The sequence below is a fragment of the Pan troglodytes genome, chromosome 2, assembly GCF_028858775.2.
Source record: "Pan troglodytes isolate AG18354 chromosome 2, NHGRI_mPanTro3-v2.0_pri, whole genome shotgun sequence".
NCBI lineage: Eukaryota > Metazoa > Chordata > Mammalia > Primates > Hominidae > Pan > Pan troglodytes.
The window spans coordinates 142,477,127-142,756,444 of NC_086015.1; the positions used below are offsets into that span (position 1 = coordinate 142,477,127).

Consider the following 279,318-nt stretch of genomic DNA (forward strand, 5'->3'; position numbering starts at 1 on the left):
GATTTCTGAGCCTCAGTTTCCCTATCAGTACAGTGGGCCTACAGATCCAGAGAAAAGGTAGAAAAGCCTGGCTCTATGGGTCCTACTAAAACCTGAGGCAGCCTCTCTCTGGAAAGGGAAGGAAGAACAGAAGGAGGGCCTGCAGAGTGCAGAGCACTGATTCCTCCCCCTAGTCCATTATGTGGAATGAGGAGTCCTTAGAACCGGAGGTGAGCATATTTAGGGTAAATGAGAGGTGGTGTGAGCACTGAGGAGGGCCTCACTGCTCTGAGAATGCCGAAGGATGGAGATGTCAGCTGATCCAGCAGACACAGGGCCAACAGGTCACGAGATGGTCAGGGCACAGCTTTATCTTTAGGGTCATTAACCTAAAAGACTCCAAAGCCAACCATTCCCCATAGAAGTAGCTTGGACGGCCGCCCTCCCCTGTGATCCTGTCTCCTGGCTCCACTAGGCCTGAAAAAAAGGCCCCATGCTCACATTCAGTCCTGGTCTGAAATGTTCTCGTCTCACCTGCTCAGAGATGCTGGGAGCACTGCTTTGGCTTCTTTTGGGGGGTGAGGTGCAGAGAAGGTAAGAGAGTGAAGGGGCATAGTGAGGAGAGTGGGCAGGGCACACTGGAAGGCTCTGAGATCACTGTACTAGAGACATCTCCCCTGGTTTGACATTGACTCTAAGGACTTTGACCTCTGAATAGTCCAGCTGTGATGGCCAATGACAGGGACTCTGTGCCAAGGACCAGAATTGGCACTACATTGTAGCCATAAATAGAAGTGGATTCAGTGGCATGCTGGCAAATGTTTAACAGCCAGCTTTCTGGAATGGAGGAAGCCCAAATTTGTAGCATTTACCAATTTCTGTAGTGTAACTAAATGGCTCAGCTCACTCCATGGCTGATCTGTGTCACTGAATGTGCCATTGGGAAGAAGTGTTCATGCTTGCTTCTTATGAACCTGTGCATACTGGCTTCAGCACACCACAGGGCAGATTCACCATGAGGCTAGGAGGCCTGGGCTTCATGGCTCCTCCTGTGCAGGGATTCTCTCAAAGCTCATGCATCATCCCACATGGTCATATATTTTTGTACAGTTGGCAAAAGTCAGATATAATAACTATAATTGGTTAAGATTCCTACCTCTTTCCATTCTAACATCCCCTCCTTCTCACTTCTTGAATTGAATGGTTTGGAGTAGCCATGGGCATGTTGTAATTTCTTTCCTCCTTGTAAATAAGTGTTCACTTTTGTACCTTTTTTTGATTTTTAATTTTAATTTTTTATCTTAAAGAGGGCCTCAAAACTGATACGTGCTTTCAGCTGCAAAACCTGGATCCACGCTGGGAGTAAATTAGATTGCAGTTTATCTTCCAGAAAATTGTGTTGATTGTTACTCTGTATCTTGGAGTCATATTGGTGTATATAAATGGATCACTGGATAATTTGGTCCAGTTTAGCTTCCTAAAGCGTCATTTAAATTATGTCAAAGCTTTGCTCAACACTCTCATGGCTCCCTCTTGATCCCTTAGACTGGTATATTCAAGGCTCTCTATAGATTGACGCCCATCTGGTTTCTGAAAATACTTCTTTATTCCCTGTACATCCTCTAAATAAAACTCTTTTCCCCTTGTGCCTTTGTTTAGGTTGTTTCCCCTGTCTGGAGTGCCTTTCCCTCTCCTCCCTTTTGGACTTTGCCAAATGCCTTTTCTGTGTCTATAGAGATGATCGTGTGGTTTGTGTTCTTTACTGTATTAATAGAGCGTATTACATGAATTGATTTTTCAGATGTTAAACCAATCTGGCCTTCCTGGGATAAATCCCACTTGATTATGGTATATAATCCTTTTTATATGTTGCTGGATTTAGTTTGCTAGTATTTTGTTGAGAGTTTTTGCATTTATATTCATAAGAGATATTGATCTGTAGTTTTCTTTTCTGTGATGTTTTTGTCTGGTTTTGGTATCAGGGTGATTTTGGCCTCAGAGAATGAGTTGGGAATTCCTCCCCGTTCTACTTTTAGAAGAGTTTGTGAAGTATTGGTATCATTATTTAAATGTTTGGTAGAATTCATGAGCAAAGCCATGTGGACCTGGGCATTTCCTTGTGGGAAGTTTTAAAATTATGAATTCTCTTTTCTTCTTATAGGTCTATTTAAATTTTCTATTTCTTCTTGAGTTGGTTTTGGTAGTTTATGTTTTTCTAGGAATTTGTCCATTTCACCTAATTATCTAATTTGCAGCATATGGTTGTTCATAGTATTCCCTTATAATCCTTTTTGTTTCTGGTTTTAGTTTTTGAGTCTTCTATCTCCTTTATATATTTGTCAGTTGGGCTAAAAGTTTGTCAGTTTTATTGATCTTTTCAAATAATGGCATTTGGTTTTGTTGATTGTCTCTATCGTTTTTCTATTCTTTATTTCATTTATTGTTACTTAAGTCTTTATTTCCTTTCTTCTGCTTGCTTTGTGTTTAGTTTTATCTTCTTTTTCTGGGAGAAAGTACTGAGAAAAATCCTAAAAGTTATGCAACACAGTATTAATGTTTCTGGAGGTTGATTGAAGCCTCAAAGCTAAAAATACATTGTAAGTAAGATGCCAGCCACATCCCTGCAGATTGCTAAAAGGTAGCAGAAGTGGTCCAGTGACTACCAATCCCCATCCCCTGCCTCCAGCCTACATAAAAGAAAGTAGATATTTGGAAGGAATTCAAGAGTCTTTGTGCCCTTCCATCTCTTCCACACCATGTGGGGTGGTGTTCCACCCAAACATGTTAAGAGGACTTAAAAAGTACTTGCAGAATTTGGGAGTGGACTGTTCTAGGGAAGGATATTTGCTGAGCTTTAGAAACCCAAGGGCCATCTTGCTGCTCTAAGGGAAGTGTGGTGAGAGTGATCATGGCGCACACTACCTGGAGTTTGGGTGTAGCTGTGAACATGGAGACTGCTGCCTGCTTCTTTCTAGGAACTCATGGGGCTTGCAGGAGTGGCCTGTGGCAGCAGGGGGAGGGACAAGCGCAGTGGCAGTAGAGCAGCCTCACATGAGAGTTTCCTGTGGGTCATGTGGACACCATGGGAAGTGCTGGGGCTCAAGCTGTCATGACAGGACCTGCCTGCTAGGGAGAGGGAACCCGAGCAGCAAGAAACCATGAGGAGGGCCACTTGTGGTGGTAGTGCTGAGGAAGGTTGCGAGAGTCAGCCAGAGAACTGTACAGTGTGGTGAGCAGGTCCCTGTAAGAGTCTACAGATACATACCCAGTGGGTGGGTGTGATGGTCAGCGTTTGGATGCCTGAAGTTGTAGAGGGAAAACAGCTAGCTACGGATGTCCTAGAGAGTACTACAAATAGGGCTTTGCTTCTCCTTTCTCTAGTCTCCTTCCTAAGCCCCAAATCTACCCCCCAGGCTCCTACCCAGCTATGGAATGCCTGGAACTGGGGAGAGGAAAAATGAAAGTGACCATGCTTCCTACCCCACTTCCAGGTTCTTGAGTGAGGTGTCACAGGTGAACGCTGGGAAAGGGAAAGGAGTATTGAATTGGGAGAGAGATTGAAGTTTTAAATGGAATGTGATATGGTTTGGCTCTGTGTCGCCACCCAAATCTCATCTTGAATTGTAATCCCCACGTGTTGAGGGAGGTACCTAGTGGGAGGTGATTGGATTATGGGGGTGGTTTCCCCCATGCTGTTCTCATGATAGTGAGTGAGTCCTCAGGAAATCTGATGGTTTAAAAGTGTGGCACTTCCCCTTTGCTCACTCTGTCTCTCTCCTGCTGCCTTGTGAAGAAGCTACCTACTTCCTCTTCCCCTTCCATCAGGATTGTAAGTCTCCTGAGGCCTCCCTAGCCATGTGGAACTGTGAATCAATTAAACCTCTTTCCTTTGTAAACCCAGTCCCAGGTAGTATCTTTATAGCAGTGTGAAAATGGACTAATACAGGATGAGACTGGCCTTCTTAATACCTGAAAATGTGGTTTAATTCCTGGCTTTGGGGTCCACTGAAACCTTGTGAAGGTGAAGACAGGTTTGAGAGGATTTTTGAGGATGTCAGAGAGGGAAAAGCTATGCCCTGTGGGTGCCCCTTTGAGCATACAGATAGGTTATATAACATAATCAGCAAGGATGCCTGTGAGCTTTGTGTGACAAAGAACAGCACACACGTGGAGGAGACTGGTTCCTGTCACACCCCATTTGCTGTGCTCTACTCTGCTGATTTGGAGATCCTTAGGACCAACCTCCCCATTTTGCAGATGGGGAAGCCAAAGCCCAGAAAGGGCAAAGGGTTTGGCCAAGATTATATGATCAGCCTGTATGAAAGGCTCCTGACCCCCTAAATGTCTGGAAATTAGGAATCAGTGACACTTTCTTGCTCATTCAACACAAAAAGCTGCAATCATAAAAGGACTCAACTTGGGGGGGAAATCAGGGAGGGGATGAAATGTAGACACTCATTTTCATCATCAGATGTTTCTCAGGGAAAATGACAGTTCCAGCCCAGACGGGGAAGTGGAAATGGCCTATGCTAATGTCGGGAAGTTGCAGAAAATGCTTTAATTCTGTTCTCCCAGAAGTCAGACCCATCCATTTGAAACTGCCAGTCAACTTTCCAGCAAAGGAAAACACACACACACACACACACACACACATCTCTGCACAAATGGCTTTGATTAGGCTTAGCTGTAGGTTTAAGAAAATTTAATCATCTTAACCTGTTTAGTCTTTTTTCCTGATGAAAATCATCAGTGAGATTCCAGCATGAGCCAGTGAGAGCTGAGCTGCTGTCAGCACTGTTGTTTATGTTAATATGTTATAGGCATGAAATGGAGGAAAGTAGAATTATGAGTAAAAATCCTGGGTGAATTAGAAGAGTAGGGGTCTGTGGCAGGCCCCTGAGGCTGCCAGCGGGGGCCCTAAAAGGACTATTTATTTATGAGTCTCGAGATAGAGGCTCCTTCTACCTGTTAGAAAGCATGTTGAGAAACCCTATATTTCTTTCTGTGATCAGAACTTGCCTTCTGCAGAACTGAAGGTCTAGAGCCCTATAGACACCATTTGCTAGCTGCGTGATCTCAGTCAAGTTAGTTAACCTCTCCAAATGTCAGTTTCCTCATCTGAGAAATGGGACTAACAGCTGTGTGAATCAGCTGGCAAGTTGGGTGAAGGGACCAGCCCAGTACCTGGTGCATAGTGAGTGTTCAGTCAAATGCCCATGGCATCAGTGTTACCCTTCCTACCTGATGCCATTCAGCTTCTTCATGGTGCTCTCTCCTGGTGCCCTAGACCCTGGGTGCTGGCCCATGGATGACTGCCACTGAATGTGAGGTGGTCTACTGCTGACAGATTGAAAAGGCTCTAAATCCGGAGCCTTGACCCACCTCTATTATGAGGACCTGGATGACTTTGGTGACATCAGTGCTTCTCTGGACCTTAGTGTCTGCCAAATTGAGACCACTAGTTGTCCCCAGTATCCACTCTCGCCTTCCTCCTAGGAAAAAATCCCAACTGCTATTCAACTAGAGCTGCATTTCCCAGATTCCTTGTAGCTAGGTGTGGCCATGTGACTATTTTTGGCCATTAAAATTCGAAAAGAAATGTTATATGGAACTTCTGAAAAGTCACCTAGAAAGGAAAAAGAGGAAACAAGTGAATGTCTGTCAACAAGTGAATGGATAAACACGGTCCATTCATGCTATGGAGTATTACTCAGCAACGAAAAGGAAGAAACCACTGACCCCATGCAACAATGCAGATATAACTCAGAAGGATTATGCTGAGCAGAAGAATCCAGACACAGAAAAATGCATTCTAAATGACTGCATTTACATCAAGTTCTAGAACAGGAAAACTAATCTATAGTAATGGCAAAGGGGACATTGACTGCAAAGGAGCATGGGAGAAACTTTCCAGGGAGCCAGAAATGTTCTATATCTCCACTGAGGTGGTGATTACATGGATGTTTAAATTTGCCAAAACTCATCCAACTATACATAACATGTCTGCATTTTATTTTAGGTAAATTATACCTCAATACAATTTTTTTAATTAAAAAAATTAAATTGCTTTGTTCTTTCTGGTGTGTAGCCGAGGAGCAAACAGCAGGCAAGGTGGGGCTGTGGGGCTGGGACAGCTTTCTCTCAGGGCCGGGATTATCTAACAGGCTGAGTCCAGGAAAGGCCTGACTTTGTTCCTCGCCTCCCGACTCCCTGTGCCTACTCCTCCCAGCTGTGGCATCCTCAAAACCCACTAATAGGGAGAAATTGATGCCAAACTAGAGAGCGGGTCTCAGAGAGCTTTTATGCATGTTTTTGAGATGGGATTGCCTGACTCACATGAGGAGGGAATCTCTTCCTCACACCATAGGTCCCTTTCTCACAACAGAGAACTCTGAGGCCCGTTGGTGGTCAGGGACTGGTCAAGTGGCAGGATCCCTTCTAGCGCCATTGCTCCTATATCACCCTGGGCTTGGGTCATCGGCAGACCTGACAGGCTGAGGAGGAGGTAGGCAGGTTGCCTTAAGGCTGGAACTGGAGCTGCCGCCTTTTCTGAGTGCTCAGTGCTGTATGCCAATCACAGGCCACATCAACATATTCCTGTGTGCAAGCTAAGGTGTGGAATGGGATGGGTCACGGGTGCACATGGGATGTGTGGCAGCAGTGACGGGATGTACTATTTCCCAGACCTCTAGATTGCAGAGTAGGGACACTCCATAAGCTAAAGCCAGGTGCAGAGAGGAAGCTCTTGGTATTGCTCTAACCACACACAAAAACACACATGCACAACTACATATATGCACTCACATGCACATACACATACAGACCCACACATACTTCCAGCATGCATACACATGGATATCCACACCTAAGTACATACTACACTAATTGTCTGTGAAGCCCTCAAATGCTTCTCACTCTTCCTTGCCTCTGAATCTTCACATGGGCCGCTGCCTCTACTGGGAGTGTACTTGCTTCCTTCCCTTCATTTGCACAAACATCATCTGCAAGTTTATACTTAAACACCTCTTTTCCAGAGAGACTATCACACCTGCCTGCTAGAGACCTCCCAGCCCCATGCAGCTCCTCCCTCAGCCCTCATCACACTCTTTTGTAATAACAGGTTTGGTGTTTGTCTTCTCTGACAAACTGTGAGCTCCCCGAAGACAGGGCCTGTCCAGCATGGCCACCCTGCACCCCAGCACCCAGCATAGCATTCAGTAGGTGCTCAAACAATACATATTAAATAGATGAATGAATATACACACTTACCCATCTGTGTCCACTTCCCCCCGCATGATTGGGAGCTTCTTGAGAGTGGGACATTGTCTCAGATGTCCCTGAGGAGATTCTCTAAAGTGCTTGTTGAATGAATGGATAAATAACTGCCCACCCCCAAAACACACACACACACACACACACACACTGAATGAAACAGGAACATTCCTATTCATCCAGACTTATGTGTAGTAAACTAAAGATGGCCACATCTTTCTAAGTGTTCCAACTGAGAGATGTCTAGTCCTCTGTCCCTTGAATATGAGCTGGCATTAGTGACTTAGAATGCAGCAGAAATGGTATCTTGGGCTTCCAAGCCTAAGTCATGAGAAGTCTTGCTGCCTCTGCCTTGACATCTTGGAACATTCACTCTTGGAACCCAACCATCATGCTGTGAAGAAGCCCCCAGCCAACAGCCTGAGATGAATTCCCAGCCGGCAGCTGACACCAACTTTCCAGCCATGTAAATTATCCTGGAAGTGGATCTTCCAACCCCAACTGAGTTGCCTTAGCTGATGAGCAAAGATGAGTTACCCCCAGCAAGCTCTATTTATTTTGCATATTCATAAATGAAATTAATGACAATTGTTGTTTTAAGCCACTACGTTTTGGGTAGTTTGTTATGCAGCACTATATAACTAGAACACCATCCACTCGTGTATGAGTGGGCCAGGGTTATCTGACAGGCCAAGCCCAGGAAAGGCCTGTGTTTGTTCCTCACCTTCCCATTACCTCTGTGTACTCCTTCTAGCCCCTGGCATCCCCTAACCCCACTAACAGGGAGAAATGGACCCTAAACTAGAGAGTGGGTCTCAGAGAGCTTTTATGCACATGTTACCTGAGGTCTCTCAAGCTGCCACTGAGAGTCTGCCCAGATTACATCCCTGAACCACCCCCCAAAGGGGAAGGAGCAGATGAGGCAGCTGTCCAGGCCCCTGAGTATGCCTAATATAGGTAGGTGACCAGGATGAAAGAGAGGGCAATGCTCTACAAGGGTGGGCAGGGGGTATCTGGGGGCACTGATTCTGTCTGGGTCAGAGCCTATGTGAGGGGCTTGTGTGCTCTCCCAAGATCTCACACAGAAATGTGCCTAAAGTATTTATCAGAGACTGGGGTTAAGCTCTCTGTCTTGAAAACACTGGAATCCATTTTTCTTTCTGCATCCATCAGTGACCCTATTTCCCCTGAAGCAGGAGGGAGGATGAGAAGTACTAGTAAGAGCCAGCAGAGAAGAATAAGCTGTGTAGGCTTCTAAACCCTGCTGGCAGGTTTGGCCAGATCTAGTGTGCTAATGTGCACAGCTCCTGGTGGGTCCACCAGGTGAGGGGCTGAGATGCTTTTGGAACTCTGAGGGTGTGGCTGGGCAGCTAACAACGAGGCTAATGAACTCCTTGACCATCCTTACACATTGTGGGCTCTAGGGACCAAAGGAATGGCCTTTAAGCAGTCTGGTCTGGGGACAATTTGGAGAAAGCTCTTCCCTGGCTGAAAGGGCATCCTAGAATTTAAAATCAGAGAGTCACTCCATTCAATCAAACTATCAACTCCAGGATCCTTTCAAAATGTAAATCTTGAAAGAAAAGAAAAATTTTAAAGTTTCCTGATACACAGCATACTAAGGAATAGAGGTAAGTTGGTTTTGGTCATTAACACTTTAGCATGAGTTTATTTTTTTTTTTCTAGTGAGGGAAAGGGAAGAGCAACAGTGAGAAACAAATATATTTAAGGATGGAGAAAATTACTGGAAGGAGGATAGAAAAGGGAAAGTGGTATCTTAGAAAAAGTATCTTAGAAAAATATTTACCATCAGTCTAAATTTGCTTGCATCTAGCTTTGAGGCAGGAAATACTTTATATTTTTGTCCAAAATCTCTGTGCGGGGACTTCCATTTCTGGAGCAAGGGGCCTTAAATACCCTGAACAACTTTCCAAATGAAAACAATGATATGTCAGACAAAATATTTTAAAAATTATAATACACGACTGAATTGACAAGAAAGTATAGGGTCACAGAGACTGAAACTGCGTGGAGAGTGTAAACACAGGATGATGGAGCACAGTGCCGGTTTTGTTCCAGGATCTACCATCCCCTGGTGACTTTAAGCCTGCATGTTGATGCTGAGCTGGAATGGGAGAAAATAGGTAAATAATGGGGCCCTGGGGCCTGCCCAAGTGGATTGTCTAATAAAAGACCCCTGCATAATGCCGGGGCCTCAATAGCTACACTTTCAATGTAAAAGTAACTAAGAAATAAATCTGCTGCATAGAAGAGAGCAAGGACAATTTGGTCCCATGTAGAAAAAAGTTAATTCTCCTGAGAATACTTAACCAAAAGTCGATTCTCACATGGATACATGATCCAAATTCATATGTGGTCAGAAATTCTTAAGCAGAAAATTTAATTCAACAGAGTCCCAAGTTGGTGCTTCCCAACAAGTGACTGGCAGAAACAAAAACAAATTATCTTTGCAAAATGGCACGTTCAGCTGAGGCCTCAAAGATTTCCCACAGATGTAAAGTTCCAATGAGGATTTCAGTTCCAGTCAAGAATCATAAAATCACACCAGAAGATAAGGGACCATGAGTGAGAACCAACAGAAACAATAGACTGTAGAATCAGATCTACAAAAACTTCAGATATTAAAATAAACAGACATGAAAAATAACTGTGTGTTCTAAGAAATGAATGTTTAGAAGTATGAACACAGTACAGGACACTTTAAAAATGCAGATTTGTAAAAAACCTAGAACTACTAGGAAAATGTATATAACAATTAAAAAATTCAGCAAATGAATTTACAACAGATTAGACACAGCTGAAGAGAAAATTAATAAACTGATAATTCTTAAGAAATTATCCAGTATGCAGGTCAGAGAGATAAAGATAAGAACAAGAAGAAAGTAAGGTTATGACATGAAGCATAGTGTGTGGAGGTCCTTGGAATTCCAGAAGGAGATGTTTATAGAGGGAATGGGGAAGAGGCAGTATTCAAATAAATAATGGGTAACATTTTCCCAGAATTGTTAAAAGACACCAAAACTTGGATGTTAGAAGCATAACAAATCATAAAAAAGAAAAGGAGGAATTCAGAACCACATACATTTTGGTGAAACTGCATCAAAGACACATTATTTTTAAGTACATATAAATTTCATTACTCCTTGTATTATATACTTATATTAAAGTATTCTTTTGTAAGTATGGCATATTTCGCAATATATTTTTGTTAATGGCTATGAGTTCCTGAAGAAATGTGGCTAAAGTGAGGTGGCTGGAAGTTATCTCTGAATTCAGCTTTGGAGCTCTGGGAGCAGTGGGGTGTTTGGGAAGAACTTAAATTTGAAATTAGGAAGACCTAATTTTAAAGCCTGTTCTATTGCTTCTCAGCTATGTGACATTTAGCAAGTTATTTTACCTCTCTTAATATGTTTCCTAATTGATAAAATGAGAATCATATTCACTTTTTGGAGTGGCTGGGATATGGCATAAATTTTAAAGACTTCTTGGGCAGGGGAAACCCTAGCGATGCCTAGCCAAAGTCTCTTTTCTCAAAGGGGAGTGTGAGCCCTGCCATCCCTGCCCCATAGGAGGGCCCACATTCCCCGTTTTTCTTCTCTACCAGGCTAAATTGGACCTTCCCTGGAACTGATAAAGATTATGGCCATGTACATAGCACCTTCTGCGGGCTGGGCACAGTGCTGACCATTGTATGTGTATTTCCTCTCTTTGCCTTGCAAGAGCCTTGCAAGGAAAGAGCTTTAACGGGAGATGCTGAAGGCCAGAGAGGTTAAGCCACTTCCCCCAAATCATACATCTACACATTGTCCAAATCACTGATGTCTCTGAGCTTCAAACTTACCATCTGATTACAGGGCTCAGAAGACCTTACACACCCCCAGAGTGAATGTAAGATCATGTGAGCTGGTGTGAAAATTCCAGCTCCTGAGTAAATGAACCTTCGCTCTGTGTTGTCTACTTTTGAGTTTCTCATTCCCATGTTTCACAGCTCCAGCTGGCTTAGGTAAGAATCCAGCCCCTTCTTTCCTCCTATTCTAGGCCAGGCCATGACTTGGGAGATGCTGGGCTCCCAGAGATGGCTCAGCTGTGTGCCCACCATAGGTAGCAGCCTGGGTGGGGTACACTTCCCACTGCCCCCTTCCTGCCTGGCTCTGCCTTTTGCCACCCTGTAGGCCAATGACCACTGGTCCTAAGGCTCCAGGAAGCTGCCTCTGACCAATGTGAAAATCTGCCCCCAGAAAGCTCCTGCTGTGGCAGCCTGGGAGAAGGCACTCCTGGACTTACACCTGCACCAGGGCTGGCCCTGATGTCAGAAGCCCCAGGCTTCTGTTTCTGCGTGGCACCTTGGTCTCTTGAGCCCTGTCCTTACATGGACACCCAAAATGCCCTTTGAGGGCTTCTCTTGTGGCCTTCTCCCTTGTTTGCAGCTGTTTTCTAGGCTGGATTGGAAAGATGTATTTCTGGATGGACATGAAATGGGCTACTTTAAGACAGTGGGTTTGTCTTTGCAAGAGATAGAAGGGATATGGCTGGGCGCAGTGGCTCATGCCTGTAATCCCAGCACTTTGGGAGGCTGAGACGGGTAGATCATGAGGTCAGGAGATTGAGACCATCCTGGCTAACACTGTGAAACCCCATCTCTACTAAAAATACAAAAAAATTAGCTGGGTGTGGTGGTGGGCACCTGTAGTCCCAGCTACTCGGGAGGCTGAGGCAGAAGAATGGCATGAACCTAGAAGGCGGAGCTTGCAGTGAGCCGAGATCGCGCCACTGCCCTCCAGCCTGGGCGACAGAGTGAGACTCCGTTTTGGAAAAAAAAAAAAAAAAAGAGATAGAAGGGATTTGGGGAGGTGAAAGGGAGTTGGGAGCTGATGAGGATTGGGCAGTTGGAAGAAGGCATGGGAGATGAAGGGAATGTGGGGTGGCAAGGAGCCACCTCTCCATAGTGGCTCCAGTGGTGAACCATGGTGGCAGTGTGGGGGTATCTGACTTCTCCCAGGAGCCTGAGATCTTCCATTTCCTGAAACTGGGGGCTACCTCTCATCACAATGGTGCCTCCCCTGCCATGGGGTGGCCCTGCTGATGAAGAGTGCCCAGGGGCTTGACTGGGGTGAGCGTGAGAAGCCATATGCTCCTGGGAATGAGTCCACCCAACTTGGCTCTGTCAGTGGGACAAAGATGACAGTAATAGTGACAGCCCTCCTCTGAGCAGTTACTCCAAGCAGAGTGCTATGCTGAGGGCCCCACAGTCCTGGGAGGGATGTGTGGTTGTTATTGTCACCTAGAGTTGAGGACACTGAAGTTAAAGAGGGAAATAAAAATGATCCAAGGTCAACATAAGGAGCTGAGTCAGAATTTGAGCTAAAGCCCACACTTTTCATCATACCTCAATCCTACCTTCTAGGTAAGGGGGCTCAAGGACAGCTCTTCATCCAAGACTGCTTTAACTTTAAGAAAAATCAGAAAGACATTCTTTAACATTCAGGAGCAAAGAGTGATCTATGTTGACTGTATAAAGCTTAGAGAATACCAGAGAGTAGGAAAGTCAAAGAAACAACCCTGCCCCGCCACAGGGGAGCACAGCATGGCATAGTGCAGGCTGGGCTGGGGGCTGAGCCCTGGCCAGGCTGCAGGAGAGGACTGTAGCTGCTCTCAGGACTTCCCAGCGGGGACCCAGATCTACCAGTGTGAGCTGGTAGTGTAAGAAAACACATCAGACGGTCCAGGCACTCCGACATAGTGTTGGAGCTTGGGTCCGTTGCTTGTGCTGCAGAGGAAGGCCATTGGTTTGAGTAAACTGGTGGTCAGGTAACACTTCCTGGAGAGAGGTGTGGTGGGGGGGTGGTTGTCAGGCTAGTAAGGAAGAAAGGGAAGAAATGTCTGGCAGCGACATCAAGAACCTCCTGAAACAGTGTAGGGGAGTGTCTGTGAATTTACTGGGCCCCACTGGGTGAGGATATAACTGAGAGAAGGGCAGGCAGATCTGGAGACATCTTCCAACAGAACAAGAGGGACACCAAGTGACTGCATGGACTTGGTGAGCAGAGAAGTGGAAATGTGCAGATGTGGTAGCAGGGAGTCACAGTGTGGCCAGGGGCCAATGGTCAAAGGCCAGGCAAGGGACATCTGGGCTGACTGGAGGGAGAGGCAGTTGCCTCTGCCTCTAATGCCTGGAACTTCCATCTCATAGGGGACAAAAAAAGGAAGAGAAAGGGAAGGAGTGTTAGATTGACCTAGGTTGACCAAGAATTGATTGAGAAAGAAAGAAAGAGGCTGGATCTCCTGCAAAGTGGCCCAAGGGCTTCCAGCCATGAATGGACCCAGATTCAAGTGCAAAGCTATGCTGGGAAATAAAGAAAGGCACAGCTTTGTCTACTGAGGTCTTGTGTGAAAATCCACACCATCCTCTGCAGCGTGTTTAGTTCTGCTTCTCCAAGGTAGGTCTCCTCCCGTTTTAAGCTGGAGAGCTAAAGCACAGCAGAGTGAAGTGGCTCACCCAAGCCCACAACAAATGGCTGGCATTTGAGCTCACATCTGTCTGACTCCAAAATCCATATCCCCTTGGTCTCATTGTCTGAAGCTTACTGCCTGGGGATCCTGGGACAACATTTCAGCTGCATTCCCAGCAAACAGATCCATGAGCCCAGAGAAGCACCCCAGCCATGCCTGAGACTTGGTTCCCAGCCACTCAGCACCACCTCCTATGGACAGAGCTGGAAAACTGGGCCACAGGAAGCAAGACTGCATGGCTCTCTCCTCTCCTTCCAGTATGGCATTGAGCACTGATTAAAAAGATAATCTGGAGGCTGCTCTAGGGCCAGGCGCCATGCACAAAACACCAGAATGATTTGTCATCTGAAAAGCTAAAAACATCTTGATGGGTGGAGAAATCTTGATGAGTCGATCATGGAAGATTATGCAAATCCCTCTGCCTTTGGTGCAGACATTTCCAGCCAAAAGATACCACCTCCAGATGTGGTACCCTCTAAAAATAGCAGGTGGAGTCATCTCCCCTGGCTAATTGTTCTAAGTGGTCCCTCAGTGCCATCTGGAAGTGGATCTCCTCAGTGTACCAGGACATCGCCCCAATTATCTATGCAACGGCTCCTCAATGCTGGCCTTACAACAGAGGCGGCAGCTGTCTCCGCTTATTACACCTCCCCGCCCCCTGCCATGGCCGGCACTGACTCTGCCTCTGACGCTGAGGATACGCACTGCACACGCCCTGCCAGATGCCAAAGGAAGCCATTCTTCTGGAAGAAGCCTTTCTCCTGAAAGCCTCCTGGAGGCAAAGTTCTGGCAGAACGAGGCAATTTCCCTCCCTGCAGGCGGAAGGAAGGCAATTAGAGCGGGTAAGGATGGGGGATGCTTTCTCTTTTCTTCACTGCTGGCGAAATATGGGCCAGGTCACGCCACTGGCAGATGCTGCTGGCTGTGAGTGTGCAGCATCGACTCCAGATGGGTTTCTTGCCAGCATCTCTGGCAACCAGGGCAGGAGAGGTGCATGTGCCTGTTCTTCCCAGGGGCTGTGGGTGCCACAGGGCAATGCCTACAGCAGGCAGGTCTGGGACAGCTCTCAGATGTGTGCCTGGACCCAGGTAGTCTGAGATCTTTGCCAGGGCCTCTGACCACCTTGGCCTCTGAAGCAATTAACTGGTTTCCCTGCTCTGTTCACTGGTCAGTTCTGAGTAGCATGAGATGGCAGAATTCTCAGAGGTCACCTGGCTCATGAGAAAGTGCCAGGAGGGCATGTGAGTGCTTGGAAAGGTCCTCCCCAGAGGGAGAAGAACCAGGTCAAAGACTTTGTGCAGCATGGAGGAGAAGAAGGAAGGGAAGAGAGGAAGTACTGCCTGATGTGTGGCCGGTTAGCCTTGTGCCTGCCCAGCCCTGCCTTGAGGAGATGATGGAGGGAGGGGCAGAATGTCTTCCAGGGAAGCAGGGGATGCAGACTGCTAAGAAGATGCACAAGTCTCTCAGTGTACCAAGTTGTTGTTCCAATCGTGTCTGTAGGGATCTTTAATCAGAAATAACTTCATTGCAATTTCAGGAGCTAGGGCTGAAAGAGGGGAAATGATGCAGACACTGCCACCCAGCAAGTGAGAGGAAGGACTGAACATGGACAGAAGGGCTTGAGACATTGAGCCTTGGCTGCTTTCACCCATCCCTTCAATTGCTGCCCTCTTTTCTAATGGCCTGAGTCTCCAAATGGAGCCAAGCTGGGGGCACCCTGGCCAGGAGATGTGGCCTGCTGTGCCCCTGAGAAGAGCTGTCCCAGGCACACAGAGACAACATTTGGAAGTGGAAAATGCCTCTGGAGCAGTCAGAGTGTTGGGAAGTCTCATCCCGTTCTCCGTTTCAGGAACCTTCCCTCAGCAACAGCAGAGCAGAAGGGAACTCAGTTCAGCATAACTCGGCAAGTATTCCCGAGCAGCATGCTTGGGCTGGGCAGGGGAGACTGTCACAGCCAGAGTGGGCAGTGCTGTGACAGGAGGCTCCCTGTGCAGTTCCACCTTGTCTCTGTGACTTCGCACAGGTTGTTCCCTTGCCTAGAATGTCCTCCCCCAACCTTTTCTTCCTGGAAAACTTCTATTCAGCAAAACTCAGGTTAAATTTCACCTCCTCCAAGAAGGCTTTTTCAACTCTCTATGCTGTGCTCTCAGAGCCCCCTCCTCAACACACACACACACACACACACACACACACACACACACACACACACACAGAGCTTTCCTCTACCAGGACACTATCTGCTTCTTGACTAGACTGCAAACTCTTTGAAGTGAGTGATCATTTAACCAGCATGATGTTTGTCACATAGTAGATACTTCGTCAATGTTTAGGAGCCAAGGAGAGAATCCACAGTGAACAGCCACACTGTACTTTCCCCACTGTGATCAGCACAGTCTTGAACTGTGGCATAAGGGCTTCCCTGTGATCCAAGGAGGTGCTTCCTGCTGGTGAAGGAGGAGTTGGGCCCGGGGCTGCAGCCACCTGGGCGAGAAACCACTGGGAACCTGCTCTGTGCCAGGCCCTGCCTGGGCTTTGGGGGTGGGAGTAAGACACAGTCCCTGTCCTGAGGACCTGCAGTCTGGTGGAGTGGACAGTAGCTGGGTTGACATAGGATCTGCCAGGCAGAGGGTGCTGATTGTCATAGACAGCTTGGATGTCAGGGGAGCCTGAGGGGGAGAGTGGTGGTGGCTATTGAGACCATTCTCCAGAGAGGACGGGGTGCAGGTAGAGTTTCAACAGGTTGATGGAAGGGGATTCCAAGTGGAGGGGGGACCAAGGACAATGACAGAGAGACGGGAGCCTGCAGAGCAGTTGAGTATCAGAGAAGTATGGGAGCTCAGCTATGGCATCTTGGAGCTAGACGGAGAGAAAGATGAGGGGTGAGCCTGGAGCCTACAGCTGCCAGTGCTGGAGGGCCCCTTGCATCAAAGCCCCTTCCTGTGGAGGATAACGGGGGCCTCGAGACCAGGATGCCTGCCAGGAGACTGGGCCAGATTGGAGGGCTTTGAGTGTACTGATACAGATTGCTTAAGCCTGACCCAGTGGGCAGCAGACATCTTCACACAGGGTGGGGTACAGGCTGGACCAGCATGAAGGCAGGATCTGTGGGGCGTCTGCACTACTACGTGAAGTTTAGCAGGCCTCTGCACCCTCCCTGTCTCTGCACCTCTCCTGCCATTATGCCTTGATTCAGGCCTTGCTCCTTTGAGTAAAGACACTGCCTCCTCTTAGGATGCCCACACTCCCAGAAAGGGTAGCACGTTAGGCCTCAGATACCCCAGCATGGGCCAGTGGAAATGGACTGGAGAGACTCAAGCCAGCACGAGGGTACTTGGAGCCTGGGGAATGGGGGGTGGGGCCAGGCAGGAGGACACCAATGCCAGCATCACCCTAAGGGAAGCCTGGGGTGATCTCACAGCCTTGCCTGAGATGTGGGACAGTCTGACAGGCAGCTGGGCCAGCGGCTCCTCCCTCAGCCCACAGATGGATAGGACCTGGCCATAGCTCAGCACTAGCTTCTGTGAGTAATCAGACTGCATGACTTTTATTCCTGGATAGCCTCTGCTGCCGAAAAGGAATATGGTATGAACTTTATATACTGATGTGGAATATTCCCATGAAATATTAAATAAAAAAAGTGAGTTGGCCAGGCGCGGTGGCTCACGCCTGTAATCCCAGCACTTTGGGAGGCCGAGGCGGGCAGGTCACGAGGTCAGGAGTTCGAGACCAGCCTGGCCAACATGGTGAAACCCCATCTCTAGTAAAAATACAAAAAATTAGCTGGGTGTAGTGGCAGGCGCCTGTAATCCCAGCTACTTGGGAGGCTGAGGCAGGAGAATCGCTTAACCTGGGAGGTGGAGGTTGCAGTGAGCTGAGATTGCGCCACTGTACTCCAGCCCCGGCAACAGAGTGAGACTCCGTCTCAAAAAAAAAAAAAAAAAAAAAAAGCGAGTCACAGCACAATATATGTAATATTGAACATTTCTTTAAAAATGAAAATCTGTCCAGTTGCTTTGACTCATGTCTGTAATCCCAGCACTTTGGGAGGCCGAGGTGGAAGGATTGCTTGAAGCCAGGAGTTCAAGACCAGTCTGGGCAACAAAGTGAGACCCCCGTCTCTACAAAAATTAATAATAAAAGAAAGTTAGATGGGTGCAGTGGCATGTGCCTATAGTCTCAGCTACTCACGAGGCTGAGGTAGGAGGATTGCTTGAGCCCAGGAGTCCAGAAGGTCAAGGCTGCAGTGAGCTATGATCATGCCACTACACTCCAGCCCTGGCAACAGAGTGAGACCCTGCCTCTAAAACAAAACAAAACAAAAATCTAGTCTAGAAGTGCTTGTAGGTGTTTGTGAGTACATAGAAAAGCTCTGGATGGAGACTTGGCCATTTTACTATAGTGGTTACCTCTGGGGAGGTGACTGGCATTGTCGAGGGGACATGCATGTCTTATTATGTATGCTTCTGCACTATGAAGTTTACATTAATTTAAAATAATGTTGGTTAACACCCTGAGGACTAAAACATGCTCATCACACCCTCCTCGGGACCTCTGCTCTCACTGATATCTCAGCACATCTAGCTGACAGTGCCTGTCCACATGAGCTGGGCCCGAAGTCCAGCTTCCTCACTTACCCGTTGGGGCACACCTGGGCAGGGCCCCTCCCTGAACTCTGCTTTCCCCGCCTGAAAATGGGAGCAATGGTGATAACAACCTCTCCTCACCAGCTCATCTTGGACGTAGAGGTCATGTACAGGCTTTGTGGATGACCAAAGATCCAAGTGCTTCTGTGTGGCTGCCAAGGACAGTGCAGGCACAAGAGTCCTTCCCACAATGAGGACTCAGGCAGAGCAGGTGGCCCCTCAGGAGGAATCACAGCTGCTGCCCACAGGGGCTGCTGTGTTGCTTCTCCACCATGGCAGAGGCTAATGGGGGCCCTGAGGCTTTGGGCTCAACCCGACTAATCCCTGTGTGGCTGCTTTCTAACTGTGACATGCTGGGCCCCACCCATCCTCTCTCCTCTTTGTAAAAAGGAGAAATGAATACCTACCTTGAAAGAGGACTCTAAGGGTTATACAAGATACTACGTGTGCACATGCGGAGCACACAGTGGCATGGATACATGGTGTGCACACCTCCCTCCCCGCTGATACCTGGGGGAGACCCCATTCCTCATAGTGTCTCCAGCAGCCCAGAGTCCAAGGCGGCCTCCCCAGCATGCCCACCAGCCATCCACCATGGGTTTTGGGGGTTCACCCTAGCATATTGTTCTCTCACACTACCCTCTGTCCCACTGCTCTGGTGTAGAATGGAACTCACAGACCTTCACCCCACTCCTGTGCTCCCGAGGGGCACACCTGTGGCATAAATGGGAGGAGTGCCCGGGGTACAGGTGTGGCCATGGCAGTGCCGGGAACTGTGGATCTCACTCAGGAAGACATATGCAGACATCACCTGAAGTTCCCAGCAGGACAGGGAGTGGCACAGGCAGCTCCATGCAGTGTAGACGGCAGCACCTGTACTAGACACCTGGGTCACACCTGACTCTTGCTCTACTCCACCCAACTGTGTTGCCTCCAGAAGGTGCTTGTCAGTAAAGTCAAGTGTCTGTCCCAGCTCTGACCACACGTTGCTATTGAGAGGAAATGCAAGGGATCAGGACAGAACAGATGCAATCCAAACTCGTGCAGGGGGTGGAGATGGGGTAGGGTGGGGCCAGACCCCTTTCTCAGGTTGCCTAACCAAAGGGTGCCTAGGTGGGGCCTGGTTGCAGGAGGGCTCCTCATCTTCCTGTCTGTAGAGACAAGCTTCAGTTGCCTTTCCTTCTTGGCGGTCTGGCCAGCTGAACCCCACTCCCCCTGCTGCCCTCCCCTTCCCCCTTCCCTCCGCCCATTCCCCCTCACAGCCCATTTTCTGGCCGAATTGTTCCTTGGTTTATCTTTGACCTCCACTGCAAACCAGGCTCACTCTGACAGGGCTTTGAAGTCAATGCCTGTGTCTCCCACTCCAGAGTTGGGTCCAGCCCAGCTGGACTCAGGCTGGATGCAGGGCTGAGGTGGGGCCCCCCAGCATGCCGGCTGTGGGGGTAGGGAAGGGCTGGTGCAGGCAGAATAGAGGCAATCGTGGTGACCAAGAGGGAGTCAAATAGGGACAGGGTGTGGACGCCAGGGTCTGGGACTCAGGGCCTCACCCCAGAGCTTGGTGGTGGAGATTTCTAGGGAACAACCATAAAAGGCTAACACAGGTGGGTGCTGGGATCTACTGCCTAAGTGCCATGTCCTGACCTTTCCCAGTGATTCTCAAGCTTGAGCATGCATCAGAATCTTCTGCAGGGCCTGTTAAAACACACAATACTCAGCCTTGCCCAAGAGTTTCTGATACAGTAAGTAGGTCTGGGGTGGGGTCTAGAATCTGCCTTTGTAACCAGTTTCCAGGTGCTGCTGCTGCTGCTGAGCTGGGACCACACTCTGGAACCACTGCCTTAAGTACTTTGCCTTCCACTCCCTGCAGAACGGAAAGAGCAGGCTGAATATGCTAAAGGGAGTGAGGGTGTCTCAACATTCCCTTTAGCAGGATTAACCATAGGAATTGTAACACTGCTTGAGCTTTTATTGGGTCTCAATAAGATAATAACACATTATCTTATTGAATCCTTACAAGGGCCTTGTAAAATAGGAATATCACACCCATTTTAGTGAAGGATAAACTGAGACTCACAGAGTCCAAGCACCCCAAGTCACCCACTGGGCAGTAGCAGAATTAGGATTTGAACCCGAGCAGCCTGGTCCCAGAGCCCATGTGCTGGAGCTACAATACCGATCGCTCTGGACAGACAGGTAAACGATGGTTGACCATGGGATCAGTTCAGAGCCTGGAGCAATCCCTGTGCGTGAAAGGCTCAGTGAGGGCCTGGGCATGCTGTGGGCAGGGCTGCCTCTGTCCTGATGCTCCTAGCGCAGGCCAGGGTTCCTCTCTCTTCCCCACTGCTGGGCCCTGCCAGGCAGAGGGCTGGATGTGCCCCAAGAGGAGAACAAAACCCTGAGGAACAAGACTGAGCCCCCATGTTAGTTCAGTCCAATCTGATAGCATCAGAAGCACTAAGATGTTGGCTTGGCTCCTTCTACTTTTTTTCTTTTAAAGCTGTTTCAGAATTTCCTTTGCCCATATTTTATTTTTCATTTGAAAGAACTCCTCCCTGCTCCTGCAATCCACCTGGCTATATAATTCCTGGACTGAACATATTCTTACTGATGTGAGTATATGTGTGTGAACCTGAGGGTGCACTGGGGCCTGTGGACACATGGGGGTGCCTGTGTGTCTTTGCAGGCATCTGTGGTGTGCAGAGTGCCCACACGTGCCTGGGTGCATGCAGGCTCGGGTATACACACTTGGGGGTCTGAGTAGATGCTGCCTTGCTCCTGGATGGGCACTGACCCCTGACTGTGAACAGATGTGCTTCACAAGACCAGGCAGGGATTGCAGCTGTGTGGCTGCCAGAAGGCGGCCAGTTGTGGGGCTCAGAAAGGAGCCTGGAGCACCTTGACCCAGCAGAGGAGCACCTTACCCTCGGTGCTGCTGCCGGCCGGCTGGCCAGGACGGCTGCCTCTCCCAGTCTGTAATGCTGTGCTGTGGGGTGTGGGGGAGATAAGGTTGCCAAGCTGTTTATCAAGCCCTTTGAAATGATCTGGGGCTGCTGGCCAGGCCAGCAGAGGAAGCAGCACTTTATGGGCCTGACTCTGTGGTGACCTCACCACTCGGTCCTCTCTGCTCTTCTCCTGTGCCTCTCTGTCTTCCACTGTCCCATCCCCACGATGGAGTTGACTAAAAAAGGAGGTGCCCTACTCCTCATTCACTCACCTTATGGGGGAAGGAATAGCCCCTGGAGGGAGAGGGGGAGGAAGAGAGTAGTGGGAGCGCCTCTGCGTCCCTAGGCAGGTGTGGGCTGGAGTAGGAGGGAGGGAAGCAACGATGGTCTGTCAAGGTCCTGGCTTTGCTCCGCTCTGTGGTGACAGGGCAGGCCTGGTTTCCCTCCCAGCCCAAGAAGGACCCCAAAGTGAAGACAGAAATGACAGAAAGCAAGAGGACATGGTTAGGACATTCCCTATATAGGCCCATCCATTTATGCCCAGGGCCTAGCACAGCCTTTGGCACATGGCAGGCACTAAGGACTATTTGATAAATATTGCTGAATGAAGAAGGAAAGAGCTAGAAGCTTATTGGAGAATAAGGAGATGAAGAAGATGAAGTTAGAGAAATGGCCAGAGGGAGAAGCCAGGAGCCCAGCATTTGCAGGCCCTGAGATGCTACCCAGGGAAGCCAGTGATGGGGAGGCAGAGAGGGAGAGAAGGGAGAAAAGATAAAACAACAGTGGGCAATGAGCAAGAAAATGGAAGAGGGAAATTTGCCCTCAGGTCTGGAGGCCTGGATTCTTTGGTGGGGGTGGGCTGTGTCCTCAAAGGAGAAAACCAGGTTCCTCCCATGTAGCTTCAGAGAAGTGTATCAAATCCGGTGGGGTTAGGGTGTGGGATTGGGACAGTGGCAGGCATCTGGATATGAAGGCCAGGCCTGCTCTGAGAAGAGAAGGTCTGTGCAGAGCAGGGTGCCTCATCATTATGTCACCCCATCACTGTCACCACATGTCTGCCATGGGGGTCCTGCCTGTCTATTCCTGCAGCGAGAGAAATAAGTTGAGGCTTTCAAAGGGGTTAGGGGGATAAGGGGAGGACACAGAGATGGGAAGGGACCCAGATGTGCCTGATATCAGAGCCCAGGGGTTAGAAAGGGCAGGAAGGCTTCTTGGAAGAGGTGGAATTTGATCAGCTGAGATTTTAGTGACAGTAAATTGCATTATCTGGAAGCACCAGTTGGACAGAATGAAGCCCCCTGTCTTTTCTTAGTCATGAGAGACATCCTGTCTTGGGCTGCTACGGCTGCCAGCCTGCATTAAGCTGCCTTTGGGCCCCCTGTGTGGAGCAGGAAAAATTAGAGCCAATCAATGCGATTTCAAGGCAGCAGCTCCTTCCCAGCAGCCCATGGCCATGCCTGTTAACCAGCCCGCAGCCCCAATGGCCTGATACCACAAGCAAATGGCCCCTAATGGGGACCAGACCTCCTTTTGCCCTCCCACCTCCCTGCCTGTGTGTCTTTGTGCCTGCGTGCTGAGCTGAGATCGTTGCTCTTGGGGCCCCTGTCCTGCCTAAGGGCCCAGGACCTACTGGGCTAGGCTAGGGGGTGGGGTGGGGGCAAAGTGGGGAAAAGAGCCCTGCAAATGGCCCCTATCCAGCAGGCAGCTGGACAGCTCCAGCCTGTAGGGTGGGCATGGCAGGGCTCAGCTTGGCCCCAGGCAGCTGCGACCAGGTCATCTGACCGCTTTAACCCTACACCTCACTCGGCCCATTGGAAGATCTGGGTATTCTCTACCCACCCTTTGCCAAAGACAGCCTAGGGAGGCTGGATGCTGGGCCTGCTAGAGAGAATCTTCAGTGTGTGTTGCTCCTGACCAGGCCTTCCTCCTAAACTCCATTTTCCTGGCCTTGACTTGGGCCCTCATTGGCTTTCACCTGGGATTCTGCTTTTAAGCCCTCTGCCTCCTGCCCCCCTCCACCCTGCCGCCGCCAGGAGGCTTTCTAAAATACATCTGATGGGGTTACTTCCCTGCTTCACCATCCCCGGTGGCTCCCGGCTGCCTTCAGGGTGAAGGGTAAAGTCCTGAGCTGAAAGGGTCACTCCTGGGCCCTGTCCTGCCCACTTCTAGGCCTCTTCTCTTGAATGAGCCAGGATGAGGATGAGGTGAATGAGGAGCCCACCCACCTTGGGTGCAGAATTTAAGGGGGCACCAAAAAACTCAGCAATCAAAATAAATAATGTTTTAGTGCAATCTTTTAAAAACCAAAATTAATGAAAAAAAAATCCATGATGAACAGAATATGAGTATTGATGAAGATGTGGACTGACAAGACAGGATCAGAGAGAGGGAAGTAAGGTGAATTGTGTAGGTGTGAGGCAGATCCTGTCTTTATTTAGCCCTGCCAGCCTCACCCTTGTGCTGGCTCTGCATCCAGATATGCCCAGTCATTCTCTACCTTTCAGAGGGACCCCAGGAAGTGCTTAGAATCCCCCCAGCACCCAGGCCTTTGTATGTGTCATCCCCTCTGCCTGGAATTCTCTCCTGTCTTCCTTCTTCTGTTCTTCATTCCTCTAAAACTTGGGTCTGGAAGCCCCTCCCTCACTCCCTAAGCCAGGTTAGGAGCCCTTCTCTGTCTCTTCCCTGACTTCCCCCCTCCAACCCTAGCACAGCCCCACAGCACTGAGTTCCAGGGCTGTGACCACTAGCCTCTGAAGCCATGTGGTAAAATCCTGCAGAGCAGAATGGTGAGGCATTCATTTCTGCATCTGTAAAGCCCATCATGGAGCCTGACACAGATTTTCTTCAATTACCTTTGATTGACCGAATGGATAAATTAATGGACAAATAAAAGAATAACATGGCTGTGAGTCACAGGCCATTTCAATGAATACTTCAAGGATCAAAAATAAAACCCTCACGGTTCCTCAGATCCAGATGGATCCACAGGCTACCAGCATCATAGAATAAATGCTGCAACATTTTGGTCCAACAAAAAAGATTCTAGCAGTCTCTAAAAATCTTGGCCATAGGATTTGGTCTATACTTTTAAAAACCACTCTTTTTTCATGATAAAGCCCTTCAACTTGCTCTAAAAGGCAACATAGGAAGAGAGAGACGATGCAGGCCAGTCCTCTCCAAATAAGGCAAAACCCAGCTTTATTTTTAGTGATGACTTTCCCAACTGCAAGAGGGCACAAGTCCATGATCCAGCATTACAGAAACCCACCAACTTCCAGAAAAGTTTCAACAACTCATAAAGACTCACATGTGCATGCAGACACAAAGACCCATTATAGGGAAGAGGCCCCAAGACATAGTCTGAAGCCCCAGCTGGGGCCCCTTCTCCATGACAACTCTTCAGCCAGCCTGGACAGTGCAACCCTTGAGCACCCCCAGCTTTGCTTAACTGGGACAACCCACCTCTCCTCATCCTCCTGGAGAAATGCAGTTTCGTATTTTCCTGATGTTTGATGGGCCCGACATCAGAGGATCCTCGAAAGTCATATTCCCTGGGAAATCTGACCAAACCGTAAGAACGAAAAGACTATTGGCTAACTTTGTGGAGATCACTGAGAGCTCAGTCCTCAGCAGAGGAGCTGGAGGGAAAGAGACATTGGAATACTTCACTATGATTGTCCACGCCGTCATTATCTTCATCTGTATAAACTGTGGCTGGTTCACTTTAACCCTGAGCAGGAGCTGCCTATGAAAGAGGACGGCTGGAGTCAGATGCCTGGGCACTCTTCTGGTCAAGTCGGGAGCTCTCAGTGCCTGCTGACTCATCTGTAAAATGGGGATAACGTCAGGATGAGCTAATAACGCGGAAGCCAGAAAGGCTGATGCCATCTCTGTTTCCAATATGATTTTTATGGCCTCCAAGATGGTGTCCTTATAATCTTTCTCTGCAACAGGCTCGTTTTTCTCCTCAAATTCCTCTGTGTTTGGCTAAGAACAATCTGTTTTTCCTACACTTGTCAAGTTGCTCGAAATTCCTAATGCCCATTCATGTTCTTTCCAAGGATTAGCAGAGCACTCCTCGCTTGTCTTTCATCACACTCCCTCCGCACATGGGGTAAAAATTACATTTGAGTGGAACCCTGGCTATCGATGCCTGTAAAATGGAGACTTTGGCGAGACTCACTTGCCTGGGTCAGAGTGGGAAACAGGCTGAAAAGCAGGCCTGAGCATCTTTAGTGATGTGCAGAAAGAGAGGGGCCTCTGCCCCCACGGGCAGATGTACACAGCTGCTAACAGAGAAGCCCCTCATCCTGTACGACCAGTGCAGAGAAATGATCCCCTCGAATGCTTCCTAGTGGAGTTAAGAAATTTTTTGTTGATCGTGCCTTTGAACTAAGGTCATTTAAGTATACAACAGATGTTCCTCTAAGGGAAACAGACTTATAAAGTCAGGAACACAGAAGGGACCTAATGGTTTACTAGGGGTGGCGCATTAAGTTCATAGCAATTTAACTCCTTTCAATGTTAAACAAAACAATGACGCAATTTTATGCGCAATAAAAACTTGTCAAAACAATCATCCTGGGCAGTGGAGGTCCTTTCAGTCATTCCTCTTCTAAAGATAAACCAAGGGCACAAGTGACAGACGTTTCTGGCTTCTCTGTGTAGTTGGAGCAGTCAGTGTGGCAGCCTCAGCCGCTCCAGGCTGGATCATCCAGGATGGTTGAAGCCTGAAGCCTGGGGGTAGAGGGAGGGGGCAGCCGTGAAATAAAAGGGCAGAAAATTCATGATCAGAGTGGCTTCCTGGCTGTGCTAGTTTTCTGTGGGTGGAATTAGTGGTCACCTGGGAAGTAGGGTTGAGGGGTGGCTGGGCAAGTCCCACTGCTTAATAAGTCCCTCCACAGCCTGCTTCACATATCAGACTCCATAATGAGGGCTTTGTGCGTGAAACCACAGGTATGTATTCAGTGTCTCCTATGTGTCGGGCACATCCATGGGGTTCAGCATTGCCTTCTCCAGGGTCCTCTGTGCAACTATGGCTTTCCATGAGAGGACTCCAGCAGCAAGGCAAAAGAAGACTGGATTTAAATTCAGGGAGATCAGCGTCTAAATTTCAGCCCAGACATTTATTAGCTGTGTGACCCTGGACAAGTCACTTAACCTCTCTGAGCTTTGATTTTCTCCACGTATAAAATGGAGGTGGTTGTACTCACAACATGGGGTTGTTATCAGGCTTGAGTAAAAGAATGGATGAAAATCCCTAGCACAGTTCTTGGCACAGGGTGGATGTTTCCCTTCTTTTCCAAGGGAACGAACAAGGCAGCATCCCTGCCTTCAGGGAGCTTATAGTCTAGATGGGCAGACAAGCTCTGTGTGCATAAAAGGCAAGGGATTCTTCCAGGCCATGGAAAAGCACAAACACTTAGGTGCTGTAGAAGCTAAGTGGAAGGTGGCTGCTGGGACTGGGTGACCAGGGATGGGTTCCTGGAGAAGAAGGCCTTGAGTTAGGTCTAATAGTCTTTGGGAAGGGAAAAGAGGGCATTCCAGTCAGGTGGAGCCCAGTGAGTAAAGGTACATTGGAATATTGAAGGCATGTTTGAGGCTGGCCGTGAGGCAGCCAGGCTTCTGAAACAGGTGGGAGTTAAGACTGGCTGGGCAAGTGGGATGCAGATTGTGAGGAGCCTCAGGTTCCAAGCTTAACTTTTTCTGGAGGCAGCAGGGAACCACTGCAGCTCTTTGAACTAAGGAACACTAATAACGTTTGCATTCCAAGAAGATTTGTCCAGTCTGTGAATGGGAAAAACTTGGCACACTCCCTGCTCCTGTGCTCATGGCAGACACAGTTAATCAATCTCAGCCTGGAGGCCAGGAGACAGTTTGGAAGCTGTTATAATATTCTGTTTGTAGGGTGAGGAGGGTGTACCCTGGATGAGTTTGTTCATTGTTAGAGTATGTATCTCTCCACTTTTTTTTTTTATTTTGAGATGGAGTCTTGCTCTGTCGCCAGGCTGGAGTGCAGTGGCGCGATCTCGGCTCACTGCAAGCTCCGCCTCCCGGGTTCACGCCATTCTCCTGCCTCAGCCTCCCAAGTAGCTGGGACTACAGGTGCCTGCCACCACACCCAGCTAATTTTTTTGATATTTTTAGTAGAGACGGGGTTTCACCGTGTTAGCCAGGATGGTCTCGATTTCCTGACCTCGTAATCTGCCCGCCTCAGCCTCCCAAAGTGCTGGGATTACAGGCGTGAGCCACCGCACCCAGCCCATGTCTCTCCACTTTTGATTTTAAGATGGATGAGGAGACAGGGCTTGCTGTGAATGTACAATGGTCTTCCATCTTTGGTGCCCCAAGGACCAGTGTTTTTGGGACTCGAGCCTCCTCAGCAGCTCCCCGGCTTCCCTGTGTTTACTGTCCCAAGCAGTCTCTGATGTTCCCTATAGGATCCTGGATCAGAGTCTGACAGCTGCAGCTATCCCTGGAGTCCAGCGCTGAGCCCTGGCCCAGAGGGAGAGGGGCTAGGGCCTGGCAGGCCTGGCCACGTGGCCCCTAGGTCTGAGGTTCAGCAGCAAGCAGTGCATTGTGGCTTCCCATCTGTGTCTGCTTTGGCAATGATGCACATCTGAAATGTCTGACTGTTTGGGCAGGAGCTTGGCAAGCTGGGCCTCACTCTGGAAGAGGAGTGGAATTTTCCTGAAATGATAAACCATTTAAATTGGTCAGAACTTTCTAAAGTTACTGAGGTGCCAGAAATAGAAGGCAAGGATGCTTGCATTGTTGTAATTTCTTTCTTGATTTGCATTTAGAGCCAATTTTAATCCATGGAGATGGCAGCTTGATATGACTACTAAATTTGGGCCAAATCCTACCTCTGCAGGACAGGGAAAAGTGTGGAGACCACTGCAGAGCAGAGGCTGCCCTTTCCATGACCACAGCTCCTGGCCTCTGCGAGATCCCGTCTCCATCCTCATCTGGCCCTGCCAGAAGGGTAGGACAGCTCCATTCCACCTGCCTGGAGAAGCCTCTGGAGCAGTCTGGGGAGAAGGAATGTTACTTCTCACTCCTCCCTGATTGGTGCTTGCACCGTGCTCCAGCAAGACTAACCACCTTATCCCACCTCATCCATGCCCCGAAGCTTGCCAAATCCTGCAGCCTTGTCTCCAAACAAGCCTTGAGTTCAGTCACTCCCTCCACCTCAATGGTCACCATCATCTGTCACCTGGAGCTTCCTTCCTGGTCTCCTTCTCCCTTCCACCTTTCCATACAGCAGCCAATGTGATCTGTTTAAAGAACAATCCTGGCTGAGCACGATAGCTCAAGCCTGTGATCCCAGCACTTTAGGAGGCCGAGATGGGTGGACCACTTGAGGTCAGAAGTTCGAGACCAGGCAGGTCAACGTGGTGAAACCCAGTCTCTACTAAAAATACAAAAATTAGCCAGGCATGGTGGTGTGCACCTATAACCCCAGCTACTCGGTGGCTGAGGCAGGAGAATCGCTTAAACCTGGGAGGCGGAGGTTGCAGTGAGCTGAGATCGCACCACTGCACTCCAGCCTGGGCAACAAGAGCGAGACTCCGTCTCAAAAAAAAAAAAACAAAACAAACAAACAAAAAACAAAAAAGAGCAATCCTATTAAAGCAGAAAGCAGACTGACTGATGTGGGGGTTGTTCTAGGTGCTTTGCGCACAACAGCCTTGTGGGGAGCATTATCACTTCCATCATGCCCTTCAGATAAATAAGGAAACTGAGTTGCAGAATGCTTCATAGCTCACCTGAGACTACACAGCTGTCAGCAGCAGAGCCTGGACCAGAACCCAGCTTGTCGAGGTCCAGAGTCCATGCAGCTTAAACTTAACCACTGTGCCATACTGGCTGCATCAAAGTCATGTCCTTCTGTGCCAACTCTGTTCTCACTAATCTCTGGCTTCTCATTGCACTGATAACATCCAGTCCTTGCCAGGCCCTGCAGGATCTGCACTGGTCCCACCTCTGATCTCTCTCAGGCCATTTCCCTCTGCCCACTCTGCTCTGGTCAGAAGGGACTGGGGTTGCAGAATGAAACACAGGATGCGTGGTTAAATTTGAACCTCAGATAAGCAATGGGACTTTTTTGGTACAAATATATCCTGTGCAATATTTGGGACATACTTACACTAAGGAAATATTCATTGTTTATCTGAAATCCACATTTAACTTTTGTTTGTGTGTATATGTGTGTGTGCATGCGTGCATGTGTGCCACTGAATCTGGCAGCTCTGGCCTGGACTCATTCTGTTCCCCCAACTGCTGAGTGCATGCCTGCATCATGGCCCTCACTGCACTTTTTCCTCTGCTGCAGTGCTCTTCTCCCGCTATGCCTGGCTGGCTCCTTCTCCTTTGTGTTTTAGCTTAGGTATCACCTCCTCAGGGAGGCCTTCCCTGACCACTGATCTAAACTAGGCTCTCTGCTATTCTGCCCGACTATCCTCTCCTTTCCCCATGATTTGTGCTTACATATTTCACCTCCATCGAGCTTGCTTCCCCCAGAAGGCTCAATGAGCTGTGCGTTCCATCAGGGAAGGAGCCACATGTGCTTTGTTCATCACTGATGTGCAGTGCCAGCAAGGCCCAGGCCCATAGTACTTGTTATGTCAATACACATTTCTGCATTCACCTGTGCTGATCCCTCTTTCTGGAAGCCCTCCATCTCCCCTCACCTCATTTTCCACCTACTGTTTTAGTCTTTTCATTTTGTTTGATTCATTGTGGTTGATGAGCCAAAGTATGTCTGGGGTTAAGCTAGGAGAGTTCTCAGGAGCCCTCAAGAAGCTTGTGGTGAGGAAGACATTTGGAGCAGTGAGCTCTGGTGCAGTGTGCCTAGAAAGTCTAGGAAGATGGCACAAGTGCCATGTTATGGGGACAGTGCCCTCCTAAAAGACTACTGAATGGACTGCCCTCAACTTCACCCCAGGAAAATTCAACTCTCCTGCCCCTGTCCTAGGAGAGCTTTGCGCAGACCTTAGCCATAAGGAGTTCCTGCGGCTCCTCTGCCTCATGACTCCCGAAGACAGAGGCTCTGCTGCTCCTTTGCACATCCCCAGCTCCTCCTAACACAGCTTCAATCACAGCAGATTTGTTTATCCCTTAGAATGCTGTGGGCTGCAAGTAACAGAATCCATGACTCAAACTACCATGTCAATAAGGAAATGTCTTATCTCATACTACAGGAAGCCTAGAGGCAGGGTGGGCAGATCCAGCAGCTCAGCAATGGCATCAGGGACCTGGGTCTCCTCTGTTGTCTTCAGCATGGATGCCACGCTAAGGGCATCTCCCCTTTGATCACCAGTGATCACACACAGTGAACACACACACACTTGGGTCTCTGTTCCTGTCTGTTTTTGCCCAGCATAAATGAGACAATAAATTTCCCCAATCCTGGCACAGGTATCCTTATCCTCAGTCTGATAGGGACAATGACCCACTCTGGACCCTGGACATGTGCCAGGGAAACACCATGTTCTGATTAGCTTAGGGCAGAGGTTTCTAAACTTTCTTGGTTATGCCACCCTTAGTGCCTTAGTATTTTTTCACAGCATCCTAGGCCAAAAGAAATACCCAATAGTTCCGTTTGTTAAGCCGTTAGGTACAAACAATTTAATAAGTATGTCTTAACAATTTCGCAGCCATTTGAAAAATTAATGCACATAAAATGGAAAGAAAAGTAATATTTTTATATCACTCTTAATTGCCCACAATTATTTGTTAATGGGATGTGTGTGCCTGTCGGGCCTGTACAACTTCTCAAACCTGGTGGGAATTAGACTGGACCCACTATTCTTTTTTCTTATTTACATAGATATTTGTGCAGTACTTATTTTTTATGACAGCAACCATTGAAAACCTGGTTTCACAAAGCTATGACATCATGAATGTTAATATTGTGAAGTACCTTGAACTAATCTCATGATTCCAATGGATGTCACTGTGTTTCTTGAAAATTGAAAATATCACTTGGTGCTACTGTGAGTTCACTGCAGCACCTTGGGGTGCCTTGGTGCACCATCTGGGAAGCATGGGTTTAGGATAATTATTGTGCCTCTGAGGAGCTAGGCGTGAGGGAGGCCAATAGCTGCATGAAATCAAGGTTCTGTTTGGAAAGAGAAAAAAAGCAGTGGAGGCCAGGTAGGTAACAGGATCCACCGAAGTGGATATTAATGATTGTTGACTGGATGCTGAATTTCAAGGCCATCAAGAAAGGAAAAATACCTTTTAGCACTTGCTTTTTCGTGCTTCCCATTAAGAAACCGTGAGAGAGTTCACTGCAGAAATTTAATTCCTATTACATACAATCATTTCACTTCATTTCTGTAGGATGGCTTTGTTCAACACATCAATAACTAGTTCAGATGTTCTTAACCTCTTTTGTCCCAGACCTGTGAGCCCGTCACAGAAATGAGCTGTAGGAGACGTATGTTCACATGCTGACTTGACCCCTAATTCACTTTATTATTTTAGACACATTTTCTGATCGCTCTCAACCTCAGTTTCTGGTTGAGATCCGTAAAATGCCAGTCATCACTCCTACCCAATCTCCCCCAATGAGGATATCCTGTCCTGGAATTAGGGGTTTGCTGGTGAGCAAAACTGACTACAGCACTAGGGGCAGAGCCACCAGCAGGCCTTGTTGACTAGAGCCATGACCCTTTCCTCCTGAGGGCCTCTGCGGCCCCTGACTAACCCTGTACTCATCCTGGGAGATCCTGGCTTGGCTCAGTCGCTGGCTGCCAGGCATGGAGCTGGCTCCTGACAAGGAGGCACATTTGTGATCATGGCTCTTTCTTTCCATCCTCATCCCAGAGAGAGGATTCTGTCCTGATCTTCCCCAACCCTCTACCACCTAGAGTGTGCGTCTGGCTTCTGGCTCACCATCGCCCCCAGGAAATGTCTACAGGATGAGTCATCAAGGTCCTCCCGAGCTCCCAGGTCCAATTCCTCCTTGGCTACTGCTCGGGCTTATCAGAGTCAGCGTCCTTGTTCCCCAGCAAGCCGAGTTCAGACAATCTCTTTCCGGAGATTATGTTCCCAAGCCTCTGTGGCGGCCAGGCCTTTGATAACCACCTGGTGAAGCGGCCTTCAACTCTCCTCCCACGGAAGCATTGAGTTTCAGAGCCGCCCTGCCTGAGGGGTGCTGCACAGCCAGACCTCAGGTTAGATGAAAAGCAAGTGCCAGGAACTGCCTGGGCCAGACAGAGATGGGGCAAGGCCACTGCCAGATAGCTTGGGCCACTGTGGGCTGCGAGCATTTTCTCTCTTCCCTGACTCTGTTTACACCAACCTTAGAGACCCCCTTCAGCTGGGTTGATGTTTATAATTGAAAGCAAGCACATGCTTTGGCATCAAGCCCTTTATAGAGTATTTACTCTGTGCCAGGCACTGTTTTAAAATTTTAAAATTTTTAATTACATTCAATCCTCACCATCGCTTGATAAATAATTTAATTTCCTTCATTCCCATTTTACATATTATAAGATTGACTGGCTTAGGCCAGTCAAGTAACTTGCTCACGATTATGCTGCTGGCAAGTGGCAAAGCTGGGGCTTGAACCAATGCAGCTTGACACCAAAGCCTGGACCCTAACTCCTATACTGCCAGACTGGGTCACAAGCTGGGGGACATTAGGGACCCTCCAGTTCAAGCCTCCTGCTTGACCAATGAAGACTGTCATCAGCTCACTGGTGACAAATGTTCTGGAACCTGGTCTGCCTAGCTCCTGGGCCCAGAAATCTTTCCAAGGATGTTCAAAGTCTTTTATTATGTGGGGAAGGTGGCCTTTGAGGGTGGGGAGAAAGGAGACTGTTTGGTACTTGCAAATCCCTGAATTGATAGCGGTGGCAAGATAATTGGATTCAGAGCAGTGAGGTTTGTGGTTGAGGGATCCTCTGTCACAGGCACTAAGTACCATGTATTGAATTCGCTGTTTATCAAGTGTAAAATGGTCAGTCCTCCCAAAGGCGATTGGGCAACAGAGACCAAGAGCCCTAAAAATGTTCCTATACTTTACCCAATAATGCCACTTCTAGGACTGTATCCCAAAGAAATATTTTGAAATGCCAGCAAAGTTTTTCATATCATTGCTTTTGCAATGCCACAAAACAAACAAATATACAAAGCCTACACTAGAGGAATGCTTAGATTAACCCTGGCTCAGCCCAGTGAAGGAAGACTATACAGCCTTCAAAAATGGGGTTTACAAACAGAATTTAATGAAATGAGAAAAAGCTTACTGAAAACGTCAAGCCATAGGTGTGATGGGAGGAGCTGAACATCGAACCACAGAACGATAAATACTTTAGGATCTCAATTATGTAAAGAAAGTGAACCAGGTTCGGGAGGGGCAGGGGGAGACTGAAAGAAAAAATATTTTAATTGTCTCTCTCTGCAATTTTTGGTGTTTGTAAAATTGTCTACAGATTTAGCTCTACTTGTGTAGTTGGAGAAGACAACCAACCAACCAGCCATAACAATAAATAGAAGGGAAATGTTCCTGGCTGGTGTCTCTCCAGACTGTGAGGGCAGGGGCAGCTCTCACAGGGCACCAGGTCAGGGAGGGCTCAGGGAATGTCAGGGGCACCCATGAGCTGAACTGACCTAGAAAACTCCCTGCCTCAGAGCGATGGCATGGGGGCAGCATTCCAGCTTGCCCTTACTCTGGGGAGCTGTTTGCGCACGGAGTTGCTGTGGGCAACTTTTCTGGCTGGGGTGCTCCCCACAGCCAGCTGAGCCACTTCGCCTGTTGGTCTGGGAGAGCCTAGCCTCTCAAAGCCTCATTGTTGACCCTCGGAGGAAGAAGCAACTTCACTGATAGAGTGACTCAGCTGGCCAAGAGTTGATATTTACCTCAGCTTCCCTTCATTCCCTCTGTAAAGCAGAACAAAGACTTGTTGCCTTGGGAAGGTGCTGATGCTTTGAGTACATAGGAAAAAGCAGAGCCTCCAGGCCAGAAGAGATCTGAGTTCAGGTCCAAGTTTGAGGTCCAGAGGGGTGGCTGGAGGGTCAGGAGAAACCTTGACATCCAGGATGCTCTGCAGGGTCCAGAGTGCTGGGCTTTAGTGGGCCCACCAAGTCCAGGCCACACCTCTCTTGGACACCCACCCATGTGGAGCTGAGCATCCAAATGGCTTGCATCCCAGGCAGGCCTCGCCTCGCTCCTGGCATGAGTGGACAGAGCCTGCACTCAGGATGTTGTGGCCCCAGCTGCATCAGCACTAACAGTACCTCCTACTTATTAGTGCCAGTCCTGCATGGTGGGCCCTGCCCAGAGCTACTCAGATCCACACAGAAGTCAGTAGCATGAACAGTTAGAACAGCCTGGGACCTGCCCCAACCCTAGGCCTGCTGCCTTGGGGAATCGACAGTGAATGCACTGTGGGTCAGTGTCGAGGAAAGAGGAGTCAGCCTCCATGAATAGCCATAGAATGTTGAGGAAGATTCCTGCTTAAGCAAGCAAAGCAACTACTTCCACGTGGCGTGGTTGACAATGAGGCTCCATCATGTGGAAGCCTGAGCTCATCATAGCCTCCCTCTGTTCCTTTGATTGCCTGTGCTCTGGTTCACTCCTGAAGCTCCTCAGACTCAGAGGCCGAGTTGTGTCTCCAGCCCCAGAGCTGTGCACATTGCATGCATACGGCCACCACCCTGGATGCCAATTCTTGACCGTAGCTGGCGACACACAGCACTTCAGCTCCTTCTGGCAGTCCTTGTCTCTACTCTGGAGTCTGACTCACCCCACGGGAGCGTTCTCGGGCTCACTTTGCTGGATATCATCAGAGCATCGCGTGCTCTCTCTCTGGTGGCTGGACTGGCTCAGCTAAAGTATGCTTGGCATCTGTGTGTGGTCACAGGGAACAGTTATGAGGTTACTGTTCCTGGTTGTTTTGGTTTTGTGTTTTGTTTGTTACTGTTTCCTAATAATGCTTAGATCAGATAGAGATGTGGTTATGTAAAAAAAAGAAGAAGAAATTTTGGCTGTGAATGGCAAGAAACATCACAGTGGTCTTTCAGTCTTTCCACCTATTTTGAGCTACTATTTGCTGAGTGCTTGCTGTGTATTCTGCTCCTTTCTCATTACATTTCCATGAATCCTCAAAATAACCCTATGAATTAGGTATCGTTTGATCACTCATGCATTTCAAAGCTCTTTACTGAGTTGTTCCTAAATGTCAGGCATTATTATGACCCCCGTTCTAAGTTGCAGTGACTGAGGCTCAGGGAGCTTAGGTAATTTGCCAGGGATTCAAGGCAGGAAGTGGTGAGAGGTGAGGTTGGCCTGGTGGAGGTAGGTCCAGATCTGGGGAGGGGATCAGTGTATCAGGCCAAGGAGTTTGGGGATTTCAGCTGAGAATGAGACCTTCCAGAACATGACGTAGAACAGGTGGGGTGTGTGCATGTGTGTGTTGCGATTTTTTGGGAAAGGACCTGAGGCAGACAGAGGGCTCAGGTCTTCTGGAGATGAGCCTGGTTTGTTTTAAGGCTCCCCATACTTTCACTCAACAGAACAAACACAAAAGGAAGAGCTGAGAGCACAGGAGCCATTGAGGCTCTGAATTAGGAATCGTCAGATTTGTTTTATTGGATTTGACTTTCTGAAAAAACTACTTACAAAACTCAGTGTCTTAGCCATTTGGGCTGCTATAGCAAAGTTCGAAGGACTGGGTGGCTTACAAAAAATAGGAGTTTGTTTCTCACAGCCCTGGAGGCTGAAAGCTTAAGATCAGGGTGCCAGCATGGTCAGGTTCTGGCGAGGGCCCTCTTCCACATTGCAGAACGCTGGGCTCTCATTGTGTCCACACATGGGGGAAAGAGTGAGCCAGCTCTCTGGCCTCTTATTATAAAGGCACTAATCCCATTCATGAGGGCTCTACCCTCATGGCTTAATTATCTCCCAAGGTCCTACCTCCAAATACTATCACAGTAGGATTAGACTTCAGTATAGGAATTTGGGGGAGACAAATATTCAGTCTATAATGCTCAGATTACTTTTTCTTCCCCCCAGAGCAGCCCAAAATGTTCTAAGTGGACACCTACCATGTGCTTGGGCCTGGGCTAGCTGCTCCAGGGAGGAGAGAAGGGGGTGGAGAGGGGACAGAGAGAGAAGGAACAGGAACAGGTGTGTTCTCTGCATACAGGTAGTTATAGTTCAGGTGAGGTGATGAGAGCCACACCCATTTCCATGCTCTGTGACTGGGGTGCTCACAGGTAACTCCATGGAGGAGATGGCATCTTAAAAAAAAGGATAAGAGCTGGATTGGTGGTGAGATGGAGGAAAGGACATCACAGATAGAAGGCCCAATGTGGCTAATGGAGGGGATAGTAGTAAGTATGATTGTCAGGGGCAAGGCCTAGCTCCAATGAAGCGGAGGAGGGAATGTGTTCTTGAAAGCTTTAGCAAATCTGAGATGTTCCTGCTCAGGGGGAGAAGCAGAGCACCAGGCCTCATCTGGAGAGTGAAAACCACCTGTCTTGGATTTCTTGCCCGCCCCACTCCCACCTGGGGAATAATTCCTGAAATCCTTTTCTAGTAAAATGCCCATGCTTCTCTCTCCCAGTTATCTACAGAGTTTAAGACAAGAGGTGACATAGTGGGTAGGAGATTCGTCTCCAGATCAGAGACATCTGGGCTTTAGTCCTGGACTAGCCACTTGTCACACTGTGGTCTTGTGCATATTCTTAGACTCTCTAAATCTTATTTTTCTCAGCTGCTTAAAGGAAATAATGGGAGTTTCTCTTTCATCACACTGTTGTAAGAATCAAGTGAGATGTAACCCTTATAGCTTCCAGTGTCTCAGTGGCTCAGACTTTGTATAGAGTCTCATTCAAAGAAGCTCAGTCCAAGCACCAAAAATAACTTAAAAAGTACTTCTTCAATCTTTGTTGCTTCTCTTGAATAACATTACAGGAGATCTCTTGTGTAACCACCACAATGATTCTGAAAGATGCTCTCCTCCTCACCTCACTTCTCCCATATCCTGTACCTACTCCAAAAAACCCTCACTCACTGAAGGGTTTTTCTGTTCTCTCCCCATTGATGAGCTGATTTGCATTCGAATATGGCAAGTGGAGGAAGCCTCTGAATGCTGATAAATCAGTAGTTTTTGACCCATTACAGAAATAGCGTCTCTAAAGCACTTAGCACAGAGTCTGGCTCTTTGTAAAGTCTCAATGCATTCTCTTATTAATTAGAAAAACTGTGAAAGCAAATAATAGTTACTAAAAAATTAGAACTCAGGGCCCGGCACGGTGGCTCATGCCTGTAATCCCAGCACTTTGGGAGGCCGAGGCAGGCGGATCACGAGGTCAGGAGATCGAGACCATCCTGGCTAACACGGTGAAACCCCATCTCTACTAAAAATACAAAAAAATTAGCTGGGTGTGGTGGCGGGCACCTGTAGTCCCAGCTACTCAGGAGGCTGAGGCAGGAGAATGGCGTGAACCCGGGAGGCGGAGCTTGCAGTGAGACGAGATCGCGCCACTGCGCTCCAGCCTGGGCGACAGAGCGAGACTCCGTCTCAAAAAAAAAAAAAAAAAAAAATTAGAGCTCGAAAAATATTATCAGATAGTACAAGTAGTTCTTTTTCTCCTAAAAAAAATAGCTGAAGACAGTTATTTAAATCTTGAAAACCTTTAAAAGAAGCTTTCCCCTAATGTTTAATTCCTTAGATCTTCCTCCTAAAACTGTGTCTGTGGATCAGCAAGGAAACTGCCTCCCGGTTGTGCTCTGGTGGCCTCTCTAATTCTCGACATTATTGCCCTGTTTCTGAAAACCACAGTGAACACCCTGAAACTCTGGGGACAATTCTGACAACTTTGGAGCTGGGAGGGAGTTCATGGCCCCTTGGCTTCCGAAACAGAAAGAGGGGCTATGACCTGGCACTTGGGATTGTCAGAGTTAGTTGGATTCTGAACTGAGAAGAACTGTCTGAGGACAGAGGGGAGATGGATAGTGCAGAGAAAGGATCATTCATTCATTCATTCACTCAACAGCCCTTCGTTGAGCATCTATTGGTAACAGATTGTGACAAATTATTTTTTCCAAAGATAGCTATGCCCCATGTTTATCTCACCCCATATGCCTTTCTTGCAGGGTGACGGACACTTCTTCCACCTAGGGAGACCTGCATTTACTCCCCTTGAATCTGGATGGGCGTGTATGACTGCTTTGGCCAATAGAATATGGTAGAAGTGCTATTATATGACTTCTGATTTTAGCTCATAAAAAGGATACAGATTCCAGTTGTTTCCCTCTCTCTCTCTTTCTCCCCACAACCCCACACTCTCTTTTGGGATGCTTGCTCTTGGAACCCAGATGCCATGTTGGGAGGAAGCTCAGGTCACATGGAGAGGCCCAGGTAGTCCTGCAGTCAATAGGCAGCATCAACCACCACACATTGTGAATGATCCTTCAGATGGTTCCAGACCCTAGCTCAGGCCCAGACATTGTGGACAAAGTGTCCCATCTGTGCTAAATTCCTGACCTCTGGAAACCTTGGAGGTAAAATATAACCATTGTAGATTTGAGTCAGTAGGTTCTGGGATAATTTGTTAGGCAGCAATAAATAGCTGGTGCATAGGCTCTGTGGGGAGGCCGGGCCACAGGAAGAGCTGTCGGGATCTCTGGGGAGATCACTAAGTAAACAGACAGTGACTGTGTTGCTTGATAAGGGCCATAGAGGGGAGCACAGAGAAAGTGTGTCTGACTCCCCTGGGGTACTGGGGATGGGGGCTCAGAAAGTCTTCTTGGGAGAGGTGACATGTCAGCTTGGTCTGGAAGGGCTAGAGTTAGCCAGCTGAAAGGAAGGATGAAAAATGGGGAAGAATGAAGGGAGGGGGCACTCCAGGGGGAAAACCTGGGCCAGGGCCATGTCCCTGGGAACTGGCTGCTCAGGGTGTTATCTGGCTTTTCTAGGCGACAAATCTCTCGAAGAACTGATCATTGTGTAGGGTCTCACAACTGGCCAAGCCCCTGCATCTACACAGGACAAATGAAATCAAGACTGTGGCCTCAGAAATCCTGTTCCAGGCCAGGGCCTAGGTACTGGCAGAGTATGAGGCGGTGGCCCACAGACAGCAGTGAGGAGTTATCCCAGAGCAGATCTTTCTCTTGGGCTGTAGCAGCCTCTGAAAGTACTGGAAACCAGCAGGGGAGGGGGCCAGGGGCGAGATGGGGGTCAGTAGCATGGCCAATGCATTTGGGCAGCATGGGAAAATCCTGAAACAGCTTCCTACTCCAGGGGAAAGGTGTTTTTAATGCAAATTACAGCAGCATTGTTACCTGTAAGTTGGTGCCGACTTGCTAGGGCAGCAAGGCTGGCATTTGCCTCCTTTAGATGTTCCCCATGGCCGAGTCCCACTCTATGAACTGCCCTTCTCTGAACATAGCTTCTCCCTGGTGGCCTTGGGTTTTTGCCTGAGCCCCTTCTCATACCCGGAGTGCCCATCCTGCTATTTTTATCTAGTCCCTCACCTCCTCCAGGAAGCCCTCCAAGAACCCTCAGGCTCCTCAGGACTCTACAGCCCCCTGTAACAGCCCTGGAATATGGTGGTGCCATGGGCTGTTTACCGGTGTGCCTCCCCAGCTGAATGTGGGCTTCCGGAAGGTGCAGGCAGTATCTTCCAGGGCCCAGGCCAGAGGAGGCCTTCTTTAAAACCTTGCTTTTGGGTGATGACCAGGATGGATGTTCCTTTATCTCTGTCATGAGATCTGTGAACACAGGAGGGACTCATGTGCCCTCCACTGCCCTCTGCAGGGCCTTCCACACTGGAGCATTTGCTAAGCACTGGCTGAATGAATTATGTGTCTCTGTGATCTTCAGTCCTAGGCCATGAATATTTCTGGGTCTGCTCATTGAGAACTTGCATGCAGATAGCACTCCATAAGTGGTTGTTGGATCGAGTTGAATCAGATTCCAGGCTAAGGACAGTGGGATACTGGGGTGGGTGAGCTTGGTGTGTCTGGGGGTATGTGTGTGTCTTTCAGTACCTCTGTGTGGGGGTCGTACCTAGATGTGTGTGTTTGTGTGCGTCTGTGACTGAGTGTCCATGTGCATCTCATCTTGGATGAGTCCATATGTGTCTTTTGTGATTGTGCATGACTGTGTGTGTTGCGTGTCTGTGTGGGGATGCTCCCTCTGAGCTAAGAGCAGGGGATAGAGACAGCCACCACCCAGTCAGGAGCCAGCCAGCTGTGTCTCCATGGAGTCTCTTGCCTGCCGGGTCCCAGGACAGCCAGCCTAGCCTAGCAAGACTCAGGCCTTTTTTGCAAGTTCTAAGCAGTGGCACAGACACAGCCCACAGTGCTGCCTGCCCGCCAGCCCCCCTGCCTGGGTGGTGTGCATGTAGATGGGGCCAGCATCTCCCTGGCCTCCTTGCTGCTCAGTAAGGAATGGATTATAATTCCCAGGCAGGCTGCATCTGCAACCAACTTGAGGGAAATAATTGTTGAGCGAGTTGAAAGAAAAAAATTGTAGCAAGGAACTTCAAGCCAGGCAGTCATCCGTGTCATTAAATTAGGTTAATCTAAATCCTCAGAGTCTAGTGTAGCAGCCTCTACAGCAAACCCTACATGGCTCTTTGGAGTTCCCATTGTAAAGTTCCCAATAGGGATGTTCTTCAAGGGACACAGTAGGCAGTAGCCTTGCAGCCTGAGGACACACAGAGCTTGTGACAGATACCAGTTGCTCCTCAGGGACCTGGCTCTGCAGGAAAAGGCATGAGATGAGAGGCAGGCCCCATCCTTGTGCTGCCCCTTCCTCTGTGTGAGTCCCCCAACCACTCCAGGCCTCATTTGCTCTTGCCCAGCTCACAGGGCCTATTACAAATGCCAAGTGGGCCAAAAGGAAAGGAAGAGGGTCCCTTGGATGGGAGAAGCTGGGGTGGAGGTGAAGCCTGAATTCCTTCAAACTTGCCTTAGTGTTGCTCCTCCAAGCTGGGTCTTTTTAACACCAACCAATGGCTGAATTGAAGAAAAAAATGAGAGATGAGTCTGTGCAAAAAGTCCCACTTTTGTAAGGACTGCTGTAAATCATTAATTTATGACTGCATCCAGACATTTACTGACTCATTAATTCAATCATTTTCCCCCTCCTTTATTCATTCTTTTATAGATCCCTCAGTCCCTCATTCTCTCTTTGGTTTAGTCATCCAAAGGTCTCCCTCCCTCCCTCCCTCCCTCCCTCCCTTCCTTCCTTTCCATGCTTCGGGGGAATTGCCTGGTACGTGTTCGTCCCCGTGGCTGTGTAGAATGAAAAGCACTTCAAGTACCTTGCCCCGAGGACCAGTGCCCATGCCGTGGCCCCCCAGCTTGCTCCTCTCCCTCTCTCCTTGTGTCTTGCTCCCCACCGTCCCCTTACTGGAACACCATTTCCTCTCTGCTCCTCTCCCATAGGGAGCACATGAGCTGATGGTGGGCTGGTGAGGAGGCCTTTGTCAGGGCACTTGGGAGGAAAGGTGCTGAAACCGACCTGATAAATGAACCAGCAGGGATGTGTGGCCTGGCTCCCCCTCCCCCTTTGATCAAAAGCCTCTGAACCCCTGATGACATCCCACAGCATATTCCTCTATTAATCAGAAAAGCCTTGACAGATGTAAGCAATTTGTCTTTGGAGAGGACTGGAGCAGGGGTGGGGGAGGTGAAGCGAGGAAGCCCAGCTCAGCCCATCAGGGTGGGGAAGATACTGAGGGTAAGTCTTGAAATGGGGCTGAATACATGCATACTAAGAAGGCAGGGAGCACGGTGGAGCCAGTCAGATCAGAAAGGGAAGTGCTTTCATTTCAAAGCATATTTCCTCCTTGATTGAGTAGCCCCTCCCAATACCACCACCAAACCACGAAGCAGGAATGAGGCTGAGATCCAGGGGTTAATCCCACTCAGACTCCTTCAGGGCTCAGATGCTTAAAGCAACAGGGGCCTGGTGGGTATGGTTCAGGTGTGGCTCTCATAACGCCACATGGCTGCTTCAGCTCTTGCCTGCTGATGACAGTGATGCTCAGCTTAAAAACAACATCAAACACCTAATGAACCTGCCATTCAGCAGATTGGGAGCTGGGCACGGGAGATGCAGGAGAGAAGAAACAATGTCAGTTCTCCAAAACCCCTAGTCTAGACTATCTGGCAGATAAATTAACCAGGAAATGGGTTTTGATGTGAGGATGGTCATGGGAGGGAGCATACAATATACAGTGTGGAGTGGCCAGCCCAAAAAGAGGGGCCTTTCCCAGAGGAGAAGACACAAGCTGCATCTTGAAGAATGAGTAGATGTGCTCACATGAGAAAGGCCCCTCTTTTTTTGTCCATTTGGAGAACTGCTACTCATCTGTCAAGATTCAGCTTGGGTCTCCTGTTAGCCTCTCTTCCTCACTAATTCTAGAGGTCAAGGACTGTGACTCATCCCTTTGTCTCCAGTGCCCAACCCAGGGCCTAACACAGAGTAGCCACAAATGTTTCCTAAAGCGAGTGAAATGGACTTGCAGGCAGTGGGAGTAGCATGGGCAAAGGCATGGAGGCATGATCAGCATGGGGCTTTGCAGAGAACTACAGTCTGTGTGTGTCTGTGGGGCGGTCTAACTGATGTTTTGTATCAATAGGAAAACTGAAAACTGAATTAAATTTCTTCATTTTCATGGAGATATCTGGCCCCATACAAAGGCAGCCCACAGATCTGACTGCCACTGAGGAGTATTATACAATCTTATTTTCATTATGCTTTTTTTTTAAAAGAGTGCTCTATGAATCTGATTAGATGCTTCAAACATAAATTTTAAAACTTACTCTTGCAAGTTTCAGAGACTAAAGCCACGGCCAATGTTTTGATCATATGCCTCCTTCCCTTTCCAATAAACACCTAACACACTTTGCCAAGCTTTCTGTGGTCAGGATTTACAGATCTGTGACTCACCCCAGTGAGCCAGGGAACATGAAAAGATGTCGCTGGGGAGAAATATGCAAGGAAGGATGGGAGAGGTCAGCGCCTCCACCAAGCAGGACAGACTCCCACAGCTTTTCCTAATAAACAAGTTTCCAGGGCCCTTTGAATTCTTCCAGAGAGAAGAGGAACGTCAGCATTCACATTGAGGGGAGGAACATCACGGACAGTGACCACGTGGGCCCAGATCCTCAGAAAGGGGAGTTAAAAGCTCAGGCAGGAAACAGAACTGGGAGGCGGGCTGGCACCGGAATTAGGGTTGCTGACAACTATCATCATTGAGTACCTGCTGTTTGCCAGACACTGTGCTAGGCCCAACCCATAAGGCAAGCTCAGAGAGGTGAATTGCCTTGTCTGAGGTCACATGGCCAGTAGTGGGAAGCAGGGTTCAAAGCTGGGTTCGTTGGTTCCAAGCTTTTGTTCTTCTAGATTCCACTGTGATTTGGGGCCATACAATGTGGAGGGGCCAACCCAACAAGAGGAGTCCTTTCCCAGAGGAGAAGACACAAGCTGCATCTTGAAGAATGAGTAGATGTGCTCCTGGGGGTGCAAAATCAATCAATCTGAAGTCCAGGGGATGAATTTCTGAGAGCCACAAAGGGGTCCTCCTTACTCAAGACCAAAGACCTGAAGAGTCCTTCATCAGGGCTCTGACCTGGGGTCTGGGCCTGAGCTTCCTTCCGGATTGATGCTTATTGTAACATACCCAAGATGCTCACAGATGCTGAGGACCTCCAGCCAGTTCCAAATGAGTTTGGGGTAGGAGGATTTTTAATAGGATTGACTCTAGACTTAGCATTTCCTCCGAATGCCTTCCTGGCTGCAGGATAAAACTTCTGCCAGCCCGAACCATGCAGGTGCCAATTCTGTTTCCCAGGCCCACATCGCTTCCCACTAACTCCCTGACCCCTCTATGAGGCCAGTTCAATGTCGACCCCCTCCACACAGCTCTCCTTGCCTCCTCTGGCCTTCATTTACTTCCCAGTCCCTGAGTGCCTGATAATGATAATAAAAAGCTGTTCTGCTTATTGAGTGCCTGTCACGTGCTCAGCATTTTGTATATATTATCTAGATTAATTCTTATAACCCTACTCCAAGGTGGGTCCTATTGTCTTCAGTTTTCAGAGGAGACATGGAGATTCAGGGAGGTTAAGTAACTTGCCAGAGGTCACACAGCTGGGAAATGGCAGAGCAGTGAGTTGAGCCCCTTGGCTGTCTGAGCAGAGAGCTGCTGTTCCCAATCACTGTGCTTCTCTATCTGCAAGCTGCATCACAGAGGTGAACTTCTCATTCTCCTGTCTTTACATGATCTCTGTTCCATTTAATTCATCCTGACTTTCCAGGTGTGAGGAGACTGGCGTCTTCATCCCCTAGTACCATTTAAGCCTACTTTTTCACTGTGCATTTAAGGCATTTTGGTATGGTCAGAACTTAGTACATGATTTCTGGAGGGCACACGAGTGAGCCTGTGGTTATATCTGTGTACATGTCTGAGAACGTGCATGAGTGTGATTGTGTGCCTGTGTGTGTGTGTGCATGTGTGTGTGAGTGTGTTGGGGAAAAGAGGTCAGGAACGAGAGCAGGGAGATGGGTTGGAAGGATTTAGGGTGGTGACAGAACAGGGAGATGAGGGAGTCTGAGTGTTCCCGGGACTCTGCTGTACCCAAGGGACAAGAAAGGAGCGAGCACGGGAGTCCTTGGGGGACTACAGAGAGACCAGAGGCCCTGGGAGGGATGAGGCCTCTGGGGGTAGACACACTCCTCTTGGTGATGTACTTGGTAATGGCTGCCAGGAAGCCTGGCACAAACTTACGTGGATGAATAGGGAAGAAGACAAGCTTCTTGGTAAAGTAGGCCCCACTTTACCAGATGAGGTTTGAAGAGATATAGTAACTGACACTGAGTACATATTGTGTGCTAAGGGTATTACATGCATGAAAGTATGGGATCCTCAGACCGGTAAGGGACACAGTGTGATCCTTATATTATGAATGAAGAAACTGGTCCAGAGAGGTTAAGAGGCTTGCCAAGGCCACACAGCAGATTGATGAATTTGGAAACATGGATGAGGACAAGAATGTGTCTGTCTTCCAGTGACTAAAGCTGAGAGTTCTCCTGGGGGTGCAAAATCAATCAATCTGAAGTCCAGGGGATGAATTTCCGAGAGCCACAAAGGGGTCCTCCTTACTCAAGACCAAAGGATAGGGCTGGACTCTCAGACCTTAGGGAAACTGCAGAATGGAGCTGGGGGGCTGCCAGGGGTCCAGGACAGTGGGAGTACCCAGTGCCTCTGATCATGGAGGGCCTATGTCTTTTTCACCATTGGCATAGAGTATGGTTCGGCAAGGTTAACAGAACTTTGGAGCCCTTTGGAGCTGGGTCTGGAAGGTCAAGTAGGGGTTCACCAGGGAAGTTTCAGGCAAGTGCATATTCTTAGCAGTTCATTCCTGCCTCTGAGTCATTGAGCAAGACATCTCTTCCTCTCCCCAATCTGATTCTTATCTACCCTTCAGGGCTGAGTCCTTAGGCACACCTCCTCCAGGAATCCTTTCTTGTCTAGCGTAGCCATGTTGATCACAAGCTCGGAGTGGTCCTGCTCTGGCCTATGTGCAGGACAGTTGTGACCCAAGCTTGGCTGCTCTGCACTGGTGAAAGCACCAGAGCCTGGAGGCCCAGCCAGAAAGCAGGGGCTGGCTGAAATGGAGAGGAAAGGGGAGGAAGAGAGGGGGAGAGCCATTGTTATCTTCTGGAAAAGCCCAGCAAGAGGGAGCTATGCACGGGTTCTCATTCAGAAATAAATTCTAGACAATGAGCTGGAAGCCTGCTGGGAAACAGCAGGCTTTGCCTTGGCAGCTACTAGTAGGTCCCAGAAGAATGTGCAGATGTGAATATACTAGGGATACTATGTTTAAGTGCCTCTCAACATATATTGCAATATGAGTAATGTGGCTTTTTTTCCTCTGAAATCCCACCTAACCACTGAGGCAAAGCCATGGGGTTAGTGCTTCAGGGGAGAAAAGAGCAGGCATAGCGTAGAAAGTGGATATTGCTAGGGCGGGGGAGGGAGACGTGCCTAGAGGAGTCCCTTCAAGCTGCAAGCGGAAGGAAACCTGTTTCAGTCTTGGGAGAAAGAAAGAAGAGGAAGGCAGGCGAAGTGGTTGGACTGTGCCATCCCGCTTTCCTACAGTTTCTCCCAAAGAGAAACCCAAGATAGATGTGTTGTAAGAAGACACAGATAAGTCTGAGGCTATGTCTGATTTCAGGGCTTACATATGATTTCCAGGGAGCTAGACTGAGGAAATTTTGCTCCCTCTTAGAGAGCGCTGCATCCAACGTGATGTCATTGCCCAAAAGACAGAGTCAGCCACGGCTGGGCAGGGAGACTACCACATAGCAGACAGTCTCCTTTGGCTCCTCTGGAGGAATCTGGAGTTGTCCTCCAGCTGTCACCAAAAGCTATGAGAAGTAGGAGGTGGAGCTGCCATGGGGCTGCCATTGTGAGGGTCAAGGTGACCCCAGAGGAGAGACCAGGCTGCGGGAGACTGGGCCAAGGCCAGGTGGTGTGTGGCTGAGAAACAGGGTGTGCAACATTGCTAAGAATGGAGCCGGGGCCAAGTCAGCCCGGTGGGGGAGTCCAGTGGGCAGTGAGCATGCTGAAAGAAAGACCAAAGTTCTCAGCCCTGAGCTCTGTCAGGGGAAGCCAGCAGGGGTCCAGAGAACAACCCCAAGGCTTCTCTCTTCCTTTCCTAAGACCCCTCCCTCCATCAAAGGAGGATACATAATCTCCCGCCTACTCCTAGAAGCTGTCCTGGGAAGAAAAATGGGGGAAGGGGAGAAAGGCTCAGCAAGGCTTGCTTTACCTGCAAGACACTAGGATTCCTTCAGTTGTTAAACCCAGTGGCTCACTGCTTCCCTCCACCATTCTGATAGGGGATATATATAGAGAGAGAAAATAAAGCCTCATTTGGGGGCATAGTCCAGTGTGTAATATGTTAAATTGTTGACCATGAAACAAGATTAATCTGAGGTTCAGCCACAAATCTGTACTGAGGGCACAGTATCTCACATGTGAACTTGTTCTACCTCTTCTCTCTCAGATCATCTTTTTAGATACTCAGAAGCAGGATGTCTTCGAAGACAGTTGTGCCCCACTCCTTCCTCCCTTCAAACAGGAGGGTTCTTGCTGTGCTCCCATATTCTTCCATCTCAATTCCTATCCACCTTCTGGGGCACTTCAGTGTGTGTCCTTTCTTTCTTCTGCGGGAGAGAGTGAAAGGGGGCACGGGTGGGTTCTTCAGCAGGCACTGTTTAGCTGGTATCTCATAGGGTGGGCACATGGCTGGCTGGAGTAGATTGCTTTAGGAAGTGCCAGGTCAGAACTTTGAAGATGGTTTGAAACCATGTTTGCTGTCTTAGCTTTTGGCTGCAAGTAACAAGAGTAACAGAAAGTGTAGATTCTTAACATTAAGGCTAAAAAAAGGTGGATCCCAAGTCAGTTCAGTGACTCAAGGATGTCATCAAGGACCAAGGCTCTTTCTAGCTGTTTATCTCTTATCCTCAGCATGTCAGCATTTCTGTCCCTGTGCATATTGCCTCATGGTTACAACATGGCTGCCACAACTACAGACATCACATTTTTTTTTTTTGTTTGAGACAGGGTCTTGCTCTGTCACCCAGGCTGGAGTGCAGTGGCACAATCATGGCTCACTGCAGCCTTGACCTCCCAGGTTCAAGCAATTCTCCCACCTCAGCCTCCCGAGTAGCTGGGACTACAGATGTGTGCTGCCATGCCTGGCTAATTTGTGTATTTTTTATAGAGACAGGGTTTTGCCCCGTTGCCCAGGCTGGTCTTGAACTCCTGAGCTCAAGCCATCCACCCACCTCGGCCTCCCAAAATGCTGAGATTACAAGCATGAGCCACTGTGCCTGACCAAACATCACATTCTTATACATCTGCAGTCAAATCAGGCTTGTGTATCTCTCTTTTTTGGAAGAAAAATTTCTCCCAGAAGCTTAATGGTGGCTGGTTCTTGTGCCCACTTTGCAGACCACCCTCTGGGCCCACCTTCCCTGAAATGAAGACATCTATAATCATATAAGCAGGTTTCTATTAGCAGGGAGAAAGGTTGGGATGACATTGGTCTGGAAACCAACAGTGTCAATGGTTCAAGTGAGACCAAGCAAGGAAAGGGAGCCAGGGCAGGAAGCTTCATGTGACAAAAGCCGAGGAGACAACAAGGAATGTTCAGAGTGGGTCATTGCTGAGCTGCAGTGGAGGATGGTGGTGGTGGTAGTGGTGCTGATGATGGTGATGATGCTCGTGTGGTGATGGTAGTGGGGATGAAGCCACACATTCTGAAGCACTTACTGTGTCTCACCCTGTATTATCACCAGGGATCCCACACTTAATCCTCCCAGCAATTCTATTATTTTACTTACAAGGGAACTAAGGCTTAGTTCCCTGCACTGGCAGGTGCTGGGGCTTCAGTCATTATTGCAACCCTGGCTGTTGGTGTGGTCTGCTAGGAACACTTCAAAGCAGCTGCCATGCATAGATTCTTCCTTTTATTTTTTATCACATATTTAACAAATATTTCAAGAGTCTCCTCTGCTAAGCTATCCTACAACTTAGAATTCTAGGATACCATGGAGGACAAGATAGACAAGGTCCCTGCTCCCATGGAGCTACATTCTAATGGGCAGCATGAGGGATAATCAAGGAAGCAATTAATCAGTGAATCAATACACAGGAAAAATACCAGCTCATGGTAAGGGCGAAGAAGGACACTGTGATGAGTTGGTGCCATCAGGAGTACTTGGGGAAAGAGCTTCATTTATACTGAATGGTCCAGGAAGGGCTCTCTGAAAAGGTGGCATTTGAGCTGCAACTTCTATGGAGAGATGGAGCAGCCATGTGAAGACCTGGGGAAAGGGGACTCCAGGCCCACGAACAGCAAAGAAACAACCTCTGGGGTGGTGGACAGCATTTGAAGAACAACAACGACAAAAAACCCCACCCTGACTGGAGCCCAGTTGGGCAGGGACTGAAGTACATTGGAGAGGAGTCTGGAATTTTTTCTCAAGTGGTATAAGACACAGTGGAGCATCTTCAGCGGGAATGCATAATCTGAATTGTGCTTTTTAGAAGTGTATCCTGGTGCAGGGAACTGCCCCTTTCTGTGGGGCTCACTGGCACACCTCGTTCCATGGGCATCGGTCCTGCCTCCCCAGGAGAACTGCAAGTTCTTGGAGGTGAGAACTGAACTGAGCTTGCCTCCTCTTGCATGTGAAGGATGAAGGCCTGAAGCCATTGGCAGTGAGCCTGCAATGGAGATGAGTGTCATAAGTAAATATTGAAAGTTTCTGCTTTACGTGAGGGTCCTGAGAACAACCATCCCAGGTAGAAGGTGGAGCATGAAGGTATCTGCTTCTCAGAAGTTCCTGGAGTCCACCATTTCACATACCAAAGCAGACTCAGAAGAAGACATCTTTTTTCCCTTGGAGATGTTTCTCCAGGTTTGTAGGGGGTTCCTCTCCATCCAGCCTCTCACACAAGCTTGGGAGCAGCCCTGGGTCTCATTAGGAGGAGGCTGTCAGATGAGCTCAGCGTCTGGCGGGTCATTCCTCCAATGAGATCTGATAGGTAGCAGACGTGTGTGCTGGGGGTGACCTGGTGAGCAGTCACCCTTCTGCCCCCGTCTGCCAGCCAGGGGGCTTCCCCACCCCTGCAAGGTGCTCCGCAAAACTTGGCGCTGAATATATGAAACACGAGGCCATCCCTCATAATCAGAGCTGACTTATGGGAAAATTAAACACAGAAGGACATTCTGGCTCCAGGGAAGCTTCCTTCTATGACTTCCTGGAGGCATAGTCTGGCTGTATGCACCTTCAGGGAGAACGGCTGACCCTGCTGTCAGCCAGAGAGCTGTGACCCCAGGGTGGCAGTTACATCTCGATGATATGTTTGTATCAGTTGGAACAGGGGGGCTAATAACAAAAGAATAAAAAATAAGGGTGGAATCTTTTTGTTTGGAATGTTCCATCTACTCTGTAAGTCCTTGTGTCTGGATATCATTTATTTTTCAGAAGTACTGAGTTGAAATCTCATTAAGTTTTTCCAGGTGAGTCAGTTATAAATTATCTAACTCCTTCTGAAGCCATTAGAAAGAATGCAAGGTCTGCTTAAGGCAGTTTACAATAAAGAGCCAAGGTGGACCAGTTCAGAGGAGCTATCAGAGTCAGAGCACAAGGAAACCTGGGAAAAGGTCTCAGGAGGTTGAACCTGGTGGAGGTGTGGCTGAGTCAGGCCGTGACTCAACTCTGCTGTCACCCATTTGGACTGAAGGACAAGCTAGAGGTCCTCTCTTGCACTGCATTTGCACACTAGGCTGCAGGATGATACAGAGCCAGGGTTCTTCATACTCCCTAGTTTGTCCAGAGAGTGCTTTGAAGGCTGCTGTGGGCTCCCTTTACTTAAAAAGACCCTTTCTCATTAGGATTTAAAGCATATGCTTGGCCAAGGCTGTCAAAATGCATCACAGAGATGGTCCCAAACTAACTGTTGAGCAGCCCCCTGCCCTGATCAAAGCGGAGAAGGCAGGCATCTCGCTGCCCACGGATGCTGGAGCACAACGTGAAGAGAGCCAGCTGGGACTACGGGCCAACAGGCCCACAAGCCACAGGCCAGAGGGCCTGTCCACGAGCTGCTGAGCAGTGAGGCACCTGGATGAACCCAGTGCCCAAGATGTCCATGATGGGATCAACGGCTCCTCTTGTCCAAAGCCAGATCATAACAGCTTGAGCCCTGCCAGGGAATGAGAGGCTGATGTTGTAGCTGGAAGGGCTGGATGGCGGGGGGGACATAGATAAGGGGATGCAATTCCCTGCTGGGCTAGTGTGGGAAATTAAAAAGCACAGATGATGTTTATGCCCTAGAGGTGAGTGGAGGACCAAAGGAGACCCTAGAAGCCCCAGATCTGAAGCCGACTCTAATTGCAACAGCTCCGTTGCTTGAGTAGTGGCCAGACACCTGGCACCGTGCCAGGGCTGTCATGCCTGGACTCATCCAAGCCTCCTAACAAATCACTGAGGGTGGGCATAGTAATGTTAGCCTATAGGTTTGACAAACAATAAAATAAAACACAGAAAGACTGAGTACTTTGCCCAGTGTCCCACAACTAGCCCACAGCAAAGTTAGGGTTTTAACCTACAGCTGTTTGGATACAAAGCCAGTGCCCCTAATCCCTGGGTGTCCCACAGCTTAGAGATCAGACCAGGTGCAGCCCCATCATAGAGAGGAGAGATAGTCATTAGGGGACCTGAAAGCTTGGGGTACAGGTCTCCCCAGTGGAAGGCTGGCTCAGAGGAATTCCACATGTGGATGTGGGCCCGGGATCGCCGTTCAGCAGCTGCATATCCAGAGGAAGACTGAAAGGGGAGGAACAAGGCACACAGGTGGGAGTCTCCTGCTGCTGACCACCCAGGATGGACCTGCCTGGGGAAGGCTGGAGGATTTGGCAGGGGCGAGGGAAAAGCAACTCACACTTCAATGCAAGAGCTCCTCCCAACACCTTTTGAGACTGGGGTGTGGTCTCATTCTCTAGGAATCAGCGACTCAGAGAGGGACTCACAGAGGTGGAATGGTGGCTGGCTCATGGTCACCACAGTAGAGAAGCTAGTTTCAGAAGAAAACTGCAAATAAATATTGGAATGTTCCATCTGGGACCTCAATGACTTTGTCCTGGGAAGGCTTTGGCCAAAAAAGAGGGTGCTGTGTCTGAGATGAGGAGAGAGGTGTGAATGTCCAGCTCCTTGGGCTCTGCTCTTCTTGTCCCTGGCTGGAGCTCCTGACTCAGGCAGGCAGGGGCATCGCAGGACCCATGGGTGCAGAGCCCAGAGCCAGGACCTCAGTTCACTCTGGTTGTCTTCCTGCCTATCTGGGCTGAGATGGGGATCCAGCTCAGCAGCATGTACGGTGTCCCCCACATACCCCAGTGTCATATCTGCTCCAGCTCGGCTTCCTCAGCAGCCCTGGCTCCATGCTTAGGACCCGTGGTGGGTCCCTGGTATTCACTATGATGCTGCCTGCCCAGCCCTCTGCCCCTGCTCCAGTGCCCAACACACCAAACTTGTCAGCCCGGCCTCTGGGGCTGGCACCTGTCCAGTGTTTCCTTCTAACCCCCAGCTGGGCACTGGCCTCAGAGTCATATGCTCCTGGGTTAAAAACTCTGCCACTTACTAGCTATACTCGCTGGGCAAATGACTTTATTTGTGGTGCTCGTTATTAAGCCATTGTCTCTCAGCTTCAAACCAGCGTCCCTCTGTGATGTTCTGGGATCCCACAAATCACCAGTATGCCTTGCCAGAACTCCTTGTGAGGCTCTGCCAAGAGGGGGCACTAGAGGGAGCCTGCAACACTGGTGGATGGAGAAGGGGTCAGCTCCTTTGTGTCTGTTTCCTGTTCTGTTGGCAACACCCCAGCAATGCAATGGCCCTGCACCCCAGCAGCAGCCGCTGGTTCCAGCTGTCAGTTTCCTCCCCATTCCCAGACCTGTCCCATGGGGTCCTCTGAGAGACACCCCTTCAGGAATCTGGGCCTCAGCCTTGCAGCCCCCTCCCAAGTGTCCACATCTTTATAAGCCCACACTCTCACCCTTGTTCCCTCAGCCGTAGGGGCTATTACTGACCCTGAGGATCTTTTCATGTGCTTATTTGCCATCCCTATATTTTCTTTGAAGTGTCTGCTCAAATCATTTGCCTATTTTAAACAATTAGATTACTTCCTTATTATCGACTTGTAAGAGGGCTTCATATATTCCTGCTGTTACTACCTCTGATGTCTCAGCATTCCCCTTTGCCTTTCTGTTCTGCAAGCCCTGGTTAACAGTGCCTTATATGAAATTCGCTTTGTCAAAAAGACATTTTCTGTCTCCCAACAGACATACTAGTCTGTGCCTCCGATTCCTCATCCATCAAATGGGAACAGTGACTCCACCTCACAGGTGGCAGTGAGGAGTCAGCCAGAAGATGCCTGTGAAGGGCATCATGGCCCAAGGCCTGGCACCGAGGTAGGACTTGGTTCGAGTGGCTGAAGACTCAGCAGCTTCAACAGGGTCCCTATGGTGAGCCCCCAGAGCTGCGCCTTCGTGTTTGCTTTAGGCCAAGGGAAGAAGCAGAGTGCCTCTGTGGGCTCCTCTCAGCTGACACAGAGGCGGTTTTTCCAGCCAGCTTCTCTCCTTTGAGAACTCGTGCGATAAAGGAGAACCTGGGCAACCCTGGAGTGAGGCAGGGTGAGGAGAACTGGCCCTTCTTACATGGCCTAATAGTCACATTTAAGAAGTGCCCTAATGAGAGATTTTTAAAAAGTCTGGTTTTCAAATTTCACTGTTAAGAAACAAAAGGGCAGGCCATAAACTGGAGGGAATTAACTCAATGTTAAGTATACAGACAACTTTAAAAAAGCAGAAGATTTGAACAAACACTTCACAAAAGAAGATATCTGAATGGGCAGCGGGCACATGAAAAGATGCCGAATGTCATTAGTCATAGAGAAATTCAAAGTAAACTACAATGAGATATCACCACCTCCTCTCCCACTAGAATGGCTAACATTAAAAAGACAGAAGATTCTGTGCTGATGAGGATGTGGAGCAATTAGAACCCTCATACTTTGCTGGTGGGTTTCAAAAAATACCACCATTTTAGAAAACAGATTGGCAGTTTCTTATCTAGTTAAACAGAGGCTTATCATATGACCCAGAAATCTCCTTCCTGGATATTTACCTGAGAGAAATGAAAACATTTGTCTATATAAAGTCTCCTTTGCAAATATTCATAGAAGCTTTATTCATAATAGCAAAAGCCTAAAAATAGCCCACACGTCCATCAACAGGTGAAGGAATAAATAAATCGTGTCATATTGGCACAATGGAATACTAACTCAGTGGTGAAATCAGTAAACAACCTGTATATACAATAAATCTCAAAATCATGCAGAGTGAAAGAAATCAGACATCAGAGAGTACATGCTGGGTTATTCCATGTATATGAATCTCCAGAAAAGACAAATCCATTCTATAATGACAGGAAGTAGCTCCGTGGCTGCTCAGAGGCAAGGCTGGGGTGGAGCACTGATGGGGAAGGGGAGCAGGGTATCTAGAGTGATGGGAGTGTTCTGTACAACAGCTGTATACATTCCCCAAGGCTTACCAAAGGGTACATGTAACATGGATGCGTTTTATTGTGTGTCAGTTACACCTCAATAAAGTTGATTTTTAAAATGTCACTTAGACATGAAACAGTCTTCATAAGACTGACATACAAGGAAGGGACCCATCACAACAGAGAGCCTCCAAATGGAGCCCCCTTTGAAGGAAACCCCCTTCAAACACCCCTGTGCTGAGCATTTTCTGTGTACACGCACTCTCCTGCCATCCTATTCTGTGTCCAGAAGTTTGACCAGAATGGACTGCATAAAGACCCTCTTGTCCACTGTGTTCTTGTTATATTAGACCAATGCAAGGTACCAGCAGGAGATCTAAGGGCAGGGGATAAATGGGTGGGAGTATTTATTCCTCTAGCAGATCCTGAAGGGTTGTGGCAGGCTGCTCATGTCCCTGGACTGAAGGTCACAGCTCCCTCCAGGCACCCCTGCCTGGACCATGCTCCCCTTCCAGGTTCTGGTAAACCTTTCATCCTCCCACCCTTTCAGAATCCATACTGTCCCTGAGGTGTCCCTAGATCTCACTCATGAGGTCCGAGCTCATGCTATTTGAATAGTTGATTAAATTCCCTCCAAGTGATCCTAAATCGAATGTGCCATCTCTTGCCTGCTCGGCACCTGACTGATATGGTACATGGTCTTTTTTTGTGAAACAAAACAGAGCTGAGACCCTGGCAAGAGTATCAGGGTGCCTGTGGAGGTGGTGGAAGCAGAGCCGAGGGGCCCTTCGTTTCCTGTTGATATGCAGGCTCTCACACCAGTGCCTGTGCCCCAGGAAGTATGCTCCTCTTTCAAAGCCTTGGCCCAGGCCTGGACCCAAATTCCTTCCCTTGTTTCCCCAAAGGAGCTAATAATTTTTAAATCGGTCAGTGCCAAGGGCTATTAGCAGGGATACAGGTAGAAGACACAAGAGGTCTGAACCATCACGAGTGACACTGAGTGAGGTGGAGAGCCCATGGTAGCTGCTGCCAACCACACTCCTCAGCATCTCACAGCGGCTGTGCTGCCTCTGACAGTGACCAGTCATGGCTGCCACTTAGTAGCCACTACTATGCCCTGGATGCTGGTCTGGCCATTTTACCAACATCATTTTATCTCTTCCTCATGCCAACGCTATGCCATAGACATCAGTTTTTACACACCACGAAGCTGAGGTTCAGCAAAATCAAGTAACTTGTCCAAGGTCACGCTGCTTCTAAGTGGCAAGTCAAGATTCAAACACAAGTTTGAGTTTGAATTCTAGTATATGTTGCTGCTGTCTTCCTTATTAATCTTGGAGTGAAAAAGCTCAGAGTTTGTTTGGGTGGTTCCCCCATAAGTGGATGTGAAAGGATGTAGTTCTTGGTACCACCAAAAATGCTTCATTGAAACCCTGGACCCCCAGGCCCTCCTGAGAGTGGTGGCGGGGCGGCCAACCAGGCCTTCTCTCTACCTGGCCCCCTGTGGCCTCTGCAGCACCCCACAGTAGAGCAGAACCCAGAGGACTCACCTCACTGGGCAGGGCACTCATCCTTAGCATTGGGAGCCCCTCTGCATGCCAGTTTCTTGGGTGATTGTTGCGGGCCAGTGTCAGACTGCCCAGGTATCTGAAGCGCTTTGTGAGGGTGTCCCAGCAACAACCCTGGTCCTGGGCTCCCCTTGCGGCCAGATGCTAAGACCCAGAAATCCCACTCCTAGGTATGTGCCCTAGAGAAACGTCCACATGTGCACCGGGAGATCTGTACTTCACCTCATGGGCCTCCCTGCTGATCTTCCCACACACCTAACTGCATTCTCTGTAATTATGCTAGAGTGTATGAAATCTTTATGTAGAACTTAAAGGATGCATTTTAAATGAACCCCCATGTACATTGCCAGGATCTTAGAAGCCCCATGTGAGCATTTTCCTTTTTCTCCTAGACCAGGATGTCTCAAGGTCAGCACTATGACATGGTGGGAAGAATAATTCCTTGGTGTTAGGGGTGTGGGGTGGGGAGGGATGTCCTGTGCATTGTAGGATATTTAGCAGCATCCCTGGCCAATAGCATCCAGTACATGCCAGTAGCATGTTTACCCTGCTTCCCACCCCTCCTCAGGGTCATCATAATCAAATACACCCCTCCAGACATTGACAGATATCCTACAGACATTGACAAATCATCCCCAGTTGAGAACCTCTGTCCTAGAGAAACCACTAGATGGAAATAAAGCACCTTTCTGACTTGCTGCTAATCCTAGTTTTCATTTTGAGATTTGTTACCTCCATGTACACATCCCGAAGCAATATAGTTTTGAATGTTCTAAAACTTCATGAAAATGGAACCATGCAATATGCACTTTTTTTTGCATCTGGCCTTTTTTGCCAAAATTGTGCTTGTGAGATTCATCCTTATTATTGCATGCAGCCACCTTGTGTTCATTTTCATTGCTGTATAGCATTCTATTGTGTGAATGTGCCACTGTTTAATCATTCACATTCTGTCACTGCTGGCCCTCGGGGAGCTGTTTCCAGTTGGGGCTTCTATGAGCATTGCTGCTGGGAGTGTTCCAGTACAGATCTCCTGGTGCACATGTGGATGTTTCTGTAGGGCACATACCTAGGAGTGGGATTTCTGGGTCTTAAGGAATGGATGTCTCCAGTGTTTTTTGGAGAAGTTGAACTAAATGGGCTTCCCACTGGCAGAATGTTATGTTCCTACTGTACCACATTGTTGCCAACATTTGAGATGGCTGACTTAAATTTTTGTCAATGATGCACATTGCATCATTGTTCCCTTTTGTCTGCTCACGTTGGGACTGGACCCCATCCTATCCTGTGTGTCCCGAGCCTGCTTCTGTCCAGGCTCTTTCCACTGCATTGTGGCTGCATCATCTCCATCCCTCCCTCCGGTCGGGAGCCCCCACGATGGCAAGGATGTGTCCTCCTGTGTGTGTCCCCTGTGTCATCCTCCAACCCTGGGAGAAGGCTGTGTGTTGGAAGAACGAATGAATGATTTTGAGAGGTGGCCCATGCATGGGTTGGTCTCTCTTTCTGACAAAAGGAAAACTGCAGGCCAGCAGGGCTAAGGGATGGGCCCAGGGCTTTGGGGGAGGCAGGGCAGAGGCTCCTGCTTCTTAACCCCTGTACTTCCCAGTGGGCCACTCGGCCCTGACTGCTCCTTGGGCTTAGAGAACAAAAGCAAAAGACCCCAGAGTCCTCATCCGTCTCATGATTCTCCACCAACCTCCATCCCCAGATATACTTTGTCTTGAAAGCCACTTGGGGCCCCAAAATTGGGGCAGCAGAGAGCCAGCCCCATCTTGGACACTAGCTATGCTTCCCTGAGGGGGCTGGATTTCTGGAAGGCCTCAGTTGGGTTGGGGAGGGAATGGGCTGATGGTGTGAGCTTGTCTATTTCTCTGCTACATTTTGGGACCAATTACATTGATGAATTCTGGTCATCAGAGAGCATATCCAGCAAGGTTTCTGGAAAGGAAGGCAGACGGGCACTGTATTAGTCCATTTTCATGCTGCTGATAAAGACATACCCAAGACTGGGTAATCTATAAGGAAAAAGAGGTTTAATGGAGACTCACAGTTCCACGTGGCTGGGGAGGCCTCATAATTATGGCAGAAGGCAAAAGGCACGTCTTACATGGTGGCAGACAAGACAGAAAATGAGAGCCAAGCTAAAGGGGAAGCCCCTTATAAAACCATCAGATTTCGGGAGACTTATTCTCCACCACAAGAACAGTATGGGGGAAACTGCCCCCATGATTCAATTATCTCCCACAACATGTGGAAATTATGGGAGCTACAATTCAAAATGAGATTTGGGTGGGGACAGAGCCAAACCATGTCAGGCACTGAGGAGGCAGCAGCTGGCCAGACTGGCAGCCTGGAATGGTGACAGCAGTGGAAACAGGTGCAAGGAGGCCACAGTGAGGGAGAGGCTTTCCCTCCCAGGGAACATGGGTGCCTGCCAGCAGGCCGCCTGGCATGATGGGGGCGGGTGTGCAGGTGGCATGGTAGGTAGCAGGTGCACTTGGGGCCACTGTGTGCATGGCCATATTAGGTGCTTTACCAGCAACATCTCATTTTCCTCTCAAGAAACCCTTTTGAGACAGGGCCAACATCATTCCATTGCACAGAGGAGGCCTCAGCTCAGGGATGAGAAGCAGAGCATCCAGTCTGCCATGGAAGCTGGGGACCTTGGGAAGACTGTTAAATGGGCCCCTGGGCCTCCCACTGCACCTCACTGTCCCTTGACAGCCACAGTCACAAGTCTAAGCCACATTGACAACAGTGGAGGGGGCTGCTCTGGAATGAATTGTGTCCCCCCGAAACTTGTATGTTGAAGCCCTAACATCCAATGTGGCTGTATCTGGAGATAGAGTCTTTAAGAGGTAATTAAGGTTAAGTGAGGTCATAAGGGAGGGCTGTAATCTTGTAGGATTGTGGCCTTGTACGAAGAGGAAGAGAGGGAGATCTCTGTCCCCTCCATGGGCACACACGGAGGAAAGGCCATATGAGGACATAGCGAGAAGGCAGTCTCTACAGGGAGGAAGAGGGCCCGCGCCGGAACCTGACCGACCATGCTGGCACCCTGATCTTAGACTTCCGAGCCTCTGGAACTAGAAGAAAATTAATTACTTTTGTTTAAGCCACCCAGTCTATGGTATTTTGTTAGGGCAGCCTGAGCTGACTAAGACCAGAGAGGAGGCAGAGAGGTCCCCTTCAACCAGTGGACTCCTTGTAGAGTCTCATGAAGGAGTAGGGTTGCCAGATAAAATACAGGATGCCCAGTTCAATTTGAATTTCAGATAAATATTAAATAATATTTTTAATATAAATATGTTCCAAATATTGCATGGGATATACTGGTACTAAATGATTATTTGTTGATTATATGAAGTTCAAATATATCTGGGTGTCCTGTATTTTTATTTGGTAAATCTAGCAACCCGAAGGAGCAGGCCTGTGCTCCTCTGCTTTATCCCTATTTGATTAAGCTGAGCAGCTCCCCCAAGGGTTCTGAGCTGGTGTAGGGCCTGGCTGGCAGTGGGACACAGGTACCCTGGTTCCAAGCCCTGGCCCTTTCCACACAGCTGCCACCTCTGAGAGCTAATTGCTGAACAAAGTTGCAACCTAACATCTGGGGCATGTGTCAAGCCACAACAGAGCCTGTCTTCCCTTTCATCAGGCAGGGCCGGGGGAGCTGCTGGAGCCATCGGAGGGAGGGAAAGCCCTCAACTCAAAGGCCACCTCACCAAGAATTCCAGCTCCCGCCCTCTAGATTCGCTTTTGGCTTTGTTTCTCAGACTCACTTGGCTTTGGGGACTGAGGTTGTACTTGTATGTAGTAAGAATATACTGTTTGTTTTTTCCACTGGGGGGAAAATACCACCTTCATGAAACTGTGCATTACGCTTTTCTAAATCTTTTACATCTATCCATTAATCCTCATGGCAACCCTGTGAAATGCCTGTGTGTACTGTTATCCCCATATTGCAGACGGAAAAACTGAAGCACAAAGCACTCCTGACACAGATGGGAGTTGGCTTCTCAGCCTCTTTTCTGGCTCAAGGGTCTTGCCAGGCTACCACGGGGAGGGGAAAAAAATCACATAACATGAAATTGCTCTCAGATCTCAGAGCATACATCTTGCCAAGCCGGAATCAAAAAAAACCGAGCCTCCCGTTGCCCCAGATTCTGTTCTTCCCCTGCCTTCTCCCTGTAGGAAGAAGGATCGTAATGCACGAAAATAAACTTTCCTCCAGAGAGGTAGTCCCCATGAGTATCTTTAGGCCAACTCAACTTCTCCAATTCTTGCCCTTCTACTCCTTCTGCAGGCTTTCTGTTGCTGGGGTTCAGAGTTTATGTTCAAGGGATGTTTCATCCAAAGTTATCAAAAATGATGGGCACTGTGAACATTGGCATTTGGGAAAGATTCTCAGCCACAGGCAGAGAATGGAAAGCAATTTCAGGTGCCTCCTTTACTTCCCAACAGAAGAGCCCATTGGCCAAGACGTCTGGCCCACAACTAAGGCCTCCTGGCCAACAGTTCCAAGGATTGGTGATGAGGTTGCTGTGGAGGGAAAGCCAACCTTGCCACTCTGTGTAGGAGGAGGCCAGGCTGGCTGCAGCATATCTTCCTTCTTGTGTGTGTCTGGCGTGTGAGCACAGCACATGGTCCTGTGGTTTTGCGTGGCTTTCCCTGTCCACCACGCATTTCATTTCGTGTGTGTGTGTGTGTGTGTGTGTGTGTGTGTGTGCTGGGAGTGGGAGGCCGCTGTGGTTCCATAACCCAGCTTCTCTCTGAGACAGCTCAGACAGGCCTGGGGCTGGGCTTCCTGCCTCGTGGGGAGGTGGGAGGCGAAGCCTGGAGACACTCTTCCTGTGTCAGGGCAGGTGAAGCATGTGTGTGAACAGCACTGAATCAGCTGTCAAGGCAGTCTACTGCGGCCAGCTGGGCCTGTCCTCCAGAGACAGAAAGAACCAGCGGACCTTGACCCTCAAGCCCATTTCAACAATCAGGAGAACTTGGAGGAGGAGCAGTGTTTTGAATCAAGTGTTTCACAATTAAGAGCAGGGTGAAGTGCACAGTGATTACAAGAGCTTCCCGGCTGTGCCCCTCTCCCATTCCCACCGCTGCTGGAGGGACCTGTCCAGGGGCTGCCCCTTCTTAGATGGAGATTGAGAATCCATAAATATTCCCTGATGGCTGCAGAACTGGGTTCAGATTCAGTGTCCAGGCACTGAAGGCCCCCTCAGTCTGGCCCTGTCTTCACCTTCTGGCCACATGGGCCAGATCCCACTCACTGACACTTCCCAATCACTATGCTTGTGTGAGTCCCACTCGCTCTCACACCCTTAACCCTGACTACCTGGCTCAAGGCCCATGTCTCCTTCCCACCCTGCTGTCATCTTCCTGGCACTTTCTGCCCACACCAGCCACTTTGTACATGTCCCAAGGCTGTCCAAAGGTGTTATCTTTTTGTGATAACCACATCTCACAGGTGGCTAGAGATTTCCAACAGACAAAGCACATCCACAAGACACATCATTTATTTCTCACTGCAACCCTACAAAGTAGGGATTACTGTCCCCACTCTGCAGATGAGCCTCAGAGGAGTTACCGCAGTGACTCTGACTTTAAATTACTTGTTTGTGGAGGCTGAGCTTGCGTTACAGATTTGATGGGCTCCTGATGCAGGCTCTCTCCTCTACCACACCCTGAGATTCATGGCAAAGGCCTGTGGGCACAGGTGGGGTTACCAAGTGCCAGACTAGATGGGAGGGAAATGTGGCCCCCACCTCATGGAAAAGTAAGTCTCCCCAAAGAAATGGTTGTGGAGATTTATCACGAAATTTACAGCATTAGAAAGAGGGGTTTGCATGCCCAGATGTAGCCTTTGGTATTTAGGAACTAGACAGGGTCTTGCAGCAAAGTCACCCTCTCTCCTAGAACGGTTGCTGTTGGCTCCCACAGCCCCCTCTGTCCTGAGAGACCCTATGCCTCTGTGGCAGGAAGGAGAGAGGGTGGAGGGTCTGTCTGCAGTGCCAGTGGAGAAGGTAGCATGAGGATGCATGAAAAGGAGAATGCATTCTGTCTCTGCGTGAGTCCAAGAGATGCGGAACAAGGAGCCGGGCTGCCCCAGCTCCACTGAGGGCGTGGCCCGGAAGGGCAGCCTAAGGTTTAACGCCAGAGAAGACGCCTTGCTCCAGCGTTTGGCTCCCCACGGCGGTCCCACAGCGCCACCTAGCGGCCCTCCGCCAGGAGAACACGCGTCCCTCACTACGCGGAGGAGGGCGCTGTCCAGGAATCTGGAGCACCTCTGAACTGGCTAGGTGCTTGCATGCCGCCTCCAGTGCCTGCCGCTTGGCCCACACATGCCTTGTCCACGCTGTCCCTGCTCCTTACCTGCACCCAAGATGACCATCCCCGCCCTTCCTCTCTCAAGTGATTTTGGGGAACAAATGAAAAGGCCGTAATGTAAAATGGTTAAGTGCTCTGCAAAGGTAGTACTGGGTACCACTCACTGAGAATCTTCTCTGCACCCCACGCTGCTAGACATGTCATGAGGATTATCACTAAGCCCCGTGGCAACACTGAAAGGTGGGGATTATCAAGCCCATTTTACAAAAGAGAAATTGAGTTTCAGAGAAGTGGAGTAACACATACAAATTCACCCTGCTAGTACAAGACAGAGCCGGGATTCACATTAATTTCAAGGCCTGTGGGTCTCTGGCTCCCCTGGGAAGAACCATTGCTATTATCATCATTGTATTCTTAGAGCTGCTGCTGCTGCTGCTGCAGTGGAAGAACACAGCCCCTTCCAACACACAGATATGGGTTCAAACCACTTGCCACTCGGCAGCTGTTAGGGCTTGGACAGGCCACATACCACCCCACAGCCTCACCTCACACCTCCTTCCCAGAAGTGTCCTGCCCTCTTGCCACACCTCAATTATGTCTTCCTCTAGGGAGGCCTCCCCCACTGAGCACCCAGCTCTCAGGGTGAGGGGGCTTGTCCCCAGATCTGCAGCCCTGCTAGGAGCCCCAAACTATCTGATGCCAGGCTGTCATGTTGTCCCCATCATTACCCACTCCTGTGTCAATATCACCTCCCCTCAGCTGGGCTGGGGCCTCCTCACAGTACACAGGCCCAACATGCGGCAGCACTCTACAGGAACTCTGCAGGGCGGTCTAGAAACATGCCCACACGCTCTTTCACACTTGTCCCTTCAAAAAGTGGAGTCTAATTCATCTCTCCTTGAATATTGGCCAGCTTTAGCAACTAGCTTCTACTGAATAAAGTGAGATGGGAGTGAGGCTGTGTGATTTCCAAGACAAGGTTAGAACAGGTGATATGGCTTTGGACTGGCTCTCTATCTCCTGAGATGCTGACTTTTGGAATCCAGCCACCAGGATATGAAGAAGTGCAGGCCACACAGAGAAGCCACACAGAGAAGCCACGTGTAGGTATTCTGCCTGACAGCCCCCATTGAAATCTCAGCTGACAGCCAACATCAACTGGCACACATGTGACAAATAAGCCTTTGGATGATCACAGGCACAGCCTTTGAGCTACTCCAGCTGGTACAAGAGAGGGCAGAGATAAGCTGTCCCCATCAAGCCCTACCCAAATTTCAGATTCATGAGCAAAATAAATGCTGCCAAGTTTTGGAGAGTTGGTTACAGTGCAGTGGACAACCAGAACATTCTGCTAACTTGCACAATTGTGAGCAGCCACTAAGTACTGAGCACACACAAGGATGAACTGTGGGCTCTGTCCGCCCCCCAGATCATCATCGTTGCTGTTCTCCAATCCTTAGAAGGGCTGGTTCTTCTCATCTTTGCCTGGAGGCCTGGGCCCTGCTCTCCTAATTCTACTCATTATTATTTATTTATTCATTTATTCGATGGGGTATTTTTTTTTTTTTGAGACGGAGTCTTGCTGTGTCACCCAGGCTGGAGTGCAGTGGCACGATCTTGGCTCACTGCAACCTCCGCCTCCCAGGTTCAAGTGATCCTCCTGCTTCAGCCTCCCAAGTAGGTGGGATTACAGGTGCGTGCCACCATGCCCAGCTAATTTTTGTATTTTTAGTAGAAATGGGGTTTCACCATGTTGGCCAGGCTGGTCTCACGCTCCTGACCGCAGGTGATCTGTCTGCCTTGGCCTCCCAAAGTGCTGGAATGACAGGCATGAGCCACTGCACCTGACCCATTTATTCAATGGCTGTTTCTTGAGCTTCTACTATGTGTCAAATACACTGATGTCTACTGAAGATATAGTGCTAAAGGCTCTGCCCTTATGGAGCCTTTAGCCAGGGAGGTAAAATAGATAATAACCAAGTAAACTAACAATTATTTAACTAAACTCTTCATAAGCACTATAAATGCAGGGCTAGGATACTATGACAGCATGTAACAGGGGAACCTGCCTTAGTCTTGCTACTCACGTCTCTGCAGCCCGCCTCATCCTTTAGCTCACTCCAACCACTCATTAGGAAATCCTCTGCCATGGAGACCCTCCATCCTAGACATTCAGTGGCAGTTCCAATTTCCTGGAATGTCATGCTTTTTATAATTGCTTCATGATTTGTATTAGTTTGTGAGTCCTCATCAACTATAGTTTTTAAACCAGAAGAAAAATATCCTTTGAAAATTCTAGGTCTAGAAAATGCATGGCCTGCAATCTTAAATTACTCCTTAATGGTATCATTGAGGTGTTTTTGTCCTGCCAACTTCATTGAGGAGGACTTCCACTTCCAACCAAGATAGAGGAACATGGACCAGACTTACCTGAAATAAGGAAACAAAACAGGCAAAATATATAAAACTGGTTTTTAAGATATTGGACAGTGGCTTGAAATGAAGGTCAGTGATTCCTGAAAGAGAGGATACAAACAAGAGGATCCCTGCCATTTTCACAACTTACTGCCTTGAGGGACTTTCCAGGCGACGGCACAGAGAGGGGAATCCAGGCAGAGCCTAGAAAACTCCCTGCATTCAGGAGATAACACTGAGTGCTCAGGGAGACCAAGGTGGCTAGGGTTTGCTAATCAGAGTACCAAAGAGACAGAGAGCTACACAGAGAGGGAACTCAGGATCTGCAAAGGGTCCTCATCAATTACTCAGCAGAGTACTGATCAGAGCATGTGTATGAAGAAACTGCCTGAAAGCTGTGGGTCAGGGAAGGCATCCAGGAGGATTAGGAACAGTGGACAGAACACACACACAGAGTGCTGAAAATAGTGCCTGGTTCCACCAACAAGAATGGAACAACTCCTAAATTATGGGGCATTGGGTAGAATCTTTGTAAAGTCTTGCCTTAGTAATGGGAAATAAATAGCCCTAGATGGAGCTATTTATTTAAATAGCTCAACAAATTGTGAAGTAATATCCAAAAAGAGCAAATGTTTCCAATTTGCTAACTACACTCTGGACAAGAATATCTATAAGAATACTAAAAAATGCAGCACCCAACAAAGTAAAATTCATAATGTGTGACATCCAAACAAAGATTAACAGGCATATAAAGGCAGAAAAAACATAATGCCTCATGAGAACTAGTTAATGTAAACTAACCCAGAACTGACACACACATAGAATTAGCAGAGAAGGACATGAAAAGTGATTATAACTGTATTCCATCTCTTTTGAAAGTTAAGCATAAACATAGAACTTACAAAAAAGGCCTAAATCAGGGGTTGCAATCCTAGTCTCTGATAAAACAGACTTTAAACCAACAAAGAACAAAAGAGACAAAGAAGGCCATTACATAATGCTAAAGGGATCAATTCAACAAGAAGAGCTAACTATCCTAAGTATATATGCACCCAATACAGGAGAACCTAGATTCATAAAGCAAGTCCTGAGTGACCTACAAAGAGACTTAGACTCCCACACAATAATAATGGGAGACTTTAATACCCCACTGTCAACATTAGACAGATCAACGAGTTGGAAAGTTAACAAGGATACCCAGGAATTGAACTCAGCTCTGCACCAAGCAGACCTAATAGACATCTACAGAACTCTCCACCTGAAATCAACAGAATATACATTTTTTTTCAGCACCACACCTATTCCAAAATTGACCACATAGTTGGAAGTAAAGCTCTCCTCAGCAAATGTAAAAGATCAGAAATTAAAACAAACTGTCCCTCAGACCACAGTGCAATCAAACTAGAACTCAGGATTAAGAAACTCACTCAAAACTGCTCAACTACATGGAAACTGAGCAACCCTGCTCCTGAATGACTACTGGGTACATAACGAAATGAAGGCAGAAATAAAGATGTTCTTTGAAACCAATGAGAACAAAGACACAACATACCAGAATCTCTGGGACACATTCAAAGCAGTATGTAGAGGGAAATTTATAGCACTAAATGCTCACAAGAGAAAGCAGGAAAGATCCAAAACTGACACCCTAACATCACAATTAAAAGAACTAGAAAAGCAAGAGCAAACACATTCAAAAGATAGCAGAAGGCAAGAAATAACTAAAATCAGAGCAGAACTGAAGGAAATAGAGACAAAAAAAAAACCCTTCAAAAAATTAATGAATGCAGGAGCTGGTTTTTTGAAAGGATCAACAAAATTGATAGACCGCTAGCAAGACTAATAAAGAAGAAAAGAGAGAAGAATCAAATAGACGCAATAAGAAATGATAAAGGGGATGTCACCACCGATCCCACAGAAATACAAATTACCATCAGAGAATACTACAAACACCTCTATGCAAATAAACTAGAAAATCTAGAAGAAATGGATAAATTCCTCAACACATACACCCTCCCAAGACTAAACCAGGAAGAAGTTGAATCACTGAATAGACCAGTAACAGGCTCTGAAATTGTGGCAATAATCAATAGCTTACCAACCAAAAAGAGTCCAGGACCAGATGGATTCACAGCGAAATTCTACCAGAGGTAAAAGGAGGAGCTGGTACCATTCCTTCTGAAACTATTCCAATCAATAGAAAAAGAGGGAATCCTCCCTAGCTCATTTTATGAGGCCAGCATCATCCTGATACCAAAGCCCGGCAGAGACACAACCAAAAAAGAGAATTTTAGACCAATATCCTTGATGAACATTGATGCAAAAATCCTCAATAAAATACTGGCAAACCGAATCCAGCAGCACATCAAAAAGCTTATCCACCATGTTCAAGTGGGCTTCATCCCTGGGACGCAAGGCTGGTTCAACATATACAAATCAATAAATGTAATCCAGCATATAAACTGAACCAAAGACAAAAACCATATGATTATCTCAATAGATGCAGAAAAGGCCTTTGACAAAATTCAACAACACTTCATGCTAAAAACTCTCAATCAATTAGGTATTGATGAGACGTATCTCAAAATAATAAGAGCTATCTATGACAAACCCACAGGCAATATCATACTGAATGGGCAAAAACTGGAAGCATTCCCTTTGAAAACGGGCACAAGACAGGGATGCCCTCTCTCACCACTCCTATTCAACATAGTGTTGGAAGTTCTGGCCAGGGCAATTAGGCAGGAGAAGGAAATAAAGGGTATTCAATTCGGAAAAGAGGAAGTAAAATTGTCCCTGTTTGCAGACGGCATGATTGTATATCTAGAAAACCCCATTGTCTCTCAGCCCAAAATCTCCTTAAGCTGATAAGCAACTTCAGCAAAGTCTCAGGATGCAAAATCAATGTACAAAAGTCACAAGCATTCTTATACACCAATAACAGACAAACAGAGAGCCAAATCATGAGTGAACTCCCATTCACAATTGCTTCAAAGTGAATAAAATACCTAGGAATCCAACTTACAAGGGATGTGAAGGACCTCTTCAAGGAGAACTACAAACCACTGCTCAATGAAATAAAAGAGGATACAAACAAATGGAAGAACATTCCATGCTCATGAGTGGGAAGAATCAATATCGTGAAAATGGCCATACTGCCCAAGGTAATTTATAGATTCAATGCCATCCCCATCAAGCTACCAATGACTTTCTTCACAGAATTGGAAAAAACTACTTTAAAGTTCATATGGAACCAAAAAAGAGCCTGTATCGCCAAGTGAATCCTAAGCCAAAAGAACAAAGCTGGAGGCATCACGCTACCTGACTTCAAACTATACTACAAGGCTACAGTAACCAAAACAGCATGGTACTGGTACCAAAACAGAGATATAGATCAATGGAACAGAACAGAGCCCTCAGAAATAACGCCGCATATCTACAACTATCTGATCTTTGACAAACCTGAGAGAAAAAAGCAATGGGGAAAGGATTCCCTATTTAATAAATGGTGCTGGGAAAACTGGCTAGCCATATGGAGAAAGCTGAAACTGGATCCCTTCCTTACACCTTATACAAAAATTAATTCAAGATGGATTAAAGACTTAAATGTTAGACCTAAAACCATAAAAACCCTAGAAGAAAACCGAGGCATTACCATTCAGGACATAGGCATGGGCAAGGACTTCATGTCTAAAACACCAAAAGCAATGGCAACAAAAGCCAAAATTGACAAGTGGGATCTAATTAAACTAAGGAGCTTCTGCACAGCAAAAGAAACTACCATCAGAGTGAACAGGCAACCTACAAAGTGGGAGAAAATTTTCGCAACCTACTCACCTGACAAAGGGCTAATATCCAGAATCTACAATGAACTCAAACAAATTTACAAGAAAAAAACAACCCCATCAAAAAGTGGGCGAAGGACATGAACAGACACTTCTCAAAAGAAGACATTTATGCAGCCAAAAAACACATGAAAAAATTATCACCATCACTAGCCATCAGAGAAATGCAAATCAAAACCACAATGAGATACCATCTCACACCAGTTAGAATGGCAATCATTAAAAAGTCAGGAAACAACAGGTGCTGGAGAGGATGTGGAGAAATAGGAACACTTTTACACTGTTGGTGGGACTGTAAACTAGTTTAACCATTATGGAAGTCAGTGTGGCGATTCCTCAGGGATCTAGAACTAGAAATACCATTTGACCCAGCCATCCCATTACTGGGTATATACCCAAAGGACTATAAATCATGCTGCTATAAAGACACATGCATACGTATGTTTATTGCGGCACTATTCACAACAGCAAAGACTTGGAACCAACCCAAATGTCCAACAATGATAGACTGGATTAAGAAAATGTGGCACATATACACCATGGAATACTATGCAGCCATAAAAAATGATGAGTTCATGTCCTTTGCAGGGACATGGATGAAATTGGAAATCATCATTCTCAGTAAACTATCGCAAGAACAAAAAACCAATCACCACATATTCTCACTCATAGGTGAGAATTGAACAATGAGAACACATGGACACAGGAAGGGGAACATCACACTCTGGGGACTGTTGTGGGATGGGGGTAGGGGGGAGGGATAGCATTAGGAGATATACCTAATGCTAAATGACGAGTTAATGGGTGCAGCACACCAGCATGGCACATGTATACATATGTAACTAACCTTCACATTGTGCACATGTACCCTAAAACTTAAAAGTATAATAATAATAAAATAAAATAAAACAAAGCAAAACAAAACAAAACAAAACAAAACAAAAACCAAAAAAGGCCTAAATCAAAACTTCTAGAGATGGACACTACGATCTCTGCGATAAAAACACACTGGGTGGGATTAATATCAGAGAAGACATTGAAGAAGAAAAGATTAATGAATTTGAAACCACACAAATAGAAATGGTTCAGAATGAAACATGCATAGAGAAAATAATTTTTTTGACAAAATGGAAAGAGCATCAGTAAGCTGTGGGACAACTTCAGGTAGCCTAATATATATGTAATTGAGTCCCCAAAGGACATCAGGAGATGGGAAAGTGAACACAAAATATTTGAAGAAATAGTGGACAAAAATTTTCCAAATTTGATGGAAACTATACATCTACTGATTCAAGAAGTTCAATAAATCTCAAGCACAAGAAACATGAAGAAAACTGCAGCAAAGCACATCATAATCAAATTATTCAAAGCCAATTATAATAAGAAAAATCTTAAAATCTGACAGAGGGAAAATAATAGACACATCATGTATAGAGAAACAAAAGGATGACAACAGATTTCTCTTCAGAAATAATGCAAGAAAGAAGACATTGGAGCCACATAGTCTTACAATTCAGCAATTGCACTCCTAAATATTTACGTGAATAAGTTGAAAATGTATGTCTGCACAGAAACCTCCACATGAATGTTTATAGCAGATTTATTCATAATTGCCAAAAATCAAAAGCAACCAAGTTTTTTTTAGTAGGTGAATGAACAAACTATGATACATCTAGATAATGGAGTATGATTCAGCAATTTAAAAAATGAGCTATCTAGTCACAAAAAATATGGAGAAATCTTAAATCCATATTTACTAAGTGAAAAAGGGCAGTCTGAAAAGGCTACCTACTATCTTATTGCAAATATAGGACATTCTGGAAAAAGCAAAACTTTAGAGACAGTGATACGATCAGTGGTTGTGAGAGGTTGAAGGGGAGGAAAAACAGGATGAAGAGGTGAAGCAGGGGGGTTTTTGGGCAGTGGAACTATTCTGAATGATACTTCAGTGGTGGATATTTAACATCATGCATTTATCAAAGCTCTAGAACTGTACAACACAAAGAGTGAATACTAATGCAAACTATGGACATTGGCTTAAAATACTGTACTAATATTGGTTTATGAATGCTAACAAATGCACCACACTAATGCAAGATGTTAATAATAGGGGAAACTGTGTGTGTCTGTTGGGGGAAGAGGTTGCATATGGGAACTCTCTGTACTTTTTGCTCAATTTTTTTGTAAATCTGTCTTCTCTAAAAGAATATATTAAAATAAAAATATTGGCTTTTTAAACAAGATATAATAAAAAGATAATTGTTTAAACAAGAATAGTAACTGCATTATATAGGCTTTATAATATATATAAAAGTAAAATATATGATAAATAGAATAAAGGCTAGGATGGAAAAAAACAGAAGTATACTGTTGTAACTTCTTACCTGTGAAGTGTTACACTATCACATGAAAGCAGACTGTGTTAGAGATACTTACTAGAAATCCTAAAACAACCTCTAGAATGAAAATTTGGTAACACAATGAAGGATATAAAATAGAATTATAAAAAATTCAACTAATTTGGAAGAAAGCAGAAAAAGAGGAAAAATAAAGCAATAAGAGTTTGGGCAAATAAAAAACAAATAATAAGATGATAGTGAAAAGCCTTCCCACAAAGAAAACTTTAGACCTAAATGGCTTCAGTGGTGAATTCTACCAAATATTTAAGAAATAAATGATACTAATTCTACACAACTCTTCCCTAAAATTAAAGAGGATGAAAGACTTTCTGATTTATCCTGTAGCTAATATTACTCCAATACCAAAACCAGACAAAAACAGTACAAGGAAAGATAACTGCAGACTAATATCTTTTATGAATATAGAGTAAAAATTCTAAAAATATTTTATCAAATTAATCCAATAATATATAAAAAAGCATTATATGTCTTTATTAAGTGGGGTTATCCCAGGAATATAGTTGGATTAACATACAGAAACCCCACAAAGGATAAAAGTAACACCCCATGCTTACCTCAAAAGATACTGAAAAGGCATTTGATAAAATCCAGCATCATTCCTGATTAAAAAAACAAAACTCTCAACAAACTAGAAATAAAAAGGAATTTCTGCAATCTGACAAAGGACAAAAACCTACGGATGAAAAACCCACAGAAAACATACTTAATGTAAAAACCAAATGCGCTTCCTCTAAGATCAGGAACAAATCAAGGATGTCTGCTCTCATCACTGCTATTTAACATTCTCCTGGAGGTTCTAGTCAGTGTAACCAGGTCCTGCACCAGCCCTCCAAAAAAAAGAAAAAGAAAAAGAAGAAAACCTTTCCAGATTGAAAAAGAAGAATTAAAGTTGTCTTTGTTCGCAGACAACATGTAAAACATCTGATATAATCTACCCACAATGGACCATGGATCTAAATGTAAAATATGAAACTATGAACTATGAAGGTTCTAGAAGCCTCTAGAAAAAAAACATAGGAACCACTCTTTGTGACTTTAGGTTAAACAAAGGATGATCCATAAAAGAACATGTTGATAAATTGGACTTCATCAAAATAAAAAACTTACCTTTAAAAGATATTGTTAAGAAAATACAAAGGTAAGCCACCAAATAGGAGAAAAATGTTTGAAAACATATTTTAATATTGGACTTGTATCCAGAATATACATACATATATTCTGATATTTAAGAATTCATGAAATTAAAAAATAAAAAACCAAACAACTAGATTTCTAAAGTAGGCAAAAGATTTGAATAGATGAATCAACAAATGAATGGAAAATTAGCACATGAAAAGATGCTCAACATCAATAGTCATTAGACCAATGAAATTGAAAACCACAGTGAGATACCATAACACATTTGTTAGAAGGCTAACATTAAGAAGAATGACTATTTTAAGTGTTGATGAAGATGCTGAGGAAACAATACTCTCATATAATATGTTGATGGAGATGTAAAATGGTACAATTACTTTAGAAAAATGTGGGAGTTTCTTAAAAAGTTAAACACAGTCAACCATTCATTCCCAGATATTTACACAGGAGAAATGAAAACATATGTGCAAAGACGTGTACACAAGTGTTCATAGGAGCTTTATTTGTCATAACCAAAGACTGGGAAAAACCCAAAAGTCCCTCAACAGATGAAAGGATAACAAGTTGTGGTCCATAAACCACGATAGATACTACTCAGCAGTAGAAAGGAAAGGAACAAACTATTGATACACATGACACCATGAGTGAATCTTAAAATAATTATATTAGGTGCAAAAAGCCAGACAAAAGAGAATATAAACTTGTGGTGCCTTTTATATGAAATTCTGGAAAATGCAAACTATCCAAAGTGAAAGAAAGCAGTGGCTTCCAGGGGAGAGAGTTATTTGGGAACAGCAGGAGGAAGGGATTACCTACCAAGGAGTATGAGGAAGCTTTCGGGGTGATGGATATTTTCATTATCTTGACTGTGGTTATGGTTATATGGCAGACACATATGTCAAAACTTATCAAATTATATGCTTTCAGTGTGTGAAGTTTGTTGTATGCCAATTATACCTGAATAAACCTATTTATTTATTTATATAAAAATATAAACCTATTTATTTTAAAAAACAAAACTCCACTGGGAAATTGTTGAGGTTCGGGATATCTGTATTCTCTTTCCGTATTTTCCACAGGGTTTGTCTCAGGTCTGAGTGTGCAGAAGGTGGTCAACAAATGTTCGATTACTTTCATCTCTACAAGAATTACCAGCATAGAAGGAAACTCACTGAGCAAGGATGTTTACTGGTACAATTCAGCTGATGGGGAAATTGTGATTAGCTAAAGTAGCAAAAGTCACAAGGGGTGAGGGGACTTCGTTTGATCACTCATTTCTATGGACTGCTAGGTCAAGTCAGTTCATTTCAACCTGGAACGTTTGCATCCCTGGACAGTTTCTAAGGGAGGAGAATGAATGCCACCGAGCATTCATAAGGAATAAGATGAGATGGAACAAGAATGATAATGATGAGGATGAGGATGAGAATGATGAAGATGATGATGATAGTAATAGTGATAATACTATTTACCACTTGATGGCCACTGACTGTGTGCCAGAGCACCATCTGCTTCCTGTCTGTTCACCCTCACCCCAGTCCTATGTGGAAGTTGTTATCATTCCATCTTAAAGAGGAGGAACTAGCAGGTGGTGAGTAAAATGGGCTCATATAGCTAATAAGTTGCGGAGCTAGTATTTGAACCCATGTCTGTCTGATTCCAAAGCCTGTGCTCCTACCATTAAATGTATCCCATTCCCAAGCCAATATACACATGTGAACACATGTATTTCCACCTGAACACCCATGTAAGGCCACACATACACACACACACACACACACACACACATATACTCAACCACATGTATACAAATGTACCTGCACACACATGGATACGCATACGCCCATGCACATATTTGAATACACACATTTGCAGGCATACAAAAATGGCCACACACATACACAAATGCATCCACATGTATCCCCTGAACACACACACCTATGCACATACACGCTTGCATGACACATACAGCTGAGCACACACATATGTGGTTGCACATACACAGAGGCACACACTTAGTCCTAAGAACATACATTTTACCTTTCTGGCTCTGGCTTCCTGTAAACAGCCACCACTACATCCTTTTGCCAGCCTCTCCCAGCCCAGGCCCCAGGAATCTTCAAAACACTGAAGTCCTAAGTCTCAAGTGAAATTATGCCCAGGCCCCTGACCTGGGGGAGCTGCATGCAAGTCAGGGCAATCAGATACATCACATTTTCCCATGAAAGAAATTTCTGACAGGCTTATTAACCTTTGAAAATACCAGTTCTCAGTCCGAGGGACTTCCTGAGTCCAGATCAAATTGAAAAATAACCTAGTGACAGACCACCCAGTTCTGAGCTGATGGGAATTACTTTCAACCCAGGCCAGCATGTCCTTTAGACAAAATGTTCCACACCAAACCTGACAGCAGCCAGATCTTGGGAGCAGGGGAGCCAAGTGCCATTTATTACAAAACATATGCATGATCACTGTGTCATGGGGCCACTGCTCTGGGCCCAAGTCCCTGTGGGGGCAGCTGGGGTGGCAAGTAGCAGCCAGCCTTAGTGCCTTTGACATTTATGTCCCTGTGCTATAGGACAGAGGGTCTGTCTGTCATCACAGACTGATGTAGCCTTGGCCCCTGGCAATCATTTTCTGTTTGAAGTGTTCAGTTTGGTGTAGAACTGTAGTTCAGTGGATGCTATCAGAAGAAAAAGGACAGAGTGTCACGTGGAAAATTGGAGATAAACTGATAACTCCAGGGTTAGAGGAACTGACTCATCTGCCCCCACTGTCTTGTGGTGGAGGACAGTCTCCCTCCTTCTCTCTTTTGGGCCATATTCTGGCTCAGAAGTCAGTCTATGTAATTTCTGGAGTGTCGACGTTTTTCTTCACCCCATAGAACACATGTGGAACAGAGCTTTTCCACCATAAGAGCTGCCAGGTACCTCAGAGTTCAGCCTTGTCACTGCATGGAATAAATTGGGTGGTCATGCGCAAGACCCATAACTTCAGAGCCTCAGTTTATGCATATAAAAGATGGGAATATCAGTGCCTGCCCTGTCTGCCTCACTAATTTGCCATGAAGACTAACAGGGCTGATGAGAAGACAGTGCACTCTGAGTGAGAGGGAAGGGGCTTGGGCCATCACATCTTCAACCATTCCTACCATTGTTCAAGGTTTTTTTGCTCAGGCACACCCTCACACAGGCTTCCAGGAATGTCTTCTAATGTTTCCCCTCTTTCTCTGGAATTATCTCCTCTTCTGCACTGCTACTGACTGTCCCACTGCTCAGCGGGCTGCATCCCAGCCATGTGCCCAGCCCCAGCAGATACTTCAAACTGCTCATTCCTGTAGCTCCCAACACAACTGTACCTCTTCTTGACCAATGATTTTGCTTTCCAGTGCTCAGAAAAAGAGGGACAGAGAGGCAGGAAGGCTCTCTGATTCTCTCCCCAAAACGTATCCACTCTAACCATCCTTAACTCCTGGCCTACTGGTGCAAAGGCTCCTTTGCATCTACTACCAATGCCTCCACTTAGAATCTTCATCCCCTGAAGCTTCCTCAGGGATCCACAACATCACTTGTCCCTTCTCATTACTGGATCTTTGCTTTTTTCCTTGCTACCAGTCCCTTCTAGCACACAAAGGGGAATTTCGGCCATGGAATTTGTGTCTCTGTAGGAACATGTAAGAGGTTTGGACTTTGAATAGGGGGCAGAAGAATAAAAACTCTGGGTGAAGTCAAAAGTGGGGTGGATGTGGACCTTTTGGGAGGCCTCAAGGATAGGGAATTGAAGACTTACAGAAGTCACATGCGTGTGGTTGCTGGAGACCGCAGGGGTTCTTGCATTGTCCAGACTGTCGCCTTTCTTCCTTAGGCTCTGTTCTTCCTCTCTCCATTCCTCTCCCTGACTTTTATCCCCTAACCCCATCTTGACTTCTAAAAACTTAGGATAAAATATATCTTTTTAAAAAACAGAAGTCCAGACCCTGTTAAATCACTGAGAGTGGGATAAGGCACTCCCCACTGAGGCATCACTATACTTTTGTTTTACAAATAATAGAAAACCATGCTTGCTCCACAGAGCTGGTGAAGATATGACCTAATGAATCCTAACAGTAGCTGCAGCCAGATAGCCTTGGGACTGTCAGTCAGAGGGCCAACCCTCCCCAACCCCCAGTGGTGAACAGAACCCCACCCAGGCCAATCAGCCTCTCTCACCAGGAACTTAGATTAGACGGAAGGCAGGGAGTTGGAACCAAGCCATTAGGACCGCAACCTCCTGGAGAGATCTCTTGAGTTCCTGCCTCTGGGGTTCTTGGAGCTGCCATCTTTCAAGTCCTTCCTGAGGCTTGGCTGTTGAGCTTTTTCTTGAATTCTGTGAGATATTCAGTATCCTTCCAATTACTCCCATTTCAGTTTTACTCAGGAAAGATTTGTTTCTTGCAACCAGAGTACTTCTGAATACTATCCTCAGAAAGTAACTGACTTGGGTGCCATGGCTCATGCCTGCAATTCCAGCACTTTGGTAGGCTGAGGCGGGCAGATCACTTGAGCCCAGGAGTTCAAGACCAGCCTGGACAACACAAAAATTAGCTGGGCATGGTGGTGTGCACCTGTAGTCCTAGCTACTTGGGAGGCTAAGGTGGGAGGATTGCTTGAGCCCAGGAGGCAGAGTTTGCAGTGAGCTGAGATCAGGCTACTGCACTTCAGCCATGGTGACAAAGTAAGAAAGACCCTGTCTCAAAAGAAAAAAAAAAGGAAAAGAATAAAAGAAAGTAATTGACTTGCCACCACACAACCTTCTCACAACATCTTTATGAAACACCAGACATCAGATCCTGAAAGTACTTTATTCTCAAAGTCTGCAAGATAAGTATTGTCATTATGCCCATTTTGCAGGTGAGGTACTGGGGCTCTGAAAGATGTGGGCATCTGCCTGAGGTTATAGCTTAAACCAGGAATCTTCGTTACTCCATATCAGTAAAACTCACTGTACCCCAAGTAAAAGAGGTCACTGAAAGGAAAGTGGGAAGCTCTCTGGCCAAGACACCACCTTTCTCCATCTCTCTCCATACATATTCTCCCATCTCTGCTTCTGAGGATCTGCTCCATTTTCCTGCCTCTCTCTGCAGAGTGGCTTTTCCCTGCTCACTCATCAGTGAGCACATTGCTGAAAAAGGCTGCTTCAGCCCAAACCCTAAATACTTAGTTATTCACTTCAAGCTTCCACCGTCGACTATTCTATGTCTCATAGTTTGAATTATTGAGAAAAAATCTGCTTGGTGCCTGGTCATCTGGGGTAGGCTGAAGAATGCCCCCATACTTCCTCCCAAGTATAACTGCACTCTAATCCATGGAACTTGTGGATGTTACCTTATATGGAAACATGGTCTTTGCAGATGTGATTAAGTTAAAGATTTTAAAATGGGGATTATGTTGGATTATCAGGGTGGGTCAGTGATTATGCAATCACATACATCCTTATAAGAAGAAAACAGAGGAAGATTTGGCACAAATAGAAGAAGAGAAGCTGATGTGAAGATGGAGGCAGAGATTGAAATGATGCAGCCACAAGCAAAGGAATGTTTACAGTCATCAGAAACTGGAAGAGACAAGGGGCAGATTCTTCTCCAGAGATAGACTCTAAGGGGAGCAGAGCTCCCTTGATTTCAGCTCAGTAATATTGATTTCAGATTTCTCATGCGGAATTGTGAAAGAATACATTTTTGTTATTTTAAACCATAATATTTGTGGTAGTTTGTTATAGCAGCCACAGGAAACTAATGCTAATACAGCAGCCAATGGATTCATTCATCCTGCACTAAGTGTCCAATCAGCTGTGTCCAGGAGGATGTTTACAGGAAAAACATAGCCACTGAGGCCTGCTCTCTCAGCTATGGGAAGAAAGTAGAGGGTTCATTTTCAGAGAAAAGGCATGGGCTGGGAGACACCTGCATTCGTCCTGCCACTAGTCTCTGACACCTGCTATCATGTAGGTGTAAGCATTGGGAAGTGCAGGGCAGCAGACTTGCCTAAATAGGCACCAAGCCTAGTGCTCTCCCTTCCCCTCCCAAATAGGGAATGAGTTCATAAACAGCACTGTTAATATTAATGCTAAGTTGGGGGAAAATAGGTGAGGCTGGAAGGTGAGTCTATTCATCCAGCTAAGTCAAACAAGAGTTTACTAACAGCCTGTTTTGCCAGGCCTTGGGATAAGTGCTTAGCACAGGCACCAATCTATAGTCTAGAGAAGGATAAGACCTGCACATCCTGGATAGTTGGAAAAAATGTAAAGAATCATTTAATCATTCATTCATTTATTCAACAAAAGTTTGCTGTGCACGTAGATGTACTAGGCTAGGTGATATTGCAATAAAATATGTAGAGTCACTGTCTTCATGGGGTGAGAAACAGAAATAAGCAGATAAAGAGCAAAATAACAGATTATAAAATGGGCTATAAAGGAAAGGAATAAGTGTTGAGACAGAGAATCAGGTGTATGAATTGGCAGTGGCAGTGGTGGTGGTGGTAATCAGGGCTTGGAGTCAGGAGTTAGATTTAGGGTGCATGTGAGCAGTATGGATGGAGAAATTTAAGAAGTAGTTGGATTTAAACCTGAGGATGGGGGAGAAGGTTTGGGCAGGAAGTGGAATACATAAATTATGTATTTATTTGAGACAGAGTCTCACTCTGTCACCCAGGCTAGAGTGTTTGTTTGTTTGTTTATTTGAGATGGAGTCTTGCTTTGTTGCTCAGGCTGGAGTGCAATGGCACGATCTTGGCTCAATGCAACCTTTGCCTCCTGGGTTCAAGCGATTCTCCTGGTACAGGCGCCCGCCACCATGCTTGGCTAATTTTTATATTTTTAGTAGAGACGGGGGTTTCACCATGTTGGCCAGGCTGATCTCGAACTCCTGACCCCAGGTGATCCGCCCGCCTTGGCCTCCCAAACTGCTGGGATTACAGGCGCCTGGCCGGAAATTTGTTATTTAGAACGATGGAAACGGGTAGGAAAAAGAGCATATAGGGAAAAAGGTGTAAGTTTTAACTTTATGCATAGGGAAGGACATAAACACCGTCTACTTGTGAATAAGTAGTTTAGAAGAAACAATCTATGAGGGCCCGGAAGACTTCCGGCCCTTTCCGTCTTTAACTAGACTACATTTCCCAGAGTGCTGCAAGAACTGGGCGTGACTCGGAAATCCCTCCCAACCACTTCCGGCGCAAGTGGCCTCTGAATCATGGCGCCCCTCAGAACAACTGTATTGCTGTGGAGCCTCTTGAGGAGTTCTCCGGGCGTGGAACGGGTCCGTTTCCGGGCTCGAATCCAGCCCTGGCACAGTGGCCTGCTCCAACCGCTACCTTGCTCTTTCGAGATGGGGCTGCCACGCCGCCGGTTCAGCTCCGAGGCCGGTAAGTGACCTTCCGGACTTTCGCTGGGGCGTTCTTCTGGGAGACGTAGATCCTGTTTCTGGCAGGCGAAAACCACGCGATAGCCCCCGCGACACGTATCCTAGCGCTTCCTCAGATTCAGCTGTCTTCCTTCTGTACCTGTAGAGTTTGTCATCACCTGCATATCTGTTCATTCGTTCACTCACTCAGCTACAGTGCCTGAGTTCCGCTCCTTGCAGAGCACTGTGCTAAGCTCTGTAGGATATAGCAAACTAAGACTGACACAGAAATTTCCCTGTGGGAACTCATGTCCATGGGGAATTGGCAGTGCAGTGTGACCTGGGTTGTTATAGGGGACGCACACGGGAGAGGCACTCAAACTGGATTGGAAGGTCAGGGAAGGGTTCCTGGCAAATATGACTAAAGCTGAGATCTGGTTAGCCATGCTAAGGAGAAAGCAAGAAGCTTCTCAAGCATAGGGACAGTAGCAGATGTCCAGAAATGAGACTGAGCACAGATATTTGGGAACCCATTTTGGAGATAGGATTGATAAGGCTTGATTAAGGCTTTGGGTATGAGTTTAAAGGGACAAATTAAGATTGTTTCTTAAGTTTCTGACTGGAATAGAGGGTTGACCCATTTACACCAAGATGAAGAAGATTAATTAATTGTTGGAACCGTTATTTTGGGGGCGGGGGTAGTGCAGGAGTAGATGAGATCAGGAGATGGGAAAGGAGGCGGAATTAAACCTATTTGGGACACATTAAATTTGAGGTGACTGCAAGAGTCAACTGTTCAGTATGCAGTTAAATATAAAGTGAGGAACATCGGAGTAAAAATGGTAACTAAAGGTGAGTGAATGGGTGAGACTGAGGAGAGAGTAGTGCTGAGCACTTGCTGTGTGCTGGATACCCTGAGGAACCCTGGGTGCCAGAGATGAATATAAGACAAGGTCTGGTCTTCATAGAGCACATCACTTAGTGACAGACATAGTGTAAGTAAGCAGACCACCTTAACTTTTTTTCTAAATGAGGTTGGAAGCCATTCGTGAATTTTAAGCTTGGGAGTAATCTTGATTACATTTTAAAGAGATTACTCTGGTTGCTCGGTGGAGAATGATCTGTAGTGGGGCCAGAATGGAGAAAGGGAGGCTGATGCAAGAGATGAGGATAGCCTTGACTAGAGTAGTGGCAGTGGGAAATGGAGGATTAAAATGAGATTTATGAAGGCAAACAATCAGTATGTTCTCTGCCAGTGGTGTTTTTTTTTTTTTTTCTTTTTTTTTTTTGGTAAAATTGGGATAATCTTCGTGTTTACCTCATGGGTTGTTGTGAGTATTAAATAGGCTGAATGTGTAAAGTACTTAGCTCAGTCAGTATTGGCATGTAGTAAATAGCTAATAAATGGTAGCTCTTATAATTACTGTTATTATTACTACAGCTATTTGATTACTGTTGTTGTTATTACTACTGCTATTGGCTAGATCTGGAGGATCAGGGAGAATTTAGGAATGGCTGTAAGATTTCTGGCCTGTATGGCCTACTGGATGATGCTGAGATAGGGAACAGAAAATGCAGGTTTGAGACAAGGGAAGGTGGATGGGTTCTGACTTGGCAGTATTCAAGTACATGAGAGAGGTTGAGTAATTGGATGAAAGGTGATCTTGGCAGGAGATTCAGATTTTAGAGTTTCTGGCATATAAAGGTAATTGAAGTCATGGCAGGATAGGAGAAATCATCGAGTAAGAATCTGAGAAGGGAGAAAAGGACATCGTTCAGAATCTGTAGGGATACCAACATTTATAGGAGAAGAAGAGGTGACTAGGAACAAATGGCTTTTTCTTTCTTTTTTGCTAATGGAAATGGAAGTAGAAGTTAGGCAAAGCAATAAGCAAACTGCATCAGGCTGAGCTAAGATTTGATTCTCTGCTTATGTCAAAGGCTCTTCCATGATAACACACGGCCTCTTCAGTATCATGTCCAGTGAACCAAGCCTCTTTCCTAGCTGCAATCTCTTAGCCTAGACTTTCCCTCCCTTTTTTCTCTGCTGTGATGAGGCTCTTGGGACGCTTTCTTTGACCCTGTCATGCCCATCCCTAGTCCAGGCTATGCTTAGTTTCTTCCTCTGCAATCACCCAAGCCCCGTACCTCTCCTGTATACCATACCTCTCACATTATGTCTCCCCACACCTCCCACTTATACCGAGGAGCGCTATGATAAATTGGAAACCATCTAGGATCCAGAACCAGACAAACCTTGGTTTAAATTTTGACTCTATCACTTAATAGCTAGTTGTCTTTGGATAGGCTTCAGCATCCTCATTTATAAAATTGGGTTTATCAGTACCTATTTTGTGAGTGGTTATAAGCATTCCTGAAAATGTGTGTTATACCTGCCATGTAGGAGACAACTCTGTAAGTGGCAGCAACCATTACAGTTATTACATTAATTACTTTATTACTGTTACTTCCTCTAGTAGTCTGTCCTTTTGGCAGAGACCGAGCCTATCTCCTCATCATAATGAATGCTCAGTAAATCTTAAATGAAGAAATGAATGAATGCATCTCATAGGTATTAGCATTTTGCAGTGCCAAGGTAGACATTGTGCTAATGCTTTTTATTGTTAACTGACTTTTCTATATAGAGGTCTTGTTAGCTTGTCATTTTTGTCAGCTTCTTATTTACTAAAGTCCATTTTAGCAGAATCTGGTAGCCCAGAGACCAAGAAACCTACATTTATGGATGAGGAAGTTCAAAGCATACTCACGAAAATGACAGGCTTGAACTTGCAGAAGACTTTTAAGCCAGCTATACAAGAACTGAAGCCACCAACCTATAAGCTAATGACTCAGGCACAGTTGGAAGAGGTACGTGAATGCAGGAATATTGTTAGAATACCTTTCTTTAAGGGTTTAAACACATTTCTAGAGGCCCCTCCAGATGCTTATAGCTATTCTTCCATAGGCACTAGTGAAAGGTAATACCAGGCATAGAACTGAGAAAAGAAATGTGAGTAGGCTGCCAGAGAGGGGCAGGGAGCATGGCTGGAATTGAGCAGACTAGGGCATATGGATCAGGTCTGGGTGTTCAGAGAGTATCCTCTCTCCTCTCAAGGCAGCCTGAGCACCCCTCCTTTTTTCTGCCTGCTCCAGCTTCCTTCCTGGAGAAACATCTACTGTGATCTGCCTTGGGGCTGAAGCTTTGGGGAGATTGTGAGATCCTGCATGGAAACAGCATGTTTTCCAGGCACCAGTGTCCTCCTCAGTACCATGGGTACTGAGTGCTGCGTGGAAAACACTTTGATGTATGAATACGTAAAGCATTAATACTCGTCTTTCTGATTCAAAAGTAATTTATAGTCAGCAAAATATATATATCTCTCTCCAGTGGTAGATTACATGAACAGTAAAAGTCCCTCTTTTCACCTCCTAGAGGTAACTGCTTTTAACAGTATGGCATGAAGCAATGTAGTCAATGGTTAAGAGAATGGGCTTTGAAGTTGGGTTGTCTAGGTTCAAATACCAGTGTTGCAATTTTCTAGCAATTTACTTAACATCTGTATGCCTCTGTTTTTTCTTCTGTAAAATGGAGATGATAACAATTGCACCTAACTCATAGGGTAATTGAGGCCATTAAATCAGCCAAATACATTTAGACTATTTGAACACTATCTGGCACATAGTAAGCACCCCAAAACTGCATTCTTTTATTCTGTTTCAAGCAGCATTTTTAGCCTGGCTTTGTCTCAGAGCATGCCTTTGTGGTTTTGATAATGGTTGAGTCTATAGCTGGTGGTCTCAGCCACATCGCAGAGGCAAAGGCCAGGGCTCACAAGTCCAGGTTTGGCTTTTTACTCACTGATTTGTGGCTACACCTTCTTTTCTTTGCAGGTTTTTGCATTTTTTATTAGTATCTGCTTTTGTCAGATGATCCTTATATTATGTAACCTTGTGGCTTTCCTTAATAAATATTTTCTTTCATTAGGCTACAAGACAGGCAGTTGAGGCAGCTAAAGTACGATTAAAAATGCCACCAGTTCTGGAAGAGCGAGTACCAATAAATGATGTGTTAGCTGAAGATAAGATTTTGGAAGGAACAGAAACAACCAAATATGTGTTTACTGATATATCATATAGCATACCACACCGGGTGAGTATATGTCTAATTGCAAAATGATCTTTCTTTGAAATACCATGTGGAGAAGGGCTTGAGAGATGATGTGACCTGGCTGTCTCTGATGCATCCAAACCAGATTTCCTCTGACTGGGTGAGACCCTTCTGGAAGATATACTATATGAGGGATGAGAAATGCAGACCAGCCCCACATCATGATGTTACCATTTCTCAGCAGATAATAGGCACAGTATTTTCCAGATTCCAGATGTGCTGAGGCAGAACAAGGGGTACACAGATACAGGCAGAAACCCATCCCAAACCACAAATGGACAAAAATCTACAAGGCAATGGAAGCAGGAGACTCTTTTTGCCTAAGTTAGATGGATTTCTTTAGCTGAAGCTTTTTGAGAAGATAGAATGTTTCTGTCTTATAAATTCCTTGATGATGCCAAGAAACTCAGACATCATAAAGGATTTTCGCTTTCCAGAATTTTCAGTAAGAATGACAGATGTTTCTCAGATAATTTTCAGGCATCACCACTTCTTCTGTTGTGATTGTTATTCTCTGGCTCCTCTTTACTTGATTGCAAATTTAAAAGAACACTGTGGCATTTTAGAAATACGTAAGCTTTGTATTTGAGCCTTTGCAAGTAAAGAATAAAAAGAGAATAGTTTACAATTCAGCCCACAGAATACATTAGAACACTATAGAATGCTGAGTTTGGGAGAAGGTTCACTCCATATTAATCTTTTATTATACATGATTATGGTTAGAAAACGATTTGAGCTATGTTCAACACCAGCCATCTGTATATTTGACATAATGAACATGAGTCACAGAGTTTCAATTTTAATTACAGTTTTTGTTTTGTGATGCTTTAATATATGTTTGCAGTGCTATGCAGGTTGGTTGGGAAGCATTTTATAACTTGAAAAGGAGAAAGGAACTTGGAATTCAGGTTTCTCAAATTACCAAAATCCTTCTGAGGAAAAATTGTATTATGTTGGCATGTGCTTTTTTTTTTTTCGATTGGCAGTGTTGATGGAAGTTTTAACTATGTTATCTTCAGAACACATTTAGAGACTCCTACACCTCTGAAAAGTTGAGAGTCAGTACTGTTTGGTTAATTTATACATTAATCAGGTGTGTATCAATTATCAGCAATGTGCAAAGCTCCATGTATGCCACTCCTGGTATTGCAAAAAATTATAATCCACATTTCCTGCCCTTTTCCAGTTATATAACAATATCTGAGGGATGCCAAAAATCTTGTCCGGGGTAAATTTCCAGTTGAATGGTATAAAAAGTAGGTAGAATTTAGAGGAGGAAGTGATCCCATGGCCTGGGAGTTGGCAGTTGGAAGATCGAAGTGACCAGAGACAGTTGGACCAGACAGCCTCTCAGACATGTTTATGTCTAATGCCAATATGAGAAATCATAAAAGTGTAGAAGTAAGACTCCTCATTCTTGGGTTTGTTCCTTTTATCCCAAGGACTTTAAACATAGATCATAAAGTAGTAAAATCTGTTTAGATGAGACTTTGGGATAGAGAAATGAAAGTTTGGAAAGGTCATAGCACTTCTTTCCTCTAAAATGGATATAGATGAATCTCAGCTTTTTTCGTATCGAACTCACGTTAGCACCATAGTTGGTACTTACTGAATACTTTCATTTTAGATTTCTGATTGTCAGATGCACAGCAGTGATTAGTGAAGGAAATATCAAACCTTGCCAAGTCTTTGAGGTTTAAAATTATCATTGATCTCATATGCATGATTGCATTTTATATTGTTGATTGCAAATTATTCTTATAATGGCCTTAGTGGGACACAGGAACTAAAAATACGTACTCACAAACGCATCCTTGATTATGTTTTTCTATTTTAGGAGCGTTTTATTGTCGTCAGAGAACCAAGTGGCACACTACGCAAAGCCTCTTGGGAAGAACGGGACCGAATGATACAAGTTTATTTCCCAAAAGAAGGTCGTAAAATTTTGACACCAATAATTTTCAAGGAAGAAAATCTTAGGGTAAGGTGACTTAGGTTTTATGTTTTAGAGCCAGTGGTGATGATTTATTTTTAGAACCAGTTGGCTTTGTGCCTTGATCCAGATAAACATTTCTAATGATAACTTGACTTTTTTTTTTTTTGAAATGGAGTTTCGCTCCTTTTGCCCAGGCTGAAGTGCAGTGGCGGGATCTCAGCTCACTGCAACCTCCACCTTCTGGTTTCAAGTGATTCTTCTGCCTCAGCCTCATGAGTAGCTGGGATTACAGGCGCCCGCCACCACGCTTGGCTAATTTTTGTATTTTTAGTAGAGACGGGGTTTCACCATGTTGGCCAGGCTGGTCTTGAACTCCTGACCTCGGGATTCGCACCCCCCCACCCCCACAATCCGACTCCCAAAGTGCTGGGATTACAGGCGTGAGCCACCACGCCTGGCCGACTTCTTTTTTAATAGAATCCTCCTTACCACCCAAGATGGGTTGTACTAGGGTTCTCTCATAATTGGCTTAGCTGGAATTTGAATCTAGGTGTGACAATTACAAAGCCTGTGTTATTTCTTTATGCTTCTTGAGGAGCACAGAGTGGCCAGTTTGTGGGTGGGCAGGCCTGTCATGACATCAGGACTGGTGCTGAACTTGAGTGTTCTCATGTGATGCTAACTCTGCTGTGTGGTTTTAGACTATGTATAGCCAGGACAGGCATGTTGATGTCCTCAATCTCTGCTTTGCCCAGTTTGAGCCAGATTCCACAGAGTATATCAAGGTGAGTATATTTTAGTTTCTAAAATATAGGCTTAAGTATGGTTATGAGTAAGATTTTTAATCTAGCTCAATGAATTTCGTTGTAAGTTTTGATACAGGGGAAAGGGAAGAGAAATACCTGAAAATCTATTGAGTACAGATGTGTGTGAGATATATATTTTATAATCACAACAACCCTTGATTAAAGATGAGGGAATTTAAGCTTGTAGAGTTAAGTAGCTTGCTGAAAGTTGCAGAGCTACTAAGTGGTAGGGTTAGGACCCAAGTTTGATGACAAAGCCTATTCTCTTTTCAGTTTACCATATAGGAATCAAATTATTTACTAAAATTTTGCCGAAGTAGAGTGTGTTTGTCTTACAGCTCAGTAAGTATTCATTAGTACCTTCTATGTGTAAGGTATTATCTTGGGTAGTATAGGTGATGCCACCAACTAGGATAGAGTATGCTGTGCCAAAGCCAGCAGTCCGGATATGGCTGTGGGGAAAGGTGCTAGTAAGTATACAAATAATTATCTCCTCAGGCCTAAAATGCTAGACACTAAGAGAAGATTACAAATTCTTTGAAGAAAGCCTTCATAGGGGTGTTAAGGAGGGTTCTAGAAGTGCAGGAAATGTTGTGGCAGGTGGAGCTGGGTGAGGTGTTTCAGGTAGAGAGAACACTAAGCAACAGGCAGGAAAAAAGGAGGCTTGAGAAACGGCCAGTGATCTGGTTTGCTTATATATGCCATGTATATGTAGGGGAGTGATTAAAGATTAAGTTAGGAAGGTGGATGTAGCCACATCATAGGTGACCTCAGATGCTAGGCTGAGGAATCTGGAATTCAGTCAGCAGACCTTTGAAAGCCTTTTGAACAGAGGAATGCCCCCATCAGAACCTTCATTCAGGAAGATCAATCTGGAAGGAGGACTGAAGGGCTTTTAGTTAATAAGATGGAATGGGCTAGCTGGTAGAATAGGGTAGTTGATGGGGGGAGGGATAGGAGAAAGGGAGAGTAGTGAAAAAATACTTGATTTCTTTTCTCCCATAGTGACCAAGAAGTGGGTGCTACATTATTTCCAGTGGTCTCTATATGCATAGTCGGTGCTTAATAAATTGTAGTTGGCCTGCCAAAAAGTACTTAATATGGCTATAAATGTTTGGTATTTTGCTTCAGGCTGCCACATACTTCTACAGTGGAGAAGGCACAGACTTGCTGTCATTTAGGCAAATTCTTCTCTTTTTATTTTTTTAAAGACAGGGTCTTATTCTGTGGCCTACCATGCCCAGCTAATTTTTAAAAAAATTTTCCTAGAGATGAGGACTGCTCAAGCAGTCCTCCCACCTCAGCTTCCCAAAGTGTTGGGATTATAGGCATGAGCCACTGTGCCTGGCCAAAATTCTTTCTTAATAGAATCCTCCTTCCCACCTAAGGTGGGTTGTACTAGGAATGGTTTAAATCATACCAATTGGTTAATGATATGGAGGCAACTGTAAGTAGACCTGGTTTTACTTGCTTGGGCAGCACTCATGCTAATCAGTGTACGTTGAATAATGCTGCATACTTCTTATTTTCATGTTTCTGAAGAGTTGCATTATATGTGGATAGGTTCATCACAAGACCTATGAAGATATAGATAAACGTGGAAAATATGACCTTTTACGTTCAACAAGATACTTTGGTGGAATGGTGTGGTATTTTGTAAATAATAAAAAGATTGATGGTTTGCTGATTGACCAGATTCAGAGAGATTTGTAAGTATGATCTTAGTAAGTGAAAGAATCATTCTTATTGCTCTAACAGTTCATCTGTATTTAAGCTATGGTATTTTTCCAGTGATAACAGTGTACTGTCTAGTGCTTGCTTACCTCAGTTTATGGATTTGTTCTTTTAGTATAACCTAGCTCTCCTAGTTTTTGCTTTTATATAAAGTGTAAGTAAGCCACTTACTTTCTCTTGAAAGAGTAAGTGGCTTTGGATCTGTACTGTAAACCCTCAATATTAACTTATCCTGAGCTCACCAATGCTCCTGGGTTGCTGAACTTTCCAGATACCGAAAGGGGGATTAAATAGGAAATGTAAAGAAGTAGAAATAAGCTCTGTGGTTGTTTTCTGGTAGAACTATTTCTAGGGCTTTTCAGTAAACACCATCCTTTAACTTATGAAAATACTTTTGATATCCCTTGCTTTTGCAAGATTTTTAAGGCATGAAAAAGTTAGCTTCTTTTCAGAGTAGCATGAAACAAAAAATACCTGTTGTATTTTAGCATCAAGCTGGTGTGCTCCCAGGCTTCTAGCTGGAAATAATACAACTTGTGATAAAACTGAAGAGAAAATAGTTTTTGAGCATCTTTCTATCAGTTGATTTAGGAAGGCCAAAATGACAAGGAAGCAGCATGGCTGTAGTAAGAAAGTCAACTTTCCACAAAAAGCCCTTGCTGGACTCAAGTCTGAACTACAAGACAGTTTTGAGATTACTGCCACCTTTAGACTGTTAGTTTTTGACTCGCAGAGTATCCTAACATGTAATACAAACCATATACACAAAGGTAAGGCATGTGGAACTGAAAGTTCCACAGAACTTATTTTCAGAATAAAATACAGCCCATACTTGGGAAAAGGGCATCATTTCTCATAGAAACAACATTCCTAATGATGATGATTTCCAGGCCAGCCCATTTCGCCAGCATATGTAGTGTAATAAAAATCAGAGGACAGAAATATACCTTCATACCCCATAATTGGGGGCTGGTGCTGATGGGGATGCTCAAGTGACTTGTCTTTATGTATATTATCTCCTATGAATGAATTTTCCACTTATAAAGTTTCTTGAGTTTAATCATTCTGAAATTGTTTTATTATTAAAACAGTATGTTCTTACAAAAAATTAGAGCAACGCAGAAATGTTTGAAAATTAAAGTTCTTTATTAGGATATATTAATGTATGATATTATAGTATTACTCATCACATGTAAGCTTTACATCTGAAGCAATTCATGCTTACTGGGAGGGAAGTTTGAGTACTTACTTAGCTTTTCCTGCTATTCCTAGGTAAAGGCCCTCCTGTGGTCATTCTGAACAGAAGAGTGAGCTTACTGCAAATCACAGGCTGGACAGTAGAGGGTGCATATCCTTACTGAATGGAGCTCAGAAAAGAATTAGGATTCTGCACACATTTATTCCAGACTCAGTTCCCACTGTTGGTTTTTATATTGAGATTATTTTAAAATCTTTTTGAAATATAATTTATTTGCTCTTTAAGTATGGGTGGGGTGTTAAGCTAAATTTAAATTGTTCTGTGAGGCACAGGCATTATACTTAAGCATGAACCTAATGAAGCCCTGAACATACCAACAGGTAGCAATCCAGTTAAGCTCTTTATAAGGCCACATGCCTAAGCTCCAAAGGGAATCTTAATTTTTTATTGGGGAGACATTTCGTTACTACATTTAGTGGACTTTGTTAGATTATAACAAGCACAGTAGATTTGTGATGAACATTTTTTATTTTTTTCCCCCTGAAAAGCTTTACGATACAACAGCTCTGTTTTCCTGAGAGATGGCCTTTAGGGTAGATGAGCCTCAGTATAAGCCCAGAGCATTTCTCTAAGGCTACCAAGGCTTGAGGAATTCTGTACTTACTCCCACTGTCACCCTGCTCTTCATCCCCCAGCTCAGGTAAGGGGAACGCAGGGAAGGCTGAAGAGTGCTAGCTGCGGAAGCACTGAATTAGGGTGTCCTCAGCCCTCCATTCCCAACTGGAAGCCAGTAGTTCACTTAGTGTATATAGCAGAGCCTCAAAAGCACAAGCATTTTGAGTGTCATTTTTCTGTGCCCTCCAGCGATGAGATGGCAAATGGTGGGAAAGTGTCAGCTGTGTGAAAAGATAGTGATTGTTTGGTTTTGCTAGGACAGTTTTAATGTTGATAAAAATTGTTTATACATTTCTGAGAAGTACAGACCAGAAGAACTGAATTCTTGTTCTGTCTTCTTCATAGGTAGTTGTGTGATGCTGAAGTTAGACAGATTGCTGATGTAGAACCCGATTTTCCTTTTTGTCTGATGTGTGTGTATAATTTCAAATTTGCTTCACTAGGATGCTATTTTACTAATGCGTTCCTGTGAATAGTCTGGTGGCCTGAAAGTCTTTCCTTGGAATCTTAGGGGGCCTTTTGTAGAGGCATTTGTCTGTTAGCAAATGTCACTTAGAGGCAAGTGACTTTGAGATCCCTGTGACCACCACCCTCCTGCTTATGTGGGATGAAGCTGTGTTTCTGTCCTCTTGAGTTGGATTAGACTATTACATGCTGGTGAAGTAAGCTGGCCTGGAAATTATCTACCATTAGGAATGCTGTTTCTGTGAGAAATGGTGCTCTTTTTCCAAAAAGAATATAGCCACATTTGGAATATATTTACTTTCATAAATTAGACACTTCCTGCAGTGACTCCTGCCCTAGCTGCCTCATGGAGTTGGTGTGAGGCCTAAATTAGTCAATTTTCCTGAAAATGCTTTTGAAACTGTAAAACTGAAGGTCCTTCCCCAATCCCCCCAGCCTGAGGAAAGTCTGAAATATAATTTAGTTTGAAGTTGGCACACACTTTTATAGGACTGTGAATCAAATGAAGAAAACCCCTAGATAACATTAAACCCTTTCATTCTCAGAATCGATGATGCAACCAACTTGGTCCAGCTGTATCACCTGCTCCATCCAGAAGGCCAGTCGGCTCAAGGGGCCAAGGATCAGGCTGCTGAGGGAATAAATTTAATCAAGGTAAAGTTTTTTTTTCATATTGGTTGTTTTGTGGTGGTAATTGAGCTGGGAAAAATTCAGAATTGGGTCATAATTAATGGTAACTAAACAGATTTGTGAATATGGGACATCTGTGGTCTTGAAAACATCAGTATGATTTGTCCCCATATTTCTTCAGCCTGGACAATAGAAACAGACAGGGGAGGGGGGTAAAGTGCAGTAAAGTAGGTTGAGTGATGCGGTGCTAGCAGCTGGAGTCCAGAGAAGTTCGACAGTGCAGGGAGCAGCCCCTTTGTTCTTTGGAGCACTGGAAGGGCTGAGCTGCATCTGAGGTGTTCAAGCCACCAACAGGACAGGGTAGAGGACCAAGTAGCACATGTCCCCCAGAGCAGCTTCCTGTCTTTGTGTGGCCACATCACATCGGGGGAAATGGGCATGTGTCAAGAAGTGGAGAGTGTGATGCTTGTATATCATCAAGCCTTAGCTGTATTGTCATTTTGGAGCTGCATACCTCTCAAAACCATGGGCTTATATACATTCATCTGTAAGTGCTGAGAATTGAGATGATATTTTCAGGAAGGGAAGGGGGGGGAGGAGATTGTATAATTAATTTCATCTCTTCTAATGCTCAGAATATACGTGGTTTTGTGGAACTGGCTTCTATCCTAGTAATACTGTTTGCATGCTGCAAAGCTAAGGAAACAATGACCTGTGATGACATCCTAGGAAGAGTAGAGAGAAACTACAGTACTGATTTTCTTTATGAACCTGATAAAGCACAATGTTTTTGGAGAAAATATTCTTTAAAGTGAAAAGTTAGTTTGGTAACTCTTAGCCTCCAGATTTCTCTCTAACCTAATGGTTTTTGTTTTGATCTCGAAGGAAGTATTAATATTAATACAATGTCAGGGTCTTAATTGGATACTTCTGGTGTTTAGAATTAGTATTGCTTGAAATGTGTTGGGTATTGTTTTTCTGTCCATGTGTGTTTATTATTGTATAATCGGGGGAAAAACTGAAATTTGAAAGACCTTTTTAAGTAGGACTCTTTGCTACTACAGAAATGCTAATGATGTCTTAAAACTGAAAAACTTTATAAATAGCATATGTCCTGTTGTTTTAAAATTTTCTTTTTAATTTAAACAGGTCTATGCAAAAACAGAAGCACAGAAGGGAGCCTATATAGAACTAACACTGCAAACTTATCAAGAAGCACTCAGTCGCCATTCTGCAGCTTCCTAAAAATATTTTTAAAATACATTTATTTTACTAAATACTGACTACATTTCTCTGTTAATATTGAGCTAAACGTTAAAAAATGGCCAGATTAAAAGGTATCAATTTGTAGTTCTCCCTACAAAGCAAAAATTATTACCCTACTCACTTTTCGTAGGCTACAAGGATATTTGAGTGCCTGGTTATGAATTTCTCAAATCATGTTAGATGAGCGTACGGTTAAAAAGTCTGGTGTGTTTTTGTGTTACCAAATAGGGCAAATGTTAATTTAGACAGACCCCCCCAGCTTAATGAGGTCAGAGGAACAGAGGTTTCACATCCTGACTCCAGAAATGGGTAGCTGCTAGATAAAATCGGGGCAAGACCTGTGGAATGATGCAATGAGGTCAAGAAAAAGGGTTTAGAGAATTACAGCATGGATATTCAGCTCTAAGAAAAATGTGATTGACAACATTTGAAAATGCAGATTTAGTTATACAAAGAAAAGACAGTGGGGCTGATCCCTAGGCAAGGTGTAGTTTTGGCTCAGCCTTCTAAAACTAGAAGCCTATTTTCATTATTGAGAAAGGAAACAAGTACCTTCATTAATTAAAAAGGTTTTATGAGATATGGTCTAATAGTATGAAAAAAATCAAAGCCCATGTCTGTTTTAGTTAACAAGGAAAACACAGTGATTTAAATGCTGCACATAAACTCTTCTTAAGATGATGTGGGCATTGTGCTCCCAGTGGTCCACAGCATTTACATATAAAAATCTAAGAAGTTTCTCATAGTCCAAAGCACTGTGGTCAGGGTAGCAATCAATACCTATATATAATAATGATCTGTTTAGTTAGGTAAATGGAAAGCATTACAGTCAATCATCCAAAATATCTTCATCCAGATTGATATCTGTTGTGTCAATATCTTCTAATTCCAAATTATCCAAATCTACTTCTAGTTCGAGTAAACTCTGCAGACAAAAGGAAGAGGGTAATTAAGTTTTACAGTACTGTTAAAGGAAAGTTATCCGTGGGTTCATGATTCAAAGTGAGAACTAAGATTTTCTTAATAGTCAAAAAGAGCATCTTCCCATTTCAAAGCCCCTGCTCTGAAACTGATTATGTCACTTAAACCACAGAGGCCTATGTATCATCCAGATATTGATGGGGAGGAAGATGCGGTAGAGGGAGGTTTGAGTATGATGTCTGACCTACCTTTTCTTCTTTGTTGGCTGTGTGGGAGGCCACAATAACTGGAATAGGAGAAGCAGGTTTCCCATCAAGTTCCTGAAACCACAAGTGAAGATATGTATGAAGACAAGGGAATTTACTCGGGAATTTCAAGTTTTCCCCCAAGAAAAGGATGATCAGAATTAGGAAGTGGGAGATGATGTTTAAAGTGAACCATCTCAGCTGGGCGCAGTGGCTCACGCCTGTAATCCCAGCACTTTGGGAGGCTGAAGCGGGTGGATCATGAGGTCAGGAGATCGAGACCATCCTGGCTAATGCAGTGAAACCCTGTCTCTATTAAAAATACAAAAAAAATTAGCCGGGCCGGTGATGGGCACCTGTAATTACCCCAGCTACTCGGGAGGCTGAGGCAGGAGAATGGCGTGAACCCGGGAGGCAGAGCTTGCAGTGAGCCTAGATCGCGCCACTGTACTCCAGCCAGGGCAATGGAGCGAAACTCTGTCTCAAAAAAAAAAAAAAAAAAAAGTGAACCATCTCAGCCAAATTTATCACATGAAGTGCTCTACTGACCTGTTGAGCTGTAGATCTTGAGGGCTGAAAGTCTTTTGCCTCTTCCATGACATTTCTCTCTTCATTTGGCTATCAGAGAATAAAGCAATGATGAAATGAGATATTCTGAAATCATAATTTACCTATGAACTTGGCCTAAATCCCAGATATCAGCTCTTAATTTTAAAAGAAGATAGCAGTTCATAATCTGAAGTCCTGAATGTACTTCCACCCTGTAGTTACAACAAATGAAGCTTGACATCCTGGCCACTCACCGTGACAAGTGGGTATTGTTTGGCTGGCCACAGATCAGCATGTGTTTCCTTCACCCATTCTTCAACAACAAAGGCTTCTTTTAATCCAGGGAACAGGTTTTCATACTCTGTTGGGTCAGCAAGGGATTCTGCTGCTTTCTGATTGACTTTTGAGAGATTCTCTCTCCAGAGTTTCACTACCCTATTATAGACATCATGGAACCAAAGAGAGACTAAGTAAATGTGCTCTCTTTTTATTGGAAACATTTCTTCCTAAAATTAAAAGTCTGTACCTTGAAACCTGACTGGGTAAGTAAGTTCGGGCCAAGAAGGCAGCTTCTGGCAGCCGTCCAGTTCTAATTAAGAGCTCTAGGCAGGCATCAACCCTAAACATTAAAAAGGAGAGGTACTGTTACCAAGAATAAACACTATAATAATGGTACTTAACACAAAGTAAATTTAGTGTTACAAAGCCAAAAATCTCCCCAATCTTCACACATACATCTCATTTCTGTCACTTGTCTTTTAATGGTTGTTACATAATCAACACACTGCAAGGGTATCAGGGGTAAGACAGCTTTCCTGACTACTTTGAATCTACTTAACTTAATTATAATAATTCCTAAGAACCTAAAGGGGCTTTTCAAGAGGAGTTAAGGCAGGTTAGATTAGCAAATTTTAAAGGCATAAGGATATATGCCAGCAGAAATTCAGTTCCACAAGACAAATATCTAGGGCAGTGTCTCCAACATGGGAAGGGCCAGACAAGCCAGTAGTGCCCAGCAGAATACCAAAGTGTCTTATTTTTTCTTCTATTTTAATTTCATTTTTTTTCTGTGCAAGTTTTATGATGTGGACAATATGTTTCAGAATTCAGAATTTTTTGGATTTTCGAAAGGTGATACAGTATGTATACTATGTATTACCTCACATCCTCAGCATGAAAAAGCCACAAACATTAATACTGCAATAACTTACATAGGAATGTTAAATGCAATAAAAATGTACCAAGTTGGTATAAAAGCAACTAAAAATACTAAAGCAGTTCAGCTCAGGTCTTGCCATCAAAACAGTTATAACTGTTTTCAGAATATTTTTGGATTTTTGAATTATGGATAAGGAATAGGGTCTATTCTTACAGGTATATAAATTCATAAATACATTCACATACATACAATGGGGTGCACGTTCAAAGTTATATGGCGAAGTATGGGATTGTAAAAAAAAAAAAATCAGTACGTAGGGGAAGGTTAAAGAATACTTTCGGGCTGGGCGTGGTGGCTCACACCTATAATCCCAGCACTTTGGGAGGACGAGGCAGGCGGATCATTTGAGGTCAGGAGTTTGAGACCAGCCTGGCCAACATGGTGAGACCCCATCTCTATTAAAAACACAAGCCGGGTGTGGTGGCGCATGCCTGTAATCCCAGCTACTTGGGAGGCTAAGGCAGGAGAAGGGCTTGAACAAGGGAGACAGAGGCTGCAATTAGCCGAGATCATGCCACTGCACTCCAGCCTGGGCAACAGAGTGAGATTCCATCTCAAAAAAAAAAAAAAAAAGGAAAGAATACTTTTGTGTTTTATTTCATAATACTGCCAACTAATGTCCAAATGATTTGGTTTATGCTAACTCGGTTAGACTTACAAATATGAGACATCTTTATGCTTTATAGTGGGCTCAAATCTACAAGTAAGTGGCATACTTATCCCCTTTTGTTCTTGCCATAAATGGATCAAAATTATCCAATTTGGGTAAAATCACCTGCCCTTCAGGTACCTACTAGAGCAGCTCAATAGCCTCCTGCAATCATAAAATAAAATGCTTCCACCATTAACTGGCAGGGCTGTTGAAGGTGTTTAACACTTCTCCCACTTGAGCCTCCCTGAACAGCTCATTTAGCTCAAACATTTAGATCAGATGTGCTAAGGGCATCCCTTGCTGAAGGTGAGTGCCACCAAGGCAGCACTGTCCTGCTCTGACTGCCCAGTCTATTCAACACCATTTGGCCATTCATCAGTTCTCTCCAGGGTTCATTCTTCACTTCCCTCTCCAAAAACCATCCTCAGTGTAGAATTAATTAATCTTTTAAATTAATACTCACTTGCCCTGTAAAAAGTAGCTCATGAATGCCACATTATTTTTGCCATCTCTCTCCGCACCCTCTGCTAGCTTGTTCACCATATTAGCATTTCCAGAGGCAGTGGCCAAAAGCAGCAGGCCCCCATAATCCTGTGCATGATGCAGGCACTCCTGGGCTAGGCCAAACTGACATTTACTAATGGCAAGTTCAGCAAGTTGTTTCCACTTCTGTTCTGACTGTAAGAAAAGAGTTTCCAAGTTAAAATATCTTTAGAAATAAGCATTTACATTTCCAACATTATTCTGTTAACTGTGCAGACAATGTTTATAGAAAGAGCTGTGTTTGTTAAGTTGGCTCTATCCAAATAAGAATGGCATTGCAAAATGTACAATGAGGAAATGGAAATTATTCATGTATACAAAATGAATTTAAACACAATTTTAATGACGTGCAAATAATTATCATCAACCCATTATACTTTTATCTTATAATTACACAGGGAAAGTAAAACCATCTCACTGGAGTTTTAAGGCAATTAGACTGCAATTATTTTAACAAGTGATTTAATATCACTTTTTTGAAAGTGTACAAAACGTCTTTAAATATTTCACAATAATATTATGTCTCACTTGTAGCTTTTCAGAACTCAAAATGCTGCATGTTTAGATGATCTTAACGTAGCTAAAATTTATTTTGCACATCTGAAATTAATTTATCAGTAAATGCCAGTCTGAAACAACAATTGGGAGCCTCAATATACAAAGATCTATAAAAATATCATTACAAAAATGGTATTAACATTTCTCCCACTTGAGCCTCCCTGAACAGCCCATTTAGCTCAAACATTTAGACCAGATGTGCTAAGAGCATCTGCTGCTGAAGGTGAGTGCCACCAAGGCAGCACTGTCCTTCTCTGACTGCCTGCTCTATTCAACACCAAAAGATGAGGGGATTGGGCTGTCTTTCAAAACCCCTTTCAAAACCAACATATTTTTAGCTAGTTTCAGACACTGGCAAATAACTGCTATGTCTGTACACTTAGGCTTTCCAGACTAGTTTACATACTATTTTACATCTTTCCTTATCTTGCAAAACAGAGCTCACATAAGATATGAAAACAATTTTTCTTAAAACAAATTAGAGTGCTAAGAATATCTCCAATGTAATCAATTTAACTTATGCAAAGTTTAACATAATACATCTTTTAAAAAGATAAGAGAGAGACAATAACTTCAACAAAATGAGCCACTAATTTGCATTTGGGAAAACTTTAATAACAAAACATTACACCAAACACATAGAAGTACCTACTGACTTTTCCATCAGTTATGAAAAATCATGAATTAGTACATACCTCTGCTTCCACTGCTAACTGGTATGCAATTTTTAACTCTCCAAGCTGAAGAGCAAGCTCAAAACGATGCTCAGGATCTGTGGATACTGTAAGAGCTTGCTGCTTGAAGCCCTAAACAGATTTTTAAAAATTATATATATATGTTACTTATGCATACAAAAATGTATGTATGTTTTATATATATATATATATACACACACACATATACAGTGTACACACATTCACAGAGCAAATAATTTCCCTCTCAAACTAGAAACCCCACTATTTAATAAGAAGATGGAATAATTAAGGAGTCATTAAAGGAAGTGGTAAGAACAAACCTGGCAGATAAAATATTCAGTGACAGAATTCTTACTGTTTATTAGGATAATGGAAGCTGGCTAATGTTAAACTCAAGTAACCAGTAAAACTGGAAATGTAAATATAAACAGATATGTCAAAAAGAAAGGAATTTTGCAAAGTTGACTAAACAAGAATCATTTCAAAAGAAGAAAACTAGGCACAGCAGTGTAAACTTAGCTGTTGGTAATCTACTCAACTAGGCTGGGAAGTAGAGATCATCTAGTCCAACCCCTCATTTTGCAGATGAGACTATTAGCAGTAAATGGCCAAAGAAACGGGAGTCAAATATAAAACCTTCCAACTTTCTGTCATCTGTAGGTCATAGCAAACATTGTGTATTCAGGTCCAGTCACCAATTAGGTGTCATTACCTATTCCTTTATTGTTGGTCTCAAGTCCAGTTCCTCAGCAAGTATCCAAAAGACAGGAAATCTAAAATTTCCTTCCCATGCTCCATTAAAGCATTAAGAACAAGCTTTTAAACCAGGGGTCTCCCAAACAACCAGTCTGTGGCCTGTTAGGAATCAGGCCGCACAGCAGAGGGTGAGCAGTGGGTGGGTGAGTGAGTGAGCATTACCACCTAAACTCCGCCTGTAATGGCATTAGATTCTCATAGGAGCATGAACCCTATTGTGAACTGTGCATGTGATGGATCTAGGTTCCGTGCTCTTTATGAGACTCTTAATGCCTGACGATCTGAGGTGGAACAGTTTCATCCTGAAATGTACCCCCTTCCCATCAGTGGAAAAATTGTCTATCTGCCACGAAACTGGTCCCTGGTGCCAAAAAGGTTGGGGACCACTGTTTTAAATCAACTATTGTAATTATTAAATTAGCTTCTCCTTCAAGACAAACACTACTGATGGGGTCATTTTTAGCTCTAGGGATATAATGTGTTACACAAAAAGCTCAGGGATAGTTTACCTCTTCACCAGACTGAGGGAGAATGCTCATTTATGGGATAGTCAAGATTGAGAAGCTGGACAGCTTTAGGGTTCTGTCTGGCTATATCTTCAGGATGGCTTTATCATCAAGTTTGAAATGTTTTAACTTCTCAGCTTATACAGGCTGCCAACCCGCCCCGATCCATCCATGAATACGATGTAAATAAGGCATTCTAAATAACCGGAGTTACTTTTTTTCCACTAGCATTGATATAGATAACATAAAACCCAAGAGTGGAGGATGGAAGATCTCTGGAACTAGTCAGATACAGCCAAGGGCAAAACACATGAAATGAGGCGGACTAAATATATATACTTTTGTTTTCTGCTAATTCCCTACTACTAATAAAATCACACTAAAAGGATTTTTTTTTAAAAGGCATAAGCTCCCAACGACACACAGAAAGGGAGAGGAAACAGTAACAAAAGTTTGGAAGCTGGAAAGCTGGTGGAGGAATATAAACATTTTGTTAAAACAGTAGAGAAAACAGATCCTAAATCAGGAGTGAGAACAGCATAGAAACAATGTGATTTACACCCAGTGTGTCTCATGAATGGTAGGGCTAAAAACAAACAAACTGCCCTAAAAGCATTTAGAAACTCTAGATCCGCTCCCCTCTCCCACCTCCCCTCTCTCACCTCCCCTCTCCCACCTCGTGACAAAGAAGACAGGTTTATTCTTTGGAGAGGGCAAACTAAAGAGTCTCCAGACCAGGAGATTCCAAGCACACTTGGAGGAAAAAGTATAGAGTATCAAAGGAAGACAGGAGATTATGAAAATGGATACACAGACTCAATGAAATATTAAATACTGAGACTCCAAGGTATCTTCTACTGAGACCCCAGAATGATGGTGACTGGGGAGCTTTTCAGTAAAATCTACTGAGCCCAAGGGAAAAGACTTAAAAATACTAAAATGTCAACTCCATGAAGGCTACATGTCAGCAGGAACAGTGCCTAGCACATTGTTAAGTGCTTGTTAAATTCATTACATAAATGGAAAGTCATCAAAAATTCATTGGCTAAAGATACTGACATTGAGACTCCCTAATCAAATGGGCCAACCACACCAGATATTGTGAAATCCAAACCCAATATGCCCCACCCACAAATTCAGACCTTCTGATCTGTTTCTTGTACCTTCACTCTTAAATGAGGGCCCAAGGACCTCAGATACTTGAGGAAAATCACTAACAGCAAAGATGCCGATCAAAATGAAGCAATAAAAGGAACGTGAAGGAAGCATACCATATAGGGGGAAGAGAAAACTTCAAAATCTAAAAACAGAAATATATCATTCATATCTGTAAGAAAGATACGAGAAACTTTTATCTATAAACAATAAGATTTTAAAAGAGAATAGGAAAATCAGTGCAGGACATACAACATGAACAATTCCAGAAAGACAGAATACAGAAAACAAAGGAAGGATATCACCATAGAACGATTCATGAAAATCCTTCAGAAATGTAGGACATAAGTTTCCCATTAAAAAAGCTCATCTAATAACTGGCAGAATTAATGAAAACTGATTCCTACCAAGGCCTACCATGATTATAACATTTCAGTACAACAGAGACGACATTCAGAAAGTTTCCACAGAGAAAAACCAGGTCATGTACTAAGAATGAGGAATAAAAATGGCTTTAGACTTCAACAATAACTACAAGGCAATGGAACAATGCCTTCAAAATTCTGAGAGAAAATTACCTCCAACAATTATATACCAGTTAAATGGTTGAATATGTTTTAGGGTAGAACAATGGCACTTTCAGATATTCAAAGTCACAAAACAATTTATCTCCCATTAACAACCCTTTTCTCAGGAAATTGCTGAAGGGCATGTTCCCCTAAAATGAGGGAGCAAAGCAGGAAAGGAGATAGGGGTATAAGAAACAATGGATCCGACAGGACAGAAGCAAAGGAAGCCCCAACATGATGGTGAGGGGAAATCCATGATGAGAGCAGGAAAACCAGTGCAGTCTGAAGGAGACTAAGCAAACTGAAAGGAGATCTTCAGGAACTCTGGAGAACCAGCAAAGTCCAGGGAGAATTAACCACAGGTACATAGAAAATTAAGCAAAGGGGGGAAAAAGACAATTATAAACTCTAGGGAAAACAAACAATTGCAGGAAAGGAAAGCTAGATAATATGCTACATGGTTCACCTGTGAGCAGTGATTACATAGCCATAATAATGTAAACATTTGAGTAGTGATCAATCAAAATTAGAACTATTCTGAGAGATAAAGGATAGGAAAGTGGCATGTATGTGGTAGACGCAGGGGAATGAAAGAAGGCGAAATTCTCATCTTCTACAGAGGGGGAAGTCACAAGAAATGCCTAAAGCTAAGAAATGAAGAAACTGCTATACCTCAAGTTATTTAGAGATATGGAAATAAATACCAAAAGAATTAGATAAAATAATTACCTCTAGGGAGTAGGAAGCAAAAAGGAGGGAGGGCTGACTTTTTTCTTAAGCTTTGCAAAACTTACTTTATGCTTTGCACATATGTAACTTTGCTTAAAAAACACTACATAAGAAAAAGTCATGTCATGGTACATTTTATATGTATTTTAATCATATTTTTTTAAAAAGCAGATGGGATAAAGCTAAAAATGCAGTGTAGAAATGAAAATATCAGGAGACTGGAAAAGAGGTGCACAGAAAAGTAAGACTGAAAATCACCTCCAACATTTAAAGGGGGCACTGAGAAAGGAGAAGGAAGAGTGTAAGAAGGGTGTATCATGTGCTGTAATAAGTGCCTTAAACTCACAGGAGAAATTCTATTGCCACAGGAAATCAGTTGGCAATTAAGAAATAAAGTTTTTCAACTCCATACTAATTTGCTTTCAAATTGCAAGTTTTAAAAAACAAAAAGAAAAAAACAAAACCTCTTACCTGCTTTTCCAAAAAGTGTGCAACTCTGGTCCTCTGTTCTTTTGGAATGGTAGGAAGGACCTTATCAGCCATGCTGAAGTCCCTCCGCATGACAGCTGTCTGGTATTCCAGGACTGAAACCAGCAGGGAATAGCTAACGATGTTCAATTCTTTATCCCCCAGATAAAGCCTGTTGTCTTTAGGAATGTAGCCTAGGAGATACATCGTCCTATAAAAGAAACAGAAACCAAGTTAGAAATTCAAATCTGCAATTACACAAACACACACCCCGCCAATCTCCCTCTTGCTCAAAACCTTCCCATTTGATTGACACAATTTTGGTTAACAACAGGCAACCTACTAAAACTATAACACTGAAAAATCAGCCTATCATTGCTACAAGCCAGCAACAGATTTTTCTAAACACACTTTAAAATTTAGGACAAATGCAAAATGATACTCAGGTACCTGTCCAAGTGGGCAATGGTGACTATTTCTCCTCCAACATAATAATTTAATCTGTTCACAGAACTTGTGTAAATGAAGCAATCGCCTACCCAAAGCCCTGTTTTCACAATTTCCTGAATCTCACCAAGAACCTACAGAAAGAAAAATAAAGATAATTACTTTATCCAACATCAGAAATCTCTCAATAAAAAGCTGAATATATCTGAGGGTGATATGGTAGAATAAGGAATGCAAAGTAAAATCCTTCCTATTTCTAGAAAAAAAAAATTTTCCTTGGAATTTTTTTTTTTTTTTTTTTTGAGATGAAGTCTCTGTTGCCCAGGCTGTAGTACAGTGGTGTAACCTCTGCTCACTGCCAACTTCTACCTCCCGGATTCAAGTGATTCTCCTGCCTCAGCCTCCCAAGTATCTGGGATTACAGGCGCCCGCCACCATGCCTGGCTAATTCTTATGTTTTTTGTAGAGACAGGGTTTCACCATGCTGGCCAGGCTGGTCTTAGACTCCTGACCTCAAGTGATCTGCCCACCTCGGCCTCCCAAAGTGCTGGGATTATAGGTGTGAGCCACTGCGCCCCGCTGGAATTTCTTTCTTCATTTAAGAACAGATTCCTACTCAATATAACCCTTAGGCTCAAAACAGAAAAAAAACAAAAAAAACACAGAACAGATTCCTAGATTAGTATTTGTAATGTGAAATCTCATTGTTGGGTCAAAATCATGATATAAAAGAATACTGATCTAAACTTAGACCCTTCATAACATGACAATGAAATATTAAGTATTTCACAAAATCTAGGACATCTGCATAATAAATGATTTACCATTTGGGAGCTCATTTAAATCACTGACTAAATAGTCTTAGGACCAAAACAACTATAATTTCTTTACTGAAAGATATCAAAGTAAGTCTAAAGAATTCTTAAAATCAAAGTACACATTTCTTTTAAACATATTTATTTTAAATTTTGATCTATGAGTTACGATTTTAATTTTTCACATTTCACCAGAAATCCTTAAATGCTGTCTCCCTACACCTAATTTATAACGAAATGTTAAAATCAGTAAAGTCTGTTGTAAGAATATAAATCATTTGAAAACAAAGCTAAAAGCGAAAGTTGTGCTGATGCAATTACCTCAAAGGCATCTTCAATGCCATCTTCCGTAACTCCCTCATGTGTTTCCTGTGCAGCCAAGACTTTTTCTGACAGATACTTAAGGATAAAAAATGATTCCTCAGTAGCAATACAGACTAGCTCTCCAGAGTCAGACCAGAAAATCTGCAACACAACAAAATCATAGACAACAGATTTGGATTTCTGAGTGGATATGACAAACTGCACATACTTGGTTTCTTACAACATTTACCTTCTTATATCAAGATGATAAGTATTCACTTAACAATTTTATGTGGCATTATTTGGGAGGGTGGCCAGCTATTATGTGGCTATGCTATTTAGCCTAGCAATGGAAAGACCAAACGGAGACAGGAAAGGAGAGCTGTCAGTAAACACTGAATGTGCTACACAGAGGACCAGTAGCCTATTCCCTCTTGCTCTAGAACAGTGTTTATCACCTTTTTTATTTTTTTCATTTTCACCCACCCTCCCTAGAAGTCTTTCTGGACATTTTTCTAATCACCTCCCCCAATGAAATTTTAATACCACAGATATACATATATAATGCATATACATATGTATAGCTATGCTTTATTCATAAAGAGTAAGCCCCCAAGTCAATGTTTACACCCACTGAGGATGCGTGCTCTAGAACCAGACCCCAGAAAAGCTGGTTTGTTTCCAAAGATAATCTCCTGACAGTGAAAACTGTCAAAGCAGCGGGCAGTTCTAAAGGTAAACACTTTGTCACTGGAGATGGTCACCTCAAGTTCAAGCAGCTATCATCAAAATGTATGAAAAGGTTTTCTGAACTATGTGGAAGAAGGCATTTCCAAGTCAAGAATTCTCTGACTTCTTGTTCTCAAAGCATGCTTTTTTCCTGTCAAAATGGCACTGCCACTTACCTCCAATTGCTCAGAAAATCAGGATTGTTGTATCCTAATGAGGCCATAGACAATGTGTATTTCAAAAGTATAAGAAGTTATTTAAATTCTAAGTGCTGTTTTATATTTTAAATGGCTTTTGATAATCGAAGAGGGAGAGCAGGGTACAAAAGACACTTCTTGGCCTTAGGGACCCAGAACTCATCACAAAAATAAATATTCCAAAAACAACAATGGAGGGGAAACTCACATGTTTGGGCTGAATTTCAATTCTTCGTATGAGTTCTGTATTGTCCCAGTCATAGAAGGCTAAGCCATTTACAGATCTGACTCCCAATAAGAAGCCGCCGTAGATACCTAAAGGGAACATAAAAAGAGTTTTGCTTAGGCATTTTTGAGCCATTACAAAGAATTAAAAAATGTATCATACGTAGATCACACTCACTTTCTGCTCCAAAATCTGGTTTAAATGATTTTTTTTCCTTAAAGTTCTTAAATATCTTTACAATGCTGTTGCTCTCTCTTATTGCATACCTGGGAGAAAAAAGGGAAGGCAAACATAACATGTTATATACTAAATCATAATTCTACCAAATGTTGGAAATATCTTCAAATATTTTTCAGTAATTATGCAAAAATATAAAATAAATATTTGAAGATTATCTGATGTACTGTTTTCCTAAGAGATCAGAGAACTCCTTACAGTTGGACAAATGATGAAAGGGTTTTATACTGTGTATGACATGAATTACTAGGGCTTACAAACCACTTTAGAAACTGAAAATGACCCAAATGTCTCCAATAGGTGAATGATTAAACAAATTATCGTATATTCATATAATGGAATGCTACTCTGCAAATAAAGAAACCAATTACTGATCCAGGCAAGAATATGGATGAATCTCAAAAACATTATACTGAACAAAAGATGCTAGACTCAAGAGTACATACTGTATGATTCCATTTATATGAAACTCCAAAGACAACTCTAATCTATATAGTGACAAAGTGCACTCATCAGTGTTTGCCTGGGACTGGGGAATGGGTGGATGGGGGGTATGGACAGACTGTTAATGGAAACAAGGGGATTTTGTGGGGATGATAGAAATGTTCTATAATTTGATTTTGTTAGTGGTTACGGATTACATACATTTGCCCAAATCTACTGACATGAACAGTAGTCCTCCCTTATCCATGGGGGATACGTTCTAAGCCCCAATGGATGCCTGAAACCTCAGATAGTACTGAACCCTATATACACTATGTTTTTTCCTATAATGTAAGAGGTGGGCAGCATATACAATGTGGATATGCTAGACAAAGGGATGATTCACGTCCCAGGTAGGATGGCTCAAGATTTCACCATGCAACTCAGAACACTGGGCAATTTAAAACTTATGAGTTGTTTATTTCTGGACTTTTCCACTTAATATTTTTGGAACACAGTTGACTGTGGGCAACTAAAACTGCAGGAAGGGAAACCACAGATGGGGGGACCGCTGTACAATTAAGTGGTACATTCTGTCTTCTGTAAATTATACCTCAATAAGGGCGATTTAAATTATAAAAACTGTGACAAATGGCTCATTAATCAGCCATCATCAGCAACAACTGCTTATATTCAGGCGTCTGCCTTGAAAAAAGGAGCTGTGGCTATCACTGGATATTTAAGATTGTCTGAGGAAGTGATGTGATGAGGGCTTTGCTCAGGACAGGAAAGATGCTGAGCAAGGTCTTGGCTGGATAGAGCTGAAAAAAAGGAACTATCAAAATAGAGGAAGAGGTGTGCTGAGAGAAGGCAATTCATCAACTATAATTTTGCTTAAGATAACACATTACCTTTGAATACACAGAACTGTATATATATGTGTATTTAGGAAATTTATGAAAAGATCAGAACAATTCCATACCTCTCAATAAATCTTACTGTTGTAACATTTTTAAAAATGTATCTTATTACACAACGCTGGCTTAAGTTACCCCACTGTTGGGGGCAAGATGCAACATAAAATGTGGGGCAAACAAAACTAAAAAAACTGTGAAAATGTAATTCAGTTGTGTGGTCTGAAAACACTAAACCCCTAATGTTTATTACATGCATTAAACAGGAATCAAAAAGGAACCAGAGCCAACGACTAGTAAAAAAGTCAGAGTTAAATGATCTTTCCTGCTTTTAATGAGAACATTTTATGAACATTCTGAATTCAGACAGAAATTTGTTAAGAATGGGCAGTGGGTACTATCATAGAAAATAAGTTTTAAAAAAGATTTAATAAATTTCTCATCAAAATGACCAAACCACAACATCACTCCCAAGTAGCTCATAAAGGGGCAGTAGAACCTCAGGACACTACAACACAGGGAGGGCATGCCAAAGCCTGCCAAGGCAGACATGAGGGTCTACTGTGACTTAAGCCCATAAAGCACCAGGTCCTGCCATGGGCTCCATCAAAGAAATGGGTGCTGGGTCCCCAGTTAAATGGAATTATTATATCAGCTTGAGTGAGCCAGCTCAACACAGAACAAAGAAAGCACAAAGACGGCTCATGCTATACAGTCACCTCTGACTCTCATCTTCCAATGGACAGCTCTGGTGAGAACTGTTTTTTAACACGGAGAATCACAGCCCGCATCAAGCCTTGAGAGTCTTCAAGCAGCACACAACACATCTGCAATCAGGGCATGCTGGCTATCATACAATCAAAACTTACTCTGAAGAATCGTGGGCCCATGCAAACTCCTGAGCAGATCCAAAGCTCTTGTTTCTCAATGCCATTGCTGTGTAGATGATATACTCCCCATCACCACACACCACCACAAACCTAGAAATCACAGAAGCCAGGGAGGGAAGTACAGAGGACCAAAGACATGTAGAAGTTAAGAAACAATAATTCATGTTATGGTAAAAGAATTCTAATAACAAATGTTATTTAGTTCATTATTACAATTTAACATCTTTTAAAAGTTATACATTTCTTTGAATACAAAGTTACAAAAAAAATTCTAGCCAACAAATTGAAAAGGAAATTATGAATATGGCATTACTGCTGAAATGTTATTGGAATGGTCTTCTCATAAATAAAGGCAACTGGAGGCAGGAAGGTGAGAATGGCTGGAAATGCAAAGGAGGAGGATTCCAATTATTCAACCAGTATTTGTTGAGCACCAAGATGCCTAGAACTTTGCTCATGACATTTATACCACAGGAAGGCACTATATTATTACAAAGACTATCTTCATTTTAAAGCTGATCATTCAAATGAATAAAAATATCTCACTCCAGGTTTTAAAGACTGTTAAATTCAGCAAAATACAGAGGATATTTTAACATTTAAATAATGAGAAAACAGAATGCTGCAGAGTCAACTAAAATTTTCCCAATGGACATAAGACAACTATCTTTAAAGTTGTTTATAACACTGTAAAGGCTGGTATCAAAAGACTGCCAAAGGCAAAACTTACAGCCAAGAATGTTTTACGATATTAAGGGAAATATGCATAATGCATTCTTAACCTTTATAAGACAATTATATTACAAATAATTATGGATACCATTTACTGAACTAGGCGGCATACTTGGTTTATATCTTTTGTCTTTTTCAATACTCAGCACAGCATTATAAGATGCCCAGACCTGCTGTAAAATAATTTTAAAGCTCCACAGGTTTAGACTTCACTGTGCTAGAAACTCCTCTCTCACAAGATGTTTGGTGACTTACAAATCTTAAGGGAGAAATTCAACTGACAGTTCAAATTACAAATAAGAAACAGAATTATTATCAATCCCAAAACTTTTTCAAAAGACACATATCTCAGAGTCAGGTTTTCTTCATGAAAGAGCAATGAGTCAGCAAGCATTTAGAGAGGGCACCTACTAAGTCTCAGCATAAGACATACTCCTTGCCCTCAAAGGAGCACACAAAAACACAAACTCAATGCATGCGAAATAACAGGAAACAGTACTATTTAACTATTCAAAATTGTGTGGTATAGAACAAGTCCAGATGGGAAACATGCTCCATCTTTTGTGCCAACTTGATCAAGTGGCATGGCTGCCTGCAGCTGTGTTGAGGATTGTGAGGCCAGGGCAAAAGCACATTGAGGAATGATTAGAGATGCCAACCACAGGGCAAGAGTGGACTGTGGATCTGCAAACCTGTTCTAACATACACAGAAGCTGAGGGACAAATTTTGGTGATGGCTTACCGCCCATTAGGATTGTGCTGAATAGTCTGAGGGTATATTTCACAACTGCCCATATCCTTTACTGCCAGTGGCAATCTTTCACCATCTTTAATTTCAGCATCTCCCATTGCTTTTAGGTTGGCCTGCTGGACTTCTGAATGCTTGGCCCAAATTATCTTTCCATTGGCATCCATGGACATGGCAGGTTCCTCCCGACCAAGCTGAAAGAAAGAAAAATAGCTCTCAGCAATGAAAAGGAAAATGAATAAAACCAAAACAAAACAGATTATTTTTTTCACCTAAAAGAGAGCTCCATTTCCTTTCTTCCACTTTAAATCTTCATTGCTTAATGTCTAGTACTTAATGAAAGAAGTGCCAGTTTTATAAAACTGGTTACTTGGAAGATGACAGTACTAAAATACAAAGAAAATGGTTTTGCCTATGTCCACCTACTGAGAGGGATAGTATAATTACCTTAACAATGATGCTCCCTTCATCATAGCCCAAAGCGACATTGTTTGACCCTCTTAGACTGGCCACGCACCATACCCTCTCCATTCCATAATTCAGTGTGCTCTCAAGCCGGTAGGTGCTTGAATGCCAAATACGTACTGTTCCTAAAAAGAACAATGTAAATACTCCCTTTTGATACAAACATCCGACAATAAACTGTGTCAGGTGAAAGAGACCCATAGAAGTCTTTCTATTCAAACAGATAACACTTCCTGGCAGCTTAATGACCAATTTTTTTTATCTACTGTCTTTAAATGATTTTTAAAAGCAACATAAACATAACACACAACATATAAGAAACAAAAACTAAGAATTACGATTTTAAACATGAAATAATAACAGGATTTCCTGGGTAAAGTGTTTCCTATGTGCCAGATGCTTTCTACCCACGATTTCTTCTCACTATAATTCTATGAAGCAGATATATATGTTTCCATTTCATAATTTGCCCAAACACACATTCATGACGTAACAGAGCCTGATTTTGAACCCAGGTTTGTTTGACTCCAAAGCACATGCTTTTTCAGTTTTTCTTTAGGACAGCTGACGGTCCTCTTATTTAAGTGACAGAATCAAAATACATGAGAATGATGATGATGATGATGATGATGATGAAAATAATGCCCCTTTACTCTTTCATAGCTTAAGTCTGGTACTTTAATAAAAATATCAAAATCCTTGCAAACCTACAATTATAATGCAGAGACATTACTTGCTTTAAATGCCCACTGAGTAGTTACCAGCATAGGAATAAACATACCCTTCTAACTTACCATCTTCTGAACCTGTGATAATGATTGGCAACTCAGGATGAAAGCTGGCACAAGACACATTTTGGGCATGTCCTTCCAGTGTCTGCACACATGTTTTATTCTGTAATTAAGACATAGAAAACATGTTTTATTAATGAAAAACATGTAACCAGCCCGCCCTTAATTTTCTCAGTGTACAGATACATTATAAATGATAGCAGTCATGAAAATCTAAATAATATCCAATACAAAAATTTTTGAAATAGGATGATCTTGTTGTATATACGAATATTTTATCTAATTACTTTGTAAAATAAATGTAAATGTAACTATCATATTTAAGAAGGGGAAAAAACCCAAGAAGGCTTTTGTCTGAATATTATTCCCCCAAATTCTCAGGATAATAGATTTCCCCCTTAAAACTCACACCTACCATCACTGGCTAAGTAGACAGTGCTGCTTTAGCCTTTAATATTTTTATTCTGGATTTAAGTACAAATCTGAAAATGTTTCAAGGAAAAACTGACTTTCTAGGCCTCATTTTATTAATTGCTTATGGGAACTTTTGATGTGGAAAACAAAAATATCAAAATATAGGAAAATCTTAGAGATAGGAAGCATGTTAACAAGAATTCATAACTAGGTTTACAAGAGTACGATTTGGCAAAATGGTTGGTAATTGTTGATCTGCTAGCTTACAAAAATGAATAGAAGTCTAGAAGATTATGGAGGATAATTCAACATTAAAATGTTAAAATTTCTAAATGCAAATATGAAATGAAATATGAACATGTTGGTATTTTATTTTTAAAATCTTGATATGCATTGTTTTCATTTTTATGGAGAATTCTGGGAACACAGTTTAGGTGCAAATACTGATACCTTAAGTTATTATGCTGTGAACAGTTTTCAACAACCCATGTCTTACCTGTCCTATAAGAAATAGTAAGAAACATATCTAACATATGGAAGTAAGGTTATGAAAAACTGTACCTGATAATCCCATATTTTAACAAGACGGTCATCTGCACCTGAAATGAGGTATGGCTTGTCCCCACCACTGTAGTAATCAATGCAATTCACGCCTTTCTCATGTCCTTCCAAAGTGAAGTTTGGTGACGAAGAGCCCAACTGCCACACCTGCAGAGAGAAAGAGCATCGGCCAGTCAATATGGGGCCTTGCTTTTCAAAAGGCAAATCCACCATATTTCTGACACATTATGTAAAATGCCAAAGCCCAGGAGAGAAGAGCTATCAAATTTTATTTTTTATCCTGTTTGGTTTTTGTTCTTTCTCATTTTACTTGAATTTTCAGGGAACAAAATCACTATGGCATTCTTTAAAAGAAGTGCCAATTTCCAGGCTTTATCTCTAGAGATTATAATTCAGTCAATCCACAGTGACGCCCAGGAATCTAGATGTTATGAAATTATTTTATTATAGATTTAATATACAGCTCATGAAAGTAGATTTAGTAAGATAATATTAAAAGTTGCTGGGTGTGGTGGCTCACACCTGTAATCCCAGCACTTTAGGAGGCCGAGATGGAAGTTATCACTTGAGCCCAAGAGCTCAAGACCAACCTGGACAACACAGCAAGACCTTGTCTCTACAAAAAAGTAAAAAGTAAAAAATTAGCTGGGCATGAAGGCACACGCATGTAGTCCTAACAACTCAGGAGGCTGAGGCAGGAGGATCGCTTTAGCCCAGAAGTTTGAGGTTACAGTGAGCTGTGATCATGCCACTGCACTCCAGCCTAGGCAACACAGACCGTAACTCAAAAATACATAAATAAATAAATAAAAATAAAGGCCTATTAAAAGGAGAAAATTACTGCCTAATTACAAATTTAAAGTGTAGAAAATTGTTAAAAATTACCACAGCACAGAATTAAGCTTTATCTTTACAAATATTTATTGAGTGCCTATTATATGGGAGGCCCTGTGGGGAGTATAAACATGTAACAAATGTTTATCAATTACTGTATAAAATAAACTTTATTGGAACTGAAGATAAGACAATTATTGTTCTCAAGATAAACCTAAATTAGTAAAAAAAAAGTTTACAACTAATTTCAAAGTTAATCTATGTCAAAAGCAAGGATAATCCAATCAAAGGCAAAATAGCTAAGGTCAAAACCCTAAGATATTCAGACACATAACATTTTACATAAAGGAAAACTACTAACAGTGTTTTATATAGGTGAAAGCAAACATGTAAGCAAAAGTTAATTTATTTTAAGTCAATGCATATGGAAATATTTTAATTAATTAATTAATTTATTTATTTATTTGAGATGGAGTCTCGCTCTGTCCCCCAGGTTGGAGTGCAGTGACGCAATCTCGGCTCACTGCAAGCTCTGCCTCCCAGGTTCATGCCATTCTCCTGCCTCAGCCTCCCGAGTAGCTGGGGCTACAAGCGCCCGCCACCACACCCAGCTAATTTTTTGTATTTTTAGTAGAGACGGGGTTTCACCGTGTTAGCCAGGATGGTCTCGATCTCCTGACCTTGTGATCCACCTGCCTTGGTCTCCCAAAGTGCTGGGATTACAGGCGTGAGCCACCGTGCCTGGCATGGAAATATTTTAAATATTATGATAAAAAAAAAGGAGCATGATTGCCCTCACTGCAACATGTATTAAGCATCTAGGTCAGGTAAGGCACTTTGCTGTTTGCTATCGAATGGCTGGGGAAAGGGAGTGACACAGTTTCTATCCCCCAAATCCAGTATTTCAGGGGATAAAGATTTCCAAAAACGTGTAATAATAATTCAATCTGAGAAAGGCTGAAACAGAGGCAAAAAGCAATGGGAGAGATGGGATAAGCATAACTGGCTCTGTCTAGAGGTGAAGTGGATGTCTGACAAGAGGTTCTCAAGAGTAAATATTTGTGCTAAACCTTAAAAGCTGAGTAATTCTCCGGAGGAAAATATATCAAAACAGGAAAATAAAGAGAAGTGCAGGCAGATGGAACAGTTCAATGAAGTAAGGTTTTGTGAACATTCATAGCCTCTCTAGAGGACGGTGAGTAGACCAGGGTTTTAGGAGATGTCGACAATATTAGCCCAGGCTAGTCCTGGAAATCCTTGTATTCCACACTAAGGCATTTGGACTTTATCCTTAGATCAGGAACTGTTTCAGAAAGATAACAGACAGCAGTGTGGTAAAATGGAGTAAGAAAGAGAGAATAGAGGCATATGGAATTTAAATGTAAAATAGATGAACGAAGAGCAGAAGTCAACAATGAATACTAAAAGGAGAGGACAGTAGTATCCTAAAAAGATACTGGCATTTTTCTTATTCTGGGTTTCCAAAGGCTAAAAAATTTTTATAACATGCTGCCTCCACACAGAAAAACGCTCCTCATTAAGAGCACTGAGTTGCCACAATATTTTTCTAAACAGAACATGTCATTTGGATTAAAATGAGAAATCCTATTTTGACTTCAAAACAGGCTTTTGAGAAAAATTTTTAAGATGGGTACATTTCTGACCAGTCAACAGTAAAACACCTAAGGCAAGTATAGTTCACTAATAATGATAACCGACACAAAATGTGGATGCCCTACCTTGATAGTCCTGTCCAAAGAGGCACTGGCAAACTGATTGTTATCTTTGGGGTTGATCACAATCTGCATAACATAATGGGTGTGTCCTTCAAACACTTGTGAGCAAGACCATTTTTTATCCCAGTCCCAGAGCTTAATAAGCATGTCATCTAGGCCAAAAGAAAGTCTCAAGTTAGTTGTAATTCTATTTTTTCACTTCGTAACTAAGACACAGTCTTTAGAAGAAGCAAACCTAACACAAACCATATAATCCATGACTTACAGAAATAGAATCAAAACCAAATAGAGTTTTCAAAATGCTTATTTATCTTAAAAATAAATTTAACTCTCTACAGAAAAGTGGAGATAAAATAAATAAAATAGATTAGAAATAGAAATTATAAAAATTCTCTGAAAAAACTTAAAAATTCAGTGGGCATTAAAGAATGGCCAAAGAGTAATATAAGTTTGATTAGAATCTAAGCATGACTGAATAGTGATAGCAATGACTATGTAGAGAACAAGCATTTGCCCTCACAAGATTGGTTTTTAAAAAGTTTTTAATTACTTCTCAATTTTTAATTTAAAAACATTTCAAAGAGCTATTACTAATTCAGTGCTACTTCTTTTTCCAGTCCTCCAAGAGGTTTACTATTTATACACAATACCAAGGAGCAAACTAGTTTGAATATAAAGATTGAACTGAATAGGGTCTATGGCAATCTGCCAAAAACTCACTCATCAACATGTAAATGACCTTTCTGTTCAGCAGATGTTTAAACATCTAGACTTGTAGGTCTTCTCTGACAGGAACTGGAGCAATCATTACACAAATCCTAAGTACAGTTGATATTTCATTATAGTACAAACACAAGCAGCATCAATAGCACAGTAATGGATCTAAATAGTTTAAAGGCTGCTTGGAATTAGAATTATATTTGTAACAGCAGTTAAAGCATAGCATGTCTCAGTGAATGAAAATGAATTACCCAAAGAGACGCACATGACCAAAAAAGGTCATCTCTTACCACTGCTAGTTAGAATGAAAGGCTGGGTTGGATGAACAGCAATACAGCGAATGTAGTCTGAGTGTGCTTCAAACATATGAACTCTCTCCAGAGTATTATAATTGAACACTCTAATCTGCATGTCATCCTAGAAACAGAAATTTTAAAACCATCATCCCTGTTATCAAGTAAATTATACAAAAAAACTATATCACAGGCTCAAGGAATAAAGTCTATGCCTCAAAACACTGCTGTAAATAACAAAACAAATCGTGAATCAAAATCCTGCAACAAATTTACATAATCATTGACCAATTCAGAAAATGGGAATAGAGATTCATATTAATTACTTACCGCTCCTGTCACAACCCAATTCTTCCTTGCAACAAACTTTGCAGCTCGAACAGGAAGATCACATACTTCAAATGTCTTCACCAGTGTCTTTAAAATGTAACAAGAATACACAAATTGAGCTATAAGAAAATAACCACAAAATCTACTCTTATATTTCAAACATCCAATTTTTAAGATCACTTCTCATTTTAGTATATTCTCAGGCTAAAATATAAAAGCTCAACATTCAAATTTTTAAAAAAGACCAACTATCTTTTAATAGATTCAAAATTAAAACACTTTTTAAAAGATAAGAGAAAGCAAATATCCACAAGATGGTATTCCAGATCCTCTGTGCTCCAGCCCTTCCCTCCCTTTTCCAGCCTCACCTTTGGCTACTCCCAGCCTCACCTCTGCTCTTGTTCTCTCTGACTTGAAAATCCACCCATGGAAACTTGTACTTCCCTTTCATAATGTAGCACCTCATAATTATGTTTAGTGCCAATCTTTCCTGCTAAGCTCTCCAAAGGCAGGAATATTTTTCACACTGTATAGGCAGAGGCTAGAACAGTGGCTGGCACACAATTAGTGTGTAATAAATATTTGTTGAATGAATTAGCTCTTAGTTTCTTTTTTTCTTTTCTTTCTTTTTTTTTTTTTTTTTTTTTGAGACAGTCTTACTCTGTCACCCAGGCTGAAGTGCAGTACAGTGGCACAATCTTGGCTCACTGCGACCTCCGCCTCCCAGGTTCAAGTGATTCTCATGCTTCAGTTACCCAAGTAGCTGGGATTACAGGTGTGCACCACCATGCCAAGCAAATTCTTGTATTTTTTGTACAGACGGGGTTTCACCATGTTGGCCAAGGTGGTCTCGAACTCCTGGCCTCAAGTGATCCACCCGTCTCAGCCTCCCAAGTGCTGGGATTACAGGCGTGAGCCACTGCACCTAGTCAGTCTTTTTGAAATTGAAACCCATAAAAGTGACTCATGAATAAGGTACAATTCTTTTGCATGCTTTAGCAATATGATTCCATACAAATGTTATTATTTCTTTTTAATAAAATATGAAAACACCGTGACTTATATGTTCCTCCGAGCTGCTCAGAATGGAATTATACACATAGGATAAAGGTAGAGACCCTCCTAGAAAGAGCAGAGATCATGGTACCTCTTTGTTCTCCTTCTTTGATGCCTGTTCTTAAAAGTCTGAAAGTCAAACTATCATTTTCCAATCCTTTTTTGTATCAGAGACAAAAATGAAATAACTAAGAAACATAATATAATCTTACTGATTGATTAACCGTGTGCACTAAAAAAGTAATAGGGACCGGTTCATAAGAACTGTCCTACTCTGACTTTTCAAGCCAGAGTTCAAAGATTCTTTAGACAAAGGCTGAATGAGTAGGCACTTCAACTCCAACCTGTAGAATCACTACCAGCTGACTATGATACAGACACTGAGAGTAGACAGAACATGCGATCTATAACACGGCAGAAAAATCCACAAAAGCTCATGAGGAGCCAACAAATCCAGGGATCTGCTGAGCAGTAAAAATAAAGCAGCTGCAGAAGAAATAGCCAAGGTTCAACGCCATGTTAGGGGCTATGACTGATGCAAATAAAGAGTAAGAAAAGCTACACACACAATACATACAAATACTCAATGTAGACTAGGAAAGTATAACTAATGACTAATACTTATATGGTACTTTATAGGTTTCATACACAATTTTATCTAATTTTATTTTATCTTTTTGACAATCCTGTGATGTAGGCAAGGCAATAATATCATCTTCACTTCAGATAAATAAAGAGGCTCAGCATGGTTAAAAGGCTTGCCTATATAATTTAATCAGCAAGTTGGCTTCAAATCCTAAAATACTATGTTTTTTAAACCACTGCATGTACCACCTCAAAGAATATATAGTATCTCCTTATTTGAAATTCAAGTACATCTAAAAACCTTTTTACTTCCAAAAACCTTTTTGGCTCTCTCAAGAATTTGCTCTCAATACAGGAGTGGTAAATACTGTTGGTGATATAAACACAGGGAAAAAACAGGGAGAATCAAAGACAGATTAATCATTCAACAAAGACTAACTATCTACCAGGAGCCTGACAGTGTATCAGGTAGTGCCTCATGCACTGGACCAACAGTGGGAAATAAGATGAGGGTAATCCTTGTCCTCACAGAACCTCTATTCTTAGAGGAAAGAAGGAAATTAAACATGAAATTACCACTGAGATGAATTATGAAAGGGGAAGCAGATGGTCCTGTCATAGGGCAGAAAAAGGTATAGAAGAGAAAAAGGAGGCAAAGTGGAAATGCAGATAAAGCAGAGATATATTATAATAAAGCCTAGAGAAAGATAAGAAAAGTACGCCTGGGCTTTAGAACATACGATGATCAAGTGATAGAGCTGAGATAGGTAAATGTAGCTGATAAGAGGGAATCCCTAGGAATAATCAGAGAGAGAGGACACCAACATATCTGTTAAACATAAAATCAGAAATATTTTAAACATCTCAAGAACTAAACAAAAAGGAAAAAAAAAACAGTTATTTGCATCAAAGCAAAAACAATTCACAAGATAAAGATCTGAAATTGTAGAGAACACAAATACTGAACTAGTGATAAGTGAAATGCATATTATTCATTCGTTGAACAAATAATTATTGAGCATTTACTATGTGCCAGGTAATGTTATAGGTACTGAGATACAGCAGAAAACAAAATGTTAATTTATATAAAATGTCACTGATGGACTATGATATGGTTTGGATTTGTATCCCCACCCAAATCTCATGTCAAATTGGAGGAGGGCCCTGGTGGGAGGTGATTGGATCATGGGGGTGGATTTCCCCCTTGCCGTTCTCGTGATAGTGACTTCTCATGAGATCTGATGGTTTAAAAGTGTGTGGCACTTCCCACTTTGCTCTTTCTCTCCTGCCATCATGTTAAGAAGGTGCTTGCTTCCCCTTCACCTGCTGCCAAAATTTTAAGTTTTCTGAGGCCTCCCAGTCATGCTTCCTGTTAAGCCTGTGGAACTGTGAGTCAATTAAACCTCTTTCCTTCATAAATTACCCAGTCTCAGGTAGTTCTTTACAGCAGTGTGAGAACAGACTAATACAGGGTATGAGTTTAGTGTACAGTCATTTCTGTTTCATTACAGTGAGTATAAAAGTATAAAGGTGTTTTTAGGTTTACTTCTGGCTTTGGTTCCTTGATGCCATTTTGCCATTTTAAATTCCTCAAATGCGAATTTTACCTGGATTTCAAGAACTTTGGACGTTAAGGATAATTACTATATAAGTAGACACAACTGTATAGTATAGTGCTAACTATATGCTTTGTACTCTTAAATACAGTCTAGGAAGACTGGAAAATATGAGACAAACTAATTTGAAGGATATGTTATTTACTCAGGTGAAAGAGAATGAGTCAAGCATTCAGGCAGACAATCTGTAAGATGTGTGTATAATCAAAAGCTGACTATAAATATTTCCCTGATATAATCTATATGGCTGAGTGAAAGATTTATCTGTGTATCATTATATTGGGCATCTGGGAGAAAAATAAATTTAACGATATCATTCTTAAGATAGAGTATTCACTGAATGGAAAACTAACGATTAAATACTTTAGCAAGTGATTCTATAATACCATCAGTTTTCTCAATTTCAAAAAAGAGCTAATACTACCTAAGTCAGAGTTGTTATATTTAAATATTGTATTTAACATACCCAGGACAGTTTCTCCTACAAACTATCCCCTCATAAACGTTAGTTCCTTCATATTTAAAATACTTTGCACCAACTTGAGAAAGCAGTTTGCATATAGATTCTGGATTCTGTTATAGTATTTCTTCTCTTTCATTATAAACACAGTCTCACATAGTATTTTATTTCTAATAAAGTCCTGAAAAATTCCTACCTGTGTTTCATGATTCCAAACACACACACTGCCATTGTAAAGACTTGCCAACATCCATGGCTCTGTAGGATGCAGATCCACACTCTTAACTCGATCAGATCTAGCAGTTAGCTTTCTTTTGATATCAAGTCGCAGTGGCTAAAAAGAAACATTAAAAAAATTAAATTGCTAAGCCAAATAAAATACGTTTGAGATTTTAACTAAATAAGTGCATGAAGACGCCTACAAAACAATTCAGCTACTACTTTGCTAAGCTTTTGAAACAGTTTCAAGTCTAAGCACTTATTTCTTCATTTACACATCAAAAAAATCAGAATATTCAACATTTTAAGATTTACAGCAGTGGTCTTCAAGCTTTTTGCTCTAAGGATTCCTTTATAGTCCTTAAACATTTTGAGGACCCCAAAGAGCTTTTGTTTATGTGAGTTTTAGCTATTGGCATGTTACCATGTTAAAAATTAAACCTGAGACAACTTTAAAATATTTATATATTAATTCATTTTCAAATAACAAAAATAAATCCAGTACGTTAACTAAAATAACATGTTTTTATGAAAAATAACTATGTTTTCAAAAAATTTAGTGAAAAGAGTGGCAATATTTTACATTTTTGCAGAACTCTTTATAATCTGACTTAACAGAAGACAGATGGTTTCTCATTATCTGCTTCTGCCTTCAATATGTTGTGATATGTTGTTTTGGTTAATGTCTACAAAATAATGCCTGGTCTCACAGATACCTAGTTGGAAAGTGAGGAGTATCTTAATAGTTTTTTCATTACTTGAAATTCTTCGAAATTCGAGAAGTGGTAGTTTCTTAAAGGCTACTTGCAAGGTAAAATCTGCAACCGTATACAAGCTGTTTATACTTTGTTATATTAAAATCCATTGGTTAAGTCCATACTTTGAATGGATCTTTCTCTCATGCATGTTTTTCTACCATTAAGCATTGATCGTTTGGAAAATGCTGGTTCACTGAATTATGCACATCTTCTAGATGCTAACAACATCATTATACTTTATTAAAAAAATTACACATTCACTAATTTCACCACCTACTTCAACTGATAAGCCTTTAAGCATTGGAAATCCATCAAGTTCAGTGAGTTTTTCAAAATTCGAACTTTCACTTGAAAGCTTTAATTTTATCATTGGCAACAAATACTGTCAGGGACCAGCCAACCTCTTTCAGGTTTTTAAAAAACGTCGACCAAATATTCAAGTCTGAATAAGCAGAGTTTCTCAGTCATTGTTTCAAGTAAAGCTCACAATTTAAAAACGGTACAAGTGTTTCCCCTTGAGACAACTACGATACTTCGGTATGCAGTAGAACTGCTTTATGCATACTCCCCATTTCACCACACAGAATTTAAAAGATGCATACTCAAGTGTGGAGAGGTAATAACATTTTTACTGTTTCATCAATGACATTCTTTAGTGAAACTGACTTTTTAAAAAACTGTGTCACAATGAAGAATATACTAACAGTACAATTTGGTGTCACTTCACTAGCAGTTTTACCTTCCACTACTTTTACACCATCAGTGCAAATATCAACACTGTGAAAGGTGCCAATAGCGTCTCACTGTTAAGAAAATAATTTTAATTTGTGGACCTCCTGAAAGAGTATTAGGGACTCTTAAGGAATCGCAGACCACATTTTGAGAACCTCTAGTTCATAGAATTATCTAGTAAATAAATTTACTTTTTTTTTTTTGAGACGAAGTCTCGCTCTGTCGTCCAGGCTGGAGTGCAGTGGCGCTGATCTCTGCTCACTGAAACCTCTGCTTCCCGGGTTCAAGTGATTCTCCTGCCTCAGCCTCCCAAGTAGCTGGGACTACAGGTGCATGCTACCATGCCCAGCTAATTTTTTGTATTTTCAGTAGAGGCGGGGTTTCACCGTGTTAGCCAGGATGGTTTCAATCTCCTGACCTTGTGATCCGCCCGCCTCGGCCTCCCAAAGTGCTAGGATTACAGGCGTGAGCCCCCGCACCCGGCCAATGAATTTTAAATATTCACAAATCACAATTTTGTGCCCAGGTCAATAGTGTCATATCAGGAAATATTCTGAAGAAGTGTTATTCATGAAGTCCTAGTAACCATAAAGCATAATATTGAGTTCTTTGGAGAAAAATGGTAGATTTATCTTGTCAAAAATACTAGTAAATGCTAGGTAACATAATGTGTGATCAATAAGGGTTATATCCCTATGCATGATGGCCTTTGGTAACAAATGGGAACGTCTGAAATATTTTAATGGATTTAAATTACAGAAACAATGAGAATTGGAAAAATTTAAAACAAAAATAAAAACATTCTCTCAAGTCAGAAAATATGAATAGTTTATACTAGCATTTTCAAGCCAAATTCTTCCTTTGAATTACAGAACAGATAATTATTTGAATAACTATTTTCTCCATTCTCCAAAAAATGCCATTCTAGGAGAAAAGTTAATTCAATATATACAATGATTCTTACGGCAGTGGGCTTAATTCTCTCTAGGAGGCATGCTGAGAAAAGACTGATTTAAAATATATTTCCCCTTCAACATGTCTTAAACACAACCTAAAAGCTCATTTGGCAAGTTGAGTTACTGTCGAATCTTTATTGCTGTGATCTTCTATGATGATCATGAATGGGACAGAAATTTAAGGTTACTTTTGAATATAAAAAGAAGATCTAGCAGAGACAACTTCCTGAGACAAAACACCTCACAATGCTTTTACTCATCTTTTTTGGGGATTTTTATCAAATTATGTTTTCACTGTCATCAGTCCCTTCCTCTCTCCAATTTTCTACTTTCTTTTTTTTTTTTTTTTTTGAGACAGAGTCTTGCTCTGTCGCCCAGGCTGGAGGGCAGTGGTGTGATCTCGGCTCACTGCAACCTCCACCTCCCAGGTTCAAGCGATTCTGCCTCAGCCTCCCGAGTAGCTGGGGACTACAGGTGCCTGCCACCATGTCCAGCTAATTTTTGTATTTTTAGAGACAGGGTTTCACCATATTGGCCAGGCTGGTCTCGAACTCCTCTCCTGACCTTGTGATCCACCCACCTCTGTCTCCCAGCTCCAATTTTCTACTTTCAAATCATCATCTTCACATTCCTTGCTAGTTCCCAAAATCAAGGCTTTTTACTTCATTTCTGAATTCTGCCCCATAAATTACTATTACAAATTTTAACTTCTTTTTAAATCTCTATGGAGTCAACAGGTATGAAGAGTCTATTATGTACCAGGCAGGAACCATGGTGAGGGTTTTCATATAAGCCAGCATATCTCACAATTTTCCTCCAGTAATGAGGAAATTGGACACTTACAAATTGTGAACATTTTACTTTAAAATATTTTAAATTATTGATTATTGAGTAAAAGTGATGCTCCATAGTTGGGCCAAGGAACTCTGAGCAACCCCAGTAAACCTCTACATACTCCCAAAGCACAAATCTCAGTTTAAAAAAGAACAGGCAGCCAGGCGTGGTGACTCATGCCTGTAATCTCAGTACTTTGGGAAGCTGAGGCGGGAGGATCACCTGAAGTCAGGAGTTTGAGACCAGCCTGGCCAACATGGTGAAACCCCGTCTCTACTAAAAATACAAACAAAAACAAAAACAAAAACAAAAAATTAGTTGGACGTGGTGGCGCGCGCCTGCAGTCCCAGCTACTCGGCAGGCTGAGGCTGCAGAATCACTTGAATCTGGGAGGTGGAGGTTGCAGTGAGCCACGATTGCACCACTGCACTCCAGCCTGGGCGACAGAGTGAGATTCTGTCAAGAAGAAAGAAAGAAAGAAGGAAAGAAGGAAGGAAGGAAGGAAGGAAGGAAAGAAAAGAAAAAGAAAAGAAAGAAAGAAAGAACGAACAGGCAAGGGTTCTTGTGATAATATTTCTCCCAACAGTTAAGTGACTATTTTGAATAAGACAATGTACTAGGTACTTTGGGACAAAGATGATTAGGATGCTCACACTGTATCCTCAGCTTTAAATATATCCCTCCACCTTCCAAAAGCTGGATGCATTTAGGACTCAGCTTAAATGCCACTGCCACCAGTAAGACCTTTCTAGTTACCCTAGCCTGAAGCATTCTTTCCTAGGGAATCCTATAGGATTTCATTTTAACTGTTCATGGTACACTTGTGTACACATCTTTTCTTGCTTTCTAGAGTAGATCCTCCTTAAAGCCAGGGTCATTGCTTATATATGTCTTTATCTCCAGATCACCTTATATATTTGAGTATGGGGGTTTAAGAACAGATACCATAACACAAGACTAGAAAGCCATGATGGATTTAAATTTCAGTTCCACCACTCATTTCAGATGTGCAATAGTGGGCAAATTTACTTAACCTCTTTCAAGTTTGACTTATGTAAAACAGGAATATTATTATTATCTACCTCTTAGTGCTGTAAGAATTAAATTCAGAGTTAGTCAGTTAGAGCAGTGCCTGACCTACAGTAACCACTTCACAAACATATAACTCTATCTCCCAGCTGCTGTGAGAATTAGGCAGCCATGTTTAGCAAAGTGCATGGCACACACTAAATATTCTATGGTAAATGTACAAATGAATGAATTCACGTTTTGTATTTTCCACAAAGGATTTAAAATATATAAAGAATGAAGGCAATATTTCATTATAGAAATACACTGGTAAATGTAAAGACGGCAAAAGAAAATGAAATTAGGCAGATCCAAGAGCCTTTTCCAAAAACGTCCATTACTGCAACCACAGCAGACCCAAACTAGATCAGGTAGTTAGTAATATGAAGTGCTCTAATTAAGAGGCTTGAGGTCTTGTTCAGGGACTGTAACCTGAGTGCCCAAGAAAGTCCACGGATGGTGCTAGCTTCAGCAGCACATACAGAGAGGAGATTAGCGTGGCCCCTGCGCAAGTATGGCACGCAAATCCGTGAAGCGTTCCATATTTTTTATAAAACAAATAAAAAAAAAAAAAGAAGGTCCATGGATTGGAGAGGGGGGGGGGTGTCTGTGAATGAATGCACTGAATTTTATGCAAAAATGTTTGTTTCTCTGTGCATTTTCTCTGGGAGTATTCCTAACTTTTTCCTCTGTTTCTAGTTCCAACTTTGCCACAATTAACCTTGTAGAAACATAATTTTAAAAAAAATTTTTTAACTTAAGATGAGGGACTTAATCCCTAGCGTCTTCAAGCTCCAAAATGTTTGATTCTGTGCCTCATAACAAGTTTTTTTTTTTTTTTTTTTGAGACGGAGTCTTGCTCTGTCCCAGGTTGGAGTGCAGTGGTGCGACCTCGGCTCACTGCAGCCTCTGCCTCCCGGGTTCAAGCGATTCTCCTGCCTCAGCCTCCTGAGTAGCTGGGACTACAGGGGCCCGCCACCACGCCCGGCTAATTTTTTTTTTTTTTTTTTTTGCATTTTCAATAGAGACGGAAGATATTCTTACACTATCGTTTTCTTTCCTTATTATTATAACACTCCTGTGCAAACTAGTCTAGGGCGTTTTTTAGGGTTACGGTGATAATAACAAAGTGCTCTAACAATTACTATTCTTACCAGCCACTGGATTTGCAAATGCATAAAAGCACACCAGCCAGTGTTATAAACAGCACCCCCTTCCTCCCAACCCTTCTTCTCCCCTTAGAAACCTAACAGCTGAGATATCAAAGCATTTGAAATTCCATTTTTGACTCCATATACATTTGTTTTTGGCTTCTTTGCTTGCTTATAGTTTGTAGCCAGCACACACTATCCCCGGAATAAGCCCAACAGGAGTGTAGATTAACTACCACCGTTTTAAAGGCAAACTTTAGTTTTACCAAAGCTTCCTACGGAGTTCAACACATTCGGCTTCTGTGTTTCCCTACACCACCGATCCCGCTGCAGACTGCAGGAGCTCTGGCAAGCGCCACAAGCGCCAGGGGAGACAGAACCCCTCACTAGCAGGCATTGCCTCCCCAAATCACCCCGGTCCCCTAGGCCCCACCGCCTTCTCCCTTCCTGGAATCAAACTGGACCAAGACCCCGCAAGGCCTGAGGCGGCGGCCGCAGCGGGAGCCCAGACCACTGCTTACCGCGGCCCTCAGTCCAGAAGCTCCAGGAATCGGCCGTAACCTATGGGACCCCGCTCCCTTCTACGGGGTCTGGACCTACCATGGCTGCGTCGGTCCAATCCCGGGAACCCTCGTTTGTTACCGGCTACTCAGGCCTTGAGATAAACCCACCGATTCACTGACCGTCAGACTGACTGACGTGGAACTTCCGGGAGCCGATTCTCGCGATAGTCAGAGGCCAGGGCCGGAGCGCCTGCGCAAACTGCGGGCAGGGCCGCCGTTTCCCAAGCCCCGCCCCAGTTTCCTAGGCAACGTGGCCTTCCAGACCGCTGGTAGTGGGCTTGAGGCTGTCGGGAAGGAGGGGTGTGGCCTAGACCACTGAGGGCCGTGACGGGGTGCCCCTGAGCTTGGACCCCAACCAGAAGGTAGAGATTGAAACGATGAGGAAAACGAAGTGCCTAATCCCCGTTGGACGCTAACTACAGGGCAAGCTCCCCAGTGTTTTAGTTGTGTTTCGGAGGCCGAGAACCGCTATCGGGCTTCCTCGGACTCTGGCCCTGGAGGGGGGAACGGCGAGGGAGAAGGCGAAACGAGTCTCCAGTGTGTTCTTGGGGCCTGGTGCGAGGCCCAGAGAATTCTCTGCAGGCCTTTGCCCGGGTACTGATTAAGGCTGCGAAGAGACGCACCGGGCTGCGGGCTTAGCTTCAGGCTTCTGAAGTCAGAGGGAGGGCTGAGAGCTTACACTTTTGGAGCTCCCCGGGAGACGGCAACTACCCAACCGTGTGTGTGTGTTTGTGTATGTGTCTTTTGTTGAGCTTCGGCTGGCTGTGTTATTCATTCAACAAATATTTATCGATCTTCGGCAGTGTGCCAGACATACCTTCTTCTCAAATCTTCACATCAAACCTGAATTATCTCCATTTAATGATGAGGAAACTCGGGCTCAAAGAAGTTAAGTGTTCTAGCCAAGACTGCATAGTAAGTGGTAGATAAAACCTCAAAGTTGGGCCGGGCGCGGTGGCTCACGCCTGTAATCCCAGCACTTTGGGAGGCCGAAACGGGTGGATCACCTGAGGTTAGGAGTTCGAGACCAGCCTGGCCAACATGGTGAAACCCCGTCTCTATTAAAAATACAAAATTAGCCGGGCGTGGTGGCGGGCGCCTGTAATCCAAGCTGTTCAGAGGCTGACGGGAGAATCGCTTAGAACCCAGGAGGTGGAGGTTGCAGTGAGCTGAGATCGCGCCACTGCACTCCAGCCTGGGCAACAGAGCAAGACTCTGTCTCAAAACAAAAAACCTCAAAATTTGTGCTCTTTCTACTACATAAAAATATCTCTTCATTAATGTGGCTGAATTCTAAGGGCCTGTGCCATAGGGGTTACACTACACAATAAAGTTCGAGAACATTTGCCTATCACACGCACTGCACATCTCCTGTATTTCCTTTTTTTTTTTTTTTTTAAGAAAACATGTGGACCATAGAAAACTTGCCCTCTGGTTACACGTACAAACGTGTATTTTTAACTTGAGAGAAATCTTAAAGTCTTTTCAGACCTCCAGATTTTCAAAAAGGCAAAAAGGAAAATTATGTATTTGTGTGTGTAGATAATGATAATCAGAGGGAGATGATTTTGCACGAAATTATTTGGCTTTAGTAGGAGCCTTGAGCTAATTTGACTCTCTTCATGGGCCTCAGTTTTCATCATCTTGAAAAAAATCCAGCTACATGGTTTCTAAAGATCCTTCCATTTTTTTTTTTTTTTTTTATGTTTCTGTAGCATTCAATAGTGGAAAAAAGAGTCTGGAACTGGAGTTTAGTGCCAGCAGTGTGATCTTATGTAAATTGAGACTAATAATTCTAGTAATTGCATACTTTGCTTACTCTATGGAGTGACTGAGGATCCTGAGTTGAAAAAATTATATGAACTATACCTAATTTGCTTGAATAGTGGAACTTTCAATATTTCTAATTCCTGAATACTCTTGCACTTGAGAGAGTATTTTTGGATTTGGCACAGTACTAAGTAATACAAAATAAAATGATGTATCTCTATTGTCAAGGGGCTCAGCTGGGAATACTTAACTCTTTGTATACCACTGGGCCACCTAAGGGTCTACCTAGCTGGTGTTGCGGGCCTGAACCCCCAAGTGTCATTCTTACTTGGACTATATCTTTTCTCATGTTTTCCACTGCAATTAGCCAAAATTAAGTCCTGCAGTTGTAGACTGTAAATTCACTCTTTTAACCATTACATACTGAATGTGTACTATATACAAAGCACTATACTAGGTGCTGCCTTAAGATATTACCCATAGAATTTGGTGTTGGATTTTGGTTGAAATAAATTTTAAAGAAATAAAATTCTTAAATAGGAACTAATACATAACATTAAATATACACGTCTATTTCACTATGCGTTCGACTGTGGGTTTAAATTAAAATCTTTTGTTTACTTGGTTTAGAGGAGACTGGAAGGTTAGGAAAAATAACCGTTGGGAAGAAAAGAAATATAGACAAGCTTAGCAGATTGGTAAAGGGTTTCCCAAGAGATTGACTGCAATCGATTAACAGGTCTTAAAGTCTTACCTAGTCAATTTCTATAATAGCTATTTCAGCCCTGCCTTCTTGCAGCAGCTGGGAGAATTCCAAGTGGGAATTCAGGTTGCAGTGCCTCTGTAAGTACCCTATATACACCGTTCCCTTCCCACCCTATTCCTACCTCTTCATAAGAAGTTGAGGAAAATAATTTCTTGAGAAAGAGTCAGGGTTTTTTGTTTATTATTTTATTTTATTTGTATTTATTTATTTATCTTGAGATAGTGTCTCACATTGTCACCCAGGCTGGAGTGCAGTGGCGCCATCTCGGCTCACTGCAACCTCCACCTCCCAGGTTCAAGCGATTCCCCTGCCTCAGTCTCCCCAGTAGCTGGGACTACAGGTGCACGCCACCACGCCTGGCTGATTTTTGTCGTTTTAGAAGAGATGGGATTTCACCATGTTGGCCAGGCTGATCTTGAACTCCTGACCCCAGGTGATCTGCCTGCCTTGCCTCCCAAAGTGCTGGGATTACAGGCTTGAGCCACCACACCCAGCCTTGTTTATTATTTTTAAATACACATGTGTTATCACTTAGCTAAGTGGTAAGTACTAGCACGAATAGGAACCTAGTTTCTCCCTTCAAAGGGGTTACAATTTATAAGCAGGAAAGGTTATTTATGCACAAATAATTGAATACCAGGCAGAATATGACTACCTTCTGAGAGAAGTACCAATAAAATACTCTGAAGATAAAATATCCAGCTGGGGAGATAAGTTTCATAAAGGAGGTAGAATCTGAGGTGGACTTTGAGGTGAAGAGTATACGGCATGTTTGAGAACCAAAAAACGTCCAGTTTGTTTGGAGAATGGTATTCATTTAGAAGAGCAGTGAGGGAGAAGGTTGAAGAGGAAGGTTGGGGCTAGAACCTGAAGATTTTTAAATCGGGAGAAATTGAGCTTTGAGTCAAGCAGTTGGGACTTACTGGGCCAGAAAGGAAACCTGTTTATATCTGTACTCTAGATGATTTGTCTTTTGTTGATGTGTATGACACATTAAAAGAAGTTGAAACAGACTATATAAGTTTGGTGGAAGTGAGTGTGGAAATAACAGTAATAAGGAAAAATTTTTATTAAATGCCCACTATGTACCTACCTGCCATTGGAATATGTACTTTGCGTACTGCAATTCATAAAGTAATACTAAAAGATAGGCATTATTTTCTCCAATTTATAGATGAAAAACAGAGGCCTAAATTGATTAAGTAGTATACCTCATGCCACATTGCTCATGACTGACAGACCTGAGATATGAACCTAAGTTATATTTAATGATACTAACATCTTTTTTTACTATAATTTCTCCTTTTTTCCCTGAGAAGCTAGAATCAACTGGATACACAAATGCGTTTGTTGAATTGAGGGAGTGGGAGGCATCTTATTGCTGATGTTTTTAATCTAATGAACCCAGAAGAATATCTTTAATCAGAGGAAGATGTGGAGCCAGTGAATGATAGTGGAGCCAATGAAGGAACAATCAGAGAAAGAGAATCAGGAAAGAAGAAAAAGTGAAAGAAAAAGAAGTGGAGTCAGTGTAGGAACAATCAGAATAAGAGACCCAGAATAACTTTATGTCACAGAAGGAAAAGAAAGGGAAAATGTGACTGGGTGACTAGCATCTTGATAGCTTTAGAGAATTTAAGGAGGCTTAGTATTTGCAAAAACTATTGCCAATGAAATAAATGATTATGAAGACACTATCAGCCTTCAAAAAAGTTGAGTAATGGTAGGGAAGGGAAGTTTACAAAGGGTTTAGAAATTATTGGATGATAAAAGAAAAAAAGTAGAGGTCATCAGTATAAACTATTTTACCAAGCGATTAGTGAAAGGCAAATGTTGATGTGAGAGGTGTCTCACTGTAAGTGGGTTGACTGTTCCTGCATTTAGGGCGTGCTTGATTTAATTATGATAGGCTCCAAATGGATGCAGGCCACTAAATGGACCTTTGTAGTGTTAGTAGGAACTAGCCAGGTAAATGTCAAGAGAGTATATCTAGAGCATTTGACTTTTCCAGAGAGCTAAGAATAGTTCAGCATGCCTGGGCCAGAGAGTAAGAAGGGGGAGGATTGAGAAATGGTACTAGAAAGATAAATGAGATTCAGATTCTGAAGATCCATGATAGCCAGTTAAAGGAGTCTGGACTTTATCCTGTAGGCTCTGGGGAACCATTTAAGAATGTTAAGTAGGGTAATCTTCATGCTCCATTACTAATACATCATCACATGTCAGTTACTTTTCCTGTTAGAGGAAATGTTAAGATTATCAGCCCGATTTCTGTATGAGGTGAATGAAAGCAAAAGTTTTGACCACATAGTCAAATAGCCAGCAGCAGACTAAATTGAGTTGGAGAACCACTGAACTGTCTTCCAAGAAAAATGGAGTTTGTGGTTGCCCAACACTTAGAGGCAAATGTTGGACTGATTGCAAAAGCATTGACCAACCACAATGTGCTGTACACTTCATGTGACTACCTTCTAAACATTTTAAATTTGTTAAATTTACTCCATGGGAGTTTGATATAGAATTCAAGATGCAGAGGATGCTAACTTTTGTTTACCTGAAAGTGTAAAAATCCAGATTATTAGTAATGTGTTTGACTTGTGTTAATTTTACCTTAAAAATTACATTAACCTTATGTTTTTCTAATGAGTATTTTTAGAGGAGTCAAAGTTTAAAGTGAGCTTTGAATGAAACAAAGGAGGTGATTTCATAGATGGGAATTGCTAGACATTGTAAATATGGCAGTAGACTGGGGAGTTTGTTAGTGACCTCCACAGTTCTCCATCTGCGGATTCGTTCTCTACCCCACTCTTCACTCATGGGGTACAGACCCCATGGTAAGTCATGACCAGTGGGCTCTGGGTACTTCTTTGACCCAGGGTTGTCAAGTGAAGTGAATCTCTGGGTCTTAGTTTTATTACCTACAAAATAATAATGGACAGCATTAGCTCCAAAGTCTCTTCCTGTTGTAAGCTTTTTTATACTTTTGAGTCTGTGATTCTATGTTTTTGTCAAACGAAGTGGATGAGGGGAGTGGCTGCAGGATGTTTTAATGGGCATTTGTCTTTACTTAATTCAAGTGCCAGTGTAGTAGCGTTTCCCACATCTTTCATAGCATGCATTGTTCTTTTTCTCTGGAAGCCACCTTCCATCAGCAAATTTTTGTTGAGATTTTGTTGTGCTTGGAACAATGCTCTACAAACCTGAGGCTCCTGGGGCTCAGGACAAGGAGGCTGGTAGGCATGAGGGGATAAGGAATACAGGCCAAGTGTGCCTGGTATGTAGAGGTCCCAGGTGAACATTCTCTCAACCAATGTTTAACTTTCTTTCTAGGAAAAAGATTTCACAAAGTTTTATATAAGCAAGTAGATAGGTTTAGAGCAATTATGTTTCATTAAGAATTATGTCCTTGGAAATGACAGTGCTGCATATAAATAAATGAATAATAATGATGAATAGCCTGAATATCTGGCATATAGCAGTTACCTTTAAATTAATTGAAAAAAAATTTAATGTAAAAGTGAAATATCTGGAGTGACAAGGCACCGCACAGTGTGATTTTCATCAAATTGCTTTATTCCTCTTTCTTCTGAAGCATTTGTCAGTTCAAGTTGATCTAAGGGCATTACTGAATTTGAATTCAAATGTACTCCAAGTCCCAAGGTTTAAAAATGAATTCATGGGGTTCTGAACTCATGATATGCTTTTGTATCTGAAGATGATCATCCAAAACATATTGAGTAGCACTACGACAGGATTTTTCATTTGATGTCAAAGCAACTTCACATTGATAGTGTTTGATATAGTCACTAAAATCCAAATAAAGCTATTGTCTCTAGGAAGAAGAAATTGTTTCTTTAGCTAAATATGGCCATACTTTGGTGCATCTGACACTGACAATGAATATAGATATAACTTTATCCTAAAAGGGTTTATATATAAAGTGTAACATTCACTTTATATACATACATATAGATAGATGAATAGACATAAATAAAGTCAATATCTGAAAGAAGTAGAAGATTATAAGTGATTTTATTTGTATTTTCTATTTTTCTATTATATAGTGTGTAATAAAAAAACAAAGTTATTTATTTTTTGAGATGAAGTCTCGCTCTATCACTCAGGCTGGAGTGCAGTGGCGCGATCTTGGCTCACTACAACCTCTGCCTCCCAGGTTCAAGCAATTCTCCTCCCTCAGCCTCCCGAGTAGCTGGTTCTGCAGGCGTGTGCCTCCATGCCTGGCTTGTTTTTTTTTTGTTGTATTTTTAGTAGAGACGGGGTTTCACCATATTGGCCAGGCTGCTCTCGAACTCCTGACCTTGTGATCCGCCCACCTCAGCCTCCCAAAGTGCTGAGATTAAAGGCGTGAGCCACCATGTCCAGCCAGAAACAAAGTTATTTTAAGCAAACAAAATGTACCAAAGGAGCTTGCCATTTTGAAGAAAGCTTATTTTAAATCTCCCCACAGCAAAGAAATACCTCTTATTTTCTGCGTAAATCTAGATTCTCATTTTATAAAGCCCACTAGGGTGAAACGAAATGATACAGTCATATTCGGGAAAGAACAGTCCACCAAAAGAGAATATGCAATTTCTGTCTCAGTGTTTCAAGGGAACTCAGAACTAGGTTCTGAGAAGAAGATGGATTTTATGGTAAGGGGTATTCCTGGTAGAACTAGACAAGAAAGCAGCATTATTGAAAGGTTTAAAGTTGAAAGGGGAATCATAAGGCAAATGATCCGGGAGCAGAAGGTTGAGAGCTGTTAAGGATCCTGATGGAAGGGCTGTAAGCAGGGCTCTTATTCAGTTAGTATGTACTAGTGTTGCCAATGCATGTATTAAAATATGGAAATACTTGTTGCTAAATAGCCTCTGCCTTGAATATCTGCATTATCCTAGCTGATCAGGTTCCTCCTCTGGGGCTTTTCCACAATCCAGCTACTAAAGTGTTTAACAATTTATACCACAGGGGGCCCCCAAGATCTTGATCCTATGCAGCAGCCAGGATCTGGACTTACATTAGGTGTCTTTTCTGATTGATATGTACTGGTACTTAGCATTATTAAATATTTTGAATGTCAACCCTGCCGGTAAGGGATAAGGAACTGGTCCTTGATGTACCAAGTGATGAAGAGTCAAGGAAAGGAGAAAGCAGGTATTTTCCACCAACAAGCTATATTCGCAGCAGGGAAGATTTTAAGGTAGTGCTGGATGGTCTCTGTCAGCCACCTCCCACCTCTCAGGTACCCTCTCATCCCTTTTCACCAACTCTGTGTGCCATAGCAGGGCCTTGTTCTACAACTTTCTCAAACATGGGTCTGATTAACTTATGACCTTATCCATTACTCTTAAAATGCAAGCAACGTGGATTTTTCAAGCCTCTCCCAGAGTGTCCAGAACTTTATAGGGGATCACAGACTAAGAACAGGGACCAAATTTGTTCTTGAGTGGCACTCTTTGTTGTTGTAAATTCTAGGTTAGCACTAATTTTCTTTGGCCATATTAAACCTGTATCGGTCTACCCTTTACTGATACGCTGTTAAGCAGCCTATTGTTAGTTGCTCCTTTGAAGAGAATTTTCTCTGACTGTTTTAAGATTTTCTCTTTATCTTAGGTTTCTGCACTTTCATAACCAGTTGTCTAAGCATGAGTTTCATTCTTTTCTGCATGGAATTGACTGAGTCTTAAATCTGTGAATTGGTGTCTTATCAGTTACAAAAATTCTCAAGCTCTACCCTACGCTCTTATCCACTGCTTGCTGGCATGCCAATGTTAGAACTTTGTACTATATTCTCCTATGTTCTCCACATCTTCTATATGTGGTTATTTTTTTCCTCTCAGTACTGCATTCTATGCATGGTCTTCTGACCCCACCCCCTCAATCGGCCCTCCAGTTCATTATTTCTCTCTTATACAGGTATTGGCATTATGTTGCAAATATAATTGTTGAGTTTTTATTTCAGTTACTATGTTTTTGTTTTTACTTTCATTTCTTTTCAGACATGATATGTGACTTTTTATAGTCTACTATAGTTAATTTCAAGGTTGCCATTCATTTCTATAAACATCGTAAGCATAATTGTTTTTTAACCTAGGTCTAATAGCTGAAGCCTGTGTGGGTCTATTCCTTCTCTCGGTTGTTTTGCTCGTTCTTATTCCCTTGGTTATTTGTTATCTTTGACTAGATAACTGGGAATTGTCCTCAAATTATTTAGGAGGATACTCTGAAACCTAGTCTGGGTGTGTCCTCCTCTAGAGAGGCTTTATTTTGTTTTTTCAGGCACCTGGGGACAACAGTTGAGATCTCCTCACAGCACATGCTTGGCTTAAAGTCTGGCTCATGTAGGCTAAGTGTACCCATGGTACAAAGCCATAAGAATTTGGTCTATGGCCACAGCTTCTCAAGGACATTTTGTTCCTTTTTTTTCTTCTTCTTTGCTTAGTACCAAGGCAGTTTTCCTGCAGTCCTTTCAGGTTGAGGGGTAAGAGAGGCAAATTTAGGTCTGGTTTATCCTTAATTTGCATGTGTATTAATTTGGGAAGAATACCCAGTAAGACTCTCCAGTTTCTGTGGGCCGCACTTGACTAGTATCCATTTGGCCCATAGTGACTACAGCAGTATTGACAGATACTTCTAAGGATTTTGATCATTCAGTAGTCTTCTTACTATTTTGGTAGCAGGATTTTATCCAAATGTTGACCTGGAAGTTCTTAATTGTGTTTTCAAATATTTGATTATTTTAAGGTAGTGGTGTTTGTTTAAATATATGTTATCAGTATTTTTGTTGTTTGCAGCAAGAGTGTTGACCTGAATAACCTAGCCTGCTATTGCCAGAAACCAGAAGCCTCTGAGGGAGTTTATAATTGAGTCTTAATAAAAGCATTTTAAAGATGAAAGACAATAATAGCGGTAAGTTATTCTGATTTAGAGTAGATGAAAGAGGTCAAGGCTTAATTGGCAAGGAACTGCATAATGGAATAGTAGCTACATTTTAAAAGGAAGTGAGACAGAGGCCTTCCCAGTGCCCTGAAAATGGAACTCATCTTTGGGTGATGTGGCTGTATAAAATTCTGACATATTTGGCAAGAACTTTTCTCATGTTTCTTCATATTATTATTTTCTTGCAGCATCTCGTGGCCTTGGCTCTCTAACAGCTTCTGTTCAATCACCTGTCTCAAGTTCTGCCTCCATTCTCTCTGTCACTGCTCCTTCTCTCACCTGGATAAGAATATGAGTGAATGGTTCATAGCAGTCACTGGTATTCCCTGGTTAGAGCAGAATCTTCTCCCAAGGGGAGAAGTGTACATATGCACTTTTTTTTTTTCATACAATTTCTGGGGATACTTGCTGCCTTAGGAGATTGAGGAAAATTTCATGGAGAAGGAGACACTTAAGAATAGGCCAGAATCAAATGAGATATCTCATTTGAGAGAAATTAGACATCCCTCGAGTGAAGACATATACATGGCTAACAGGTATATGAAAAAATGCAAAGATACAGAGAATATTTGAAAATGCAAAAAAAAAAAAAAAAAAAGACAACAAATGCAAAAATACAGAGAACGAGAAACTCTTACATATTGTTGGTGGGAATGTACATTATGAAAAACAGTATGGAGGTTGCCAAAAAAAAAAAAAAAACAACTAAAAATAGAGCTACCACATGATCCAGCAATCCCACTACTGGGTATATATTCAAAGGAAAGGAGATCAGTGTGTTAAGGAGACATCTTCACTCCATGTTTATTGCAGCATTATTTATAATGGCCAAGATGTGGAATCAACCAAACTGTCCATCAACAGATGAATAGATAAAGAAAAAGTGGTATATATACACAATGAAATACTAATCAGCCATAAAAAAGAAGAAAATTCTATAATTCGTGGCAACATGGGTGAATTTGGAGGACATTATGTAAAGTGAAATAAGCCAGGCAGAGAAAGACAAATACTACATGTTCTCACCCGTATGTAGAAGCTAAAAATGTTTATCTTAAAAATGTAGAGAGGAGAATGGTAGTTACTAGAGACAAGGAAAGATGAGGTAGTGGGAGATAGCCAGAGGTTGGTTAATGGATACAAAATTACAGCTAGATCGGAGGAATAAATTATAGTGTTCCATAGCACTGTAAAGTGATCATAATTAACAACATTTACTGTATATTTTCAAATAGCTAGAAAAGCAGATTTTGAATGCTCCCAACACAAAGAAATGATAAATGTTTGAGATGATGGATATGCTAATTACTGTGATTTGATAATTACACATTGTATACATGTATTGAAATATCACACTGTACCTCATAAATATGTACACTTATTAAATATTAATTAAAAAAATAAAAGTAGAAAAATGGGCCAGATTTCAGAAGGCAGAGATAATAATAGCAGTTGGCCGTATTTCACAGAGTTTGATGCTTTTCATTCAGCAACCCTGAAAGTATTCCCACTTTATTATTTTTTCTTTTTAATTTTTGTGGGTACATGGTAGGTGTATATATTTATGAGATACATGAGATGTTTTGATATAGGCATACAATATATAATAATCACATCATGGGCCAGGTGTGGTGGTTCAAGCCTGTAATCCCAGCACTTTGGGAGGCTGACGTGGGCGGATCACCAGGTCAGGAGATTGAGACCAGTCTGGCCAATAGGGTGAAACCGTGTCTCTACTAAAAATAGAAAACAAAAACAAACAAACAAAAAAAGACAGCCAGGCATAGTGGCACATGCCTGTAGTCCCAGCTACTTGGGAGGCTGAGGCAGGAGAATTGCTTGAACCCGGGAGGCAGAGGTTGCAGTGAGCCGAGATCACGCTACTGCACTCCAGCCTGGGTGACAGAGCAAGGCTCCATCTCAAAAAAAAAAAAAAAAAAATCACATAATGAAGAATGGAGTGTTCATCCCCTCAAGCATTTATCCTTGTGTTACAAACAGTCCGATTATACTCTTTAGTTATTTTCAAATGTACAATTAAAATTTTTAAGCTTTTAGGTTCAGAGGCATATGTGAAGGGTTGTTATATAGGTAAACTTATGTCATGGGGTTTTGTTGTATAGATTATTTCATCATGCAGATATTAATCTTAGTTCCCAGTGGTTATCTTTTCTGCTCCTCTCCCTCCTCCCACCCTCCATCCTCACATAGACCTCAGTGTCTTTTGTTCCCTTTTTTGCATTCATGTGTTCTCATCATTTAGCTCTCACTTATAAGTGAGAACATGTGGCATTTGGTTTTCTGTTCCTACATGAGTTTGCTAAGGATAATAGCCTCCAGCTACATCCATGTTCCCACAAAAGACACAATTTCATTCTTTTTTATGGCTGCATAGTATTCCATGGTGTATATATACCACATTTTCTTTATCCAATCTGTCATTGATGGGCATTTAGGTTGTTTCCATGTCTTTGCTATTGTTAATAGTGCTGCAATAAACATTCACGTGTATGTGTCTTTATGGTAGAATGATTTATGTTCCTCTGGGTATATACCCAGTAATGGGATTGCTGAGTTGAATGGTTGTTCTGTTTTTAGCTCTTTGAGGAACCACCATATGGCTTTCCACAGTGATTGAACTAACTTACACTCCCACGAACAGTTTATGAGTATTCCCTTTATTCCACAACTTCTCCATCATCTGTTATTTTTTTACTTTTTAATAATGGCCATTCTGACTGGTGTGAGATGGTACCTCATTGTGGTTTTGATTTGCATTTCTCTAATGATCAGTGATGTTGAGCTTTTATTCATATGATTTTTGGCCGCATGAATGTGTTCTTTTGAGAAGTGTCTGTTTGTGTCCTTTGCCCACTTTTTCATGGTTTTTTTTCTTGTAAATTTGTGTAAGTTCCTTGTAGATTCTGGATATTCAACCTTTGTCAGATGGATAGATAGCAAAAATTTTCTCCCACTCTGTAGGTTGCCTGTTTTCTCTGTACCAGTACCATGCTGTTTTGGTTACTGTAGCCCTGTAGTGTACTTTGAAGTCAAGTAACGTGATGCCTCCAGGTTTGTTCTTTTTGCTTAGGATTGCCTTGGCTATTGGGCTCTTATTTTGTTCCATATAAATTTTAAAATAGTTTTTTCTAGTCCTGTGAGGAATGTTGTTGGTAGTTTGATAGGATTAACATTGAATCTCTAAATAGCTTTGGGTACTATGGCCGTTTTAATGATATTCATTCTTTCTATCCATGAGCATGGGATGATTTTCCCCATTTGTTTGTGTATTCTCTGATTTCTTTGAGCAGTGTTTTGTAATTTTTATTGTAGAGATCTTTTACCTCCCTGGTTAGCTATATTCCTAGGTATTTTTTCTTTTTGTAGCAATTGTGAATGGGATTGCCTTCCTGATTTGGCTCTTGGCTTGGCTGTTGTTGGTGTATAGGCATACTAGTTATTTTTGGTTTTTTTATTTTTAATTTTTTTCTATTTCAAAAGTTTTTGGGGGAACAGGTGCTTTTTTATTACATGGATAAGTTCTTTAATGGTAATTTCAGAGATTTTTGGTGCACCTGTCACATGAACAGTGTACACTGTACCCAATGTGTAGTCTTTTATCCCGTACTCCCCTCCCCACCTTCCCCCCAAGTCCCCAAAGTCCATCATATTATTATTATTATTTTGCATCCTCATAGCTTAGCTCCCACTTATAAGTGAGAACATGTGATGTTTGATTTTCCATTCCTGAGTTACTTCACTTAGAATAATGGTATCCAGCTGCATCCAGGTTGCTGCAAATGCCATTATTTTATTCCTTTTATGGCTGAGTAGTATTCCATTGTGCATATACACCACATTTTCTTTATCTACTTGTTGGTCGATGGACATTTAGGCTGGTTCCATATTTTTGCCATTGTGAATTGTGCTACTATAAACACATGTGTGCAAGTGTCTTTTTCATATAATGACTTCTTTTCCTCTGAGTAGATACCCAGGAGTAGTGGGATTGCTGGATCAAATGGTAGTTCTACTATTAATTCTTTAAGGAATCTACATACTGATTTTCATAGTGGTTGTACTAGTCTACATTCCCACCAGCAATGTAAAAGTGTTCCCTTTTCAACACATCCACACCAACATCTATTATTTTTTGATTTTTAATTATGACCATTCTTGCAGGAGTAACGTGGTATCTCATTGTGGTTTTAATGTGCATTTCCGTGATAATTAGTGATATTGAGCATTTTTTCATATGTTTGTTGGCCATTTGTATATCTTCTTTTGAGAATTGTCTATTCACGTCCTTTGCCACTTTTTGATGGAATTATTTGCTTTTTGTCTTGCTGATTTATTTGCATTCCTTGTAGATTCTGGATATTACTTCTTTGTCGGATACATATTTTGCAAATATTTTCTCCCATCTGTTGGTTGTCTGTTTACTCTGATGATTATTATTTTGCTGCACAGAAGCTTTTTAGTTTAATTATGTCCCATCTATTTATTTTTGTTTTTGTTGCACTTGCTTTTGGATTCTGGGTCATGAGCTCTTTGCCTAAGCCAACATCTATAAGAATTTTACCAATGTTATCTTCTGGAATTTTTATGGTTTCTGGTCTTAGATTTAAGTCTTTGATCCATCTTGAGTTGATTTTAATATAAGGTGAGAGATGCAGATCCCATTTCATTCTTCTACATGTGGCTTGCCAATTATCCCAGCACCACTTGTTGAATAGGGTGTCCTTTTCTCACTTTATGTTTTTGTTTGCTTTGTCAAAGATCAGTTGGCTATAAGTATTTGGCTTTATTTCTGGGTTCTCTTTTCTCTTTCATTAGTCTACATGCCTATTTTTATAGCAGTTCCATGCTGTTTTGGTAATGATAGCCTAGTAGTATAGTTTGAAGTTGGGTAATGTGATGCCTTCAGATTTGTTCCTTTTGCTTATTCTTGCTTTGGCTATGTGGGCTCTTTTTTGGTTCCATATGAATTTTAGGATATGCTTCACACAACTAATATTGCTTTTATTAGTTGTGTGAAGAATGATGTTGGTACTTTGATGGGAATTGCATTGAACCTGTAGATTGCTTTTGGCAGCATGGTCATTTTCACAATATTGATTCTACCCATCCATGAGCATGGGATGTGTTTACATTTGTTTGTGTCATTGATAATTTATTTCAGCAGTGTTTTGGAATCTTCCTTGTAGAGATCTTTTACCTCCTTGGTTAGATATATTCATAAGTATTTTATTTTATTTTTTGCAGCTTTTGCAAAAAGTGTAGAGATCCTGATTTGTTTCTCAGCTTGGTCATTGTTGGTGTATAGCAGTGCTACTGATTTGTGTACATTGATTTTGTATCCTGAAACTACTGAATTCATTTATCAGACCTAGGAGCTTTTTGGATGAGTCTTGAGGGTTTTCCAGCTATACAATCATATCATCAGCAAAAAGCAACAGTTTGACTTCGTCTTTACCAATTCGGATACCCTGTATTTCTTCCTCTTGTCTGATTGCTCTAGCTAGGACTTCCAGTACTATACTGAATAGAAGTGGTGAAAGTCGGGGGTGTTCCAAGATGGCCGAATAGGAACAGCTCTGATCATGCAGCTCCCAGCATGATCAACAGAGAAGATGGGTGATTTCTGCATTTCCAACTGAGGTACCTCATTTATCTCATTGGGACTGGTTGGACAGTGGGTGTAGCCCATGGAGGGTGAGCTGAAGCAGGGCAGGGTATCGCCTCACCCGGGAAGTGCAAGGGGTCGGGGGATTCCCCTTTCCTAGCCAAGGGAAGGGTGACAGACTACCTGGAAAAACGGGACACTCCCGTCCAAATACTGTGCTTTTCCCAAGGTCTTAGCAACCAGCAGACAAGGTGATTCTCTTCCATGCCTGGCTCAGTGGCTCCCACACCCATGGAGCCTTGCTCACTGCTAGCATAGCAGTCTGAAATTGATCTGCAAGATGGCAGCCTGGCTGGGGGAGGGGCATCTGCTATTGCTGAGGCTTGAGCAGGTAAACAAAGCAGCCAGGGAGCTCAAACTGGATGGAGCCCACCACAGCTCAGCAAGGCCTACTGCCTTTAGACTCCTCCTCTGTGGGCAGGGCATAGCTGAACAAAAGGCAGCAGACAACTTCTGCAGACTTAAACGTCCCAGTCTGACAGCTCTGAAGAGAGCAGTTGTTCTCCCAGCACGGTGTTTGAGCTCTGAGAACAGACAGACTGTCTCCTCAAGTGGGTCCCTGACCCCCGTGCAGCCTAACTGGGAAAGATCTCCCAGTACGGGCCGACAGACACCTCATATAGGTGGCTACCCCTCTGGGACGAAGCTTCCAGAGGAAGGATCAGGCAGCAATATTTTCCATTCTGCAATATTTGCTGTTCTGCAGCCTCTGCTGGTGATACCCAGGCAAACATGGTCTGGAGTGGAACTCCAGCAAACTGCAACAGACCTGCAGCTGAGGGACCTGACTGTTAGAAGGAAAACTAACAAACAGAAAGGAATAGCATCAACATCAACAAAAAGGTCATCTACACCAAAATCCCATTTGTAGGTCACCAACATCAAAGACCAAAGGTAGGTAAAACCACAAAGATGGGGAGAAACCAAAGCAGAAAAGCTGAAAATTCTAAAAATCGAGAACCTCTTCTCCTCCAAAGGATCGCAGCTCCTTGCCAGCAATGGAACAAAGCTGGACGGAGAATGACTTTGACGAGTTGACAGAAGTAGGCTTCAGAAGGTCGGTAATAACAAACTTCTCCGAGCTAAAGAAGGATGTTTGAACCCATTGCAAGGAAGCTAAAAACCTTGAAAAAAGATTAGATGAATGGCTAACTAGAATAAACAGTATAGAGAAGATCTTAAATGACCTGATGGAGCTGAAAACCATGGCACGAGAACTTTGTGACCCATGCACAAGCTTCAATAGCCAATTTGATCAAGTGGAAGAAAGACTGTCAGTGATTGAAGATCAAATTAATGAAATAAAGCAAGAAGAGAAGTTTAGAGAAAAAAGAGTAAAAAGAAATGAACAAAACCTCCAAGAAATATGGAACTATGTGAAAAGACCAAATCTACATTTGATTGGTGTACCTGAAAGTGATGGGGAGAATGGAACCAAGTTGGAAAACACTCTTCAGGATATTATCCAGGAGAACTTCCCCAACAGAGCAAGGTAGGCCAACATAGCAAGGTAGGCCAACATTCCAATTCAGGAAATACAGAGAACACCACAAAGATACTCCTTGAGAAGAGAAACCCCAAGACACATACATAATTGTCAGATTCACCAAGGTTGAAATGAAGGAAAAAGTGTTTAGGACAGCCAGAGACAAAGGTTGGGTTATCCACAAAGGGGAGCCCATCAGACTAACAGTGGATCGCTCAGCAGAAACCTTACAGGACAGAAGAGAGTGGGGGTCAATATTCAACATTCTTAAAGAAAAGAATTTTCAACCCAGAATTTCATATCCAGCCAAACTAAGCTTCATAAGTGAAGGAGAAATAAAATCCTTTACAGACAAGCAAATGCTGAGAGATTTTGTCACCACCGGGCCTGCCTTACAAGAGCTCCTGAAGGAAGCACCAAACATGGAAAGAAACAATTGGTACCAGCCACTGCAAAAACAGGCCGAATTGTAAAGACCATCGATGCTATGAAGAAACTGCATCAATTAATGGGCAAAATAACCAGTGAACATCGTAATGACAGGATCAAATTCACACATAACAATATTAACTTTAAATGTAAATGGGCTAAATGCACCAATTAAAAGACACAGACTGGCAAATTGGATAAAGAGTCAAGACCTATCGGTGTGCTGTATTCAGGAGACCCATCTCACGTGCAAAGACGCACATAGGCTCAAAATAAAGGGATGGAGGAAGATCTACCAAGCAAATGGAAAGCAAAAAAAAGCAGGGGTTGCAATCCTAGTCTCCAGTAAAACAGACTTTAAACCAACAAAGATGAAAAGAGACAAAGAAGGCCATTACATAATGGTAAAGGGATCAATTCAACAAGAAGAGCTAACTATCCTAAATATATATGCACCCAATACAGGAGCACCCATATTCATAAAGCAAGTCCTAGAGACCTACAAAGAGACTTCGACTCCCACACAATAATAATGGGAGACTTTAACACCCCACTGTCAATATTAGACAGATCAACGAGACAGAAGGTTAACAAGGATATCCAGGACCTGAACTCAGCTCTGCAACAAGCAGACCTAATAGACATCTACAGAATTCTCCACCCTAAGTCAATAGAATATACATTCTTCTCAGTACCACATCACACTTATTCTAAAATTGACCACATAATTGGAAGTAAAGCACTCCTCAGCAAATGTAAAAGAAGAGAAATCACAACAAACTACCTCTCAGATCACAGTGCAATGAAATTAGAACTCAGGACTAAGAAACTCACTCAAAACTGCACAACTACATGGAAACTGAACAACTTGCTCCTGAATGATTACTGGGTAAATAACAAAATGAAGGCAGAAATAAAAATGTTCTTTGAAACCAATGAGAACAAAGACACAATGTACCACAATCTCTGGGACACATTTAAAGCAGTGTATAGAGGGAAATTTATAGCACTAAATGCCCACAAGAGAAAGCAGGAAAGATCTAAAATTGACACCCTAACATCACAATGAAAAGAACTAGAGAAGAAAGAGCAAACAAATTCAAAAGCTAGCAGAAGGCAAGAAATAACTAAGATCAGAACAGAACTGAAAGATATAGAGACACAAAAAAAATCCTTCAAAAAAATCAATGAATCTGGGATCTGGTTTTTTGAAAAGATCAACAAAATTGATAGACCTCTAGCAAGACTAATAAAGAAGAAAAGAGAGAAGAATCAAATAGACGCAATAAAAAATGACAAAGGGGATATCACCACTGATCCCACAGAAATACAAACTACCATCATAGAATACTATAAACACCTCTAGTCAAATAAACTAGAAAATCCAGAAGAAATGGATAAATTCTGGGACACATACACCCTCCCAAGACTAAACCAGGAAGAAGTTGAATCTCCGAATAGACCAATAACAGGGTCTGAAATTGAGGCAATAATTAATAGCTTGCCAACCAAAAAAGTCCAGGACCAGATGGATTCACAGCCAAATTCTACCAGAGGTACAAAGAGGAGATGGTACCATCCCTTCTGAAACTATTCCAATCAATAGAAAAAGAGGGACTCCTCCCTAACTCATTTTATGAGGCCAACATCATCCTGATACCAAAGCCTGACAGAGACACAACAAAAAAAGAGAATTTTAGACCAATATCCCTGATGAACATCAATATGAAAATCCTCAATAAAATACTGGCAAACTGAATCCAGCAGCACATCAAAAAGCTTATCCACCACAATCAAGTTGGCTTCATCCCTGGGATGCAAGGCTGGTTGAACATGTGCAAATCAATAAACGTAATCCATCACATAAACAGAACCAATGACAAGAAACCACATGATTATCTCAATAGATGCAGAAAAGGCCTTTGACAAAATTCAACAGCCATTCATGCTAAAAACTCTTAATAAACTAGGTATTGATGAAACGTATCTCAAAACAATAAGAGCTATTTATGACAAACCCACAGCCAATATCATACTGAATGGGCAAAAACTGGAAGCATTCCCCTTGAAAACTGGCACAAGACATGGATGCCCTCTCTCACCACTCCTATTCAACATAGTATTGGAAGTTCTGGCTATGGCAATCAGGCAAGAGAAAGAAATAAAGGGTATTCAGTTAGGAAAAGAGGAAGTCAAATTGTCCCTGTTTGCAGATGACATGATTGCATATTTAGAAAACCCCATCGTCTCAGCCCAAAATCTCCTTAATTTGATAAGCAACTTCAGCAAAGTCTCAGGATACAAAATCAATGTACAAAAATCACAAGCATTCCTATACACCATTAACAGACAAACAGAGAGCCAAATCATGAGTGAACTCCCATTCACAATTGCTACGAAGAGAATAAAATACCTAGGAATCCAACTTACAAGGGATGTGAAGGACCTCTTCAAGGAGAACTACAAACTACTGCTCAAGGAAATAAAAGAGGACACAAACAAATGGAAGAATATTCCATGCTCATGGAAAGGAAGAATCAATATTGTGAAAATGGCCATATCGCCCAAAGTAATTTATAGATTCAATGCCATCCCCATCAAGCTACCAATGTCTTTCTTCACAGAATTGGAAAAAACTACTTTAAAGTTCATATGGAACCAAAAAAGAGCCCACATTGCAAACACAATCCTAAGCAAAAAGAACAAAGCTGGAGGCATCACGCTATCTGACTTCAAAGTATACTACAAGGCTACAGTAACCAAAACAGCATAGTACTGGTACAAAAACAGAGATATAGACCAATGGAACAGAACAGAGGCCTCAGAAATAACACCACACATCTACAACCATCTGATCTTTGACAAACCTGACAAAAACAAGAAATGGAGAAAGGATTCCCTATTTAATAAATGGTACTGGGAAAATTGGCTAGCTATATGCAGAAAGCTGAAACTGGATCCCTTCCTTACACCTTATACAAAAATTAATTCAAGATGGATGAAAGACTTAAATGATAGACCTAAAACCATAAAAACCCTAGAAGAAAACCTAGGCAATACCATTCTGGACATAGGCTTGGGCAAGTACTTCATGACTAAAACACCAAAAGCAATGGCAACAAAAGCCAAAATAGGCAAATGGAATCTGATTAAACTAAACAGCTTCTGCACGGCAAAAGAAAGTACCATCAGAGTGAACAGGCAACCTACAAAATGGGAGAAAATTTTTACAATCTACCCATCTGACAAAGGGCTAATATCCAGAATCTGCAAAGAACTCAGACAAATTTACAAGAAGAAAACAACCCTATTAAAAAGTGGGCAAAGGATATGAACAGACACTTCTCAAAAGAAGACATCTGTGCATCTAACAGACACATGAAAAAATGCTCATCATCACTGGTCGTCAGAGAAATGCAAACCAAAACCACAATGAGATACCATCTCACACCAGTTAGAATGGCAATCATTAAAAAGTCAGGAAACAACAGATGCTGGAGAGGATGTGGAGAAATAGGAACGCTTTTACAGTGTTGGTGGGACTTTAAACTAGTTCAACCATTGTGAAAGACAGTGTGGTGTTTCCTCAAGGATCTAGAACTAGAATTACTGTTTGACTCAGCAATCCCATTACTGGGTATATACCCAAAGGATTATAAATCATGCTACTATAAAGACACATGCCCACGTATGTTTATTGTGGCACTATTCACAATAGCAAAGACTTGGAACCAACCCAAATGTCCATCAATGATAGACTGGATTAAGAAAATGTGGCACATATACACCATGGAATACTATGCAGCCATAAAAAAGGATGAGTTCATGTCCTTTGCAGGGACATAGATGAAGCTGGAAACCATCATTCTCCGCAAACTGTCACAAGGAGAGAAAATCAAACACTGCATGTTCTCAGTCATAGGTGGGAATTGAATAATGAGATCACTTGGACACAGGAAGGGGAACATCACACACCGGGGCCTGTCATGGGGTGGGGGGCTGGGGGAGGGATAGCATTAGGAGAAATACCTAAGGTAAATGATGAGTTGATGGCTGCAGCAAACCAGCATGGCACATGTATACCCATGTGTCAAGCCTGCGCGTTGTGCACATGTACCCTAGAACTTAAAGTTAATTTTTAAACAAAAAGGAGAAGAAGAAGTAGTGGTGAAAGTGGGCATCCTTATCTTGTTCCAGTTCTCAGTGGGAAGATTTCAACTTTTCCCTATTCAGTATAATGTTGGCTGTGGGTTTTTCATAGATGGCTTTTATTATCTTCAGGTGTAACCCTTCTATGTCAATTTTGCTGAGGGTTTTAATCACAAGGGATGCTGGATTTTGTCAAATGCTTTTTCTGCATCTGTTGAGATGATAATAAGATTTTTGTTTTTAATTCTGTTTATGTGATGTATCACATTTATTGACTTGTGTATGTTAAGCCATCCCTGATTCTTTGGTATGAAATCCACTTGATCATGGTATATATTATTTTTTTGATATGCTGTTGGATTTCGTTGGCTAGTATCTTGTTGAGGATTTTTGCATCTGTGTTCATCTGGGATATTGGGCTGTAGTTTTCCTATTATGTCCTTTCCTGGTTTTGGAATTAGCATGATACTGGCTTCACAGAATGACTTAGGGAGAATTTCCTCTTTCTTTATCTTTTGGAATAGTTTCAGTAAGATTGGTATCAATTCTTCTTTGAATGTCTGACAAAATTCAGCTGTGAATCCATCTGGTCCTGGACTTTTTTCGTTGGCAACTTTTTTTTTTTTTTTATTACTGTTCCAATTTGTTTACTTGTTATTGGTCTGTTCAGAGTTTCTATTTCTTCCTGATTTAATCTAGGATAGCTGTATATTTCCAGGAATTTATTCATCTCTAGATTTTCTAGTTTCTGTGAGTAAAGGTGTTCATAGTAGACTTGAATAATCTTTTGTATTTCTGTGGTATCAGTTGTAATATATCCCATTTCATTTCTAATTGAGTTTGTTTGGATCTTCTCTCTTCTTTTCTTCGTTAGTCTCACTAATGGTCTATCAATTTTGTTTATCTTTTCAAAGAACCAGCTTTTTGTTCCGTTTATCTTTTGTATTTTTTTTTTTTTTTTTGTCAATTTCATTTAGTCCTGCTCTGGTCTTGGTTATTTCTTTTCTTCTGCTGGGTTTGGGTTTGGGTTGTTCTTGTTTCTCTAGTTCCTTGAGGTGTGACCTTGGAGTGTCTATTTGCGCTCTTTCAGACTTTTTGATGTAGGCATTTAATGCTGTGAACTTTCTTGTTAACACTGCTTTTACTGTATTCCAGAGGTTTTGATAACTTATGTGACTACTTATCATTCAGCTCAAATAACTTATTAATTTCCATCTTGATTTCATTGTTGAACCAAAGATTATTCAAGAGCAGATTTTATTTAATTTATTTCCATGTATTTGTATAGTTTTGAGGGTTGCTTTTGAAGTTAATTTCCAATTTTATTCCACTGTAGTCTGAGAGAATACTTGATATAATTTTGATTTTCTTAAATTTATTGAGACTTGTTTTGTGATCTATCTATCTTGGAGAATGTTCTGTGTGCTGAGGAAAAGAATGCATATTCTGCAGTTATTAGGTAGAATGTTCTGTAAATATCTTTTAAGTCCATTTGTTCTAGGGTATAGATTAAGTCCATTGTTTCTATGTTGGCTTTCTGTCTTGATGACCTGTCTAGTGCTGTCAGTGGATTATTGAAGTCCTCCAATGTTATTGTGTTGCCATCTATCTCATTTCTTAGGTCTAGTAGTAATTGTTTCATAAATTTGGGAGCTCCAGTGTTGGGTGCTTATGTATTTGGGATTGTGATATTTTCCTATTGGACTAGTCCTTTTATCATTATATAATGTTCTTCTTTGTCTCTTTTATAACCGTTGTTGCTTTAAAGTCTCTTGTCTCTGATATAGGAATAGTTACTCCTGCTTGCTTTTGGTTTCCATTTGTGTGGAATATCTTTTCCCACCCCTTTACCTTAAGTTTATATGAGTCCTTATGAGTTAGGTGAGTCTCTTGAAGGCGGCGGATACTTAGTGAATTTTTATCCATTCTACCATTCTGCCATTCTGCATCTATTAAGTGAAGCATTTAGGCCACTTACATTCAATATTAGTATTGAGATGTGAGGTACTGTTCTATTCATCATGTTAGTTGTTGCCTTAAAAAACCCTGGTTTTTTACCTATTATTGTTTTATAGGTCCTGTGAGACTTATACTTTAAGGAGGTTCTATTTTGGTGTATTTCAACGTTTTGTTTTAAGATTTTGAACTCCTTTTAGCATTTCTTATAGTGCTGGCTTAGTAGTGGTGAATTCTCTCAGCCTTTGTCTGAAAAAGACTTTATCTCTCCTTCATTTATGAAGCTTAGTTTTGCTGGATTCAAAACTCTTGGCTGACAATTATTTTGTTTCAGGAGGCTAAAACTGGGACTTCAATCCCTTCTGGCTTGTAAGGTTTCTGCTGAGAAGTCTGCTGTTAATCTTACTGGTTTTCCTCTATAGGTTGTCTGATACTTTTGTCTCACATCTCTTAAGATTCTTTCCTTCATCTTGACTTTAGATAACCTGATGACTATGTGCCTAGGTGATGATCTTTTTCTGATGAATTTCCCAGGTGTTCTTTCAGCTTATTGTATTTGAATTTCTATATCTCTAGCAAGGCCAGGGAATTTTTCCTCAATTATTCCCTCCAATAAGTTTTCCAAACTTTTAGATTTCTCTTTTTCCTCAGGAATGCTGATCACTTTTAGGTTTGGCTGTTTAATGTAATCCCAAATTTCTTGGAAACTTCGTTCATTTTTTAAAGTTCTTCTTTCTGTGTCTTTGTCTGATTGGGTTAATTCAAAATCCTGGTCTTCGAGCTCTAAAGTTCTCTCTTCTACTTGTTCTACTCTACTGTTGACACTTTCCAGTGCATTTTGTATTTCTCTAAGTGTGTCTTTCATTTCCAGAAGTTGTGAATGTTTTTTCTTTATGATATCTATTTATCTGGAGAAGTTTTCATCCATAACCTGCATTTGTTAAAAATCTCTTTAAGTTGGCTTTCACTTTTCTGTGCTATCTCCTTGAGTAGCTTAATAATCAACCTTCTGAATTCTTTATCTGATAATTCAGAGATTTCTTCTTGGTTTGGATCCATTGCTGGGGAACTAGTGTGACCTTTTGGGGAAGTCATAGAACTCTATTTTGTCATATTACCAGAATTACTTTTCTGGTTCCTTCTCATTTGGGTAGACTATTTCAGTGGAGAGGTTTGAAACTCAAGGCCTGCTGTTCAGATTCTCTTGTCCCACAGAGTGATCCCTTGATGTGGTGATTTTCCTATTCCCCTAGGGATGGGGCTTCCTGAGATCTGGACTGCAGTTATTGTTACCGCTCTTCTGGGTCTAGCCACCCAGTAGGGTTACCAGGCTCTAGGCTGGTGCTGGGGGATGTCTGCAAAGAGTCCTGTTATGTGATTGATCTGTCTTCAGGTCTTCCAGCTGTGGATACAAGTACCTGCTCTGGTAGAGGTGGCAGAAAACTGAAGGGGACTCTGTGGTTGTAGATATGTTTAGTGTGCTGGATTTTTTGAATGCTGGTTATGCTAGCAGTGAAGTTGTCATGTGGACACACTCAGGACCTCTGGTTAGCCAGGATGTTGCAGGCAGTGGAATTAGGTGTTGTATTCTCCTTCCTGGACTCATAGTTATTCTGTCATGAGTTGCTGTAATGGCCTGAATTGGTTGGCCTCCAGCCAGGAGGTGGTACTTTCAAGAGAGTGCCAGCTGTGGTAGCAGTAGGGTTCCCTAAGCTTGCTCTAAGATGGCCAGGGTAAGTATTTGGTTTTTCAGGTGGTGGGCGGGGCCCTAAAGTTCCCAAGAGTTTCTATATTTTGTGTTTGGCTACCAGGGTAGATGGGGAAATAGCCTTAGGTGGGGGCAGAATTAGGTGAGTCTGGGCTCAGACTCTTCTTGGGTGGGGCTTGTTGTGTCCCCTGTAGGGGATGTGGGGGTGTTTCTCAGGCTAATGGGGTTATGTTCCAGAGGGGCTCTTGGTCACCTCTGCTGTGTCATATAGTTTGCCAGGGAAGTGGGGGATGGCTGGTAACAAAAGGCCTCCCTCATCTCCCATGCAGTTGGCAGAGCTAGTGTTGCTCCCATGGTGCCTTGCTCAGACCTTGCCCCAGGCTGTGAACTACCCCACAGAGAAAGAAGGCATAGCCTTTGGACCTTGCCCCTCCCCATCTGCTCACCCTGTTGCCAACTCCTGTGTTCCTACACTCATACCTGCAGCAGCTCCCACTCATCCCCCAGACTCCACTTGAGAAAATTTGTGCCCATTTGAAACCACTACCAGTTTCAGTTGGGAGTCTCCTTTGCACTGTGACCTCTCGTTAATACCACTGGCTGCCTTCCCTAAGGGCCCATGTGAGTTATACTCGGGGAAGGCTTCCCTGGGCTCAAGCTAGTGGGAGTGCCTTCAAGGCACTTCCTACTGCTACTTCTATTTTTATGTTTCATGTGACTCCCTAAATCAATTTCATTTCTAGGTAAGGTTAAATCATTCTCCTGGGATCTGTATTTTCAGATTCCCCAGTGGGGATGTGTGTTTGGAGGCAGGTTTGCCCTCCTCACACTTTGAAAACTCACAGTTTTTCGCCTGTTTCATGGAATTTGCAGTGGTATCACAGTTCTTTCAAAGGATGTATGAATTCTTTTGGTTTTCCTGGTATGTTTCTGCAGTGATTCTTGGAGCAAAAGATTACAGTGTGAGTCTCCACATAATGTTCTGTCTGTCTATGTGGGAATTGCACATTAGCCCTGTTTCCTATCTACCATCTCCCCCACATCTCCCAAAGGCTAGTAATTTTTGCACATTGATTTTGTAACCTGAAACTGCTGAAATTATTATTATTTCTTTTCTTCTACTAATTTTGGGTCTGGTTTGTTCTTGCTTTTCTAGTTTTTTAAGATGCATCATTAGATTGTTTATTTGATGTTTTTCCTCTTTTTTGGTATAGACACTTATAAACTTCCATCTTAGGACTCCTTTTTCTGTATTCCATAGGTTTTGATATGTTGTGTTTCCATTATAATTTATTTCAACACATTTTTCAATTTCCTTAATTCCTTCATTGACCCACTGGTTATTCAGGAGCATACTATTTAATTACTATATATTTGTATAGTTTCATAAATTCCTCTAGCCATTGATTTCTAGGTTTATTCTATTGTGGTCAGAGAAGATGCTTGATATTGTTTCATTTGTTTCTTGAATGTTTTAAGACTTGTTTTGTGACCAAACATATGGTATATCCTTGAGAATGATCCATGTGCTGAGAAAAAGAGTGTGCATTCTGCAGCTCTTGGATCTAATTTTCTGTAAATATCTATTAGATCCATGTGGTGTATAGTGCATATTAAGACTGATGTTTCTTTATTGCTTTTCTGCCTGGAAGTTTGTCCAGTGCTGAAAGTGGGATGTTCATGTCTCCACATTATTATTGTATTGGGTCCTATATCTCTCTTTAGCTCTAATAATATTTGCTTTATATATCTAGATGCTACAGTGTTGGGTACATGTATATTGTTATATTCTTTTGCTGAATTGGCCTCTTTATCATTATACAGTGATCTTCTTTGTCTCTTCTTACACTTTTTGTCTTGAAATCTATTTTGTGTGATATAAATATAGCTACTGCTCCATTTACTTCTGCTCCTCTGTTCTTTGGTTTTCATGGCATATCTTTTTCCATCCTTTCATTTTCAGTATATGTATATATTTATAGGTGAATTGTGTTTCTTGTTTTTTCATCCACTCAGCCACTTTATGTCTTTTGATTGGAGAGTATAGTCCATTTACATTTATTATTGATGAGTAAGGACTTACTCTTGCCATTTTGTAATTTGTTTTCCAGTTGTTTTGTGGTATTCCTTTTTTTCCTTCTTGTCTTCCTTTAGTGATTTTGTCTGGTAATATAATTTACTTCCTTGCTTTTTAATTTTTGTGTATTTGGTGTATGTTTCTTGGTTTGAGGTTACAATGAGACTTGCAACTGCTATCTTATAACCCATTATTTTGAGCTGATACCAACTTAACACTATTTGTCATAAATAAACAAGCACAAAAAACTAATAAAAATTATATGCCTTAACTTTATCCCTCCACTTTTTAACATTTTGTTGTTCCTATTTATATCTTATTGTACTGTCATTGTCTTGAAAAGTTGTTGTAGTTGTTATTTTTGATTGGTTCATCATTTAGTCTTTCTACTTAGGATAAGAGTAGTTTATACAACCCAGTTACAGTCTTATAATATTCTGTGTTTTTCTATGTACTTACTATTACCAGTGAGTTTTGTACCTTCAGGTAATTAGTTATTGCTCATTAACATCCTCTTCTTTCTGAAGTACTCCCTTTAGCATTTCTTATAGGACAGATCTGGTGTTGATGAAATCCTTCAGCTTTTTTTTATCTGAGAAAGTCTTCATTTCTCCTTCATGTCTGAAAAGTTTTTCATAAGATATATTATTCTAGGGCAAAAGTTATTTTCCTTCAGCCCTTTAAATATGTCATGCCACTGTCTCCTGGCCTGTAAGGTTTCCACTGAGAAGTCTGCAGCCAGATGTATGGGAGCTCCATTGTATGATATTTGTTTATTTTCTCTTGCTGCTTTTAAGATCCTTTCTTTATCCTTGATCCTTGGGAGTTTGATTATTAAACAACTTGAGGTAGTCTTCTTTGGGTTAAATCTGCTTGATGTTCTACAGCCTTCTTGTACTTGGATATTTAATATCTTTCTCTAGGTTTGGGAAGTTTTCTGTTGTTATCCCTTTGAATAAACTTTCTACCCCTATCTCTTTCTCTACCTTCTCTTTAAGACAAATAACTCTTAGATTTGCCCTTTCGAGGCTATTTATTAGGTTCTGTAGGCATGTTTCATTGTTTTTTATTCTTTTTTTGGTCTCCTCTGATGGTGTATTTTCAAATAATTTGTCTTTAAGTTCACTAATTTTTTTCTTCTGCTTGATTCATTCTGCTATTAAAGGACTCTGATGCATTGTTCAGTGTGCCAATTGCATTTTTCTGCTCCAGAATTTCTGCTTGATTCTTTTTATTTCAATCTCTGTGAAATCTAGCTGGTAGAATTCTGAATTCCATCTCTGTGTTATCTTGAATTTGAGTTTCCTCAACACAGCTATTTTGAATTTTCTGTCTTAAAGGTAACATATTTATGTTTCTCCAGGATTGCTCCCTGGTGCCTTATTTAGTTCATTTGGTGAGGTCATATTTTCCTGGATTATCTTTATACGTGTAGATGTCTAGGCATTGAGGAGTTAGGTATTTATTATAGTTTTAACTGTCTGGGCTTCTTTGTACCTGTACTTGTTGAGAAGATTTTTCAGATATTTGAAAGGATTTGGGTGTTGAGATCTAAGCTGTATCTGCTTTAGGGGGCACCCCATGCTTAGTAACTCTATAGTTCTTGAAGACTCATAGAGGTACCACCTTGATGGTCTTGGACAAGATCTGGGAGAATTCTCTGTATTACCAGGCAGAGATTCTTGTTCTCTTGCCTTACTTTTTCCCAAGCAAACTGTGTCTCTCTCTTTCAGTTCTGAGCCACCTAAATCTGGGTGTGGAGTGACACATGCACCCCTGCAGCCACCACCACTATGACTCGCTGGGTCAGACCTGAAGCCAGCACAGTAGTGGGTCTCGCCCAAGGCCTGCTGAACCACTCCCTGGCTATTGCCTATGTTTGCTCAAGGCCTTGTGGCTTTACAATCACAGGTAGCAAAGCCAGCTAGGCTTGTGTCCAGGTTGGTGAATCTCCCCAGGCCCCAGATGGGTCTAGAGGTGCCATCTGGGGTCAGAGACTAGAGTCAAAATCCTTAGAAGTCTACCTGGTATTCTATTGTATTGTGGCTGAGCTGGCCATCAAGCCACAGGATGGCAGTCCTTCCCACTCTTCCCTCCTCTTTACAAAGGCAGAAAAGCTTCATCCTCTAGCTACCACCATTACAGGCCATGGAGAGTTCTACCAGACTGCCACTGATGTTCCCTTAAGACCCAAGGGCTCTTCAGTCAGCTTGTGGTGAATGCTGTCTTTTCTGGGACCCACCCTTCAGAGCAATGGGCTCCCTTCTGGCCCAGGGTGGGTCCAGAATGCCATCCAAGAGTCAAGTCATTGAATCGGGGACCCCAAGAGCCCCCCTGGTGCTCTACTCCCCTGTGGTCAAGCTGGTACCTGAAGCCCGCAAGTTTCAGAGGCTCACCCAAGGCCCTCAACATAGTACCTGGGCATCACTGCTGGTTATTCAGGACCCAAAGGCTCTTCAGTTAGCATGTGATCAATGCTGCCAGGACTGGGTTCTTCCCTTCAAGGCAGCAGATTCCTTTCTGCCCCAGGGTGTTTCTGGAAATGTCATTTAGGAACTAGGGCTTGGAACAGGGGCCTCATGACTCTGACCAGTGCCCTATTCTGCTGTGGGATCAAAGATACAAGACACAGTCCCCTCCAGTCTTCTCTCTCCTCTCCTCAAGTGAAAGGAAGGGCTCTCTTTTGGAGCCATGAGTTGTGCAGCCTGGGGTTAGGGGAGGGGTGATGCCAGCACTTTCTTAGCTACCCCTGCTGGTGTCTCAGTAGTCACATGCCCCCAAGTCCACCCAGTTCAGCACTACCACTTGCCTAAGAGTTCAGTCCTTATGGCCTAGATAGCCTTTCAAATTTACTTAGAGACCCAGAGCCCTTTATCCCATCATGGCAATTGACCTCTGGGGATTAGTGATTCCCCTCTGGCTAGGGCTGGTCCAAATGCTTCCTCTGTGGGTGGATATAAGCTGAGTTTGGTCTGGTTTTTCTTTCTGGTCCAACAGACAGCCTTGAGTTCATCAGTGCCTCACACTTGCTATGCTCTCCCTCTCCCCAGCACCCAGAAATACTCTCCACACCATGCTGCACTGCTGCGGATGAGGGAAGGGTGGTGTCGGGGCTTCAAGACTGTTTTTCCTACCTCTTCAGTGCCTCTTTCAGTGATATGAAGTTAAAACCAGGTACTATGAGTGCTCACCTGATTTGTGGTTCTTATGGAGGTGCTTTGCTTGTGTATATAATCCAAGTTGTTAACTTGGATTCCTTGCAAGTGGGACAATAGGTGGAGCCTTGTATTCTGCCATCTTGCTTCCCATTTTATGATGAGAAATATGGTGGTTACAAAGGTTAAATAACTTGCCCAAGGTCACAATATCTGGTAGAGCCGGGCCTTAAACCCAGATGGGTGTTGTAAAGTTACAGCTCTACCTCCTATAAGGATAATGTTAAGCTAAGTAGGCTCCTAAAATACTCATTAAATAAACATTCTGCAAAAGTTAGTTCTCTTCTCTTCTTTCTATGTTGTGTCTCCTATAACACTTTGGTCAGAAGTAAATGTCTAAAAAAAAGAGTAAAAAAAAAGTGGACTAGAAGATGGGGTGAAGGTGTAGAGGGCAGGGAACTGGTACAAATCACTGGAGCGCAGAAGTCTGGAAAAGGACCCAGTGCAACTCCCATGTAAAGATTTTTAGCCTGTCTTCTACTGCTGAGGACTTGAAAATAAGGTCTTCACAGGACCCAAACCTACTCACGGTAACCCTGTCTATAAATATTGATTGATTTCCAGAAAACACTAATTTTTTTTAGAATGTATCTATGTATGTGTGTGTGTGTATATATATGTATATGGAATATAATAAATAATATCATATATAGTATTATATATTTATAAATTTGGATATCATATAGGAGTGGCCCTTTATTTTTTTAAACTCATTTACAGTGGATTTGTTGTTCTGGCTGCCCAGTATACCCTTCCTGTATTGAGAATTCCCCATACCCTGGCACCTTGTGCTTAAGTGTGGTCATGTGGTCTCAGTACAACCTTATAGGTTGTTGTAGTAGCACCTTATAGGTGTTCCTGCCAGAACTGAATCTTGAGAGGCTGGTCAGCTGGTGGTAATTTGCAGCAGAGTGGTAGCATAGAGAGCATGTCCAGGGCAGTGAAATGCAACAGCACCAGTGGAGAAGATTTAGAGGCAGCGATACCCATAGTGCTTGTAGCGCCCATGATGCTGTGCTGAGCAAACAGATCCTGTGGTAGGATCATGGCTCTGCCTTGTTCTCCAGCTAATATACTTTTGATACATACCTTTTAGGCTTAAGTTTCCCAGAGTCGGTGTCTGTTTTTTTTAATGCCCCAAATATCACATTGATTTTAGCAATTGTCAAAGCAAGGTTGGGATATCAAATAGCTATTCCAAATTGGACCTGGGTTTGGATATCATTTATGGAAATAATGCTCTTTGCTCTCTAGATATATGGGCAGGAAGAAAACAGTCAGAATCAATAATCAAACCAGTTCTGACTGCTGGCTCTGTATGGCTGTTGGTTTCTTGGTTTATTTCTTATTTTATCTAAAGCCAGGTCACACTATCCAGGTGGAATGTTCATAAAAACCAAAGTGTGAACATTTTCTTTAAGGTCAATGTAATTTACAGTCTGTCCAGAGAAGCTTTTAGAGATGTAGAATGTGACTGTAATCCACAATGCACTCTCATTACCCTTCCCTCCTATTAGAAATTGATTTTGGCACAGTTCCTTCAGGTGGAAAGTGACTCTGTCAGCAATTGCTGTTTCTCTTTTCACACGTTGGGGTTCCCCCCACAAAAGTATTAAAGTCTCTTTAGTGTTCCTTTAGGAGAGATTAAATACAGTTATCACCAACATTTGGAGTTTCATATCTGCCTGCTATTTCTACTGTGCTTTGCTTTGTAGGCAATTAGCAATCATGTGGAGTGGAAGATCTTTTCCTAAAATTACCTGAGCTTGGCTACTCTGTGTGCTGGTTAACCCTGAAGGAAAATGCTGCCAGCAAGGCATTTAGCCCTGGCTGTGGCTGACAGCATGTGTCTTCCTCTCTCCCTACCCCTGTGGATCTCCTTGTCACTTTAAGAACAGCTAACACTAACAGGGCCACCAAACTATTTATGACACCTTGCAGCTTGACACTCAACAGGTCCAGAGAACATGGCCTTCTTCAATAGATAAGTTGTAGCTGACAAAGACGGTAGTCAGCTTATCTTTCTATGTGGCCAGTGGAGTTCCTGTAACCTTAGGGTATTGGGTAGTGCCTCTTAATAGTGCCCATGGTGCTCACTTTTTTTTTTTTTTTTAAACAGAGTTTCTTTCTTCTTGCCCAGGCTGGAGTGCACTGGCACAATCTCGGCTCACTGCAACCTCCGCCTCCCAGGTTCAAGCGATTCTCTCACCTCAGCTTCCCGAGTAGCTGGGATTACAGGCGCCTGCCACCACACCCAGCTAATTTTTGCATTTTTAGTAGAGATGAGGTTTCACCATGTTGGTCAGGTTGGTCTCGAACTCCTGACCTCAGGTGATCTGCCCGCCTCGGCCTCCCAAAGTGGTGGGATTATAGGTGTTAGCCACTGCGCCCGGCCAGTGCTCACTTCTTAATACAATGCTTTTTAACCTGTTTAAATTCATGCCCCTTTGGTTAAATGTGAAAATTCTGCCCCATATATTAAACACTACATCTTTCACAGGTTTCCAGACATCAAGTAGATATTAAGTTTAATTTTCTTTATACATATTATTCATTTTTAAAGTTTCCAAATATGAAAGCATATTGACTATGCTTTTGAAAAATGCAGTAGGCTTTCCAGAGATTTGGGTCAACCTGACTAGGAAGGAGGCTCCTTATTAATAGTTACAGATTATGGCAAAACTGAAGAGGGGTGGATCCAACAGCCATTCTGAACCTTCTCCTCATTGCCATCCGCTTGAAACATTCACTAGCTCTTCCATATTTGCTTGCAGTGAGGGATGGCCATGTGACATCGTTGTTGTAGTAGTGAGATGCAAGTAGAAGTCTGCTGGTGAGGGGTTCTGGAAAACCTTTGCTTACATAATAAAAAGGATAGACTTAGCTGGTTTCATCTCTTCATGCCTTCTTGACATACAGAAGTTTGCCACCTTCAGCAACCTCAGTCTTTCAGTGTAAAATGATAATAACACCTAACTCATATATTGCTGCAAAGGATATAAAGATAATATATTTGAGATGAGGGTATCTTTTAAAACTATTAACCTAATTTTTTGGCACCTGATATTTCCACATACCGTTTGTGCTCTTACTCCCCTCCCCCCTCCTTTTATTTATGGTGCTATTCTATAATTATTACCGCAGGGACAAGATATATTGGTGAAAACAGATACACAAGGTGTCCCTTCTAGTCTAGTGGGGGTAGGGAAAGAAAGGACTCAGGACATAGACTCGAGAACTCCTAATGATTCAAGATGTTTTCAAATTTGTAAAATCAGTTTTTTACTTTCACTTCCAGGAACATGGAGGAGACATATTTCCGCCTATTTCTCTCCATAAGTATAAAAGACCATAAAAGACCATCTAGGGACTTCAGAACCCAAATAATGACACAATGGTGAGTTCCCTGGGTTTTCTTTTTTGCACTGTATTTCCCAGACTTGGAGCTGAAGAAGTCAGCAACATAGAAACACCAATGGACACAAACAAACGTAGCCCAAATAAAAGCCTGTTCTCATTAACCAGCGGGCCAGGAAAAGGCAGCCTAGCAAGGCAGAAAACTTTTAGACGACAACTGTAATAATTTCTGTACTCCAGCCAAGCACCAAAGGAAAAAAATGCTGCTCCACCCTACTTATGCCAACAAAGACCAAGTTATGAGCTTAAATGTCCACCCTCACCTAGCTGTGATGAACTGTCCCAACTCTCCTACTGGGGTGGTGCCAGAGAAGGCCAAGTAGAGAGTTGGGACTTTAATCTCCACTGGGTGATAACGAGACCCACCCTTCCACAGTGTCAGTGGAGACCATGTGGGAAGCCTGGACTTCTTCCCTAAACTATCAGTAATGAGGTGCTCCTCCATCATCCCAGTGGAGTAGTATAGAGAAGGCCTAGCAGTAAGAAAGCCACCCTCTCAGCCACCTGCATGGCATCAGCAGGGGCCATGTGGGGAATAGTAATGAGGTACTCCTACTCCTCCCAGCTAGGGAAGTCTCAGTAGAGAGGCCTTGTGGGAAGCTGGAACTTCTAATCCCACCTAGCAGTAGCAAAGAATCCCTTATCCTGTCAAGTGCCCATGGAGGATGAGCGGGGAACCTACTCCTGGCAAAAATGAGATGCCCTTCCACCCCTTACCACCTTGCTGGAGCAGTGTGTCAGAAGAAGTCAGCTAAAACAGAAGGTTCAGATAAGATAAAGATCATTTCAATAGAAATGATCAGGTTTCTGTTGAAAATCACTTGTCACATCAAGAACCAGGAAGATTTAAAATTGAATGAAAAAGACAGTCAATAGATGTCAATACCATGATGCCAGAAATTTTAGAATTATATGAGAAAGATTTTATAACAGCCATCATAAGTGTTTCAATGAGCCATTAATGAACATGCTTGAAACAAAAGTTAAAAGTCTTAGAAAAGTAAAAAGAAAGTATCAGCAAAGAAATAAAAGATATAAAGAAGAACCAAATGGAAATTTTAGAACTGAAAAATACAATAATGACACAATATGTGCTTTCCCGCTATGATCAGGAACGAGACAAGGATCTCCACTCTCATCACTCTTATTCAACACAGTGATAGGCGTTTTAACCCAAGCAAAAAAGCAATAAAAGGAAATAGAAAGCATACGTATTAGAGAGGAGAAATAAAGCTGTCCCTGTTTGCAAATGACATGGTAGTCTATACAGCAAATCCCAAGTAATCTACATAAAAACTGTAATAAGTGAGTTTAGCAAACTTGTAGGATACAAGATGAACATACAAAAATCAATTTATTGCTATGTACTAGCAATGAACATGTGGCTACTGAAAAATTGCAAAATAGTACAGAGTTTTTATATATTTTTCACCTATACTATCCCAATTGTTAACATCTTGTGTAAACATAGAACAATGATCAGAATTGGGAAATTAACATTGGCACAATACCATTAACCAAGGCTGGAGTGCAGTCGCGTGATCTTGGCTCACTGCAACCTCCGCCTCCAGGTTCAAGTGATTCTCCTGTCTCAGCTTCCCGAGTAGTCGGGGCTACAGGCGTGTGCTATCATGCCTGGCTAAATTTTGTGTATTTAGTAGAGATGGGGTTTTGCCATGTTGGCCAGGCTGGTCTCAAACTCCTGACCTCAGGTGATCCGCCCGCCTCGGTCTCCCAAAGTGTTGGGATTACAGGCATGAGTTACCGTGCCTGGCCTCCACTAATGTATTTTTTTTTTTTTTGGTTTTTGTTGTTCCAGGATCCTACTCAACATACCACGTTGTATTTGATTGTCATTTCTCCCTGTTCTCTGACAGTCTCCAATTGTTCCTGGGTCTTTCTTTGTCTTTTGTATGATCTTGACACCTCCAGAGATCAGTTATTTTATTGTATGTTCCTTATTATGAACCTGCCTAGGGCATTCTCCTGATTGTACTGAACTCTTGCACGAAGAAGCCTTCTGAAAGCTTCCAACTTCTGAAATTCAGAAAGAATTCCTAGAGAAAGGAGGGGTGGGGAAGGAAAGTCAAGCTACTGCTGGTCCTGAAGAGGAGTCTTCTCCTTTTGAGTTTTTAGATATATCCCTGGGGAAAAGACCACAGAAGCACCAAATAGATTTGTGGAGCCCAAGAGCTAAAGGCCCATGTGCCCTTTTCCTGCATAAAGGCCCAGGAGGGCTAGAATTACCCAGAGAGGGATGGAAGTGGCTGTGAGGGGTGTATGAGGGAGTAGAGAAGGCACCATATGTGGCACAGCAGGGCATGGCAGAGTAATTTTTTGTGTGCCAGGGACTGGGCACAGAAGCCACTAAGAAAGCTCGTGAGCTGGGAACAAGGAACATCTCCACAGTGAACTCCTTAACAGATAGCTCAGGGGATCTCTCAGCTAGTGTGGACAGGAAACATCAAGGACATTACATAAGCTCCCCCTCATTCCGCCCCAGAATCTAGATGTAATCAAGAGGACAGAGAGATGCTCCAAATTTGCTTCCCACCTACCAGAATAGGGACTCTGCTCTGTATTAACCTATAAATAAAGTATGTTGCTTGTGCTCTTGAGCTATCATCTGGGATTCATACCTCCTAATAAATGCCACTGAATATTATGAATAAAGGTATATGTGCACAGGAGTGTGTGCATGAGTATGAGTGTGTATGTTTGTTCCAAGCAGAGATAGCAGCATTTTCCAAGGTCTGGAGATAAAATGAGAATGTGCATGTGGAGAACTACAAACCATTCATGGGAAAGTACACAAATGGGCTGTTTTTTCAGATCGGGTTCCCATTGATACTGTCTTTTTTCTATTACACAGTGACATGTGTGTAAGGCACCAAATCATGATGCTAGGAAAAACATCTTGATATGTAATGCCATACCCACCATCTAGATAATGGTACTGCATATCTTTGGTCCTTCCGCATGTGCCAGAGGGTGTGCTGCCATTAACCATGAAAGGAACCCTTCAGCATGTTTATGAGCGTGGATGAGAGGTATTGCCCCTTTTTCCTCCAGATGGTGAGCAGGCTGAAATGACAGCTCAGCCACTCCACCACTAATAAAACTTCCTGACACTCTGTAGTCCTTTATGGACTATGACTCAGTTCAAATTGCTAGACTTACGGAATATAGAATTTTAGGCCAAAGAGGTTCTGAGTGGGGCCAATTGCCTAAAGGTACAGATGGTGAGACTGAGGTGTAAAGAGGCAAGGATGCCTTGCCTAAGTGTCCTCAGCAGGCCTGTGACTGAGTCTCTGGGGCTCCAGGTCCCCAGCCCAGTGTTTTCTGGCTACTTCACCATGTTTCATGGCTCTCTGGAGTAGCCTCCTTTCAGGAAAGCACTACCTGCCCCTTTCGCTCACTCAACTTTCAAAACCCAGCTCAAATACCCGCGGAATTGACCTTCCCCATGGTAATTCTTATTTATTTGGCAATTAAATAAGTGTTGTCTAATGCCCTATCTTCTAAGGTTATTCTGTCACCTTAAATATTTTTTTTTTGCTGTCAAGTCTTTTTTTTCAAAAAAGACTTAAATTTTAAAATCTTTATTATCTTATTCAATAAAACTATTAAATTTTTGAGGATAGGCATCATAATTTGTGTGTGTGTGTGTGTGTGTTCCCTCAACAGTACCAAGCACAGTGTCTTTTACTAGTAGGTTGCCTCTAGCAGGTAAATAATAAATATTAGTTGATTTGATACTGCTAGCACAAGTTCATTGCCGTGTGAAATGTGATGCAAAGGCACTATAAAGTTAATAACATGGACTCAGGAATCAGCAGGCCTGGTTTTGACAAGTTGTGTGACTTTGGAAAAGTTGCTCAAGTTCAGAGCCTCAGTTTTCTCATCAGTGATGTGGGTTAATCACACTAATCTCTTACAGGATTGACAAGAGGATCACATGGGATTATATATACACATTTATATGTATATATAGCTATCTGTATATTACTAGATAGTTATAATAGTAATATAGTAATAATTACTGTATTATATATTATAGTAATAACTATAACTATGTATAGTAATATATAGATATAGCATATGAAACCCAGACATATATATGGCCACAGCTATAATCCTTCAGTTGATGGCAGCTATTACTACTACTAACGTCATGAGTTGGAAATCAGGCCAATTAACTCCATCCATTGAGTTCTATAGGCTCAAACCAAATCTTCAACAAATATAGTCATCTCAACACCTACAGAAGGGTTAGAGAGTCCAGGCAAAATCATGTGGGTAGGCACCCATGCAAATTCTCACCCACTGTTATTCCACCATACTCCCACACTCATAAAACAGTAGCATATAACACGGGTGCCATGTACCATGGTGATGTGTATTTGATACACAAAAATTATGTGAATTATGCATGTGTGTACATATGTGTATGTGCACACATTTGCAGGATAGTACTCTCCAAAAACAAAAACAAAAACAAACAAAACAAAACTCTTCCACCCCAGCCAACTCAAACAAGTAGTCCTCTTGCCCAATAGTTGTTAGCCATATTCTCTCCTTGCATAAATATAACCACTAGGAGGCGCCTTAATCCTTCTCTTTAGCAGCCTTTCTGCTCGTTAACACCAGGGAGTCAGATCTAAAAGTCTTTAAGTGAATCTTTCTCAACCCACTGCAGAGTGTGCAAATCATTTCCTCAGCTGATTCAGATGTATTTTGATGTGCTGGGAAACCTGAACATTCTCTCACGCTGTGGAGATTAATTACCTTGAAATATTCATTGGATTAAATGTATTTAAACATGTACTGTTTAAAGCTCAGTGCTGCAAAATGCCATCCTCAAGATATATATTATGGGCATTAAATAATTAACTTTAGTGTGTGAGAGGAGAGGGGGGAGGGAGAGGAAGAGGGAAGGTGGAGGGAGAGGAGATAGAGAGAGAGATAGAGAGAGAGAGAGAAACACATGCTTATTTAGTGCTAGGCCAGTGGTGAGACTGAGAGCAACCAAATCTAAAGCTTTCCATAAATCAGCTAAATCCTGGCTTCACCTGTTACTAGAACTATGTGACCTTGGGCAAAATACTTCATCTCTCTAAGCCTCCTCTGTAAAATGAGAATGACAGTATCTCAGAAGCATGAATTTTAGATACTAATACAGGGAAAGCACTGGGTATCCTGCTTAAGACATAGTAGCACTCACACAAAGCAAGACTCAGCTTCCTCTTCCTCTTCCTCTTCTTCTCTCCTTTAGACCTAGATATGAGGACTTGATCTTGGCTCTGCCATTCTCCTTTCTTCTCTGTGCCAAAGGGTTGTCGCTCAGCTCTGGGAACAGCAGCAGTCCATGCGTGTGAGGTGCACTGCCTCTAGAGACAAACTACCCAGGCCCATGGCCCAACTCCATCCAGCACGTACCAGCTGTGCGACCCTCAGCGCCTCAGCTCCTTTATCTGCAAAAGGGGATAATAACAGTACCTTGCCCCACAGGGCTGCCGTGAGGGTCTAAGGAGTTACCATACATATAAATTCATGAGAACAGTACCTGCCACATAACCAGTGCTTTCCAGGGGTTGGCTATTGTTATTATTTTAGGTTCAATTCAGTTTTCATGTGTATTCAACTCCTCAAGCTGTATTTCTCCTCGTGCCCCATCCTACTTGTCTCAGTGTCACGCTTAGTTCTTAAATCTTTCAGCAGCTGTATGCTCTAAGCTTTAGCCTCCCCTCTTTCACTTACCCAAATTTACCTCTTCTTAGGATCCTGGTTTATGGCCTCTGTAGGAATTGAAGCAAACCAACTCATCTTAACATTGTACTAAGAGGCTACAGCTGAATATAAGCTCTAGTGGGGCAGAGGTGCTGTCTGCCTTCTCCACTACCTATCCCTAGTACCTAGCAGGTCCCTGAACATAGAAAGTGCTCAATAAATACATTACGTGACTCTCTGGACTTTCAGAAACACAAAATATTCATTGAAAGTAATGGATTACCTGAGGTCAGGACTTCGAGACCAGCCTAGCCAACATAATGAAACCCTGTCTCTACTAAAAATACAAAAATTAGCCAGGCGTAGTGGCAGACGCCTGTAATACTAGCTACTCAGGGGGCTGAGGCAGGAGAATTGCTTGAACCTGGGAGGTGGAGGTTGCAGTGAGTGGAGATCACGCCATTGCACTGCAGTCTGGGAGGCAGAGTGAGACTCTGTCTCCAAAAAAAAAAAAAAAAAAAGAAAAAGAAAGTAATGTGTCTTGAATGGTGGGATTTCAGGCGTCTTGACAGGCTGCTGGAGGGGAAAACATTGAAGGTAGGGGACTTCCATCTGTGTCCTTCAGACCACAGTGGCTAGGAGACCTTCAGCTTTACTTACACATGTGGCTATTTTTTTTTTAACTTTTTCTTTTGAAACAAATTTTGACTTACAGAAAAGTTGCAAAAAATGTACAGTGAGTACTCATATATGCATTGCTTGGCTTCCCTAAATGTTAAAGGAACATCTTAAATAACCATAATACAGTGATCAAAACCATGAAATTAACATGGGTACTATTAGTGATGTTATGAGTGTTATTAATTACTATTAATCAAGCAACAGGCCTAATGTGAATTTCACCAGTTCTTTCATTGATTAGATCTCACATCACATTCAATTGCCATGTCTCCTTGGTCTCCTCCAATCTGTGACATTTCCTCAGTTTTTCCAGTCTTTCCTTGTCTTTTGTGACCTTGCCACTTTTAAATAAGCAAGTCAGTTATACTGCAGAATAACTGTCAATCAGGGTTTGCTTGATGTTTTCTCACTATTGAGTTGAGGTTATGCATTTTTGGCAGGCATACAAGGGTGATATGACCTCAGTCTATGGATCAGGGAGTACATGATGTCAATAAGTCTTATTACTGGTGATAATTAACCTTGATCATTTGGTGAAGGCAGTATCTGCTGGCTTTCTTCACTGTAAAATTACCATTTTTCTCTTCATAATTAGTGAATATCTTGAAGGACATATTTGACACTATGCAACTATTTTGTTTCTCCTCAAAGTTTCTTATACTAATTTGAGCATCCATTGGTAGATTTTTGCCTGTAATAATTATTACTGTGGTGTTTGCCTAATGGTGACTTTTAAAAATATATTCCCATTTCATCTACATTTATTAATTGGAATTCTTCTGTAAGTAAGAACTATCCCTTCTTCCCAATTTATTTTTGGAATTTTTATTTTTATATCAGTAAGGAATCGTGGATATTTATTTTATGAATTATAATGCAATACTTTTCTTGTTTACTTATTTCTCAATTCATTCCGGTTTTGGCCAATGGGGTTGCCTTCAATTTGACTGTTGTGTTCTCTCATGGGCTCCTATCCTTTTTTGAGCCCTTCCCTAAGGCTGTATTTGCTAACCATGTACATCACCTGGGCCTGTCCCCCATTATGCATGGTGGGTTGGTGGGGAAGTCCAAGGAAGCAGACAATTGGTAGGCAGTGGTTGGGCTTTGAAGCCAGGTCTCCTGAATGCTCGTCCTGCTCTCTGCCAAGGCACCATTCTGCCTCTCCACACATCACAACTTTTATTTACCATGAAATTCACATAATTCCTCCTTGCTCTGCTTCCCTGGGCTCAGCCAGTCACTGACAGGCTAGGAGGCTAGAAAACAATGAGACACATCCAGAATGTGGATTATTTACAAGAAAATAGCCCTGTACTGTTTAAAAAGTCAATGTCATAAAAACATAAAACAAAAGTGGTGAGGATGTTGTCAATTAAAAGAGGCTAAAGAGACATAACAATATCAATCTCTTGCAGTTGCTATGGGCTCAATTATGTCCCTCCTCAAAATTCATGTTTAAGTCCTAACCCGCAGTAGCTCAGAGTGTGAGCTTCTTCAGAAATAGAGTCATTGCAAATGTTATTAGTTAAGATGAGGTTGTAATGAGGTAGGGTGGACCCCAATCTACTATGACTGTTGTCCTTATACAGATTGACAAAGTGTCAATCTCTGATGGGATCCTGCTTCTTTTCAAAAAGTCATTTTAGAGACAATCAAGGATATTTGAATTTAAACTGGATATTATAAACTAGGAATTATTAATTTTCTTTATTACTTTATTATTAGTAGTATTATTATTGTAGTAGTATTTAATAATAAGTAGTATTATGAAAGTAGTATTACTAAAGTATGTAAGTATTGCCCTTTCTTAGGTATTACCATTCTGTAGGAGAATATCCTTGCTTTTAGGAGATACATGTTTAAGTGTTTAGGGCTGAGGTGTACTGATGTCTGCAACTTATTCTCAAATAATTCTGAAAAATATGTAGTCTACTGAGTACAGTAAATGTGGCAAAATGTTAACAGTTATTAAACCTAGATGTATGATATAAGTGTTCCTCTTTCAGCATTCTGTATCTTTGAAATTTTTTAAAATGAAAAGCCTGAGGAAAAATTATTCCTATAATCTTATTTTATATCCTCCATTTATTGAGGAAAACCCCCCTTCTTTTATTTCCGTAAAAATGACAAAGGCCAGTTCCATCCAACTGAAATGGTCACACAACCTGGAGTTCAGGAACTCACAGGAGCAGTATAATGGGTATTAAGCCTGGATCTGTAGAAGATGGTCAGGTATGGACAGTAGGGCTCCAGCCCCTGCATAGCTGGGCTCAAGTCCCAGCTCCTTTACTTTTTCCTCATTTAGTGGTCTTGGGCAAGGCACTTAAAACTTCTGGGCCTAGTTTCCTCAACTGTAAAATAAGGATAGTAATATGTTATTTGTTGTGAGAATCATGTTACATTTGTACATGTTATGTAATATTTTTGTGTGTAACACCTACATGTAAAGCAGTAGGCCCACCACAAGCAGTAGCTGTTGTGTTAAGTACCAAGGGCCATCTTGTGAGCCCCTGCAGGCAATTCAGCCCTATTGGAGAATGCAGAGAAAGTTACCTCAAGGAAGCAGAGTTGGGGATCTTGCAGGGCAGGTGGGGGTGGGCTCTGTCTCCAAAAATGGTAAGATAATTTTAGCAAATGAGATTGAATATACAATCAGTGTTCCTTCATAATTTTGGGTTAAGAGAATTAATGTATTAACTGTGAACATTTAAAGTATGTCACAATATTTAAAAATTCTGTTTTGGCATAACTTACTTTGTTTTTAAAGTGTATGGGGAGCCTCAAAAAATAGAAGGGTTGGTAATTGGAGATCTTTATGCAAAAGTATAGAACCTGACCTTTTTGTCACACAACATATAAAAATTAAACAGATCATAGACCTAAATGTAAAAGCCAACTGTAAAGCTTATAGAAGAAAAGATGGGAAAAAGTCTTAGTGATCTTGGGTTAGACAAAGATTTCTAAAATAGGATACAAAAAGGATGAATTATAAAATAAAAAATTTATTAAATTGGAGTTCATCAAAAGACAGTGTCTTCAAAAGTCATCATTAAGAAAATGAGAAGGCAAGCTCTAGACTGGTAGAAAATGTTTGCAAAATATATGTCCAACAAAGAACTTATATCTAGAATATATGAAAGAATTCTTACAACTCAGTAATAAGAAGGCAACCCAAATTAAAAAATGGGTAAAAGATTTGAACAGACACTTCACTAAAGAACATATTCAGATGGCAAATACATACATAAAAAATTGCTCAACATCATTAGTTAGAACCACAGTGAAGGCTGGGTGCAGTGGCTCACGCCTGTAATCCCAGCACTTTAGGAGGCCAAGGTGGGCAGATCACCTGAGGTCAGGAATTTGAGAACAGCCTGGCAAACATGGTGAAACTCTGTCTGTACTAAAAACACAAAAATTAGCCAGGTGTGGTGGCACACACCTGTAGTCCCAGCTACTTGGGAGGCTGAGGCAGGAGAATTGCTTCAACCTGGGAGGTGGAGGTTGCAGTGAGCTGAGATCACGCCACTGCACTCCAGCCTGGGAGACAGAGAGAGACTCCATCTCAAAAAAAAAACTAAGTAAAACAACAACAAAAAAAAAAACAACAAAAAATCCACGATGAAACATCACCACATATTCATTAGATGACTAAAATTTAAAAGACAAGACTAAGTGTTGGCAAAGATATGGAGCAGCTGGAACTTTCATACACTGTTGGCAGGAATGCAAAATAGTAAGGCCACTTTGGCAAACAGTTTGGCAGTTTCTTATAAAGTTAAGCATATACTTAATGTAATTTTTAGCAGTTCCACTTCTAAGTATTTACTCAAGAGAAGTGAAAATATATGTCCACAGAGACTTGGATGGGAATGTTTACAGCTTTATTCATAATAACCAAAAACTTTGAGGCAACCCAAATGCCCATCAGCTGGTGAATGGATAAACAAACTATACTGTGTCTATACAATGCAATGCTACTCAGTTATAAAAAAAAAGGAGTGAACAAAATCATGGAGGACTATCAAAAACATTATGGTAAGTGAAAGAAGGCAGACACAAAAGTCTACATATTACCTACTTCTACCTATACAACATTCTCACTACTTTAAATAAGGGGGTTCTGAGAAAAACAATCTAGTGGTGATGTAGAGGTGGCCTGACTTGCAGAGATTTCCAAGGTGGGGTACCTGGTAGGAGGTTGGTTTGGTTATCCTGGCTTGACCTTATGGGGCGTGGGGTTGAGAGTTGATTAGAGAAGGAGGTGTGAACCTAAGAGAATTGTACAGAGACCTGGCTTTTCATTCTGGCTCTGTTGGGTATAAACTATGTAGTATTGGGCAAATTACTTAACCTCTGTGGGCTTCAATTTTCTCATTAGTAAAATAGGGTTAAAAATCTGGTCCTAAGGAGAGTGAGAGGTAAGCTGAGCTTGTAGTACCTCAGCTCCCAGAACTGAAGTAGAACTCTATGAAGATTAATTTCCTTCCCAGTTGGTTTCTTCCCCTTAACCCTCATTGACATGTGTGTCGCTCCTCCCCTCTGCCTCACTTCTTTAGGAAATGTAGGCACAAACCTAAGCTGGGTCAGATGTGTCCCCTAGCCAGCTTCTTCCCAGCACCAGCCCTCAGTGGGGTCTTTCTTTGGCATAGCTTAGCCGTAACCATTTCATGTGATCTTGGGCAAGTTAACTTCCTTTCCTGGGAGTCTTCTTTAAAGTGAAGAGCTTGGGTCAGATAATTGCTATGGGTATCAATTTCAGCTCATTCATTCAAGGACTCCCACCCAGAAATGACAAATCAGCAGAGTTTAACAAGCAGTTGCATATGAAAGTTTGTGAGAGGAGTAAGATCCTCTAAGACCTTGGGCCTGAGTCTGTGGTCCATTCCTCAGTGGAAAGAGGGCCTTAGGGAAGAGTGTATTGGGAGGAGAAAGATGATGAAGTCAAGGTGGTTCCTGTTCCCCCTACCTCCCTGCACAACCCTCTACCCAGCAAAGTTTTGTGTGGTGGGTGGGGGCACTGTCCTTTCTTGAAGGAAAATCATTTCTCAGGGTCCAGTCCCCGAATGTTTTTAGCCAGAGGTGCCAATCTCTGCTCTCCCTTGGCACATCAGGTTTATCAATAGCTTCCAACAAATAGTGACCTGTTGCTATATCCCAGCTTCTTCAAGGAATAATGTCTTATGATTTCTGTCAGGCTTAAATGCCAGAGCAATGAAAACAACAACAACAAGAAGTAACTTCTCAGCTGCCTTCTTGGAGGAGTTGCACAATTGGGGTTGTTTTGCTGAGTGAGGAATCCAGCATGCTTGCCTTCCTTGTCTGTATTCCTTGTGATGATTAAGACATTTCACATGAGAATAAACTGCCCATTCAGGGAGTGGTTCAGATCCTGGGACTCACCAGACACTGAAAGGGTCTGCTTCCCTGGATTTCCTCCTGTCCTCCCTCTGGCCTCCAGGAGGCAATGCCTTGTCTCTGCAGCGGAAAATGAGGTGCCAGCCCTGACTTGTATGGCAGCGAGAGGCAAAGCACAATCAGGAGGCATGGGGCGTGGCTGGCAGCACAGGCCTCCACAGGCCAGCAGCACCCACTGCGTGGGGGTGGAAATGGCAGAGCACCGCTGTCAGCCCTATGGCTTTCTCCTCCAAGGCAGATTCTTCCAGCAGAAGGCTGAGCTGCCCCAGGGGAAAGAGCCAGCGAAGAGCCACTCACCTCCCAGGCTGAGGGTGATTGATTTCAGCCAGAGATGCCCTTTTTCTTCAAGCTGCAGTACACAGTAATTTCCCAATTGTCCTGCTGCATCAACCTGAGTTCTAGCTAGACCAGTATTTTGTCTCTGATGGGCAAATATTTTGTAAAAGACCATGTAGTCACACAGGCCTGGGACTGGATCATGGTTCTTTCCCTTAGATGAGTAACTTAGCTCTTGTGCCTCGGTTTCCCCATCTATAGGAGATTGGTAAACCCACCTCAAGAAGTCAGTGTGACAAGTCACTGAAGGAATGCAAAACATTCAGTGCAGTGGTCTGTATGTGGCGTATACTCCATAATGATGATCATTTTTACAGTTGTTTTTAAGACCCTGCACGCAGACAAGGATCACATATCCCAGGCTGTTTTGGCTACACAAAGGTTTATTTTAGTATCGCAGAAGTTCTCAAAGTGTAGTATGCTGACCAGCAGTATCTGGAAACTGGTTAGAAATGGAAATTCTCAAGCTTCACCTTGGATCTCCTAAATCAGAAACTCTGTCGGTGAGGCTCAGCAATCTGTTTCAGTAAGCCTCCTAGGTGAGGCTGATGCACACTCGAGTTAGAAAACAAACTGTGCTTTTTCTGTTGTTGCAAATTCGAGCTAAGAAAATTTAAAATGGTATCGCATGATATGTTAATCAGTCTCACTTCATGTACTAAATTCGAAATAATGCCAATCATTATGATTTGTATCATTTTAAAGCTGAAGGGCTGAATGAATTTTGAACAGTATTTATACTTTACCTACTTAGTAGTGTCTTTTTAGTTGATATCACTTAGAATGCTTTTGGTCACAGATAACAGAAGATTCTGACTCAAATTGGCTTAAGAAATAGGGAAACATATTAGTTAACATGATAAGAATTCCACAGGTGGGGGCATCTGGAAAACATTATCAGGGGACTTGGCTGCTCTGTGATTCTCTCTGTTCTATGTGCATCTCCGTATTGGTTTATCCTGAGGATGGGGACCTTATGGCTGTAGCAGTTCTAGATATCACACCCAGACTTGACAATGCTTTGAGAAAGAAGCCTATTTGTGTAACTCTTTAGGACCCAGGAAGCCTTTCCTATGAGATTCTGGAAGACTTCCACTCAAGTCTCATTGGTTATTCCTAAATTACATGCCCACTTCTAAACCAGTGACTAGCAAGAAGGGAAGAACATAATTGGTTTATGTCAATCTCTTGTGGCTGCTATGGGTTGAATTGTTTTCCTCCACAAAATTCATATTTCAAGTCCTAACCCCCAGTACCTCAGAATGTGAGCTTCGTCAGAAATAGACTCATTGCAGTTGTTATTAGTTAAGATGAGGTCATAATGAGGTAGCGTGGACCCCTAATCTACTGTGACTGGTGTCATTATACAGAGGGCAAATTTGGAGACTCATTCAGGGAGAACAGGGAATATGAAGGCAGAGTTTGGGGTGATACAGCAGAAGCCAAGGAATGACAAATCCTGGAAAGCAGCATGGAACAGGTTTTCCCTCACAGCGCTTAGAAGGAACCAATCCTGCCAACAACTTGATCTTGGACTTCTATCTTCTAGAACTGTGAGACCATACAGTTCTATTGTTTAAGCCACACACTTTGTGGTACTTTGTTATGACAACCCTAGCAAATTAATACTAGAGGGAGGACTAGAAGTTGGGGAATCCATCACCATGACCACTGTGCCTACCATTAGGTAGTGAATGTTGAATTAATATCTCTACTACAGTGTATGTCTAAAATGTGAGAAAAGCAGCAGCATGAAATAAAAGGTGCCCAGGCTTTGGAATCCAGAGATCTGGGTTTAAGCTATGCCCCTGACTAGCTATGTGACTTTGAACCCTTTAACTGTGAAGTCCACCACTGAGATATGAGATGGGATATCCATGATCAATTATTAGCATAAAAGATTTCAAAGACATTTCCCTCCCTCAGTCCACCAATGAGAATACCCACCAATTTTCCACCTGCTTCAATTCTATCCCTACCTCAATTCCTCTCTACCCCACCCCACACCAGGCAAATTTGAAGTTGTTTCTGCAGAACTAATTGAGTAGAGAAGGACAAGAAGGTAGAAAAGAAAGAAGAAAGAGAGGAAGAACTTAGCCTCTAGAGAAGGAAGTCAGTCTGTAGAATAAAGATTTAAGAGAAGGAAGGGAGGAGATGAGGGGAGAAAATGTTGAGATGGCTGGGAGTAGAGAGAATTTTGAGAGCCTTTAGCCAGTGAAGGGCATCAGTGAGAGTGGAGTATACGAGATTTAGGTAGAAGAGAAAATAGATTTTCAAGGAGATTTATTAGGGGTTATGGATTAGATCTCCCTATTACATTTTCAAAAAACTCCAATACATAATGGAGTTTCTGAGCTTTGGATAGAGAATGAAGTTAGATTGCACATTTGCCCTGCAGGAGTACTTAATTAAAGAATTTAAACAATAATAAAAAAAATTAAGCCAGCTCCTGTCCTCCAGCCCCACCCTCACCCCCCACCCCAGCAGCAGCCAGTCAAGGAAAGGGGTACAACTTCATGCTAGGAAGTTCAAAAAGTGGCGATCGAATAATAAAATGAAGTCTAGCTTGACTTACCATGACCCGTAAAAGTTTCCAGTAAGCTATTCTGATGGAAGAAGGTAAGTGAAAAAACTTCTGAGAATTCACATGACTATGTCCTAATCTGGAGAGAAAGGAACTGAGGTAAGACTGCCAGCTTAGACACAGGATATGTAGTCAAATTTGAATTTCAGATAAACAGTGAGTTTAGGGGATGCCTTATGCAGTATTTGGGACATAAATATACTAAAATATTTTTTTTGGTCTTTCTGAAATTCAAATGTAACTGGGAGTCCTGGGATGAAGATGATGATAATATTGATGATGATGGCTAAATCTGGCAACAGTAGGCAATGAACAGGCATTCTGTAGAAAATTAAAAAACAAAACAAAACAAAAAGGCTTAAATAAAAGCCCCTAACTATTCTAGAAAGGCCACAGTGGATATAGGGCTCACTGGTCCTTGGGTTCTTTTCCTGAATGGAGGGACCATTATAAAGCCTCAGGGGAGCTGCCTGTGGACTTTATTAAGATCCCAGTAGAGAGAGAGGCAAAGTCCTTCAGCCTTCATGTCACTTACAAATGAGTTCTTCTCCTCCCTACTGCACCCTGAGGCTACAAAAAATTGGATAGACTTGAATTACCCCAGCCTCTAGAAGTTGGAGAAGACAAACAGGCTTTAGGAACAGTAGGATGGAGTCCATAAAGGAAGTTTTTTCAGAGCCACCTACACTATAATGAGCAAAATAAAAAGGTATGTATCACAAATATGAAAGCAAGCAATAAGTAGAAGGTAAGGAATAGATGAAGAACTCCCCCAAGGAATAGGAGAAAATCTCTGGTCATTTTGAGGCAGCTGGTTTTTGTTCCGATTTTTATAGCAATGAAAGAAAAAGAAGAGAAAGCAAAGGTCTTAGATTTTTGGTTAACTCACTGCTTTTGGGAATTAATGGTTAGGGAGATAATCACAGATACAAAAGAAACAAACAGACAAAAACTATATATTTTAAAGGATGTTTGTTCTACTGTTGTTTGTAATAGCAAAAATAATGTATACAGTCAGGGATTGGTTGGAAATTTAAAAAGTGGAATACCACACAGTGTTGAAAAAAGAAGGAATTATACCTGCACTTTCTAATTCTGAGTGAGAATAATTAGATTATGGAACAGCATGAAAGAGAAGACCCTCCTGAGGCTCTTCTGCACACCTATGATCACGTGCTTATGTTCAGAAAAGTGCCCAACTGGGTGTTTGCCAAGATGTTATCAACGTTCTAATTTTTTGCCATTCTTTGCACTTCTCTATATTGCATTGAAGTTTATTTTTTACATCAAATATGTATCACTTTTATTTAAAACAACAACAAAAATGCTTTGCCCTCTTTAAAAGAAAAAAAAAAAAGCTTGTCTATCTGCCTTCCTTGAGCCGAGAGGCTTTTGAGGTACCTGAAGCACTGTGGGATAAGGAAGACACAGAAGAAAGGAGACTGGGTTATGTTTGCTTCTTAGTGAGTGGCCACTTTGCTTGTCCTTAGGACAGTTCTTCAGCCATGAGCCTTCAGGTTGTCTCAGGAACAGCTGCTTGGCCTGAAGTGATCTATGACCAGCTGGGCAGGCAGCCGATGGGACACTGGAGTTGTGGCAGTTGAAATGTTTTGAAAATCAGAATGGGGCCTTTAGAGTCAGCACCCAGCAGCTTATTGACCAGGCAGCCTTGGGGCATTGTCTCTCATCCCTAACCTCGGTTCCCTTGTCCATAAAATGGAGTTAATGGAACATACATTATAGGGCCATTGTAGGGATCAGATAAAATAATGTACGTTAAAGATAATAAATGTCAGTTCCCTACTCAAAGTTTTTCCATTGTGCTGTTAAAATTGGACTTTCATTTTATTGATGATTGGACCTTGGTTTGAGGGCAAATGTATTTGGAAATGTTTGTGGCAGGATGAATGTCTTCTATGCCTCGCAGTCTGTACCTACACACCTCGCCTTCAGCACACTTCAGGATTTCACTACTGCTGGGAGGTTTAGGATTTTATTATTCATTTCCAGAACTTGATTTCCATGTGCATTATCTTGTTTGATACATGAGAAACAACAGAATTTTACTGTAATTTCTATGAATAGAACATGATTAAACAGTTGTCAGAAAATCAGAACAAAAGAGAATACTTTATACTCAAAAGGCTTGCAATCAGCAATAAAAGGTCAGAATGGTGTCTGTCATCTGAGATGGAGTGGGGTTTCCATTACCCCCTCTGGGTGACAGGCTCTTGGTTACCAGCTTTTCATCTCTGGATTTCAGCACAATTAAACAGCAGACTCAGTCTGCTGCCCCAGGCTGAAACACAAGTTGAGCACATGTGACTACTTCTAGTTTATTCAGAGCAGCAATTTGAATTTAGAAAAATAATTAAGATGAGTTAACCAGTCCTCCATGCTCTTTTTGGAGGGACAGTCTGTCCTGAGGTATGGTGGATACCTTCTCTCTAAAGTCAGTTTAACATAGGAACCCAGCAAAACGGAATTGCTCACCAGATTAGAGTTTCGGAAACAATGTTTACAACAAAAAATATTTTGTGGCAACTAGTATACCAAAGCAGTGAATTCAAAGAGCTGGGTTCCAGTTCAGGCACCAGGCATGTATGCCATGGAATCCAGGATTAAATCAGAACAAATAAACAGGCAGTTTTGTCTCAGATGACAACACGTATGCTTTTCATGGAATTAATGTTAAAAGATGGATATACAATAAACCCTGGACACATGCTTAGGCTGGGGCTTCGGAATTCAAAAACATAGGCAGAGCCATGCCATAACTTTCTTAAGTCAGAGTTCCCTGACCAGGCAGATTTCCCCTCTGTTGGAGTGGGTGTGTGAGAGTACAGGTTTGACGTCTTGAAAGTCACAAACATCCTCTGTATGAGATGAGGGGAATGAAGAAGGGCCTGTATCGGGTTGAACACAATTAGGTAGTGATGACGCTGATGAATCAATAGCCACCAAATTGTCCAGCATTGAGGTCAAATGCTTCATGAATTTGGTCATTGGTAACCATGGCATTAGTAGCATGGCCCATTGTGAGTGTGACTGTGTGTGTGTGTGTGACTGTGTGTGTGCTTGCATGTATACACATTCAGTGGAATGAGAACAGAAATAAGACATTTTGAACAATTACCCAATTAGCTGTCCTACAATTACGGGAATGTGACATTCAGTTAAAAATGCAAGGATCATTTTATGTTAAATTGCTCATTTTGAAAGCATCCTCTTGGCTCAGTCGCCATGCCAACTGGTTCGTAAAGTGGTGCCCATTGCTTTTGAGAGGCAGGACATGATAGTATCCCTCATACCATGCCTGAGCCAGCTTTCTTATTTAGCAGAGTTGAAAGCAGGGAGGGAAAGGGTTGTGGTTGGGAGCTGGGGGCTCAGCCAGATTCCCCTTTCAGTGATTTCTCAGGCATGAGGATGACCTGCCTTGGCCACTGCATCTGAGGAAATATTGCAGGGGAGAGGAAGGGCAGGGCTGGGAGACTCCCTGAGCAGGGATGTCATTGTACAGTCAGTTAGAGATCTCTTTTTAAAGCAGGGTGATGTATGGCAAAAAATGAAAGACAAGTGAATAGGAGCAAAATGGCAGGTTCCAGAGAGTCAGCAGCATCACTGATTGAGGTCCAGCTGGACACTCACCAATAATTCCTCCTGGCATCCAGAAAGCCACGATGGGGGCAGAACCTAAAAATCCTTCTTCCTCTTCTTTGTTTTCAAGTGCCTCTTCTCATGGTCTGACCTGCTCAGCCACCCAGAGCCCATCTCCAGGGCATACAAGAACCTCAGTTTTCTTTGGCATCGTTCCCTGCTGGCCTCATGCCCACCCACTGCCCACCCATGAAGAGAACACAAGCCTGAATACAGTGGAGCCCACTATTCCCACATGTATCATTTTCACATCCTGGAGCTCAGAAAGAAGGAGCTGAGTAGAATCAGGATTTCAAAGGACACCAGGCCTCTGCTTCTGACTTGGGTGGCAGCTCAGATCCTAGAGCCTGGAGAGGGCTCTGCATCCAGTGAATGCTTAACAAACAAAAGCTTATCTGACATGGAATTCCTGAGAAAGCCCCATTAGCCAATGCTCTTCTCTCCTGCACTATGAAATGTAGTGCTCATAACAGTCCTATTGTAGGACATTAACCAGCACTTGCTTAAAGCAAGGGGGGCTTTCCAATCTGTGTTTATTGCAGGCTCTGCTGCTCCACAGCTGGGAAATGTGGACAGGTTCCTTGGGTGTTCTGAGCATCAGAGAGCCTTGTCTGTAAAATGGGGATAAAAATGCTACCTACCCCACTGAGTTATTGTGAGGACTAAATGAGCAAATGCATGGGAGGGGTCTAGCGCTGTGCCTGACACACAATAAGTACTCAAAAATGATTACCTTTATTATCATATACGTACTTTCAAAAGATGACTCAGTGTCAAAGCTGAGACTCCTAGAGAGGATCCGTAGCCCCCCAGCCCTGCGCACAGATCCTGGGCCCTGGGTACTGAGACACAGGCCAAATGGGATACGATTCAACCTTCACATGACCACCAGTGGGGTCTTTCTGAAAAGGGAGCTTGGAATTCAGGCAATAGATATGAAACGCAAAGGAGCGGGGAAAGGTCTGGGGGACAAGGGTTGGGCAAACAGTGTTGAAGTGCCAGCTCCGTTGTTAGCTACCTAGACCAGGGAAAATCAAATTAACCTTTTTGTGCCTTGGTTTCCTCATCAGCCATTGAGATTTTGATACTACCTTTCCATCCTAGTTCTTATAAAGATTACATAAGATAACAAATATGAACGGCCATAACAACTGACAGACACCTCATAAATGTAAGATGGTCCTTTTAGTTACCCTGAACCCAGTGCAGTGCTTTATAATGTCTCCCGATTTGAAAGCATGAGAGCCCGAGAGAGGGCAGCATGGCTTTCAGTGTGGTGGCTATTTTCCTTAGACCTCATTGTCATTGGAAAGAGGTCTGGAATGCAAGACAGGAAAATCTGAATTTGAGTCCTAGCTTCCCCCATCACTAAGTGATCTTAGCAAGTCTCTTCTATGGCTTCTCACAGAGAGGAGTAGTGTCAGATGACCACTGAGGCTTTCATGGCTCTAGTTCTGTGAGTTTTATTGAACTCCTTATCCCTCTAGCCAGAGATAACCAGGTTCCCCTCATAGTCCTTACTTAAAACATTTTTTAAAAAAGGTTTATTGAGGTATAATTGGCAGACGATAAACTGAGGACTCCCACTTCTGGCCAAGGTGGAGAATCAGGGGTGAGAGTCTTGACCCTGTAGGTCTTCCATGGCTTCATGTTTTAGAGAAAATGGAGCCGCTTCCTGGCTGATGCCTTTGCAGCCCCCAGAACCTCATCTGATTAGGGAAAGCGGCACTATTTTTTCTAATTATCCTGACATTTCTGACAAGGCCATTGTTCTTTAATCCTAAAAAGATTTGAAATCATTCTAATCCGGCTGGGCTCATGTCACACGACACTGGCTTCCGGGGTTTCCATGAGCTAGAAGTGCATTAACATTCCCCAAAGGTCACAATGGGGCTAAGAAAGGGCCTCCAGGCCTGTGATATGGGAGAGAAAGAACTTTGAGAGAGTGATCTTTAAAAAATCGTAACGAAATCTTTGGAACCCCGACTCTTTCTGCAAAGAAGCAGGTTTTGTCCAGCTCTTCTAGGCTCCCTGAAAGTCAATAAGACCCAGGGAGAGTGGAATGAGCCAAACAGTGCCAACACCCAAAGCCCTACTAGGAGGAAATCTTGTAGACAACTGCAACTGTCTGGAAGTCTATTAAGTTGGGGTAAGATTAATCCTAAACTTGGATTATAAGGCCAGAAAAAAAAACGACTTTTTAACAAATGTATTCCAGGAAGTCATCAGCCATGTGGTCAATCATGGAAAATAATGTTATCAAAGAATAATCAACAACCCAGGAAAAGTCTCCACAATACCAGCTTCTCATTCTCTGCAATAGTGACATTTGGGGCTGTCCTGCGTGTTGTAGGATGATTAGCAGCATTCCTGGCCTTTACCTACTAGATGCCAGTAGCACCCCACCCCCAGTTTTGACAACTGAAAATGTCACCAGACATTGCTGAATGTCCTCTGGGGGGCAAAATTGTCCCTGGTTGAGAACCACTGCACTAGAGCAATATGGTCCCATTTTGGTTTAAAACAGGAGAGTGATGATAGACTATTGTTTTAGCCACAATTTATTCAGTGACTGTTTCATGCCAGGCACTGTGTAGAGCATGTTACAAATAGAATATCATTCCTCTGTGGCTAGTGGATTACAGGGAACTCTTTTATTTTAATGAGAAACACATAAACCATTGACTTTGGGTCTTCCAATTTCTCCAGTTAATTTGCAGATTCTCCCTCTGCCTGCCACCCCACCCAGCAAGGAGGAGAGGAAGTGTTGAGAAGGGAAGAGATGAGTCCTGGCTCTGTCACTTCTTAGGGGTGTGCTTTTGAACAACCTGCTCACCATGTATGAACTTCACTCTTCTTGTTTATAAAATGAGGACAATGACACCTGCAAGACTGTGAGGTTTAAAAACAAAATCTGTGTTGAGAGGTAACTTGCCTCTTTTACTTACCAATGATTTCCTCAATGCCTGGCGACTGGGACTGGTTCATACTAGACGATCAATAAATGCTCCTTGAATGAATAGGTGGATGAAAGAAATGTCTGGCATCTATCACAGGTGCTGGCACTGATATGTGCTTGATAAATAGGCTGGTTGACTGTGAGTGATGCTGACGGGCAAAGGACAGAGACACCAGGAAAGAGAACAGGACACGAAAGATAACTGTCTCAGCCCTTGGGGAGTTTCTGACCCGGGAGGATGGGAACAGCAATTAACAATAGTTACAGATCATTAAATAATTGCAAGTGTGAGGCGCACTATAAAGAGGAGGCTCAGAGTCCCTGCATGCTCACACTCACACCTGGCCACAGACAGGTGACACCCCTGGCTTGCCCAGGCCAGCGGGTCTGCAATGAGGCCAAGGACCTGGGCTCTTGAGAAGTTTTAAGTTTGAAAACATTGCTTTTTAAGCTTAAAACAATGAACCTTAATAAAAGTAAACACTTCCATTGAGCTTTGAAACACTTAATAGGAGTTAAAAGTAATTAGGCTAATAAAATAGTCTTTTGTTCCAATTTAATAAGTGCTTTCTTTTATTAACTTCATTGTCCTTTAAGATTGGGATTAAGGTTTGTCTGCATTTGGAAAAGGTCACATTTGCCCAAAGACTGATGGGTGATAACAGTAAGGCAGCCCCCTGCACAGGGAGAGGCCAGTAAGAGCCTGGGCTCCATGAAACTGCATTTCAACTCCAACCCTGATGTCCTGCCTGTCTCCTGGGCATGTTTATCTTACACTGCTAAGCATCAGTCTCATTTGTACAGTGAGAATAATATCACTGTGTAAGGTTGTATTGAGAATTAAGAGAGCTCATGTATGCCTGTAAAGTACCTGGGATACCGCAGGGTACAAGGAGGGCGTTGTTAGCTGTGATGGCCCCTTTCCTTCTTCCCTTTACTTCAGAGGTGACCTTTCCAAATCACATTTAGTCCTTAAACCTCAGGTCAGGTGATAGTGCTGATGGGAAACCCTCCCACCCAGGTTTGGCTGCAAGTCACTCCTCTGGGCTCCTCTGGGCTCCTACAGCCTCCCGCATGCTCCCTCTCATGCATCCTTGTGATGGTCTGACCAGGAGCTTCTTGAGGACAGGGGTTGGGGCCACTTGTCTGCGTGCTTCTCCATGCCCGTTTGCTATCAGATGCCTTCCCCTTTCTGCTCTGCACTGCGGGGAACTACATTTTCCAGGCTCCCTGGGCAGTGGCAGGCTTCCGGCTAGTTTCTACCAAGGGGAGTGCTGATGGGAGATGAAAAAGTGGGAAAAAAGGAGAAGCCAGGATGCTTCTCTCTCTCTTCTTCCCTATTCTCTTTCAGGGGTTTTTGATAGTGGCTGTGTCTCCCTGATAGCTCCTCTCTATGATCCAGCCCTGCTTGGCAGCCCTGGCTTCTGGGTTCTGAAAACACCACGTTCCTCCTTGTGTCCCTCTATCTAGTAATTGGCAGCTTTCTGATGTTGCTAAGTTCTGACTTGCTTCACTATCTCCTATTTGGCTCCTCAGCTTTTCCATCTTCTGTGTAACCTGTTCCCTGTACTAAATTTCCTCTATGTGAAATGCCTAGCATGGTTTCTGTTTCTGTGGTGGGACTCAGACGGATACATTCTGTGTCCCTAAGCCTCTGACACAGCACCTGACCCATGATAGGATCTCAGGAAGCTCTTTTTTGGCTGAGTACATTTCCCATTGTAATATTCCCTAAAGGTGGGATTTTGTTCATCTTTTACAGGCTTTCCTCTGGCCCTCCCTTGCTTTCTGTAGCTTTAGCAGGCCAGAAGCATGAGGAGCAATTAAAGTGAGCACCAGCCCCAGAAAAGTAGTGATCAAATGTTTAAAGTTCTTGAAAATTCTGTCTAGTTCATTTCTATTTCATTTTCTTAAGCCCCGGATTCTAATTGTATCTGTCTACACAACAAGTGTAATCAGGGAGCCAAAATTAAATTTCCCCAATCCCTGCCCTTCTAATCAATCACAAATCATGAATGAAAAGAGCAGATTCAAGTGGAAGAATCAGCTTTAGGAGGCCAGTCCTTCCATTAGCTCTGTTAGGCTCTCCACAGAGGTGGGACCTATCTCTCCCCACCCACTCCGCCCCAGCAGTGGAAAATGCAAACAAGTCACTTTTGATGACCACCTGTCTGCAGTGGTATTGGTCTCGAAGGAGACCTAAAGTGAATGCTAATTTCAGAAAAATAAAGTTTGGGGATATGGTTTGGATGTTTGTCCCCACCACCCCCACCCCACCAATGTCATGTTGAAGTGTGATTCCCAATGTTGGATGTAGGTTCTGGTGGGAGGTGATTGGATCATGGTGATGGATTCATTATGAATGGTTTAGTGCCATCCCCTTGGTGATAATGAGTTCTCACTTGGTTAGTTTTTGTGAGATCTGGTTGTTTAAAAGAGCCCAGAACCTCCACCTGACTGTTTCTTGCTCTCTTTCTTGCCATGTGACATCACTGGCTCCCCCTTTGCCTTGTGCAATGATTATAAGCTTCCTGAGGCCCTTATTGGAGGTAGATGCCAGAGCCATACTCGTACAGCCTGCACAACTGTGAGTCAATTAAACCTCTTTTCTTTATAAATTACCCAGTCTCAGGTACTTATAGCAATGCAAAAACTATCTAACACACCTGGTTTCAAATGATTGGGAAGAAATGGGATTAGAGGTCTCTGAAGATGCCAGGGCTCTGGAGATTGCTGGGGGAAGGATAGCCCTGTCCCTGTCAGGGGCCGCCTCCTGTGTGGAGGGCCTTAGGGCTCTGGAGAGAGAACCCCTGTGTTCAAATTCTGCCTCTGCTACTTACCAAATATGGGACTTTGAGTATTTCACCTGGTCTGAATGGGCACCTACATCCTAATCCTGGAAACAGCTCAAATAGGGACAGAGGAGGTGCTTAACAAAGGATTAAGCCTACAACCTGGATCTATTCCTTGCCTTGAAGACCAGTTGAGGGCCCAGGATGAGCCTCCTGTGGGTGCACTAGCTCTGCTTTAATTGCCTAGTTGTTCTAAAATGAATCTTCCTTTGCATTGGAGAAAAAAACAACAGAGGCTACAGAAAGCCCCTGGGGTCTGTCTCAGTTGCTATTGCTCTGACTGTGTTCTGTGAACCCTGGGTAGGCAAGACATAGCTCCCACCTGTTCCTCTTTTCATCTCTTGCTGGTGAGGAGCAGGTGTTCTTTCCAAGCTTCTCCTATCTCTCTCCCCTCTTCTTACTTGTTCCAGTCTTTCTCCCTCCTCTTCCCTCTCCTCTTCTTTCTTCTTCCTTTGCCTTATCCTCTTCCCTGCTTTCCTCTCTCCCATTCTTTCCCCCTCCTCTGCTCTTTTCTCCTCTCTCTTTCTCTCCTCTCCCTTCCTCTTCCCTCTGCCTTCCTCTTCACTTCCCTTTCCTCCTACCCTTTCCCCTCCTTTCCCATCTTCTCTCCTCCTCTACCCCCTCATCCCTTCCTCTTCACCTCTCCCCTGTTTCCCTTCCTCTCCCTGCAACATTCTCTCCTCTCCTCCTTCCTCCTTTCTCCTCTCCCTCATTCTCCCCTCCTGTCCCTTCTGTAGCTCCCCTTATCCCTTGTGACATCAGCATCTCCCAGCCTCAAAACTGGCAGTCACTGTTTCATCAGCTCTGGCCCCAGCCAAGACCTCCCTCCCTTCTCAGCCAGCAGCAGCTGCTGGACTCTTGAAGGGGGTAACAATTAGTCATTGGAGGGTGGCAGTGGTTGAGGGAGACAGAGCGTGCCGGCCTTTGCAGTCATTGCTCTGTCACCTCATGTACAACAGGCTTAACCCAACATGTGATCTTCCCTTTGGCACCCCCCTCTCCCTCTGCCACTGCTGAGCTGTGTTGTGTGTATTTGTCCTCCCTCGTCCCCACACCCACAACCATCTTTATGCCCTCACCTCCTCTGTGAGCTTTATGCAGCCCTGCCTAGTGTGGCAGCTCCTTAAAGCACCTCTCTTGTTCTTCCCTTCCTTCCTGTGACCACTCCCTATCCCTAATATGGGTCCCTCACTGCTTCTCCCCTGAAATACTTGATCCTGGGTTCCTCTCCCCACCTTCACCTGTCCTGTCAACAATGACTGGAGTGCATTCCTGGTTCCTGTCCTCCTAGGGACGAAAAAGAGTGACATCTTTCCTCCCCACCACACTCCTAGAACAAAAGATAGGTTAACAAGAGAAAAGCATAACACATTTATTTAATCAAGCTTTTATGTGATATGGGAGACTTCAAAAATGAAGACCCCAAGACCCAGGGGAAACTGTTTTTATGCTTAGGTTTGATGAAGAGTGGACAGCCATGTACTCTTTTTGTATTGGACAAAAGGGGTATAATCCAGTAGTAAAAGACTGAATGGGAAAACCCAGCAAGGCCTGTCTGTTCAGATTCTTCTTGGCCTCTCTGTTGTAGCATTTCTTCCTTCTGGGTATGATGCAGGACCCCTCTGCAATGAGGGCCTTAGGATCTAATATCAGATAAGGGTAGGTCAGAGAATTTCTTTATGGCCACCTCCTAGACAGAAGGGGATGGGGAGGTCAGAGTAGTATTTCCAGGGTTCATGGCTTACTTTGGGGGAGAGGGGTTCCAGTTTTTATGACCCACCTAGGGGACAAGGAATTATGTTTCTATGACTTGCTTTGAGGGAGAAATGAGGGGTGAGAGATAGGAAGCAGGAAGTCAAAGAGACCATGGTTCTGAGGTTGCTTCTGAGGTCTTCCAATGTCCTTTAGTTCAAAGTACTCAGCACACCAAAGTGCCATACTTTGGGGTATCATTTTCTGAGCTGCAGAATCCCAGATACATCACTCTCCTCAGAAGCTCTGGCTCTCCTGGTGCACTGACTGAGGCCAAACAAGTGTTCATGACCTACCCGAGCCTGAGAGAACAGCCCTCCAGATCCTGGTCCTCCTGCCTTCCACCATGGGCAAGAACCCCCACCCCACCTCTCCCCAACCCTCCTTGCCTTTTTCTGCTTCATGCCTTTGCTTGTGCTGGTTCCTTCTCCACCTGTTCCCATCACCCATACCCTGTTCCCATCACCCACTGCCATTATCCAGGGCCTAAACATCTCCCCCATTATGAAGCTGCTCTAGAGAGGGTGACGTCGCTTCTCTTATAGGACTCGTTGGACACAGTCAGGGGCCCTAATACTGCATCAGCAGAAAGATGTGTGAGTGGTTCACATGACCTTTGACCACTGACTTTACTCACCTATGGAGGTGGACTTGGGCTTTTGCTTGAGAATGTGGGTGTGCATATGTGGGAAAATATGTTTAAAATGATCATGCTTAGGATGAACGAGGCTGGGTTTACCAGTGTATTTGCTAAGCACCTGCAGAGGACTCGCCTGGGGAGCTTGAAATAGTACATATTCCAGGGCCCTGTCCCTGACCTCAGAACCAGATTAGAGGAGCAGGGGAGGCGGCAGGAATCTGTGTTTTTAATAAGTCCTTCTGTTTGATCTTCACATTTGGAAATGACTACAGTAAGTGATCTCAGTATTAAAACTCTTAGAAAGCAAAGAGTTTTCATGAAGGAAATAATCACCTCATTATATATGTATTACTATGGATAAATATATGGGATTGGGGAGGAGAATCTGTATATAGGGAGAGAATTGACTGTTGTTTCAGACACTGTACCACAGGGTCTTATTCATTCCTTACTACTTCCCATGCAGCAGGTTCTATAATCCTCACTTTACAGATGAGAAAGGGGAGGCTCAGAGAGGGGAAGTAACTGCTGCATAGTCACACAGCTGGAGAGTGACAAGGTCCATGTTCAAACCAAGGGCTGATGCCAAAGTCCAAGCTTGAGCCACCCTGCAATGCTGCCCATTTGTGAGCCTGGATTTTTTTTTAACTTTCAAGGACAGGTTTTCTTTAACTTTCAAGAACAGGCCCCACTGGTTAACGGCTAACCCCAATGTCTCTCATGATACTCCCTGGAGGTGGGGTTCTGAGGTTCCAAGGGTGCTTCCCACTGGCCTGCCCTGTCCTCAGTATAAGCCCTAGATAGGTCTTAAAATTTAATCTTTTCTACTCTATTCCCGACTAGGCTTGTTGGTGCTGGAGTGAAGCATTCCTGCCATGGTTTGGTTCTGAAACAGGCTGAGGGAACAGAAATATGAGAGAGGCAACTTGACTTATCCTATCCACAGTGAGTGCTGGAATGAAAAGAAGGCCCTGGCCCAAAATAGATGCCCAGGCTTTTCAATGGGACCTAAAATTTTACTACTTTGAGTTCAGATGCATCTTCTTTGAAAAAGAATGATCAGTAGAATGAATACAGCCACTACGAGTCTTTCATACTATAGGTAAACTAATTCATTCAGTTACTTTTCATTTGTGGAAAAAATATACTGAGACTATTCCACTTGGAAAATGAGAGTTTTAAAGTATATTGTTGCCATGTATAATTGAAAAAGTGGCATGCACATGTTGGGAATGAGTTCATTGCTTCCAAAGCACTCTGTGGATGTGGAACTCTTCTGGGTGAAGGGGATTCCATGGTTTCAGGCTGGGTGTCTTTGCTGGAGGACTTGTCAGAGCTTTAAAAATGCTAATTCTCATTGTGAATTTCTAGGAAGGGGATATAGTTCTCCAAATTTATTTGACGATAAACCTTTTCATGGAATCTTAACCCAGGATCAAAAATAAATACTAACCCCTTACCTGCACAGAATACTTCACAGTGAGTCCCCAGTGGGCTTCAGACACAACCTCATTCAATAGGGTTTTCTTGAGGGACAGATGAGAGGTCATTTGAGCCTGTGGCGAGCAAGGGCAAGCCTGGCGAGAGTGATAGGAGTGGGGATGGGCTCTTGGGGAAGCTCTAGGAAGGTGGGGACAAAGGGCCCACTTCACTGGTCCCTCTACTTGGTTCCCTGTCTGCCCCAGGAGAGGAGGCCTGCACTTCCTCAGGAGGCTCCCCTTCCTCCCCAGCGCCTCTCACTGACTTGACCAAAAAGGCCATGCATGTGAGAGAACTCCGCCTCCTCCGTTCTCCCGGCTAACATGAGGCTCCAGCCAGGCACTTTTCTGGCTTTCTTGCTGCAGGAACATGGCAGTTTGTTTGGGAGCACAGCTTGCCAGGAGGCCCATGGCATGATGGCTTGATCAAAGGGCTTGAGCCAAGGCTGGCTCTGGGCCACATGGCTGGATTGCAGCCTTTCTATCCATCCCCCTAATCCCATTTAGGATGTTCAGGATCAATGAAAAGATCTGATCATTCAAATCATACCAAAGTGTGCTAACACCATGTGCTACCCCTCTGGGGATAAACCTGCTTTACAAAGAGAATGCTTGCCTAATGGTGGGACAGAAGGATGAAGGACATGCCTTTTACCTGTGGGACCCCATGAATTTAGGACCCCGTGAATGATCCATCACAAATCTGTCTGCATTAACCACTCTGTCCTTCCAGGTGCACTATTCTATCTGCGTATCCAGCAGCAAAATACAATTCTGCTCAGAATAATGAACCTAATGTTCTGAAGGCACCAGAAGGTTGTGGAAGTATTGACCTATCTCTAGTTAACATCTGCTCACCAGGACCCCTGAGACTGTGGAGGGGGTAACTCAGCAGAAGGACCAGGGCTAACAGGGACTGAATCCTTACCACACACCAGGGCCCGTTCCAAACACTTTGCATGTTTTAAATTGCTTAATCCTCACAATGACCCAGTGGAGGAGATGATAGTTTTGTCTCTTCTTCATATTATGATAGAGGAAAGTGAGGACAGAGAGGCCAAATGACAGGCCCATGGTCACCCAGCTAAGAAGTGAAGGGGCAGGACTTGAATTCAGGCCTCCTGGCCCCAGAGTTTGCAGCACCTGGCATGTGGCAGTAGTTGAGAAGTTACACTGAGTCTGAGTAGACCTGTAGTTAGTGACCCCCTCCACAGCACAGGGCTGATGGACAGTGGGCTGGCTTGGGCCAAGAGCAGCTGGCACTGCAGATCTGTTGGAATAGCTCTGCCCAGGCTGCCCAGGGCAAGTTGCAGACTGGGAGGCATATGTATCCTAAAATAGAACTTTTGAGAAATAATGTGCATCCAAAGGAATGAGTCTCAGACGAAGATGTTCAAGAATCAGTAGCAGATGCTGTGTTGGCCACAGAATGTTTCTAGGTAAAATGCCCTCCTCCCCACCCCCCATGTCCCCCACAAACCAACAAACAAGCTAAGAAAAAAGAAACAAAATAAAATAAATTGAAACAAATTAATAAACATGCAAAAACCACACAGACAGTCATCTCTTCTGTCTGTGGGTAAAACTGACAGCTCTAGAAATAAACGGAGATCCATATAAAGGGTTTCAAAATATGGGAGTAATTTTTGTTTTTCCATTTAATGCTAGGTTTCAAAGGAGGGGAATATGTCTATCACTGCTACATAGGCATTCTGTTTAAAACCCACCCAGATGCCTTAATGGGGCCCTGTCAAGAGTGGGAAGGTCCCCACAGCTGTTTCTCAAAACCAGTAGACCACTCAGTGTGGGCAGTGGGGAGCTTGTGCTTGGCAGGCCTCCCACGTCGCCATCATTTCTTTTTGAACACTTGACGGCACACCTGGTCACCACAGGTCAGCTCCTGCAACGTCAGAAAGTGGGTGAGGGTCTAACAAGCCAGGCCTTTCTTCTGCCCAGCCCTCAGCCCCCTTGGTATCTGGGGGTGGGAGGTTGGAATAAAGAGGACACTTAGGTATTCTGGGCAAAGTGCATCTCACAGACCCAATCAGCGGGCATGCCCTGCAGGTAGCAGTAATTTGATTTTGACACTTGAATTGAGCTTGAACAACTATAAAAATGAAAAATGCAAAGAAATGACCCTCTTGGGCAGGATTTCTCCTACTCCCATGATTAAAGTAACATGACCTAATTTATAAAAGGCAGCGAAGCCATGAGGAAGGAAAGGACCTAGTGTAGAGAAGTGTTTGGAAGGTAGGGGCCTGAAAAGATGCTGGCCAGTGAGCTGCCCCTCCACCCTGTGGGCTTTCTGGCCTCTGGTGATTAGAACATTGGCTGGCGGTGGCGCAGGTACCCGCAGGGTGTGAGGTACAGAAGGGCTTTCCCAGGCTTGCCTGTGCAGCCGACAAGGTCCCGCTTTTCATCCAGATAGAGGGAGCCCCAGGCCTTATTTGACCCTCACTGATCCTCGAAGGAGGAGGGAAAAACATGAGTGTGGGAAGGACCACCACAATCATTGCAGTTGACTGTGAATCCATTGTCTAAGCCACAGAGAGCACTGGGGATTGTATTACAATTAGAAAAATCCATCATCCAAACCAGTGCAGGTAGGGAAAGCCATCAATGCAAAACACGATAAATGCCTCCCATATATCATTAGCTGACATTGCCTTCAAAATAAAGATCTCAGGTGAAGCAAGGCTGGCTGTGAAGGGCACTGTGGCAACCTGAATACTGACATTGGAGCCAGGTACCTGCCTCATTCCAAAGGTGAGTGAATTAATGAATGAAGAGCCATTCACTGAATGAGCCATTCATTTACAAATGAGCGAAAAAGGATGAAGGAGTGAGAGATTTTTCACCATTTGAATGCTGAACCCATGAAGTGCCTTGAAGATTGAAGAATAAAAAATTAAGCTGTCTCGACAGGTATAAGATATTTAAGGATATCAGTTATTGTTCCTACTGCTCTGTTCTAGTACCAAATTACCTTAAAATATTTTGGGGTCAGGAGGACATACCTCATGGAGAGAGGTCAATACCTGTGGCAGTTCCCAGGCAGAGTGGGTCCTGTCTCCTCCCCACCCCACTCTCTCTCCCAGGCTCCCATCATTATGAGAAGGCCCTGTCCCACCCTCCTCCAGGGCATCTAAATTCTGTGGCTCACATTTCTCCCCAGCTGGTCTTTAGCAGGTTCCCTGTATTTCTCCATGGATCTCTGCTTCCTAACTCAGCATTTTGAACTTTCTTTTGAATTGCAGCTGTTCACAGAAACAGCCATATAGATTTCTTCCTGGAGTCCCCTGAGCCAGATGGGAATGGCTTTCTGACTATATGACCACATGCATTTGGCTGGAGCTCGGGTTAGGAGTGCAGGGCCATTTTTCTTGTCAAAACGCCTGGCTAGGTGACCACAGTAGCATGTGTAAGCACCATGGAAGTGAGCTGAGCAGAACCCAGTACTTACCAGGTACAGCTTGTCCCCCTCAATCCACTGCTTCCAGCCGCGGTTCTCCTTCTCCCCCTTTTGCACACACACAAGGACATCACCTTCCCAGGTGACCAGTGCCTGTAAAGACAGATTCCCAGGCAAATCAAACACATGGTCTTGAGGGACTGAACAAATCTAAACCTGCAGCTGCAATTCCTGCAGCCATTTCAGGGTCTTGCTTGCTTGAAGGGCAGAGCCCTCAGCCTCAGGGAGCCAAGATCCTTCCAATGTCATTTTCCACATACACCCTCCATTCCAGCCAAACCAGCTTATCTTGGCTTGCTCTGTTTTCTTTCAAGGAATTCTACTCTTCCATTTTTCCTTATGGTAAAAATGGCATTTCAAATCAGTGGGGAGAAGATGATAAATTTCACTATATAACGATGTAAAATTTCTGGAAGGGGAAAATACCTTAAAGTCAACAGAGAAACAAAAAACTGGGGGAAAATGATAACATATCAGCAAAGATTTGATTTCCTTATATATATAAAGGGCTCCTGTAAATCAATAAGAAAAATGTCATTAACTTAATAGTTCATGTTAACAAAGAACATGAACCAACAGCTTACAAGGGGGAGAGAGCCCTAGCAGATGGCTTCTAAACATAAGAAAAGACATTCAGCCTCACAGTATAAGAGAAATGCAAATGAAGACTTTGTTTTTCAGATACAATTCATCATATGGTCAAAGATCAAAGAGTTTGATAATACACTGAATTGGAGGGAGAGTAGAGAAGCAGGCACTCTCTCTTATACAGGGCACATTCGGATATAAATTGGTATAAATCTCTTTGGAGGGCAATTTTATATTACCTTTCAAAATATAAAACTGCATGTACTTTCTGACCTAGAAATTCTACTTCTGGGAATTTCTCCTTCAGGAATCACACTGTGAGACCTGCCCACTATAGGACACCAATAAAGGCAGGGGAGCTCCCTAAATAATCAGGGGGTTACCCAGATGGCTCCAGTACCTGCCTTCTTATCCAGAACCAGATGGGTGGACCTTCTGGTTCTTGGGTTCCTCCCAGCAGCAATGCCAACTGGTTAATAGCACAGGGGCAGCAGCAGAACATGTGCTGAACAGCCAGGCTACAGTGGCCAGCAGGTTGGAGAAGCCGTAGGCCTGCTGAATCCCAAGAGTGCTCAAACCCCTGTGTACATGTTTACAAACTATTTACTTTTCAAATTTCTCCTCCTTCTGTTCCCCACTTTTACCCCTCCTAATACCTGCTATAATCTGTACTACCCCTAGGTGGTCCTACAGGGCCAACCACTTCTGTGCCCAAATTAGGCGTGCCCTTCCTGAGATGATTATGTCATTCCCATCTGAAGAATGGTTCTGTGCCTGTGTTGTTCTTCTTCGGGGATGACCCTGATGCTAGCTGATTTTCTTCCAAGTATGTGCAAACTACATTATGCCTCTCTGAACAATATTATGCTAAGGACCAGATGTTTACTTTTCTTGGTATCTTGTAAACCCAGTTGGTGATAAACTGACCTGTGGTTTTTTCCCCAGTGTCCTTGTACATTTGGGCCTGTTTTTTTTGGTACAAATCTGTTTTCTACAGATTGTTAAATCTACCTATTTCTAAAATAATATTTGACCTTGACCATATTATATACTTTATGTACAATTTTATTCCTTCTCATTTTACTCCCCAGTGCATCACAGCATTCTTTGTTACAGCAAAGGACTAGAAGCTTCGTAAATTCTGTCAGTGGGTGGCTAGTTAAATATGGTATGGTTCATCCCTGCTATGCAGTCATTGAAAGAATATAGCCGTAGTGTATGGTTTAAGTCGAAAAAGCAAGGAGCAGAGCCAAATGCATAAAGCAGACAGGGGGGAGTATGCATGCATGCATATGTTTGTACACGTTTCCTGCAAGGAAGTAAAAGAAACCCTTAATAGTGATTGTCCCTGAGGAGAGAACTTGTGGCTGGGGCTAGGATAGAAAGAAAATGTTACTTTTTACTTTTTGATGTTTTTTAACCATCTGCATGTATTCATATTCCCAAAGCTAATTTGAAAATAAAATTCTACATGTTTTCTAAAGCAAAAAAAGGTCTCCTTCTCCTTTAGGACCATCCTAAACCTCACATCTTTAAAGGTCTTGGAGAAGCTATATTCATAGGTTGCCTTCCTTGCTCTTTTGGGAGGAAGATGTCTGGAATAATAATTTGCTTTTTCTTATGATGAGCCTTGGACTCTGAGTTTTCCTCTAAACAGATGAGAAAGGACTCATGTCTTCAATGTGGGCAAGGACGGTGTCGTCTGTCCTCCTCACTCCCAGATTGCCTCACACATGATAGATACCTAACACGTGTTGGTTGAATTGATGCCTGTCTCCCCCAGTAGACAGTAAGCTCCATGAAAGAAGATGCTGTATCTGCTGTTCATTTCTGCAACACCAGACGCAGCACAGTGATCAGCATTGTTGAATGAATCTCTATTTGTTGAAACATAATCTTGAAGTAAATCCATTTGCTTCCTTGCCTTAGTTTCTATGGTCCTACCAGAGTGCACACACGTACATCAATATGGTCATTGTTCATTTACTTGTCTGCCTTCCCCAGGAGGCTTGCAATGCCTGAAGGCAGGAGAGGGCGTCTGATTCATCATTTTATCACTAGCTACTGACTTAGCCCTGGCATGTAGTAGGGGCTTAGCAAATTTTGTGGAAGGAAGGAAGAAGGAAGGAGAAAAATGTTAGTGCATGGGCCTGTCCTAATATTTTATTTTAATAACTCCTACTGGACAGCAAGATTAAAAGTTGTTCTGACCGTAAAGTAAATTGGTTACCAATAAATTATGATAATACTTACAATATTATAGCCTTACTCCTATATAAAAATAAGAAGCAGAAAGAAGAGAATGGTTAAATGAACTAAAATTTCTCAATTTAATCTGCTTTTAGTTGGTGCCCTTCATCCCTGCATCAGAAGAGATTTTTAAAGGAGGCTCAATTGCCTTAAAAGATCCTCAGGTTGAGGAAATGGAAACAAGTGAGGAAAGCCCTTCGTTCTCAGCTAGGGGATAAAGAAGGAGTACATTCCAAGGGCAGATAGCTGTACACAGAATTGAAGAAACCTGGGCTCCCACCATGCTTTCCACTATCACAGTTTCCAAAGCTAACGTTGCTTAAAACAGCCCTTTATGATAAATTAGATACAGGCACTGTATCAATGTTAAACTTATAGAAGCTGATAACCATATTGCAGTTTTACAAGAGAATACCTTAATTATTAGGAAATACATATGGAACTATTTAGGGCTAAGGCATCTGATTGTTCAGAAAAAAATATTTGTGTGTTAGACAGAAAGCATGTGCACATGATAAAGCAAAGGGGCAAAATGTGGTAACTCTTGGTAAAGACTGTACAGGTGTTTTTTGTTATATTCTTGTAACTTTTCTGTAAGTTGGAATTACTTGTCAACACTTTTTTTTTTTTAAAGGAAAACAACAGCTCTTTAAGAGCATTGAAGGACAGTATTCACATGCTCAACCCTCCTTAGCGCACTTGCCCTCAATTAAGAGTTCTTTGGTTCGCCTGCAGGGCCCTTCCTCTGGCAGCGCCTGTCTGCCACTCCTCTTCTGGGGGCTCCCATCTTCTTCTGCCATCAGAATGGCATTATTGGCTCTAACCGCCATTGTCTTCCCTGCTTTTCCCTGCCCTTACTGTCTGCCCCAATTTCAATTACTTATTTTATTATTGAGATATAATTCACAAAATATAAAATTCACCCTTTTAAGATACACAATTCGGTAGCTTTTAGTACATAAGGTTGCATAACCATCACTATATCTAAATCCAGGTGATTTTCTTCACGCCCCAAAAGGAACCCCTATGTACTAGCAATCACCATTCATTTCCTCTGTCCCCTGTCTCTGGGCAACCACTTTCTCTCTCTATGAATTTGCCTATTCTGGACGTCTCATATACATCACACAATATGTGACCTTTTGTGTGGGGCTTCTCTCACTTAGCTCATTTTCCAGGTGCATCCATTTTGTAGCATGAGTCTGTCCTTCATCCTTTCTCATGGCTGCATATACTCCACATTCCATTACATGGGTATCAATTGCTTATTTTTAATTTAATTTTATTTTGGGGGTAGCTTGTGTAGTTTTGGAAGGGGCTTTAACTTCTCTTAGAAATCAGCCAGGATAGGAAGTTGGGAATACATAGAACCCACAGGAAGTCCTTCCTAAGGGGAGTCCCTGACTCCTCAGAGGAGAATTGACTCTGTGATCAATGTGGTTGCATTGCTTCTGCTCTGGGCTGGCATAGAACTGGGCACTACAGGGCACAACATGCACCTCTCCTCCACACTGCCGAGTGGGGAGATTTCCAGAGGGCTTGTAAGGGTGACCAAGTAGTTGAGACATGGAGCCCTGGAAAACAATAGCGTGAGGAGTACCACACACACTCTCACACTCACACATCCTCACACTCCCACACGTGTATAGGTGTTCACTCAGGCATGCCACCAAGTGTGGGTGACAGAAATTAATCACAGAGGCCAGGCATGGTGGCTCACGCCTGTAACCCCAGCAGTTTGGGAGGCTGAGGCGGGTGGATCCCTTGAGATCAGGAGTTCACGACCAGCCTGACCAACATGGTGAAACCCTGTTTCTACTATATATATATATATGTGTGTGTGTGTGTGTGTGTGTATTGATATATATATATATGTATATATATATATATATATATATATATATATATATATATATATATATATATATTTAGCCAGGCATGGTGGCGCATGCCTGTAATCCCAGCTACTTGGGAGGCTGAGGCAGGAGAATTGCTTGAACCTGGGAGGTGGAGGTTGCAATGAGCCTAAATTGAGCCACTGCACTCCAGCCTGGGCAATGAGAGTGAAACTCTGTCTCAAAAAAAAAAAAAGAAAGAAATTAATCAGAGAAAGAGATTTGCCCACTGTCTAGCACCCCCTTCCAGCTGAAGGGTTCCAGTGAAGTTACAGGAAGTAGGTGGTCCCTTGGGCATCTGCTCTGCATGGTGATTCTCATGGGAATGGCCCATTGTTGGAGGCTGGGCAAACTGTCCTGGGTACTTCTCACTCCCTACTAAGGGTGTGTGTGAGTGTGTGTGTGTGTGTGTGCATTCACTCTGGCTTTCTAGTGAAGGCAAAGAGGAGGCAAGCTGTGGGAAAGAGGATTCTCTCTCTTTCTGCAGGGCTAACTGCTGACTGGAGAGGGGAGAAAATGGAACACGGAGAGACAGAAGAAAGGTAGGAGTGTGTTAACACGTGGAATCCATTAAGGGCTGGAAGGGTGATTTATTTTAGGAAGAGCAAGTTCTCTACCATCAAAGGTCACAAAGGATCAAGTCAGAGAGGACAGGCCTGCTTTTCAAGAGCCCACAACCAAAACAGAAAGGTGAGGGAAAATGAATCATTTTGCACTGATTGGGTTGGAACAGCAGAGTGATGCAAGAAATTCTGAGATCAATTTTCCTAGCAATTCTGGTGTCCAATGAATTGGCTTTTCAGCCAGATGGTTCACAGGTTCAGAAAAGACTTGTTGATCCATTATCACCTCAGGGAGGGGTTCCATAAGTGGACATTCCAGGGCCCAGAATCTTAAGTTCTCATGCCAAGAGTGCTCTGGTGGAAAAATTTCCATCATGCTTTATATTTCCCTACTTTTCTTTAGCAAAGAACACTAAATATAATTCAACCTTTACTTGATGGCTGAGATTATCAATGCTACAGGACAACTTGACTGAGAAATAAAGTGTGTCCAGCTCTCTTCGCTTTTAATTGTCACCAAATAATAATAACAGCTTTTCCTCCCCACCCCAGGAGAGGAGTCAGAGCTTGTGCCCATTGCTTTGGGGGAGAGTTGAGACCTCTGACTTCTAATGAGCTCCTGGAAGGACAGTGTGAGAGTCTCTGGGTAGTGGCCTGACCTTTGGGAAGATCAGGACTCATGGTGAGGGGGGCAGGGCAGGGCAGAGGGTGTTGCTTGCTTCGTTGTGGCACTTGAAGGGCTGGCCCTTTGCTGGGGGTGGGAAGGTGACAGCACAGATACCTTGGGTCAGAGTACTCAGCTCTGTCCTCCCTCAGTTTGGGAGATAGGACAGAGGTTCCAGTGGCTGAATTGGCCCAGAGGGAAAGCACGCTTTGAATATTCAAACTGCCCAGCCTTGTATAAAATGCATGGGCATAGACAGTGAACAGTCAATTGCAACCACGAAAAATGACAAGCCAGGAACCTTCCCAAATCTCTTGGACTGCATACATATCCCTGGGGTTCGTTACAGTGGGAAGGTTTGGTGGAATCCTTAAATACAACTGAGATTGGATTTCTCCTATTCCTGTTTGGTGGGGACTGACCAGGTGTAATTTGATTTGGAAAATCAAAAACAGGCACACTGAGCATGAATGTGAGCAGGAGGGCTGGTTACTGGGTTGGGATACCACACGGTGATGCTGGGGAGAGCTGCTGTTACCCTTGCCTTCCCAGCACCTCTCCACTTCTCCCTGCTGCCTCTGCCTTATTTGCAAACAGCTCCTGTGGGCAAGAGCCTGCTTCTTCTGCAAACTCAAGTTTTTGGGCTTTGAGATAACTCCCTACTCCCCTCTCAGAGTTGTTTTCTGCCTGCTTTCAGGGTCCCATCTATATTCAGTAGTTCAAATGGTGAAAGTCTGGCCTTCTGATACATGGAGAGTTGCCTAGATTATCCCTTGTTGATTAAGGCAATGCTAGGACAGAAGCCACAGACTTGCCAGAGATTTCTCCAAGTTATTAGGGCTGGATAAATCTTGACTCCACTTAACCTACTGATTTTTTTTTGTTTGTTTAATTTGGATCATTCTTTTCTAAAAAAATGAAATCAGCTGGGATCATCTATAATTGAGATGTTTCATTTTATACTTGCTCTTTTTCAGCAGAATCATAAAAATTTGAGATATTTTATATAAAAACATCTGATTTCTCTACATCTCCTAAAAAAAATCTGGCACCTTCAGGCTTCGCTCCTCCATGGCAGTGCTTGGCTGGCACTGGGCAGGGCTGCCACCTTTCCATGTGCCCTTGCTCCCCAGCAGGCGCAGGTGCTGTCCCTCCCTGTGATGTTCCACCTTGCCCTCTTCCCTCTGCCTGCCAGGCCCATGGCTGTATATGACTCATAGGCCCTGGCCCTGGATCATGGAGAGGTTGAGCTCTTAATCTCTCCTAGGCCTGCCTCTTCCTACTAAACTGTCAATAATTGCTCATTGCCAGCATGATTAAGGCCATCCTGGTCCTCCTTTCCTGATTTTTCCCAGGTTGTTTCTAATATTTTTTTTTCATCATGATACCAAATAGCCAGCCCCTGGCACAGAATGTGTGAACGAAAAACACCAGCCCCGGTCAGTACCTTAACATGCCGGTTATCCATGCCCTTTGTGTACTCGTCAAACTCTACTCCAACAGTGAAATCCACATCATAGTTGCGGAATGTGCTAGTGGTTTTTGTCTTGAAGTTATCACCATCTTGATCAATAACCTTCGTCTGAGTGAGATGTACTGCAATCTTGCGGGTGGCAAAATCAATATCTGTTGGCAAAGGGAGTTGTGGAGGTTATGATGTGCTCAGCCAGACTCATTCATTTCGTTAACAAGACCAAACATTCAAGACTAGAGACACAGATTGTGTGTAGGCCACCTGTCTTTGCTTAAGTCGGAAACAAGCATCTTACTCGTGGCCAAGTTGGGCATTTCAGTCAGTTGCTGGGAAACTTAGGAGTCTCCTGGCACCTCCTCAGGATCCCTGATGGGAGGGAGATGTAGCACGCAAGCCTCACCCCTAAGCTGCAGCTCCCCAACACACACACACACACACACACACACACACACACACACACACACACACACGTCACAGCAGCTCTATTCTATCTGACCTGTTGGGCATCCTCCTAAGAGTTTGCTGAACAAAAAGATCTCATGATTTAAAAGAAAAAAGACTTTGGAAATCACTAGTTTTAATCATGGATAAAGATGAAACTTAGGAAACTTTTGTTAATGTCCACAGCGGGGAGGGATAGTTACAAGCTTTCATTTTAACAGCAGACTGTTCTGCCTCAGTTCTTAGCCCCCAGTATAGATTTGTTTTTTGTTTTGTTTTTTCGAGACAGGGTCTCACTCTGTCGCCCAGGCTGGAGTGCAGTGACATGATTTTGGCTCACTGCAACCTTGACCTCCTGGGCTCAAGTGATCCTCCCATTTCAGCCTCCCAAGTAGCTGGGACAACAGGTGCACACCACCATACCCAGCTAATTTTCGTACTTTTTGTAGAGATGGGGTTTCACCATTTGCCCAGGCTGGTCTCAAACTCCTGAGCTCAAGCGATCCATGTGCCTCAGTCTCCCAAAATGCTGGGATTATAGGTGTGAACCACTATGCCTGGCCCCCAATGTAGTTTTAAACGTATTCTGGAAAATAAATATTTGTTCAGAGATTTCTTCTTCTTTTTTTTTCTTTCTTGAGATGGAGTCTCACTCTGTTGCCCAGACTGGAGTGCAGTGGTGCAATCTTGGCCCACTATAAGCTCTGCCTCCCAGGTTCATGCCATTCTCTTGCCTCAGCCTCCCAAGTAGCTGGGACTACAGGTGCCCACCACCATGTCTGGTTAATTTTTTGTATTTTTAATAGAGATCGGTTTTCACCATTTTAGCCAGGATTGTTTCGATCTCCTGACCTTGTGATCTGCCCACCTCGGCCTCCCAAAATGCTGGGATTACAGGCATGAGCCACTGTGCCCGGCCTCTTCTGTTGTTTTTAAGGGATAGGTTAATAATTGTTTACATTTTTATTATGAAAATGTTGAAACAAACCAAAGGAGTGTTGAATGTCCTAAGCGTTGCATATTACAACAAGAAGCTAACCCCTAGTTAAGCATAAAATGTGGCTCAACTAGAGCCATGCCAAAAAGTTGTTGGCCTGTGGAGTAGATCTAGAAAGAGAGGATAGTTCTGAAAATACTTGAATTTCTTTCCTTGCTATGAAATCATCACTCTTGGTCTTTAGTCAAATATCTGATTCCCATTATGCCTGTAAATTCTCCAAATATCTTTAGATGCCAATTTAAATCTTTAATTTTTTTTTAGAAAATCCACTGAGAAGGTTTTAAAAAACCTAGAATTGATTCTATTAAAACCCAAAGATAATATTGACCTCAAGAATAAGAACAGTTCAAATTTATCGAGTGCTATTTATCTGAGAACTGCAGTACCATCTTTATGATATGTAAGTGATGAAATTCCATGTTGTGCAGTGTCCGGTGCAGGACAAACACTATATTGTGGCCATGAAAGACAGAGCAGCAGGTAGCTCAGGAAGTTCCTGTCAGTTTGGAGATTGACGACTCTGCTGTCTTCCCATGGTGGCCAAGCATCACTTCCCTCACTCTCTCCCCATTTCCTTTCTGACCCATTTCCTTCAAAAATCCTTCTTTGGGTCTGGGCCTGGTGGCTCACGCCTGTAATCCCAGCACTTTGGGAGGCCTAGGTGGGTGGATCACCTGGGGTCAGGAGTTCAAGACCAGCCTGGCCAACATGGTGAAACCCTGTCTCTACAAAAATACAAAAATTATTCGGGCATGATGGAGGTGCCTGTAATCCTAGCTACTCGGGAGGCTGAGGCGGGAGAATCACTTGAACCCAGGAGGCGGAGGTTGCAGTAAGCCAAGATTGTGCCATTGCACTCCTCGCAGTAGAGCGAGACTCCATCTCAAAAAAAAAAAAAATCCTTCTTTGGTCACTATTACTCCCCTTCTCCCCAAAATCAAGGAGAGGCCGAGTTGAACCTCACTTTGGGTCAGCAATCTGAATCTACAACAGAATCACAGCTGCATGAGAAAGGGCCCTGGGTACCTTTAGACTCTAACTTGTATAAAGTCAGATCTGAGCCTGACAGAACAATTTTAAGTAATATTAGCTAGCCAGAAGGTAAAAAGATTACATGCCTGTATCCTAAGTTGAAAAGAGAAGTAAGTTCAAGTTGGCATGAGCTGCTGCACAAATGCCAGTGCCTTGCTCACCTCTCATTCTCTACTATTTGTTGAGTACCTTCCATGTCTAGGAACCAGTGGGTCCCAAAGCTAGTTTCCTTTCTGGAACACCTGAAACAAAAAAATGCAGATTTCTGGGTCCTATCCCAGACCTAGAATCTCTGGGTGGTAAAGCTCAGTGATTTCAGATTTTGAACTTTGTCCATAGGAGGCTGTTTGGAAAAAGACTTCTATGGTTTAAAAATTTTGAAAGCTACTGTTAAAGCGCCTACTTTTCATGTCAGAGATGGTGAAGTAAGACCTAGAGAGGTCAGTCTACTTGTCTAAATATACATGGCTGAAACAGCAATTGTAGTGGCTTGGTAATTGGATAGATGGGTAGAGAGATTGAGTTGGAAGGAAGAAACAGTTGTTCTGAGCTTGGATGATCAAGATGAGAGCCAGGGAATAAAAGAGGGAACTAGTTTTATGGGGATACATAGTGAACTGAATTTTAGGTAAGGTGAATCTGCGAGCCATGCTGTGTGGACTCTTGGTAATATTTGGGGTGGCAATTAAGACACTCTTTGTGTCTAGGGATGGTGTCCCTTTGTGTCTAGGGATAGTGTCTAGGGATGGTGGCTCAGGGTGTAACCTCCCTTGGGAAACCTTCCTCATTTTATTCTTCAAACAAACCCACAAGATAAGTTTTATTTTATCCTCATTTTGCCAATGCGGAAAAACTGCCTCAGAGAAGTTGTGTCACTTTCCCTGGATTATGTGGTGAGGAAGCAGTCGAGATGGTACTTGAACTTAGGACGATCTGTCTCAAGGGCCAGTGCTGTGCTCCCCAAGCTCTGGGGTAGCCCAGTTAGACCATCCCCATGTGTGCAATTTCTGTGGCTGCCCAAGATACTAGTAACTTCTGATTCTGTTAAATTTCCCCTGGAGACACAGGGACTGTGGGATTCAGTTGGATGAGCCCTCCCTGTTTGAGGCAGTTTGTTTTCCAAAGCCCTTGCATACTGTCCCCCACCAAATGGCAATTGTTTTCTAGGCCCAGGGCTGTATAATAAGTGAGAGCTGAAGCAATCACACTCCAGCCGGCTACATTATCTGGCAGCTCATTTTGCTTCACCTCTGTGGCTTATGGAATTGTACGTGAGCACATCCAAGTCACACAGCCTGTGAGGCATGGGGTGTGGGGAGAGACGAACGGTCTCTCGGCTGCCTTTGGTTCTGTGAATTCCTCTAGTCTTCTTGGCCAACATTCCCAGAGCCCCCACTTCCCCACTGTATTTGCCATGGGGTACAGCTCCATCGGATGTTTGGTGGTCAAAAAAATGGGCTCACGAGCAAGTAAGTTTGGGAGATGAGGAATTAAAACCAAGACAAGCTGGTTTCTGCCCTGTAGAATTTCATAGATTCTTTAATATGGGAAAGGTGCTTTGTAGCTCCAAGTTGGAGGGAAGGTACAGGATGCACCTTTTCAAAGTCTGAGGTGGCCATGGAGCCCCTCTGTGGAGGAATATGCAGTCTGCCAGGTGTCCCGACACAACTTACTATGGAAAGGGCTTACCAAACCCTTTCTGACACATGTATCTCAGCCACCTTGGCCTTGCAATCATACCTGTTTAATTTTTCTCTCTTCAAGGTAACTGCTGACCTGTTTAGGTAGGACCAAGTGGTCAAGTATTTCCGACTTAAAAAATGAACCCTTCCTTAAAATTGCTACAAGCCACTGAAGAGCATCTTCCTTGTTCTAGTGAGTACAAGCACATGCTTGTGTCATGCAGAGGAGCTGGCAAGAGGCTGGCATGTCACACTCCAGCTCATATTTCTCTCCTTCTGCCCCAAGTGTGTCCAGCTTCAGTCTTGTCGCTGGACATTTGGTTCCAGATCTAAAGCAGCAGAGGGCAGTGGCCGTATGTGGAGCTATTATTAACTGCATCACCTTGTTGTGAGGATCAAATTTGATGGTGTTTGTGAAGAGCTTTGCCCAGTGGCTGGCAGCCTGTGATCATGGCTCTGTAAATGGAGGCTGCCATCATCATAATATCATTATGAAGCCCCTGATCTCACAGGCCAATTTCCTTAGTTCTTTGTGTTTTCCCACATATCCCTTGAACAGTTGCTCTCTGAATCCCTGTCACTCTTGTCCCAGCTTTCCAAATCTCATAAGGCCGAGCCCCAGATTTGCCTCCTCCTATTCTTTCTTGCCTCCTTCCTTACCTGCTATCCAGGCCAAACAGTTTTACTGCTCCCCTCTGCCTGCCAACAGTACTTAGCATTTCCCCCTGCATTTTTCATGGAGTTGGTTATTCTTTCCTGCAGTTTCACCTCTATGAGGACAAGGACAATGACATCTTCTTGCTCTGTGTTCCTCCCCACCATACCATAGAACCAGGTCTTGAGCTAGGCAAATAGTAGGTACTCAAGAAATACTATGGATTAGCTAATGGAGGCAGCAAGGGCCAGGACAGTGATTATTAAAGTGAGGTTCCTGGGCTGGCAGCAGCATTAGCACCTGGGAACGTGTTAGAAATGCAGGTTCTGTGCCACGGCACTCCAGGCTGGGTGACAGAGCAAGACCCTGTTTCTAAATAAATAAATATAAATAAAAATAAAAGAAATATAAAATCTGGGGCCCACCCTAGACCTATTAAGTAGGAGCTCTGTTGGCCAGGCTCTGCTTGTCCTTACAAGTCTTCCAAGTGATCATGTGCATGCTAAAGCTTAGAACTGTGGTATAAATGAGTAAGGGTAAGGGGCAGATGCAGGTACAATCCTGTCTCTTATTTCCTAGCTAGCTGTGTGACCTTGGAGAAATCACTCTTCCTTTGTAGGAAAATGAGGAAAAGAATGCTCACTTCAGAGGACTATTTACAGTGTGGATTCAGTAAAAATAATGGTAAAATGCTTTACATAGTACCAAGTAGCTTGTCCATATGCAGTGCACATTGCCATCCACTCTTGGCCTTATCTGTTTGGGTCAAGTAGGGACCAAGTCAGCATTCAGTCCAGAGTGAAAGTTTTGGGTCATATTTATGCATCTCCATAGCTGTCTGCACTCCATGTTTTGCAAGGGGCTTGGACTCTGCAGGAGAAGTGGGAATGGTGGCTGATACACTCTTTTACTGTCATAGACTTGGTCTGTCCTATAGGCATTTTATCCAGCCTGGCGACACTTTTCTCTGTGTGGATCAGTTTCCTCACTCTATAGTCTGGTGATGGGTAGAACCAACTTCAGCTCCTTCTCCAGTCCTTTGTGCTAAGGTCTGAGCTGTGCTAAACCATACTTCTGGAACAATAGTTAGGAGATGGGAAAAGAAAAACCATAGGTCATCTGTTAACCAGATGAAACAGGGGAAGGCTCTAGGTAAAACCACTAAGGAATAATTGAAAATCTACAGAGAAATTTAGAACTGAAGTGTTCCTCTGAGAGCAAGTCTATTTCCACTCAATGGATGTGGAAACTGAGGCCGTGAGAATTTAAGTGGTGAGCTCAGAGCTACCCAGTTAGGATAGCACTCCTGACAATTTCTTTACAAACGCATTCTGTTGTCATTTACAACTAACACCTCCGCTCCCCAGTAAAAAGTATTGCTTGTCCCTGGTTGCATAGAAAGGTAGATCGCAGCTAAAAATACCTATTGCTGACAGAACTGGTTTGTCCTGGAAACACCATCCCTAGTCAATCTTTCTGACCAGTGCCGGGGGAATCTTATTAGAAGACTATGCAAATGGAATCAAGCATCACTTCTCTGCTGGATTGAAAAATGGCTTGGCCTCTTGGCCACCCTTCAGTGTTTGCACAACCCAGTAAATCATGTTGCCTCTGCTCTGCCCCAGGGAAGGTAGCCAAGTGTTCTGTTGGTGGACTCATGATATTTCTAATCAAAAGGGTTTAACTGCGGATGTAGAACACACACACACACAAACACACACACACACACGCACATACACACACACAGATTATAAAAACACTTCCTCTTCGTACTTTGCAGAGAAAATTATTTTCCTGGTATGGTATTTTAACACCAGGGTTATCAAGCATGTTTTATCTCCTTTTCTGGATTAAGGGTATCTCTGAGTCTGATTTATAGCCAGGTGAAATGAATTTCTATCTCAGAAGGAAAGGTCCAAAGGCAAGCTATTTCTGAATAATATATATGGCTTTTAGCTGCTGCAGAAGGAAAAAAAACAACACGGACGTGACTTTATTAAAACATACTTTTCATAACTGCATTTTGAACAATACAAGCCATAAAGGTGAAATATGAGTATGCTACTCAACATTAAAATGCTTTGTAATGTGCTTATGAAAAAAGCGAAAGTTGGAGGCGAAAAGGGCAGGTGCTCTTTGTAAATTAAAGAGCAGAGAGGCACAAGTATTCATCATATGAAATCTGAGAACCATTCAAAGTGCAGCTTTGATGGGCTTCAAATTTGGACTCCTTAATTCTCAAATCATTGGCACTCTTAGGCAATTGTGAGAAGCAGAGTGTAAGAACAATTTTCTCCTTTTTTCCATGCCACTTCCTCCTCCAGAAAACACATTTAGAAAGGAATTAGATGAGATCCCTGCCTGCCTCCTCCTCTCACTTCCTTCTAGGCACCGGGGGCAGGCTGGAGACCCTGCGGTGCCTCCCTGCTCCCTATGCACTGTTTCTCCTCCCCATTCTTAGTCTACTGCATACTTGCTGGGATGGACATTAGAGTGGAGCTGATGCCAACACATGCAAGGGGAGACTTGTACAAAGGGATGACACCTATCATTACCTAGGCTTTTTCCATCCCTCAGCATTTCCCCTTTGAAAGTCCTACCAGGTACCATATGGTTCAAGTAGAGACTTTGGCAACGTGTATACCTTCATTGACTTGTGAGCACCATCAGGAATCCAGATTTTATGAAACAAATTCTTCAATCAGACATCTATCTATCTATCTATCTATCTATCTATCTATCTATCTATCTATCATCTATCTACCTACTCATTTTCACCCAGGGACTCTGAGTGATTCTCTTTCAGTGTTTCTGAGGGTCCTGCCTATTTACTTTGGATGCCTCCATTTGGACATACCTTGTTCACAGTGAAGCTCTTTCTTCCCTACCTCCATGTTTTGTACCCCTACCAAGAACAGTGCTGAGGAAAGGGCTGTGGGTGTTAGAAGCAGATAGCCTGGGCTCCTGTCTTAGGCTCCATCATTTCCTAACCACACGTGGCCATGGACAAGTCTCTCCACTTCTCTAGATTCCTCACCCCATAAAATGGAAAGCATTTCTTCTGAATTTATCTCTGACTATATCCTGAGCTCTATATCCCATATCAAAGTGCCAATTTTAATACTCCATTTGAATGTGTAACATATCTGAAACCAAAATATGCAAACCAGAATTCTTAATGCATGTTCCCCCACCACCCCAGCCTGGTACCTCCCCACCAAACCTCACTCCTCCCAGTGACTTCCCCATTTCAGGCAATGGGATTGTCATCTGCCCAGTTATTCAGGCCTAAGCCTGGGACCCAAATTCATTTCTATCATTTCCTCTCACTTCATATTCATCTGCAAACCCCGTGAGCTTTATCTGCAAAATATAGGCTGAATCCGTCCTCTTTTCTCCAGCTCCACAGGCACTGCCCTAGCCCAAGCCATGGTCATTTCCTGCCTGGACAACACAGCAGCCTCCTAATGGGTCTCTCATCCTCTCTGCTTGCAATCTTGCCCTCCTATGATTCATTTTCCATGCTGTGGCCATAGTGATCCTTAAAGAATACAAAGAGGATTAATTTGTCTTCCCAGCATAAGGCTGGTATCTGCTTTGCCTTCCGCCTACCTTTCTACTCTCACTCCCTGACCACACCCCCAACCCCTCCGGCTCACACACTTTCAACTCCCAACACACCAGCTTTCTCAAATCCTTGGGCCCAAGTGATTCTCCCCCCTCAGCCTCCTGAGTAGCTGGGACCACAGGAACGTGCTACCAGGCCCAGCTAATTTTTTTATTTTCTATTTTTTGTAGAGACAGAAGTCTCACTATGTTGCCTAGGCTCATCATGAACTCCTGGCCTCATGTCACCCTCTTGCCTTGGCCTCCCAAAGTGTTGGGATTACAGGTGTGAGCCATCACACCTGGCTTCATGTTCTTGAACACACCCAAAACCTTTGCACTTGCTGTCCCCCTGTGTCCAGAATAACACTAGTCAGCGTTCAAACCTGGGTTCCACTGTCACCCCCTCAAACCTTCCTGACCACCCATCACACTCCACTCCATTATTCTTTTAATTTTCTTCTCAGCACTCACCACTACCCAAAATAACCTTAAACTATTTGTTTACTTTCTGTCTCCCCACTAGCATGTAAACTCTATGCTGGCAGGGAACTCGTCTCCTCATTTCCCACTATATCTCCAATGCTTAGAACACTTCCTCATTTGTCATAGGTGCTCGATACATTTGTTGAAAACTGAATGCACTAAAATGAAGAAATGCATATAAAGCTCTAGTGTGATGTGTATCATGGTATGAGAATAATTTGTGCTTGTGCTCACCCATCATGCTAGACTGCAGGCTCTTAAATGGTCAAGATGAGATTTTGCACAAGACACATATTCGGGAAATATTTCCTGGCAGAGACCACTTAGCTGGGAGCTGTCTGACTTCAGCCTCTCAGGGCTCTGCCTTCCTAGTGGAGCTTTCAGAGACCCACTAGAACTGTTTGTGATAGCCACTGCACTTTTAAGTCTGTGCATGTCAATTTAAGTGAAAAAGATGTTCTTCATAGAAGATAATCCTCACCTTCATTTGTGAATTAAGAAAATAATGGGTTTTCCTCAAATAGTTACAATTTATGGAATGAAAATTTCCTAAAAGAAGTATAAATTTAACATCTAATTTTTGGACACATGCTTCCCCATCTTCACTGGTAAAGTTATGTGATAGTTTTTCATGTTCTAGGCTGACTCCTCCCTGACTCTTCCTCCTCTAGTCACCAAATCCAGTCTATTTCCTGCTCTGGACATCTCCCTGTTCACCCTTTCTGGGTACTGCTCTCAATACCTTCCCAGGGTCATTGTAACAACCTCTTTAGTTCTCTGACAGTCTGCTGGTCTATTCACTCTATCTAGAGTGAGCATTGATAGCATCTCTCTCCTCTGCATACAATTTCTTCCTAGACCCTCTCCTTGCAAGGTGAAGTTCATGTGCAGCACACTGACTTAAAGATCCTGTTGCTTTTCCAGACTATTCTTTTGCCTCCTCCCTGCACTTCACTCCTTGGTAATACAATGCCTTCTGGTGTCCCAGGCCCATGCCTGTGCACACGCCCATGGGGCTATGCCTGACTCCATCTCTGCATGGAGAACTCCTGTTCTTCCTTCAAAGCCCCACCAAGAAGTACTCAGGAAGCCTTTACTGACTCCATGTACTGTAGCTCCTTTCACCACCATGCACATACTTCTTGTTACTATTGTTCTATTGATACCCATAGCCCCTTTGAGCCCAAGGCATAGAATCTCAACTGGCCCATCTGTGGCAGATTATATTTTCTTAAATGGCTGCAATAACACCTCTCATCCTACATGCTGTTCTTACAATGCAACCTTGACATTCATCCCACTGAGAGGTGGGGTCTATGTCCCTTTTCCTTGAATGCAGGCAGGCTTGTACCACTTCAACCAATAGAATATGGTGGAAGTGGTACCCGGTAGCTTCTGAAGCTGGGTCATAAAAGGCCATGCAGCTTGTATCTCTTCTCTTTGGATACAGCCAGCATGCTGTGAAGAAACCCAAGTCACATGGGGAGACCACATGTAGATGCTGAAGGCCAGTTAAGGTCTCAGCTGCCAGCCAGCATCAACTGCCAGACATGCATATGAGTAAGGAAGCCTGAGATGGCTCCAGCCCCAGCTGCTGCCCAATTGCAACCAAATGAAAGACTTTGAGCAGGAACCATTGGGGTGAACCCAGTCAGCCCCCAGAACCATGAGAAATAATAATTAAATGACGTGGTTGTTCCAAACCACTACATTTTGGGGGTAATTCATCAAACAGTAATGAAAAACAGGAATACCATTTGTGCATGGCTGTAACCTGACTCCTTGAGAACAGATTCCAGGGTTGGTTCTGCTTCAGATGGCACAGTCCCTGGCATCCACGGCACCTTCTAAAGCTTTGGTAGAGAAGTTGAATGATTCCCACCTGGGCAGAGTTAATGAACTCTCTCCCAGTATTCTTTCACATTATTAAGACCTCCTTATGTCTGTCCTTCTTGATCATCCCTTAAAAATGAAGACCACCCCTCCCATTCCTTCATCGCCTGATCTGACCTGAAGGAGGACTGACTTCAGGACATGACAAGTTCCTCAGGGTAAAAGAGTTCACCAACTGGTTTCCTCACTGTCAAGAAAGAATCTGGGGTGAGAAACACCAGGTGCCTAAGAAGGCAGGAGAGGAAGTACCACTGACCCTTGGCTCACTCACCTTTTGAACTCTTAATGACGTAATTTGTGGCAAACCCAAAGGTTACCATGATGTGTTACTCTGCTGAGACTGGTGGCTGAGTCATGATGGGAGGCCAGTGTGTGGAGTCAGTCACTGCACTAGTGACAAAGCCAGTTTACTGCCCAAGCCCACATCTCAGTAGAGTTGCTCTTTCCTTACTGAACCAACAACCAGGCCCACAGAAAAAGCAAACTCTCTAGTGCTAGGGGTTAAAGTATTAGAAATCGATGATTCTTAGATAGGGAATGGGCACCATCCTTAACAATAGTCACACATTTGAGGATGTCTACACATACTCTTCCCAAATGCTAAGGGTCTCACTGCTCAAAAGGGTAAGGAAGGCAAGCTTCGTTGACATCTCAGTGTTGGGAAAGCAACCTGCCTTATGTCCTGGGCGTGGAGGAAACTGTTGAGATCTGTTGGGCTGCTTTTAGCAGGTTAGATTGAAGGGGCAGCTCTTCCTCGCCTGCTTCTAGCTGAGCCCCCTGAGACCTGTCTTCAATCACTGCCATGCCTGCCCCACCCATGTTCCCATGGCAGGTTGAGAAGGACAAGGGGTCCTACCTCAATGGTGATAAGATGACTCTGGGTGAGGCATTTCTGCACAGGGCCTCATGACTTGGGCAGGAGCAAGTTTCTGGGGTCCTGAGACACTGGGCTGTCAGCAGCTGGGTAAACCAGGCACCAACAGATTCCCACTCTGGGTTTACGTAGTAGTACCATGTATGGTATTAATCTTAATCAGTTGAGTGTCAGCCTAACACTCTACACTGTGGAGATCATGGGACAAAGAGATCAAACGACTTGCTCATTAGAGTGAAATCAATGTAATGTGATATTAAATTGGAAGTTTTGGCTGAAGCTTTAAGAGACAATAAATATTTGATACCAAGGAGCATTAGGAAATCCAATCTGAAACCTCAATGGTGAAGATATTCAAATATCACATTCACAACTTGTGAGCCCCTTACTCACATTAAAGGTGTAAGTTGATGTGAAAAGAGTCCAGAGGAAGGCTGTTGTTAGAGGCAGGATTTCTTGGAGAGAGCTGATGGTGTACTCTGCATCCTCCCAACCCCCAGGAGGAGAAAGAGGGTAGTAGGAATGCTTGCTTCTCACCTTAAGCCTAGAGAGGTGGGCTTTAGGGGTCCACTCTGCAGAGCCATAAACTAAACAGAGCCTAGATTTTAAATCTAAGTCATCATAGGACTTTTTATTATTGAAGCATAAGCAGCAAAAGATACAAGGTTTCTTTCTAATTATATTACTTGACTCTGGCTTATTCAGCATATTGCTGAAACCTTGAAACTTCCAAATAACCCTTGTTAAAGTACTTTTAATTGCTCAAAACCACAACTACATCTAACATCATCTGGAGGGACAGGCAAGGCTGGGGCTATTATTTCTATTTGGCAGATGAGGAAACCGAGGTTCCAAAAGGTTAAAAAACTGGTTCACGGTCACAGAGCAAGCCCTGGACTCTAGTCCCAGCTGTGTTGACCCTTCTGCTTTGGTTTCCTTATCTGTATAATCTTGTTCAGAATTCTAGTTCCAAGCTATGCTCCAATCCATTTACCCATGTGTAGAATCAGAATCCCATTTCTATTGGCCACTCCTGGTACTAAAAAACACAGGTGCAACAGAGTTGAGGATGGGGCTCTGGTAGGAGGATTTTTGTCTCTTTCTTCCTCCCCCCAACTATATTGAGGTAAAAATCCTGCTAACCAGAATGAAAAGGAAAGCTATTCAGTGTTGGAAACCAGTCTAAAGAACATGAAGAGGCCGGGTGCGGTGGCTCACCTCTGTAATCCCAGCACTTTGGGAGGCCGAGGCGGGTGGATCACAAGGTCAGGAGATTGAGACCATCCTGGCTAACATAGTGAAACCCGTCTCTATTAAAAATACAAAAAATTAGCCGGGCATGGTGGCGGGTGCCTGTAGTCCCAGCTACTCTGGAGGCTGAGGCAGGAGAATGGCATGAACCCGGGAGGCGGGCTTGCAGTGAGCCGAGATCGCGCCACTGCACTCCAGCCTGGGCGACAGAGCGAGACTCTGTCTCCAAAATAAATAAATGAAAAAAAAAAAAAAAGAACATGAAGAAAGTGCTTAGTTCCACAAATATGGAACATATCACAGCTCTCCTTTTTCATTGACATGGTGGACATTTTCAAGCTAGAAGTTTATCACACCAAAAAACTCATGATTTCCACTCTTGGAGAGACCTCCCACCATCATATCCAAGTTATTACTGGGCCTCTAACTCCACCCACTGCCGTTTCTCTCATTCTGCATGTGGAGGAAGTTCCAGCGAAGTTACCCCATGTGTGGAGAACTTTAAAGCTAGAAGAGGTGATAAAGAGGCTGCTGAGGGATGGAATAAGGTCAGGCAGCCAAAGCCCCTTGCTCAGCACCTGGAGCACAGGAGCCACCCAGTAACTGTCAGCTCCCCTCTGGGGACCCACTCACTCTAGTCCCAGGCAGAACCTGTAGGCTGGGCAGGGCTATGTGTTTTCTGCCAGTTCCACAGGGAACCCACTCTGTGGTGAACTCAGGACATGCACCAATTGGTAGCCCTTGGCCTGGAACCCAGTTCAGAAGTCATATAAGCAGTGGGTTGTTTGTGCTATCTGACAACAGCCTCTCTAGGCTTCCATGAGCTTGATTTTCCCTAGGCTGAGAGATTTGCTAGCTATTTCTTTTCTGCTTCCCCATTACAAAACTGATAAAAGAACAATGCAGAGGTCATTGGTGGATAATATCAGGTCCAAGTGGTTATCAAAGAGATGGTGGTCACAAGGCAGGGGAGCGACTGTGTTATCCTCTCAAGTTTGGCTTTACTCTGTGTGTGTGTATCCTCCTGACATACACATTCAGTGTATGTTTTCTGTGGGCCAGGCACTGTGCTAAGGCATCCTAGACATAATCTCATTTATCATTATTCCCAGTTTCCAGATGAGAAAACTGAGCCTCAGAGAATTTTTATGATCTGCCTAATATTGCACAGCTGTACATGAGGCATGAGGATTTGCCACAGGTCTGTTGAACTCCATAGCAGCACTGTCTGGAGGGCCAGACCACAGTACTCCCAACAACAGCTACCCTCCCCATCCCCAGTCTCCTACTTACCCAGGGCCTTCATGTAGCCCTCAAAGTTTTCATTACTCTCCATCTCCCAGGTTCCATTCTGGTCCCTTGTCATGGTGGTGGCCACTGGTTTGGTGAGGGTTTGTGGTGGATGGCAAGGAGCAGGCTGCAGGGAGAATGCATTGGAATGAGCTTCTTTTATAGCCTGGTGGGCCAGGTTTGTGACTCTGAAGATAACAGGTTCAAAGGGCAGAAGCACAACTCAGAAGAACTTTTCTTTGCAAAGTTCAGCGAGACTATAGGTAACCCACAAACAAAGTCCTGGTATGGCCAGGCGTGGGTGTCCTAGTGTCCTGCACCATAAGCAGGGCCCTAGAGCAGCTCATTTTTGGCTGACTGGGTCTCCATGTGCCCCTTGTCCCACACAGAACATTTCATCCAGTAATGGAAGAAAACAAACATCCAGGGTCTACCCCACATGTACTATGGGTCACCAGTACCCAGGCCTCAAGCCTGGAGTCTATCAGCCATGAATCCAGCACTCATAGCAAGGCTGGTGAAACTGAAAAGACAGAATTCACACCTGTGGAGCTCTACTCTACTCTGTTCCAGGCAGCATGCATACTTCATCTTGTTTCAGCTTACAAGAGCTCTGTGAGTTATGTTTAACCATCCTTATTTTACAGATGAGAAAGGATCATGGAGGTTAAATCACATGTCTAATCACAACTTGTAAGTGGTTGAGCCAGGATTCAAACTCAGATCTGTTGGGCTCCAAATCCTTTTCTTCAACAGTGTGCTAGGTCAGCTTTGAAAGAGATTTGGAGCCTGACTTGAGAGCCCAAATCTCTCTTGCTTCCCTGTGGAAGCAAGGTGCCCTGTGGACTTCCTAGCAGCAGGGTGAGACATGAGAAAAGTGTTTTCTGGGAACATGATTCTGCTAAAAGCAAGCTGAGCCCGGAGGGAGGCCAGATGGAGGCAGAGGGGTAGTGGAATGTTGTTTTAAGATCCAAGGGGAAAGCTGAGGATCACCTGGATCAAAGTGGGGGCATAGCTGGACAAGGACCCTTGGTTCAGGAATGTTCTCCAAATGGGCTGTCCCAATGGAAATGGGTTTAGTTTATTGCTCTGACACTCTATTCCAAGATGTGGTGTCTGAGAAGTGACTGTGAAGAATGGAGGTGTGGCCTGAGACAGATATACCATGAGTTCCCAAAGTGAGACCTATTTTGATGATGACACTGCAGCTCTCATATATGTATCCTTGTGCTGTGAAATCTAAGTAAATGACTCTGTGTGTGGTACGAGGGATATAAAACAGCACATTTATCTTTCAGTAAATACACTGGAGTTAGGAAGACAGAGTGAAAAATGGCCCAGCTGTTGTCAAAAGGCCAATGGGGAAAGGTAAGGGGTGAGAAAGAAATAACTTTACCACAAATGGAAAATGAGTGGAGGAAGGAGTAGACAGATAAGAAACCTTGGAGATTCATCCTGTGAAGTCCAGCCAGAAGCTGCTGTAGACTGAGCATTCAGCCTCCTGGGCTGGAGAAGTAGATAGTCCCTCCCAGGCTCAAATTCCAGGGCCTCCATCGTCCCTCCCGCCTGCAACTGAGTACCCCGTAGGCCTCCCCTGTAAGAATGTGTAATGAGAAGCTGGCCTGATAGGGGAAGGGGCTGGGGGCAAGACAGGAGTTGCTAATTGCACTAAGCCAGGGGCTTGGGTTTTCATGGGCATTGAGGGGGGAGGAATTGGTCTTGGTGTAAGATGCAAATTTGAAACTGAGATGTCTGTATAAAGGCAGGCCCTTGAAGGGCTACTCCCTCATTGAGGGTGTAAATTAGTCAAAATCTGCAGCAACAGACAAGAAAAAAGTTTATCTACTTGGCATGGGATCTACATAGGTTAAAAAAAAGTTCTGTTCTGCTCTGACCTTGGTTTGGGGTTTGAATTTATCCTTTCTGTTAGCTAAAATATTAAAATAATAAATGTCCTGTGCTTGTTAACATTTTTAAGCTGCCAGGAAGAAGTAAATGTAAAAGCTGTGAAGAGGAACACACCTTCAAAACCAGATCAACCAGAATTCTGTGTGATGAAGCCATGCCAAATATGAGCTCATAATCCAAAATTGTAACACACACTGACAAACACATACAAACTGATGCTCTTTGTAACCCACCAAGAGCATCATCAGAAGAAACATACAGTGAAATTAGATTTCCAGGAGTTTCAGTTAATAAAATCAGGTACAGACTATAAAATAATTATGTTTAAAATGAATAAAGAAAATTTAAAAGCACTGAAAACATGAAAAAGGAATAAAATAATGTTTTTAAAAACAGATTAAAAATTTAAAAAGAGTAGTTCTTAAAAATGTAATCACTAAAATTAAAAAGGTAATAGGTGGGTTAAACAGTTGATTAAACACAGCTTAAGAAAAAATTAGTGAAATAGAAGATGCAGTCAAGGAGATTACCCAGAATATATTAACACAGAACATACTGTGATGCAAATGTAGATAAAAATAAAATTCTAAAATTTCCCGGAGAGAACAAAGACAACCATACAGATTACCTATAAAAGAACAATGTAATAATGAGATTGATATTAGGCTTTTCAACAACTCTGATGGAATATGACAAGGGAACAATATCTTGTAATAATGCAGGAAAATACATTTGAATAAAATTCTAAACCCAGTCAACTATCATTATATGGTAAGAGTTTCAGATATACTCTTACCATATAACCTTAGTTTCAGATATACTCTCGTACTTGAATGATATAAAAAAGTTTCAGATATAATAGCCACAATATGGAAACAACCCAGACTTCCATCAACGAGTTGATGGATAAATAAATTGTGGTATATTCACACAGTGAAATACTACTCGACAGTAAAAAGGAGCACTCTCCTGATATACACAGCAAAGATGAATCTCACAGACATTATGCTGAGGGAAAGAAGCTTGACACAAAAGATCATATACTATATAATTTCATTTACATGAAACTCTAGAAAAGAACAAGCCTAATCTACAGTGATATACAATAGATCAGTTTTTGTGGGTCCAGGGAGAGCAGGTAAAGGTAAAATTCAAACTCTACCCTTGTGAACTGTGCGTTCTTATTGTATGTAAACTATACCTTAATAAAAAAGGTATAATTATGTTGATTATTTATAGAAAAGCAATTTAGTACAAACTCAAACTAAAATCCTGTATTATACCCACATGAGTGATGGGAAGTAAAATTGTGCTAAGGAGGCTGTAATTACTGATTGACTATATGTTTGTGAGAGATATTAGTTTAAGCATTTTTTTAAAAATTAAGACTAACCCTTATAGAGCAGAGGTTCTCAACCTCTAACAAGCATTAGAATCATCTGGAGGCTTATTACAACACAGATCGCTGGGCTCCACCTCTAGAATTTCTGACTTAATAGGTTTGGGTTAGGGTCCAAGAATTTATGTTTTTAAGTAAGTTCCTGGGTGCTGCTGCTGCTGCTTGACAACCACAGTTAAGAACTACTGTTTTAGAGTAACAGAAATAAAAGAGGAAATAAATAGAGAGGGAAAATAAAATCCTAAAGTTTGGAGTCAGCCACACCAAGTTTTGAATCTACGTTTCAACGCTTCCTAACTGGGGGATCCGTAACGTTTCTGAGTCTCAGATTCATTCTTTGAGAATCAGGGTCATTGTAAGAATTAAACAACACCAAAAAACCAAAAAGCTCTTAACAGAGTCCTGGCACATAGTATGTGTTTGTTCCAAGATAGTAACTAGATATGGGGGCGACAGACCAAACTCCTAGTAAGTGTGTGACTTGTCCTAAGCCCTCAACAAAACACAGCTTCAGCATATTCTTCTGTTCCAGATCTATGTATGTGTAGGAACTGGGGGTGGTACTGAGGGGAAAAAGTGAGGGATAGTGGATGAGAAAAAGCAAGTGCTACTCAATAACTCAGCCACTATTGCCTACACCTTCCATTTAAGGAACACCACAATCTTAAAATTGGTAGCAGAGCCCAATTTCAAAAGTTCTGTCCTAGGGCCCCCAACTCTGTCCACTACACTCACAAATCACATACCTGGACATTCCATTTTCTCAGTTGCCTGGGTGACTCCATTTCTGAATTTACTTACCTCAGTCTTTGTGGAATTCTTCAGGTGACTTTTAAGATGGAGGAAAATGATCAACTATAACCAATCTTTCCAGGTTACATGAAGCTTTCTGGAGACTACATGAAAAAGAGCAGAGGTGGGTCTCCCTAGAAGCTTGATTCTGAGATAAATCAGTCAGTTAAGAGTGAGCACAGCAAGGACTCTCAGGAATTTACCTGCTGTCCTTGGGAGCATCTGACTGCAGCAGCTGGGCTCCTGGGCTGGCTTCCTTCAGGCAAGCAGTCTCTCTCTGGCCCAGGCCCAGGCCCACCCAGGCTCGCCGAGCTCTGTCCTGCTTTCTTCTTCCTCTTGATGTAAGAAGGCATTCCCTTAGCAGGCAAAGGGCCATTGGCTGGAATGTTTGCTCAGCTTGTACACAGGTTTCCACTCCTGGGCAATGCCCCTGTGACTTGCACATCTAGCTTAATTGAATGTTCTCAGTAGGAGAACTAGATGCTCCATTAGATTTGTCCTCACATGGAGGCCCCAGGGGAAAGTGTGTCTTGGAGTTCCTTCAGCCACTAGGTAGGGCTGGGTCTAGTCTTAATTTTTCATGTAAATTGTGCCCCTTCTTAAGAAGGCAGAACAGGAGAACAGGGGGATCACAAATCCTCATCCCTCCCATGGCCACAAGGACTCAAATTGCTCTGGTCCAAGAAGGGGCCCTTTGCAATCCCCTTGTCCTCTCCAACCTCCCCCAACAGTTGAGAGTAGGTAGTAAGCTGGCAGTGGTCAATCCAAACCACCTCTTCCCAAGGGAGCTGTTCCTGCCTCTCTACCAAGGATCCTTGGAATGCCCTTGGCAGTCCCATCCAGTGAAACTTGAGATTCCCTGACTTTTCTTTCCACTAGACCTAAGGAATGTATGGCATTTTCATTTGACATATTATGGAAATCTTTGCAAATCAGTACATATGATCTACTTCATTCTTGTTTATTTGTTTATTCACATTTCATTGCATTTTAAAGCAGGTATTAATGTAATAACATTCACATAGTTAGAAATTCAAGCAATAGATATACAATGAAAAGTCTGGTTCACTCATGTTCATTTTCCACTATTGCTACTGTTAAACAGGAAACCATTTGTATTAATTTCTTGTGTATCTTTCCAGAGTTTCTTTATAAAATCAAATATAAAGATATATTTTCCCTTGTCTTTTTATCCAAAAAGTAGAATACAACAAACTTGAATCCTCATTTTTTTTACTTAATAGTATCTTTTTAAAAAATAATTATTTTTAATTTTCATGGGTACATAGTTTTTTATAGGTACATAATTTTTATGGGTACATAAATTTTTTATGGGTACATAATTTTTATGGGTACAAACAGGAGGTATTTTGATATAGGCATACAATGCATAATAATCACATCAGGGCAAATGGGGGTATCTATCACCTCAAGAATTTATCCTTTCTTTGTGTTACAAACACTCCAGTTATACTCTTTTGGTTATTTTAAAATATTCTATAAACTGTTGTTGACTTTAATCACCCTGTTGTGCTTTTATAAAATACTCAATTTTATGTAATCTTTTTTGTACCCATTAACCATCCCCACTCCCCCTCCCCACTACTCTTCCCAGTCTCTGGTAATGATTATTCTGTAATACTCTCCATTTGCATGAGTCCAAATGTTTTAATTTCTAGCTCCCACAAATAAGTGAGAGCATGTAAAGCTTGTCTTTCTGTGCCTGGCTTATTTCACTTAACGTGATGTCCTCCAGTTCCATTCATGTTGTTGCAAATGACAGGATCTTGATCTCTCTATGGCTGAATAGTACTCCATTGTGTATATGTACCATATTTTCTTTATCCATTCGTCTGTTGATGGACACTTGGGTTGATTCCAAATCTTGGCTATTGTGGCTAGTGCTGCAATAAACATGAAAGTGCAAGTGTCTCTTTGATATACTGATTTCCTTTCTTTTGGTTATATACCTAGCAGTGGGATTGCTGGATTGTATAATAGCTCTATTTTTAGCTTTTTGAGGAACCTCTATACTGTTCTCCATAGTGAATGTACAAATTTACATTCCTACTAACAGTGTATCAGGGTTCCCTTTTCTCCACATCCTCACCAGCCTATTGCCTGTCTTTTGGATACAAGCCATTTTAATTGGGGTGAGACGCTATCTCATTGTAGTTTTGATTAGCATTTCTCTGATGGTCAATGACGTTGAGCACCTTTTCATATACCTGTTTGTCATTTGTGCAACTTCTTTTGGGAAATATCTATTCAAATCTTTTGCCCATTTTAAAATCAGATTATCAGATTTTTGTCCTATTGAATTGTTTGAGCTCCTTATACATTCTGGTTATTAATCATTTGTCAGATGGATAGTTTGCAAATATTTTCTTTCATTCTGTGGGTTGTCTCTTCACTTTGTTGACTGTTTTCTTTGCTATGCAGAAGCTTTTTAACTTGATATGATCTCACTTGCCCTTTTTTGCTTTTGTTGCCTGTGTTTGTGGAGTACTACTCAAGAAATCTTTGCCCAGGCCAATGTCCTGAAGATTTTCCCCAAAGTTTTCTTATAGTGGTTTCATAGTTTGAGGTCTTAGATTTAAGTCTTTAATCCATTTTATTTGATTTTTGTATATGGTGAGAGATGAGTCTAGTTTCATTCCCCTGCATATGGATATCCAGTTTCTACAGTGCCATTTATTGAAGAGACTGTTCTTTCTCCAATGTGTGTTCTTGGCCCTTTTGCTGAAAATGAGCTCACTGTAGATGTAGGGATTTGTTTCTGGGTTCTCTATTCTGTTCATTGGTCTATGTGTCTGTTTTTATGCCAGTACCATTTATTATAGCTCTGTAGTATAATTCGAAGGGAGGTAATGTGATTCCTCCAGTTTTGTTCTTTCTGCTCAGGATGGTTTTGGCTATTCTGGATCTTTTGTGGTTCATTTAAATTTTCAGATTTTTTTTTTTATTTTTGTGAAGAATGTCATTAGTATTTTGAATGTCAGTAGTATTTTGTGAAGAACGTCAATAGTTTATAGTACATTTGGGATGGCATTGAATCTGAAGATTGCTTTAGGTATTATAGCATGGACATTTTAACAATATTGATTCTTCCTATTCATGAACATGGAATATTTTTCCATTCTTCGGTGTTCTCTTCCATTTCTTGCATCAGTGCTGTATAGTTTTTATTGTAGAGATCTTTTACTTCTTTGGTTAAGTTTATTCCTAGCCATTTTATTTTATTTATGGCTATGTAAATGGGATTAGTTTTTTGATTTCTTTTCCAGGTTGTTTGCCATTGGCATGTATGAATACTACTGATTTTAGTATGTCAATTTTGCATCCTGGAACTTTACTGAATTTGTTTATTAGTTCTAGTAGATTTTTTGTGGAGTCTTTAGATTTTCCTAAATATAAGAAAATACCATCTGGATATTTTACAAAGATAATTTGGATATCCTTGTAAAAGGATATAAATACTAGTAAATGATATATATCATATAGGTATATCAAAGTATATACAAAGTATACCAAAGTATATACTTAAGTATATCAAAGGATATACTTACAAGGATATATATCCTGGATATAAATACAAGGATAATTTATCTTTTTCCTTTCCAATTTAGATGCCCTTTCTTTCTTTCTCTTGCCTGATTGCTCTATCTAGGACTTCTAGTACTATGTTGAATAACAGTGGTGACAGTGGGCATCCTTATCTTGATCTAGATCTCAGAGGAAAAGCTTTCAGTTTTTCCTGATTCAGTATGATATTAGCTGAGGGTTTGTCATATATGGCTTTCATTGTGTTGAGGTATGTTCCTTCTATACCCAGTTTTTTGAGGTTTTTCTTTTTTATCATGAAAGGATGTTGAACTTTATCAAATGCTTTTTCAGGATCAACTGAAATGATCATATAGTTTTTGTCCTTCATTCTGTTGATATGATATATCACATTGATTTATTTGCATATGTGAAACTATCTCTTGCATCCCTGGTATAAATCCCACTTGGTCATGATGAATGATCCTTTTAATGTGTTGTTGAATTTGGTTTGCTAGTATCACGTTGAGAATTTTTGCATCAATGTTTATCAGAGACGTTGACTTGTAGTTTTCTTTTTTTGATGGGTCTTTGTCTGGTTTTGGTATCGGGATAATACTGGCCGCATAGAATGGGTTTGGAAGTATTCCTTCCTCCTTTATTTTTTGGAATAGTTTGACTAGAATTGATACTGTTTCTTCTTTAAATGTTTGGTAGAATTCAGCAGTGAAGCCATCAGGTCCTAGGCATTATTTTGCTGAGACTTTTTATTATGGCTTCAATCTCGTTACTTGTTATTGGTGTATCAGGTTTTGAATTTCTTCATGGTTCAATCTTGGTAGGTGTGTGTGTCCAGGAATTTATTCACTTCCTCTAGGTTTTCAAATTGATTGGCATATAGTTACTCATAGTAGTTTCTAACGATCCTTTGAATTTCTGTGGTATCAGTTGTAATGTCTCCTTTTTCATCTCTGATTTTACTTATTTGGATCTTTTTTTCTTAGTCTGCATAAAGGTTTGTTGATTTTATTTATCTTTTCAAAAAATGACTTTTTATTTCATTGATCTTTTGTATTTTTTTCATTTCATTCATTTATTTCTTTTTTTTCTTATAAGGGATAGGTTATTTTCAATGTTAGAGCATCAAGAGAAGAGTCCAAATTTGAATGCCATTGGAGTAGGAAGAAAAAGCATACCGAATGTGTAGCAGGGGCTCAATAAATAAGTTAGTTATTTGGTAAGTAACTTTAAAAGAACAATTTTGGAAAAGGCTAAAAATTAATTCCTGAAATATATCTCTTTAAAAAATGAGCTCTATATTTTTCTATATAAAGTTTTTTTTAATTGTGGGGAAATTTATATAATATACAATGAACCATTTTAAAGTACAATATGGTGATATTTAGTGTATTCGTAATATTGTATAAACACCAGCTCTAATTTGAAAGCTTTTTTATCACTTCACAAAACAGCCATACATAGTCACTCCCCATTCCTCCCTCTCCCCATCCTCTGGTAACCTCCAATCTGCTTTCATTTCTATGGATTTACCTATTCTGGATCAAAAAGCAAACCATACAATATATGTCTTTTTACGTCGAGCTTCTCTTGCTTAGCATAATGTTTTCAAGGTTCAAGTTGCAGCATATGTCAGTACTTAGTTCCTTTTTATAGCTGAATAATATTCCATTGTATCTATATAACACAGTTTGTTTATCCATTCATTTGTTGATGAACATTGGGTTTCTACTTTTGTCTCCTAGAAATAATGCTGCTATAAACATTCAATTGCAAGTTTTTTTTGTGGTCCTATGTTTTAATATCTCTTGGGTGTATACCTAGCAGTGGAATTGCTGATATAGAAATAGTTCTGTATTTAACTTTTTAAGGAACTTCTAAATGTTTCCAAGTGACTACACCTTTTTACATTTCTGCTAGCAATGTATGAAACTCTTATTTCTTCAGTTCACTAACACTTGTATTTCTTTTCCTTTCTATTTTTTCAAAAATATATAATTTCAATAGATTTTGGAATACAAGTGGTTTTTGTTTACATAGATGAATTGTATAGTGGTGAAGTCTGAGATTTTACTGCACCCATCACCTGAGTAGTGTACATTGCACCCAATATGTAGTTTCTTATCCTTCACCCCACTCCCACCCTCCCCATTTCTGAGTCTCAAGTTCATTATACCACTCAGTATGCCTTTGCATACCTATAGCTTAGCTCCCACTTATAGGTGAGAACATACCGTATTTGGTTTTCCATTCTTGAGTTACTTCACTTAGAATAATGGCCTCCAGCTCCATCCAAGTTGCTGCAAAAGAGAGCTTTCATTCTTTTTAAGGCTGAGTAGTATTCCAGGGCGTTTTATATATATATACACACATATACACACACATACATACATACATATACACATACCACATTTTCTTTATCCACTCATTGGTTGATGGGCAGTTAGGTTGGTTCTATATCTTTGCAATTGTGAGTTGTACTGTGATAAACATACGTGTATAGGTATCTTTTGGATATGATGACTTCTTTTCCTTTGGGGAAATACCCAGTAGTGGGACTGCTGGATCTATTAATGGATTACTTTTAGTTCTTTAAGAAATCTCCATACTTTTTTCCATAGAGTTTGTACTAACTTACATTCCCACCAGCAGTGCATAAACATTCCCTTTTCACCACCTCTATTCCAACATCTATTGCTTTTTTTGACTTTTTAATAATGGCCATTTTGGCTGGAGTAAGGTGATATACCATTGTGGTTTTAATTTGCATTCCCCTGATGACTAGTGATGTTGAGCATTTTTTCATATGTTTGTTGGCTATTTGTGTATCTTCTTTTGAGAAACGTCTTGTCATTTGCCCATTTTTGATGGGATTACTTTTTTTTTCTTGCCGCTTTTTTTAAATAAGTGAATTATTATTATTTATTATTATTATTATACTTTAAGTTTTAGGGTACATGTGCACAATGTGCAGGTTAGTTACATATGTATACATGTGACATGCTGGTGCGCTGCGCCCACTAACTCGTCATCTAGCATTAGGTATATCTCCCAATGCTATCCCTCCCCCCTCCCCACACCCCACAACAGTCCCCAGAGTGTGATGTTCCCCTTCCTGTGTCCATGTGTTCTCATTGTTCAATTCCCACCTATGAGTGAGAATATGTGGTGTTTGGTTTTTTGTTCTTGCGATAGTTTACTGAGAATGATGATTTCCAATTTCATCCATGTCCCTACAAAGGACATGAACTCATCATTTTTTATGGCTGCATATTATTCCATGGTCCTTGTAGATTATGGATATTCCTTTCTGGATGCATAGCTTGCACATATTTTCTCCCATTCTGTGGGTTGTCTGTTTACTCTGATAATTATTTATTTTGCTGTGCAGAAGCATTTTAGTTTAATCAGGTCTCATTTATTTATTTTTGTTTTTGTTGCATTTACTTTTGCGGTCTTAGTAATAAATTCTTTACCTAGGCTAATGTCCAGAAGAGTTTTCTCTAAGTTTTCTTCTAGAATGTTTATGGTTTCAGGTATTTTACTTAAGTCTTTGATCCATCTTGATTTGATTTTTGTATATAGTGAGAGATAGGCATCCAGTTTCATTCTCCTACATGTGGCTATCCAGTGTTCCCAGCACCATTTATTGAATAGGGTGTCTTTTCCTCAATTTATGTTTTTGTATTCTTTGTTGAATATCAGTTGGTTGTAAATACTAGGTTTTGTTTCTGGGTTCTCTATTCTGTTTCGTTGGTCTAAATTATCTATTTTTATATCAGAACCATGCTGTTCGATTACTATAATCTTGTAGTATAAGTTGAACTTAGGTAATGTGATGGTCCCTATTTGATCTTTTTCCTTAGGATTGTTTTAATTATTTGGGCTCTTATTTGGTTCCATATGAATTTTAGGATTTTTTTTCTAATTCTGTGAAAAATAATATTGGTAGTTTGATAGGAATTGCATTGAATCTGTAGATTGCTTTGGGCAGTATGGTCATTTTCATGATATTGATTCTTCCAATTCATGAGCATGGGATGTGTTTCCATTTGTTTGTATCATATCTATGATTTCTTTCAGCAGTTTTGTAATTCTGCTTGTAGAGATCTCTCACCTACTTGGTTAAGTATATTCTTAGGTATTTTATTTTAATTTTTGCAGCTATTATAAATGAGATTGAGTTCTTGATTTGATTTTCAGTTTGGTTGTTGTTGGTGTATAGCAGTGCTACTTATTTGTATACATTGATTTTGTAATCTGAGACTTTACTGAATTTGTTCATCAAATCTACGAGTCTTTTGGAGGAGTCTTTAGGTTTTCCAGGTATATGATTATATCATTGGCAAGCAGAGATAGCTTGACTTCCTATTCCAATTTGGATGCCTTTTATTTCATTCTCTTGCCTGATTGCTCTGGCTAGGACCTTCTCATTCATTTATTTCTGCTCTGATCTTTATTATTTCTCTTCTACTAATTTTAGGTTTGATTTGCTCTTGCTTTTCTAGTTCTTTAAAATGCATCATTTGTTGTTTAAGTTTTTTCCTACTTTTTTGATATAGGTGCTTATTACTATAAGTTTTCCTCTTAGTACTGCTTTTGCTGTATCCCATAGGTTTTGCTGTACTGTGTTTCCATTTTCATTTGTTTCAAGATATTTTTAAGCCTCTTTTAATTTCTTCATTGATCCACTGGTCATTCAGGAGCATATTCTTTAATTTCCATGTGTTTGTAGAGTTTCCAGAGTTCCTCTTGCTATTGATTTCTAGTTTTATTCCCTTGTGGTGAGAGAAGATACTTGATATGATTTCAATTTTTTTGAGTTTTTAAACACTTGTTTTGTGACCTAACATATGATCAATCCTTGAGAACAATCCATGTGTTGAGGAGAAGAATGTGTATTCTGCAGCCATAGTATGAAATGTTCTATAAATATCTATTAGGTCCATTTGGTGTATAGTGCAGGTTAAGTCTGATGCTTCTTTGTTGATTTTTTCTGTCTGAATGATCTGTCCAATGCTGAAGGTAGGGTGTTGAAGTCTCCAGCTATTATTGTATTGGAATGTATTTCTCTTTAGCTCTAATAATATTTGCTTTATGTATCTAGGTACTCCAATGTTGGGTGCATACATATTTAAAATTGTTATGTCTTCTTGCTGAATTGACCTCTTTATCATTATATAATAACCTTCTTTGTCTCTTTTTATAGTTTTTGTCTTGAGATCTATTCTGTCTGATATAAATATAGCTACTCCTGCTTTTTTGGTTTTCATTTCCATGGAATATCTTTTTCCATCCCTTTATTTTCAGTCTATCTGTGTATCTGTGTCTTATAGATGAAGTATGTTTATTGCAGGAAACAGATCATAAAATCTTGTTTTTTAATCTATTCAGCCACTCTGTCTTTTGATCGAAGAGTTTAGTACATTTGCATTCAGTGTTATTATTGATAAGTAAAGACTTACTCCTGTCATTTTGTTATTTGTTTTCTGGTTGTTTTGTAGTCTTCTTTCTTCCTTCCTTCCTGTCTTCCTTTTTGTGAAAGTAATTTTCTATGGTCATGTGTTTCTATTTCTTGCTTTTTATTTCTTGTGTATCTGTTGTAGGTTTTTGATTTGAGGCTACTATGAAGCTTGCAAATAACATCTTATAACCCATCATTTTAAACTGATGACAACTCTTGATTGTAAAAACAAGCAAACAAAAAACTAATAAAAATGCTTAACTTCATTACCCCCGCCTTTTAACTTTTTGTTGTTTCTATTTATGTCTTAGTATACTATGTCTTAAAAAGTTGTTGTAGTTATTATTTTTGATTGGTTCATCTTTTTGGCTTTCTACTTAAGATATGAGTACTTTACACACCACGATTACAGTGTTATAATATCTTATAGTTTTCTGTGTATTTACTATTACCAGTGAGTTTTGTACCTTCAGATGATTTCTTATTGCTTGTTAATGTCATTTTATTTCAGATTGAAGAACTCTTTCTGGTATTTTTTTTAACATCAAATCTGATGTTAATAAAACCCCTCAGCTTTTGTTCATCTGGGAAAGTCTTTATGTCTCTTTCTTGTTTGAAGAATATTTTTGTTGGATATACTACTTTAAAATAAAAGGGTTTTTTTCAGCTCTGTAAATTTATGATGACACTCTCTCCTAGCCTATAAACTTTCCACTGAAAAGTCTACTGCCAGGTGTACCAGAGCGCCATAGTATGGTATTTGTTTCTTTTCTCTAGCTACTTTTAGGATCCCCTCTTTATCCTTCATCTTTGGGAGTTTGATTATTAAATGTCTTGATGTAGTCTTATTTGGGTTAAATCTGCTTGGCATCCTATAACTTTCTTGTATTTGAATATTGATATCTTTCTGCAGGTTTGGAAAGTTTTCATTATTATCTTATTGAATAAATTTTCTACCATTATCCCTCTCTCTCTACCTCCTCTTTAAGGCCAATTACTCTTAGATTTGCCATTTGGGCACTATTTTATAGATCTTGTAGGTGTACTTTATTCTTTTTATTCTTTTTTTCTTTTGTCTCTCCTGCCTCTGTATTTTCAAATAGCCTGTCTTCAAGCACACTAATTCTTTCTTCTGCCTGATCAATTTTGCTGTTGAGAGACTCTGAGGCATTCTTCAATTTGTCAGTTGAATATTTCAGCTTTAGAATCTCTGCTTGACTTTTAAAAAATTATTTCATTCTCTTATTAAGTTTATCTGATAGGATTTTCAATTCTTTATGTTATATTGAATTTTGCTTAGCTTTTTCACAACAGCTGTTTCGAATTCTCTGTCTGAAAGGTCACTTATCTCTGTCACTCTGAAATTGTTCACTGGTGCCTTATTCAGTTTATTTGGTGAGATCATATTTTCTGGGATGATCTTGATATTTGTGGATGTTTATCAATGTCTGGGCATTGAAGAGTTAGGTATTTATTCTAATCTTCAAAGTCTGGGCTTGTTTGCACCTGTCCTTCTTGATAAAGTTTCCCAAGTATTCAAAGAGAATTGAGTATTGTGATCTAAGTCTTTGGTCACTGCAGCCATAACTGCATTAGGAGGCATGCTAAGTCCAGTAATGCTGTGACTCTTACAGACTGGTAGAAATACTGCCTTGGTGGCCTTAAGTAAGATCTGAGAGAATTTTTTGGATTACCAGCCAGAGCCTCTTGTTTTCTTCCCTCACTCTCCCTCAAACAAACAAACAAATGAAGCCTCTCTTTCTCTCTTTCTGCTGAGCTGCCTGGAGCTGGGGAGGAGTGACACAAGCACTCCAAAGACCACCATCACTGCACCTGTGTTGGGTCATTACTGAAGCCAGCATAGTACTGGGTCTTGTCTAAGGCCTGTTGTGACTGTTGCCTGGCTACCTGATGTTTATTCAAGGTCCAAGAGCTCTTTAGTCACCAGGAGGTGGTGAATCCTGCCAGGCCTGAGCTCTTTCCCTTCAGGGCAGTGGGTTCCCTTCTGACCCAGGGTAGGTCTGCAAATGCCATCCAGGAGCTAGTAGGGTCTGGAATTGGGAACTTTAGAAATCTACTTGGTGCTTTATTTTACTGTGGCTGAGCTGGTATCCAAGTTGTAAGACAAAGTTCTTTTTACTCTTCCCTCTTTCTTCCTCAAGCAGGATTACCTTCCTGTGGCCACCACAGCTGAGAATGTGCTGGGTCACACCTGAAGCCAACATGGTACTGGGTCTCATGCAAGGCTTGTGGCAACTACTGCCTGGCTGCTGCTAATGTTTATTCAAGGACCAAGGGCTCTTTATTCACCAGGTGATGAATTCTGGGTCCTTCCCTTCAGGGGAGGAGGTTACTTTCTGGCCCAAGGTGGGTCTAGAAATGTTGCCTGGAAACTAGGTCCTAGAATGGAGGCTTCAGAACTCTGCCCTGTTACCCTATTAGACTGTAGCTGAGCAGGTATCCAATTTGCAAGACAAATGTCCTCTTCATTCTCCCCTCTTCTGCCCTTAAGCAAAAGGAGTTTCTGCTGGAGCTGCAAGCTGTGCTGCCTGGAGTTGGGGGAGGGGTCATGCAAGCACTCCCTTGGCTGCCCCAGGTGGTGTCTCACTGGGTTGCATGCACTGCAAGTCCACCGGCTCCAAGCCCAGCCCAGCATCAGGACTTGCCCAGGAATGGTAGACTTTATGTCTGAGACTGCCTTTTAAGTTTATTTAGGATTCCAGAGCACTTTAGCCTACAGTGGTGGGGCTAGCTGGAACTTAGTTTCCAACTGCTGGAATGGATTATTTCCTTCTGGCTAGGGCTGATCCAAATGCTCTTCCATGGGAACCTGCTGAATTCTGTCCTGTGTTGCTTTTGGCTGTGACAGGGCAGCACTGAGTTCCAATGCAAAGTTTCACAATTACTTCACTCTTCCTCCTCCAAACACACGGACTCTCTCAGCACCACAAGGTACTGCTGGAGAATGGCGGATGAGTGGTGTAGACAACTCAAGACCATCTTTTCTACGCTCTTCAGTGCCTCTTTCCTTGGTAGGATGTTAAAACTAAGTACTGTCATCACTCACCTGATTTTTGGTTCTTTTGAAGGTGCTTTCTTGTGTGGATAGTTGTTCAATTTTGGTGTTCCTGCAGTAGAGACAATCAATGGAGGGTTCTGTTCAACTATCTTGGGCCACCTCCTCCAATCCTGTTCTACTTAATGTATCTTGGCAAACTTTCCATATCAGTACAGAGAAAGCTTCTTCATTCTGACTGCTGCATAGTATCCCAGTGCTTGAAGGTACCATGATTAATTTAGCCATCCAATTCATAGGCACAGGTTATTTGGGTTGCTTTCTATTACTTGTAATTACAAACAGTGCTATTCTGTTATATCTTGAACATATATTTTTGTGCACGTTATAGAAAATGTCAAAGTGGTTTTCATGTAGGTTGTTCCAGTGAATGAGAGTTTTTATTTTGTCACATACTTGGCAACCCTGAGATTATCAATACGATTTAAATCTGTCTGCCAAACAGATAGGTTTGTAAAAATGTACTTTATTGTTTTAATGTGAATTTCTTTGATTATAAGTACAATTAAGAATATTTCCAAATATTTGTGAACCATTTTTCTTTTTTTGTGAGCTGCCTTTTCTTGTCCTTTGTTCATTTTAAATCGGGTTGTTTTAGCCTCTTTTAAATTGATTTTTAAAACTTGTTATATATTAATGATATGATTTAGGTTTGTGTCCCCACTCAAATCTCATGTCGAATTGTAATCCCCAGTGTTGGAGGAGGGGTCTGGTGGGAGGTGATTGGATCATAGGCGCAGATTTCCCCCTTGCTGTTCTCATGCTAGTGAATGAGTTCTCACGAGATTTGGTTGTTTAAAAGTGTAGCACCTCCCACTTTGCTCTCTTCCTCCTTCTCTGGCCACGTAAGATGTGCCTGCTTCCCCTTTGCCTTCTGCCATGATTCTAAGTCTCCTGAGGCCTCCCCAGCCATGCTTCCTGTACAGCCTGTAAACTGTGAGCCAATTAAACCTCTTTTATTTATAAATTGTCCAGTCTCAGGTAGTTCTTTATATAGCAATGTGAGAACGGACTAATACAATTAAGGAAATTCATCTTATTGTATAACTGTTAGAAATATTTCCCTCAGGGTCTCAGTCACTGCCACCAGCCCATGGACTCTGTTCTCCCACCACTCTGCCACCCCCCTCCTCTGCCGGTCACAATGGAAGAAGAAATCACCATGCTTTTCATTGACATTGGCTCCAGCATGTACAAAGCTGGCTTTGCTGGGGCGACGCTTCCCGAGCCATGTTCCCTTCCATTGTCAGGTGCCCCTGGCACCATGGTGTCATGGTGGGCATGAGCCAGAAGGATTCCTATGTGGGCGATGAGGCCCAGACCAAGCACAGCATCCTGACCCTGAAGTACTCCATCAAGCATGACATCATCACCAATGAGGTGGGACGACATGGAGAAGATCTGGCACCACATCTTCTACAACAAGCTGCATGTGGCCCCAGAAGAGTACCTTGTGCTGATGACCAAGGCCCCCCCTTGTGCTGATGACCAAGGCCAACAGAGAGATGACTCAGATCATGTTTGAGGTCTTCAACACCCTGGCCATGTACATGGCCATCCAAGCTGTGCTGTCCCTCTACACCTCTGGGCATACCACTGGCATTGCCATGGATTCTGGAGATGGGGTCACCCACACGGTACCCATCTATGAGGGCTACACCCTCCCCCATGCCATCCTGCATCTGGACCTGGCTGGCTGGGACCTGACTGACTACTTCATGAAGATCCTCACGGAGTGCAGCTACCGTTTCACCACCATGGCTGAGCAGGAGATTGTGTGTGACATCAAGGAGAAGCTGTGCAATATTGCCCTGGACTTCGAGCACAAGATGGCCACTGGCACATCCTCCTCCTCTCTGGAGAAGAGCTACGAGGTGCCTGATGGCCAGGTCATCACCATCGGCAACGAGTGGTTCTGGTACCGGAGGCACTATTTCAGCCTTCCAGGGCATGGAATCTTGTGGCATCCAAGAGACCACCTTCAACTCCATCATGAAGTGTGATGTGGACATCTGCAAAGAACTGTATGCCAAAACGGTGCTGTCCAGTGGCACCACCATGTATCTGGGCATTGCCGACAGGATGCAGAAAGAGATTACCGCCCTGGCACCCAGCTCCATGAAGATCAAGATCATCATGCCCCCCGAGTGCAAGTACTCAGTGTGGATTGGTGGCTCCATCCTGGCCTCACTGTCCACCTTCCAGCAGATGTGGATTAGCAAGCAGGAGTATGATGAGTTGGGCCCCTCCGTCGTCCACCACAAATGCTTCTAAATGGACTGTGAACAGATGTGTAGCATTTGCTGCATGGGTTAATTCAGAAGTATAAATTTGCCCTTGGCAAATGCATACACCTCATGCTAGCCTCACAAAACTGGAATAGCCTTCACAAAGAAATTGTCCTTGAAGCTTGTGTCTGATACAAGCACTGGATTGTAGAACTTGTTGCTGATTTTGACCTTGTATTCAAGTTAACTGTTCCCCTTGGTATTTGTTTAATACCCTGTACATATCTTTGATTTCAACCCTTAGTACATACATGTGGTTTGGTCACTTCATGGCTGAGGTAAGAACATGCTTGTGGAAGACAAGTCTGTGGCTTGGTGAGTCTGTGTGGCCAGCAGTCTCTGATCTGTGCAGGGTATTAATGTGTCAGGGCCGGGTGTTCTGGAATTTCTCTAGAGGCTCGCATGGGCTCCTGAACTAATTGTTTCTGTCCTGCTGGTCTGTCAGGGTTGGAAAAGTCCAAGCCATAGGACCCAGTTTTCTTTCTTAGCTGATGTTTTCCTGCTAGAACACCATGGACTGTTACTTGCCTTGAGTTGGAAGTAGTTTGCATTTATACCTGTAAATGTATTTATCCTTTTAATTTATGTAAGGTTTTTTTTTTTGTATGCAATTCTGGATTCTTTAAAGAGATGACAATGAATTTTGGTTTTCTACTGTTATGTGAGAACATCAGTCCCCAGCAACACGTCATTGTGTAAGTAGAAATAAAAGTGCTGCTGTTAAAAAAAAAAAGAGAAAAAGAAAAAAAAAGAAGTATTTCCCTCAGTTTCCTGTTGCTTTTTAGCTTTCTGTATTATACTTTAAAAATAGTTTTATTTTCCCCCAAACAATGCGTACAGTTATTACAAAAGTCAAAGTATATAAGGCTTATAATAAAGTGGAAGTCCTTCATCTCACTTCTACTCACTGAGCTCCTGCTTCCCAGAAACAACTGTTTTCATCTCTCTTAGCTGTTTCTCTGGCACTTACCTCCAACTTCTAAATAATATGCTTATATTACTTTTTTTATTATATCAATTTTAGACATTTTCTATTGACTTCTGTCAATGGATGTTGAAGATTTATCTCTTTTATAATAGTTCCTCCTTCCTTTCCCTCATATATACTTATGCCTTCTATTGGCTCTCTATATGTATTATTTAATTTTGGGGTAGGTCAACATTCAGTATTTATATTATTTTGACTATTTAAATGTTATTTGTAGTTGAGCTGAATAATTTACTGTGATTAGATTTCCATTCCTGTCAACTCTTTGTTTTTCCTGGAGTTAACAATAGCCTCAGGTTTTTGTTTGCTTCAAATTGGTAGATTGGTAGTTTCTGTAGGCCCAAAATAGTTGAATATTTTCAATTTTATGTGTTTCAACTTAATACACATCTTTGACTAGAATCAAGCACATTGAATAAGAATTTTTGTTTGTTTGTTTTTGTTTTTTTTTTAAAGATATCATCCTGGAGCCCTTCATCCTCTTACAGTAGTCCTTCTGTTTAGGTTGCATCTCAACTCAAGGAGGCTGTGCTATGCTTGGTGTCTTAGAATACAGAAGTCGACTGGAATAATTTCCTAGAAAGTAAACCTGTATTTTTTGATAGAGTTGGGCAGGCATAGTCAATTTTTTTTGATGGGACAGAGGTAAAAATCTGGAATTTTATTTTATTTAATTAATTAATTTATTTTTGAGACAGAGTCTTGCTCTGTGCTTAGGCTGGAGTACAGTGGCACAATCTCAGCTCACTGCAACCTCTGCCTCCCAGGTTCAAGCGAATTTTGTGTCTCAGCCTCCTGAGTAGCTGGGATTACAGGCATGCACCACCATGCCTGGCTAATTTTTGTATTTTTAGTAGATACGGGGTTTTGCCATGTTTGCCAGGTTGGGCTGGAACTCCTGGCCTCAAACAATCCACCTGCCTTGGCCTCCCAAAGTGCTGGGATTACAGGTGAACATTGTGCTTGGCCTTTGTTTCTTTTATAAGTATTTTATTGACTCTCCTGCTCTTAGTCTTAATCCCTGCCTTCTAGGACATTTGGTGCTTCTGACTTCTGAGCCTCTCAGGCGTTCTGTGGGGAAACTGGATGGCTTCTCATTGTCGTAATCCTTTTTGACACTTGCATTTCCATTTACTTACTCTACTCAGTCAGTTACTACTCATCCAACCACTTTTCCAAGTTTCCCATCACTTATCTGCTGTTTCTTCTTTTTCACTTTATTTCATTTTGTGGATTTATGCCATCTGTATTCTTTTGTGAATAGCTCTGGAACATTTTTCAATGGGTAAAAAAATATTAGTGAGTGTTCTGTCTAGCTCATTCATTCAGGTTCTCTCTGCCTCTGGCTGTCTTTGAGTAAGCTATTTCCCAATTCTGTAAAAAGACAAGTTAACTTGTGGAACTGAGCATAATATAAATATTTTCAATCTATAGGTATTTTATTTAAATCCTGACCACAATGCAAAGAGGTTTTCTCCAGTAGGGAATGTAAATCTCTTCAAGTCAAATCCTCATTTGAATCAATTGTAACATCTAACTGGTTCCCCCATTAATTAATGAGTTAATTAAAAATATTTGCCAAGTATTCATTTTATATTTATATGAGAGTTCTGACTGTACCTTTGGAAAAAAATATCTTTTAACAATTTTGGAGTTCCTGCTGAGATGCACAATAAGTTCTCCTGATCAGAGCCAAGTTTTCCTGTCACTTACCTGTTTCTTTTTTTTTTTTTTCACTTTCTTTGCTTTTGTGGATTTAAACCATCTTTATTCTTGTGCCCACAGAAGTATACTTTATGAGCAGCTTATGTCAAGACACATTTTTTCTTGGCTCCTTAAGGTGAATCCCAAGTGGCAATAGAACTTTAACTTTGCCAGTTCTATATTCTCAGGAATTTTTTTCCTATCAGTTAATTTTGTGTTTTGTTTTTGATTCTTTTCCAGCCAGTAGGTTATACTTCATTGGTGACAGCAATTACTGGGAGTTTGGCCTTATGATCTGGCTATTTGGTGATCTGTGTAGATAGATGATAGATACCTGTTCGTTGTTGGGTAAGAGATGACAGAGAATCTGGTTTGTTAGTCTTTTTAATTTGTTTTCTGTTCATTTGAATGTCTGTTTTGAAACAAATCAATTAGAAATTGCATGGCCACTAGGAAGGAGAATATCTCTTTGATATCTGGATTGGTAAGGGTCTTTAAATTTGCTTTTTGTTTTAAATTTCTGTGTCTCTTGTGTTACTTGACCTGTGGCTAAAATTGTAGAATTGAAGCTATGAGCTTTCTGTCTGTAATTTGGAAAGGCATTTACCTCTCAATGTGTGTATATATATTCCTATTTCTGGAGGGTGTAAGTAAATAAGATTACAAAGTCTTTTAAGTTAAAGGATATTTGTTCTGATTGGTTAATAGAATATATAAATGCCTATATAAAATCCCTAAAACATAAGCTAATTAAATTTCTAATACTTTAATGTGCTATAAAAATGTGCTACAGTTGGTTCTTCCTGAAGCTAACTCAGAAACCTTTTAAGAATCTGAATTCACATAATTAAGCAAATATTTGGCAAATGACTAGTTTACCAATGTGAGTTTAATAAAAACAGCTTTGTCTTTTCTGACTTATCACTATTAAGCATAATATAAGCAAACAGCTTATTTTACCTGGGTATGTTTTTCTTATTATTTTTTAACTGATCAAATAAGCTAACATTACTTTTATGTAATGTTTAAGATTGTAAAAAATGTAAATTTATGTCTAAGTGAAGTGAATCCTTATTCTGACACACTTTTTATTTCAACAGTAATTGTGTTTTATAGTATGTCATGTTGAAGATAATTTTTAAGATCTCTAGGTAACTTAAGCCTTATATCGATATTAAATAAATTAATATGTAATCAATAGATATCTAGTTACTTTCTAAGTAGGATAGGACACTGACACATATATTATTAAGAATAATTTTACTTATTTTTGTATGTTAGAGAAGCTGTAACAATGAGTCATGTTAATAAATGTGCTCACTTTTGCTACACAGGGATGCATGAGACTACAAAAAGTTGTATTATGAATTTTGTTAATCTGCTAAATGCTTTGAGATGACAGAAAGATGTTAATTATCCACTTTCTTGTCTTTTCTGTGAAATAGAAGTTAATTACTTCAGTTAAAAGTTATAATTAATATGAGTGGTTACAACCACACTGGGAACAATAGTGACAGAAAAATGCAACTGAGAATATGCTTTTGTTTTTCCATAAGCAGCAGTTCTTGGAATTTTTGTTCTTCAGATTACTTCACACTTATTGAGGACCTCAAAGAGCTTTTGTATATGTGATTACAACTATTTATATTTAGTATATTAAAAATCAAAACTGGGAAATATTTAAAATATCCATTTATTCATTTATTTAAAGATGGCAATGATGAATGTATAGCATGTGATCATAAATAAGAGCTTCATACTATTATAAAATTAGTTTTAAACTTCTGGACCCCCTGATATCTGCATTAGAATAAAAGTGTCACCAGAGTATGAAAGAGCATAATAAAGGCTAAAACTTCAAAGTTAAAGCTTAGTATTTAAGCTACTAAATGTGTTAAAACTTCTACAAAATTCACTCAGTCTTGATGGGCTTGGTTCCTTGATTTACTGATTGTCTTTTCCTACAATGTGAATGGTTATTCTTTCTATGGTAACCAACCTTCCTGATTTGCCTTGAACCACAGGGTTTCCTGGATGTGAAATTTTTGGCGCTAAAACCAAAACATTCCTAGAGAAACCAGGATAGTTGGTTGCCCTATTTACTTTCTGTTAATCTGCCTAGAAAGCAAAGATTCTGTGACTCACCTGAATACTTGTACATTCTGTATGTTAACTTTATGCTCTTATCTATGAAAAAGTAGAAAAACGAGAAGAAGAAAAAAAAAGAGGAGGGGGAGGCCGAGGAGTGGGGGTGTGCAGGGGAGAAGAAGGAGGAAGAGGAAGAGGAAGAGGAAAAAATGTCCCTTATTTATGAAAGTAAGTTTTTTCTTTCATGTAGGGTTCTTTACAACCATGTTACCTTGTATATTCATTTTTAAATGTCTTATTGTCACTTTAATAGGAAACCAAATACTATTTCTCAGGCACTCATGAACCTATCTTAATCAAGTGTCCAAATCTTTGACAGCTTTTTTGATTTTTGCCTTTCTAAAATCAGACCTGAAATATAGAAGAAAATAAAATAAAACTTGCAGGACATCTTTTATACCTAAAACAGTTTTTGAGATTTCCCAGAGGATTCCTAGAAAATCAAAAAGATTTGTTCTTTTACTTTATAAAAAGAGATACTGGAAATGATTAGCTTTTGTGGGTTGCATGGAAGAGTTGTCACATCAGAGGATCTGTCTTGTGTTCCCTAGATTAAATTTGCATAGGTCAGATGCTATTAATATAAATATTTTAGAAACTTTATGCCTTATGAGGTATTCATCAATGCCTTGCTTTCTGTATATGTTTCAATTTTAAGGAAAACACTGATCAAAAAGTCTTATAAAGTAGTTCTGTTGAATTTTCCTATATTTGTCTGAGTCTTAGTAGTGTTTTACCTGATGATATTGAGCAATAGTGCATTTCAATTGTTGTTTAAAATATTAATTGGCCACAGCCTTTTTTCATTTTTTAAAAAGCTTGAATCAAATAATTTTAGGCCAGTGGTTCTCAATGCACAGATATACTCACAAAGTTTTATAGAAATAGAGAAGTCTAAGCCCTACTCCAGACTTACTGAATCTCTTTTCTTGATATTCTTGGTATGCTATTTACATGCTAAATCTAAGGATTATTGTATGTTGTAGCTCAATAATTTTTCCTCTATAAAATATACTCATCTAGTTTTACAAAGTGGATATGACATTCACTAATTTCTTAAAAAGTAGACTTAATCATTACCCTAGGAGATATTTGTTTACATTTTTTTCAGGTGAATGGCTTTATTATCTTTGTTTTGCATGCCACCAATCAAACAACCAACTTTCCTTGTTGCATTGTTCTTGCATTATTTTTATTATACATTCTCATCAGTCCTTTTACACTTGAAAATTAATAAAATAATTATAGCTCTGTCATTCATGAGTGGTTTTTGTTTTACTCTAATGCTTATTGAAGTTTCTCCTATTAGCTACAGGCTGGGGTTGGTGTCTTCAACAAAGAAGGACAGGCTCAGAGTCTTATGGAAAAGGTTACTTCAAATACTGACCCTTCAAAGCATTGATTCTTAGGTAGAGGTATCTGACTTGGAAACACTTAAGCAACTTTCAGATCATATCAGTATAATGAGTGAGGATTTCCAGAACTCTTTTTAGTTTTGAGGAGCAGACGGCCTCATGAGACTACTATCTATGTATGCATTTGCATCATCTACAGATATTGATAGTTTTTTCTTTTTATTTCCGATTTTTATACTTTTATTGCTTTTGATTGTCTAAATGCAATGGCTAAACCTTCCAAAAACGTAGTTAATAATACTGATGACAGTGGAAATTTTTGTTTTCTTCTTTTTTTTTTTTGAGGTGGAGTCTTGCTCTGTCACCCAGGCTGGAGTGCATTGGCGCTGTCTTGGCTCACTTTAAACTACACCTCCCGAGTTCAAGCAATTCTTCTGCCTCCGCCCCACAAGTAGCTGGGATTACAGGTGTGTGCCACCATGCCTGGCTAAATTTTGTATTTTTAGTAGAGACAGGGTTTCACCATATTGGCCAGGCTGGTCTCGAACTGCTGACCTGAGGTGATCCGCCTGCCTCGGCTTCCCAAAGTGCTGGGGATTACAGGTGTGAGCCACCTTGCCCAGCCTGTTTTTTTCTTGATTTTAGTGGAAATACTTTTAGTAGTGTTTTTACGATAAGACCGATTTGTTAGTTTTTAGTCTAATGTATCTTGTTAAGAAGTCAGCCATCCATATCTATTTTACTCAGCATTCATTTTTAAGTTAGTATCAATAATAGATGTTCAGCATTGTATGATTTTCTCCTTTAACATATTAATATAATAAATCACATTGAATCTTCCTTACCTTCTAGGAATTAACACCATTGTTTATGGCATATTTTTAAATGTGCTTTGTGATTATATTTGGTTATATTTATTTAGAATATTTACATGTATATGAATAAGGCTAATATATCATTTTAAAATTTGAGACTATCTTGTCTGTTTGGGGTATGAATACTGTACTGGTTTGTTAAATAAATCTGGAAGCTTTTCTTTTTCCTCTCTCTGTCCTAGATTGTTTTACGTAAGAGGTGGTTAGGGTTGGAAGTGAAGACTTAAAGCTGTCATTATTTGAGGTGGTATAATCATTTACCTAGGAAAAATCACAATCAACACCCAATCCATTAGAACTGATAAGAGAATTCAGAAAGTTTGCCAGATATAAGAGCAACCTACAAAAATCAATAGTATTGCCTTATGCAACCCATAACTTACTAGGAAATATAATAAAAGAGGGAGAAATTATTCATAAGGGCAAGAAATCTACAAAGAGTCTAGGAATTAATAGAAGCAAAAACACACAATAATCTCTAAGGAGAAATCTTACAACTGCCATTAAAGGACACAGAAGATGATTGAATAAAGGGGGAGACAGTCTATGCCCTTGGATTGGATAACTTAACATTGCAAAGATTTATATTGCCCACAAATTCATCTATAAACTCAATGTATTCCCAAATGAAATTCCATGTAGATGTTTTTGGGAATATGATAAATTCTCTCTAAAATTCATATGGAGGAATAAAAGTCCATGTATAGCTAAGTCTTTATAAAGAACAGTGAAGGATGGGGATTTATCTTACCAGATATTAAGATATACTACAAAGCCAAAGTAATAAATACACAATGATATTGACACAAGTTTAGATAAACAGACCAGTGGAGCAAAATACAGAGTTCAGAGACAGACCACTGTGTATGTGGGAAGTTAGTGTACAGTGAAAGTGCCACTATGATTCAATGGGAGAGGAACAGAGAGTGAGCAAACTGGTTCATTATACAGAGAGAAATAAGACCAGATATCTTGCCAACACCACATACAAAGGTGCATTCTATGTGAATTAAAGACCTAACTGTGAATGGTAAAACTACAACATTTTAAGAAGATGTAGGAGATTATTTCTGTACCTAAGAAGGAAAGACTTCTTAAACAAAACTTCAGAAGCACAAACTATCACGCAAAAAATTATATTTATTACATATAAATTAAGAGTTTCTGGAAAAAAATAGAAAAATTTCTAACATTCCAAATATAATAGTAAAGAAATTTCTAATATTCTAAAAGAAAATTAAGGATTTCTGTTCAACAAAGGATACTACTGAGAAGGCTAATTTATAACAGAATGAGAGAAAGCAGTTGCAATATCCAAACCAACAAATGAATATTAATAATATCTACTACAAGCACAGAAGGTAAAACTCAAAATTCTAACAAATATGTGAAATGGTATGCAAACTTATTAGGAGTCAGGGAAATGTGAATTAGACAATAATGAAGTATAACTTTATAGTTGTTAAACCAGCCAAAGGTAGAAGGTGGATAATTCCAAGTGTGGTAGTGATACACAGGACAGAAGGATATGGGAGCTTGAGGATGTGTAGATGGTACAGCCACCTCAAACATAGTCTGGCCCTATTCAGTCAAACACATTGTCTATGCATTCCCTAGACCCTTCCACGTCTGGAGTACATATCTTGAGGCAATTCTCACATAGATCCATGAGTGGCCTGTGTAGGGACACTGTAGGAACTTGTGTATCCCATACTGGCAAGGTGAAGAGGTAAAATGTGGTAGATGTACATCATGAAATATTATAAAACTATTAGAAGCAATTAATTAAGTGTGTACAGAGCAACATGAATGAACCCCCCTCCCAAATGAATGGAGCAAAAAAAAAATGTAGGAAACACAATGAGATATATAACACAATCTCATTTACATAAGTTAAAAATATAGTACCATGGAACAATGCACATCTTGTAAAAATATGCTAACATTAAAGTGGAGAGAATGAAAGAACAAAGACAAAAAGGAACAAAGTTATTCTCACACACACACACACACACACACACACACGAAACCTTGAAAGAAAAAAATGCAGTAGTATAATTTGCCCCTTGAAGATTTAATTAAAAATTGCCTATGAAACCATCTGGGCATGGTGCTTTTGTAGGAAAGATATTTCCTTGATAACTTTCTTGATTTCATCTAAGGCAATTGGTCTCTTTAGATTTTCTGCCTATTCTAGGACCAGTTTTGGTGTTTCTTATTTTACTTGAAAATTTTCCATTTTTTGAGGAAATAATTGTATTTACTTTTATTTCCTCTGTATCAGTGGCTATTTCCCCATTCTATTTTTAGTTTTATGTATTTATGATTTCTTATTTTTTCTTAGTTTGGTTATTAGGTAGTAGTGTCTTTATTTTTAAATATCCAACTCTTAGATTTGTTTTATTTTTGTTTTCAGTGTCATTAATTTCTGCTTGTTGCTTTAGCAATTTCTTCCTCCTATTGTACTTATGCTTATTATTATTATTATTGTTTTTTTTTTTTTGAGATGGAGTTTCGCTCTGTCCCCAGGCTGGAGTGCAGTGGCGCGATCTCGGCTCACTGCGAGCTCTGCCTCCCGGGATTCACGCCATTCTCCAGCCTCAGCCTTCTGAGTAGCTGGGACTACAAGTACCTGCCGCCATGCCTGGCTAATTTTTTGTATTTTTAGTAGAGACGGGGTTTCACTGTGTTAGCTAGGATGGTCTGGATCTCCTGACCTCGTGATCCGCCTGCCTCAGCCTCCCAAAGTGCTGGGATTACAAGCGTGAGCCACCGCGCCCAGCCGATTTATTCAAGTTTTCTATAGATTCTTTGTCAGATGCACAGTTTGCAAATATTTTTTCCTATTCTGTAGGTTGTGTGTTTACTCTGTTGATTGTTTTGTTTTGTTTTGCTGTGCAGAAGCTCTTTAGTTTAATTAGGTCCCAATTGTCAATTTTTGTTTTTGTTGCATTTGCTTTTGAAAATTTAGTCATAAATTCTTTGCCTGGACCAGTGCCCAGAAGTGTATGTCTATGTTTTATTCTCAGATTTTTGTAGTTTGAGGTCTTACATTTAAGTCTTTAATCCATCTTGTGTTAATTTTTGTATATGATTAGAGATACGGATCCAGTTTCATTCTTCTGCATATGGTTAGGGAGTTTTCACAGAACCATTTATTGACTAGCATATCTTTTCCCCATTGTTTATTTTTGCTGACTTTGTCAAAGATCAGTGGGTTGTAGGTGTGCAGTTTTATTTCAGGGTTCTGTATTCTGTTCCATTGGTTTATGTGTCTATTTCTGCACTAGTACCAGCTAGCATTTAGTATTATCAGTATTTTTAATTTTTGCCATTCTAACAAGTATTTAGTGGTATGTCACTGTAGTTTTAATGTGGATTTTCTTAATGTCTAATTGTGTTAAACATCTTTTAATGTGTATGTTTACTATCTTTGTTTCTTCACTGGTGGAATGTCCACTCAAGTCTTTTGCCCATTTTCTTATTGGATTTTTTTTTTATTTAACTGGTGAGTTTAGAGAGTTCCATATTGTTTTAGATATGAGTCCTTTGTCAAATATGTAATTTGCAAATATTTTTCCCATGTAGTTTTAATATTATCACCAATTTCTAACCATTTTGCTATTTAAATTTTGATTTACAGTTTAATTCAAAGGTTTTTAAGGGAGTAAGTAGAACACAAAAAATAAAATTTATTAATGATATAATGTTAGCCAGCAGTGGTTATCTAGGGCAAAGGGAAAGTCATCTTGCTTAGGTAGGGCTTTTAGCTGAGTCTTGAAGAATAGGTAGGGCTTGGGGGGAAAAATCTGTGGTTGATTACAGCAACCTTGAGGGTTTATTAATCAGGGGCTATAAAATAATGAGAGTCCCAAAGTACAAAAGAGCAGAGATTTTCTGAAGACATATCCAAGCATTATCTTCATACCCCAGATTAGGTGATGCAATGCCCACCTCATCTGAAGAACAGCACCCTCTCAGAGGTGGCCTCTTTTGTGGGCCAAAGGTCCCCACCTATGGCCGCGTGGCAGGAAGATTTCTTAACACGGTCTGGAGGTCTTCATAGAAGGGCCATAAATGTAAGCATGATCAAGGTTGGGCTGATAAACACACTGTGTGAAGTTCAGGCTATTAATTAACTTATTGCACAGTTTTGTACCCAGTAACTTAGAGAACTCAGGGAGCAGCAGAGAGGGAGAGGTGAACAGCATGAGACTAGGTCCTGCCTGGCTAGAGAAAGTCTAATGGAGGCCCTGTGGTCATCAAATGGGTCAGTAAGAAAGAGTTCCTTGATATGCAACCTGACTTGGCCCCTGTCTGCCAAGATTTCAGCAGAACCAAACCAACTGAAATTGAGTAAACTTAGTTAGAAAAGAGTGACTCAAGGAGGGCTTCTTGGAGGAAGCACTTTTTGAGCAAGTTCGTAAGAATTGCTAGAAAGGGAAGGATCAGGCATTTTTCAGGAGAAAATGGGAAGGAAAATAATGTCGTGCAGGAGCCATCACATTCACTTCAGGAGACAAGCCTAGCTCAAACAGAAAGAGAGTGTTCAGATTTTCAGAAAAGGGACTTAAGGGGGCTTTAAACACCAAAATGAGCAGGGCAGATGCTACATGACAGGAATTAAGGTGCTACTGTGGGCACTGGAAGTTCCCTGAAACTCTCTCCCCTGCCACTTCTCACAGTGTCTGAGACATCACAGAGGGTCTAAGAGCACTTTTTTGGATTAAGGCCTTGCTCCCTTAAGGTTCTTCTTTTAGAAGCAGAAAGATATTTCTTCCCTCTGGTAATGCCCCCACACAATGGACCAGCCTACAGTGCTACACCTGGGGTTGTGTATCTGTGCTTGCTAGAAATATCCCCTTAGCTTTGGAAGTATTTAACCCCCTTGCAGGGAGTCTTTCTAGATTCCTGCATCTCACACTGCCCTCTAGATGCCAGCAAGCTCCTGGAGCACTGGCCCTCTGGAGTACTCATTCAGTCCCTTGTCCTGATGTGACATTTCCTGAGTGAATGGCCAGTCATGGTTTCAGCACTGAGCCGGTGGTCAACACACATTTACCGAGGAATGAAAGACTTCAGGGAGATATCTCAATCCCCCAAGGCCATTTTGAAATTGTTATCTGATATTGCTCTCATTTATTTATTTTATTTCATTGGGGTTATTGCTCTTGTTGTAGTTGTTCTTGTTCTTGTTTGTCTTGGTGATTTTGTTTCGTGGCTTATAATAACAGAAATTTATTCTCTCAGTTCAGGAGGCCAGAAGTAAGAAAAAAATCGAGATGTTGGCAGGGTTGGTTCCTTCTGCAGGTTCCAAGGGGAGAATCTGTTCAATGGTCCCTGCTGTCTTCTAGTGGTTGCCAGCAACCCTTGGCATTCTTTGTCTTGTGAACACATCACTCCAGTTTTTGCCTCCATATTCAAATTGCCTCCTTCTGTGTGTGTGTCTCTATCTCTTATAAAGAGAGACTCATTGGATTTAGGGACCACCATAATCCGGTATGATCTCATCTCAATCTCTACCTTAATCACATTTCCACTGAGTTAATTAAGTAATTAAGTTGATAGGAGAACTGGCATCTTATTCTATCCTTTAGTTTTGGACTCTTTAGGATTCAGAACAAGTTGAGGTTTGTTAGCTTTTTCCCCCACCTGCTACAGGGTCCCCTTTTTGTAGCTTCTTGGCAGCCAGACTGTGCAATGTGGCCTCATGAGAAGGGAAGAGTCTTTGGCATCACAGAGACCCAGGTGCCAATCCCAGTGCTGCCTCTTAGTTCTGCCTACAAAACCCTGCAGAGTGGAAAGAAAGTCTTGCTGTGAACTGGTGTGCCAGACACATGGGGTTCACAAGACAGGGCACAGCAGTCCTTCCTGGTTCCAGAAACCAACTGGATTGTGTATCTGAGAGTTCCTTTATTAGTTATTGATTGCTTTGTAACAAATTACCCCAAGACTTAGTAGTTTGAAATAACACAAATATTTATTATTTTACAGTCCTCTGGGTCCAGAATTTAAGAGTAGCTTAGCTGGGCTGGAGAATCTTCTCTTAATGGTGGCTCACAGGCTGTGGGTGAGAAGTCTTAGTTGCTCTCCACATGTGCCTTTCCACAGGGCTGCTCGAATGTCCTCATGACCTAGTGGCTGGCTTCCTTCAGATCAAGTGGTCCAGAAGAGAGAGCAAGGAGAAAGCTATACCTCTTGTGACCTAGAATTGGAAGTCACACACCATTACTTCTGCTGCCAGTCCACATTCAAGTGAAAGGAAATTAGTCTGCACCTTTTGAAGAAGCTGTGTCAAAGAATTTGCCAAAATATTTTAAAACCACCTCAGCTCTCTTCTCCTCTAGGTCTCTATCCTCCTTCTCCACTGTCTTCATCTACTTAAGTCTTATTACCACTCTGCTCCCCTCACCTCCTATCTCCCACCTCCAGGGTCTAGGATCTGTTAGAATGGTGTGTTTGTGGTAGTGGGGTGGTGGGTGCCAGATTAGATCTTAGAAGTCCTAGGCAGCATTGGAGGGGGCTTTAGTTCCTTCTAGTTTTAAAACTTAAATGTACTTAAGTTTTAAAACTTAAGGATGTGGTGACTCACGCCTGTAATCCCAGCACTTTGGGAGGCCAAGGCGGGTGGATAACCTGAGGTCAGGAGTTTGAGACCAGCCTGACCAACATGTTGAAACCCCATCTCTACCAAAAATACAAAAATACAAAAAAAAAAAAATTAGCTGAGTGTAGTGGTGCAGGCCTGTAATCTCAGCTACTTGGGAGGCTGAGGCAGGAGAATTCCTTGAATCAGAGAGACAGAGGTTGCAGTGAGCTGAGATCATGCCATTGCACTCCAGCCTGGGCGACAAGAATGAAACTCTGTATCAAAAACAAACAAACAAACAAACAAACAAACAAACTTAAATGTCTACAGGAAAATTCTCTGGTTAACACTGAGACTACCTCCTGTTATATAACCTCAATGCTCACAAAAATCTCTTATTCTGTAGTTCAAATAAAAGATGAATGAGGAAAAAAAATGGGTTAGGAAGAAAGAATATCTTATTTTGACATATATAAGTGCATACTTTTAACCAATTTTATTAACTTCTCAGAGATTCAATTTATTTATCAAGAAGATGGGGATAATAATATTTATCTCACAAGACTGTTATGTTAGGACTATTTTAGTTGCAAATAATAGAACCCCAACTCATACTAGTTAAGGGTTGGGGTTGCTTATTGACTTATAAGTAAAAAGTACAGGGTTAGGACTGACTTCAGGAAGGACTGACTCCTGCTGCTTAAATAAGGAAGCACCTCTTCATCTCTTGTGCCCTGCTGTCCTCCATGTTGGCCTCAGGAACAGAGGTGCAACAAGCAAATTGGCAGTGGTCCACTACACTCATGGTGAAGACCGAAGGATATAAAGGAAATAAACTGCCCTGCACTTTTGATGGGAATTTTTTTCTGGATTCTTCTGCTTCCCCATCTCTCTCTCTCTCTGTATGTGATCATTCAATAAGTCCTTTGGATTCTCCCTTAGCATTGCTGCTTGCAAACACCCCTCCTCTCCATTCCACTGCCTTGATGTGGCCTCCTACCGCCACTCCTGGACTACTGGGGCATCTGAACCTGAATCTGGCTCCAGATGATCCATCATTCCCACACATCTCTGAACAGCCCCATGGCTACAGAGGTCCATGTGGATGGTTTATGCCAGAGAAAGCTGGCTGCAGATGGGCGGTAGAGCAAGCTAGCTGAGATGGAGTGGAGATGTATTGTAGTCATGGTGCTGGCACCACATTTCCCAGTGCAGCCCTAGAAACCAGAGCACCTGTGAGCTGAGGGAGACCAGATGGCCAGAGTGCACTGCAGCTTCTCAGCTTCCACTCACAAGCAGCTTCACCCTCCATCTTCCCTTCCAGGAGAAGTGATTGCTTTCCGTACTTTGATCTACAGTGGAAAGTGCCTGCCTAACCCTGCCAACCAGCTCTGCAAGGGGATTCACAGTGAAGCCAGATGGAGTTTGATTTTGTTCAGGCTTATTTATTTTAAATTTTATTTATTTTAATTTGCTTTTAAAAAAGTTTTTAATCATGAAATATTTCAAACATCTATAGAAGCAGCCAAGATAGTTGAATGAATTCCATATACCCATCACCCAGCTTCAAAATTTATCAATCATGGCAAGTCTCATTTCAACTCCATTCCTGCTATTATTCTCCTCCTCAGTTATCTTGAAACAAATCCCAGACATTATGCCCTTTTACCCATAAGTATTTTAGCATATATTTCTAAAAGAGAACTTTTAACATACATGACCTTAATGCCATTGTCACACCTGAAAATTTAGCAGTACAGTATTTTCGGTAATATCAAATATCCAATCAGTTTACAAATTTCCCTAATTATCTTTTTTAAGTTTATTTTGTTTTTACAGTTTATTTGTTCAAATTAGCCTTCAAATACAGGCCATATAGTACAATGGATTGATATGTCTCCTGAGTCTCTTTTAGTCTATGGGTTTCTTCTTGGTTTCTTTTTTGTTCCTTGCAATTTATTTCAAGAAGAAACCAGTCTTCTGTAGAATTTCTCTCAGTCTACATTTTACCGATTGCATCCCTATAATGTCCTTTAATTTGTCCCTCTATCTCTGCATTTTCTGTAAATTTGTAGCTAGATCCAAAGTCTTGATCAGGTTCAGAGTTGACCTCTTGGCAGACCACGTCATAGGTGCTGTGTTATAGGAGGCACAAACACCTCCTGGTTGCCTCTCTATTCACTGCCTTGATTCATTCATTCATTAGGAGGTATTAGCTTTTCTTAATTATAAAGAGAATATATTCTCATTTTAAAATGACTTAAATCATATGATATAAAATGAAAAGTAAAAGTCAAGTGTCATGCTTTTCCTCCTGGCCCTCTAAGTTCCACACTTTAGAGCTAACCATGTTTACAAGTGATCATGTATTTGAAGTAATTTAAAAAATTGGGTTGGGCTTGGTGGCTCACTCCTGTAATCCCAGCACTTTGGGAGGCTGAGGCAGGCAGATCACGAGGCCAGGAGTTCAAGACCAGCCTGGCCAATATGGTGAAACCCTGTCTCTACTAAAAATATAAAAAATAGCCAGGTGTGGTGGCAGGCGCCTCTAGTCCCAGCTACTTCAGAGCCTGAGGCACCAGAATCGCTTGAACCTGGGAGGCAGAGGTTGCAGTGAGCCGAGATTGTACCATTGCACTCCAGCCTGGGTGACAGAGTGAGACTCCATCTCAAAAAAAAAAAAAATTTGATATAATTACTTCAAGAAGGTGAGAGGGTATGTATGGCAGAGATATGCTAAGTCTAGCCTCCCCACCCCACAAACTCACATGATTATGTATAAAACAAAGCTATTGTATGTATAAGACTCATATAATAAAAAGTGTAAGTGTATATTATATATAATATTATATTTATATAAACATTATAGAAAAAAATAGCAATACAAGACAACCATCTTGGGAAATCTCAAGAGGTATGTGATAATTACCAAATTAGTGGCTATTTTAGAAAATATTCTTATAGTTTAAAGTAACAAAATTCTACTGGCTTAAGCCTGAAAGAGAAATGTGATATGAAGCTACAGGAATAAGTCTTAAGGTCTTCCAGTGGGAAGTGTCACTTGGCCTGACAAAGGATTATTGTGTCCATAATCTAAAAAGCCACCAGGAACATGGAAACTGCCATTGCAGGCTTCTCTCTGCATATTTGCTTTATTTTTCTCTCTGCAGACCAGCTTTTTCTGCCTTGGTATACACAGGTCAACAGAACACTCCTTTCCCCTCCTGCCCCACCAAAACTCAGGCTCTGGATCCTCAATTTGAGCAACAACAGAGACTCACCAGCATCTCTGAATTCTGATTCCAGATTTCCAGGGGAGAGCTGTTTGGCTGTCATGATTCAGGTGTCTATCTAACCTGGTCAATCAGCTATGGCTGTGGGCCAGGCTCGAAAGAACAGACATGGCAGCAGCTTCCTCTCCTGCCTGGCACCATGGGTATGAGAGGCTGGTCTCAGGGAAGAGAAGAGGGCTATGAGATAGGCAGATACCCATCAAAAGGTGTGGCAGTCAGTGTGCTTTATTGCAAACAGAACGCACTATAGCTCAAGTGGAAAAGGAATTACAGAATTTTAGGTATCCCACAGATCTCTAGGATCAAGCCTAAAGGCTATGCATCAGGGAGCAATACACAATCTACACTGCAGTACTACTCAGTGTCCACCGCCAGTGTAGATAATGCCCATGACACTGGACAGCAGGAACCAGAAGCTCTACCACTGGTGCTGTCCCAAAGCTATTCCTCTGCTGCCACCATTTCCAAAGGATCAAATCCATATAATCTACCTTCCTCACATGGCTCTCTTTCCAAATCTCTTTACTGGGGTGCATCTAATTAGGGGAACCTCAGCCTTATGCCTGAAGCATGGTTGCAAGATCAGCTGAAAAAGTGAGTTCATCCTGCTGTTAATACCTAGGAGAGATGGAATTCCTAGCTGGGTGGAAGGAAATTCCCCAAACACGGGAGAGTTGTTCAAAAGATGGTGGGCAGCCACAAACAACACCAATGACTACTAGATGTGTCTAAGATGGTAAGACTGAGTTAAATGTTAGGAGCTCAAACAGGGCCTCCAATGGGGAATGCAGTGTTGAAGGCAGGGACTATTTGGCCCAGATATCACATTCATGAAAGACTTTGCAACTTTTGATATTATCTCCAAATGAAATTACACACAAAGGTTGAAGAGAGACAGCGATGGGACAGAATGAAGTTGTTCTCCGCCTGTAAACTGTGCATGATGATTGGACCAGACTGCCTCAGTTACACTATGAATTCATAAATTTTATAAGTCCCATGCTTATCTTGGAACTAGCACCACCTAATTATGTTACATTGTATTTAATTTGTTATATGTAATCACTTAAAATAATCTGCAACTTTTGTAATTCTGATCTAGTATTTCTTTATTGGGGGCACCTGTTTCAGAAAGTAGAAGTGGCCAGGATCACCTTTGAGAGGCTCAGCGCTCAAACAAGGGGGATCTTGTGGGCTGTTGGTTGTCTCTGAAGAACTGGTAGGGTTTATTTTGATAATTGGAGGGGGGATAGGAAATGTCATTGTTAAGTGTCCCTCTCAGAGTGAATCAAATATATATGTGCATATATACATATATATATATATACATATATATACACATATATATTTAAACAAGGGAACAACCATCCCTATCCTTGTCCCAACTTCCTTGGAGAGGGAAGCCCATTCTGGCGAAGTGGATGATTAGCAAGTCCCCGCTACCTAAGTTGACTCAGTCCTGTAGGTCTTCAGCTCAGAGTGGGATGTGGGGCCAGGCTGAGGAAGAGGAGGAGGCCCTGGGGACTCAGAGTTGAGAGAGACCCAGATCTGCAGGTGGGGGGTGAGGTGGCGTGGGAAATTGCTCCTGGCAGTGTTGGCATGGATAGGGAACAGCTAGGAGAGTTACACAGGTGCAATCGCAGTGTTGAGCTGTTTAATTTGCTCCTGAAAGGAGCAATAGTCGTGCCCTGGTTAATTGAGACAGAAGTTATACATTAGGGCTTCCAGAGAGGCCCTTGGGGTTCAATTTGCCATGTTTTTCTTGTGGAAAGATTTTGGAGGTTGCCCAGGGAATATTTTAGGAGTCTTGGGAATTTAGGGTCCGAAGTCTGTCCTCCCACCAGCTCTGTGATTTCGGGTCATGGTGTCTGTGCACCAGAAGCTCCAATGTCCTGACTAGTATCTTGTGTGTGTGTGTGTAGAGAGAGGGGTGGCAGACAACCTGCAGCTGGGTTTGCATCCTCAGGAGGTAAAAGCCCTGTCCTAGCCCCTCTCCTTGCTACTGAGACAGTGTCTGGGGGCTTCCTGCCCTAGCCAGGCTACCCACTAATCTCCCTCCTCAATTTCTGTTAAATGCTTCCCTGGCTCTCCCTGGATTTCAGTTTCTCTCCATGCCCTGTGGGCAAAAAGTCATGTGGATTCCACCCCTGAGGTGCCTCTCAGGCCCGTTTAAAAAAAAAAGAAAAAAAAAGAAAAACCCACATGTAAATCGGCTTGTTATATACCAGACACTGTTCAAATCTCTTTGCAAATAAAATATATCTACTCTAAGTTGCTTACATGTATTAGATTCATTTAATCCTTACAAAACATCTATGAGTAGTAGTTAGCCTCAATTTACAGATGAATAAACTGAGGCACAGAGAGTTTGCATGACTTGCCTTAACTTCACAGAACTAGGAAGTGGCAGAGCTGGGATTTTAACCCCGGCCCTGTGCCTCCAGAGCTTGGACACTCAACCACTTCACGCTCTGCCTTTCCTCACTGAGGGCCTGTTACTGCACTGGGCTCAGCTTCAGTGCATCCTGCCAGAGTTACTTCACATGACAGTCCTACTTTTTTAAAATTTGCAGTTATGTAATGTATATATATTAATAAAGATTCAGAGGCCAGACGCGGTGGCTCCCGCCTGTAATCCCAGCACTTTGGGATGCCGAGGCGGGCAAATTACTTGAGGCCAGGAATTTGAGACCAGCCTGGCCAACATGGCAAAACCTCGTCTCTACAAAAAATACAAAAATTAGCTGGGCATGGTGGCTGATGCCTGTAATCCCAGCTACTCGGGAGGCTGAGGCAGGAAAATTGCTTGAACCCGGGAGGCGGAGGTTGCAGTGAGCCGAGATCACCATTGCACTCCAGCCTGGGTGACACATGAGACTCTGTCTCAAAATAAATAAATAAAAAATAAAGACTCAGAGTATGTTTTGAAATATTGTAACTTTCAGTTCAAAAATGTCAAAAATCCTGTACTTTTCAAGGTGGCAGGCCCAGGGAATTGTCAGATGTGGTTAACTCTACTTCCACAGCCTAGAGGTACCAGGTAAGCTGATAAATACACAACCTCCATCCTTTGTCAGTCCTCGTGGGCATCACAGCCATGCTTTGGAAATTCACAGAGTTATTTCTTTATTAATGCCCAGTTATGTTATCAGGTGCTGTTAGAATTGAAAATCTTTTTTTATATCCTATAACAATGGCATCCAAGTGCTGGTTAAGTGTGGAACTTGCAGTAGTGTTCCAAAAATGGAGCGAACATCAGTAGCTTTGGACCAGAGGTGAGAGGTGCTAACATGCCACCAAGAAGCCCGAACGACCCCCGTGATGCATGCTGCCACCAACTTAGGAGCAAGCCCTCTGCAAATTTTGGATAGTGCTGAGAAAATGAAAAGCAGCATTAAAGCCAAAAGTCTGTTTCTGTGGTTATAGATTTATGTAAAATAGGAAACATTCCTCTTACTTTACATGTATTTCTTTGGGAAGATTAATCTCATATGAAGTGAATTTCGAATTAAATGTGACTGTCCTGTGCTAACTGGTATTCCTCACTCTTTTTTTTTCTTACTACTGAGAGAATGGCTGCCTGATTAATTCTGCTCAGAGGATGATCATGTCACTTTCCTGCTCAAAAACCTCCTGTGGCTCCCCACTGCCCACTAAGATCAGTCCCAGTATTCAAGCTGTTCAATCAGCGTGGGACTGAATCTTCCCATGGGACCAGAGGTTCCTGAGGGTAGGGCCACAACTCCTACATTCCGTGCACACTTAGGCTAACAAGGCCGTAATTTTGAGTCCTCCATCAGAACTTAACTGTTGGGTGAGGCTTTTATGCATTGGGGGTGGAGGTGTGATGGAAGTTGCAATACCTGGGATGGGATGGGAACTTGCGGTGTTTCAAACATTTCTGCATGCCCAAGAAGATTAGTGCCTGGCACATAATAGATCTTCATTAAATATGTGTGTGATGAATGAATGGTCTTTATAAGACTCTTTACCTTTGAGTTTTCCAACCTCAGGGACAGAGACCAGGGCCACAACGGTGCAGGGGTCTACAGAATATTATGCAATTTTGAGTTTTCATTTCCTTGTCTAGGCTAGGGAAATTATTCCTATAATAAAAAAAAGCATTTCTTACATTTGTGTGAGGCAGGGTTTCTCAATGTCACGACTATTGACATTTTGGGTGGGATAATTATTTGTCGTGAGAGCTTTCCTGTGCATAATAGGATGTTTAGCAGTATCCGTAGCCACTAACCAATAGATGCTAATAGTGCCCTGCACCCAAGTTGTGAAATAAAGTGTGTCTCCAGATATCACTAAATACCTCTAACCCTGGGGGTGGAATGAGCACTGACTGACCCCCCAGTTGAGAACCCTGAAACTGGTCTAGGGCACCAGTTTTCAACTCCAGTTGCATATTAAAATCACCTGGGGGAACCTTAAAAACATAAGTAATGGCCGGTGCAAAGGCTTACACCTGTAATCCCAGCATTCTGGAAGGCTGAGGCAGGATTGCTTGAGCCCAGGAGTTCAAGACCAGACTGGGCAACATGGTGAAACCCCATCTATACAAAAAATACAAAAATTAGCCAGGCATCATGGCACACACCTGTAGTCCCAGCTACTTGGGAGGCTGAGGCAGGAGGATTGCTTGAGCCTAGGAGATGGAAGTTGCAGCAAGTCAAGATCGTGCCACTGCATTCCAGCCTGGGCAGCGGAATAAGACCTGCTCAAAAAATAAGCAAACAACATAGTATGCCTGGTATTTTGAAACATTTAGATGTAATTGGTTGTAGGGAGTGGCCTGTGCATATGGAATTTTGAAAACTCTCCAAGTGGTTCTAACATTTAGCCAGGTCTGAGAACTATTGGTCCAGTGCTTTGCAGGTTACAAGTTTCACAACCCACCTGTGCAGTAGGTGAAGCAGGTTCGTTTTGTGGTTTTCTGACTGGAGAAGTGAAGTCCAGAGGAGTGTGGTGTTGCCCTGTGAGTGCTGAAGTTGGGATTTTTACTCAGCTGTTCTGACTCCTAACTCTTGTCAAGGAGTAGGGCATAGTCTGGGCATATTGTCAGATTCACGAAGGGAGTCCTCCATGTGTCTTCTCTTTTCCAATTGTTTTCCCTATCCACGATCTCTCACGTCCTCACTCCTGTTTGTGTTTCTTTATGCAAAGGTGCAGCTAGCAATCTCCTACACTTTAGTGTGAACGTGAGGCTGCTCTGTCTCTTTTAGGGGGAATTGCAAGTTCTGCTTCATCTACAACAGTGAAAAGAAAGGGCTGATACCAGCCCGTAGATGGGGTGGATGGTCTGAGGGTGGTGACATCTCATGACATCTCTGAAATTAAATCCAATAGGTAACTACTTATGTTTAAGTAATTTTATGCTTTGGGCTTAAAATTCTGTCCAGTTCCATTTCATTCACAAATAATGACGAAGCATCTCCTTGGTGTACTGTGCAGTTATATAGACATTCTCTGTTGGTTGGATCTCTAGGGTGGAAGGTATCTTCTCCTGCTTTTGTGGCACTCACTATACTTTGGCCACAATTAGATACATAACATGGTAGCTACTTGATACACAAATGATTGAATGTCAGGCCACTCTCCCACCTCCCATTCTAGACCCAAGCCTGTGCCTCTGGAGAGAAACACGGTGCAATTTCAGGACATGTGGCTGAATTTATCCACTCTGCCCATGGGTGGCACTAGGAGAAGCTGGCCTCAGAAGCCCTGGAGAAAAAGTGAGCACAGTGGGCAGTGAAACTTCCTCCAAACAGACGTTTTGAACACAGATCACTTTATTGGCATGGCTTTGTTTTAAGAAAAGGAAAAGTGACAAAGCCAAGAGACAGACTCTGCTAACAGATGCCTGGGGGTGGCTGGACATTTTTGCCTCATGCTGTGCAAAGAGGGGGATCCTGGCCCACACATCCTGCTGATTCCTTGGGACAAGGTTGTCTGCCTGGGCCTCACTGCACCTTCTTGAATACTTGCTTGCAGACCACACCTTCCACTCTCATCTCCTGAAACAAAAGCAGATGTTGGTCATTGGCCAGAGCAGAGTCACACTTACGGCAAGAACTCTAAAAATACTCATTGGCTGTTATTTTTCCCCAAGAGTTGGTTTAAGTAACCAATTGTTTGGAAAGACAGTTAAACTGTATAGTGGAGTGCTCTGCAGCACCCTACAGACAGAGCTGGCTGAGAGGAACGGATGTGGCTCAGAGCTGACCAACAGGACCCCTTGACGCTTCCCCTCCCGAATCACCTCCCGCTGACCCAGATTGAGATCATATCTTAGAGAAGCTTAGAGAATCCTTCTTGGCTTTGGCCTATACAATTTGGCATGGTGAATATATACATCATTTGGGAGCAAATGTTTGTTCTGTCACTTTCTAGATGTGCAATTTGGACATGTAATCTAATCTTTCAGAGCCCCCAGGTCCTCATCTCTAAAATAAGAGCCATATTCCTATTCTGAGAGAATAGAGTTATAGAATGCAAAAGGGCTTAGCTCATTGCTGATGCTTAATGGATATAACTCCTCACCTCTTCCCTCTGATTAGATGATTGGGTCAGCCTAGACCTTGAAAATACATTGCTTGGTTTTTAAAGTCACCCAGGCATCTTTTCCAGGCCCTTGGAAGAGAAGCTTTAGAACAGAACCAAGGCCCATCCATGGTGCCTTTTTCCAAGGTCCATCTGGACCTCAACAATGACCAGGGCCTCTGGGGACCCGGCCTGACCCAGCCCAGGAACCTACCAGGTGCAGCTCATCACCCTCGATCCACTGGGTCCAGCCACGCCCCTCCTTCTCACCCTTCTGCACACACTGGAGCTTGTCTCCGTCCCAGCTCACTGTTGTCTGCCAAGAAAGAGACACATTTGTCAATCCTGAGCAAGCGGGGAGCTCCTGGAGGCTGGGGGAGGGGGCAGCTCCCAAACTTGATAATCTGGGATGTGCTCACGTCAATTTCATTGTAGAAAATCTGCAGCCTAATACTCCCTGTCCATCACATGCTTTTATTAAAGTGTGTAAATCAGTTTTAAATTTTATGAAAACCTTCATAAATTTTATTTAAAAGGGTAATTAGGAGGGAAAAAGTCATTGGAGTGGGGCTGTCATTGCAAGCACTGAGAATGGGGCTAAGGTGGGGAGGAGGGCCTGAGGGCTGAGCACAGCTGGGTGTGGGGGGTGAAGGATGTTTTCCAGAATCTTATGGTGAGGGGCAGACTTCTCAGAGTGTACCCTGACCATCCCCAGACACTTCATTCATCCATTCATTGTTTCAACCTATGCTAAGTCCTGGGATACCAAAAAGACCCCACCCCTGCGCTCAAAGCGCTCTTCATCTCACAGGGAGAATGACCTTAGATATAAATAACCCAGTGAAGGTACAAATGGCAGCTGTTAGCTGCCTACCTGCTCTGCCAGGCACTCTCTGTGCTGTCTCTGAAGCCTCATGCCTATCCACGTGAGCATGGATTAGCATCTCCTTTTCACAGATCAGCTTAAGGGACTTGCCAAGTTCACCCATGTTGTTCAGTGGAAGAACCAGGTCTGAACACAGATCTGTGGGGCTCTGAAGGTCCCCACCCCAATGGACTGAATTGCTTCTTGATGCGTTCATGGTCACCAGGGTTACAGGCCAGAGGCTGTGGGAGCCCAGGTGAGAGTCCAGGGAGTGGGATTCACTAGGGCTGGGCTCTAAGGAGAGAAGAATGGAGCTGAAGGAGAGGAAAGGAGGCGCTGTGGAGAAGAGTTCCCAGTAGCCCACCACCGGGTGAAGGCCTGAGGTGGGACAGCAGGAAGTACACTTAGGAGCTCATCAGGAGGGCACCAGGGAACTGAGGAGGAAGGCGAGGAAGATCCCACAGCCCAGCCTGGGCTTGGCAGAGCGCAGATGAGCACTGTGACACCCTCTACACCCCACATTTGAGCCCCCACATCTTCCCTGAGCACTGTAAGCCCTGCCATGTGCTGGGCATGCTGAAGGGAAGACAGGCAGGAGGAGGAGGCCCAGCCTGTGTCCTGGGGAGATTTCAGTCTTAGTGGAGCAGAAAAGGCCCACCTAGCAACACGGGGCTGAAAAAAAGTGTTGGACTTCAGAGGCAAGGTGGTCCTGTCATCCCAGCATAGCCATGAGTGTGCCCTAGACTGGGACACATGTCGCAGATGTGGGCACACAGAAAGTGCAGTGGGCATCACTCATATTTGGGGCTGCCCACCTTCTTTTGAATAGCCGTCCCATATGGGGCAGTTCTGTGTTATGAGCCTGGCCTCCCCACAGTAGTGCTCAGCACTCTGTTTGCCCCTTGCTCACTGTGTGGCTCTCAGCAAATCCTTCCCTTTTCAGGGCCCCTGTGCTCTCATCTGTCACATGGGGACATTAACTCAGGCCTTGAATGTAGAGAGCTAAGGTTCTAGGATCCTTGTGTTCCTTGCCATGCTCAGCTGAGTCAGGACAGTCAGCAACAGCCAAATAAAGGATTTGGGAGAGGAGACTTATGGGAGATGGGTGTGGCGTTAGTGGGGCCACTCCCTGCAGGAGGACCTCCCCACCCGAGGCCTCCCACCTGGGCCTGCTGATCACTACTGCCCCCTGCTGTTGGGGTGAAGCCTGCAATGCGACACATGCACGAGGGAGGCAGGTGGAGCCACATGTGCTCCCCCAGCTTTGCATAGGAGTAAGTCTGCTCTCTGCTCCAGAGAGAAATGGGGCATAAAAGGACTTGGGGGGCAGATCCTCTCTCTGATCCAGAAATTCACTCAGGGCACAGTCTAGTCCCAGGCTAGAGAGAACGCAAAACATAGTGTGGTTAATGTGTGGTGAGACATGTCATGGGTAAAGACTACTCATGACCTCATGCCATAAATAAGACAGGACACCCATTCACTTATCCGTGCTCCTTCCATCCCAGGCCTGTAGAGGGAAGTGGGGACCCAGAAATCAGTCCTCAGCTTCAAGAAGCGCATAAGAACACTTGGTTTCCTCATCAACTGATCTTCTCTTCATGTGTTTATCCAGAAGGCTACTGTGCATATGAAGGGTTCCGGATTCACTCAGAGGCACAAGAGACAATTGCTTGTTTTCAGCTATGACATACATTTTTGCCTCTTCTGGAAATATTAGTCAGGAAGTATAGTCATAGTCTTTGTATTGGAAAATTAAAAAAAAAAAAAACACCAAAGAAGAAAATGGTAATAAAAATGATACATGTAGTTTTGTTTCTTTAGAGATGATTACTCTAGGCCAGGCGTGGTGGCTCATACCTGTAATCCTAGCACTTTAGGAGGCCGAGGCAGGTGGATCACCTGGGGTCAGGAGTTCGAGACCAGCCTGATCAACATGGTAAAACCCCGTCTCTACTTCTCTACTGAAAATACAAAGTTAGCTGGGCGTGGTGGTGCATGCCTGTAATTCCAGCTACTTGGGAGGCTAAGGCAGGAGAATTGCTTGAACCCGGGAGGTGGAGGTTGCAGTGAGCTGAGATAATGTCATCGCATTCCAGCCTGGGCAACAAGAGCAAAATTCCGTCTTAAAAAAAAAAAAAAAAAAAGAGATAATTGCTCTAACATTGTATACGTTACAATGTATGGTAAATTTCCATCCACTCTTTTTTTTATATCTATCTATCTATCTATCTACATGTTTCTGTTTTATACAAAATTAGGATTGCATCATTTATGGTTTCGTATCCTCATTTCTTCATTTAATTGAAGCAATTTCCCATTTCAACAAATATTCTCCGTAAGCATTATTTTAATTGCTACGTAATATTCTAGGAAGTAGCTACATAGTGTGTGTGTGGTCCACCACAAAATGAAAATGAGGGATTCTTTGCTCAAAATCATTAAGAATTTTAAGCTGGTGACAGCAGAGCATTAAACCAAGTGAGGGGCTTTCTAAGCCTGGGGCCCTGATGGACTGCCTTGGTCACAGGCCCACAAAACAGTCCCTGATAGTATTTGATTGTACATACATACTGTTATTTAGCCAATTACCTATTTTGGACATTTAAGTTATTTATTTATAATTCTGTGCTACTATAAATAAGACTTCTTTGTATACATAGTTTTGAACACATTGTTCCCTTAGAAGAAATTTCAAGAGGAGGAATTGTTGCATCAAAGAGTGTGCATATTTGTAAAGCTTTTGATGAGTATTGCCAACTTTATCTCCAGAAAGCTCACACCTATTTGCCTTCCAACACCAGGGTCAGAGAATGACCATGAGAGAGATGTTTATTAATGGTAAAGCATGCTTTTGCTCCTGGGGCTACTGTGTTACCATTTCCAGATCGCTGGCATCTTTTAACAGGGGCCATCTGGATATAAACAATAATAATACCTTAGCCCAAAAGAATGACAGATGGCAGAATTTCAGGCAGCTTGACAGATTGAGGGATAGAGAGAGCAGAAGTCTGTTGGGGTGTAGAGGAGCCTTTCTGAGAGCCCTACAAACCAGGCTTCTTAAAGGGAAGGATCCCTATCACATGCATACTGCATCAGTCTCCCAGAAAGCCTTTCTTAACCCCAAGCTTCTGTTGACTCTGATACTGGACAAAGCAGAGATTATTTTCTTTGACCTCAGGTGATCCACCTGCCTTGGCCTCCTAAAGTGCTAGGAGTTGGACAAAGCAGAGATTATTCTTGTCTGTATTGGATGTAGAGGGGTGGCTGAGCTCAGAGAGGTTCCATGACTTTCTCTGGTCACCTAGTAAATGAGAGAAAGAATCTGGGCTGGAGCACCGGCTTTGCATGACTTGGTGCCCACATGTTTCCCAGTCTAGGGCAGGGCACCTGCCAGGTGCCCGCGAGATGGTGGCTAAAATCGTTGGGGGCTGCAGAAAAACACATGGACATTGTGCTAAGACTCTGAGCAGACTCCTGGAGGAACACCCTTAAGTTCATTCCAACCATTGTGGGGGTATGGGTGCTGGGAGTCAGAAAGAGGTCTTAAAGGTTTCTGCCTGTAGAGGTCCCCACAGAGAAGTGCCCAGGCTGTCATGGCCTCAAAGGAGTTTCTAAAAATGGGAGGGGCATTCTAGGCAGAGTGAAAAAGGATGCAAGGGGTAGGAGGTGATGAGGGAGAAATGACAACAAGCCAGTGTTGTAGAAGACTATCCTGGAGTTAAGGAGAGGAGGAACAAGGTTGTTGGGGGTGGTGGGGAGATGGGGCCAGAATATCAGACTGAAAAACCCAGACTGTGGCCTGGAGCATGTTTTCAGTGCCTGTCTTTGCTGCCTGTGCTGTTGGGTAGAACCATCCAGGAGGGCAGGTGGGCCAGGGAATTGGTCAGGCTGTCCTCTGGGTTAAAGAATCCTGGAAGCTTACTGGCCATTTATACTTGGCTCCTGGTCCCTGCCCACCTCCTACTATACCACCTCAACCTATATCAGGTTGACTTAGTATGGGCAGCAAAGAACATGGTATCAGAGAGAGCTGGGTCCTCTGTTCCTGACTATGTTGGATGACACTGGGCAACTGGATTAACCTCTCTGAGTCTCTGTGCCCTCAACTGCAAAAGAAGGCTAAACGATACCTACTGTGGTAGACTCTTCCACTGGTGACTCCCGAGTCTCATGATATTCAAACCCCTGTGAAGTCTCTTCCTACATCGGCTTGGTTTGGCCACGTGACTAGCTCTGGCTAGTGAGACATGAACAAGCATGATGAAAGTAGTGCCTTTATAAACACTTGTATGCTGGGGGCTTGTCCTCTTGGAATCTTCCCCTCTTGAAATCCAGCTGCTATATGTTAAGGCAGTCCAGGATATTCTGCCAAAGAGAAAGGGCACAAGGAGAAGCCCTGGAGGATGGGAAAGAAGCCACTTGGAGAAGAGCTGAGGCGCCCCAACTGAGCTTTCAGCTGAACACAGCCACAGGCAGCTGAACTGCACAATTAACCAACAGAATCATGAGAATATAAGGTTGTTGTTTTAACCTATTAAGTTTTGGGCTGGTTACATGGCATTAGATAAACAAAGCACCTACTTTACCAGGTTGTTCTGAGGATTTGAGAAAATATACAGAAAATGCATAGGGCTGGCATATAGGAGGCACTAGGTAATGGTAATCATGATGCCCAGAGCTTAGATAAAGATGGGTTTCCTTGTCAATGTTGAACAATAATGAAAGTCTTTTTTTTAAGAGTTGGAGATTTGTGAAGCAGTGATTGACATGCTATTCATCATGGCCAAGGTTTTGGAAGCTCCTTCTCTTTCTAGGATACTGGGATCCATGAGGAGACCTGCAGGGGCTGCCTGCTGAGCACCACGATGCCTGCTTCCTTTATACGTTAACTGGTCTTTGTTTAAGCAGAAGATCTGTTTGAAGACCCCCACTGATAGCTGGGATGGCTCAGCAATGTGATTTAATTCTCCCACTCTCCCCATGTTAACTTTTGGTGGGACTGGATTTTTCATTTTAAGTTTTTTATCTTGTGGGAATAGACTAGTTATTTCAAAGAGAATCTGATTTGTCATAAGAACAGAAAAAGGAGGTGTGGAGCCAAGGAGGGGGACTATCACTTAAACACAAATGACAGGGAAAAGGAAATAAGTAATGTTGGAAGGTGAATGCCTAACAAACCATGATAATTCATTTTCTTGTGACACAAAGTAGAACTTATGAAAACAACTTTCCCTAGGACCCAATAACTTATTCCATGACCTCCCTCTGAAGTCAGCAGCCAGCTGTCTTTGCTAGATCAGGAGCAGTGAACATTCGGGGACAAGGATTCAGCCAGATCTGAAAGGGTCGTTAAATGGTCATTTAATCTGGTTTCCTAGATTAATCCAATTAATCAGGGTCTAATGGAAGAATTTCAGGTAGGAAGATATTCCTGATGCTTTTCAAGTCCCAGAGAAAAGGCAGGTGGCTGTGGGGGTGGGGTGAACATGGGTACAAACCAAAGGGGCTAGACAATGCTGCTTCCCCCAACCCCCACATGGGCTCTGGGACCACGTTAGAAATGAAGCCCAGACAATCCAAGAGCAACCAGGAGGGATGGCCATCTTCAGCTCACCTCCTCACAAGAAATTTTCATCCCACAGACCACCCAAAAGTCTGCAAATGGGCTGGAACTAGGGAAGCTGGTTGGAAAGTGAAGCCAGTCTAACTTTTCTATTAAAAACTAATAATAACCCCCATCACTTTGGCCTTGCTGGCAGTTTACCCAGAGACATGTGCCAACAGATGAATGAAGACATCTTTGTACCACTATGACAAGAGACTGTTATTTCGGAAGCCATTTTCCAGCTCCTCTGACCACTTAGAAACCCCAGCCGTCACTGCTGCATGGGAGAGTGACACAATAAGCCCAGCTCCCACAGGCAGCCTGAGTGAGTGTCTCCCAGGGATGTTTCAAGGCCCACTTGCCCCACTTAGGTGACTTATACTAGGAGTGCCAGACAATTCCCACTAAATAGAGCCATCTCTTGGCAGTGACCGGTATGACCTGCAAATGGTAGGAACTCTATTTGGTATCAAGAAACTTGTGACATTCATTAACACTCCCATGCCAAAACACCACTCTCAAGAGCAGGGGATGTTGGATCACTCACAGCCCTCCACCCAGCCCTAGTAGTCCCTCTGTTTACGGATCCACCTCTGGAGGGCTGGGACTGAATTCTGTTGTTTCTGTGGTTCCACAGCCAGGTTATGAGAGGTGAAGCCTTGCCCGTGGTGATACTGCCTGCAAAGGCCAGAGCCAGGACCGACCCAGGTCTGACGCCAAAACCCATGCTCTTTCGATTTGGGGTAAAATTTCAAAACCAGACAGTGAGTAGATACTTTCTCCGCATAATGTAAATTGCTAAAAGATGCAAATCCTGGAGTTTGATTTGAAAGTGTGCTTCTCCCTTTGAGAGTATGTGTGTTCCTGGGGCAATTAGAGGGTTTTCAGCATCTGGTGCTTGTGTTAAATAAGTGATCAGGAGGGAAAAGTAGGGGAGATGACAGAGAACCTGCCAGGTGCCAGGTACTGTGCTGGGAGCTTTCCACAATGTTTCACTAAATCTTCAAGCTTTAGAGCTGATAAAAATTAGGCTTCTATAAGTAACCAGCCCATCACCAAGGGGTTAGGGCTTGAGCCATAACTTGAACCCAGTTCTCTCTGGCTAAGAAGTCCATGAGCTGCCCCTGAGGCCAGGCTGATGAGTGGGTGGGTAGCGGCTCCTCTTCTCTGATCCATTCCTGGGGGGCTGGAATCAAAAGTCAGCACATTCAAGAGGAAAAGCCAGTTTCACTCTAAAAGCAGATTAAAACTAAATTAATAAGGCCTTAAAATGTGAACGAGTAATTAGAGACATAATAGATGTTCAAAGCAATCACTATAAATAGTATAGCCACAACAAGGCTTTTGTGAGCATGAAAGAATGCAATTCTAATACCATGAAAAAGCTAACAGCAAATGATAACACAATTCTTAAGACAAAATGAGAAAATGTTAAGACTAATAAACTTGACATGTTATAGTTATTTTTCCTTAAACAATTCAGAAAGTTCCTAGAGTCAGTTTAAACCATTGGAGTGCTCAAGGCCAAGGTTCTGGATAAGGAGGTGGGAACAGGACTGGAGAAGGTCACAGGGCCCTGTGGAACTGCACTCATTCATCCCAGGGACCTAGCACTTAGGGTGGCCCTAAGGCTGGGCTGCACAGAAGCTCTGTCATGGGGTAGCTCAGCCTGGAGAGAAGGCAATGACACCTCTGTGCTATATGCTGGGATGGATGACGGCCTGCAACCCAGCCTGGGGGGTCAGGGAAGGCTCCCTGGTGGGAGTGATAGCATTGCTGTCATTATCAGTCACCATAATCAATATCATAACAACGTGTTGTTATGATAATGATAATGCCCAACATTATGTGCTGGGCAGGGTACTAGGCAAAGTATATGTCATACCAGTTGACTCCTGACAACCTCCTAGAGCAGGTATGCTTCTCATCATTTTACAAATGTGGAGACTGAGGCCTGAAGTTCACCCAGCCGTGAAGTGGGGAGATGAGATTTGGCTCTAGAGCTCATGCTCTTGATGACTGTGCTCTGCAGTTCCCTGATTTAAACTGACCCTTGACTGAGCAATAGGAATTCACCACGTGGTTCTGTGCAAGGGAACAGCATTCAGCAATCATGGGTTTCACACCTCCTATGCACCAGCTGTAGGTGCTGGAGAGAGGGAAGTAAGGTCAGTGGCCTGCTCTTGAGGGCTCACAGATTATCTGAGAAGAAGGTAAGAAGACAGAGAATTCCAGCAGAATGGTAAGTACTGGTAGACAAATGCTGGAGGTTATGGAAGTCAGAAGGCACCTCAACAGCCTTTAAGGTAGAGACAGAGGCCCATCAGGGAAGGCTTCCTGGAAGAGGTAAGGCTAGAAATAATGCTGGAAGTGATGCCAGAAAACACCATGGGAGTTAGCAAACAGTGGAAAGAAGAACCAGGTGTAGTGGCTCACACTTGTAATCCCAGCACTTTGGGAGGCTGAGGCAGATGGATCACCTGAGCTCAGGAGTTTGAGACCAGCCTGACCAACATAGTGAAACCCTGTCTCTACCAAAGATACAAAATTAGCCAGGTGTGGTGGCGTGTGACTGTAATCCCAGCTACTTGGGAGGCTGAGGCAGGAGAATTGCTTGAACCCGGGAGGCAGAGGTTACAGTGAGCTGAGATCACGCGATTGCACTCCAGCCTGGAAAACAAGAGTGAAACTCCGTTTCAAAAAAAAAAGAAAAAAAAAAGTGGAAAGAGGAAGAAGAGGAACAAGAGAGTCCCAGGCAAAGGGAACAAGCCCAGGCAGTTGCAGGAAAATCAGGGACAGCAGGGTCTGCATGAGGGAAGTTTCTACATAGGTTTTGCCCAGCTTAACTCTGTGGGTTGACCTTCCCCATGAAGGCTGACCCTGTACCTCTGACCCAGAATTTACTGGGGAGATTGCTCACAGCCTCTCTTCTTCCTCACAGTATGTCTTCGTGCTCCAGCTGGCCAAACCTGGTGCCATGGAAAATCCAGATGCTTGCTTACCTGGCAGGCCATGCTGGATCTGCTACCTGGGGCCAGTACAAGCAATTGGTGTGTTATTAGTTCCACCAGCAAAGGCAGGGGTGTGGAAGTTGGGGGTAGGGTGGGAGAATAAGAATAAGAGAGGGGACATCCTGTCAGAGAGTGCTTAGGAGGGGCACTGAAGGCCTCATCCCTTCCACAGGAATCTCTGGCCTCTAATATATATATATATCTCAAGGCAAATAGAAATAAATGGCTCCCAGAAGATAAGAGGTGCTAGATCAGTAACCAGGTAACCAGGGAAGAGTGAGCATGTCAGGATCTCTTGATGAAGAACTCCTTGGGGTCTGGGATCCTTTTATTCACTGCAGGATACCAGCCCCCATGTTAGAATCCATGGCAGAGAAAATGTGCATTACCATTTGTTGAATGAATGAATGAATAGCAGAAAGCATTCTAGTGGCACTCTTGCAGTGAACACCACGCTTTCTCTGAGCAATGTGGCTGTTTCTTCCTCACAGGTAAGCCTTATAGAAAGGGGTTAACCATTGGAGTGATTTGACCCTGAGTCTCTAAGGCTCAGAGTGCTTAGGCTCTATACGCAAAGGCACGCAACTAGGAATAGTATAAGACATGGTTTAAATCCCCTCTGCCTAGCTCTGAGCCCATGGTCTGCCTACTGTTCCCACATGAACATTTTGCTGGCGTGAATATTATGGCCATTGAATATCACCTGGCAGGCTGCGGGCCTGGTCTGGCCCAGTCATGGGACAGCTGCCTGCCTGCCAAGCTGGGCATTCAGGAGGGACCCAATGATAGCCTTGGGTAGAGGCAGACCTGAACTGCAGGTTCTCACCTCGTTCTTGCTGGGTGACCAAAGCAATTTACTCCACCTCTCTGAGCCTTCACTTCCTCATCTGCAAAATGGGGCTAGTGAGCCCAGCCACAGAGCAGAGCCATCAGGATGAAATGAAACAAGGGGTTTCAAGGACCTATTTCAGTGCAGGACACACAAAATGTGCAGTAAGCAATAATTCCTCTCTGCTCTTGGCCTAGTCCATCCTGTTCCCTGTGGGTATGGAGAGGCAGGTGCCTTTTCAGGCCAGCCTCCACTCTCATAATCCTGCTAGCTCTTCTCTGGTTTGGCAGGTATCCCTTCATACATGTGACCACCCCCAGAATTTGTCTTCTGGAGGTCACAGGTCAGTGTGAGAGGATTAATAATAACAGCTCATACTGATGGGGCAGTTTGCACTGTGGGTTTTCCCACACACCGTTCATCTAATCCTCACCACAAAGCAGGTATCCCCTATTTCATAATTATCCCCATTTCACAGACAAGTAAAGGCACAGAGAAGTGAAGTAACTTGCATAAGGCCACCCACTTTGTAAGGGGCAGAAATGAGATCCCAAAGATGACAGTCTGGCTGGTCCGGCTGGCCTAGCTCTAGAGCAGAACCAGTTACAACTCAGTCAGACTGAGTCATTTTCTTCATGTATAATATAGGAAGAATTTTGGCATCTTCATCATAGAATTATTGTGAGGATTAAAAGAATTAATGCATGGAAAGTGCTTAGAAGAATTTTTGGCACATGGAATACCTAATAAACATGAGCTATTATTAAATGGCAATTGCATCTTGCAGTGATATGGTCAATGACTACCATTTATGTTTCTGAGGTTCTGCTATTTTCACTTAACATTCATTTAATGAACACATTGGAGCCCACTGAGCCCATGATGGTGTGGCTGCTGCTGTGTAGAATCTCAGACACATTAACTAGCATCACAGGTGCCCTAAGAGGCAAAGAAATACCTCAGAGAAGTGATAGAGGGATGCAAAGAGGATGGCAAGTGAAGGCACTGACAAATGATGGGATGGGGCCAAGCATAAGGAGTGAGGGAGGGAATAGGGCTGGAGAGACAGGCAGGGCCATGATCTGAAGAGCCTGAGTGCCATCTGGCTTTTACCCATCAGCACTGGGAAGCCCTTGGGAATTTTGAGCTGGGGAGTAGCATGATCAGATTCCCTTTTTAGAAAGGGAGGGATGGGCTGAAGTGTTGAGCATGGTAAAATGGAGATCAATGTGAAGATACTGCAGTAATTAAATGAAATAATCCATGGAAAGCGCTGAGCCTGGCACACAGTAAGCACGAGAGATGTTAATTGTTATTATTATTACTGGCACGAGATATTCAGAGCAGTGGGAATGAAGAAAAACAGGAAGAGACGTTAAGAAGCAGAATCTATGGAACTTGGTGACTGAATGCCTATAAAAACTTTTCATTTATCTTCATAGTGATCATTTGCATGGCTACATAGTGGTCTATGGAATTAAAAAGCCACAGTCTTTCTAACCACCCATAGTTATTTGATATTTAGGTATACCAGCAGGAGACAGCCTGTTCTATAAAAACCATACAAAGTAGGGAATCAGAGACATCCGAAGTGAGATCACAAATCTATGGTTAACCAGTAATGTGAACCTGGGCAGGACCTTTGGCTCCCTGTCTGTAAAATGGGAGAGTAGCACCTCCTATCCAGGATTGTTAGGAGATTAAATAAACATAAAATGACAGGGCAGGGCCTGCCGCATAGTAGGCCCTGAGATAGTGGTTATGCTTCTGTGGGTTGTTGAGAATTATTATCACAGAGTGACTAACAGATACCTTTGTACAAATAGAGTGATTTTCCTGGAATATAATCCCGTAAGTGGGATCCCTGAGTCAAAGAGTAAGATGACTTTCTGATTTATTGCACATTGTGAGAAGATTATTATTATTTTTTTTTATTTTCTTAGTGCAGGACCAGTTCCACTGTAAAGCTGGCAAAGGTAGGTTTTGGAGCCTGGGTTCCATGCCATCCCCACCTTCACACCCATCTTGTTTATACCATTCTTTCCCAGAGTATTCCTATGCTATCCTTGGACCCTCAGTTCAGGAAAGACAGAGGGAAGAAAGAGGGAAGGGGTGGGAAGAGGAAGGAAGAAAGGAAGAACTCACTAATCCCTGTATTAAAGGTAGCTGGCACCCTATGGTGTTTGCATTCTTGGAAACTACCTGCCACATAGTGAGGAAGCCCAGGCACCCAGCAGAGAGTAAGTGTGGGTTAGCCATCTGGAAAGTGGATCCTCCACCTCCCCACTGGCAGGGCAGGCAGCAGGGACAAGGCATCCCCACTGAGCCCTGTCCAAATTGCAGATTTGTGAACAAAATAAATATTGTTGAGTTAGGGTACTAAGTTTCAGAGTGGTTTGTTACACAGCAACAGGAAACAGAAATAATTCATCACCATATTTAATTCTCACATAACTCCATTAGGTGGGTATTACCCTTGGCTCCTTTTACAAATGAGCACATTGAAGCTCAGAGGGATAAAGTACCCTTGCCAAGGAAACAGCTGTACGGCAGAACCAGGATTCAAATCCAGGTCCATCTCAAAGTCAAAGCTCCTAATTGCTCTGTTGTACCTCACACCTGTCCAGCTGCACACACTATTGGTATCACTTACTTGGACCCTCAATTGCAAACCACTGTGGGCTGCTGCAAGATTGATGTCCCCAGGCAGTCTTCATCCCCCACTACCCTGATCCTGGGATGGAGCTACACCTACCTATTCTCATTCATCCCCTAGAACTAGGCACATTTTACCCCAGCACAGGCTTATTACATTGAATCATGATGAGAAAAATCACAGGAAACTAGGCACAGGCCAGCCTGCTTCCTTGTTTTTCTTTGTTAGTAGTTATCAAAAGCATGGTCCTTGAACCAACAGCATCAGCATCATCCAGGAACCTGTTAGAAAAACAAGTTCTCAAGCCTCACCCCAGACTTTCAGAATGAGAAATTCTAGGGGTAAGGCATGCTCAAATTTGAGAACCACTGCTCTAACTACTTATGTGGGTCTTAACGCTTGATATCTGGAGTTTGAATGTCTTAGGATGTTTTCAGATGCAAGTGGCAGGAAACCAATTCACATAGCTTAAGGTGAAAGAAAAAAATGTATTGGTTGAAGTACATGGAAAATCTAGGAATGGTGTGTCAGGAACTCTAGTAACCCTCTAATGTTGCATTCTCTCTGTCTCTATTGGCCTCATCTTTTACTTTCCTTCAGTTGGATTTTTCCATGCAGCCAAGGAAGGTGGGGTAAGGGGACTGGCCTGAGAACAACAAGCTTACATCGTAACAGCTCATCAACCTTTAACGGAATAGAACTCACCTGTCTCTCAGGGTTCCTAAATTAACTCCCAGGAAATGGTGATTGGCCCAGCTTGGGCCACATACACAAGTATGTGACAGGCCACGGGACACTGTGATCACCCTAGCAGAAGGTGCTCTTCCAGAAGAGACAGGGTACTATGACTTGCAGCACCACCAGGACCAAAAAGGTTGAGGAGGAGTAATTCCCACCATAAAGAAAACAGTGCTTCTCTTGGGTGGGAGGTGGAGGAACAATGTTGGTCAGAAAAACAAACAGCTGTAATTCATTCAGTAAATACCTGGCCATCATAAGTGATTATGCCATGCCCCTCAGTCTCGGGTATCACAGGCCCTGGCCCTGTTCTCACATAGTATTGTGGCTTCCCAAGCTCATGTGCCCTGTACTATCTCTATGGTCCTCAGCTTTGCCTTGTGAGACACGCTGAGCAGCAATTATGATGCCCGTTTTGCAGATATGAAAACAAAGGCAGTGTGTCTAATCATTTAAGGCCGCTGTCAGATAATCGAGAAGAATTCAAATAGATGTTCTGACTCTAATACCGGTGCTCCTTTCACTCATCCTAGGCCTTGTCAAAACTGCCTGGGTTTACCTTCAGACTGTGAGAAGGCTCACAATAAGGAACTGAGGTGCTGGCCTTCAGCAAAGCTCTGTGGGAGACCTTGGGGTAGAGAGCTTTATAAACAGACTAATTAGAATTCTTCCTCTGCCACCAGCTAGCCCAAGGGTGACCTTGGGCTAAAAAGGCACTTCACTTCTTTGAGCCTCAGATTCTCATCTGTGAAATGAGTATAATGATACTTACTGAACAGCATTTGTTGTGGGGACCAAAGGAGAAAAAGTACAAAAAGCAATTGGGGCAGGCATGGCACTTAGTAAAGATTTAGTACATGTTATTTTCCTTTGTTCCTGCCTAACAAAACCCAAAACCCAACAAAGCAGTGTGATTTTTGAAAGCTACTTTGTGAATTTTATTTGGGTTGCTTTAATTCTTCTTTTTGTAATCCTCAAAAGCACGCTGCTGACACCGATTTCAAAGGTCGGAGAACTTTAGCTAAGACATGAAAGAGATCCTGTGTTTCTAGCCTGGAAAGGGCCCAGCTGAATGCCGGGTGCCTGATCTGGGCAGGGGCAGCTCTCAGAGGCTCCCACATCCAACAGCATTCTCAGCGCTGCAGCCCAGGGAGTTAATTTAGCCAGTGGCATTGTGGTGTGTGTGTGTGTGTGTGTGTGTGTGTGTGTGTGTGTTTTAAAACAAATCAAAAAATCTCTTTAATGGGTCAAGAATAGGATCAGAAAGCTGGCAAGAGTTTAAACCAAAGTGTCAACAGTACTTTGGTGGATTTCATGTATTACCATATATAATTAGATGGATGGATGGATGGGTGGAGAAATAGAAGGATGTAAGTAAGGAAGTCAAGGGAGGGAAGGAAAGGAAACATAGATGGTTAAAAAAGAACTTAGAAAATCTGTAAGTGCTGATATGGAAAAATGTGTAAGAAATATCACTGAGTTAAAAAAATATGTAGAGAAGTGGATTCCTTTTTTTCTTTTCCTTTCTTTCTTTTGGTTTTAGATAGAGACCTTGACCAACTGCCTAATCAATAGATAGATCAATTATAAGTCTGAGGAAGATTTCCGCACAGATCCACCAAGTGGGAATCAGGCCAAGTGGGGGAAGGGGCCCTTTTCAGCCCATACTTTCTTGTGCTATTTGAATATTTTCCTTTTATAATAAAAACAAAGAAAGCGACAGAGGGGCGGAGGGCTGGGAGCAGAAGGCAGGCCCTGTGGAGGGGTCATCCTAAGTTCAACGATGGATATGAAGCTGAGGCTCCAGCCATAGGGGGAGGCGCCAGTTCCCCGAGTGAACAAAGCCATCTCCTCCAGGAAAAACCTGACCTGGACACGGGGATGACAAATGGCCCTTCTGCCACCCCCGCAGAGCCAGGCTCACGGCTGTGATTCCTGGCCGAGGCTCAGTCTTCTCCCACAAAACCTGCTCATGCTGAGGGGACTTCGAGACAAAGAACCAAATCATTTTGAGGCACTCGCTTCCTCAGGAGTGAGAAAACACTATCTGAAGTCAGAGCACCTTCCTTTCTCAAGAGCTCCCACCCTGCCAAAGCACATATGTGTTATATTCAACAAATGCTGCTGGTTCCTTGCTGGGCCTGATCGCACATTTTTATGGACAAAGGCATGCAGGAAGCAATGGAGAAAAGCCCTGTGTCTGTTCAGCTGAGCCCAGACTTTGTATATCTCTACCAAAATAGTGCCTGCTGTTTGTGGTCACATAAAATCTGATTAGATCAGACTGGAAATGTGAGCCTAGTGATGCAGAGCCGCCCAGATCTGAGTCCCTCCACCCCTCCACCTGGGGAGAGAACACAGAGCTGTTTCAGGTGGTTCTGGGCATGGACTGCAATCTCCATAGGACTCAGGTGATGGGCCAAACTGGCCCTCTACATGCCCATGGCCCTGTACACCTAATTTTACAGTTTTCCATTTTTTTATAGAGACACAGGAACAGAGTATGTTTCTTTACTCCAGAGCAGTGATTCTTAAGCTTTAGTTGCATCAGAACCACCTGGAGGGCTTATTGAACCACAGATAGCTGGCCCCACTCCCAGAGTTTCTGATTCAGTAGGCCAGGGGTGTGGCCAGATAATCTGTATTTCTAAGAGGTTCCCTGTGCTGCTGCTGCTGCTGCCTCTGCTTTGGGATCCACAGCTCTAAAGGAACCCACAGTGCAAACAGCGACAAATGGCCATTTGATCCTTGACTTCAGGTAACAGGATGGGCTGAAGACTGTGGTAAACTAGGAAATGTAACATCTAAAGGGAGCAGCTGCAGCATATTCCAGGGATCCACGCAGTGCAGGAATAAACAGGTGCCCAGTGTTTCCAGGGCCTTTCCTTTTCTTGTTGTTTTTGTTAAGAACAGCCAGAAATACGGATTTTCTGTGAAATCTTACAATCTTTGGCAGTTATTGGCAACTGACTCTGAAGCTTTTCAAACATTGTACAGGCCAAACAAAACACATCTGCAGGCTGGGTTTCACCCTCTGGCTGCAGTTCTAGAATACAGATAAGGTTCCCATGGAAAAGAGGCAGGATCAGAGATCTCTCAGCCAGTGAGAGCCTCTGCCCTCTGGGGAGGGATGTCAGCCTGGCCACACCTCTCCCAGCAAGGACTCACAGAGGCCTGTCAGGGTCACATCAAGTCTCCCTGCCAGGTTCTCCTGGCTCTCTTCTCTCCCAGCCACATCTTGCACTCCAGGCATGCTGAAGTCTTCACAGACTGCTCCTCTCTCACCTCTGAAACTCCCTCCCAGCCAGGCTTTTCTGACCCTGGGCCTTTGTACATGTGGTTCCCGCTTACTGGAAAGCTCTTATCCTTTTCTCCACAACTGCCCTAATTAGTCCTTTAAGGCCCCTCTCAGCTGTCGCCTCCTCTGGGACTTTCCCTGACCACTGCTTTCCTACTCCCAGCTGTATGCTCCCCAGCCCACCGTGCTCCCATCATGCATTGAGCTGTAATGGCCTGAAGATGTGCCTGTCTCCTCCACTGGCCTGGGTGTCCAGAAGGCCTTGTTGCCTCTGCGACCCCAGGGCCAAGCCCAGGGCCTGGTGTGGGACAGCTTTCGGCCGTGGCCTTTCTTTCAACCCCTTTCTGTTTGCCTGGCTACTTCCTGTCTATCCTATAAGCCACAGTTCAGACTCCAATTCCTGTGGGAACCTTCCCTGACCTCTCAGACCAAGCAGGGAGTGCTTCTCTGCCTGTATCAGCACAGTGTCCACTACGTCGTGATTGGCTGCTTCAATTTGCCTCCTCCTTACACTGAACTCCATGAGGGCAGGAATCATGTGTGATTTGTCTCATTGACACAGGGGTTGCAAAGATAGTGGAAGCACCATGAGATGCTTGTGGTGTCCAGAGAGGAATGAAAAAAATAGACGAATGACCGATCCCAAGTGAGAATGGGACTCCTGTAATATGCTGGGAACAAACTCCTCTGGGCCACTGCTCCTGGCTGATGGGTGCCCAGTGTGTGAGGCAGAGGGGGTAGCAGTGAAAGTGATCTTTGGCAACCACCTTGTCCAGGACCCCTGGCGGCCCTCAGAGAGCCCAGCTGGTGGCCTCTGGGTACCCAGCTCCCCTCCATTCACAAGTCTCAGGCCTGACAGCTGCTCTAATTCTATCATCCTACCCCCATCCAGCCATGTCCTTCCGGCAGTCCAAAGCAGCATACCACCCAGCGGCCAGCCCAGAGAGAAGGGCTTTTCTGTACTGCATGGGGCTAGGCGAAGGCTTGAGCAGAGCAGACAGGCTGTTCCATCTCCCAACAGGCCACAACAGGTGAGTGAATGGCTATCTACTTGAGAGTGGGCATCCCTGAGTCCTGGGGCAGTGATAGTAACCATGCATCCTAGACCAGTTTCACTGGATTCGTCCAGTGGCTGAATCTGCACGGTCTGCTCGACTACTGCTTGATGCTCGATTGACGCTGATGCTGTAGTGAGAAGAAAAGGTGGCCCTTGTCCTTTCCTTTGTATCCAAAACCCTCCCTTCTACCTCCCTGCTTTATTTTACAATGAAGCACAGAAGTCACCTCTTTCAGAAATTCTTCTGGGATCCCCTTCTCTGGGTAGTCCCCATCCCCTCACTCCCACCCTGTGCTTTTCTTTGCCACACTGTGTTGCGAGTGTTGGTGTGCCTGCCTCCACTGCAAAGACTTTGCTTTCCTGGACATCAGGGCCTGTGACATGCTCTGCTGTCCTGTGCCTGCCGTGGTGACCAGCCCGTGAGGGAAGCAGTATGTTCAGGGCAGTGGTTAACTAAAATCCTCCCTCTGCACTTCCCCAAGGTCACACAGCAAGAAATCCTGCAGTGGTTTTCTTATCTGTAAAATGAGGCTTGAAAGGGTGTTGTGAAGATTAAGTCAGCTAATGTAACGTTTGAATAGCATCTGGCATGATAGTAAGCACTTGATGAGTACTGCATTTGCTAGTATTACTAGGTGATCAATAAATGTTTCATGTGTTAATGGATGAAGAAAGGAAGGAAAGAGTGAAGATAATTAGTACAAGTCAGCACATGCCAGATTTGTGGTGACCCAAAATAAAGGTTCAATGTGATCTGTGAGTTCCACAATAGTGAGTGGGGGTAAGGATTATTCTTAAGGAGCAAAGTTCCATGCGGTGTGCCGGGGAGCAGGTCTTGGGCAGTAATGAGAAAGGCAGATGCCATCTGAAGGTCTCCTTTCCTATTGTGAGTCTTTCCTGCAGATTAAGAGTCCTTGAGATTTTTAAAGGCAAAACCTGACATTTCTCTGCAACAATGGTGTTTTCTCCCATTAGTGGTCCTTCCAAGGCCCCTCCCTGCTGACTACCCCCTCTTTCCCATCATTCCAAACAGCAGACTCAGATACCAATCCTGACTGCCTTCAGATGAATAGACAAGGTGGGGGGATGAGTCATCCAGGCTCCAGATGCCTATTCCCAGACATGGGCATCCCTTCAACTACAATCCTAACTGACCTCAGCTATCTTGTTTCTGCACAGACTACCAGCAGAGAAGCTGGCAGAAAGCAGGACTGTGGGCTTCAACATCAGAAGGCCCAGGGCTCAAGTCTCATCTCTTACAAGTCTCTTCCTCTGTCTGAGCCTCAGTCACTGCATAACATGGGGTTACTTATCCCTCCCTCACTGTGCTGTGCTGTAAGATGACTAGCACAGCGCTGGACACACAGCAGACCAGCGGTAAAGACCCTTGGTAAATGGTGGGAGGTGGTGGGTGAGGACCCCATCAATAAGCAAGGCGGCTCCTGGGATGAACATAAGCCAGTTCTGAACCCGAGACTATAAAGGGAGAACAAGAGTACCTTGACCTCCCAGCAACCAGATAATGTTGATGGGGGCCTGGGGCTGGCCTTCCGGCGTCTGCTGTGGCAGTACTAATTGGGATGTCCTGGGTCAGGAGCTTCCCACCCTTGTGGGAGGGAGCTCTTGGCCCTCCCTCTTCTCCCACTGCTGTTTCCTCTGGTCTGGGCTGGAGGGGCACTGACTTACTGACTAGGTGTCAGCTGCAAAGTTCAAAGAATGCTCAGTAGGCATTGGATGACAGGGTGGGGCAGGGGATGGCCAGGAGCCAAATCCCAGCTCTGGGGCAAGGATGGGCAGATCAGGGGGCTTCCAGCAGAGATCAAGGCACCCCCAGCTTCCTGGAGTGACTTCACACTAAGTCATACTGAAAGTTTACACTTCAAAGGGGTTACCTGTGTTTCTTTTTTCTTTCCTCCTTTCTTTGCTTTTACCCTCCACCAGCCCAGTCAGCCAGAGAACGGCATCAACAGACATGCTTTGAACTCCAGACCCTCCCTAGCTGTGCTACTCTGGACATGTTACTTCATCTCTTTGAGACTGTTTCTTCATCTGTAAAATGGGCATATTCATATCTCCCTCAAAGGCTGTGTGAGGCTTAGGTGAAGTCATGTGCATAAAGCACCGGGCAGAGTGCCTGAACGCAGTGGAGACACAGCACATGGCAGCCTTCATAACCATCACCTTCCAGTGTAGATAGAGCAGGATGCTTCATGAGTTGGTGCTGCCCACCATGGGGGCTGAGAGTGGGAAGTGTTTTCAGTCCCTCAGGCCCTTGCCCCCTCTCGGATGAACTAGCCCAGCCCTTGGTCAGGCCCCCTGGGCAGGAGACACCGGGTGGACGCCAATCCTCACCATGCACTTGCGGTCATCTATGCCTGTCAGATCCTCCTCAAACTCCTTCCCAACCTGGAAGTCCATGATGTAGTTCCTAAAAGTGCTCAGCGTGCGGATGATCATATGGTCACCGTCCTGCACGATCTCTTTGTCTGGCTTCAGCAAGTTGGCGATTTTGCGCAAGGCCACATTGACGTCTGCGGTGGGGGTTGAACGGGAGAGAGAGAGCGCCAGAGAGTTGGCAGGAAAACTCAGAGAACCGTTCCCAAGGTAGCGGTGCCCCAGGAGCCCTCTCCGCCCGCGAACACTGTTAGGGTTCCCGCTGGCTTTGCGTTGTCTCTGTGCACAGCCTGCCTGTGCCTCCCCTGCCGCCCCCAACAAAGTTTTCTGCTCTTATGTTAACCGTTTAAAAACAAAAAGTAGCAAACCAAGCCCCAGATTTACTAATGAAATTACCCACCTCCAGGGCCAACGAGCAGACATTTGCCACCGGTTAACCTAACAACCCCGAATTCTCCAATCTGCAGCCTGGGGGCTGCCCTGGGAGCGGTGGCCGAGGACGCCCTTTCTGGCGTCCGGGGGCACCGGACCGCGGCTCGCCGGGATGGAGGCAGGCAGGCAAGCGTCTCGGGAGGGCTCTAGGGCGCGGCCCGGAGCTGCTCGGCGGGGCGCCTAGGGCGCAGCGGGCAGCGCTTACCGAGGGCGCGCAGGTACTCCTCGAAATTCTCGTTGACCAACATCTTCCAGTACCCAGTGAAGTCGACTGGCATTTCGGGGAGTAACTGGAGCCAGTTGGCCACAAGCGGGCGGGACGGCTGGAGACTGCCGGGACAGCGGCTATCGGTGCTACGCGGGTGGTGGGCGGCCCGGAAATGAGCGCCCTCCGGGGACGGGGGGCTCTGCGGGGCGGCGACAGCTGGATTCCCAGCGCGCACAAAGCCTGCGGGAGGATCCATTGTAGCGGTCGCTCCTCCCCGCTTAGCGAGGGCGGGCGCAGGGGCGGGGGATGTCGAAGGGTCAGGTTTGTCCAGGCCGCGCCACCTTCGTTTCAGACGTTCAGTTCGTTTCCCCTACAAAGGAAGAGGAGACGGGAGACGGGACGTTTGCTTTGTTGGCCGAACTCTTCGGCTCCTGGGGATTTCCTTCAAACGCCATGAACTTCTCACACTCAGCAGCCACTCGGGAGTTGGGAAACAATCTCCTGGGGTTTGTGCTGGCGTGATTAAGGAAAGAGGCCACTTACAGGCCTTTGTCTAAAGCCTCGCGCCGGTGGTGGCTGGGGTCAGGAAAGCTGGGAGGTTCAACTACGGGCGAGAAAATTGGGGCACTTTCCACGTCTCTCCCGAAAATAAAAGAAAGGATGCCGGGCACGGCGGCTCACGCCTGTAATCCCAGCACTTTGGGAGGCCGAGGCGGGCGGATCACCTGAGGTCAGGAATTCGACACCAGCCTGGGCAACACGGTAAAACCTCGTCTCTACTAAAAATACAAAAAATTAGCCGGGCGTGGTCGCGGGCGCCTGTAGTCCCAACTACTCGGGAGGCTGAGGCAGGAGAATAGCTTGAACCCGGGAGGAGGAGGTTGTAGTGAGCCGAGATCGTGCCACTGCACTCCAGCCTGGGCGACAGAGTGAGACTCTGGCTCAATAAATAGATAAATAAGTAAAATAGTTGATGTTATTTGAAGTGCATGTGGCTAAAAAAGCCTTCTGGGTGATTCTGATGCACAATCAACTTTGAGATCCACTGCTGCTTTATGCAAATGTAAGCAATATACTGTTTATTAATGTTTCCTCCCGTTTCACCTAATGGCAGCACTGTACTCCACGGTGTTCTGGACTTTGCTTTATTCACTTAATATATTCTGGAGACTTTTCCATAGCTGTACATAGAAAGTATCCCCATTATTTTACGGAGTATTCCATTGCTTATCCAGCTTGTCCCCTGATGGACAAACTATATTGTTTCTGATCTTTCACTATTAAAAGCAGTACTGCAATGAAAATCTTTGATCACATCTCCTTTGTCACCTGCGTGGGTATGTCATAGTGGTTTAACTGCATTTGCCACCAAGTAGATGACATAATCACATGGGCTGACTTTTTGACCCTCTTTTTGACTACCTCTTTTAAATCGCTTTTTGCACAAATCACAGCCTAAGTGACAGCAGATAACATTTTCTTCCCCTCTAGCACCACCTTCCCCAGGGTGCCTCCCTGGGGCTCACATGTGTTCTCACAGTGCAGGCTGAATTAGGAAAAGGAGCCTCTTCCTCAGGGTAGAGACAGCTTCCTCTCAGGCAGCAACTTGGATTTCAGCGCTTCTCACTCTCTTTCCCTAGACTAGGATTTGTTTCTTAATCTCTGTGCTACTGACATTCTAGGCCACATAAGTCTTTGTTACAGGAGCCTGTCCTGTGTACTGTAGGATATTTAGTGGCATCCCTGGCCTCTACCCATTAGATCCCAGTGGCACCCAGACACAAAGATGTCGCCAGACATTGTCAAAGGCACTGGGGTGTGGGTGCTGGGTAAACCAGCCCTGGTTGAGAGCCAGCTCTAGGCCCTTGTTTCCCACTGCTTCTTTGTCTGGCTCTGGATGGTCAGGTCATCAGTTGTTCACACAAGCACTGGCTCTGTGTCCCTCCCTAGCCAGCCCAGGGCTCATCTTTGCTGGGCACTCAGGGCAACCTATCCCAGTCCTTCCAACCTGAAGGTGCAATAAGACACCTCGCAAGGATGGATGGGGCCTGGCCCAGGTTCTGTAAGACATCCCACCAGGGCCAGCCATGCTTTGGGCTTTCTTGTTATCCTGACTTACCAGAATGGAGCATTGGTCAAAGGCTTAAGCAGTGAACTGGCCATTCCTTGGTCACTTCCAACTAGTCTAAACTCTTCTCCCTGCTCTCTGATGCTATCCAGCCCAGCTAGCCGGATTTCTCATCCTCCCCAAACTTCTCCCTTTATGCTGAATCACCTGAGATGGTTTATGCCAAATGCTCAGCACAGTGCCTGGCACACAGCAGAGGCCAGTCTGTTCTGACTCCCTGCCATGCTTGGAATGGCCCTTTCGAGCTTGAGGCAGAGGCCTGCCCACCTCTCCAGTCCTTCTTGTCCATCCCAAATAACCACAAGCTTGCCACTCCTCCCTCTTCTGACCACGTTGGATAACTTCTGCTCACCTGACCTCACTTTTCTGACCTGGTCAGCTGAACATATAGCACTTAATTCAGCTAGTTTCACTCAGTTTCTGTCTGTCCACCTCTTTGTCTAGTCTTCCAAATGGGTCAGTACGCTCCTGCCCTTCTGGGTCTCCTCCCAGGCACAGCCCCTGGTGGCTGTGCTATTTCTTGCAGCAAAGGGTAGGCTGCATGTGTAGGCTTTAGAGGCAGAATGCCTGTTCTTGCTAGCTGGGTCACTGTCTACCAGAGTGATTTGGTGTAAGATACTTGATCTCTTTGTGGCTTAGTCACCACGTCTGTGAAATGGGGACACTCTGACTACCTCTCAGGGTGCTGAGAAGCAAAGGATGAGGAATCTACAGGGCGTGGCACTGAGTACTGTTCCAGATCCACTGCTATTTGAGCCAGAGGAGCCCTAGAAGGGAGGGAAAAGGCAAGGGAGAGCCTGGGTGCTGGTTTGTGCCCCTCTTCTGGGGCTTTAAGATCAGTCTAATGAGTTGAAATGGGAAATGCTCTTCAGAAGCATCAGCTACCATCAAAGTTATCCTTCCTCAGCCTATGCTGTTGTGCTTGATTTAATCCATTTGGTTCTCGATTTGGAAACAAAAAGTATTTTTTGGAGCTCCTTTCTGTCTGGGTTAATCTTACTTGGGATGTGTGAAGCAAAGAAAGAGTAACTGAACACAGTATGTAAAGAAGAAGGAGGGTGTCTGTGTGGGCTTGCAATCAGTGAGGGCTCCCTGGATGGGGTGAGGCTCTAGCTGGAGCTTGAGGACAGCCAGGATCAGAGAGATGAGGAGGAGGAAGGATAGTCCAGGTGACCAAGGAGATAGGTGAGCAATGGAGTGTCAGAGTGCCAAAGCAATGGCCGACTTGTAAATGACTGAGAGAAAGAGATGTCAGTATACTCAGGCACCTCTAATGGGGTTCGCTTTATTCAATAGCTTTAAAGAAGAGCAGCAGAGATCTACAACCAATTCTTGGAGGCCCAAATTGCTCCCAATGCCACAAAGAAGAGCCAGGCCAGTGGGAAACCACCCTGGCCTGTGTATAGAGTGAGTTAGACAGGCACAAAGAACAATTTCATGTTGGGGAGGAGAGGAGACAGCCAAGGATCTCCAGCGTGAGCTCCTGAGTGAGGGAAGCTCAGGGACACTGCAGGCCCTTCCTGTGAGGATAGGAAGGAAATATGCCTTTTCATTTTTCAGCTGATCAGTCAACTCCACAGGAGCAAACCAGAGCTCAGAAAAATATGTCCATGGGCTGGGCATGGTGGGTCACCCCTGTAATCCCAGCACTTTGGGAGGCCGAGGTGGGCAGATCACTTGAGTTCAGGAGTTTGAGACCAGCCTGGCCAATATGGTGAAACCCCATCTCTACTAAAAATACAAAAATTAGGCAGGTGTGGTGGCACACACCTATAGTTCCAGCTACTTGGGAGGCTGGACAGGATAATTGCTTGAACCTGGGAAGCCGAGGTTGTGGTGAGCCGAGATTGTGCCATTGCACTCCAGCCTGGGTATCACAGTGAGACTCCGTCTCAAAAAAGAAAAAGAAAAAAGAAAAATAGGTCCATGAAATGATGCCTCAATCGCCTGCCTTGTGAGGCGGGCAGTACTATGCCTGTATCACTGCAGATCAAGCAGCTTGCCAGGGTCCCCAGTTGTTGGGGTGGCAGAGCTTCCCAAAGGCAATGGGGTTGGAGGAGAGCCCTGAAACAGACCCTGACGTTCTGTCCCCAGCCCCCAGAAGATATTTCTCTCAAGATCCTGGGGTAGGGGGTGACTTGCAGTCTCATCCCACCCTGTCTGCCAGGTCTGCCCCATGCCAAGAGATTCACTCCTAGCAGGGGAAAGGTGGCCTGATACTTCTACAACTTATAAGAAAATATTTCTCATCTGGCTTCCCTGGCTCTCAGACCATGTCCCTGCTTTTCTTCTCAAGGGCTCATTGTTATCTTGGAGACTTCTAAAATCTTCCTTTTTCCTGTGTTCAAATATGTCTCCGGAGTTATGCGATGGAGAATGACCCTGCTCCAATCTCCGAGCCATTACCATGCCATCTGTGAGGTTAATGTCTGAAAGGATGAGAGTGGCCCAACAAAGCTGCCTTCCTGTGTAGGGGAGTGAG

The 279,318-nt window shown here is 43.0% G+C and overlaps 4 protein-coding genes, 1 long non-coding RNA gene and 2 pseudogenes across 7 annotated transcripts; 4 read left to right on the forward strand and 3 right to left on the reverse strand.

Moving 5' to 3' along the window:
* The first annotated feature begins 14,394 nt into the window (after positions 1 to 14,394).
* On the forward strand, positions 14,395 to 15,639 carry LOC134809602 (uncharacterized). The gene is made up of 2 exons (XR_010155805.1): positions 14,395 to 14,624; positions 15,320 to 15,639. It is a non-coding gene; the product is annotated as an uncharacterized LOC134809602 (long non-coding RNA).
* A 63,752-nt stretch (positions 15,640 to 79,391) lies between these two features.
* MRPS22 (mitochondrial ribosomal protein S22) lies at positions 79,392 to 92,465 on the forward strand. 2 transcript variants are annotated; one of them, XM_016942051.4, is made up of 8 exons: positions 79,392 to 79,598; positions 82,278 to 82,444; positions 83,562 to 83,726; positions 85,582 to 85,725; positions 86,382 to 86,465; positions 88,050 to 88,195; positions 91,104 to 91,212; positions 92,338 to 92,465. In XM_016942051.4, exons 1-8 carry the CDS (start codon positions 79,427 to 79,429, stop codon positions 92,431 to 92,433), a joined length of 1,083 nt encoding a protein of 360 aa, XP_016797540.1. In that variant the 5' UTR covers positions 79,392 to 79,426; the 3' UTR covers positions 92,434 to 92,465. The 2 variants fall into 2 exon arrangements, with proteins under 2 accessions (XP_016797540.1, XP_016797541.1); XM_016942052.3 differs by having other exon boundaries at positions 79,395 to 79,598; positions 82,281 to 82,444.
* Positions 92,466 to 93,007: 542 nt separating this feature from the next.
* COPB2 (COPI coat complex subunit beta 2) lies at positions 93,008 to 124,992 on the reverse strand. Of its 2 annotated transcripts, none has more exons than XM_016939945.4 (22): positions 124,781 to 124,992; positions 118,738 to 118,875; positions 114,825 to 114,911; positions 114,492 to 114,618; positions 113,485 to 113,633; positions 110,912 to 111,058; positions 109,940 to 110,039; positions 109,128 to 109,270; positions 108,675 to 108,874; positions 107,180 to 107,290; positions 104,914 to 105,002; positions 104,719 to 104,825; positions 103,603 to 103,746; positions 102,470 to 102,600; positions 102,023 to 102,230; positions 97,837 to 97,947; positions 96,504 to 96,718; positions 94,696 to 94,788; positions 94,424 to 94,604; positions 94,170 to 94,238; positions 93,624 to 93,695; positions 93,008 to 93,379 (listed from the first exon to the last, which is right to left on the reverse strand). In XM_016939945.4, the coding sequence occupies exons 2-22, from the start codon at positions 118,789 to 118,791 to the stop codon at positions 93,284 to 93,286; spliced, it is 2,634 nt and encodes an 877-aa protein (XP_016795434.1). In that variant the 5' UTR covers positions 118,792 to 118,875; positions 124,781 to 124,992; the 3' UTR covers positions 93,008 to 93,283.
* On the forward strand, positions 123,568 to 123,657 carry LOC112208784 (U6 spliceosomal RNA; annotated as a pseudogene).
* Positions 124,993 to 125,074: 82 nt separating the features above from the next.
* On the forward strand, positions 125,075 to 230,197 carry LOC470943 (actin, cytoplasmic 2-like; annotated as a pseudogene).
* On the reverse strand, positions 184,892 to 211,756 carry RBP2 (retinol binding protein 2). Its single transcript, XM_054681373.1, has 5 exons — positions 211,627 to 211,756; positions 197,387 to 197,565; positions 189,971 to 190,072; positions 188,858 to 189,044; positions 184,892 to 184,965 (listed from the first exon to the last, which is right to left on the reverse strand). The coding sequence occupies exons 1-5, from the start codon at positions 211,697 to 211,699 to the stop codon at positions 184,892 to 184,894; spliced, it is 615 nt and encodes a 204-aa protein (XP_054537348.1). The 5' UTR covers positions 211,700 to 211,756.
* A 22,642-nt stretch (positions 230,198 to 252,839) lies between the features above and the next one.
* RBP1 (retinol binding protein 1) lies at positions 252,840 to 275,072 on the reverse strand. Its single transcript, XM_009446564.3, has 4 exons — positions 274,706 to 275,072; positions 274,027 to 274,205; positions 253,827 to 253,928; positions 252,840 to 253,086 (listed from the first exon to the last, which is right to left on the reverse strand). The coding sequence occupies exons 1-4, from the start codon at positions 274,962 to 274,964 to the stop codon at positions 253,033 to 253,035; spliced, it is 594 nt and encodes a 197-aa protein (XP_009444839.1). The 5' UTR covers positions 274,965 to 275,072; the 3' UTR covers positions 252,840 to 253,032.
* Positions 275,073 to 279,318: the final 4,246 nt, after the last annotated feature.

Coding starts and splice junctions, on each gene's coding strand:
- MRPS22 (XM_016942051.4), top strand. CDS start 79,427: ATGGCGCCCCTCAGAACAACTGTATTGCTGTGGAGCCTCTTGAGGAGT. Junction 83,727..85,581: donor CATATAGCATACCACACCGG/GTGAGTATATGT, acceptor TTTCTATTTTAG/GAGCGTTTTATTGTCGTCAG. Junction 88,196..91,103: donor GACCAGATTCAGAGAGATTT/GTAAGTATGATC, acceptor TTTCATTCTCAG/AATCGATGATGCAACCAACT.
- RBP2 (XM_054681373.1), bottom strand. CDS start 211,699: ATGACAAGGGACCAGAATGGAACCTGGGAGATGGAGAGTAATGAAAAC. Junction 197,566..211,626: donor GGGCTACATGAAGGCCCTGG/GTAAGTAGGAGA, acceptor CTTTGCCAACAG/ATATTGATTTTGCCACCCGC. Junction 184,966..188,857: donor CTGTACCTCACACCCTGCGG/GTACCTGCGCCA, acceptor CTGCTGATGCAG/TATTAGGGCCCCTGACTGTG.
- COPB2 (XM_016939945.4), bottom strand. CDS start 118,791: ATGTTGGCAAGTCTTTACAATGGCAGTGTGTGTGTTTGGAATCATGAA. Junction 97,948..102,022: donor CACACTTTTTGGAAAAGCAG/GTAAGAGGTTTT, acceptor AAATCTGTTTAG/GGCTTCAAGCAGCAAGCTCT. Junction 94,605..94,695: donor TTACCCAGTCAGGTTTCAAG/GTACAGACTTTT, acceptor TGTCTATAATAG/GGTAGTGAAACTCTGGAGAG.
- RBP1 (XM_009446564.3), bottom strand. CDS start 274,964: ATGGATCCTCCCGCAGGCTTTGTGCGCGCTGGGAATCCAGCTGTCGCC. Junction 274,206..274,705: donor GGAGTACCTGCGCGCCCTCG/GTAAGCGCTGCC, acceptor CCCCCACCGCAG/ACGTCAATGTGGCCTTGCGC. Junction 253,929..274,026: donor TAGATGACCGCAAGTGCATG/GTGAGGATTGGC, acceptor CTTTCTTGGCAG/ACAACAGTGAGCTGGGACGG.